Source organism: Jaculus jaculus, chromosome 18, assembly GCF_020740685.1.
Source record: "Jaculus jaculus isolate mJacJac1 chromosome 18, mJacJac1.mat.Y.cur, whole genome shotgun sequence".
NCBI classification, from domain to species: Eukaryota; Metazoa; Chordata; class Mammalia; order Rodentia; family Dipodidae; genus Jaculus; species Jaculus jaculus.
The window spans coordinates 39,471,064-39,759,421 of NC_059119.1; the positions used below are offsets into that span (position 1 = coordinate 39,471,064).

The following is a 288,358-nucleotide window of genomic DNA, read 5'->3' on the forward strand; positions in this document are numbered from 1 at the left end:
TTTTTATTTATTTATTTGAGAGTGACAAACAGAGAGAGAAAGCGGCAGATAGAGATAGAATGGGCATGCCAGGGCCTCCATCCACTGCAAAAGAACTCCAGATATGTGTGTCCCTTGTGCATCTGGTTAATATGGGTCCTGGGGAATTGAGCCTCAACCCAGGGTCCCTAGGCTTCATAGGCAAGCACTTAACCACTACACCATCTCTCCAGTCCAGAACTCACTTCTTATGGGCAAGTGCTCAATCACTGTATAAAGGAAATCACTATAGTTATAAGTTTTACACTTTATTTTATTTATTTTAGAGTGAGAGAGAGAGAATAGGCTTGCCAGGACCTCCAGCCACTGCAAAGAATCTTTAGATGCATGCATCTGGCTTATTTGGGTCCTGGGAAATTGAATCGAGGCCCTTTGGCTTTGCAGGGAAATGCCTTAACTGTTAAGCCATCTCTCCAGCCCCTATAGTAATAATTTTTAAAAAATTAATATTTTTTATTTGAGAGAGAGAGAAAGACCCAGATAGAATTGGTGCTCCAGTTACTGTAAATGAACTCTAGACACATGTACCACCTTGTGTCATTTTTTTACAATATATATGTGTGTGTGTATATATATATATTTAAATTAAATTTTATTTTGTTTTTTTGAGGTAGGGTCTTACTATAGTCCAGGCTGACATGGAATTCACTCTAGTCTCAGGGTGGCCTCAAACTCACGGCGATCCTAACTCTGCCTCCCGAGTGCTGAGAACAAAGGCATGCACCACCATGCTTGGCTCATTTTATTAACAACTTCCATGATTATAAACTATGTCCCATGGTAATCCCTCCCTTCCCCCACTTTCCCCTTTGAAACCCCATTCTCCATCATATCCCCACCTCCTCTCAATCAGTCTCTCTTTTATTTTGATGTCATGATTTTTCCTCCTATTATGATGGTCTAATGTAGGTAGTGTCAGGCACTGTGAGGTCATGATATCCAGGCCATTTTATTTCTGGAGGGAACATGTTGTAAGGAGTCCTACCCTTCCTTTGGCACTTACATTCTTTCTGCCACCTCTTCCACATTAGACCCTGAGCCTTGGAAGGTGTGATAGAGATATTGCAGTGCTGAGCACTCCTGTCACTTCTTTCCAGAACCATGATGCCTTCTGAGTCATTCCAAGGTCACTGCCATCTGAAAAGAGAAGGTTCTTGACCAAAAGAGTAGGATTAATATACAGGAATGGACATTAAGAGACGTGCTTAATGGGCAGTTTGATGAGCTCACTTTTGGCCAGACAGTAGCAGATGTTACACCTCTAGGGCTCATGACTACCCATGTTTTAAGTTTTAAGTATAAGGGATGTATCCCTCCCATGGAGTGGGCCTCCAGTCCAATTGGAGGGCAGTTGGTTTCCACCATGACAGATGTGTCACTATTGCACCCGTTGGCTCATTTGGCCTACCTGGCAAAATATAATGCTTGCAATGTCCACTGTTGAGTATCTTCACTGGTAATTTCTCTCTCTTCCATTGAACTGCATGCAGAATGACTTCCAGCTTTCTGTCAGCTGGTCTACATTGAGGAGGTTATCAGCTCAGTTCCAGCAGGATTGTTCAGTTGCCTTGCAGCCCAAGTAGGTGGAGTCTTCAGTAATAGGGTCTTACCATCTATTCCTGACCACCTTGTGCTTTTTATATTTTATTTTTATTTGTTTAATAGAGAGTGAGGGAGAGAAATACAGAAAGAGAGCAACAAAGAGAGACAGACTGAGAGAATGGGCTCACCATGGTTTTTAGCCACTGTAGATGAACTCCAGATACATGCCCCTCCTTGGGCATCTGGCAAATGTGTATAATGGGGCCTTTAAGCTGGGTCCTCAGGCTTCTCAGGCAAGGACCTTAACCGCTAAGTCATTTTTCTAGCTCTAGTTATTTTTTTTTTTTTATGGAGGCAGGGTCTTGCTTTAGCCCAGGATAACCTGGAATTCGCTATGTAGTCTCAGGCTGGCCTCAAACTCACAACAATACTCCTACCTTTACCTCCTGAGTGCTGGGATTAAAGGTGTGCACCACCACATATAGTAATTGTTTACTTTTCCTTTTTTGTATGCCAAACTTCTTATGTATATTTCAGGACACTTGTAAGCAAAACTACATAAATTTAATTAATAGGATAGTATTGTATACATGTAAGTGGAAGAACAGGTTAATGGGGGTGAAAGGGCTAAATGAGGTCAGGGGAAGAGACTGAGTAAGGAAAGATGGAGGGAGGGCTAATCAAACTCTATGAGGATATAAATACGACACACTAAAACCTATTCTATTGGACAATGAAACACACAGGAGCCATAGATTGTTATTAGAAAATTTTCAGTGCCAGGGATGGGATACCATCCAGTGAGTTGTTGGCCAGGGAGGTCCCTGATGTCTCCCAAACATTACAGACCATTGCCAAGGCTCTTGGTTTACCACCAGAAATAAATGGTAAGAGCCTATTGCTGAAGACTCCACATACTTGGGATGCAAAGTCACTGAGAAATCCTGCTGGAGCTGAGCTGAAAACGTCCTCCATGTAGACCAGCTGAAAAAAAGCTGGCCTTAGCAGCAGCAAGAGGCCCTGGCATGCCCTCCTTTTTTTCCTCTCTCAAATAAATAAAATATATGAAAAACCCAGCAGTGACTAGCACCTATAATGAAAACCAAATGGAAGCAGCAATTATAAATGAAAATTCTGGTTTTCCCTCTGGGGAAAAGGGGCAGTCCAGGGCACTTTCCTACACGGAAGTGGTTTTCAGAGGAATGAGATGACCTGCAGAATGGCTACACCTCTAGAGTTTCTGAACCTGCTGGACTGGCACATGAGGGGATGTATTTGTAGCAACATCTCAGGTGGTCTAGTGAAACTGTTTTGGGGTTTATACTTGGAGAATCACTGCTAGTGGGCTGTATAAAGATCTCAAGTATGAGCGTCTGAGTTATGAAGTAGCTTTGCTTTTGTAGCCTCAAGGTAGGCTTCCTTATACATAAGTCAACTTTAGCTGGGTGTGGGGGTGCACACCTTTAATCACAGCACTTGGGAGACAGAGGTAAGAGAATCACCCTGAGTTTGAGGCCAGCCTGAGACTACATAATGAGTTCCAGGTCAGCCTGGGCTAGAGTGAAACCCTACCTTGAAACACCAAAATAAATAAATAAATAAATTTTTAAAAATGAACTTTAAATTGCATTGAGAGGTTGACTGAATTCGTTTTTATTTTTGAGATGACCGCATGTAATCCAGACTGGCCTCAGACTTGCTATGTAACTGAGGCTGGCCTTGAACTCCTGATCCTGGTGTCCTTACCCACCAACTGCTGGGATCACAGGTGTGCACCACTGTGCTCAGTTTAGATGTGGTTTATTTTTATAGTTCCTCTTATATGGGCCAGTTAAGACTATATGGTGGAACTACACCAGGCCATGTATTTAATTTGATTTTTATGTTTTCTTAAAAATGTTTTATGTATTTATTTGAGAAAGAAGGCATATAGAAAGACTGGGTATGCCAGGGCCTGTAGCCACTGTAAAGGAACTCCAGATGCATGTGCCACCTTGTGCATCTGGCTTAAGTGGGTACTCGGGAATCAAGACTGGATCCTTAGGCTTTTTAGTGGTTTGAGTCAGGTGTCCCCCATAAACTTAGGGTGTTCTGAAGGCTAGGTTCCCCAGCTGATGGCAATTGGAAATTAATGCTTCCTGGAGGTGGTGTATTGTTGGGGGCAGGCTTATTGGTATTATAGCCAGTTTCTCCATGACAGTGTATGGCACACTCTCCTGTTGCTATTGTCCATGTTATGTTGGCCAGGGGGTGATGTCCACCCTCTGCTCATTCCATCATTTCCTCCTGCCATCATGGAGCTTCCTCTTGAGCCTGTAAGCCAAAATAAACCTCTTTTTCACAGAAGCTGCTCTTGGTTGGGTGATTTCTACCAGCAATGTGAACCTGACTGCAACAGTAAAGTGGTACTAGGAATGGGGTTGCTGCTAGACCCCTAATTGTGTGGCTTTGGCCTTTCAGAGCTGATTTTCAAGAGGAATGTGGAAGGATTTGGAACCTTGGCCTAAGAGACACCTTGTGGTGCTGTAAGTACAGCTTGATGGACTATTCTGTTCAGAGTTGAAAGACCTGAATGCAGTAAGAAGTATGTAATGTGAGATTTGGCTTATGAGGGTGAGAAAGAGCTTTGCTTAGACTGGGTTTGTGAGAGGATTGCTGTTATACCTGTGTCCTGAGAAGTTGTACATGGTTGCTTTGCATAGAAATGAACTGGTGTGAGTAGAGGGATATGGCACAGAAAGAAAAATCTCTCGGTAATTGTTGCTTGTTCAGCTGCAATTGAGAGATTATAATCTTTGAGATTGGGCCATCTGACCTGCACTGGTGCGACAGGAAGAATGTAGACTCTTTTGAATGGGCCTGACTGCTCAAGCACTTTATTCTCCCTTGGATTAACAAAGTGGCACCCTACCTGGTATTGCAGAGTATAAGAAGTGCAGGAAAGAGAGGGTTATTGAGTTTGCAAATGGTCTTGTGTTTTGGACATGGCCATGGGCAGTCTGAAGCAGGTTTGCGGGATGCCTGCATGGTTACCGCATGAGGCCATGAAGATGAACCCTGGATTGCAGCGGAGACCCAGTGGAGCTCCGGGACCACCCTGATGGCTGCTAAGGAAAGCTTCCAGCCCCGACAAAGTTTTCTAGGACTGTGAGTAGCCTAGCTGGAGGGGCAGAATTGCAACTCCAGAGACTTATTGCTGGTTAGAATTATAGAACTTGGAGATTTGTCACTGGCTAGAACTGTTGGACTTGAAGTTACAGAGTTTGGTATTTACCCTGGTGGTTTTAAATCTTGTATTGGTTGAACATTTCTTTGCCCAATGCCATCTTTTGCAGTGTATTTATTCTGTGCCATTATGGGGATTTGGAGGTTATTTTTTGGCATTATGGCTCAGGTAAAAGATCTTGGACTATGGCGATGTCTGAACATCACTGTGATTGATAAGAACTATGGGGACTTTTAAAGTTGGATGAGTGTATTGCATTTTACATCATGTATGGTTACCAGTTTATAAGGGCCAGGGGTGGAATGTGGTCATTTGAGTCAGGTGTCCCACATAAACTTAGGTATTCTAAAGGCTAGGTTCCCCAGCTGATGGCAGTTGGAAATTAATGCTTCCTGGAGGTGGTGTATTGTTGGGGCAGGCTTATGGGTATTATAGCCAGTTTCCTCATGCCAGTGTTTAGCACATTCTCCTTTTACTATTGTCTAGTTTCTGTTGGCCAGGGGGTGATGTCCACCCTCTGCTCATGCCATCGTTTTCCTCTGCCATCAGGGGAGCTTCCCCTCGAGCCTGTAAGCCAAAATAAACCTTGTTATCGCAGAAGCTGCTCTTGGTTGGGTGATTTCTACTAGCAATGTGAACCTGACTGCAACAGGCTCCGCAGGCAGTGCCTTATCTGCTAAGCCATCTCTCCATCCCTATTTTTCTTTTTCTTTCTTTCTTTCTTTTATTTATTTATTTTTGAGTCAGAATCTCAGTATGTAGCTCAAGCTTGCTTTGAATTCCCAATAATCCTTTAGCCTGAGACTCTTGAGTGCCTGGCTTGAATGTCTGACTTTTAGCAGAGGATCCCTCATATAAGAGAGTTGAGTCACAAAGATGACTGGAACAATAATCTGTTGGAGACGAGGAGATGAGCCCTGAACAGATCTTTGCCCTGAGATAACCTCTGCCCTGAGCAACTTCCGACCCTTCCTCATCCCCCCACCCTGCCATACCTAACTGATTCCATCCCCTCACCCCGCCACACCTAACTAATTAACATCCTGCCTGGCGACTGCAGAGACGTGAGAACTATACCGTGAATTCTTGGAATAACTGCAAACTGTCCTAGGCCAAAGGCCAAGAAGATTCTGTAACTTTCCACCACCTGCCTCCTCTAGCTCCCTCCCCCACCAAGACCCTAACCCTAACCCTTAAAAAGGCCGCTGTGGCTCAATAAAATTGGACTCTTGACAAGTGTACATTTGCTTGAGTCTCTTCCTCTCTCTTGCCCATCTTATTTCAGGTTAGGGTCCCCCTCGCCCCCACGAATAACGAGGTCCCGCGGGTCGGGAGAATAATCCAGCTAGATTTGTAAAGCAAAAGAACAGAGTTTAGGATGGGAGGTATATACAGTGACATTCACCTACCTGGAGCCCTCCATTAAAAAAAGGTGTGTGTGTGGGGGGGCAGGAATAGATGGCAAGACCCTATTGCTGAAGACTCCACATACAAATGGGCTACAAAGCCACTGAGAAATACTGCTGGAAATGAGCTAATAACCTCCTCCATGCAGACCAGCTGACAGAAAGCTGGAAGAAGCCATTCTACGTGCAGTTCAATGGGAGAAAGAGATATTACCAGTGAAGATACTCAAGAGTGGACACTGGAAGCCTTATATTTGGCCAGCCAGGCCAAATGAGCCAACGGGTACAATAGTGGCACGTCTATCATGGTGGAATTCAACTGCTCTCTAATTGGATTGGAGGCCCGCTCCATGGGAGGAATACATCCCTTATACGGAAAACTTAAAACAGGGGTAGTCATGAGCCCTAGGGGTGTAATGTCTGCTGATGTCTAGATAAATGTATATACTATGCTTATCACACTGACCAGTAAGCACTTCTCTTAATATTCATTCCTTTATATTATGCTATTCTCACTTTGGGTAGAGAATCTTCTCTTTTCAGATGGCAGTGACCCTGGGACGACTCAGAAGGTATCATGGTGCTGGAAGGAAGTGACTGGAATACTGCATAATATCTCTATCACACCTTCCAAGGCTCAGGGTCTAATGTGGAAGAGGTGGTAGAAAGAATGTAAGAGCCAAATGAAGGGTAGAACTCCTTACAACGTGTTCCCTCCAGACATAAAATGTCCTGGATATCCATGACCTTACAGTGCCTGACACTACTTCCGCAAGACCATCATAATAGGAGGAAGAGATCATGACATCAAAATAAAAGAGAGACTGATTGAGATGGGGAGGGGGCATGATGGAGAGTGGAGTTTCAAAGGGGAAAGTGGTGGGAGGGAGGGTATTACCATGGGACATTTTTTATAATCATGGAAGATGTTAATAAAAATTGAGAAAAAAAGGTTGGGGTGGTGAAGAGATGGCTTAGTGGTTAAGGTGCTTGCCTCCAAAGCCTAAGGACCCAACATCAATTCTCCAGGTTCCAGGTAAGCCAGATGCACATGGTGGCAAATCCATCTACAGTTCATTTGCAGTGGCTAGAGGCCCTGGCATGCCTATTTTCACTCTCTCGCTCCCTTTGTCTCTAATAAATAAATAAAAATAAAAAGTATCCATTAAAAAATGATGAAAAGAAAAATGAGAAATTGAAAGTAGGACAATGGAAATAAGGAACCACTGAAATTTGGGAGAACTTGGAAACAGGAATGGCTGCACTTTAGTAGGTGACTAGTATGATGAAGGGACTGTTTGGAAAGACGGGTTTGGTAAAGTATGTACTCTACAAGTTGGGATGGAAGGAGGATGCAGAAGTGGAAAAGTTAGTAGTCAAGGTGGCAAGTTCTGTGCTCCTCCTTGCCTTGCCTTGCATCCCTCAGGACTTGTGTCTCTGCACTTTGGTTTCTTTTTCCTTTAGTCCTTGCCTCAGAGATGACTCTCCTTGCCTCTATGTTTGTTTTTCTCTAGTCAGTTTTCAACTTGGACCTAGAAGACTTTGTAGCTTTGAATTTTTCAAGGTTGTGAAATTCTGCTGGATAAGTCCAAAATTCCTTAGTACAACTTAACTATAAACCTCACTTCTTTCCACTTTACCCCTGATAAGTCTTTAAAATATTCATATGGGGCTGGAGAAATGGCTTAGTGGTTAAGCACCTGCCTGTCAAGCCTAAGGACACAGGTTCAAGGCTCAATTCCCCAGGACCCATGCTAGCCAGATGCACAAGGGGGCACAAGCATCTGGAGTTCATTTGTCGTGGCTGGAGGTCCTGGCGTGCCCATTCTCTCTCTCTGTCTCTATTTTCCTTTCTCTGTCGCTCTCAAATAAATTTAAAAAAATTAAAAAGAAATTCATGTTTGAATATACTGGTGTCAAGTGTGGCATGCCCTGCTCTCCTTGGTTTGTCTGACACATCATCTGGCCATTTTGTCCATAGATTTTGGCTCATTTCCCAGACAGACTTATCAGCTCCCTTTCCTAAACTCTCACTGTTCCTTTTATTCATCTTCAAGTACTTAGCAAGTACTTTTTTGTTTGCACAGCTGTCACCTACTTAAGTGCTCAGTTGTCATGTTGAAAAAAGAGGGACAGAGAAATCTTGGACTTGGGTTCTGGCTGGTGGAACAGAAAATGAGTATGTAGGGAGTCATTTTAAGGGGAAGTAACTGAAATCCTCTGACTGGTAATGTCATGAACTATTGGTTTTACTTATAAACCTACTAGGAAATAAAGCTCTTTGCTCCTAAAATAAAAAGCACTTTTGTAAATGTACCTAAGTGCTTTGTGTCCTTACCCCTCAGAGAGATGTCTGCTGTGTAGCTCAGGCTGGCCTGCAAGAGTCAGTGCTACTGCCTCAGCCTCTCAAATGCTGGGATGATGGCTGTGTACACTGCTGTGCCCAGCAAAGGGATCTTTCAAGCGGAGGATGGGCTATGGTGAGAATCATGATTTTCATTGGGCAATGAGTGATGTTTCTAATGTAGAAAAGTTAGGGATACAGTAAACGCTCATGATTATCTCTTCTCCCTCCCTCTCCCAGGGAAGGCGAGTCAGCGCCGGCAGGAGAGCCCCTCCTGCGGTGCGTTAGGATTAGGACGGGGAGCGGAACCGGGAGGGCACGGCCACTCGCGCCAGGGTCAGGAAGAGGGAGGCGGTGGGGCTGGCGAGCGCACTGACCAGAGAGAACTCGGTGCCCGGCCAGTTCACTCGGAACGGGACGTCGTCGCTGAGCGCCGGGAGCGCTCGGCCGCCGCCCGCCGCCTGCAGCAGCGCACACAGCGCCAGGAGCACGGGCGCCCCGGGGGCCGGGCTCCGCGCGCCGCCTTCCTCCATCCTCCGCCGCCGCCGCCGCCGCCGCCTCCACCGCGCGAAGCGGAGAAGGGAAGGGGGAGCGCGAGGAGGCGGAGACGGCGGCGGCGGGACTACCGGGCGTCCGGGCAGCAGGGGACCCAACCGCCGCCACGTCTCCTTCCGGAGGGCCGCAGAGCTCCGCCTCCGCCCCTTCGGCCGCCGCCAGCGTTTCCGGGGCCGGCGGCCCATCAACATCCGGGGCCGCGGGGCCCTCGCTACGGAAGCCCGGCTGCCTCCCCGGCTGAGTTTGAATCGCGGCTACCGCAGTGCGGCCGTGCGCTTGGGAGCCGCCGCGCGGATTCGGCCTCGGAGCCGGCGTCGGGCGAGGTGGGTCCCCGCGGGCGGCGGGGCTCGGTCCCTCCTGCCCCGCGCGCGGCCGCCCGGCTGGGAGCGCGGGAGCGGCGGGCCGAGCGGCCGGGCAGTCGCCGGCGCCACCTCGCGGGGAGCCGCTTCCCTTCCCGAGCCTCCGGCCGTGCCTGCTGCCCGGGGGGGCGCGCGGCTCTCCGCGGCAGCCTCCCTGGGGCCGGGCGGGCGCCTCTGCTTGGCCCCGGCCGAGGAAGCGGCCCTTCGCGGAGTGGGAGGACCCGGCCCTCCGGGGCGCGGGGGCGGGCGCCCGGCGCGGAGCCTCCCGCCGCGCTGCGGGCCCGGCCGTTGTCCCTGCTTATGCCAGGGCCCCGCGAGCGGGCACGACCTCGGTCCCGCTGCCCCCGAACCAGACGGGCGGTCTGCGTTCCCTCTCCCCGGCTGACCGACGCCGGGAGGGAGCGGAACCCAGGCGGCCCCGGCGCGGCGCTGGGCCGCTGTCCCCGGGGTGCCCCGCGGAGTTTGAGCCAGCAGGGAGTCACCCGCGCCGGCGGGACGGGGCGAGACCGGACGGACATCTGCGAAGATTGTGGCTGCTGTGTGCAAAGTGGGTTATAGAGATCGTTAGGGGTTGACTTGGTACGCCGCTGCCCCCGCGTGTCAGTGTCCCAATCCTGAGAACCTGTGGAACGGTTTGGACATAGAATGTTGACAGGTGTAATGCGAGTTAAGATGAGGACAGACAATTAGGGAGGTGCGACTGGTGTCTTTGTAAGAAGAAAGCACTTTGGATATGGACACACGGGAAGATGTCATGTCAAGAAGGAAGCAGTAGATTGGAGTGATGAATCTATAACTGGTAGCGATGAAGGTTAGGACAGCCTGATTTGGATTTTTTTTTTTTCCCCAGGCAGAGCGTCTTGAGCTTACTGGGGAATTCAGATGTGATACGATTTTACAGGGATGTATCACTGATGATGCCTAGACAGGTTTTCATGATGAGCTGGTGGTATTGTTGATGGAAAGAGAAGACAGGGCTGGAGGGATGGCTTAGCAGTTAAGGCATTTGCCTGCAAAGCCAAAGGACCCAGGTTCGATACCCCAGGACCCACATTTGCCAGATGCACAAGAGGGTACATGCGTCTGCAGTTCGTTTGCAGTGGCCAGGAGGCCCTGGCATGCTCATTCTCTCTCTCTCTGCCTCTTTCTCTGTCAAATAAATAAAAATAAAATATTTTTAAAGAAACAGGGAAGACAGATAAATGAGCAGATGATTGTGATCTGGTGGGAATCAGCATTTTTGTGTTTCACTTCCCCAACATCAGGCTGGCTCTTACTTCGTAGCCCTGGGCTGCTTTCAAACTCATGTGGATCCTACCTCAGCCTTTTTTTATTTTCAGGCAGAGCATCTTGAGCTTACTGGGGAATTCAGATGTGATACGATTTTACAAGGATGTATCACTGATGATGCCTAGACAGGTTTTCATGATGAGCTGGTGGTATGATTGAAAGAGGGAAGACAGATAAATGAGCAGATGATTGTAATCTGGTGGGAATCAGCATTTTTGTGTTTCACTTCCTCAACTTCAGGCTGGATCTCACTTTGTAGCCCCAGGCTGGTTTCAAACTCATGCACCCTACCCCAGCCTCCAAAACACTGAGATTAAAGGCATGTGCCACCATGCCAAACATGTTTTACTTTTCATTGTGGAGTAATTTCAAAATTACATAAAAATCGTAAAAACTGTACACAAATCTCTCAGACATTTACTTGATGTAATTTCTGAGCCAAATTTCTATTTGGGACATGAATTTTAGATATCAGAGATCTAAAGTCAACCTTAGGAGCTCAAGAGTTGAAGGCGAATTTCAGTGCTGAAATTACAAATTTTGGAGTTGCTCCATATAAATGTAGTTGAAGTTATGCAATTAGCTGAGCTTACCTGGGGAAGATGAGGTTAAAGAAAGGAAGACAAGAATCATTGCATATTTGAACAGCAAGCAAGAGTTATCAAGGGTCGGAGAGATGACTTAGCAGTTAAGGTATTTGCCTGGCAAAGTGAAAGACCCAGGTTCAGCTCCCTAGTACCCATGTAAAGCCACAGGCACAAGGTGGCACATTTCTGGAGTATGTTTGTAATGGCTGGAGGCCCTGGGTACCCATTCTCTCTCTCTTAAATAAATAAGATGGTTTTAAAAATGTTACCAAAATGAGCCGGGTGTGGTGGCGCACGCCTTTAATCCCAGCACTCGGGAGGCAGAGGTAGGAGGATCGTGTGAGTTCGAGGCCACCCTGAGACTCCATAGTGAATTCCAGGTCAGCCTGAGCTAGAGTGAGACCCTACCTCGAAAAACCAAAAAAAAAAAAAAAAAAAAAGTTATCAAAATGGACCAAGAAGGTATGCCCAGTTAAAGTAGGATGGAAATGGAATAGATATTAAGGAGACTGTTTCAAGAAGTGAGAAGTTGCTCTTGACACAAGTATTTTAAGGGAACAAGATGGTTCATGCCTAGTAATCTCAGTCGTCAGCTGACTGAAGTAGGACGATCGCTGTAAATTTGAGGCCAGCGTTCCAGGGTTGCATAGCATTCCAGGTCAGTCTGGGCTAGAGTGACACCCTGGGTCAAATAATATAATGATGGTGAAGATGATGATGAGGGCTGGAGGGATGTCTTAGTGGCTAAGACATTTGCCTGCAAAGCCAAAGAACCCAGATTTGATTCCCCAGGACCCACCTTAGCCATATACACAAGGGGGCGCATGCGTCTGGACTTCCTTTGCAATGGCTGGAGGCCCTGGCATGCCCATTTTCTCTCTCTCCCTCTTTCTCTAAATAAAAAATTAGCCGGCTGTGGTGGCGCCTGCCTTTAATCCCAGCACTTGGGAGACAGAGGTATGAGGATCACCCTGAGTTCAAGGCCACCCTGAGATTACATAGTATAATTCCAGGTCAGTCTGAGCTAGAGTGAAACCCTACCTCGAAAAATTAAAAAATAAATAAAATGAATAAAAAAAATTAAAATAAATAAATAAAATCCAGAAAACAACAACAAAAATACATGGCCTGCGCTTTTGATCCCAACACTAGGGAGGCAGAGGTAGGAGGATCACAATGAGTTCAAGGCCACCCTGAGACTACACAGTGAATTACAGGTCAGTGTGAGCTAGAGTGAAAGCCTACTTCAAAAACAAACAAAAAATTGTGAATTATAAATGTAATACAATGGCTCCAGGTATAGGGATATGGACTTACGTATTGAGACTATTTTCCTAACGTATGATTTTTAAGTTAGGCGTTATAGAAGAGAGAAATCTTAATATGGTAGAGAGAAATGTTGACTGAAAAGTGTTTAAAATTGAAAGTCCATAAAGAATCTGATAGACCGTGTATAGCTCTTAAAGTATAGGCATATTGGCAGTCTTCATGAATCTTGAACCTGTGGCACTCAATATATGACATAAAGTACTACTAAATAATAAGTATTGAGCATTCCCTCATCACTGTCATTTTTCTCGTGTGTTAAAATTTAGTAGACGTCTTCAAGATATATGGTATGCATTTCAGGTACTTTATTAGAAAACTTAAAAATTTTCTCAGGATGAGATGCATCTTGACAGTGGTCAAACCTTCAAAATCATTAACAACAAAATGGGTCACACTAATGATTTCAGTTAGCATTGACATCCCAACCTGTTTCTCCAAATAACAAGGTATGAAGACCTTTCTAGGTGGTGGTCATAGTTCTTGGTGGACTGAATAGTGAGTGTGTTGTTTGGGATTCAGAAAAACTACTACAATAGAAGGAACTGATTTAAAATCCCACTCTCGGCTGGGCATAGTGGCATAAACCTGTAATCCCAGCATTGAGAGGCTAAGGCAGGACAATTGAGTTCCAGGTCAGCTCAGATACATAGAAAGACGCTGCCTCAAAAGCAAAACTCCCCAAAATACTCCCCAAAAGTTTCTTCTCTAAATGTGTTTGCTCACCCTTTTCATGAATCCCTAAAACTTAACATCAAGCTCATTTTTTAGTTTTTATTTTATTTTTTTGCTCTGAGGTATGAAAGCCTGAGTTTGTGTATGTAGAATGAAAGAGAATGTTTAGATGCCATGGCTGTCAAGAAAGAATTGCTAAACTCAAAGTGTACCAGTTTTAGTTCTTCCTAGGTTGGCAATTCCAAACCATAGCTTCTCTATATTTTTATTTCAGTAAGGGTTCTTCCCTGAGCTTTATTTATTTATTTGACGGGGGGGGGGGGGGAGGGAGGGAGAGAGAGAGAGAGAATTAATGAGTATGAGTGAATGAATGAATATGTGCACATGCCAGGACCTCCAACCACTGCAAACAAACTCCAGACATGTACACCCCCTTGGGTCCTTTGGCTTTGCAGACAAACGCCTTAACCACTAAGCCATCCTCCAGATCCCCTGAGCTTTTAAAAAATATTATTTGCAAGCAGTAAGGGAGGGGATGGGGATGGACACACGCACCAGGGTTTTCTGCTAATGCAAATAAACCCCAGATGCATGTGCCAATTAGTGCATCTAGCTTTAAGTGGATATTGAGGAATTGAACCTGGGCTTCAGGCTTTGCTAGCAAGCACCTTTAACCACTGAGCCATCTCTCCACTGTCCCCCAGCATTTTTAGAACACAGCCTTTGTGTAGAACTGGATGACAGGTTTTTAAAATATTTTTTCTTGGCTACTTCTGAAAGCCTAGAAAGATATACAAATAGGAATTCCAAAGTCATCCGTCTTTGTATTTTGCACCATAATAACTTTGGGGAGTCCCAACCTCCTGTGGATCTTGATTTATTTGTCAATAATAAGTTGTGCCCTGAAGTGACCTATGTGATTCTGAGCTGTAGTGAGTTAATCTTAGATAGGCTTGTCATATTTATGGGAACAGATATACTTCTGTCTAAATCAACTCCAAAATCTTTATTTATCTTTTTCTCTTTGACATTTTTTTTTTTTTTCGAGGTAGGGTCTCTGGTCCAGGCTGATCTGGAATTAACTATGTAGTCTCAGGGTAGCCTTGAACTCACAGCCATCCTCCTACCTCTGCTTCCCCAGTGCTGGGATTAAAGGCGTGCGCCACCATGCCCAGCTCTTTGACTTTTTTTGATGCAGGGTCTCAATGTAGTCTAGGCTGACCTGCTCACCTCACTGTATAGCACTAGGTTGGCCTTGAATGTATGATGATCCTCCTACTTCACCCTCTCCAATGCCGGGACTAAATGTGTGCACCACCACACCAGGTTGTCTTAACAACTTACGTATTATTTCATCATGCAAACATGTTAATGTTTATGGGAAAAATGCAGGGGGCTGAAAGTGGAATTTTAAATATATTGTAGCATTTTGTGCTTTTAGAGAGACCTGGATTTCAACAATTGTTAAATGTGTAATAGTGCAGTTTACTATGGAAACAAGCTTAGAGTTCTCCAAAAATGGGAACATATACCTCTTTATGTAAAGGCTTTACTACACCCTTCTGAGATACTCATTAAATGTTAGTACCTTTTCTGTAATACCTGACATGTGAGGCACCCTTAGGAGAAATAAATATTTAAAATGTTGTAAAGTACTTAAAATAGTTAAGTAGCTGAGATAGGGTCTTACTCTGTAGGTCAGACTAGCCTTGAAGTTGTAGCACTTTTGTCTCAGCTACCTAAGTGCCGTGATTATAGTTGTGAGTCACCATATCTGCTGGTTTGAAGACTTCTTAATTTAAGAATTAGTTAGCGGTATAAGGATCAGTGTAAACTATTGATGCTGTTATCTAGGTGGTAAGAGGTGAGAAAGAAAAATAAAGCATAGCAAATATTCAGGTAATATCTCTTCTTAGTTTAAGAAATTATAATTGCAAAAGCCATATCAAGCATAACTTCCGTTATGTTTCTCCTAATCTGTAATTATCAGAAAGAAGATGAATACAAACTGAATGATATTGATATGATTTGTATAGTATAATTTGTGTTCTTTTGCTTAATGAGTTTTCCTATGTAGTGAGATGTTTTTCTTTTTCTTGAAAGGAGAGGATAGTTCATCATAATTTCAAGGACAATTTTTTTATTACAAAATCTAATTTCTTAGGGCCTAAATCCAAGTCTTACTTAATTCCTGAACAACAAGGAAATTAGCAATCAATAATGAAATTTTATCTACATCACTCTATATTCCTAAACTCATTATTTAAAGCTTATGTTCTTTAAACCATGGTCACTCTGATTTAAAAACAATGAGTAGACTGGGACCTTCTCTAGAAATATAGAAACTCACTTCTTATAAGCATGTGTTCAATCATTGTATAAAGGAAATAATTATAGTTTTATTTCTTTAACTTATTTGAAAGAGAGAAACAGGCAGAGAGAGGGAGAGAAAAAAATGGGTGCACCAGGGCCTCCAGCCACTGCAAATGAACTCCAGATGCATCTTGTACATCTGGCTTGTGTGGGATCTGGGGAATTGAACCAGGGTCCTTTGGATTTGCAGGCAAATGCCTTATATAATTATAATTTTAAAAAATTTTAATATTTTTATTTGAGTGAGAAAAAGCCAGATAGAACGGGTGCACCAGAGCTTCCAGCTACTGCAAATGAACTTTAGACACATGCACCACCTTGTGTTTTTTATATTTTATTTTTGTTTATTTTTTATTAGAGAGGGAGGGAGAGAAAGACAGAAAGCACCAGGGCTTCCAGCTGTAGACAACTTCCAGATGCATGCACCATCTGGTACAGCTGGCTAATGTGGGTACTGGAGACTTGAACCTGACACCTCAGGCTTCTCAGGCAAGTGCCTTAACCACCAAGTCATTTCTCTAGCTCTAATTTTTTAAAAATTTAATTTATTAGCTTTCTTTTCAGCAAATACAGGCAGTTTGGTACCATTATTAGGCTCATCCGTGACTTACCCTCTCCCCTTGGCCCCTTCTTGTTGATGTAAATGGGTCCTGCATTGTGGAGTTAGCCCACAGTTATTGGTATGATAAATGTCTCTGCATATCATGACCCAACATGTGACTCTTACATTCTTTCAAAAATGAACCCAACATGGCTCAGGGAAATTTTGTGGAAGAGGGGGCGGAAAGAATGTCTAATTTTGTTTTTTCCCCTGAGGTAAGGTCTTGTTTTAGCCCACATTGACCTGGAATTCACTCCTACCTCTGCCTCCTGAGTGCTGGGATTAAAGGCATGCATCACCACATTCAGCAATTGATTTTTTTTTTTTAATGCCAAACCTCTGAATGTATGTTTCAGGGCACTTGTAAGTAAACTACATAAATTTAGATGATATATGTAACAAATACATTTCCAGAACATATGCCATTGTACACTGAAATTATTCTCTGAAAACCAAAAGCTCTGTTTGGAGAAGGATATATATATATATATACTACTGAGGTGCTATTTTTCTTCTAAACGTTCCTTTACTAATTTTTCTAAAGAGAAAAGATGTTCATCTGCATCTTCTGGCACAAGTTTTCTAATAGAGTTTGCAAGTTCAAAAAGATATTCTGTATTTCTTCCACTTGGACCAGATGCATTAAAAATTTGTTCAGCAATGTCTTCCAGAGGCGCAGGACCAAGATAATTTGGATTATCACATGTTCCTATATACAGCAGCACAGTGAATGGTTTTGTTGTGGGATCTTTTGGATAAAAAATGACTGTTGTGGTTCTGTAGCCTCCTTTCTCCCTGAAGTCAAGGTATGTCTTTACTTCCTCTTCTTTTCCTGCAGGGAGTTTGTAAGCAACGCCCCATACACAACCCTGTTGAGAAGTGAGCAATACACTATTTAGTATTCACAAGGCTAAACAAAATAGGTATACAAAAATCTTAGAAGTCAATGTTTCATAAGAGGCACATAATAAAAATAAAGGAAACCAGTATTTTTAAATCTTTAGGAAATTCTGTGGAGGCAAAGTGCCATTTGTTTGTTGATTAGCAGTTACACTTACCATGTTCATAGATGCTTCTCCCACTGTAAAGTTCTAAAAGCATTTCTGAATCTACATTATGATTAATCTTTTATTACTTGCTGCTTTATTTTCCTTGAGGAAAGGTCTTGCTATATATAGGCTGGCCTTGAACATGTTAGCTTCCTGATTCAGCAGGTGCCACCATGTTTCCTGCTGCTTGAATTTTGTTTAAATCCCTTTTTGAAGTTAAAGAATCTGAGTATTGCCAGTCATAAGTTACTGGGTGCTTCCTATCTGTTAGAAAACAAACACTGTTTATAAGGTTAGGGAGTATAGAACTAAGGATTTCTTAGTCTTCTATGGAAAATCATAGATGTATAGCAATTCTGAAGAGAATTTTAAAGGTTTTATCTGATTCCTAGCTGTATTCTGGCTATACAGAGTCTGCCCCCATTAATGTCAAAGGGGACCACAAAATTCTCATTAAATAAACTCAAAGAAAATCCACAAAAATGAGATGACATGACCTGTATTTTGTTGTAACATTTCCCAGTGGCTATTTTCCACAAACATGAAAAATAAACAACAAAACAATGCAACAAGCCCTCTACACTTGAATGACAGTGGAATTTTGCTACTAAGAGTGGGCACAGAGAATGCTTACATACCAAAAAGTAGGTGAAACTAATTGCATTTTCCTTCTAGGCTAAACAAATTCTGCACCTCTGAATTTATTGAGAAAGATATTAGGGTGATAACCACACTCAATTTGCTTTCTATGAACGGACCAATAGTAGTTGCTCAAAATGTTTTCTGTTTATTTTTGCATATTTCAACTTAGATAGTCAAAATGAATATACATTAGCTACAGGAAACTAGTTCTAAGATTTTAGGAGTCTTCCAGAAGAGATTCATCCACGTTATACCTCTCCCTGTAAAAGTAAATGAATTTTTAAAACTGAGAAATGGGTTGGGGAGATGGCCCAGTTGGTCAAGTGTTTTCTGTGCAAGCATGATGATCTCAGTTCAGATCCCTAGCACCCACATAAAATGCTGGGCCTGGTGATGTGCACCCATCATCTCAGCACTGGGGAGGTGCAAATAGGTGGGTTCTTAAGGCAAATGGCTAAGTAGTGTAGCAGTCATGGTGAGCTCTGGGTTTACAGAGAGAGCCTGTCTTAGTAAATAAGGTGGAGAGCAGTTGAGGAAGATGCTTAATATAGACCTCTAGCCTCCACATGCACGAACACAAACATGTATGTGCCTGTGTGTGTGTGTGCATGCGCGTGCGCGCACACACACAAACACACACACATATGGCCTGAAACAGCTCAGCATATTGCATGTTAAGACTCTGTTGGCTGGGGAGATACTTCAGCAGTTAAAGGTGCTTGTTTGTAAGGCCTGCCATTCAGGGCTTAATTCCGCATGAACCTACTTAAAGCCAGATGTAAAATCAGAAGCATCTGTTTGCAGTGATGAGAGACCCTGATATGCCCATATCCTCCCCCATACACACATGCAAATAAACTTTATAAAGACTCTATAAGAAAGAATAACCATACCCCAGGGTCTTCGACAAGAGTCACAACTCTTCCAGGCTGTTTTGGAAAAAGTAGAAAAGAAAGTGTATTTTTCTGAATTAAAGTTCATTAAATAAATGTTAACTTAGTATGTCATGGAATAATACCTCAATTACATTTGCTTTAAGAAACATTTAAATTTTTCTATGGTAAGGTTTTATAATATTCATATAATATATATGTGTGTGTGCATATATATATATGTTGTTGTTTGTTTGTTTTTGTTTTTTCGAGGTAGGGTTGGACTCTAGCCCAGGCTGACCTGGAATACACTAAACAATCTCAGGGTGGCCTTAAACTCACAACAGTCCTCCTACCACTGCCTCCTGAGTGCTGGGATTAAAGGCATTGTGCTTCCACACCTGGCTAATTCTTTTTTAAATACGTTTTGTTTATTTCTTTGAGGGAACTAGGGAGAGGTTGCGGGGGGGGGGGGGGGGGGGGGAATGAAAATGAATATGGGCTTGTCAGGGCCTCCAGCCACTGCAAGTGAACTCCAGATGCTTGTGCCCCTTTGTGCATCTGGCTTACATGGGTTCTGAAGAATTGAACTGGGATCCTTTGGCTTTGTAGGCAAATGCCTTAAAGGCTAAGCCATCTCTCCAGAATCCCCCCTTTTTAAAATAGGGTCTCATTCTACTGAAGGCTGACTTGAAATTCACTCTGTAGCCCAGGCTGGCTTCAGTATTACATCACACTTGTAAATTCTGGTATTAAAGGCATGTGTTACTATGTCTAGCTTATGAGAAACTTTAAAGTGAATTAAAACAATCACCTTATCCAAATGATAATGATCTTTCTAAAAGAGTCCCATCAATTTGCATATAGTAGGTATGTTATTTACATTAAAAGTATGAAAAATCAGCTGGAGAGATGGCTCTGTCGTTAAAGGAACTTATTTGTAAAGCCTGCTGAACTGGGCTCAGTCGTTCAGTACCCACATAAAACTACATTCACAAAGTGGCATGCATGCATCTGGACTTTGCAGCAGCAAGAGGCCCTGGCATGCCCTTCTTTTTCTCTCTCAAATAAATAAAATATATGAAAAACCCAGCAGTGACTAACACCTATAATGAAAACCAAATGGAAGCAGCAATTATAAATGAAAATTCTGGTTTTCCCTCTGGGGAAAAAGGTGCAGTCCAGGGCACTTTCCTACAGGGAAGTGGTTTTCAGAGGAATGAGATGACCTGCAGAATGGCTACACCTCTAGAGTTTCTGAACCTGCTGGACTGGCACATGAGGGGATGTATTTGTAGCAACATCTCAGGTGGTCTAGTGAAACTGTTTTGGGGTTTATACTTGGAGAATCACTGCTAGTGGGCTGTATAAAGATCTCAAGTATGAGCGTCTGAGTTATGAAGTAGCTTTGCTTTTGTAGCCTCAAGGTAGGCTTCCTTATACATAAGTCAACTTTAGCTGGGTGTGGGGGTGCACACCTTTAATCACAGCACTTGGGAGACAGAGGTAAGAGAATCACCCTGAGTTTGAGGCCAGCCTGAGACTACATAATGAGTTCCAGGTCAGCCTGGGCTAGAGTGAAACCCTACCTTGAAACACCAAAATAAATAAATAAATAAATTTTTAAAAATGAACTTTAAATTGCATTGAGAGGTTGACTGAATTCGTTTTTATTTTTGAGATGACCGCATGTAATCCAGACTGGCCTCAGACTTGCTATGTAACTGAGGCTGGCCTTGAACTCCTGATCCTGCTGCCCTTACCCACCAACTGCTGGGATCACAGGTGTGCACCACTGTGCTCAGTTTAGATGTGGTTTATTTTTATAGTTCCTCTTATATGGGCCTGTTAAGACTATATGGTGGAACTACACCAGGCCATGTATTTAATTTGATTTTTATGTTTTCTTAAAAATATTTATTTGAGGGGGGGAGAAAGAAAGGAAGGAAGGAAGGGAGGGAGGGAGGGAGGGAGGGAGGGAGGGAGGGAGGGAGGGAGGGAGGGAGGGAGAAAGAAAAGCATACAAGCAGGCAGGCAGGCATATAGGAAGAATGGGCAAGCCAAGGCCTTTACCCACTGCAAATGAACTTGTGGCTAGAGGCCCTGGCATGCCCATTCTCACACACTCTGCCTCTCTCTCTCCTTCTGTCTGTCTCTAATAAATAAATAAATAAATAAAAAGAACCCATTAAAAAAAAGGTGAAAAATGAGGAATTTCAAGTAGGAGGACAATGGAAATAATGAAATTTGGGAGAACTTGGAAACAGGAACCGCTGCACTTTAGTAGGTGACTAGTATGATGAAGGGACTGTTTGGAAAGATGGGGTTGGTAAAGTGTGTACTCTACAAGTTGGGAAGGAAGGAGGATGCAGAAGTGGAAAAGTTAGTAGTCAAGGTGGCAAGTTCTGTGCTCCTCCTTGCCTTGCCTCGCGTCCTTGTGTCTCTGCACTTTGGTTTCTTTTTCCTTTAGTCCTCGCCTCAGATGACTCTCCCTGCCTCCATGTTTGCTTTTCTCTAGTCAGTTTTCAACTTGGACCTAGAACTTTCTAGCTTTGAATTTTTCAAACTTAACTACAAACCTCACTTCTTTCCACTTTAACCCTGATAATTCTTACAAATATTCAGATCTTTGAATATACTGTTGTCAAGTGTGGCATGCCCTGCTCTCCTTGGTTTGCCTGACACATCATCTGGCCATTTTGTTCATAAATTTTGGCTCAATTCCTAGACAGACTTATCAGCTCCCTTTCCTAAACTCTCACTGCTCCTTTTATTCATTTTCAAGTACTTAGCAAGTACTTTTGTTTGCACAGCTGTCACCTACTTAAGTGCTCAGTTGTCATGTTGAAAAAAGAGGGACAGAGAAATCTTGGACTTGGGTTCTGGCTGGTGGAACAGAAAATGAGTATGTAGGGAGTCATTTTAAGGGGAAGTAAGTGCAATCTTCTGACTGGTAATGTCATGGACTATTGGTTTTACTTATAAACCTACTAGGAAATAAAGCTCTTTGCTCCTAAAATAAACAGTACATTTGTAAATGTACCTAAGTGCTTTGTGTCCTTACGTAACCCTCAGAGAGATGTCTGCTGTGTAGCTCAGGCTGGCCTGCAAGAGTCAGTGCTACTGCCTCAGCCTCTCAAGTGCTGGGATGATGGGTGTGTACACTGCTGTGCCCAGCAAAGGGATCTTTCAAGCGGAATAGGATTGCAGGATGGGCTATGGTGAGAATCATGATTTTCATTGGGCAATGAGTGATGTTTCTAATGTAGAAAAGTTAGGGATACAGTAAATGCTCATGATTATCTCTTCTCCCTCCCTCCTACCCTTTGTTTCTCTCCCTTTGTAATCTTTCAAATTAACATGCTTTCTTTGCCCTGTGTGGTAGTACAGGCCTATAATCTGTTCCCCCTATTTTGGAGGTGTAGGCAGGAGAATCAGGAATTCAAGGTCAGCCTGGGCTATGTCATGAGACTATGTCTCAAAAAGAAAAAAACAAAAAACAAAAAACACTGGGCTGGAGAGATGGCTTAGCAGTTAAGGCATGTGCCTGCAAAGCCAAAGGACTCAGGTTCGATTCCCCAAGGACCCACGTCAGCCAGATGCACAAAGGGGCACACGCATCTGGAGATAGTTTGCAGTGGCTGGATGCCTATTCTCTCTCCCTCTGTCTCAAATAAACAAATAAATAAATATTAAAAAAAGAATAAAACCAGTACAAACAGATGCCTTTTTAAAGTAATATATTCTATTTGGGGGAAAACATGTCCTTTAAATAAAATCCTTACCGTGGTGAGGAATTGTCAGTTTTGTGTTAGATGCTTAATTAAAGTTTAAGTTAGAAAGCAAGCATAATATTTTCCCCACTGCAGTATATGGAAATGAGCCCAACAGTTGTATATTGCCTTTCTTTAATTTTTGTTTTCTTTGGTTTTTCGAGTTGGGGTCTCACTCTAGCTCAGGCTGATCTGTAATTCACTATGTAGTCAGGGTGGCCCTGAATTCATGGAGATCCTCCTACCTCTGCTTCCCAAGTGTTGGCATTAAAGGTGTGTGCCCTCATGCCCGGCTTCTTTAATGTTTTTAAAGAACTTTTTTTTTTTTAAATGTGAGTGTGAGAAAAAGAATTGGCGTGCCAGGGCCTCCAGCCATTGCTGTCACACTCTAGATGAGTGTGCCCCTTGTGCACTTGCATCACTGTGTGTCTGGATGTGGGTCCTGGAGAGTTGAACAAAAGTCCTTAGGCTTTGCAAGCAAGCACCTTAACTGGTAAGTCATCTCTCCAGTCCCTATATTATCTTTTTTTAGAAAAACATATTTTATTTATTTGGAAGAGAGAGAGAACAAACATGTGTTTGCAAGGGCCTCTAGCCACTAGATGCATGCACCACCTTATCCACCTTGCTCTATGTGGGTACTGGGGAATTGACTCTTTGTCCTTTGTCTTTGCAGGCAGGTGCCTTAACTGCTAAGCCAACTGTGCAGCCCCTGTGTATTAGCTTTTTAAATAATTTCTTAGGGGTATATGTTGCTGTAAAAAGCAGTTTACGTACTAAGTAGTATGAGTCATTTTAACTTGCTAGGTATTTCTTTTTCAAATTACTTATTTGCAAGCAGAGAAATACAGGGAGAATGGGGGGGAGGGAGGGAAAGAATGTGTGCACCAGGGCCTCTAGCCACTAGAAATGAAGTCTAGGTACATGTGCCACTTTGTACATCTGGCTTTATGTGGGCACTGGTGAATCAAACCTGGGTCTTTAGGCTTTGCAGAGAAGCACTTTAACTGCTGAACCATTTCTCCAGCTCTTGCTAGGTATTTCTGAAGCCTTTTGTATTCTTGCCCAGACAGTTAACATTTATATAAAGCTGATGATCCATTTTAATAAAAAATATGAAATAAAATTGTGATCTGTCTAGTTTATTTTATTATTATTATTTTTTGAGGCATGGTTGTCACTTTAGCCCAGGCTGAGCCTAAGGTTTTCTCTTTTGAATGGCAATTTTAACCAATAGACATCTTATTTAACTTAGTTCTTTAATGTCTTGAATAGTGGTTTTTAAAAATATTTTTATCAATTTAATAGAAAGTATGGGTGTGCCAGGATCTCCTGCCACTGCAAATGACTCTAGGTGCATGGGCTACTTTGTATGCCTGGTTTTACACGGGTAATGGAGAATTGAAACCCTGGCTATTAGGCTTAACAATGAAGAGCCTTTAAATGCTGAACCATCTCTCCAGCCTCTTGAATACTGTTTAATAACATTCTTGGAGATTCTTTGGCCATGTTGTTTCTGTTGGCCTATAAATGAGCATTTGCCCTAAGACACTTCTCGTTTTTCGAGTGTTTCTGTCCAGGTTCCCATAAGCAGCCAGCATAGTTTGTCTACCTTCAAGCCAAGTTAATTGACCAATTCTTGTTGAATTAGAATGGTTCCTAACTCAGGTTCTTAGGCTTCAATCCTGTGTCTTATGAGCAGGTACAAACTATTTTAGAACCTTTATGTCTCTAGTTTCTATCACTGTATGTATTTCTTGAGAATTAACCCAAATCTCTTCCAATATCTCATTTCTAGTTTTTGGCTAATATGAATTTCCCTTTAAAATATTATTTATTTATTTGAGAGATAATGGCTACTCCATGGCCTGTAGCCACTGCAAAGTAACTCCAGATGCAGGCGCCATCTAGTGCATCTGGTTTTATGTGGGTACTGGGGAATGGGACCTGGGTCCTTAGGCTTCACAGTTAAGTGCCTTAACTGCTGAGCCATCTCTCCAGCCCAGTTTCCCTTTCTAAACAGTAATCTAGCTCACATAAATATTTATGTAAGGTTTTCTGTTTTTGGTAGAACAGATTTGAACTCAGTGCCTCACATGTGCCAGGCAAGTGCTCTGCTACTAAGCTATATTTCCAGCTCTTCTGTACTTTGTTTTTGAGACAGGGTCTTAATAAATTGTCCAGGAAGGCTTGAACTTCTGATCCTTCCTGCCTCACCCTTCTGAATAGCTGGGATCACCGATTTACCACCAAGTCAGGCTAATCTTCAGATTAGTGAGCATTCAAGTGTGCTGTGCCCCTCCAAACATTAGTAAGTTAACCAAAACAAGTGTCTAAATTGGCCAAGTTACCAGTTTTTTCCAAATTAGTTTTGCTTTCCAGCCAGTAGAAAGCTGATTTGCATAAACAGTGAGCTGCTTCTAATACTGTGACCACACACTGAGATGAATGATTTGTATGGCTTTCTGCAAAGTAGATGAAATAATTTATATGTCTAATTTAAGAGAACTATTTAAGAAACATTAATACTGATTTGGCACTGTTACTCATTTAACAGTCCGTTTGTTTGTACCTATCAATATCATCAAAATGGGCTTAATGATCGGAGATAATTCTGGAAAGTAGGTCCTGCATTCAATTCTCAGGACTACCAAAAAAAATTTTTTTTTTGGAAAGTGATCTGAATTGTCACTGTTAGTAGATTCCCTAACGAAACTACAGAATTTACACGCACGTTAAATTTTAACCAGTAAAAATATGGCATAAAACAGAAATGCCAACAACGTAACTGCTCAGAAGCCGAATTTGCAAGTTGTTGACGTGGTGAAATGAAAATCCACTTTTGGGGGGGCGGAGGTTATGGAGACTTGGGTCCCTTGCAGGCATCTCAGCCTCTGAGACAGTGTGTGTGCTGGAACCTGTGTCTGAGCCTGGGCTGGCCTCCCCCAGAAATTACCCGCCAGCACCTGGAGAGGCTTCAGGAGGTCCTGGGGAGGGAGAGGACGGGGGCTGGTAGCCGCGGGGCAGTGGACCTGGGCGCGCCGCCCGCCCGCCCGCCCGCCCGCCCCGAGCGTTCCTCACCTTGCCCGGGACCCCGCGGTGGTCGGTGCTGCCTTGCCAGAAGCGCCTGCTGTAGTTCGTGATGTAGCCAACTAGCTTGTCCTGATAGGGGAAGTCCACCTTCCAGATGAGCGACCCATAGCCAAACACCCACATCTTTCCCGGCTCCTGTCCCCGCGAAGCAGGGGACCGGCCGGCGCAGGCGCGCTGCCCTCGTGTGGCTGGCGCGGCGCAAAGCACGCTGGGCTTGTAGTCCCGGAGCGCCTCGTCGTCTTCGCTGCTCGCCGAGAGTCGCTGACCTCTTCCTCACTAGCCAGCGCTGCTGTCTGAGCTGCCGCCTTTCTGCAGCACTGCGATACCCACAGTACTTTCCGGCGGTCTGTGTCTCCCCATCCCTTCCGGGTCTGCCCCGCCCCCCAGGAGGGGGGAAAAGAAAAGGGCTTGTGCTCTTAAGGGTGAGGGACGCCCAGTACCGACCAGCACCAAAGTTGGCACGTTAAGACATTTTGTTATGCTTTGAAAGTTGGATATCCGCCCCATGACAGCAGCTAGAGGCACTGGAGCCGGAAATGCAATTTGACCTTAAAAAAACCTATGCCCTACGCCTTTCAAATAGAAGCAAAAATTTTACATAGGTGGTTTTACAGCTAGGAAAGAGCAACCATGATTCCAATGGGAACTGCTTACATATTTAAATTTTATGCACACAACAGCCATGGTTCATATTTAGTGTTCTCTAGTTGCTCACTCAGAAAAGCATAGGCAAAGATTTCTTAACTCAGAGCTCGTGTCTAAGCTTTTGAAACAAGGTGGAGAGCCTACTGAAATTATGTAGAAAATTTAGAGTGTATGTGCCTATTTCATGAGTTTTATCAAGGGGTCTGAGATCCCAAGAAATACTAAGAATTGGTAGTAGAGCTGTTCCTCCACAATATTGTTCAGGAAGCTGACTTGCCTCATGATTATTTTTGATTATATGGAAACTGAAGCCTTACCCAGTGACTACTCATTCTCGACAATTTCTATTTCATGGTCTGTAGTGTTATTGGAGGAGGATTCTAAGAGCCATCCTGGTTCAGAGAGTATTTGTATTCTTAATAAGAAAACAGCACAAGCTACTGAAGAGAAAAACCTGGTTTAAGTTTGAACAGGTCTTCTAGATTTTCTTTCTTCTTTGTTTGTTCTTTTCAAGGTAGGGTTTCACACTAGTCCAGGCTGACATAGAATTCACTGTAGTCTGAGGGTGGCCTCGAACTCACAGGATCCTCCTACCTCTGCCATCTGAGTGCTGTGATTGAAGGTGTGCGCCACCACGTCCAGCTCTTTTAGATTTTCTCCAAGCTGTTGTCTCCACCTTGCCAGGCATGGTCATTTTCCTCAATCTCTTAGGCTTTTGAAAACTTTAAAACATGCAGAAAATTTAAGAAAGTGTTATTTACTATTTATATACCCTCCATGGTTGATCCAGTAATTAATATTTTGTAACAGTTGCTTTATTTTCTCTATGTTTACTTGTAAAAATCTAAAGCAATTGATATACATTGCATGTGTTATGAATTTTACTGTTAAATATTTCTACATGCATATTTTCAGAATAATAACACATTTTCCTGTTATCCATAGTACTTTTATCATATTTTAGAGAATTAATAAAAAGTGCATCATCATTGGGTATGGTAGTTCACACCTATGATCCCAGCAATTGAGAGGTGAGGTAGGAGGATTGCCATGAGTTTAAGGCCAGCCTGGGCCAACAGAGTGCGTTCCAGGTCAATCTAGGGTAGAGTAAGACTCTGCCTCAAACAAACAAACCAACATTACGTTGTCATATATCCCATATCCAAACATCTTTAATTTTCTTAACTTTTTTTTTTTTTTCCTGAGGCAGGGTCTCACTCTATCCCAGGCTGGCCTGGAAACTAATGGTGAACGTCCTACCTCTGCCTCCTAAATGCTAGCATTAAAGGCATGCACCACCATGTGTGACTTAAAATTTTTTTTGCATGTGCATGTGTGTGAGTAGGTACTATATGTGGATGCTAGAGGTTGACATTGTCTTCCTCAGTTATTTGCCATCTTAGTTTTTATTTTTTTCTTAATTTATTTGCAAGGAGAGAGAGAGAGAAGAGAAGAGCAGAGCCAGGACCTTAGTTACTGCAAATGAACTCCAGATGCATATGCCACTTTGCGCATCTGGCCTCACATGGGTAACTGAAGAATTTAACCCGGGTCATGAGGCTTTGCAGGCAAGTGCCTTAACCACTGAACAATATCTCCAGCCCTTCCATCTTATTTTTTTCATCTTTGTTGAAGATTTTTTTTTTATTTGAGAGAAAGAAAGAGGCGGGGGGGGGGGGAGAAAATGGGTGTGCCTGGGCCTCTAGCTACTGCAAATGAACTCCAGACACATGCTCTACCTTGTGCATCTTGCTTACGTGGGTACTGGGACTCGAACCTGAGTCCTTAGGCTTCATAGGCAAGCGTCTTAACCACTAAGATATCTCTCCTGCCCTCCATCTTATTATTATTATTATTTGTGTTTTTGAGTTAGGGTCTTGCTCTAGCCCAGGCTGACCTGGAATTCACTAAGTAGTCTCAGGGTGGCCTCTAACTCATGGGGATCGTCCAACCTGTGCCTCCCAAGTGCTGGGATTAAAGGTGTGCACCACCAGGTCTAGCTCCATCTTATCTCTTTTTAAATATTGTATTTCTTTCTTTCTTTCTTTGAGATAGAGAAAGAGGGAGAAGGAGAGGAAGAAAGAGAAGGGGGGGGGAGGGAGAGAATATGAATATGGGCATGCCAGGGCCTCCACTGCAAAGGAATTCCAGATGTATGTGCCCCCCTTGTGCATCTGGCTTATGTGGGTCCTGGAGTATCAAACCGGGATCCTTTGGCTTTGCAGGAAAATGCCTTAACTGCTAAGCCATCTCTCCAGGCCCCCTCCATCTTATTTATTTATTTATTTATTTATTTATTTATTTATTTATTTATTTATTTCAAGGTAGGATCTCACTCTAGACCAGGCTGACCTGGAATTCACTAAGTAGTCTCAGGGTGGCCTCAAACTCAGAGCAATCCTCCTACCTCAGCCTCCCAAGTGCTTGGATTAAAGGCATGCGCCACCATGCCCAGCCTCCATCTTATTTTTTAAAAACATATTTTTATTTATTTATTGGAGAGAGAGGAGAGAGAGAGGGAGAAGATGAGTAGGGAGAGAATACACAGGGCTTTTTGTCACTGTAAACCAACTCCAGACATTTCTACTACTTTGTGCATGTAGCGCTGCATGGGTACTAGGGAATTGAATCCCAGCTGGCAGGCTTTGCAGGCAAGTATCTTTAACTCTGAGCCAGCTCTGTAGGCCTCCCACCATACCTTTTGAGACAGTGTCTCACACTGAACCTAGAGCTCACCTCTTTGGCTAGACTAGCTAGCCAGTAAGCTAGCCTAGAGATCCTCTGTCTCTATTCCCAGTGCTGGGATTACAGGTATATGCCACTTACTACTCCTGGTGTTTTATAAGGGTGCCGAAGACTTGAACTCAGGTTCTCACGGTCATGTGACAAGCACTGTACTGATTGATCCTTCTCTCTAGTTCTCAAAATTCAGTTTTAGAGTTAATCTCTTAAAGCTCCTCTATCCAAGATCTAGTTGAGGTTTTCTTGTGTTTTGTTTTTTTTCTTTTAACAGTTTGGGTGGTTGAACCCAGGACCTAGAGCTTCTTGTGCTTTCACACTGAGCCACACCCCCAGTTTCCCAGTTGAGGTTCATATATTATATTTTCTTGATTCTCTATCTCATGTAGTTTAAAGCATATGCAGTTTTAGTGAAAGAGAATCTCTTACAAATAGATCAGATAGTTAATGTTGGAGGTGTAAAAGAATGATTCTGTCATTGTGGCACATTTCTTTTGGCCTGTACTTCTTCAAAAAGATCAAAGAGGGACTGGGGAGATGGCTTGGCAGCTAAGAGTTTACTTGCAAGCATACGAGCTGGAGACTGCCTGAGTTCAGTTCCCTCTCTTCCCTTCTTCCTTTCCCCTCTCCTCTTGCTTACTTTTTTTTTTTTTTTTTACACTTTTGGATTTAGCTCCTTCCTATAGAGGGTTATGTATAGAAGCTGAGCCTTACCAGTGGTCCTTCTGGGTAGTAGAGTGCACTTTTGGGACTCACATGGTGATCAGCTTTCATTGGCAGAGCTTCAGGTAGTATTTTGGTGGGACATGAACAGAAGCAGGAGCCTGTTGAAAAAATTTGCTAAAACATTTCCAGAGGGGAACAATAGAGCATGGTATTTTTAAAAATTTATTTATTTATTTATTTGAGAGAGAGAGACAGACAGACAGACAGACAGACAGACACAGAGGAAGAGGCATATAGAGAGAATGGGTGCACCAGAGCCTTCAGCCACTGCAAATGAACTCCAGGTGCATGTGCCGCCTTGTGCATCTGGCTTACATGGGTCCTTATGCTTCATGGGCAAGCGCCTTAAAGGCCATCTCTCCAGCCCAGAATATGGTATTTTAAATAACGTTCTTAGGAAATGGTTTGAGCACTTTCTCAGTTATGCTGTAAGTTTTCTCATTTGAGAGATAGTGAACAGGCCTATTGTGACTGGTAATCTCTAGGAGTTCAGTGTTGTCTTATTTACTATAGTCCTGTCTTTCTACTTTGTTTTGTAGACTAGTCAAAAGAATGGATTTTACAGAGGCTTACTCAGACACGTGCTCTTCAGTTGGACTTGCTGCCAGGGAAGGCAACGTTAAAGTCTTAAGGAACCTGCTCAAAAAGGGCCGGAGTGTGGATGTTGCTGATAACAGGGGATGGATGCCAATTCATGAAGCATCTTACCACAACTCTGTAGAATGTTTGCAGATGTTAATTCATAAAGGTAAAGTAAATTCAAGGTATGGGAGGCTGCATCTAAAAGTTAGATTAGTAAAATTAAAAGATGGTGATATACAATAGTATTTGTTGTTCTGTAATCCTAAAATGGGTGCACTATCTGTTAAGGATGATAAGATTACTGCCTTGGATTATGTTGGCATGATGTTCCATCTAGACTTCTGGAAATATTGTCCTTTATGTGGAAGTATTTTATCAATTAATTAATTTGCAAACAGAGAGAGAGAGAGAGAGAGAATGAATGAATGTCAGGGCCTCCAGCTTCTGCAAACAGATGCATGTGCCACTTTGTGCATCCAGTTTTATGTGGGTACTGGGGACTTGGACCCAGGTTGTCAGGCTTTGCAAGCAAGTGCCTCAACCACTGAGTTATTACTCCAACCCGGGAAGTATATTTTTAAAATTTTACTAGGTATTATAGCAAAAATAGCTCACTATTTTAATTTAAACACTTAGTCATTATTTATCCCATGTGTTCTTTCTACCTTTTCCAAACAGAAGGAGCGGTGGTACTGAAATTGAAATTGAGATTTTGTTTGGATTAGTCATTTAGTTCTTAATTTTCACTTTCTGCTGTATATGGATGTGTATAGTGTGGTGTGGCACCCATATGCTCTCCTACTGTGTCAGAGTTGAGTGTTGGGTGTATGCTCCATTGCTCTTCTGCCTAGTCTTTAAAAAAAATTACTTATTTATTTACTTACTTGAAGGAAGAAGAGAGGGAGGAAAAGAAGAAGGAAGGGAGAGAGTAAGAGATAGGGAACAAGAGAGAATATGGGCATGCCAGGGCCTCTTTTCCCTTGCAGATGAACTCCAGCTATGTGTCCAGTTTGTGCATCTGGCTTTATGTGGGAACTAGGGAACTGAACTGAGCTGGCGGACTTTGCATGCAAGCATCTTTAACCACTGAGCCATCTCTTCAGACTCTGGTCTTTTGTTTTGAGCTGGAGTCTTTATCCTGATTCTGGAGCGTGCAGGGCTCCACTGATTCTCTGGTCTGTTCTACTTCGGCACTGAGGTTATAGGATTTCATAGCCCAGCTGTTTAACACATGGGATCCAGAGATTTGAACTCTGCAGTCTCAGGCCCCCTCAAGGCCCTTAAGCCTATATAGGAAGCATACTTAACTACTGAGTCACCTGTTCAGGCCTGGATTAGTGTTTCTTGCTTCATGTGTTTATTTTTTTCTTTTAGGAAACTTTTCAGTTCGTTTATACTCATCATATAGCATGTGCCAGTGTTCCTGCCATTATAGCACTTGTGTTCCTGCGCCAGAGGTAGATAATACATACCTAAAGAATTCAGGGTTGGAGAGAGGGCTTAGCGGTTAAGGCGCTGGCCTGCAAAGCCAAAGGACCCAGGTTCGATTTCCCAGGACCCACATAAACCATATGCACAAGGTGGCACGAGCATCTCAAGTTTATTTGCAGTGGCTATATGCCCTGGCACGCCCGTTCTCTCTCTCCCCTTTTCTCTCTCTCTCTGTCTCTCTCAAATAAATAAATAAAAAGTAGAAAAAAAAATTCAACAAGCTTATTTCAGAAAGTAAAAGTGTTGTAGATTAAACAAAATAGTAGTAGGATGAAGAATGGTCGTGATTATTGTATACACCTTTATAATTTTACAGCTTGGGATTGTCCACGGCAGGTATATCGACACCAAAGAAATCAGTCAGTGTGACAAACTGGCTGTCTGTCTCATGGGATAGTAAGTTAAATGTTAATCAGCACATACTGAGTGAGAGGTCAGGAGAGAAGGGGGATGGGAAGAAAACAACAAAGGTGACTGGGCACATGTGTCAGATGGTTGATTTATGACATTTTCTTGCTGCTAGAGACCATGTTATATGTACCTCTATTTCTTATTTATTTATTTGTTAAATATTTTATTTTTCTTTATTTATTACTGAGAGAGAGAGAAATAAGCTGGGGGATGAAGGGGGAGAATGTGTGTACCAGGGCCTCTAGCCGCTGCAAATGAACTCCAGATGTGTGTGCCCCTTGTGCATCTGGCTTATGTAGGTTCTGGGGAATAGAACCTGGGTCCTATGGCTTTGTAGGCAAGTACCTTAACCACTAAGCCATTTCTCCAGCCCTACCTCCATTTCTTGATGAGCAAACCAAAAAACAGAGAAGTTGACTTATCAAAGTTACATAATAAGCTAGGTTATTTGATTTGAACCCATTTATCTCATATTCCAAAACCCTTTATTATTTCTATTTCTACCATGCCACACTTCTAACATTTACTAAAAAGTGAACATTGATAACATTTAGCTTTTTTCATGGGGGTGGAGGGACTTTTTGAGAGAGGAGCTCATGTAACCCTCTAGCCAAAGATGACTGAATTCCTGATCTCCCTGTCTCTCCCTCATAGGTGATTTTTACAAATAAATTAAATTTTATATTAAATAAATTAAGTTTACTTTTAAAATAAGTTATAGGTGTGTGCCACTGTGCCCAGCTTTCATTCAGCTAATTGAAACTTAGGATGAATGTAACATTTTATATTGTAATACTTACTGAACCATTACATTTCAGTGATCATGGAGATTCAGACTGTCTTTCTGTGCACTTATCACAAGGTACAATTGTTAGACTTTCGGGTCCATAGTTCATCATAATTACTAAGTATCTAAGTACTACCTTGTGGACAAGAAAGAAAATGATACTAATAGGTAGTCTACTGATTGTTTTAAAAAATGTTTTATATCCCATCAATTCTTTTGGGCCTTTATAGGTCATTTGGTACATATAAAAACTTATATGCTGGACATGGTGGCTCACGCCTTTAATCCCAACACACTGAAGACAGAGGTAGGAGGATCACTGTGAATTCGAGGCCACCCTGAGACTACACAGTGAATTCCAGGTCAGCTTGAGCTACAAACATCTTATATAATTTTTGCATTCCTGATCTACTTGACTTTTTTTTTTCAAGGTAGGGCTGTTTTTTGTTTTTTTTTTTAATTAACTAAAGGCTATCCTTTAAAAAATATTTCATTTGAAGCTGGGCATGATGGTGCACGCCTTTAATCCCAGCCCTGGGGAGCCAGAGGTAGGAGGGTCACAGTGAGTTCAAGGCCAACCTGAGACTACATAGTGAATTCCAGGTCAGCCTGGGCTAGAGCAAGACCTTATCTCAAAAACAAACAAACAAAGAAAAAACCTCATAGTTTATTTGAGAGAGAGAGAGAATGGGAACACCAGGACCTCGGGCTGTGCAAACGCATGCAGACATGTGTGACCCTTTGTGCCTCTAACTTTATGTGGGTATTGGAGAATCGAACCAGGGTCCTTAGGCTTTGTAGGCAAGCACCTTAACTGCTGAGCAGCTTTGCAGCCCTATCCTTCTGTTTTTTTTCCTTTTATTAAGACAGAGTCTCTTGTATTCCATGCTGTTTCAAACTGGCTTTGTAGCTGAAGATGACTTTGAACTTCTGTTTCTCCAGTCCTTCCCCTACGCTAGGATTGGATTAAAGATGTATTTAAAAAATAAAATGCACATTTTGTTTTAACTTTTTACTATATTTTATTTTTTTGTGGCAAGGTCTCACTCTAGCCCAGGCTTGCCTTGAAGTCACAGCGATCCTTCTACCTCAGCCTCCTGAGTGCTGGGACTAAAGGCGTATACCATACAATTTATTTTTAAAAAGCCAAAACTGTTTTTGAGATGCATACATAAAAAAGAAGTAGATATTTTTTTTTTTTGGAGGGGGGGGATTGTTAAACCACTAGGCAATAAGAAAAGTCCTACTTTAATCAGATTTAAATCAGGCTTTTCTGGATGATTTAAGTTCTGTAACATTGATAGCTGAGTACTTTTTGTAAAATGTCTAGCTGGCATAAAGCTACATGTGGAGATATATTTATTTTGTTATATTTTATTTATTTATGAGAGTGAGAGCGACAGAATGGGTACACCAGAGCCTCTAATCACTGTAAACAAATTCCAGATGCATGTACCACCATGTGCATCTGGTTTACATGGGTTTTGGGGAATCAAATCTGGCTTCTTAGTCTTCACAGGTAAGTACCTTAATTGCTAAGCCATCTCTCCAGTCCATTTTTTTAACATGTATTTTAAAAAAATTTAAGTAAATGAAACTGGGCATGGTGGCATACACCTTTAATCCCAGCATTTGGGAGGCAGAGGTAGGAGGATTGCTGTCAGTTAGAGGCCAGCCTGAGACTACATAGTGAATTCCAGGTCAGCCTGGGTCAGAATGAGACCCTACCTCGAAAGAAAACCAAAATAATAATAATGATAATAATAAGTAAATGAGTAAGTGATTTATTTGTTTTTGCAGGGCTGCAGATTAATCCCAGTGCCTTGCAATTGCTATGTAAGTTCTTTGCTACTGAGCTACACTTGGTAGCCCTGTTTTTTAAAAAGTGAAACAGAACAAAATTATACTGTTTTGTGTTACCATGTTTCAAAGCATGTACATATTGTATAATATTGAAACCAGATTAAACATACTCTTAAATATTTATCATTTTTATCATAAAAATATTCAAAATCCTGTTTTATTTTACATTTAAAGTGTATTATTACTATCATCTGTAGACAGGCATTTTAAAGTGATGGTGCAGTATAAATGTTTATAGACAGGGGTGAAACAAGGTTTCTTCTGCTCAATGACAAAAGCAGCATACTTATTATATTTGCCAGTGAACCTGGTGTTATGGGTTAATCACAAAAGATGTCAAAGCAATTCCATCTCTTTCTATTTGCTGTATCTGTTTTATGATACATAAGTCTTTTGTCCCTTGTTGGTCAACTGCTATGTATGTTGAGTGTCTGACATTATCTTTCTCCCTCCTCTCTCTTTCTTCTTTTTGGAGCTGGGGTCAAAACTCAGGGCTTTCTGCATCATAAGGAAGAGCTCTCACACTGGAACTACATACCCAGCCTTATGGTGAACAACTTTTCAATATTAGTAAGCTGCTAGAAAATTTTAATGATAATTAGTATGTTAAAGTACAAAGATGATCAGGCCTGCACAAGAAGAATGGGAGAGTCTGAAATAGTTAGAAGGGTTTATCTGTTTCTTTTTAAAAAATATTTTATTTACTTATTGGAGAGAGAGAGGAGGGAGAGAAATAGAAGGAATATGGATGCTTCAGGGCCTTCAGCCACTGCAAATGAATTCTGGATGCATGTGCCATCTTGTGCATCTGGCTTACATGGGTACTGGGGAATTGAACCTGGGTCCTTAGGCTTCACAGGCAAGTGTCTTAACCACTATGCCATCTTTCCAGCCCTGCTTCATAAATTTTGATCAGGATCTATTCTGAGAACTGTGCATGGTCTTCTCATTTAAGTAAGAAAACAATATTCAGGATTCCAAGTTGGTATCCATTACTTAGGAATTTAATAAACATTTTTTCACTCATCTTTCTGTTTGTCAAGTATTAGCATATATCAAATGTGATGGTTTGATTCAGGTGTCCCCTATAAACTTAACTTGTTCTGACTGCTTGATCCCTAGCTGATGGCAATTTGGGAATTGTAATCTTGTTGGCAGTATGTTGTTGGGGGCAGGTTTATGGGTGTTATACAACTTCCCCTTGCTAGGATTTGGCACATTCTTCTGTTGCTGTTGTCCACCTGATGTTGGCCAGGATATGATGTACAACCTCTGCTCATGCCACATTTTCCCCTGCCATTATGGAGCTTCCCTTGAGTCTATAAGCCAAAATAAACCCTTTCCTCCCATACGCCACTTTTGGTCTGGTTCTTTGTGCCAGCAATGCGAAGCTGACTGCAACATTAAATGTGTCTTTTTTCTTCCTGTATTTACAGTTTGGTAAAATGGGTAGTGAGCTCTCTTAGGTTTGTCATCTTGGTAAAAATTGTCAGTTGCAACTAATCATACCATTTGCTGTAAAGGTCATGTCACTGCAAAAACACAGCTCTGCCGGGTGTGGTGGCGCACGCCTTTAATCCCAGCACTCGGGAGGCAGAGGTAGGAGGATTGATGTGAGTTCGAGGCCACCCTGAGACTCCATAGTGAATTCCAGGTCAGCCTGGGCTAGAGTGAGACCCTACCTTGAGAAACAAAAACAAACAAACAAAAAACCCAGCTCTTACTGTTTATTCTGAGCCAAATGTGAGTGACCATGGCTGGGAACATGATTTAAATTGTACCATATAGCCAGACAACATATATTAACATGCAGTGAGTTACTTGTTAAGATTAGAGATTCTGATTCATTAGAACTTGCAATTGTTGAAAGTTAAAATGTTGGGCTGGAGAGATGGCTTAGCAGTTAAACGCTTGCCTGTGAAGCCTAAAGACCGCGGTTCGAGGCTCGATTCCCCAGGACCCATGTTAGCCAGATGCACAAGGGGGCGCATGCGTCTGGAGTTCGTTTGTAGTGGCTGGAAGCCCTAGCGTGCCCATTCTCTCTTTTGCTCTCTGCCTGGCTGCCTCTGTCTCCCTTTCTCTCTCTCAAATAAATAAATAAATAAAAATAAACAAAAAAATTAAAAAAAAAGAAAGTTAAAATGTTGTATATGAAGAGCCAGAATAATCTTGATAGGCATTTATCACCTACCTCAGTAGCTGAATTAACATTCTTTTGACTTTAGGTAAAACCTTTGGAATAAATACATTAATTTAGCAAATTATTAGCTTCCACCAAGTCTGAAACTAAGAATGTTAATCAGATAACATCTAAAATCTATAGAAGAGTTTTATTATTCTTATTATTGATTTGTTTGCCTACCAATATATTTGGAAATTTCCTTCATTTACTGCTTTCTTTTAGTCTGCTGTAAAACTTTATATAACTGCTTCTGAGTTGGGACATAGTATTCTAAATAGTCTAAATCCATGTTCCCAGGTCATGGTCATTCATTTTTGGCCTAAATAATCTCTGTTCCCTTTGAGGTGACAGCTGTGTTTTGTGTTGATGAGGGGGATAAGATCTTCCTGCAAAAGGCATTTCTCACCTTTGTAATAACACATTCAAAACTCTTTTGGCTTTATCAAATTCTCGCTTAACTGAGAGAGGATTCTGTTCTTAATTTGTAATCAGTCTCTTACTGAAAACCATATGGTTTTATTTTTCCTCTCAAGAGTTAATTAAAAAAGTGAAACTTAACAGTTTACTACCCATCTCTATCATTATTATAAGTTGTAAGCCACTTTATTATTTCTATGTGAAGCACACTTTGTGTGAGGAGACATAGGGTGTATCATTGGCAGAGGTTCAGGCCTACTCTTGTCATTGCTGCACAGATGGTTGGCACAGTTCCAGCTCAGATAGTCCCCACCCTTAAGTGTAAACAAGATTTCACAAGTTTTATGAAAGATTGGATGTCCTCATAGTATTTGTAGATGAAGAAGTCTTTAATGCGTCTATATTTAAAGTTTCAGTAAATAAATGGAAGAAGAAACTGTTTTGCTTTCCACTAAAAATAAGAGGTTAAGGCATTAAAAACTGAGTAGGGCCTGGGATGTAGCTCAGTTGGTAGAGTGTTTTACATGCATGAAGCCCTGGGTTCTGTCCCAACATTGCGTAAACTAGCATGGTGTTTGGAGCTAGCCTGAGGTATATGAGACCCTGAATCAAAAAAGAAACAAAGGCCAGGCATGGTGGTGCATGCCTTTAATCTCAGCACTTAGGAAGCAGATGTAGGAGGATCACCATGAGCTCGAGGCTACCCTGAGACTACATAGTGAATTCCAGGTCAACCTGAGTTAGAATGAGACCCTACCTCGAAAAACCAAAAAAAAACCAACAAAAACAGTGTGAGTCACCCCCCCCTCCCCAGTGGCCTGTTTGTAAGTAAAGGAAAATAAAAGTGGTAGTTGATGGCTCAATTCAAGATGGTAAGGTCTCTTTGGTAATATTCACACATCAACTTAAAGAAGGCAGTATTTCACTGGAAAATCTCTCTCCACCCACTCTTTGAACTTCAGAGTCTCACTCTGTAGACTATGCTGACCTTGAACTTGTAGTTGTCCTGACTCAACACCTAATGCTGGAATTATAGATTTGTACCACCATGCCTGGTTGAAATCTGAAAATGATATTTTGGAAAGTATCAAATTTATAGAAACTGTGGTAACATGTAAACATAATAATTAAATATCTATCTACACTTATTAAAAATTCTATTGAGCCCCAGAGACTGTTAGACCTGCTAAATTTTTATTTCATTGTTACCAAACCTAAGCCACAGAGTTTAACTTGTTCAGTGTAATCCAAATTGTAACTGGCAAAGCTAGGATTGTAGCTTGAATATTTAACTCTAAATGTTACCTTCCTTATCTAGTAGTTTTAAACTTAACTCCCCACCCCATGTGTTTGTGTGTGTGTATTTTTTTCTGTGGGTTAAAACTGAAAAGATCTCAAGTTAGCAGCAAATTAATTTCAGCATTTCTCAACTTGGGGAATGCCCTTTATTTTGTTCATAATTCCATCATTTTTTTTTATTAATGACATACTTTGTATGGATACATCATGTGTGGTACTATCTTTTTCCTCTTCTCTGCCTCCATTTCAGTGGGGGCCCTCCTCAGTGGGGTTGCTGGTATTCCTCATGAGGTTGTGGGTTATGCATTGTGAGAATAGCAGTCAATTAGTTGGAGGGGGGCAATGCCCCTGGTTATGATGTTCCAACCTGTGGCTCTTTACAGTATTTCTGTCCCTTCTTATGCAAAATTCCCTGAGGCCTTGTTGTGTGTGTTTTAAGTCTACTTCAGTGATGAGCTCTTAGGAGCCTCTGGATCTCTGCTTTGGTAGGTGTTGAGTATCCTCAGTGTCTGTCTCATACACCCTGGCACTAATTGTCAGGCTCACCATGGAAGCAGCACTCTTGCTTATCTCTCCAATTCCTCTGTGGTTTCACCTGGGCCTTGGCTGAAGTGTGAGGGGTGGTTTATCTCCTCGGGTCTTGCTACCTTGTGAAAGAGAAACACAGACTCTCCAACATAGAGAGAAATTAGCCTAGTTTAAATGGGATAAGCATTTATTTAGGGAGGATTTGATGGCTGTAGGCCCTCTATTAGCCAAAGACTAGTGGGAGCTTCACACTGGAGAGCATAGTCTTTGTCTACATAGGATTCTGACCTGGTTCCCAGTTCCAGATATGGGTTCCTTTCCACTGAGTGGATCTCTTAGCCAATCAGAAAGCTATTGGTTACTCACCAAGGCTGTGTGCCACCATTGCACTGGTGTGTGTGTACATCATGTCAGGGTAGTTGCTTCTCAGTACTTTAGGTTGTTTGCCAGTTTCCCCTGGTAGCTCATGTAGCACTTTCTAGCACTAGATGGACTGTCTGGGGCCTCACTCTCTTCTGGATTCCAGCTGGGTCTCTCAGTGATCTGAGTCTGCAGTATATGGTGTCTTCAGCAATAGAGTCTTTTACCTCAGACAGGTAATCAAGTGCTTTGACAGAGCCTCTCTTGCTTTGGGAACCTGGCAGGTCTGTATCCTCAACAGCTCAATGTGGGTAGCAACCAATTTTCTGGTACTGGGAGTTACAGGCCAGAGTCAAATTTTTGTTTTTTGATTTTCGAGGTGGAGTCTCACACTAACCCAATCTGATCTGGAATTCACTATGTACTCTGAGGCTTGCCTCAAACTCACAGTGATCCACTTACCTCTGCCTCCCAAGTGCTAGGATTAAAGGCGTGTGCCACCATGCCTGGCCCTAAAGTCAAGAAATTTTAAGGTTAGGCTTCATCCCACACTCTCCAAGGTCCTTATTTTCAAGCAGTCCCCATGTATTCCTGTTGAGGGGTAAATCTTTTAGTCTACCTTCAAAGAAAAGGTTTCTGTGGTACCTGTTCATTTTGGGTTTAGTTTTGTGTTTATTTCTCCCCAACCTCCTCTTCCCTTCCCCACAAACACTTCTATCCTTGTGGTCTGGGCCTCAAGTTGCCTATCAGGTATTCCAGCAACTCAAGCTGATCCAGGTTAAGAACCACAGATGAGTGAGACTGTGCAGTGTTTGTCTTTTTGTGATTGTGTGTGTGTGTTCACTGAATATGAACTGTTCCAAGTCTGTCCATTTTCCTACAAATTTCATTGTATCATTTTTTTCTTACAGCTAAGTAGAAAGTTCCATTGTGTAAATGTACCACAATTTCATTATCCATTTGTCTAATGATGGGCTCCTGGGTTGATTCCATTATTAACTATTATGAATTAAGCAGCTGCAAGCAAGGTTGAGCAGTTATCTTTGTAGTAGTAGTGAAGCATGGAGCTTTTAGGGTAAATGTCCAGTAAGAGAGTAACAGAGTTTGTTGGTAGATCTATATTCATCTTTTTCAGGAGTCTTCATATTGATTTCTATAGTGGTTAAGTTTGCATTCTCACCAATAGTGAATGAAGGTTCCTCTTTCCCCATATCCTTCCCAACATTTCTTGTCATTTGATTTTTTAATGATTATTTTATTTATTTATTTGAGAGAGAGAGAGAGAGGCAGAGAGAGAAAGAGAGAGAGAGAGAGAGAGAGAGAGAGAGAGAGAAAGAAGGATAGGGTATACCAGGGCCTCCAGCCACTGCAAACAAACTGCAGATGCAAGCTCTGCCTTGTGAATCTGGCTTACATGGGTTCTAGGGAATTAAATCGAGGTCCTTTGGCTTTGCAGGCAAAAACCTTAACCATTAAGCCATCTCTCCAGCTTGATTTCTTTTTTAATATTTTATTTTTATTTATTTGTTTATTTAACAGAGAAAGGGGAAGAAAAAGAGAGAATGGGTACCCCAGGGCTTCCAGCCACTGCAAATGAACTCCAGACATGTGCGCCCCCTTGTGTATCTGGCTAACCTGGGTCCTTTGGCTTTGTAGGCAAATGCTTTAACCGCTGAGCCATCCCTCCAGCCCCCTTGTTTGATTTTTTAAAATATATTTTATTTTTTTATTTGAGTGTGTGTGTGTGTGTGTGTGTGTGTCAGACACACAGAGAGAGAGAGACAGAGAGAGAGAAAGAGGGAGAGAGAGAAAGAAAGAGGGAGAATGGGTGTACCAGGACATCTGTCCACTGCAAAGAAACTCCAGATGCATATGCCAACTTATGCATCCAACTTTTTGTGGGTCCTTTGGCTTTGCAGGCAAAAGGCTTAACTGCTAAGTCATCTCTCCATCTCTAAGCCTCTGGGTCTCTGGCTCTCTGATTTGGTAGGAGTTGATTTTTCTCTGTGTTGATCTCCTTCACCTTTGTGCTGGTATCCAGTTCACCAGGAAAACAGCACCCTTGCTTGTTTTGCCAATTTTCTTCATTTTAACTGGGGTCCTTTTGAGGTATGATGGGATGGCTCTCTCCTTAGGATCTACATCTATCTGAAAAAGAGAAGCAGATTCTCCAACAGAGAGTAAGTTAGCACCAGGACAAATGTGATAACCCTTACTTTTTTTAATAGAGAGTTTAATAGGTGTAGGCCCTCTTGTAGCCCTTGTGTTGTGAATACAGATGTGTGCCACTGTTCCTGGTTTTATTTTATTTTTATTTATTTATTTATTTTCTTCGAGGTAGGGTTTCACTGTAGTTCAGGCTGACCTGGAATTCACTATGTAGTCTCAGGGTGGCCTCAAACTCATGGCAATCCTCCTACCTCTGCCTCCTGAGTGCTGGGATTAAAGGCATGCGCTACCACACCCAGCCTATTTTATTTTTTTAAATTTTTTTTTGTTTATTATTTATTTGAGAATGACAGACAAAGGGAGAAAGAGAGAGAGAGAGGGGTGGGGGGAGGGAGGGAGGGAGGGCGAATGGGCTCGCCAGGGTTTCCAGCCACTGCAAACGAACTCCAGATGCTTGTGCCCCCTTGTGCATCTGGCTAACATGGGTCCTGGGGAATGGAGCCTTGAACCAGGGTCCTTAGGCTTCACAGGCAAGTGCTTAACAGCTAAGCCATCTCTCCAGCCCCAGCGATGCGGGGCTCCTTCCCGCTCAGGTAGTGCCGAGGGAAGGACCAGGCCTGCTGGTTCCTCCCTAGGGGTTGAGGGGATGATGAGCGTCGGACAACCCAGAAACCTCTCCTGGCCACCGGAGAAAAACCACACTGAGTCGGGAGTCTTTTCCATGCAGAAACAACTCGCTTTATTACTCTGAGCAGTTGCCTATATCATGTTGGGGACTAAGGCGGGGATTTTAGGATGGGGGCAGAGGTAAGGGCCAATAGTAAACTTTAACTATTGAAATGGTAATTACAATTACCACGAGGAAGTAGCAGGCCAGAAGCCATTAGGCATCCTGCTGAGTCATAGCTGGCCAGAGACAGGACACCAAACTTCAGCTAGGCTCAGGAAGTTCCACTAGGCCTCACGCCTGGGCCTTTCAGGGCCCAACATCTCCCTCTTTTGTTTTTGTAAGAGCATTAGTCACCGTGGCCCCTGTCTTAGGTTGTCCCCCTCTGGGGATCTTATTGGTCACATGGAGGGCAGAGGAGGTGGCAGTGGGTCATCTGAGGAACTTAATTCCTGAGTTGTCAGCCTGTGATATCTCAACCTGATGAAGTTTTATTGCCTCTAGCCGCTGGTGAATAACTGTGTAATTTTGTTGATTACACAAGGCCAGACAGTGAGGAAAAGGGGAAGGAGAAGGAAGGGTGGGGTCCAGGTAGAGGGAGGAGGTAAGGTAAGAAGTCATGTAGGCCCGTCTGCAGCAGGTTGTTCTGGAGGTCCCGCTGTCTCCTCTCCAAGTCTTCCTGGAGCCTCTTAATCTTGTCTTGGACGATTCCCGATTTATTGGTGTAAAAGTAGCATTTTTCCTGTAAAAACAAACATAAGCCTCCCTTTTCGGCCATTAGTAGGTCTAGTCCTCTCCTGTTTTGTAGGACTACCTTAGCCAGGGAATCTAGCTTCCAGGAGTGATATCTACATCTGGGATTAAGGTGGCTGGGGCATAAAGGCCTGTCCAATTGCTGGGCAGAAAGTTATAGGCCATCTCGCCTCCATAAACATAAGCCATTCCAGAAGGCGGGCAGTGGTGAGCATTGGGCTCAGTTTTGTTAAAAGTACAGAAGGGGGCTGGAGAGATGGCTTAGCGGTTAAGCGCTTGCCTGTGAAGCCTAAGGACCCCAGTTCAAGGCTCGGTTCCCCAGGTCCCACGTTAGCCAGATGCACAAGGGGGTGCACGCATCTGGAGTTCGTTTGCAGAGGCTGGAAGCCCTGGCGAGCCCATTCTCTCTCTCTCCCTCTATCTGTCTTTCTCTCTGTGTCTGTCGTTCTCAAAAAAAAAAAAAAAAAAAAGTACAGAAGGAAGGATGAATGTATCTCACATCTATACAGGAATTATTAGGGGAAGGCGGGGCCCAAATGCCCAGAGGAAACATTGGGAAAAGCTGAACAGGGATGGGGAAGGTGGCTGAGCAGTTTTTTTAAGGTCATACAGACAACTATACTATAATTAGCTGGAGAGGCCCAGATCAGAGGCAAAGCCAGCAATCCTCCACAAGGGAGGGAGTTATTTAGTTTAGCAGGGTGAAGGACCGCTTTAGGAACAGTCCTCAGGGGAGGGACACTCCCTAGAGAAGTGATTGTCAGTGTCCCCTTGTTGGGACAAATATTTTAGGTCTCTCGCTGGTACCCAAATGGGTCTTTTTCTTTTTACACAGTTTTTTCCATGGACACAACTTTTATGAGCTTCACACAAGTTTCTATCAAAAAACTCCTTTCTGTTACAGAGTTTTTGTATATTAATTACTTCTCAGTACAAAAGACTATTAAGGCCAGCCAAATGGCTTTTGACACTGAATATACATAATCTTGCTTACATGTAGGTGCTAATGTCTTGCTGTCAGAACGGCTTCCTGACACTGAATATACCTAATCTTGCTTACTGTAGGTGCTATAGTTTTGCTAAAGCCTTGCTTTAGTTTTGCTAAAGTGTTGCTGCTGAAAGCCTAGAGCTATGGATAAAAGTCCAGCCAAAATGGCTCCCAACAATTCCCCCTTTTTTATTTAATATTTTTATGAACCGGGCCCCACCGGGCCTCGCTGCAGAAAGACTGTGTCTGTCTTAGGTCATCCTCTATGATATTTAGGCCTTACCCGTCATTGGTACATGAATTCCATCATTCATGCCCTGTCTTAGGTTGGCCTAACTCAAGAGAATCTTACCCGTCTTTGACTACCAGCCTCTGCAGGGGCTTTAAGATAATGTCTCAGGAAACTGAGGTCGGGTCTATAGCTGTATCCCATGTATTTCTGCATGGATATCCATAATGGATCTCAAAAGGCATTTAACGAGTATGGGCAGCAGACACAGAATAAGCAAAAGACAAACACCTGGAGCAGCAAAGCTTCCTATCCAAGAAGTGAGAGAATTCCATCCAGGAAAGGCAGACTTAAAAGCAGATATTAAGTCATCAGCAGCTTTAGCTGTATCAAAAGTAAGATGATTATTTTGTAAAGACAAAATCTCTGAATATAACTGAATCAGATCTAAGGAAATATTATTGTTGTGCCAAATATCTCTTAAATGTATTTCCCTAATGCTGTTAACTGTTATTATATTTTTTAGAAGTAACACAAATCCATTGAAAATCTATATGACACTCCAAACGAGTTTTAACTTTTAACCCTAGTATATAGAGTATCTAACAGGTATCTATGTATGTATCTATAGTAAGGATCAAGCCCAAGATCTTAAAGGGAGGTACAGTTTGAACTTTCTCAGGAACTACTTTAAAGCTATGAATATGAAGGATAGTTAGACATTAAAAGTACAAGCCTAAAGCCTAAAGCCATAGCACACTTTAGGAACTCCTGTTAGACACACTTTGTATATCTTTAGATTGAAATCTGAAACCCACCATCACACCTTAAGATAAACAATTGAATATATTGGGGGTTATTTATTTAAATTATCACATTCCGCCCCTGGAGCCCAATAGATTTATAACCATCACACATTATAAATTGTTAGACAAAATATTTAGGGTAAATAAGGCCCTTTTTAGTTGGTTGTGTGGGGGTAAGGATTCCCCCTTTTGTTTTTGTAATTGAGACTTGAGAGTTTGATTATATCTTTTTTAAAAAATATTTTTATTTATTTATTTGAGAGCGACAGAGAAAGAGGCAGATAGAGAGAGGGAGAGAGAATGGGCGTGTCAGGGCCTTTAGTCACTGCAAAGGCATTCCAGATGCATGTGTCCCTTTGTGTATTTGGCTAATGTGGGTCCTGGGGAGTCGAGCCTCGAATTTGGGTCCTTAGGCTTTATAGGGAAGCGCTTAACCGCTAAGCCCATGATTATATCTTTTAGTAATAGCTTGTTGGGGGTTGTATAGGATGCCTGTGGAATGTGAGATTTTCCAGGTCTGGAGAAAGTCTACAAAGGCCTTGTCTACGAAGTAGGAGCCATGATTTGCTTTAATTTGATCAGGCAGCCCAAGAGTAGCGAAACATTGAAGCATATAACTAATGGCATGTTTAGATCCCCCCCCCCCCCCCCGCATGTGCCAATGCCCAGTAGGCGTGGAAAAAGGTCAGTGAGCCCAGTCACCACAAGATGGCGGACGTCTCCCCAGTCCCCACCTGGGTCAGTCCAAGGGGGCCATGTGGCAGTCTCCTAGAAGGTGGATTGTCCGCCATTTCCCAGTAGGGGAGGGTCAGGCACAGGCTGCCAAGAGGGGGGCCATCTATTTAAATTACCAAATTTTGCCCCTGGCTCCCAATAGATTTATAACTATTATATATTATAGATTGTACTCAGTTTAATTTTAAAGGTCTCCACAGACTTGACCAATTTAAGATATTGAGATTTGTAAAATTAAACAAGTTAAACACTTCTAATATATAAAGGCACAGAGTAAACATTTTTTAACTGGTATAAGGTATAGTAAGGAAAGACTAAAACAATGTAAATTGAACCATCATAACCTAAAATTAGTCTCAGTACCTGTAACTTGCTTGAGGTGTTTTAGCTTAATCTTAAATGTCAGCCGGGCATGGTGGTGTACGCCTTTAATCCCAGCACTTGGGAGGCGGAGGTAGGAGGATTATCATGAGTTTTAGGCCACCCTGAGGCTTCTTAGGGAATTCCAGGTCAGCCTGGGCTAGAGTGAAATCCTACCTTGAAAAACCAAAACAAAGAAAAAACAAATCTTTAATTTTTAAATCTAGTATCTCTAGCAAAGCATATCAGTCTATTACAAATTTAACCTTGATTAAACTCTTTTTGGGCTTGGGCAGCAGGATGCAGCCAGCCCTTATGCCAGTAGCCCAGTTCCAACGAAGTTCCCTGTAGTCTTTCTTTCCTCTTAGAAAGTTTATAAGCTAAGCCTCGAAGTTTAATGCTGTCTGTACTTAGAATTTTTAAACTTTCATCTGAATAGTCCATAAAATTTGGCTTATCACTCCAGAAGACACCTTTAGTTGTAAGAATCAAGTCCATGTCTATTTTTTTAAAAGTAAAGGTTCCAAAAGATTAACATCCACATGGTCAGGTTCATCTCAGCTCATCAGACAGCTTTAGGTTTGCTGAGATAAACTTCCAGACCAAGTACAGTTATGGAGGAAGGGATATTTATTGAAGCTTACAGATCCAGGGGAAGTTCCATAATGGCAGAAAAAGCTGGCCTGCCTTCATAGGCCCAAGCAGAGAGAGAAAAACTCAAGCCTTTAGAAATACAAAAGCCACAGCAAACCAAAGGTGAAGGGGAAGAGAAAGAGAATGAAGAGATGTCGACAAGTACGTACAGGTTATAGAAGCAAAGTTCAGTGCACTAAATATGAAGACTGCCTCATAGCTCATGAGGGTATGCTCACCCGCACACACTGATTACCTCCTCAACGACTGCCTCTCACGGGGTGCACTAGTCTGTTGGGGTTCCAGAGCCCCACGTTGGGCGCCAGATGCGGGGCTCCTTCCTGCTCAGGTAGTGCCGAGGGAAGGACCAGGCCTGCTGGTTCCTCCCTAGGGGTTGAGGGGATGATGAGCGTCGGACAACCCAGAAACCTCTCCTGGCCACCGGAGAAAAACCACACTGAGTCGGGAGTCTTTTCCATGCAGAAACAACTCGCTTTATTACTCTGAGCAGTTGCCTATATCATGTTGGGGATGAAGGCGGGGATTTTAGGATGGGGGCAGAGGTAAGGGCCAATAGTAAACTTTAACTATTGAAATGGTAATTACAATTACCACGAGGAAGTAGCAGGCCAGAAGCCATTAGGCATCCTGCTGAGTCATAGCTGGCCAGAGACAGGACACCAAACTTTAGCTGGGCTCAGGAAGTTCCACTAGGCCTCACGCCTGGGCCTTTCAGGGCCCAACACAGCCTATTGTATTTTTATTATGATAGAATATAAGGAAATAATTTCCCTCATGGAGATGTAGAAATAAAATCAAGGTTATTAATATTTTGGTAAATCTTTTTTTTTTTTTTTTGAGGTAGGGTCTTACTCTAGCCCAGGCTAACCTGAAATTCATTTTGTAGTCTCAGAGTGGCCTCCAACTCACAGTGATCCTCCTACCTCTGCCTCCTGAGTGTTGGGATTAAAGGCATGAACCACCACACCTGGTTTATTTTAGTAAATCTTATTTAAGCAAATATTTGGTGCTATAGTCTCTTTTGAAGTTGAATTTTTAATACAAATTTCATTGTATTTATTTTTTTATGTGTGTATGTGTAGGCACCCCAAGGTTTCTTGCCATTGCAAACAAAGCCAGACACATGTACCATTTTGCACTTAGCTTTACATGGGGACTAGGGAATCAAACCCAGGCTGGTACACTTTGCAAGCAATCACCTTTAACTGCTGAAACCGGAACTTGCTTTTGTATTGACTGTAATTTCTGCTACTACTGTCCTCCAAACCACCACAAATTAATGAAGAAGAAACTTGAGTATATGGACAGAATTTGTGTTTTAAGAATACCAAAGGACTGTTTACACTAGGATCGCTGTAGAGCTTTGCTCTGACTTTCTTTGTCTTAGAGAGCTTAAAATTATGAGACCTTTCATTTGTAACTTTTATTTTAATATTTTATTAAATTCTTTCAATAATCTTTTCATCTAGGAATAGAAGTGATAATCTTCTAGCTGATGCATTTTCATTTTTTCATAGATCCATCTGAAAACTACATTAAGACGAAGACCTTTGAGGGCTTCTGTGCACTGCATCTTGCTGCAAGACAAGGACACTGGAAGATTGCACAGATTCTTTTAGAAGCTGGGGCAGATCCAAATGAAAGGACTTTAGAAGAAACCACGCCATTGTTTTTAGGTGATGTAACCTATTTGTAGTAGAGATGGATGGTTTTACTACTTATTTTCTTGTTTGAGAAGCTGTTATAGGATATCTCTTTGGCAAATATTATACCACTACTTGATTCTGAAGTTAGAAAGCTGTTTGTTTTTTTCCCCTGAGGTAGGGTCTAATTCTAGCCCAGACTGACCTGGAACTCTGTAGTACCAGGCTGGCCTCCAACTCACAGCAATCCTCCTACCTCAGTCTCTTGAATGCTGGGATTAAAGGTGTGTGCCGGGCTGGAGAGATGGCTTAGCAGTTAAGCGCTTGCCTGTGAAGCCTGAGGACTCCGGTTTGAGGCTCGGTTCCCCAGGTCCCACGTTAGCCAGATGCACAAGGGGGCGCACGCGTCTGGAGTTCCTTTGCAGAGGCTGGAAGCCCTGACGCGCCCATTCTCTCTCTCTCCCTCTATCTGTCTTTCTGTCTGTGACTGTCACTCTCAAATAAATAAATAAATAATTAAAAAAAAAAAGGTGTGTGCCATTACGCCCAGCTTTGGAAAGCTATTTTTAAAGGATTTCCCTCTTTTTTTTCTAAAAAAAAAAAAGATGTTACATGGTGCTATCTTCTTTGTACTTTAAATGTTTACTTGAAATTGCAAAATCTGGCTGGAGAGATGGCTCAGCGGTTAAGGGTGCTTGTTTGCAAAACCTGCTGGCCTGGATTAAATTCCCCAGTACTCACATAAAGTGGTACACGTGTCTGGAGTTTGTTTGCAAGAGGCTCTGATGTGCTCATACACATTCTTTCTTTCTCTCTCTGATTACAAATAAATACATGAAATCATGTATATATATTATGTGTAATATACATATATTGCATATGATATGTGATATAGTATATGTAATATATATATATTAAGAGCCAAAGGAAGGAGGAGAACTGCTTACAGTGTTGTGTTCAGACACACAATGGCCCTGATATTCATCACCTCACAGTGACTGACACTATCTACAAAAGACCTGCATAGTAGGAGGAGAAAAATGATAACATCAGAATAGAAGAAAAACTAGTTGGGAAGAAATGATTCTGGGGGGTGGATTTGGAAGAGGGCAAAGGGCAAGTGGTGAGAAGGGATAATGAGCATGGTATATTGTTTGTATTTAGCGACGTTGTCAATAAAAAGTTAAAAAGGAATAAAGTTGAAAAACCTGATCTGTACTGTAGTCACCCTTGTTGCTCTCAGTGCTGCTTTGAAGAATTTGTAGTGATTAAAATATGATAGCAGCTGCAAGGTTTTCCTCGCATGTTTTTTGCTTGCTTTTTCTCAGTATTAAGAGGTTAAGAAACGTAGGGAAGAAATAATCAACTAATCATTTAATGCCATTTAGTTGGTTGCCTTCATGAATCACTATTTAGATTTCTTTAATTATAGACTTCAGTTTCTTAAGGACCACAGCCAAATTCTAAGTGGCACATTTCTAATAATCTTATTTTGTGAGGTAGGGTCTCACTCTAGCCCAGGTTGACCTGGAATTCAGTATGTAGTTGCAGGCTGGCCTTGAACTCATGGTGATCCTCCTACCTCTGCCTCCTAAGTGCTGAGATTAAAGGTATGTGTCTCCATGCCCAATTAATAACATTTTTTTAAAAAAATTTCCTCTTTCCTGTTGGATTTGGTTGCCTTTGGGAACATTTTGTCCAATAAAATGGAGAGGAACATGAGAAAATTTATCAAACAAGTCCTTTAAGTAGTACCAGTGCATCTTGACTGTGGTTTTGACTCTGCCACATATGATTTATTTGATCACTCATGTATTGTGCTTCAGTTCTCTCACTTGTAAGATGAGAGTAATTATACCCAACTAGCCTTTGTTATTGGGTTGAAAATAAAGTTAAATATCTGTGGAAGGACATTTTTCCTTTTGAACTTAAAAACATGTAAAAATTTTATACAGTAAAATTCATATGCTTTTCTGACATTTGATATATTTATAAGATTCTATAGTTCTATAGTGACATCAGTGAAGCTATAAAATGATTCCATCCACCACAAATTCCATCATGTTGCCTAGGGTTATTTCTCTCTCTGTTTGTTTTTTTTTCTTTTTTTTTTGGTTTATCAAGGTAGCCCAGGGTGACCTGGAAATTACTATGTAGTCTCAGGGTGGCCTTGAATTCATGGCAGTCCTCCTGCCTTTGCCTCTCAATTGCTGGGATTAAAGTCATGTGCCACCATGTGTAGCCTAATTTGTTTTTTGTTTTTTTTTTTAAACCTGTGCATCTGACTTACATGGGTGTTGGGGAATTGAACCTGGGTCCTTCAGCTTTGAAGGCAAGTGCTTTAACTGCTGAGCCATCTCTTTAGCCCTTTATCTGTTTTTGAGACAGGTTTTTGCTATCTGGTTCGGGTAATGATCCTGCTTTTCTGCAGAAATTTTACTTTAACCCAAGCCCTGGATTACAGGCTTGTGTGATCACAACTGGCTTTGTTGTCTAAAGTTAACAAACCTTTTCCCTTTCTAACACCACCCTTTCCAGCCACTGAACTGTTCTCATTTCTGTAGTTCACTTTCTACAGACTGTCACATGTATGTGGAATAATGCACTGTGTAACCTTTAAGGCTGCCTGTTTTTTTAAACCTAGGACAATGCTTTTGAGGTATTTTGTATGCATCAATCCATTTCTTTTTATTGATGAGCAGAATTCTGTTAAGTGAATCTACCACAGTTTACCCATTTGAATTATTTTCCATGTTTGGTGATTATGAATAAATCTTCTATAAAAATTTGGCATGTAGGTTGGAGAGATGGTTAGAAGGACCCAGGTTTGGTTCCCCAGGACCCATGTAAGCAAGGTGCACAAAGCGGCACACGGGGTCTGAGGTTATTGCAGTGGCTGGCGTCCCTGGCGTCCTCATTCGCTTTCTGCCTGCTCTCTTTCTCTCTCTCAAATAAATAAATAAATAAATGGCATGCAACTTTTGTGTAAATATGTTTTCATATTTGTAAGGTATGGTTGATAAGACATGTTAAGGACATGTTTGGGAAAACAATTTAGAAGTTTCTTATAAGGTATGCTACCATTTTATAGTTTCTTCATTAATATTTGAGTTTCACTTGGGATTGCTTATTTTTCTCTTTTTCCATTTTAGCTATCATTATTATTCTTTTTTTTTTTTTTCCTTTTGAAGTAGGGTCTCGATCTAGCCCAGGCCTACCGGGAATTCACTATTGGTGCAGTTGGGTTTGCATTGCTGGCAGAATTCACCAGACCAAAGGCAGCTCATAGGAAGAATGGTTTATTTTGGCTTACAGACTTGAGAAGCTCCATGATGGCAGAGGGAAACGATGGCATGAGCAGAGGGTGGACATCACTTCCTGGCCAACATCAGGTGGCCAATAGCAATAGGAGAGTGTGTCAAACACTGGCTAGAGGAAACTGGCTATAATACCCATAAGCCCACCCCCAACAATTCAGTGTCTCCAGGAGGCATTAATTCCTAGACCTCCATCAGCTGGGAACTTGACATTCAGAACACCTAAGTTTATGGGGGACACTTGAATCAAACCACCTCAACTATGTAGTCTCAAAACAGCCTTGAACTCATGGTGATTGTCCCATCTTTGCCCTGAGTGCTAGAATTAAAGATAAGCATCACCAAGCCCGGACATTTTAGTTATTTTTGCATATGTTTTGGAATGTCATTAATTTGCACTTTTCTCCTTTTAAAAAAATATATTTTATTTATTTATTTGAGAGAGAGAGAGAGGATGAGAATATGGGTGTGCCAGGGCCTCCAGTCACTGTAAACGAACACCAGATGCATGTGCCCCCTTGTGCCTCTGGCTAATGTGGGTCCTGGAAATTGAACCAGGATCCTTTGGCTTTGCAGGCAAATAAATGCCTTAACCATTAAGCAATCTCTCCAGCTCCTTTTCTTTTTTTTAAGATAGATTTATTTTGCAAGGAGAGAGAAAGAGAAAGAATATTAGAATGAGAATGGAAGACAGAGGTAATGGGCATATCAGGGCTTTTTGTCACTAAATGAACTTCAGATGCATGTGCCATGTTGTGTATCTGGCTTTTAAGTGTGTGCTGAGAAATCAAACCTGGGCCATTAGGCTTTGCAAGCAAATGCCTTTAAATTGCTGAGCCATCTTTCCAGTGTAATTTGCACTCTTCTAATTGCCAGTGATATTAAGCATCTTTTTATGATGTTATTCTTGCCTTTCATTTATGATGAAATTTATAGAATCTATAAATTATATAGATTTATAGAACTAGCCAATTACAGTATGAGGGATTCTCATATCTTTTAGATTTTGTACTTTTGCTATTTTGCTTTAGCATTTTATTTCTTTCCATTTTTCCTTATTTGCCTTTTTGTGAATCCTTTCAGATTAAGTTATAGAGATAATGCCCTTGACTCAGTGCAAACTTCCTCAAAGCCTTAACCGCTGAACCGTTTCTCCAGCTTTCAGTTTTATGTTTATGTAACTTTTTAGTATTTGATATTTTACCTTCTTTTTGTTGTTGTTCTTGTTATTTTTTAAACATTTTAACTTTTTATTTATTATTTATTTGTAATGCAAGAGAGACAGAATGGGCATACCCATTCTCCAGATGCACTGCCAGTTTGTGCATCTGGCGTTTTGTGAGAACTGCAAAATGGAACCTGCATCTTTAGGTTTTGCAGGCAAGCACTTTAACTGCTGCATTATCTCGCCAGCCCCAATATTTTATTTATTTATTTTAGAAGGAGAGAGGTAAAGAGGCAGATAGAGAGAGAATGAGCACGCCAGGGCCTTCTAGCCACTGCAAACAAACTTCAGACGTATGTACTACCTTGAGCATCTGGCTTTATGTTGTTCTGGAGAAACGGACCTGTGTCCTTTAGCTTTGCAGGCAAGTGTCTTTACTGCTTAATCCTCTTCCCAACCCATGTTCTTGCTACTTCTTGAGGCAGTGTTTCACTCTTGCTCAGTCTGGTCGTGAGCTCTCAGCGGTCCTGCCACAGCCTGCCCAGTTCTGGGGTTATAGGTGGGAGCCACACGTCTGGTTTATCCGTGTAAGACAGTGTCTTTTAATTCCTTAATGTAAGTGGACAGTTACGTAGCTTGTAAATTTACTTTCTTTTAGTTTACCTTCAGGAATTTATAGTTTGTCACTTTATCGTCACAGAAGGTGTAACTTAGGGTTGTTAGTGTTACTTCTATTTATTTTTCAGTAGAGAGGATTGAACATAGGGCTTCACACATATTATGTTATTGTTTCACCACTGAGCTATAGCCTCAACCTTTAGGGATGTTATTTTTTAAAAATCAAATGTTTCTCTTAAGGCTTGTGTTACAGCTTGGTTGATAGAATGTTAGCCTAGAATTTATAAAGTCCTGTGCTTGCTCCCTAGCATCACATAAAACTGGGCATGGTGGCATATGCCTATAATCCTGGCTCATGGGAGATGGGGGCAGAAGGACCTAGCATTCAAGGTCATCCTTGGCTGCATAGCAAGTTTGAGGCTTGCTTGAGGTTATGTGAGACCCTGTCTCACAAAATAAAAATGACTGACTAGATGGCATCGTAGGTAAAATGCTTTTTGTGCAGCATGACTTGGATTCAAATCCCAAGTACCCAAATAAAAGCTGTGCTTGGAGCAAACACTTGACCTTCCAACACCAGGAAAGTAGAGATAGGCTAATCCCTAGGGCTTACTGGCTAGCTAGCCTCAAAAACTATGGTGAGGGGAGCTAGAGAGACGGCTCAGCACTTCCTGTGCAATCATGAAGGTTTGAGGAGATGTACCAGGACCCACATAAACAGCTGGGCATGGCCATGTATGTCTGTAGCCCCAGTCCTAAAGGGCAGCAAAGACTTGAGAATTGCTGGAGTTCACAAAAGAAACAGCAAACTCAGGGAATAGTAAGACTCTGGCTCAAATAAGAAGGGGTGGAAGATTGATAGAGAGGAATACTTGACATTCTGCCCTGATCGTGGCAGATTGCCACAGGCTAGTCCATATGGGAACATACACTATACACACACACCAACTACATTACACAGACACACATAAGCAAAACAAAACAAAATGAACGTGGAGAGCAACTAAGGAAAATACCTGACACTGACCTTTTGCTTCCACATGCATGCACATATGTGCATGTGCATCTCTACACATATGTGCCCGTGCATACACAATGCACATACACCATACACACATACATATATGAAAAAGAAAAGAGAAACACCTTAAAATTTTTCTTTGTGCAAGTCGGGTGTGGTGGCGCACACCTTTAATCCCAGCACTCAGGAGGCAGAGGTAGAAGGATCGTCATGAGTTTGAGGCCACCCTGAGACTCCATAGTGATTTCCATGTCAGCCTGGGCTAGAGTGAGACCCTACCTCGAACAACTAAAAAAAAAAAATTTCTTTTTTCTTTGTGCTTTTGGGAAAATATATGGAAAAATAATCAGTATATATTAGGATAGGGTATAATAGGATAGTGGAATTTTAAGTTTTTGTGTTTATGCATGTGATGAAGGATATGTTTTTCTGAATATGATCTCTGCTACCTAAATGGCCATTAGACTTCTCCTTGTATGTTAGAAGCTATGAGGCATGATGGACAACATAGTCATCATGTACTTTGTGCTATATTCCTAACATGAATTTTGCCCATCAACTCATGGTTTTTGCCATCAGTATACACATATTTTTTAATAATGTTAGTCACTAGGAAGGCATGAGAAAATTTATGATAGAAGTTTATCTTTTAATTAGTTAATTAATTATTATTATTATTATTTTGGTTTTTTGAGGTAGGGTCTCACTCTGGTCCAGGCTGACCTGGAATTAACTGTGTAGTCTCAGGGTGGCCTCGAACTCATGGCGATCCTCCTACCTCTGCCTCCCGAGTGCTGAGATTAAAGGCATGCACCACCATGCCCAGCTTTAATTAATTTATTTTAAAAATATCTATCAACTACCACACAGACTAAAGATTAATAGCCATGACACAGTTTAGAAATAAACCTGAGTCTGTAGAGGGTGACATGACATTATGTATCATTCTTTGATGGGGAAGCATCACTTTATAATCACCATGATTATAAGCTTTAGTTATGAAACGGGTGACTGGACAATCCTGCTTACCCAGTGACATTCTTGAAATAATGGAAAATTCTATATTCTTGCTAATAACATTCCTAGTGTGAAGGTTTGTGACTAATGCACACTGAGTTGGAGTTAGAGTGACACTTTAATGGTTCTGCTGTCTTGAGTATAGATAATGCCATAGTAAAACACAAGCTCAAGATAATGCAGAATATATTAGCTACACACTAGCTTCCTTGTCATTGCAGTGCAGTGTCCATTCTCCTGCCACCAGATGTCAGTGTAACTACAGGACCAGAGAAGTCTGCAGTAGATAGTAAGTACATGGCTTGTGAACATGGCTTTTGGGTCACAAAAGATATGAAAAAAGCTTTGCTTAAACTAGATATATAATGGAAAACTTTTATTGTAGAATTATGCACAAAAGTGAAGTACATAATAGAATATATGGAGAACTCAAAAAAGCAGAGATACAATTGAAAATTCACATATAACTCAAATAACCAAGTATAATATATAGATGATCTCTAGGAGTCTCATAAATCAACTTTCTTCTGTAGCTAGAGGAGATGGACAGCTTGCAGTTAAACTGTTAGTTACAGCCTCATTGGCCATGGTGCTTAGAATTATACTCAAAATCTGAGTCTAAGGCAGGTGTAGTGGCTCACACCAGTAATCTTCAGGAAGCTTAAGAAGGGGGGTTGAGGTCAGCCTGGGCTCCAAAGTGAGTTCCATGTCAGCCTGGGATAGAGTGAGATCCTGCCTCACAAAAACAAAATCAAAACATAAACAACAACAACAACAAAAATCTAGCCAGGTGTAATAATTTTCTAGATCAAAAGAACTGGGTGTGGTGGTGCGTGTCTTTAATCCCAACACTTGGGAGCAGAGGTAGGAGGATTGTGGTTATGTATATTTTCAAAAGAATAGTCAAGCTGGGCCTTTTGGCATGGCATGTGTTATGCCCAGTTCTCAGCGCCCCCAGTGACCACCAAGGAGAACCAAACACGCATGCAAAGGCAAGGAGCTTTATTTTGGGCTTAAGCTCCGACTCTTGACTTCACCAGCGCAGTGGATCCATGCAAGAGCCCCGAGTGGCGGGAGGGCAGGGCTTTTATAGGGATTTGAACAAAGAAGTAGGGGGCGGTTACGTGATTGGTTGGTTTAAACAGTAACTATTCTTGTATTCTTTTGATTGGCTGGGGCAGAGAGGCAGAAGGGACAAGTCTTGGGCGTGCCTGGACATGTCTAGGGTCTGACTCAGGTCCTCTGCCTAAGGGGTAATTCGAAACTTAGGCCTAGCTGGGGCAGCACCTTACTGAAGCCTGTCATGGTGCCAGTCTGGTTTCCGGGTCTTTCAGCATGCACCTTTAGTTCAAGCACTTGGGAGGAGGTAAAATAGGAGGATTGCCATGAGTTCAAGGGCAGCCTGGGGCTACAGAGTGAGCTTGGGTTAGAGATAGACCCTGCCTTGAACTCCCCCCCCCACAAAAAAATTCAAAAGATTGTTTGTCTATATCAATCATTCATCATCTATTTATGTCTATTTATTTATCTTTTGGTACTGGGTTTCACCATATATTCTAGGCTGGTATCAAATTTGTGATTTCCTTCTGCCTGTGCCTCCTGTGTGGTAGAATTACAGACTCATGCCCCCATGTGTAGTCCAGCTTGTTGTTGTTGTTGTTTGTTTGTTTTGGTTTTGGTTTTTCAAGGTAATGTCTAACTCTAGCCCAGGCAGATCTTACTATGTAGTCTCAGGGTGGCCTCAAACTCACAGTGATTCTCCTACCTCTGCTTCCCCGAGTATTGGAATCAAAGGCATGTGCCATCACACCCAGCTTGATCAGCATTTTAAAATTAATATACAAAATGTGACTTTGATGCTATTGAGTAAATAGAAAAGTATTCCTATATGCTTTTGAAAATTTAGAATGTACTATACGCACAGTGACCCATTCCTCCTACCTTTGCCTCCCAAGTGCTGGGATTAAAGATGTGCACCACACTTGGCTTAATTTTTTTTTATTATTATTTTTTTAGACAAGGCCTTGCTATGTAGCCCAGTCTGGCCTAGAAGTCACAATTCTCCTGTCTCAGTTTCCACAGTACTGAGATTATAGGCATGTGCCACCACGCCTAGCTCATTCACTGTATATTTTAAGACAAAAATACTCAAGTATATATCTTTGCAGGACAAAGTTCAAAAGTATCATACATGTTATTTATTTTTATTTTGTTTTATTATTTGCAATGAGAGAGAAGGAGGGGTATGCTAGAGCCTCTTGCCACTGCAAATGAACTCAGATCCATGCACCACTTTGTGCACCTGGCTTTACGTGGGTACTAGGGAATCAGCCTCAGGCTAGCAGGCGGTGCAAGCAAGTACCTTTAACCAATGAGCCATCTTCCCAGTCCCCCAAATAATAGTTTATCAGTAACACCAACTATCCACGTAGTGTCTAAATTTCACTGATATGTTACATGTGTATAATATTTTGTTGAAATCAGATCTAAATATAGTCCTTGTAACATAATTTATTTATATGTCCCTATGTCTGTTATATCATAATGCTTCATCAATTTCTCATCATATAATGTGTGTTACCTGTTCATATATTGATTATAGAATAAAGTGTTCAATGGATAAAAGGCCAGTGATCTCTTAAGTGTCCTGCAGGATGATAATGGTGTTTTAAAAGAAGGTGATTTATAAGAGTTGAGTCAGTGTTTCTCTCCAGAGATGCTAGTTTGTATAGAGATGAGATGATCAGTGCTTCTTGTGTGCATGGTGCTTGGACATCTGGTTGGGGAATATGAAGTTGCTGCTGCTGTTGAGACGACACTGAGACTTAGAGCTCTGTGTCTCCTAAGTGTCTGGGCCTGGAGGCCTATCCCCATGGGTGGGTTCTTTCTTTCCATCCTTTCTCCTCCTTGCACGTGTTCTGTACTCTACTTCCATATGGCATGTGCTTTACTTTGTATCACTGGAAATTTGTTTTAATTGAGGAAAAAGAACCATAGTTTAGTTCCTAAACTGTATGTAAATATGCACATTTGCCATACATCTTATTATACCTTCAATGAACAGTTAACAGTTTTTCAGTCTTACATAATGACTAAGTTGCTGAAGTATTTTGTGCTATAAAAATGCTGTTTCATTTCTAGGATATTTAGTTATGACTGACATTGATGATAAACATATATCCTTAAATTATGGCTACATATTAAAAACTTAGGTGAAAGGCTAGAGAGATGGCTTAGCAGTTAAGTCACTTGCCTACGAAGCCTAAGGACCCAAGTGTGATTCTCCAGGTCCCATATTAGCCAGATGCACATCATGGCACATGCATTTGGAGTTTGTTTGCAGTGGCTAAGGGCCTTGGCATGCCCATTCTCTCTTTCACTCACCCGCTCCCTCTTTCTCTGTCAAGCAAATAAATAAATAAAAATAAAATGTTTAAAAAATAGGTGAATATAATTAATTCTAGGTAAGGATTATGTCATGGAAAAATACGGGCAAAAGCCGAATGTTGATACATATAGGGTGTAGTAATCAATTCCATGTTGCTGGGATGAACACCCAAATAGTTTGAGGGAGGAAGGGGTTTATTTCAAGCTTACAGATCCAGGGGAAGTTCATCCATGGCAGGAGAATTTGCTTCCATACATCCAAGCAGAGATAAACAACCAGCCAGCAAAACCCAAAAGCTGCAAACGCAAGCCTGCAGCAAGCAGGGACCCCCCCCCTCCACATCTCGGGCTAGAATCCCGTCACCCCAACACTCCTCTGGCCTGGAGCCCAGGATCCAGCATCCCAGGAAGGAACAATGGTCAATGAAGAGACTTTGGGATGTTCTCTCACTGTTGCTGAGTTCCCATCTCCTTTCTATCCCTACTAATCTCTTTGCTTCTCTCTTAGGCAAAGCCTTCCAATAGAGACAGTTAGCCCAGGTTTTTGCTACTTTATAATCAAGATGACCTTTTCTTCCATTTTTCATACATTGTTCCTTATTTCTATGGGAGATCTCATGAGAATGGTCTCGAATGTCCATATTTCTACAAAAATTCTGATCACAACCACTCAAGTAATCTAGTTTCCAGACTTAGTCGACATCTCTTCTGAACCCTCACAAGAATTGTACTTCATGTTCTGTTTATAGCAATCAGGCTGCTCTTAAGAAGTCTTTTCTTCCAGATCCCTGTAGCTACTACCGACTTCTAGCACTACTACTACATTTGAGGTATTCATTACAGTCTCACTTCTTAGTACCGTGTCTTTATCTTAGTCTGATTTCTCCAACAGAATATCTGAGACTGGATAAATTAGAACAGAGGTTATAACAGCTCTGGAGCCTGAGCAATTATAGGAGTGTAGTATTAGCATCCAGTGATGGTCTTCATATTGGCAAGGCAAGAGAGGAATGCTTTTATAACAAGCTGCTTTCCCAGTAACTAAGCCTTTTCTGTGACAATAGCATCAGTCTATTTAGTGGATACAAATGGTTCCCTCATGACCTCACCACCTCTCTTTATAGCTCCAACCCCCAACATTATTTGCATTGAGGATTATATTTCTGACACAGGAGTTTTGGGGATACCTTCAAAGAATAAAGCTGCTTTAATTAATCTGCTGAATCCACTTTGATCATTTCAAGGCTAGTTTCTATTGACTGATTTTTGAATACTATTTTTGAATACTATTTGGATACATATGGATAGCATGTAATATAGAATGTTGTTACCTTCTCCTGAGAAGTGATGATGTTTTAAAGAATAGATTATTTTTATTTATTTGCATATGTCTATCTGTGTGGTGAATGAGGGTGTCTAGGCTTTTGTTGCTGCAAATGAATACCCATCTAGGGAACTGCATCCAGGCCTTCAGGGTTTGCAAGCAAGTGCCTTTAACTGCTAAGCCATCTCCTCAGCCCCCAACGTAGATTGTTTATTAGATTATAACCTTTACTTGTTTAGGTTTGGCTTAGTGCTTTGTTAGGTCTGTGAAGACCTTGAGATGTTTGTTAATCTGATGCAATTTAGTGGGACTCAACACCCATATTCAGCCTCCTGCCTTTTCTTGTCAGGATTTATTGTAGGCTTAGTTGGAGCAGCCCTGGATTAGGCCTTATTCTCCACATGTGGCCCTCATTCTATAGTTTGTTTTTTGCCTATCTTAGCTAGATGCCCAACATGTGGACAAGGTATAATGTGGCTGGGCCAGAATTCCTCACCTTTGTCCCTCAACTTCTAATATCTCTCTTCCGTTCTTAGTCCTTTATCAGTGGTTCTTTGGGAAGCTTACTCTTGCCAAGTACAGGTGTAGCCCAGACAAACTTTAACTATACACCCGTAGAGGACTTTCATAGCAGGTGTCCCCTCTGCATCCATTTACCCAGATCCATACCCCATACATTTTAACCACTAACCTCCTGTCTCTGCCTCCTCTGCCTAGTGAACTTCTGCCTTCAGGTTGGGCTTCAGCTGGGATTTGCTGTGCTTGGAGTCCTCTTTCCCGTTCTCACCTTAGCTTTATGGCCCTTGGCTCTACGCAGCAGTATCATAGTCAGCGAAATGCCTCAGGCAGAATACGCACGTGCTCTCCTTGTCTCAGGAATCGGAGGATCTGCCTGCTCAATCTCTAAGTAAATTGCCTTATGTATTTTGTCCACACTTAGGATGATTTATGGAGAGATGTCTAGTTTAGTAACAGTTAAATTGTCATACTTAGAAATATAATTTTAAAGTTAATTCAGTTTAGGAAGGGAATATATTCTCAGAGAAATCTATTTTAATTTTAATTTTGACATATTTTTCTTTCATTTGCCAATGCAAGGATGTTTATTGTATGCCTTTTCTCTGTGATTGATACTGAGTCAAGATAGTTCCTTTTCCTGTAGGAATGTTCCGTAATAGGTATGGAGGCCAATAAATAGGTTCAAGTCTGGCTTGCCCTGTTTAAAAATAAACTGTTACTGAAGCATAATACACTGCTTGAAATGCTAAATTTATGAAGTTGTTTCAAATTGAATGCATTTTAAGAAACCAAGAAACTAACCAAGCTAGTACCTGAAAGATTCTCTTCATGCATACTTCTAGTCACTTTGTAGCACCCTCATCTTTGAGGGGTTAGGATTTGAGGGATTATTCGTATACAAGTAAGTTGAACAGCTACATGGGGTGGCTTTAGAACTGGCACTTGGGAGGCTGAGGTAGGATCCTAGTGAGTTCAAGGCTAGCCTGGGCTACGGAGTGGGTTCCAAATCAGCCTGTACTAGACACAAGACCCTGCCTCAAAAAAAAAAAGTGAAAACTAAAATTCATAAGTGAGCCATCTCATTGGCAGGGAACGTGTAAAGGAATAGAATAAAAAAAAAATGAATACTGAATCTTGGTGAATCATCGCATTTTGGGATAACAGGTATTACGGTTTAGTGTGTCTCCAAAGGAGCAAGGTCTGCAGTGTACAGGCAGTATGAGAGGGCATAGAGTCTTTAAAAGGCAAGTGTAGTGATATGTTATTGAGAGTGCTGCCCTTGGGAGGAAGTAATGGTTCCCCCAAGTTTATTCTCTTATTTTTAATACAAAAAAATCAAATTTTATTTTAACATTGTACTGATAGCCTCCTTACAATATATCATGATCACAATCTCTTCCCGCCACCCTCCTTTGTCCCCAACCCCCTCTTCCCAAGCTTTGGTGATTCTTGGGTCTCTGCTCCCCTGCAGGACTTGGGTGTTACAAATAGAAGTGGCCACACTCAGATGTTTATGAGGTCCTGGAGATCAAACTTGAGTAGTTCCTCTGGCCTCAGCAGGCCCTCATGCTTTCACAGGAAGTGTTCTTAACCATAACCATCTGAGCCATCTTTCTAGCCTGAGAATGCATTTTAGTTACAGGACTTCCTATAGTCAGTATTGAGGCAATGAGCTTTAGTATATATTCAATATATAAAACAAGGGCTGGAGAGGTGGCGCAGAAATTAAGCCACTTGTCTGTGAAGCCTAAGGACCCATGTTCAATTCCCTAGTACCTATGTAAGCCAGATACACAAGGTGACACATGGATCTGGAGTTTGTTTGCATTGGCTAGAGTCCCTGACATGCCTCTCTCTTTCTCTCTCTAAAATAAATTATAAATAAATTAAGTAGTTTATAGGAGGATCACCCTGAATTTGAGGCCAGCCTGGAACTACAGAGTGAGTATTAGGTCAGCCTGGGCTCTTAGAGTGAGACCATACCTTCAAAACAACTAAAAAAGGGACTTCCGGTTAAAATGGCAGCATAGGTACCACGCCAAAGCAGCCTAGGGGGGAAAAAGACCGAAAAAACTCAGCAAAATACACACATTTACTAAAAGGTGAGGTGTATAGGAAATCAAAATGGCAGTGGAGAAGTAGAAGAGATCCAGAACCAGCACAGGCCAGCAAAACAGGCCCCCGCATGTCTGCCAACCGCGGTGGCGGCAGCACACCAAAAAGCCCCCAGGCTGGGCTCCAGCCACAGGAAAAGCCAGCTGAGGGGAACTTCCACTCAGACCGAAGCTCTCTGCAACTCAAGAAACAAGAAGGGAGAGTGGCAGTAAGCATCAGAGGAGCAGATCACAAGGTAGAAGAACACGTGGAACAGCGAGAGAACTAGAACAGCTTCGGCTCCCTCCCCTCCCCCACCACCTGTGCTCAGCTCCAGTGAACAGAGCAGTGGTCCTGGTACCTGGCCACACCAACTTGAGCCAACACCGGGACCCAAGCAGGAGCAGAGTCTGGCAGCAACAGCAGCGGCCCTGGCACCAGCGGCAGATCCAGCAGCAGCTGCTTCAGAGGCAGCAGTTGCAGATCCAGCAGCAGCAGCAGCGGAGGATCCAGCAGTGGAAGCTAAATCAGCAATAGCAGCAGCAGCAGCGGTGGACCCAGCAGAGGTAACAGACACAGCAGTGGCAGCTTTAGCAGCAGTGGCAACAGATCCAGCAGTGGCAGCTTCAGGAGCATCAGTGGTGGTTCCAGGAGCGGGGGTGCTGATATGCAGATCCACAGTTGCCAGGCTCGGTTTGGCCTGCAGGAAAAGCCAGTGCCCAGCTCCAGAAATCAGAACAGCAGCCCAACGAACCAGCCAGCAACTTGACTGAGACCAAAATCATCCCAAAAGGTAGCTGGGATTGCACCAAGGAAGGTTCTTACTTGGTCACAAGCCAACTAGGATCCCTCAACAGACCAGAAATCTTAACCTATATGTTGATAGAGGATCTGGTTGTTTTAATAACTACTCTTGCATAAATACTCGGGGCTGTTTTTGATTGAATATGTACAGCTTAATTTTATATCTACCTGTATTTTATTCCACTCAGCCTACTTGAATACTCCCATAGCAGGGAAACTCAACCCCTAGGAACACCTTTGTAGATAGTCTGAGAGTCTGAAGAGCCACACCTAACACCTTAAACTCCTACCCTGAAGTTATATAACATCAAATCAATTGATACAGCTAAGAATACCCAGCTAGCTAGAAAATCCAAGCATTAACTTAATCCAAGATGCAAAAATATACACATTATAACACAAGAAACACTAAAAAGCAAGACAATATAAATCCACCTAAAAGTATTAATGCATCAGAAATGACCTCCAGTGAGAACGAGTTAGAGGAAATTCCCAAGAAAGATTTCAAAAGAATGATTGTAAGTATGTTCAAAGAAGTCAAAGAACAAATCAAAGGAATCAAAGGAGAAATCAAAGAGGAAATCAAAGGAATCAAAGAGGAAATCAAAGAAGATACAGGATACCAATTTAATGAAATAAAGAAGGCAATACAAGACATAAATAAGGAAATAGAAATAATAAAGAAAAACCAGTCAGAATTACTAGCAATGAAGAACACAGTTAATGAAATAAAAAAATCTGTAGAAAATCTCACCAGTAGAATGGATAAAGGAGAGGATAGAATATCTAAACTAGAAGACCAGGTGGCAGATCTAATACAGTCCAACAAAGAGAAAGACAAACTTACAGAAAAGTATGAGTGGGAATTTCAAGATATTTTGGACACTATGAAAAGATTAAATATAAGAATTCAGGGCATAGTAGAAGGAGAAGAATTCCACTCCAAAGGCATAGTAGGCGTCTTCAACAAAATCATAGAAGAAAACTTCCCCCAAATTGGGAAAGAGGTGCCAATGCAGATACAGGAAGCCTTTAGAACCCCAGCCAGACAAAACCTGGAAAGAACCTCTCCTCATCATATTATAATCAAACTATCAAACACACAAACCAAGGAAAATATATTGAAAGCAGTTAGAGAGAAAAATCACGCTACCTACAAAGGCAAGCCCATCAGGATTACAGCAGATTATTCAACACAAACTTTAAGAGCCAGAAGGGCTTGGAGTGATGTATTCCAAGTTCTGAAAGATAACAACTGTCAACCAAGGTTACTTTATCCTGCAAAGCTATCCACTGAAATAGATGGAGAACTAAGGACATTCCATGACAAAAGCAGGTTAAAGGAGTGTTTGAAGACAAAACCAGCTCTACAGGAAATACTTGATAGGATCCTCCATGCTGAAGCAAAGGAAAAGCACACATATAAAGAACCTGGAAAAAACAAGCAATACTCAAATACTAGTTAACACAAGAAAGTAAAGGTAGAACCAGAACCACAAAAAAAAAAAAAAAAAAGGCAAACCTAAATAAACACCTTTCAATAATATCTCTTAATATCAACGGCCTCAATGCCCCAACCAAAAGACATAGGTTTGCAGACTGGGTTAAAAAGCAGGATTCTATAATTTGTTCTCTCCAAGAAACTCACCTTTCTACAAAGGATAGGCATTATTTTAGGGTGAAAGGTTGGAAAACGGTGTTTCAAGCAAATGGGCCTAGAGAACAAGCAGGGGTTGCTATCCTAATATCTTACAAGGTAGACTTCAGTCCAACATTGGTCAAGAAAGATAAGGAAGGTCACTTTATATTGATTAAGGGCACACTCCAACAGGAGGACATTACAGTCCTAAACATATATGCACCTAACATGGGGGCTCCCATATTCATTAAACAAATGCTATTAGAACTAAGGTCACAGATAACACCAAACACAGTGGTGGTGGGTGACTTTAACACCCCACTCTCATCAATTGATAGGTCATCCTGGGAAAAAATAAACAGAAAGGCATCTAGACTCAATGAGGTCATAGAAGGAATGGACTTAACAGATATATACAGGACATTTCATCCAAATGCTGCAGAATATACATTCTTTTCAGCTGCACATGGAAAATTCTCTAAAATAGACCATATCTTAGGACACAAAGCAAATCTTAACAAATTCAGGAAAATTGAAATAATTCCTTGCATTCTATCTGACCACAATGGAATTAAACTACAAATCAGTAGCAAGAAAGGCTATAGAGCATACACAAAATCATGGAAACTAAATAATACACTACTAAATGATGAATGGGTCAATGAAGAAATCAAAAAGGAAATCAAAAAATTTATAGAGTCAAATGATAATGAGAACACAGCATACCAAAATCTCTGGGACACAATGAAGGCCGTTCTAAGAGGTAAATTTATAGCCTTAAGTGCCTATATTAAGAAATTAGAGTGCTCGCTTCGGCAGCACATATACTAAAATTGGAACGATACAGAGAAGATTAGCATGGCCCCTGCGCAAGGATGACACGCAAATTCGTGAAGCGTTCCATATTTAAAAAAAAAAAAAAAAGAAATTAGAAAGGTCGCAAGTAAACGACTTAATGCTTCACCTTAAAGCCTTGGAAAAAGAAGAACAAGGCAAATCAAAAATCAGTAGGCAGGAAGAAATAATAAAGATTAGGGCAGAAATTAATGAAATAAAAACAAAAAAAAAAATCCAAAGAATTAATGAAACAAAGAGTTGGTTCTTTGAAAGGATAAACAAGATTGATAAACCCTTAGCAAATCTGACCAAAAGAAAGAGAGAAGAGACACAAATTAATCAAATCAGAGATGAAAAAGGTAACATCACAACAGATTCCAGAGAAATCTAAAAATCATAGGGACATACTATAAAAGCATATACTCCACAATGTATGAAAATCTGAAAGAAATTGCCGGGCGTGATGGCGCACGCCTTTAATCCCAGCACTCGGGAGGCAGAGGTAGGAGGATCGCCATGAGTTCGAGGCCACCCTGAGACTATATAGTGAATTCCAGGTCAGCCTGAGCCAGAGTGAGACCCTACCTCGAAAAACCAAAAAAAAAAAAAAAAAAAAAAAATCTGAAAGAAATGGATGCTTTCCTTGATTTATATGACCTACCTAAATTAAATCAAAATGAGATTAATCACTTAAATAGACCTATAACAAGCATGGAGATCTGAACAGGTATCAAAATCTCCCAACTAAAAAAAGCTCAGGCCCAGATGGATTCACTGCTGAATTTTACCAGACCTTTAAGGAAGAGCTAACAGCATTGCTTCTAAAGCTTTTCCAGGAAATAGAAAAAGAAGGAGTTCTACAAGACTCCTTTTATGAGGCTAGCATCACCCTGATACCAATACCAGGCAAAGATAAAACAAAAAAAGAAAATTACAGACCAATCTCCTTCATGAATATAGATGCAAAAATTCTCATCAAAATATTAGCAAACAGAATACAAGAATATATCAAAAAGATCATTCACCCTGACCAAGTAGGCTTTATCCCAGAGTTGCAGGGATGATTCAATATACGCCAATCTATAAATGTAATACATTATATAAATGGGTTGAAGGACAAAACTCACATGATCATCTCATTAGATGCACAGAAAGCATTTGACAAAATCCAACATCCCTTTATGATAAAAGTCCTACCGAGACTGGGACTAGAAGGAACATATCTCAATATAATAAAAGCTATTTTTGACAAGCCTACAGCCAACATAGTACTAAATGGGGAAAAAGTGGAAGCTTTTCCACTAAAGTCATAGTAACAAAAACAGTGTGGTACTGGCACAAAAATAGACATGTAGATCAGTGAAACAGAATAGAGGACCCAGATGTAAGCCCAGGTAGCTATAGTCACCTGATATTCGATAAAAATGCCAATAATACTCATTGGAGAAAAGTCAGCCTCTTTAGCAAATGGTGTTGGGAAAACTGGATATATATCTGCAGAAGGATGAAAATAGATTCTTCTCTCTTGCCATGCACAAGAATTAAGTTCAAATGGATTAAAGACCTTAACATCAGACCTGAAACTCTGAAACTGCTAGAGGAAAAACCAGGGGAAACCCTTCAACATATTGGTTTGGCAAAGACTTTCTGAATATAACCCCAATTGCTCAGGCAATAAAACCAAAGTTTAATCACTGGGACCTCATGAAATTACAAAGATTTTGCACTGCAAAGGACACTGTGAAAAAAGTAAAGAGGCAACCTATAGAATGGGAAAAAAATCTTTGCCACCTATATATCTGATAGAGGATTAATATCTAGGATATACAAAGAACTCAAAAAGTTAAATAATAAGGAATCAAGCCAATCAAAAAATGGGCTATGGAGCTAAATAGAGCATTCTCAGAGGAAGAAATATATATGGCATATAAGCATCTAAAAAAATGTTCTATGTCACTAGTCATCAGGGAAATGCAGATTAAAACTACATTGAGATTCCATCTCATTCCTGTCTGATTGGCCACCATCATGAAACCAAATGATCATAAATGTTGGTGGGAATGTGGAAAAAGAGGAACCCTTCTACACTGCTGGTGGGAATGCAATCTGGTCCAGCCATTGTGGAAATACTTTTTTTTTTTGCGGTGCTAGGATTGAACCTACTCCCTTGTGCAGTCGAGGCAAACATTACTACTGAACTACATCCCATCCCTGTAGTTGGCTTAATAATACCTGAAAACCACCCCTTACTCTCAGTAGCAAGCAACAGCAAAGTATCTATTCTTTAGCTAATCCGGTTCACTGTATTCAGCTGCTCTAGGGTGCATTTGCTCGAGGGGCTGGCTGGATTAGTTCAGATCTGCCCTCCATTTGTCCTTTCTGGGCCTCAGAAGGGCAGTGGTTACCAAGACATTTTCACGAGGGAGCACAAAGAGGGCTCATGCAAACACCCTTACAGCCTCTGTATTACATGAGCCAAAGAAAGTCATGTGAGTCAGACCAGTATCCATTACACATTACACTCACAGTTGGAAGACAAGGCACTGTTGGAATGCAAATACTGTGAATGTGTAATCTTGATAGAGGTCATTGAGTAATTGGGACCAAATTTCCAGTCCCTTGCATTAAGAAAAACACTTCTTAATTCTGATAAATGCCTTCTTTAGTCCAAATACTGCTTTTGTGCTTTTAAATAAAATTGTATTTGTCAAGAAAAAAAAAAAAAGATATGCTTTAGCAATGACTTGAAGAGATTAGTTTTAGATAGTCTACTTAGGTAACACATATTTCTTTAACAAAAATCTTCAGTTTATCTGGAGTCCCGTTCAGTTCAAATAACTAAAAATATTCATACTTTACTTTCATTGGTGAATATAAGATGATTTTAACCACGGTTGATGCTTATTATGGCAAAAAATATCCAAGACGCAGATCTTTCTTTCCTTTTGTCATTCAGTCTTTTCCTGACTGGTGCTGTTTCTTTTGAGCTGTCTACTTTGTTCCCTTCCCAGATGCATTTCTTAAATTTTTATTTATTTGGGGGGGGGGAGAAAGAGAGAGAGAAAACAAAATGAGTATGGGTGTGCCAGGGCCTCATGCCACTGAAAATGGACTAGAGATGCATGTGTCACTTTGTGCATCTGGCTTTATGTGGGAATTGGAATTGAACACAGGCTATGAAGCTTTACAAGCAAGCACCTTTAACTGTTGAGCCCTCTCTCCAGCCCCACCTTAATTTTACCAGCTGCATTTTGTGTGTTTGTGTCTGTTTTGAGGTGGAATTCACTATGTAGTCTTAGGTTGGCCTCAAACTCACAGCAGTCCTCTCACGGCTGCCGCCTGAGTGCTGGGATTAAAGTGTGTGCCACCATGCTTGGGTTCAGTTACATTTTTTTTTTTTTTTTTTTCTAGGTAGGGTCTCACTCTGGCCCAGGTTGACCTGGAATTCACTATGTAGTCTCAGGGTGGCCTCGAACTCACAACAGTCCTCCTACCTCTGCCTCCCTCCCGAGTGCTTGGGATTAAAGGCATGCACCACCATGCCTGGCCCGTTGCATTTTTTTAAACAAAGTAGAGACACATTACCACTATTTTTTTTTTAAATTTATTTATTTGAGAGTGACAGACACAGAGAGAAAGACAGATAGAGGGAGAGAGAGAGAATGGGCGTGCCAGGGCTTCCAGCCTCTGCAAACGAACTCCAGACGCGTGCGCCCCCTTGTGCATCTGGCTAACGTGGGACCTGGGGAACCGAGCCTCGAACCGGGGTCCTTAGGCTTCACAGGCAAGTGCTTAACCGCTAAGCCATCTCTCCAGCCCCACATTATCACTATTATCAGAGAGAATAAATGTTTACTTCTTGGCTCCATTTCCTCTGGGTCTCCTATATAATATTAAGGATAATTTTGTATGTGCATAGAAAGGATTAAATATATGTAAATGGGTTTGGGCTGAGACTGTTTAGCAATGATCACAGCATTGTGAGTTCCAAGGTAAATCAAAGATGAGACCATCACCAAGGTGTCCAGTTCTACATGTGTACTCTTTTGCTGACAGGAATTTTTCTGACTGCTCTCTTACAGCTGTTGAAAATGGACAGATGGATGTGATAAGGCTTTTGCTTCGACATGGAGCAAGTGTTAATGGGTCCCATTCTATGTGTGGATGGAATTCCTTGCATCAGGCTTCTTTCCAGGTAATCTCTGAATTTATCATTTTACTGCCATGTAAATTGCATGGTTTGCCCTATTAAAATGACAGCTGTATACCGTTTTTGCTTCTTACCTAGCTGTGATTTATTATGGTTGTTTCAGGATAGAAAAGACAGTCTAAATGCTAGTGATAATTCTAAATAAGCCAACTTCTGTAGTAGTTGGAACAATTCTGGGCTATAGGGATTATCTGAGTTTTAAAAATTTTGCTAGCATACTTACAAAACTCTCAAAATTGGTAGGTTACAAACTGATTAAGAGTAATTGCTTCTTTTATTTATGTAGTGTATTTAGAAAATGATAGCTTCTTTTGTAAAATATTTTTTTAATTGACAATTTCCATAATTGTAAACAATATCCTATGGTAAGTCCCTCCCCCCATTTTCCCCTTTGAAACTCCACTCTCCATCATATCTCCTCCCCATCTCAATCAGTCTCTCTTTTATTTTGATGTCATAATCTTTTCCTCATATTATGATGGTCTTGTGTAGGTAGTGTCAGGCACTGGGGTCATGGATATGCAGGTCATTTTGTGTCTGAGGTGAGAACTTTGTAAGGAGTCCTACCCTTCCTTTGCCCTTACATTCTTTCCGTCACCTCTTCTGCAATGGACTCTGAGCCATGGAAGGTGTGATTGATATATTTCAGTGCTGAGAACTCCTGTCACTTCTATGATAGCTTCTTACTGCTTGGGTTAGCAAACTAATTTTGTAGGACTTTAAAGCAATATAATTCCTAGAGGTCAGTATTTAATATGCTTATACTTAATGGGCTCCCTAGGGTTATAAAACAATCTGTTTGATCATATCTTTTTTCTTTCTTTGTTTTTTTGAGGTAGGGTCTCACTCTAGTCCAGGCTGACCTGGAATTCACTATGGAGTCTCAGGGTAGCCTCAAACTCATGGCAATCCTCCTACCTCTGCCTCTATAGTGCTAGGATTAAAGATGTATGCCACCACACCTGGCTTTTTTCTTTTTTTTTGAGAGAGAGAAAGAGAGAGAGAATGGGCGCACCAGGGCCTCCAGTCACTGCAAACAAACTCCAGATGCATACGCTCCCTTGTGCATCAGGCTTATGTGGGTCCTGGAGAGTTGAACTGGGATCCTTTGGCTTTACTGGCAGATGCCTTAACCACTAAGCCATCTCTCCAGCCCTTTTTATTGTGTTTGTTTTTAATTTATTTTTATTAGATATGGACATATTTAGACCATTTCCCTCATCTCTACCCCTTTTCCAAAGAGGCCCTCCTTGGTGGGGTTGCAGGTCAACCCCATGGGGATTGTGGAGGCAGCAGTCAGTTATGTGGGAGAGGCAATGTTTCTGTGCATAATGTCGCAACTTGTGGCTCTAACAATCTTTCAGCCCCCTCTTCCACAATATTCCCTGAGCCATGTTGGGTACATTTTAAGTCTACTTCAGTGATGAGTTCTTAGGTCTTTTCACATCCTTGGTTAGTGTTATTCCAAGGTATCTAATTTTTTTGTTGCTATTGAAATGGGACAGCCTTGCTGATTTCTTTCTCTATATATTTGCCTTTTGAATATAGCAAAGCTACTGATTTTAGTGCATTGATTTTGTATCCTACCACTATCCTAAAGGATATCATCACCTTTAGAAGTTTTGAGACTTTCGGGTTACTTATATACAAGATCATGTCACCTGCAAATAAGGCTAATTGACTTACTTCTTTCCAATTTGAATCCCTTTTATTTCTTTTTCCTGTTTTATTGCTTGGGCTAGTACTTCTAGTACTATGTTGAAGTGCAGCGGTGAGAGTGGGCACCCCCATCTTGTTCCTGCTCTCATTTCAGTAGGAACTCCTTGAGTCTTTCCCCATTAAGTAATATTTGGGCTTTAAGTGCTTTTTATATAGCCTCTATTGTGTTGAGATATAAACCCTCCATGCCTATTCTTTGTAACGTTTTGATCTTGAAGTGGTGTTGTATTTTAAGTCCTTCTCTGCATCAATTGAGTTGATCATGTGGTTCTTACGGTTAAGTTTACTTGTGTGGTGTATTTCATTGACTGATTTCCATATGTTAAACCATCCCTGCATCTCTGAGATGAAACCTACTTGTTCAAGATGGATAATGCTTTTGAGGTGTTATTGAATTCCATTTGCAAGGATTTTGCTCAGGCTCTTTGCATCTAAGTTCATCAGGGATATAGGCCTATGATTTTCTTTTTTTGTTGCATCTCTGGTTTTGGTATGAGGGTGATGCTAACTTCATAAAAGGATTTCATGGATGTGATAGGTTTGTTTAGGAGATTAATCTGCCTTGGGTTTAGTTTTGGTAGGAGGTATGTGTCTGTGAATTCATCCATTTCCTCCAGATTGTTCAGTTTTGTGGGGTAGAGATTTTGGGAGTATGCCCTGATGATTCTTCCAATTTCATTGATGTCTCTTATGATCTCTCCTTTTTCATTTCTGATTTTGTTAATTTGAGCCTTCTCTTTCTTTCTCTCTCTCTTTTTCTTTTTTTTGCTTGATCAAATTGGCCAGTTGGAAAGCTTTTCTTTCACCATCTATTATGAGGGATACTTTTGCTGTGTAGAGTAGCTTGAGTTGGAAGCCCTAGTTTTTTAGACTTTGAAGTGTTCCATTCCAGGCCCTTCTGGCTTTCAGGGTTTCCACTGAGAAATCTGATGTAATTCTGATGGGACTTGCCTTTTTGTGTTGTGAGTTGAGTCTCTCTTGCTGCTTTTAATACTCTGTTTTCAGTGTTGAGAGTTCTAACTATGATATGCCTTGGAGAGTTTCTTCTTTGGTCCTGTCTGTTTGGTATTCTGTAGGCTTCTTTTATCTGTCTGGGTCTCTGTATTGAGAGATTGGGAAAATTTCCTTCAATAATTTACTGTGTTATGCTTCTGACCTGGATTTCCTCTCCTTCTGGTATACCCATGATCTGGATGTTTGGTTGTTTTAGGGTATCCCACAGTTCCCTCATACTGTTCCCTTGATTTTTTGAGCTTAGCATTTTATTGTTGTTGTTGTTTTTTGTTTTTCAAGGTAGGGTTCCACTATAGTCTAGACTGATTTGGAATTCACTATGTAGTCTCAGGGTGGCCTTGAACTCACATTGATCCTCCTACCTCTGTCTCCCAAGTGCTGGAAATAAAGGCATGTGCCACCACACCCAGCTGTAACTTATTTTTGGCCTCCTGATAAATTTCTTCTGTCTTTTCTTCCAGGTCAGAGTTTCTGCCTTCCACATGAATAAGTCTGTTTGTGAGTGGTTCTAGAGAGGTTTTTGTAAGCTCTGTTTGATTTTTGTTTTCTGTTGTGTTATTTTGCATCATGTCCATCACTTTTTGAGGTATGATTTCAGTTCAAGTTCTGACTTTCTCTTGTTTTCAAAATTTTTTTATTAACAACTTCCATGATTATAAAAAATATCCCTCTCCCCACTTTCCCCTTTGAAATTCCACTCTCCATCATATCCCTTCCCCATCTTAATCAGTCTCTCTTTTATTTTGATGTCATGATCTTTTCCTCCTATTATGATGGTCTTGTGTAGGTAGTGTCAGGCACTGTGAGGCCATTTTGTGTCTGCAGGAGCACATGGTAAGGAGTCCTACCCTTCCTTTGGCTCTTACATTCTTTCTGCCACCTCTTCCACAATAGACCCTGAGCCTTGGAAGGTGTGATCGAGATATTGCAGTACCGAGCACTCCTGGAGTTCTGACTTTCTTGATGCTTCCTGGAAATCATTCTTATGTTTGATCAAGTCTTCATTAAGCTTAATCAGTTGTTGAGATCTTCCATTTCTTGCCTCACCTTCAACTTATTCCTATCTCTTTTGAGGGTTCTAACATTTTCTTCACTCAAATCTACTGCCAAAAGTTGAATACTCTCCTAAGAGACAATTCTGTTCAATTTCATTGATATGATTGTTGATTCTTTGATGGCTTTCTTCCAGTTCAGTGATTCTTTTTTTTTTCTTTTCTTTTCTTTTTTTTTTTTTGAGGTAGGGTCTCACTCTGGTCCAGGCTGACCTGGAATTAACTCTAGTCTCAGTGTGGCCTTGAACTCATGGCGATCCTCCTACCTCTGCCTCCCGAGTGCTGGGATTAAAAGCGTGCACCACCATGCCTGGCTTCAGTGATTCTTTTGGTCAGGGTCTTACTGGTTGTTGTGTTTTCATCTTGGGAATGAATTTCTGTTGATTTCTCTATGAGGCTTCCATTGTTTGTAGGACTAGGTATCCTTCGTGGAAATCTCTCAGTTTTCTGACTTACTGGCTTTTTTGCTTTGTGGTCTTAGGGACACTCTTTATTTTATTGAGGAGGAAGTAAGTTTTTATCCTTTGGCCTGTGCACCCTCTGACCCAGGTGAACAGGGATGTCGATACCCAGTGGCCAGTGAGGACACCAGAGCAAAAGGCCTGATTCCACAGCCCACACAGGAACCAGGCCTCCCCAAGCAACAGGACCAGGGGACTGGAAGGAGCCAGGGAACAGGGATATGGCCTACTCACTCCTCATGTGCCTGCCTGCAGCACATCCTCCTGTTCAGGGTGCCTGGACCAGGAAGCTAGGAGGAGCTAGAAACAGGGATCTTGTCTACTCACTCAGTACCACCATGCCTGCTTGCACACAGTCCAGTGCAGGGAACCCGGACCAGGGAACTTGGCAGGAATTGGGAAGCAAGGGTCTGGCCTACTCACTTCATTTCTGTGCCTGCCTGTACACCATTCAGCATCCGATCACATCTTTCTAGACAGTTCCGGACCCTGTTTTTTTTCCTCCCAATTTTCCTTTATTTTGTCTTTTTTTTTTTTCCCTCCTGGTGCTGAGGATAGAACCCAAGGCCTTGTGCTTGCTAGCAAGCATTCATCCACTGAACTAAATCCCCAACCTCCAAGTTTTCCTTTATTGATAAGATTATAGAAAAACAAAAAGAAAGAAAGAAAAGAAATGAAAGAAAGAAAAATACAAAGCATAATAAAAAAAATAACCTCTGATTTCTCTTTAAAATATGTACCTGCCTTAGGAAAATGCTGAGATCATAAAATTGCTTCTTAAGAAAGGTGTCCAGAAGGAGTGCCAGGATGACTTTGGCATCACGCCTCTGTTTGTGGCTGCTCAGTATGGCAAGCTGGAAAGCTTGAGCACACTAATCTCATCAGGTATGATGATGCCATTAGTTTCTGAAATGGTACCATAACAAGTTTAGCTTTAGGTATCACTAGTCCAAATATGTACCAGGTTATAAAATTTATGGTTTTATGTAAATAGTAAGTGAAAGCATGTGAAAGTTGATTTATAACGTGGTTATTAAGTGTCTGTTACAATGATGCCATACACAGCTACCAATTTGTCTGAGTCCGAACATAATAACCTGTTTCTGGAGTGCGTTTATGGGCAATGTCAGTTTTGTAACTATGTTTTCTTTAGGACTTGAGTAGTTTCCTGCTTTCTAGAGTATACAACTAGTTTAGGTTTAATTATCATTGGATAGTTGTTTTGTTTTAAGCCTTTGAATTTATCTTATTTAATTAATTTATTATTTTGGTTTTTCGAGGTAGAGTCTTGCTCTAGCCCAGGCTGACCCGTAGTCTCAGGTGGCCTTGGATTCATGGCGATCCTCCTACCTCTGCCTCCTGAGTGCTGGGATTAAAGGCGTGCACCACCACGCCCGGCTGAATTTATGTTTTGATAAATAATTATCTGATGATCTAAATAAGGTAATTCAAAGTATGTTTATATTTTATTATATTACTAGCAGGGTAAACCTATTAGAAGTTTCCCTTTGACTACCCTGCAGCATTGTGAGGGAAGATGGTGCTAAGAGAATGGATTTACTTTGTGTGACTCTTTTTAAAAATTTATTATTATTATTATTATTACTATTATTATTATGGTTTTTCAAGGAAGGGTCTCACTGTAGCCCAGGCTGACCTGGAATTCACTATGTGATCTCAGGGTGGCCTCGAACTCTTGGCAATCTTCCTACCTCTGCCTCCCAAGTGCTGAGATTAAAGGCGTGAGCCACCACACTCGGCTGTATGACTCTTTGTGAATGGAAATTTTCAATGTAAAGGTGGCTTTTGGAGTCACCCAAAGAGTATGCTCTCACAGTGTTCACACAGGCACTAAGGGAGAGACATCCCATGCAGATGTGCTGCCCTACCAAACATAGACTTAAAAAAATTACTTCTAAGTATACAGAAACATTTATTCAGACATCAGGACACATTTTTTTTTTCGAATTTTTATTAACAACTTCTATGATTATAAACACTATCCCATGGTAATACCCTCCCTCCCTCACTTTTTTCCCCTTTGAAACTCCACTTTTCATCATATCCCCTCCCCATCTCAATCAGTCTCTCTTTTATTTTGATGTCATGATCTTTTCCTCCTCTTATGAGGGTCTTGTGTAGGTAGTGTCAGGTGCTGTGAGGTCATGGATATCCAGCCCACTTTATGTCTTGAGGGAGCACGTTGTAAGGAGTCCTACCCTTCCTTTGGCTCTTACATTCTTTCCGCCACTTCTTCCACATTAGACCCTGAGCCTTGGAAGGTGTGGTACAGATATTACAGTCCTGAGTACTCCGGTCACTTCTTCCCAGCACCATGACACCTTCTGAGTCACAGGACACATATATATTTTTTTTATTTCTGCTATTTCCTTACAAATCTTTAAATGTTTATGTAAAAATAGGAAGCAAAAGAAAATCAAATAACAATTAAGTGCCAGTTGAAGGTGAATGCAATAGGGAAGCTCTCCTATATCACTGAGAGAACTCTGCAAAATCATTTCTTCAACATGCTTTTAGGTTAAGAATCCTAGGCCCTGAATGTTAAATGCTTACCAGAGATCTGGAAAGTATTTTCTGTCTGAGTCAGATCTTGAACTTAGGCCTTCTGACTTCTGATGCTTCTTATTTTATTGTGGCATCCTCCTGAGGCCTGTCCTAATTCATCTGGTGACTTCCAGTCCCTTGAACTCCTGTTACTAGTGTTTAACTAATATTTTGAATAAAATAAGTTGAGCTGCACTTTAATGGTTCTCTCATGTTGCCTACCTTGTCACCTGGAACTCCAATCACCTGCTTTATTTGTTTTGCTCTTCTGTTTTATTCTCTCCTGAATTGTTATAAATAGCAGTTTAAAAGTAGGTTTGGGGTTGGCAAGATGACTTAGAGGTTAAGGTGCTTGCCTGCAAAGCCTAAGGACCCAGGTTCAGTTCCCCAGGACCCATGTAAAGCCAGATGTGGCACAAGCATCCTGAGTTCATTTACAGTGACTAGAGGCCCTCATGAGCCCATTCTCTCTCCCCCCCACCTCTCTGTCAAATAAATAATTAAAATCTGAGTCTGTTTAAAATGTGACTATGCATGTTTCTAGATTTTAAAAATTACATTCCTTTCAGAGTGTTTTTTAAAATAATTTCTTTATTTGTAAGCAGAAAGGACACAGAGAGCAAGAGACAGAGAGAATGGGCACATCAGGGCCTTTAGCCACTGCAAACAAACTCCAGATACATGCAACCACTTTGTGTATCTGGCTTTACATGGGTACTGGGAAATTGAACCCAGATTATAGGCTTTGCAGGCAAGTACCTTAACCACTGAGCAATCTCTCCAGCCCAGGTTTTCTTTCTTCTTCTTCTTTTTTTTTTTTTTTTCCCTGAGGTAGGGTCTTCTCTAGCCCAAGCTGACCTGGAATTCACTATGTAGTCTCAGTCTGGTCTTTAACTCACAGTGCTTCTCCTACCTCTACCTCCTGAGTGCTGGGATTAAAGGCATGTGCCACCATGTCTGGCCCAGGTGTTATATTCTAAGCTTTTCTACCCATAGTCTTGTAGGGTATTCTGTAGTTTTTCTGATACTTGTAGGTTGTCACTCAAAGTGGATTATTAAAAGCCTGTTTCTCGCCAGGTGTGGTGACACATGCCTTTAATCCCAGCACTCGGGAGGCAGAGGTAGGAGGATCACTATGAGTTCAAGGCCACCCTGAGACTACATAGTGAATTCTAGGTCAGCCTGAGCTACATCAAGACCCTACCTCAAAAAAGTTTAAAAAAAAAAAAGCAGGTTTCTTGTTTCTTCTCCATCTAGTCTTCTTTCTCGCTCAATCTCTTTTTTTCCAAGGTAGCTCCATGCTGAACTGGAATTTCAGTCCCAGGCTGGCCTTGAACTCATGGCGATTCTCCTTTCTGCCTCCCAAGCAATGGGATTAAAGGTGTGCTCCACCACGACTGGTTTAACTTAGTCTTTTCTCAGTGATAGCATTTATTTCGTTCTGAACCTGGCAGTAAGTGAGGCACTTACCTCATATAGTCAACAAATTCTAGTTGTTTAGCATGTTTGGAATTCGTGAAGGTTCCATGGAGTGTTTTTTGCAATGTGGATTTTGTGCTGTGTGGAGGCCTCAGAGGACAAATTTATGTGTCTTCCTCAGGAGCTCCATATAATACTCAAAAATATTTATTTATTTATTTATTCATTTATTTATCAGAGAGAAAGGGAGAGACAGAGGGGAGAAAAGGTGGGGGGAGGGAGGGAGAGAGAGACAAGGCACACCAGGACCTCCAGCCACTGCAAGCAAACTCCAGGTGCGTGCGCCCCCTTGTGCATCTGGCTTATGTGGGTCCTGGGGAATTGACCCTGCATCCTTAGGCATTACAGGCAAGTGCCTATACCACTAAGCCATCTCTCCAGCCCCATCTACCTTTTTGTAACCGCCTTTTTATTGACAATTTTCATACATATACATAATATACCTGACTGTAATTCCCCCTTGCCTCCCACTTCTCTGCTCCCTTTCCACTAAACCCCTTCTTCTTTTCAACTAGTCCCTCCTCTAATTTGACCCCCCATCATCTATGATGAGATCTTGATGGAACAAACATGGTGCAGGTCTTGCTTAGGTAATGGTAGCGGCTGTGGCATCATGAGTGCAATGGCCATTTTTATTCTGGAAGGCAACATTCCAAAATATTACTCTCCATCCTCCATGTACCTCCCACCACCCCAACAGAGTCTTTCACTGGCATGGAGGTCACCCATTAGGTTAGACTAGCTGGCCCGCAAGTTCAGGAACCCTCCGTTCTCCTCCTTTCCTGTGCTAGGATGACAGGCACGTGGTTCTATTTGGGTTCTGGGAATTGAATTCAGGTCCTTATGTTTGTAAGGCAAACACTATACCATCTGAGTTATTTCCTCAGTTTTCCATAGACTCTTTAACTTAACATTTGTGATTTTAAAGAAGTTTTTATTTTTATTTTTATTTATTTATTTGAGAGCAACAGACAGACAAAGAGGCAGATAGAGAGAGACAAAATGGGTGCAACAGGGCCTCTAGCTGCTGCAAAGGAGCTCTAGACACCTGCACTCCCTTATGCATCTGGCTAACGTGGGTCCTGGGGAATAGAGCCTCAAACCTGGGTCCTTAGGCTTCACAGGCAAGCGCTTAACTGCTAAGCCATCTCTCCAGCCCACATTTGTGATTTTAAATAAAAGAGTCTCTGTCATCCTCAATGATGGTGTTTCTACTGAGGTATATTTCAGAAATTTAAAAATTCTCTTGAGTATATGATAATAGTATTCTTTTTTTAAAGTTATACAATTTTTATTTATTCATTTGAGAGACAGAGAGAGAAAGAGGCAGATAGAGAGAGAGTGGGAGAGTGGGTGTGCCAGGGCCTCCAGCCACTGCAAAGGAACTCCAGACATGTGTGACCCCTTGTGCATCTGGCTAACGTGGGTCCTGGGGAATTAAGCCTTGAACCAGGGTACTTAGGCTTCACAGGCAAGCGCTTAACTGCTAAGCCATCTCTGCAGCCCATAATAGCATTCTTAATATATCTAGCATATTGTTTGCCAGTGAGCAGATTGGGGAAACTATTATTTTTCAGAAGTTTCACAAAAATTAAGATTATTTTAATCTTTTCATATCTTTAGATATAAGTATTTAATTAGCTGCATAAAATTTATGATTTTAAAATTTAATCTATTTAAATTTCCCCCTTTCATTGTTGACAGTATATAGTTGTTGACTACATATGTGTGTGTGTGTGTGTGTGTGTGTGTATGTATATGTGTGTGTATGTATGTGCATATATATATATATATATATGTGTGTGTGTGTGTGTGTGTGTTTTTCTTTCGTTTTTTAAAATTTTTTAATTTTTATTAACATTTTCTAAGATTATAAAAAAATATCCCATGGTAATTCCCTCCCTCCCCTGACACTTTCCCCTTTGAAATTCCATTCTCCATCATATTACCTCCCCATCTCAATCGTTGTACTTACATATATACAACATCAACCTATTAAGTACCTTCCTCCCTTCCTTTCTCTTCCCTTTATATCTCCTTTTTAAATTACTGCCCTCTGCTACTAAGTATTTTCCTTCTCATGCAGAACCTCAATCATCTGTAGCTAGGATCCACATGTGAGAGAGAACATGTGGCGCTTGGTTTTCTGGGCCTGGGTTACCTCACTTAGTATAATCCTATAAATGTTTTTTGAGGTAGGGTTTCACTGTAGCCCAGGCTGACCTGGAATTCACTATGTAATGTAGTCTCAGAGTGGTCTCGAACCCATGGTGATCCTCCTACCTCTGCCTCCCGAGTGCTGGGATTAAAGGCATGCACTACCACGCCTGGCTTCATTTTATTTTATTATTATTTTTTATTTTTTGGCTTTTTGGGGCAGGGTCTCATTCTAGTCCAGGCTGACCTGGAATTCACTATGTAGTCTCAGGTGGCCTCGAACTCGTAGCAGTCCTCCTACCTCTGCCTCCTTAGTGCTGGGATTAAAGGCGTATTCCACCACACCTGGTTTATGGCTTTATATTTTTTATATTTGGTTTTTTGAAGTGGGGTTTTGCTGTGGCCCAGGCTGACCTGGAATTCACTATGCAGTCTCAGGATGGCCTTGCACTCATGGCGAGTCTCCTACCTCTGCCTCCTGAGTGCTGGGATTAAAGGCGTGTGTCACCACTCCCAGCTAAACATATTTTTTTACTTACTTGAGAGAGGCAGAAAGAGAGAGAACACAAGGGTGGGGAGAGCATGGGCATATCAGGGCCTTTTGCCACTGCTTTTGAACTCCAGGTGCATGCATCACTTTGTGCTTTATGGGGAATTTTAGCCCAATCTGACAGGCTTTGTAAGCCATAGCCTTTAAGTGCTGAGCCACCTCGCCAGCCCTAAAAGCTAGTTTTAATTCATAGATCTTATATATGTCAACCATATCTGCTCATAATTTTGTCATAAATCTTAGTCTAAATCACAATCTGACATTTACAAAGTCTCATAACTTAATTTTTCAATAATTATCACAAATGTTACTCATATTTGTTACTGTGTATATAATCTTCCTTTTAAACAGGCTAGTCTCAAATTTATGATCCTCTTTCCTTGGCCTCTTCACTGTTGGGACTATGGGCCTGTGTGTGAATGCCCAGCTCACTGTTTCTTTGAAAATGTCTACCCTTTGAACCACAGAATGCTTGCTGGAGAAAAGATCCTAATGAAAAGCCTGTTTCATTGAGGAGCTTTATCTTAAAAATGAACATAAAATATGACCATTCGTTTTCTTGTTACAGAGCAAAGCAAGATTGATTGCTAACAAATTAGTAAAATAGGTACTTTTTTCAACAATAACAATATTTAGTAGGAGGAACACCACTGTGCTATGAAACTGTTTTATGGCATTTGCTTTGAAATATATATATATTTTACACAAATGAGGATTGTCTTTTAAATGTTTTATTTTGTGTTAGGTGCCAATGTCAATTGTCAAGCCTTGGACAAAGCTACGCCCTTGTTCATTGCTGCTCAAGAGGGCCATACCAAATGTGTGGAACTTTTGCTGTCCAGTGGGGCAGATCCAAATCTTTATTGTAATGGAGATAGTTGGCAACTACCTATTCATGCAGCTGCACAAATGGGCCATACAAAGTAAGTGTGAAAACTAGAAGAAAAACAGTCTCAGAATTCAAAGATAACAAGGAATAGCTCTGAGCCAGACCCCTTACCTGTAAGCCAAATCTTTGGTTATTACTTCTGTAAGCCATTTTCTGGGTGACTCTTTCTACTCCTAATCTCCCTGTGCCATCCTCGGCTCCCCTTAGTTTTTGGTTTGCCTACTGTGAGGAAGAGTGACTAGAGATGGGATAACTACAGCATCTCTAAGTGCTGCCTCTTCCCTCCTATTTCTTCAGTTAATGGCCATCCTATCCTTGCATTCTAGAAATGGAACATAATGTGCTCACAGTTGTCTTGTCTATCTTCTCCCAGAAAGAGGGAGGGTTTCCTGGCTTACTTAATCCTTACAGTTTTGTTTTCAGCTTTAGAAAAATGGAATAGTCCTTCTTTTCTTTAGCTAACTTCTAAAGATAAGTTCACAAATAATATAAGAATTCATATTTTTTTATAAATTTTTTGTTCATTTTTATTTATTTATTTGAGTGTGACACAGAGAGGGAGAGAATGGGCGCTCCAGGGCTTCCAGCCAATGCTAATGAACTCCAGACGCGTGCGCCCCCTCGTGCATCTGGCTAACATGGGTCCTGGGGAATCTAGCCTCGAACTGGGGTCCTTAGGCTTCATAGGCAAGCGTTTAACCACTAAGCCATCTCTCCAGCCCAAGAATTCATATATATTTTTTTAATTAATTATTTATTTATTTGAGAGTGACAGACACAGAGAGAAAGACAGATAGAGGGAGAGAGAGAGAATGGGCGCGCCAGGGCTTCCAGCCTCTGCAAACGAACTCCAGACGCGTGCGCCCCCTTGTGCATCTGGCTAACGTGGGACCTGGGGAACCGAGCCTCGAACCGGGGTCCTTAGGCTTCACAGGCAAGTGCTTACCCACTAAGCCATCTCTCCAGCCCAAGAATTCATATTTTAATGAGGTTTTTTAGAACTTTCTCTACCTACCAACCAGCTTCTTTATAACCTAAATCAGATTTTAATGAGCTCATAGTCTTTTCCATGAATACAGTAACTTGCCATAAATTCTGATTTCTTACTGATGAAAATATGACTTTTCAAGTCTTACTTTATTTTTTATTTTAAAATATTTTATTTTTATTTATTTATTTGAGAGAGAGAGAGAGAAGCAGAGAGGGAGAGGCAGACAAAGAGACAATGGGCATGCCAGGGCCTACAGCCACCGCAAACTAACTCCAGATGCATATGTGCCACTGTGTGCATCTGTTTTACCTGGGTCTTTTGGCTTTTCAGGCAAGCACCTTAACCACTAAGCTGTTTCTCCAGCACTTACATTATTGTTTTTTATTTTAAAAATACTTTATTTATCTATTTGAAATAGAGAGAATGAATGAATGAATGAATGAATACAGGTACATCAGGGCTTCTTGCCACTGCAAACAAACTACAGGAACAGTGCTACTTTGTTCACCTGGCTTTATTGGGTTTTGGGGAATTGAACCCAGGCTGTCAGACTTTGCAAGCAGTGCCATTAACCACTGAGTCATCTCTCTAGCCCCATACTTCAGTTTTTGAGAGAGGGTCGCACTATGTATCCTGGACTGACTTAGAACTTGCTGTATAGATATACTAGCCTTGAATTTATAGACTGTCTACTGCCTCCACTCCTGAGTGCTAGGATTATAGGTATGCCCCACTATGCCTAGCAAAAACAATTTTTGATGCATATTAATCAAACCCAGGGCCTCATCATACATGGTAGGCGAACACTCTACGTTGGAATCACATTCCCCAGTGTCTAATTTTCTTGGTTAGATAGATAGATAGATGGATAGATAGATAGATAGATAGATTTACAGGTTATGTTACTCTAGTCCTGACCGACCTGAAATTTACTGTGTAGCTTAGGTCGGCCTTGAACTCACAGTGTCCCAGGTGCTAAGATTACAGGTGTGAACTCCCATGGCCAACTGCAGTCCTCATTTTCCTAATATAATTGATACTTAATGCAATAAGTATTTAAATATAGAATTTGAGTTTTGGCACATAGGTAGTTTGGTAAAGCAAAAAACTAAAAAGTGAAACAATACTAATTCACTTATAGGACCATTATTTAATTTAAAAAATTATTTGAGAGAGAGAATAAATCTGCATGGGCATGGCAAGGCCTTCTGCTTCAACAAAGGAACTCCAGATGCATGTGCCACCTTGTGCACCTGGCTTTATATGGATACTGGGGTATCAAACCTGGGCCATCCGGCTTTTCAGGCAAGTGTGTTTAACTAGTGAGCCATCTCTGCAGACCTCATTACTCTTTTTCATGAAGGCTTAAGAATCTTTATATAACCAATGGTAAGTGGAAACATTTTGTGGTAACTATGAATTTACTGAATACTCTTGAATAAGGAGAGAAAAACTTCTTGAAATCAGTAAGGGTATAATTCTCAAAATATAGAGAGTAGAAATGTTGTTTACACTAATGTATGCACAAAAACATTAAATTAAATACTTCCTATTTTGTGTATTTGTAGAATCTTGGACTTGTTAATACCACTTACTAACCGGGACTGTGACACTGGCCCAGACAAAGTGAGCCCTGTTTACTCAGCCGTGTTCGGGGGAAGTGAAGAGTGTCTTGAATTATTACTCCGGAATGGCTACAGTCCTGATGCACAGATGTGCTTCTTTTTTGGATTCAGTTCTCCCCTGTTCCTGTCTTTCCAAAAAGAGTATGTACATTTGCTATTCTTTAGTTCTTCTTTTACTATATGAAGATGTAGTCCCAAGAACTTTTCTTCATGGTGAAACTTAGAATCTCTGTTATTGTTAAAGTGCCAGTTTAGAGAACAGACAAGCAGAAAAAGCAGCTTACTCAGTCAAACAGAATGAGCTAATAATGTCAGAATATTTTTTTTCTCTTTGGACCTGTTTTTTTTTTTTTTTCTTGGTTTTTCGAGGTAGGGTCTCACTCTAGCCCAGGCTGACCTGGAATTCACTGTGTAGTCTCAGGATGGCCTCAAACTCATGGTGATCCTCCTACCTCTGCCTCCCAAGTGCTGGGATTAAAGGTGTGTGCCACCATACCTGGCTGTATTATATTATTAATTTAGCAGTTTTAGGAAAGGCCTTAAATGTATCAATGTAAAGATAGGTATTCTCTGATATCTTTGGCTTCAAAACAGTTCAAGAATTAAAAATGAGGACTGGAGAGATAGCTTTGCAATTAAGGCACTTGCCTGCAAAGCCAAAGGATCTAGGTAAGACTCCTTAGAACCCACGTAAGCCAGATGCACAAGGTGGCACATGCATCTGGAGTTCATTTGCAGTGGCTGAAGGTCCTGGGGGATTCCCTGGTGTGTCCATTTTCTCTCTACCTGCCTATTTCTGTATCTCTTTCTCTCTCTCTCCAATAAAAAAAATTAAAATTAAAAAAGAATTAAAAATGGGAACTGAGGATGTAACTCAGTTGGTAAGATGCTTGCCTAAATACAGGATGCCCTTGATTTGATGCCTAGCACCACACCTCAGGTGTGGTGGCTCAGGCCTGTAATCCTAGCACTCAGGAGGTAGAGCAGGAGAATTAGAAGGTCAAGATCATCCTTGCTAGGAGTCACTATTTCAGTTTATTTACCATTTGAAATTTTTATTTATATGACTTACTATAAGCCTTAAAATAAAACTTTAATTTTTCAGACATTGCAAATTTAATACATTTGGTATGTATAGCATTTCTTAGTTTGCTTCAGGATAATTAAAAAAAAATTTAAAAGTATTAACTTCTAAAAGTCTCATTTTTTTTTAATGTGTCACAGTCCTATGAAGTAGACTAAATGAAGAATTGATGCTACTTTTTTAAAAACTTTTGGTCAATAACTTGTTCATAGAATTGAAGTTTTAAAGTACACATTAAAAAAATAAGACTATATATAAGCAAACCTATATAAAGTAAACCTGTGATCCCTCCAATAAGTTGTGCAGAGAAATGCTTGTATTTTGAATGATGAAAAAGTCATTGCAGACATACCACGGTGTTGTGGACTTTGTTGAATTCTTCATGATAGATATCTAGCTGTGACGTAATTTAGTTCTGTCAAAATTTAGTCACTAAGCTTTTCTTTCTTTGTTTCTCCTAACGTTCACTATGTAAAATAGCAGTTCACTTTATTTGTTTCAAGTTTAAACTTTTAGATATATATTCTAGTGTGAAGAGTTGAAATTTTGGTTAATCTGAGTATCTGGGACCCACATTACTCGTGATTTTCATTACTTTATAAAATTTTGCTGTATAACCCACCCCCTTTTTTTTTCGTAGGGTCTCACTCTAGCCCAGGCTGCCCTGGAACTTACTATGTGATCTAAGGGTGCCCTTGAAATTATGGTGATCCTCCTACCTGCCAGTTAAATTTTATCTTTCTAAGCATAAGAGCTTTAATTTACTTTCAGTTCAGCCTCATTGATGAACTTGACTATTCCAGCTTTTTTTTTTGTTTGTTTGTTCAAGGAAGGGTCTTGCTATACTTCAGGCTGACATGGAATTACTATGTAGTCTCAGGCTGGCCTCACACTCACAGTGATCCTCCTAAGTTTGCCTCCCAAGTATTGGGATTAAAGTTGTGCGCCACCACACCTGGCCTCCAGTTATCTTTCTTTACAGCATAGTTCGCTCTGTTATCAGAATTGAACCATATTATATTACAACATAGTGGTGTTTAGTAAAGTCTGTGTGACCAGTATAAAAATGGTTTTTTGACTTTCATTCAAATTTTTATTTTTTGTTTTCTTGAGACAGTGTCTCACTAGATAGCCCTGGCTCACCTGGAATTCTCTGTGTAGACCACACTGGCTTTGAACCCAAGGGGTGATCCTCCTGTGTCAGTGTCTTGAGTGCTAGGCTTGAGGGCCCATGTCATTATGCCTGGTGCATCGTTTTCTTTTCTTTTAAAGAAAAGTTTTTGTTCTTTTGTTCTTGCCTCATCATCTTGTAAGTATAACCTAATTTTGCCATATAACACAGTGTCTCTGTCGGTCCTGCAACACCTTGACATTAACTTTGAGAGGCAGTATTTTTCATACTGTTTCAGGATTTAGATAGCTGAAATTCAGTAGAAGAGTCTTTGCAGTTTTTTTTGGAAAAGGGCCTGTATTGTGACACTAGCCCGTTTTATAAGCCTTTGGGGAGTATGTTCTTTCCATTCTAACACAAGGCAGTGTGAGTACAGTAATTGAAGAAGTTTAGGGCTAGTTTCCTAAGCCCTTCTAGCTTCTAGAGTTTGTGTTGAGTAATCTGCTGTGATCCTGGTAGGCTTGCCTTTGTAGGTGACTTGATTTTTCTCTCTAACTGCTTTCAATATTTTTTCATTGGTTTGTGTGTTTGGTAGTTTAAGTATAATATGATGAGGAGAGGTTCTTTCCAGGTTTTGTCTGGTGTTCTAAAGGCTTCCTGTATCTGCATTTGCATCCTTTTCCAATTTGGGGGAATTTTCTTCTGTGATTTTGTTGAAGATGTCTACCATGTCTTTCGAGTAAAATTCTTCTTCTTCTACTATACCCTGAATTCTTATGTTTGATCTTTTCATAGTGTCCCAAATATCTTGAAATTCCCATTCATGCCTTCCTATTAGCTTGTCTCTCACTTTGTTGGACTGTATTAGATCTGCCACCTGGTCTTCTAGTTTAGATATTCTGTTTTGTCCTTCATCCATTCTACTGGTGAGATTTTCTACAGAGATTTTTATTTAGTTACTGTGTTTTTCATTGCTAGCATTTCCTACTGGTTTTTCTTATTTTTTCTATTTTTTTGTTCAAGTTTTGCATTGATCTGCTTATTTCATTAAATTGGTTTCCTGTGTCTTCTTTGATTTCCTCTTTGATTACTTTGGGCATATTTATAATCATTCTTTCTGAAATCTTTCTCAGGTATTTCCTCTAAATCAGTCTTACTGGAGGTCATTTCTGATGGATTTATAAACTTTTGTGGATTTATATTGTCTTGATTTTTTCTGTTTCTTGTATTATAATGGAGAGATTTTTGCATCTTGGATTAATTTAATGCTTGAATTTTCTAATTATTTGCAGTATTATTATATGTATTAATCAATCTGATATATATCTTCAGGTGCTAGATGTGGCTCTCAAGACTCTCAGAGTAACCACAAACGTGACCCTAGGTGTTGGGTTTGCCTGCTATGAGAGTATTCTAATAGGCTGGGTAGAACAAAATGCAGACCCATTCAAAAATTTGAACAAAATACATATTCAATGAAAACCAGCACAGAGTATTTATGCAAGAGTAGGTAATATGACAAGCAGATCTCTAACAAAATCACAGTCTCTAAGGATGTGTGTTGCCCCACACCCTTAATCTTGTCAGCTGGGAGGCTGAGATTCTAGTTTGTAGAGGGTTCCAAGGTAGCTTGTGAGTGAGTGACATCATGCCCCCAACAAACAGGAGACAAAGGCAGTATAAATCAGGAAGCAACAAATGATAAGCCAAAATATAGCTTACTTAAGAAAGGCAAATCCGACCGTCCATGAGATTTAACATCTAATTTACCCTGACATCAAATGTACAATTAGCACTTCCGATGCAAGCCTATATATAGCACACTTTTTTTGGGTACTGACCTAGTATATAATCCCAGTTATGGTTTGGGATGACTTTGGTCTCTATTGCTGCAAGCCCTCTCAGGTTCCGCTTTGCTGCGCTGTGGGCTCAGGTAGGCTGGGTGGCTCGCTTGGTGGGTCACTGCTTGGATCGTCTGTGCCAGGTGCTGTGTAGGTGAGTTCCCTTTCTTAGGTCTCTGGTGCTTGCTGGTGCTTGTGCTGGCAGTGGGGATAGGGGAGGCTGTGGATGGTTCTCCCACTGGTCCTAGCGATTCTCTTCCTTATGAGCCACTCCGCTGGTGCCTGCTGCTCTTCCCTTCATGTTTCTTGAGTTTGCCATCTCCTCACCTGGCTTTTTCTGCCGCTCAGGCTGAGTCTGTCTGCCGTGGCCACGCAAACGTGGCGCTGCTGCTGCTGGAGTTGCTTCTTCCTGCTTCAGTGGGCTCTAGACGCTCTGGATCTCTCCTACTTCACTACTTTGGTTGAAAATTTCTTGTACACTTTCACTTTTTAGTAGAAGGATATATTTTGCTGGCTTTTTTTCTCCCCTTGGCTGCTTTGCTGTGGTTCCCATGCCACCATCTTAACCAGAAGCTCCTGACTACTTTTTGCTTGACAGTTTTCATATATGTACATGATGCATGTTGATCACAATCCTTTTTTCTTTTGTCTCCCTTCCATTGAATCTCTTCTTTCCAACTTATCCCTCTTCTATTTTGATATTCTCTTTTTACCCCTGTTCCATCTCCATGATGGGATGTTAATGGGCCCAATATGTACAAGTCTTGTGCAGGGTAATGATAGTCTCTGTGAGTCATGAATGCAGTGGAGACAGTATTCTAGAGCACTCTTCTTTGTCCTCTGGCTTTTGCATTCTCTTTGCTCTTCCACAATGCTCTCTGAGCCTTAGAGAGTGTTTTATCTAAAATTTCTGTGCTTCTTTTCTATTTCTATATTATGATTGTGAAATTTTTTTGTTTATACTTCTTAAAAATGTTATAATGTCACTTTCAAAGAGAGAATAATTTTAATAATTTTATTCTTATACATCTTTCACAGTTGTCTGCACAGCAAATATAAATATATATGTTTAATGTATAAATAGCTTTTGTACAAGTGTGGTTGCACAACTGTGAAAATTTTGAGCTTTTAAATATTTATTTATTATTTGTGTATGCGCACACAAACTGCAAAGGAACAGCTTCTTGTTTTCCTGTCTCTGTCTCCCATTGTTATAGGTGTGCTGCATCTGGCTCTGCAAAGGTGCTGGGGAGTTGCACTTGGGGCAGCAGTTATTCAAGAAAGTGCCTGTAACTGCTCAGCCATCTCCCTAATCCTAAAATTGTGGTTTTTGATGACTGTATAGTGTGTTGTACTTATTTACCTTCCTTTATTGTTGAAAATTTAGTCCATCTCTTTTTAGTGTGTTATAATGTGTTCAGTTAACATATTTGTACACATGGGTTATAATTTCTTTTTAATTTTTAATTAATTGAAGGGGGAGAGAGAATGGGCATGCCAGGGCCTCCAGCCTCTGCAAATTCCAGATGCATGCGCCATGTGCATCTGGCTTAAGTGGGTCCTGGGGAATCAAATCTGGGTCCTTTGGCTTTGCAGGCAAGTGCCTTAACCGCTAAGCAATCTCTCCAGCCCTAATTTCATTTAATATTTTAGTTTTGAGAGAGAGAGAATTGGCACCTCAGGGCCTCAGCCATTGCAATCAAATGCCAAATGCTTGCGCCACCTAGTGGGCATGTGCAATATTGCATTTGTCTCACCTTTGTGCTTTTGGTTTAAGTGGGATCTGGATAGTCAAAAATGGGTCCTTAGGCTTTGCAGGCAAGCGCCTTAATCAAGAAGCCATCTAGTTTCTTTTAAAAAATATTTTCATTTATTTATTAATGTGTATGTGTGTGTGTGCGTGCGTGTGTGTGTGTGTGTGTGTGTGTGTGTGTGTGACAGGGGGGGGGGGAGGAAAGGAGAGAATATGAGAATATGGATGCACCAGAGCCTCTTATGTATCTGGAGTTGTGGGTATGGGGAATTGAACCCTGGTCATTAGGCTTTTCAGGCAAGTGCCTTAAGTGCTGAGCCATTTCTCCAGCCCTAGATTGTCTTTTTTTAAAACAACTGAGTAAAGCATTAATACTTTTATTCTATAAAAATGCTCGCCAAGGAAGATTAATTTTAAAATGTAAAGCTGTAAATTAAATTTTGTTCCTTAAAAACCTTTCCTGTATGATATCTATATTACATTTACTATTACTAGCCAAATGCACAAGGAGGTGCACGCATCTGGAGTTCATTTGCAGTGGCTAGAGGCCCTGGTGTGCCCATTCTCTCTGTCTCTTTCTGTCTGTCACTCTCAAATAAAAAAAAAAAAATTAAAAAAAAAAAGAAATCTAAGAGTAAGAGTAAGGAAATTGGCTAAAGCTACATAGTATTTTGGAGATCAAGCAGATATTTTATAGGAGAAATATTTGCTCAAAAACATCATAATATGAAAAGTTTTTACTATGTGAATGATTATTTACTATTATTATTATTTTTTTTTGGTTTTTCAAGGTAGGGTCTCTCTCTGGCTCAGGCTGACCTGGAATTCACTATGCAGTCTCATGGTGGCCTCAGAATCACAGTGATCCTCCTACCTCTGCCTCCCGAGTGCTGGGATTAAAGGCGTGCACCACCATGCCTGGCTTTTATTTTTTATTTTTATTGTGAGCACAGAGAGAATGAGAATGGCTATACCAGGGACTTCTGTCACTGCACATGAATTTCAGATGCATACACTACTTTGTGCATCTGGCTTTATGTGGGTACTGAGGGACCAAAGCTGGACTGTCAAGCTTTGCAAGCAAATACCTTTAACTACTAAGCCATCTCTTCAGCCCCTATAATACTTTTTTAAATTGTTTATTTAAACTGGGACTGTAGCTCACTGGTAAAGAGTTTGCTTAGCAGGCAGGATGCCCTGAGTTCAATCTCCTGTAACGTGCACACACGCACACATACATACACATGTATACACACACACACACATACACTATTACTTAAGACAAAAGCTTTAAATTGCAAGCCTAGGGCTGGAGAAATGGCTTAGTGCTTAAGATACTTGCCTGCTAAGCAAGGAGTTTGTTTTGTATTAGCTGGAAGCCCTGGTGTGCTCATTCTCTCTCTTTGAGCTGTCTCCTTCCCCTCTCTCTTTCAAATAAATAAATAAATAAAATATTAAATTGTAAGCCTAATATTTTCTCACTGCTGAAAATGAAAACAGTGCAGGAAGGCTTATAAAAGTTCTTGTCCTCTTTTGCTTTATCTCAATTCATTGGATACCTAAAAAATATTTAGTATCCTGACTGCCATTCTTTTTTTAATAAATATTTTATTTTTATTTATTTATTTGACAGAGAGAAAGAGGAAGAAAGAGAGGGAGAGGGAGAGAGAGAGAGAGAGAATGGATGTGTCAGGGCTCCAGCCACTGCAAATGAACTCCACACGCGTGTGTCCCTTGTGCATTTGGCTTACGTGGGTCCTGGGGAATCAAACCTGGGTCCTTTGTCTTTGTGGACGAATGCTTTAACTGCTAAGTCATCTCTCCAGCCCATGACTGCCATTCTTGATCCCCAGTTGTAACTACTAGTAATGGTTTGTAAGAATTATTTATTATAAAAAGTCTAACTTCTTTTTTAACTTTTTTTTTTTGGTGGAGCTGTGAGTGCCTTGGAATTGTGAATATTCTTTTGAAATATGGAGCACAGCCAGATGACCTTCACTTGACATACTGCCTGAAGTATGAGAAATTTTCAGTATTTCGCTGCTTTTTGAAGAAAGGTTGCCTGTTGGCACCCTGGAATCATATATCTGAATTTATAAGTTACGCAGTTAAGGCACAAACAAAATATAAGGAATGGTTGCCACATCTCCTGCTTGCTGGATTTGACCCATTGACTCTACTATGCAGTTCTTGGTAAGAAGTCCTACTTATAGCATAGTGCTTGTGAGTAACTATACGACCTTCAGTGCCCTGCTTTCTTGATCTCCGTGAGAGGAGGTGTGTGTGTCCTGACTGCCATGCTGCAGCGGGAAAGCACTGGGAGCTGCAAGCTGTGGCGATGAGCTCAGGTACAGGCTCTAGAAAAGGGGCAGGGCGGGCTGGGAGAGAGAACTGCCAGTGAACTTGGCTGAGAGGGATATTTCTTCTACGAGGCCTTACCTCCCCTACTGCTGCCAGAGGCATGGTCTTAATCTAGCCCAGGCTGAACTGGAATTCACTATGTAGACTCAGGCTGGCTTTGAACTCACACCGGTCTTCCTACTTTAGCCTCCTTTGTGCTAGGATTAAAGGTATGCACCACCATGCCTGGTAAGACCTTATCTTTTAAAAAATATTTTTATTTAATGCTGGAGGGATGGCGTAGTGGTTAAGGCATTTGCCTGCAAAGCCAAAGGACCCAGGTTCGATTCCCCAGCCCAGGACCCACGTTGGCCAGATGCAGAAGGGGGCACATGCATCTGGAGTTTGTTTGCAGTGGCTGGAGGCCCTGGAGCACTCATTTTCTCTCTCTCCTTCTCTCCTTCTCTCTTTCTCTGTCAAATAAATAAAAATAAATCTTAAAAAAATATCCTATTTATATATTTGCAAGGAGGAGAGAGAGACAGAGAATGAATGAATGAATGAGAGGAGGTATGCCAAGGCCTCTTGCTGCTACAAATAAACACCAGATTTACGTGCCAAGTTGTGCATCTAGGTTTATGTGGATACTGGGCTGCCAGGCCTTCCCATTAACTATGGAGCTATCTCCCCAGCCCTACAAGGCAATATCTTAGACACTCTTTTTTTTTTTTAAATTATTTATTTATTTATTTGAGAGCGATAGACACAGAGAGAAAGACAGATAGAGGGAGAGAGAGAAAATGGGCGCGCCAGGGCTTCCAGCCTCTGCAAACGAACTCCAGACGCGTGCGCCCCCTTGTGCATCTGGCTAACGTGGGACCTGGGGAACCGAGCCTCGAACCGGGGTCCTTAGGCTTCACAGGCAAGCGCTTAACCGCTAAGCCATCTCTCCAGCCCACAAGGCAATATCTTAAGCTCCTCTTTGTGTTTTGGGAACGATGTTGCTGTTTACCATAGGTTGGATTTGAATTTGTGATCCTCTTCCATTGGCCTCGGGTTCTGGGATTACCGACATGTGCACCACCATGCCCAGATCTATTGTGCCACTTATGCCACTCTTAAAACGCCTGTGACAGAACAAAGAATGGTTGTCACTGCTTGGGAATTTGTTGTTGTTCCTCTCCAAACTAGATTGCATATTCTTTCTCAACAGTAGCTTGTCTTCTGAAATTTGTCTCCCTTAGTACATAATGAATTTTGAAGTACTCTGGCCCAGGCTGAGCTGAAATTCACTATGTAGTCTCAGGGTGACCTCAAACTCACGGCAGTCCTCTTACCTCTGCCTCCCAAGTGCTGGGATTAAAGGCATGTGCCACCGTGCCCGGCTGAACTTTTCTTGATAAAGAATGTTTGTGCAGACTTGAACCTTAGCAAACGTTGTTAGTGTCTGCACAGAGAGCACTCTTGGCCTGATAATTGAAGTTAAATATGAAAGTAGAATGAAAGTTCCTAGCAAACTAGAGGACATATTATTTCATTTACTAGCAAGTTGTATTTCATTCAAAAAAATCCAGTAGAAAATTTCACTTTAGAAGTGAGAGTGCTTAGCCTGGCTAGATTTTTATTCACCAATATTATACTGAATATGATAAATATTTTGCTTTCTTTAATCAAATTTACATCCAGGTATTCAAAGTGTCAGTAATTATCCCATAAAAATTCTAATGTGTAAAAGTAGATTTGGGTTATTTCTTATAATATTACATGTAAGTGTGTTGTCATGTAAATTATAAATGTCTTAGGTATTGCTTGTGTGCTTGTCTTAAACAGTTGTAAAATGTATCTGGCTGAATAATTGCCTGTCACCATGTAATCTACAAAGTTGAAATACTTTTCAACTGTAAGTGTATGACTTGGTTCCCTCTCCCCCTACACTCCAGATGTAATGGGAAAATAATAGAAAGTGAATGTCATCTGTGCATTTTGTTGACTAACTGTCACTTGCTTATGACTACACAACTGTTTTGTAGGATGTAATGATCAATTGTAGTATAATAACAATATATTTTTAGTGATATTATCAGTGTTGGAAAAATAAACTAACCACTACATTACCTAAAGCTGTGAAAACAGACTTATTTCTTGTGTGTGATCAGATAACTGCATAAAAATGACTTTGGGTTGGATCACAGAGAGACCTCAGGCACATTAAGGCAGAAAAATGAAACCATTAAAAAGGAAATAAGGAGTAGACTAAAGCAACCTTTCGTGTGCTACTCCTAGCATGCCAAGGAGAGTGTACCTTTGCATGTTTTCTATCATTTTATTTATTCTCAGTATTTCCTGATAAGTTTTGATTTCATGAAGAACTGAGAAGTAAAATGTTTTCTTGAGGCAGTCGTGTTGTGTTTTAAGTTCTTCCTTACATGCTTGCACATTAAATAATTGAGCATTTGGAAAATAGGTTTCATACTCTTCAATCCAGCATTGTAAGGATACTTTGTATTACCAACAACAGTGTGTATTTGAAATGTTTAAAGTATTATTTAGTTTTATTCTTTTCCTTCTTTAGTTGTTACATAATAATATCTTAAGAAAGAAAAACGCTTAACTTGAAGAATTTCTGTTTTTGTGGTCATGTAGCTATTTTTCGTTAAATAGTGTGATGATAGAGCTTATTTAATTGAGTGCAGATGGGAAGTTTGGTTAGCAGTTAGAGTTCTCTTTAAGCTTTGACTAAATTTCAAGTGCATAATGGTATGAAGCCTGAATGTAATGGTGAACTTTACAAATCAAGTATAGTAATAACAAATATTTATAATACATAACTTTAAAAGTATGTTTACTATATTCTTGCCTATTATTTCTGCAAAGTTTCCTGAAACAGGCTGGTTATGTGTTATTCAGGAGACCAGGAGCTCCAGTTTAAAGAATTTAGGCATATTTGTAAGTAGCAGAGGTAATGTTAGAAGTCAGGACTTTAAAGCAGTGCTTTTCCCCTTATATTTTAAGTGCTTAGAAAATTTAGAAAAGCCTTTTATAGGTGGGCTGGCATTATTTTGAAAGAACAGAGGAAGGACTGCTTATATGGAATCCATTTTTTTCCATCCTTAAAGATGAATCTTATTCTGGTATTTTTTTTGGCTGAATCTGTAATGAACCCTTGTTCTTTTCTTTGAGCCTTTTCTTAGAGCAGTTGTACACTCCATAGAAGTTGGACAGGAAAAGGCTATCTTTCTTGTATGTTCATTTTTTTCCTGGTGTGTTTATAACTGAGGTGTCTGTGCTTAATCCTTTCTGGAAAATTAAGTTCTGTGTCTATAAGGATGAGTACATGACATTTTGCAAACTGGCTTAGTTGGGAAGAAATAATGGTGAGTCCACTAATGATGCTGATGCCCTCTCTACTGGGAATGGAAATTCTCTCATCACCTCTTAGATAGCTATACATAGGAGCAACTCAGTTTCCACTAGGAGCCTATAGAATATCTACTGAGCTTGATCTCATTACATGGGTATTTCCTGTGCATTTCTTTTTTTGCCTTCCTTATTAAGCTGAATTTTTAAGAAAAAATATTTTATTTGTTTATTTATTTATTTGGGAAAGAAAGAGGCAGATGGGAAGGAGAGAGATACAAAGACAGAAACAGACACAGACAGAGAGAGACTGGGTATACCAGGATCTTCAGCTGCTGCAAACAAACTCTAGATGTATGTGCCACTTTGTACAGCTGGCTTACATGGATCCTGGGGAATTGAACCTGCATCCTTTGGCTTTGCAGGCAAGCACCTTAACCTCTAAGCCATCTCTATTTATTTACTTAAGAAAGAGAGAGTCCGAAAGAAAGAGGCAGACAGAAATATAGTGAGTATGGTATGCCAGGGCCTCCTGCCACTGCAAATGAACTCTAGACAAAAGCACTGCTTTGCACAACTGGCTTTACATGTGTACTGGAGAATTGAACCCAGTTGTCAGGCTTTGCAGGCAAACAAGTGCCTTTAACCATTGAACAGTCTGTCTTGCCCATAAACTGTTTTAAGAAAGGACTCTGGTATTTGCTTCTAACATGAACCCCAGGTACACTTTGCTTCTAATGGTATGTTACCCTATTGCTAATGTAGGATTGACTCAGTCAGTGATGATGCTCTTATCTTCACTTTGGAGTTTACTAACTGGAAGAGACTTCCATCATCTGCTGAAAAGATGCTCTCTGCTCGTGCTTCAAGCTCCTCTCGGAATCTACAACAACATCTTGGTAAGAAAGTATAAATTAAAAAAAAATATTTTATTTGTTTATTGGAGAGAAAGAGGGAGTGAGAGAGAGAGAGAGAGAGAATGGCATGCCAGGGTCTCTAGCCACTGCAAATGAACTGCAGACTCATGCACCCCTTGTGCCTGTGGCTTACGTGGGTCCCGGAGAATTGAACCAGTATGCTTTGGCCTTTGAAGGCAAATGCCTTAACCACTAAGCCATCTCTCCAGCCTGAAAGTACAAAGTTTTAAACACACTTCACTATTTTTTCTTCTCCAGTTGTGTTGTAATTACATGTTAACTATATGTAATTACATAAATACAATAGATTACATGTCTTAAGTTGTAAAAATTGTTTCATCACAACTATTTTCACATAAAATATAACTTTTCACAATACATTCTGAGTAGATTTTTTAAGCTTTTTATTGACGACTCCGTAAATATAAACAATATACCATGATCATAATTCCCTCCCACCACCCTCTCTTTTCCCCCTCCTAAATCCCCTTCCACTGAATCACTCTTTTTTTGGTTTTGGTTTTTCGAGGTAGGGTCTCACTCTAGCCCAGGCTGACCTGGAATTCACTATGGAGTCTTAGTGTGGCCTCAAACTCACAGTGATCCTCCTACCTCTGCCTACCAAGTGCTGGGATTAAAGGCGTGCTCAACCACGCCCAGCTGAATCACTCTTTTTTTTTTTTCCAATTAATCTCTCTTCTATTTTGATGTCATCATTTTTTCCTATTATGCAGGTCTTCTGTAGATAGCATCAGTCACTGAGGTCATGAATATGAAGGTCACTTTGTATCTTGAAGACAGTATAACAAAGCACTCCTCTCCTTCCTTGGTTCTTACATTCTTTCCCCATTTCTTCCAAGATAGTCTTTGAGCCTTGGAAGGTGTGATAGATGTCTCACTTAGTGCTACACATTCTACTGTCCCTTCTTCCCAGCACTTTGGGTTTTGAGTTACCCCAGTGGTTATTGGCATCTGAAAAGAGAAGCTTCTCGGACCACAGGCAAGAGTAGCATTAACATATGGGCACAAAAGTATTTAGAGGGCAGTTTGGAGGGCATATTCTATCCATTTAGTCAGATGACATAAGTTTACCCCTAGAGTTTATGATTTCCCAGGCCATAGGCTTTTGATTAGGTTTTCAGTGCCTGTGAGGAACTCCCTCTCTTGTTCAGGGCCTCAAGTGCAATCAGAGAGCAATTGGTTTCCCCTATAGCAGATAGGTCACCATTGCTCCAGTTGATATATTATCATCTCTTTATGGCTGGCCAGTAATAAAGCTTGTGGGATCCACAAGCTTGAGTTCTCAGTGACCTGCAGCCCATGCATATGGAGTCTTTAGCAATAGGGTCTTACTGTCTAGTTCTGGTAGGCAACCAAGAGCCCTGGCCTGTAATGTTTTGGGGCATCAGGGTTCTCCATGGCCAACAACTCACTAGAAGGTATCTCACCCCTGGCACTGAAATTGTTTTGATACAATATAGGGCTTGAGTAAGTATTTAGCAAATGATCTTAGACATACATAAAGTTCTAATGTCTCAGAAAATTAAAAATTTCACAATCCAAAACATTCAGGAAAATATATGCTGTTGGGCTGAAGTTATCCAGACTATAAGAGAAGTTCCTATTGAAGAAAAACAGTAATGTATATTGGATTCAGCCTTCCTTCTTTCTACAGAATTTCTATAATGATAATGTTGGAAATCTCACTTCCGTAGTCTTGTTTGTGTATAATTCTTAATGTTGAGAATTGCATCTGCTTTTATTAACTATGTATCTGTAGCTTGAGCAAAGAAGTACTTTTTCAGAACAGAGAGTATGGGACAACAAATTTGGGGGTGAAGTCAGAAGAGAGGAGTACATGCCAAATGGGAAATGATTGTAGTGTTTCAGTTAGTTAAAAGATATGTGATAATTCCTTCTGAAGACCTTAACTAATGGCAAATATGTCCAGATTAAAATAACAATTGAGTTTATGACCCTATAGTAGATTAAACAAGGGCTTCGTGTTTAGTTGGTCAGTAGGCAGAGCTGCATGGGAGAAATATTCATTGTCTCTTAAGGGGATTTGGTATTCAAGATTTGCAAAAGCCTTTCTCAAGTACTAATATAACTAAATGATTTTCTAGTCTACTTCTCTAGCCATGACCTCTTTTCTTGGTTCCAGTTGCAATTATCCTACTGCTTTTTTGACTTTTGCAGTTGTATTCTACATTTGGACATATCTAAAATTGAGCATGTTACTTTGCCTACAAATCTTTCTAGTCTTTCTGTTTCTAGTTCAGTAGGTATGATGGTTTGGGGAGTGTGTGAACTCTCATAGCTGTGTGTTACTTGTTTATATCACAGCAGTGGTATTTAGGTGTGTTGTGTGAGAGAGAGAGAAAGAGAGCGTGAGTGAGCTTGCCCTTAGGCACCATTTGACAGTGCTTGCAAACAGATTTTGATTATCATGTTTCTGGGGTGGTAGTGCTGTCTGGGTGGTAGAGGACAGGAGTCCTGCTACACAGTGCACAGGACAATGTCCCATGACAAATGTCATAGTGCTGAGGTGAGAAATCCTGATCCAAGGTGGCATGTGCTAGCCAGAAGAAAGCTTGTTTGTTTACTGCGTGGGTTTCTATGTATCTCAGGCTGATCTGTAACTTACAGTAGAGACCAGCCTGGCTTCAACCTGTCCATCTTCCTGTCCAAATAGATCAAGACCTGGGGTTTACCATGCTTGGCTTTGCAGACAAGTGCCTTAATTGCTAAGCCATCCCTCTATCTCCCCTCCTGGAGTCATTCTTGATGGCAGTCTAGACTACAGATACTTCTTTTCTGGTGTATTCATTTCTGCTTAATCCATATCTGCTTCTTACATCGAACCATTTTATTTTTTCCAGAACTGTGGTGTGACTTTCTTGTCCCTAACTCCATTTGATGTGAGTCCCCCAGGTGAGCACTCGCTGCTCTGCTGTCCTTAATGCTTTAGGAAAGCACGGGGCAGGTTTTAGGTGAGTGGTACTGGCTGCAACAGTTTCAGCTCCTGCTGGAGTGTGCCTGCTAACCCATCAGATGGGAGCAAGGCCGCCCTTTGCTACTGCTTCTAATCCAACTTTGCCTAGAATTTTTGACTTCTCTAAACTTTACTCCTTATAGCCTGCTGTTGGCCAGAAGTCTCCCTAATAGCACAGTGATTATCATATACTTTAAATATTGGCTACATATGGTAGAAAATGTGAAGGAGCTGTTTATAGCAGTGCTCAATTTACTAGAGACAAACAGGCCTGCAGGAAGATGGTTAGTGTAAATTTTAACTGGACACTCAGGAACTGGCTCCATGTGTGTTCAGAAGTGAGAGTCTCCATGTACTCACTGTATATTGTAACTTTGTACTCTGGTTAAGTGTGTGTAGTGATGACTTAGTACTACATATTCATGCTTGTTATCATTTCTTCCTTTATTATTTTATATTGAGTTTTTAAAGTTTTTATTGACAATACACAGTATACCATGATCACAATCACTTTCCATCACACTCTCTTTCCTCCCTTTATAGTCTACCCTCTACTGAATCCCTTCCTTCCAACTAGTTGGTATTCTATTTTGTTGTCATCAGTTATTTCCTCCTGTTAGGTAGGTCTTGTGTTGGTAGCATCAGCTTTGTATTTGGAAGACAGTATTATAAACATTCTTCCCCTTCCTTTGGCTCTTACATCCCTTTAAAAAATTTTTTAAAAATTTATTTGAAGTCGGGGGTAGAGGGAGAGAATGGGTGTGCCAGGCCCTTTAGCCACAGCAGACGAACTCCAGACACATGTATCTGGTTTGTCTGGGTACTAGGGAATAAACATAGGTCCTTAGGCTCTGCAGGCAAGCATCTTACCCACTAAGCCATCTCTCCAGCCCTGTCTCTTACATTCTTTTCATTCTTTTCTCCTATGGTCCCTGAGCCTTGGAGGGTGTGATAGAGCTGTCTCACTTAGTGCTATCTGCACTGTCTCTTCTCAGCATTTAGATGAGTTTTGAGTCACCCCAGTGGTCTCTGCCATCTGAAAAGAGAAGTGTCTCTAACCCAAAGTGAGTGTAGTATTAATGTATGGGCATAAACATAAGCATTAACACAGTAGCTTGGTGGGCCTAATATATTCATTTAGGCAAACAACAATATTAGCTTTCCCTTGGGGTTCATGATCTGCCCAGCCACAGGCCTTTTTTTCCCTCCTTCAGTATTTTTTTAATATGAAGGTTTTAATTAGTTCATTTTATTTATTTTTATATTTTTAACTTAAAATTTTTTATTGACAGCTTCCATACTTACAGACAATAAACCATGGTAATTCCTTCCCCTCCCTGAATTCCCCTTCACAAATCCACACTCCATCATATCCCCTCTCTCACTCCATTAGTCTCTCTTTAATTTTGATGTCATCATCTTTTCCTCCTATTCTGAGGGTCTTATGAAGAAGGTAGTGCTAGGCGCTGCAAGGTCAGGGATTTCAAGGCCAGTTTCTGTCTGGACAGTTGCATTGTAATGAGTCCTACTCTTCCTTTGGCTCTTGCATTCTTTCTGCCACCTCTTCTGTAATGGACCCTGAGCCTTGGAAGGTGTGATAGAGATGTTTCAGTGTTGAACAGTCCTCAATCACATCTTCTCAGCACTATGGTGCCTTTTGAGTCATCCCAGTGGTCACCACCATCTGAAAAGAGAAGCTTCTCTAACCAGAAGTGAGAATAGCATTAATATATGAGTATGAACATTAAGAGAAGTGCTTGCAGGGTAGTTTGGTGGGCATAGTATATGCATTTAGCCAGACTAGAACAGGCATTAAACTCGTAATGCTCATAACTTCCCCAACCATCGATTGTGATTAAGTTTTCAGTACTAGATATGAATTCCCTCCCATAGAGTGGTTCTCCAGTCCACTTAGAGTGCAGTTGGTTGCCCCCACAACAGACATGCCACTATTGCACCCATTGGCTCATTGGGCTTGTCTGGCCACACTTGAGGCTTGCAGTGTCCACTGTTTTCACCACTGATGGCTTCTGTCTCCCATAAGGCTTCATGCAGTGCAGCTTTTTTTTTTTTTTTCCAGCTTTCTGTCATCTGGTAACAGGGAGGAGGCTTTCAGCTCAGACCTAGTTTGATTTCTCAGTGACTTTGCAGCCCAGCCATGTGGAGTCTTCAGCAATAGGGTCTTATTATCTATTCCTGATGGGAAACCAAGAGCTTTGGCAATGGCCTGTGATGTTTTGGGGACATCAGGGTCCTCCATGGTCAACAACTTATTGGAAGGTATCCCATCCCTGGCACTCAAATTTTTCTAGTAATATTCTATGGCTTCTAGGTGTGCCATTACCCAAAAAAGTAGGTTATCATATGGCTTATTCAATATCCTGAGTTTTGATTAACCCTTCCCCATCTTTCTTTTATTCAATATCTTTTCCTGACCTTGCTTAGGCCATTCCACCCACAGTTATCTGTTTGTCTTACTTATATGTATACCGTACTACTCCTCTCCTTCCTCCCTCATAGCTCTTTTCTAGCTTATTGGCCTCTGCCACTGAATTTTACTCCAACCCATTCACAAGTCTGAACATTTGTAAGCAGGACCCACATATGAGAGAAAACATGTGACATTTGGCTTTCTGGGCCTGGGTTACCTCACTTAGTATAATCCTTTCCAGATCCATCCATTTCCTTGCAAATTTCATTTCTGTTTACCACTGAATAAAATTCCATTATATAAATGTACCACATCTTTATTATCCATTCATCTATTGAGGCACATCTAGGCTGGTTCTATTTCCTAGCTATTGTGAATAGAGCAGCAATAAACATGGTTGTGCAAGCATCTCTAAGGTAGTGAGAAGAGTCCGAGGGATATATGCCTAGGAGTGCTATAGCTGGGTCATATACTAAATCTATTTTTAGCTGTCTCAGGACCCTCCACACAGATCTGCACGGTGGTTGTACCAGATTACATTCCCACTAACAGTGTAGTAGGGTTCCTCTTTTTCTGCATCCTCACCAACATTTATTGTCATTTGTTTTCTTGATGGTAGCCATTGTGACAGGAGTGAGATACATTTCCCTGTGGCCAAGTATGTAGAACGTATATGTAGATGTTTATATGCCATCTGTACATTTTCTTTTGAGAACTTAGCCCATTTATTTTTATTTTTTTGAATTTTTTAAAAAGATTTCACCATTGGCAGTCTTTTAAAAAATATTTTATTTATTTATTTATTTACTTACTTACTTACTTCAGAGATAGAGGAAGAGGCAGATAGAGAGAAAGAGAGAATGGGCGTGCCAGAGCCTCTAGCCACTACAGACAAACTCCAGACACATGTACCCCCTTGTGCATCTAGCTTACGTGGGTCCTGGAAAATTGAACAGGGGTTCTTAGGCTTCGCAGGCAAATGCCTTAACTGCTAAGCTATTTCCCCAGCCTCCCTAGCCCATTATTAATTGATTTATTTGATTGCTTATGTAGTTTTCTGAGTTCTTTATATTTGTTAGATATTAATCCTCTGTCAGATGTATAGCTGGCAAAGATTTTCTCCTATTCAGTAGGTTGCCTCCTTGCTCTATTCACAGTGTCCTTTACTGAACAAAAGCTTTGCAATTTCATAAGGTCCCATTGGTTGATTAGTGGTTTTATGTCCTGAGCAACTGGGGTTATATTCAAAACATCATTGCCTATGCCAATATGTTGACGGGGTTTCCCTCACTTTTTCCTCTAGCAATTTCAGAGTTTCAGGTCTGATGTTAAGGTCTTTGATCCATTTGGACTTGATTCTTGTGCATGGAAAGAGAAAAGGATTTATTTTCATCCTTCTACATATAAATATCCAGTTTTCCCAGCACCAATTGCTGAAGAGGCTGCCTTTTCTCCAATGTATGTATTTGGCTTTTTTGTCAAAAATCAAATGCCTGGGACTGGAGAGATGGCTTAGTGGTTAAGGTATTTGTCTGCAAAGCCAAAAGACCTCAGTTTGATTCCCCAGGACCCATGTAAGCCAGATGCACAAGGTGGTGCATGAGTCTGGAGTTCTTTGCAGTGGCTGGAGCCCTTGGTGTACATATTCTCTTTCTTTCTATCTTTCTCTCCCACTTGCTTTCTCAAATAAATAAATTAATTAATTAAAAAATCAAATGGCTGTAGCAGCCTGGATTTATTTCTGGGTCCTCTTACTCTGTTTCATTGATCGATATGTCTGTGTTTGTGCTAGTACCATGCAGTTTTGTTACTATAGCTTTGTATACTATAGCTTACAATCAGGAATGGTGATATAGCCAGCCTTATTTTTGTTGCCCAAAATTGTTTTAGATATTTGATGCTTTTAATTTTTTTGTGCTTCCAAATGAATTTTGGGATTGTTCTTTCAATTTCTGTGAAGAATGCCATTGGAATTATAATGGGGATTGCATTAATATGTAGATTGCTTTTGGTAATATTGACATTTTCATAATACTGGTTTTTCCAATCCAAGAACATGGGCTGTCTTTCCATTTCCTAATGTCTTGTGCAATATCTCACTTGAGTGTTTTAAAATTTTCATTGTAGAGATCTTTCATTTCCTTGGTTAAGTTTATTCCAAGGTACTTCATTTATTTATTTTTTTGAGGCAATCATGAATGAGATTCTCACATTTCATCTTCCACATATTTATTGTTAGTATATAGAAAAGCTATTGATATCTGTGAATTTATTTATTTTGTATCCTGATATATATATATGGCAGCTCTAACAGGTTGCTGGTAGAGTCTTTAGGGTCCTTTAACTATAGAATCATATCTGCAAATAATGATAATTTTATCTTTTCCTTTCTAATTTGTATCCCTTTTATGTGTGTCTCTTGTCTTACTGCTATAGCTAAGACTTCCAGTGGTATATTAAATAAGAGTAGGGACAGTGGACACCCTTGCCTTGTTCCTGATTTTAGTGGAAAAGCCTAAAGGTTTTCCCCATTTAGTATTATGTTGGCTGTAGGTTTGCTCTAAATAGCTTTTATTATGTTAAGATATATTCCTTCTATTTCCAGTTTCTGTAGGATTTTTACCATGAAAAGATGTTGGATTTTGTCAAATGCCTTTTCTGTATCTGTTGAGATGATCATGTGATTTTTGTCCTTCAGCCTATTTAGGTAGTGTACTACATGTATCGATTTGCATATGTTGAATCATCCCTGCATCTCTGGGATAAAGCCTACTTGGTTGGGGTGAATGATCTTTGTATATATTCTTATACTCTCTTAGCAATTATTTTGTTGAGATTTTTTGCATCTATGTTCATGATGGAGATTGGTCTATAATTTTCTTTTTGTTCTATCTTTGTCTGGTTTAGGTATCAGGGTGATAAGGGCTTTGTAGAAGGAGTTCAGTAGAATTCCCTCCTTTTCTATTTAATGGAAAATTTGAGAAGCAGTGGTGCTAGTTCTTCCATGAAGGACTGGTAAAATTCACCAGTGAGTCCATCTGGGCCTGGGCTTTCTTTAGTTGGTAGACTTTTTATAACTACTTGCTTCTCCATAGTTGTTATAGGTCTATTTAAATGGCTTATCTCATGTTGATTTACTTTTGGCAGGTCATAGAAATCAAGAAAATCATCCATTTCTTTCATGTTTTCAAACTTAGATGCGTCTGGATTGTTAAAATATATATATCCTTATGATTTTCTGAATTTCTTTGGTATTTGTTATAGTGGTGCCTTTTCCATCTCTTCTCTATTTCTTCTAGTCAGATTTGCTAAAGGTTTATCAATCTTGTTTATCCTTTCCCAATCTTTGTTTCATTGATTTTTTTTTTTTTTAGTTTCTATTTCATTATTTCTGCCCTGATCTTTGTTATTTCTTCCCATCTCCTGATTTTTGGTTTGCCTTGTTCTTCTTTCACCAAGACCTTAAGGTGAAGCATTGCATTGTTTACTTGTGAACTCTCTAATTTTCTTTTTATTAGTTTTGTACACAGTATATACAGTCATGTTGGTACCGTCGTTAGCCTCCTCCCTGTCCTCCCCCTCCACAGGGACCCTCCTTGTTAGGAAATACGGGTCGTGCACTGTGGGGTTATCCATCACTTATGGGTAAGAGGCATTGTCTCTGTGCATAATGACCCAACATGTGGCTCTAACATTCTTTCTGCCCCTCTTCCACAAATTTCCCTGAGCCATGTTGGGTTCATTTTATGTCTGCTTGAGTGATGAGGACTTTGGAAGCCTCTATGTCTCTGGATATCTTGTTTGATAGGAGTTGAGTGTTCTCTGTGTCTATCTCCTTTACCCTTGTGCTGGTACCAGGTTCACCAAGGAAGCAGCACTCTTGCTATTTTCCCCAAATACTCTTAGTTTCAGCTGGGGCCCTTTTGAGGTGTGGTATAAATTTCCCTGTTAGTACTGTCTTCATTGTGTCCCTTTTGGTATGTTGTATTCTCATCATCATTTGAGTCTATGATTATTTTTTTGAATATTTATTTATTTATTTATTTATTTATTTTTATTTTCTAGTCTATGAAGTTTTTGATTTCCTTTTTGATTTCTTCAATGACTCATTCTTCATTCAATAGTGTACTATTTAGTCTCCAGGAATTTCTGTGTGCTCTGTAGTTTTTCTTGTTGCTGATTTGTAGTTTAATCCCATTGTGGTCAGATAGAGTACAAGGAATTATTTCAGTTTTCCTGTATTTCTTAAGAGTTGTTTTGTATTCTAATATATGGTCTATTTTTAGAGAATGATCTATGTGCTGCTGAGAAAAATGTATATTCTGCAGTATTTAGATGGAATGTTCTGTAGATATGTTAGGACCCTTTGTTCCATGGCAGCATTTAACACAGATGCCTGTCTTTTTATTTTTTGCCAGGATGATCTGTCAATTGATGAGAGTGGAATATTGAAATCACCCACTACAGTTGTGTTTGGTGTTATCTGTTACCTTAAGTCTAACAGTGTTTGATGAAATTGGGAACCCCGTGATAGCTGTACATATGTTTAGGAGTGTAATGTCCTCCTGTTGGAGTGTTCCTTTAATCAATATAATGTGACCTTTATCTTTCCTTACTAATGTTGGTTGGAGTCTATCCTGTCAGAAATTAGGATAACAACATCTGCTTGTTTCCTAGGCCCATTTGCTTGGAATACTGTTTTCCACCCTTTCACCCTAAGATGGTGTCTGTCTTTTATTGAGAGATGAGTTTTCTGGAGGCAGCAAACATCAGGATCTTGCCTTTTAATCCAATTTGCAAGCCTGTGTCTTTTAGTTGGGGCATTACCATTGATATTGAGAGTCATTATTGAAAGGCATGTATTTATTCTCGCTTTTCTTTCTCTTCATAGTGCTTCCTGATTTCCCTTTACTCACTTGTTTTAACTGTTATTTGAGTGTGGTTATTTTTTCCTGTTTCCTCATGTGTATGCTTTGCTTTCTCTTCAGTATGAAGGATTCCTTCAAGCATTTTCTGTAGAGCTGGTTTAGTTGTCATAAATTCCTTTGGTTTTTATTTTGGAATGTCCTATTTCTCCATGAATTTGGATAGATAACTTTGCAGGATAAAGCCATCTTGGATGACAGTTGTTATCTTTCAGAACTTGGTATACATCATTCCAAGCCCTTCCACTGCAACTCAGGGTTCATCCTTATGGGACTAGTGAGCTTCTATACAGCCCTGCCTCTCATTGCCCAGTGGCTATTTTCACAAAACAAACTGTCATAAATCCAATGATCCTCTCTTTCTTGCATTTGTTATACTCCCATAATACCAGGTGAACTACCAAATTTGTTAATCCAGGGGTGAATCCAGCTGATTTTGAAGAACAGGAGAACTTTAGCATTCAGGCCTACTTTTGAAAGAGTCAGCATTGTTCCTGCAGTTCCTGCAGAGAACAGCCGGCTCAGTCTCAGTGGTGGTAATGCGGTGGGACGATGGAAAATTACTAGATTGAAGGGGCCGAGGCCACCTGCTGTGCTTGGGAGCTTAGCTGACTGCAGATGGTCACGCCCCGGCTCTGCTGTGGGGCCTGATGCCACCCATCCTGCTGTGCTGCCTTCAGATAGTCGCTTGCTCAGTTAGGAAGTTCCCCTTTTATACACCCTCCCCACTTCCTTGTGTGAATTGCAGTGGGTAACCATCATGTATTTGCTTCTGGAACCTCTGCTTGCTTGCTTCCGCTTTTCACAGAGACTGTAAATTGAGAGTATACGCAGTGTTCAGACAGAGTCTTTCAAGAGCTATCCTGGCTCCAGTTCCCTGGAGTGCCCGGTCATTTCTGGAGGGGCATCTTCTACTTGAGTAAGCTCTCAAACAATTGCACTTTGCAGTTTAATGGGCACTGAATTCATGGCGATCCTCCTATCTGTGCCTCCTGAGTGCTGGCATTAGAGGCATGCACTACCACACCCAGCTTTCTACTCCAGTTTTTGAGTAGATTGTTTGATTTTATTATTGCTTAGTTTTCTGAGTTCTTTGTAGATTCTAGATATCAGGCCTCTGTTGGGGTACTGCTGGCAAAGATTTCTCTTCCATTCTGTAGGTAGTCTGCTGCCTCTGTTGGTTGAGTGATTGTTTAATTTCCTACTCTACTGGGGTTTTGTTAAGGAAATCTCTCCCACTGCTATATCATGGACAGTTCCCCCTATTTTTTCTTCCAGGCATTTAAGAGTTTCAGGTCTTAGGTTGAGGTATTTAATCCATTTGGAGTTAACTTTGTGCATGGTGAGAAGAGTGGGTCTAGTTTTTTTTTTTTTAAATTTTTTATTAACAACTTCCATGATTGTAAACAATATCCCATGGTAATGCCCTCCCCCCACTTTCCCCTTTGAAACTCTAGTCTCCATCATATCCCCTCCACCTCTCCATCAGTCTCTCTTATTTTGATGACATCATCTTTTCCTCCTATTATGAGGGTCTTGTGTAGGTAGTGTCAGGCACTGTGAGGTCATGGATATCCAGGCCGTTTTGTGTCTGGGGGGAGCATGTTGTAAGGAGTCCTACCCTTCCTTTGGCTCTTAAATTCTTTCTGCCACCTCTTCTGCAATGGACCCTGAGCCTTGGAAGATGTGATAGAGATACTGCAGTGCTGAGCACTCCTGTCACTTCTTCCCAGCACCATGATGCCTTCTGAGTCCTCCCAAGGTCACTGCCATCTGAAAAGAGAAGGTTCTCTACCAAAAGTGAGAGTAGCATTAATATATTGGTATGAACATTAAGAGAAGTGCTTACTGGGAAGTTTGATGAGCATAACATATACATTTAGCCATACAACAGCAGACGTTAGACCCCTATAGCTCATGACTACCCATGTTGCAGGTTTTTAGTATCAGGGATGTATTCCCTCCCATGGAGTGGGCATCCTGTCCAATTAGAAGGTAGTTGGTTTCCACCATCACAGACATGCCATTATTGCACCCATTGACTCATTTGGCCTGGCTGGCAAAATATAAGGCTTGCAGTGTCCACTGTTGAGTATCTTCACTAGCAATTTCTCTCTCTCCCAATGAACTACATGCAGAATGGCTCCTTCCAGCTTTCTGTCAGCTGGTCTACGTGGAGGAGGTTATCAGCTCAGTTCCAGCAGGATTTCTCAGTGGCCTCGCAGTCCAAGTATGTGGAGTCTTCAGCAATAAGGTCTTGCCATCTATTCCTGGTGGGAAATTAAGGGCCTCAGCAATGGCCTATAATGTTTTGGGGGCATCAGGGACCTCCCTGGCCAACAACTCACTGGAATATACCCCATCCCGGGCACTGAAAATTTTATAGTAACAATCTGTAGCATTGTCCAAAAAAGTAGGTTTTCATATGATTTATTTATCTCCTCTTAGATTTTAATAGGCCCTCCCTCCACCTTTCCTTACTCAGTCTCTTCCCCTGACCTCACTTGGGCCTTTTCACCCCCACTACTCTATTCTTCTACTTACATATATACAACACTAACCTATTAAGTACCCCCTCCCTTCCTTTGTCTTCCTTCTGTATCTCTTTTCTAGCTTACTGGCCTTTGCTACTGAGTTTTATTCCTACTCAGAAGTCCAGTCATCTGTAGGTAGGATCTACATATGAGAGAGGACATGTGACATTTGACTTTCTGGGCCTGGGTTACCTCACTTAACATAATCCTTTCCAGATCCATCCATTTTCCTGAAAATTTCATAACTTCATTTTTCTTTACCGCTGAGTAGAACTTTATTGTTTAAATGTGCCATATCTTCATTATCCACTCATCAGTTGAGGATACATGTAGGCTGGTTCCATTTCCCAGCTATTGTGAATTGAATGGCAATAAACATGGTTGAACAAGTATCTCTGAGGTAATGAGATGAGTCCTTAGGATATATACCTAGAAGTGCTATAGCTTGGTCATATGGTAGGTCTATTTTTAGCTGTTTTAGGAACCGCCACACTGATTTCCACAATGGCTGGACCAGATTGCATTCCCACCAGCAATGTAGAAGGGTGAGTGGGTCTAGTTTTATTTTTCTAGATGTGGTTATCCAAAATGTCCAGTAACATTTGTTCAAGATGCTATATCTTCTCCAGTGTATGTTGTTGGCTCCTTTGTCAAAGATCAAGGAGCTGTAGTTGCTTGAACTAAGGGCCAGGTCATCAGTTCTATTCCATTGGTCTATATGTCTGTTTTTGTGCTGGTATCATGCATTTTTGTGACTATAACTTTGTAGTATAGCTTTAGATCAGGTATGGTGATATCTCCAGTTTCGTTTAGGATATTTTTGGTTATCTGAGGCTTTCTGCCATTCCATATGAATTTGAGATCATTTTTTATATCTCTGTGAAGAATAATGCTGGGATTTTTATTGGGATTGCATTAAATCTGTATATTGCTTTTGTAGGATTGTCATTTTCACAATACTAATTCTAGGAACATGGGAGATCTTTCCATCTTCTCATGTCCTCCTCAATTTCCTTCTTGAGTATTTTTATGTTTTCCATATATAGGTCTTTCACATCCTTGGTTAATGCTATTCCAAGGCATTTGATTGTGTGTGTGTGTGTTTGTGTGTATAACTATTAGAAACAGGACAGCCTTGCTGCTTTCTTTCTCTGTATATTTATTTTTTTGTGTATTGGCAGTCTACTAATTTTTGTGTGTTGATTTTGTATCTTGCCATTTTGCTAAAAGAATTTACCACCTTTAGAATTTTTATGGTAGTCTTTCTGGTCACTTATGTGTAAGATCATGTCATCTGAAAATAGGCTTAGTTTGACTTCTTCCATTCCAATTTGTATCCCTTTTATGTCTTTTAAAACTATATTTTTTATTTTATTTATTTGAGGGAGAAAGGAGAGGGAGAGAGAGGGAAAGAGAGAATGGGCACAGAATGGGCATGCTGGGGTGGCATCTAGCCACTGCAAACGAACTCCAGATGCATGTGCCCACTTCTACATCTGCTTACATGGGTCCTAGGAAATCAAACCTGGGTCCTTTGGCTTTGTAGGCAAGTGCCTTAACTACTAAGCCATTCCTCCAGCCCCGTTTTGTATCTTTCTCGTGTCTTACTGCTTTGCCTAGGATTTCTAGCAGTATGTTGAAGAGCAGTGGTGACAGTGGGCATCTTGTTCTTGTTCTCAATCTTCATGGGAACTTCTTGAGTTAAGTGTGATTTGGGCTTTAGGTGCTTTGTATATAGCCTTTATTTTTGTTGAGATATAAATCCTTCATGCCTAGTCTCTCCAGCATTTTGATCATGAAGTGATATTGTATTTTGTCAAAGGCTTTCTCTGCATCTATTGAAATGATCATGTGGGTCTTGTGTTTAAGTTTATTTATGTTGCGAAGTACATTAATCAATTCCATATGTTAAACCATCACTGTATCCCTGGGATGAAGCATGCTTGATAGAACTGGATAATGCTTTTGATACATTTTTGAATTTGGTTTGCGAATATTTTGTTCAGGATTTTTGTATCTAAGTTCATCAGGGATATAGGCGTACAGTTTTCTTATTGCATCTCTGTCTGGTTTTGCTATTAGGGTAATGCTAGCTTCATAGAAGGAGTTGGAGAGCATTCCCTCTTCTCCAATTATGTGAAATACCTTGAAAAATGTGGTTTCAGTTCTTCAATGAAGGTGTTAGAATTCAGCTAAGAATCCTTATGGTCCTGGATTTTTTCTTTTGGAGAGGTTTTTGATTTCATTTTCAATCTCAGTGAATGGAATAGGCTTGTTTAGGAGATTTATCTGTTCTGGAGTTTGTTTGTAGGTGGTATGAATCTAGAAATTTGTCCATTTCCTCCAGGTTATCCAATTTTGGGGAGTAGAGGTTTTGGAAATATGTCTTGATGATTCTTCCAAAGTCATTGATGTCTGTTGTGACCTCTCCCTTTTCTAATTATGTTAACTTGAGGGTTCTCCTCTTTTTTTTTTTTTTTTTTATCAAATTGGTCAGGGGTTTATCAATCATGTTTATTTTTTCAAAGAACCACCTCTTTGTTTCGTCAATTTTCTTGTTTTCTTAGTTTCCAACTCATTAATTTGTACTCTGATTTTAATTATATTCATCTGGAATTCTTAGGGTTGGATTGTTCTTGTTTTTCACTGCCTTTAGGTTGATGGTTAGGTTATTAATTTGAGATCTCTGTCTTTGTTATGAAGGCATTTAGTGCTATGAATTCTCCCTTTAGGACTGCCTTCATTATGTCCCATAAGTTTTGGTATGCTCTGTTTTTGTTATCATTCAGATCAAAGAATTTTACAATTTCCTTTTTAATTTCTTCCACAACCCATTAATTGCTTAATACTATGTTGTTCAGTCTCCAGGAGCTGGTGTATTTTCTGCTGTTTCCCTGGTTAGCTTCTAGCTTTAATGCATTGTGGTACAATATGATGCAGTAAATAATGTCAGTTTCTTGAATTCATAAAGGCATGCTTTATACCCTGATATGTGATCTGTTTTTGGAGACATTTCATGGGCTACTGAGAAGAATGTGTATTCTGAAGAATTGGTGTGGAATGTTCTGTAGCTGTCTGTTAGGTCTAGTTGATGTGGCATTGTTAAGCTCTTATTTCCCTGTTGATTTTCTGCTTGGATGATCTGTCTCAGGATGATAATGGGGTATTGAAGTCCCCTACTGTGATGGTTGGGATTTATTTCTGATTTGTTGTCAAGTATAAAATGTGGTACAGCTGTGTTTGGTGCATATAGGTTTATAATTGTGATGTCCTATTGTTGGATGGTTCCTTTCATGAGTAAAAATTGGCCTTCTTTGCCCTTTTTCATTACTTTTGTTTTGAAGTCTATTGTATCAGATATTAATAAGGCCATAACTGCTTGATTCTTATTTACATTTGCTTGGAAAATCAGTTTCCATCCTTTCACCCTGAGGAGGTGTCTATCTTTAATGATGAGGTGGGTTTCTTGAAGGCAGCAGATTGAAAGGTCCATTTTTCTGATCCACCTTGTTAACTTGTGTCAGAGGGTGTGGCTTGGCACCAGTCAGTGGAGTAGTTTGAGGCCAGACAGAGGGCTCACCAGTACCTGCCTGTCCCCAGGGAGCAGGCCTCCCTGGGCTTCCCTGCTGCCATTGAGCACTTCCCTAGTGTTTGCATCTGCCTGTTGCCAGCTGCCCCCAGGGAGCAGCTTTCCAGGTGGCATCCACCTGCCCCACTGGAGCACTTCCCTGTGGCTACCTGCCCTTGGGAGCATGCCATCCCCAGCGGCTTCCTGTCCCCAGCCAGCATGCCTCCCCTGAGGCTTAAAATCTACTTTTAACAGAACACCTTAGAAGTCTGTTTTACTTGTGTGGCCTTTTTACTCTGTAAAGGGAAGGAGTAGCAGCATCTCTGAGCACAGTGACCACACAGTAAACCCCGCTGTTGTGTTGCTCAGTTCTGGGGGTGGAACCTGGAACCTTAGGCCTGTTATGCAAGTGCTCTACCACTGATCCACATCCCTAGCAAGCATCACTTAAACCTTCATAGGAATGTTTTGTGCTTTGGAATTAGGCAAATATGATTACAAAATTCTCTTAGTATTAACTGGCAGCTTGACTGCTGAACTACCTCCCTAACCCTTACTGGCATTTTAAATGAAAATGTCACCAATGGGCATGGTATTGTCTATTAATAATATATAGGTGACAGGCTCCCTCAGTTGCACTGAACACAGTTCTTACCACTAATTCTTTACTAGGCCAGTGATCTATTGTGCTTCCAGGAGGAAAACCAAAATGCATCTAAAGTCTGCACAAATGTATAAAATAACCGTACCGTTTCTTTTTATGAAAATTAAGATAGCTTCAGTGGGTTCAAAGACGTAGAGGATTGCATTGAACTTTATACAACCACAAATGGTTAAGCGTCCATGTACATATTAGCATGAACAAGCAGTGTGTTAAGCTGTGAAGACAGGGCTGCTAATCTGATAACCTGGAAAGGTTTGATGGCCCTTCAGGAGATTTTGGGGCAGCCAAAGACTGTTCCCCAGTCTGAGGAATTTTGAGTTAGTGTAGTCTGTCAAACCAGAGAAGCTGGGTAGCATTAAGGATTGCATGTTCCTCAGTAAGCAGCTTTCCTCCTGGTTGTATAACCATCCATATCTTCCTTCTAAGTTTATAGCAAATGCCTTCAAGATTTTGTAGAATGAAGAGATTCAGTTTAGCATATAATGTCAAACTGTAGCTGCACAGAAGTAGACATTCTTTTAGCCATCACTTAAATCCACATAGTCTCGTAATCTATCTTGTCATTTTCTCTCTGAATCCCATCTGACTGTGCTCATGGCGTACTCAGTGTTTGAAGTAGACCCCTGTAGAATGCTAACATACAGTTGTCCCTAATACCTGACTTGTATACTCACCAAGAGTTTGTCACTTTTATTTCTGAAGATGTATTACATTTATCAGTGTTGTAATTTAGTTCCAAATTGCATAAACCATTGAACTGTGAATGTGAAAAAAGTCATTTTGGGGCCTGGAGAGATGGCTTAGCGGTTAAGGCACTTGCCTGCAAAGCCTCCCAGTTTGATTCTCCAGGACCCATGTAAGCACAAGGGGGCACATGCATCTGGAATTTGCTATGGAGTCTCAGGGTAGCCTCCAACTCAACGGTGATCCTCCTACTTCTGCTCCCACGTGCTGGGATTAAAGGTGTGTGTCACCACACCCAGCTAACTTTTGCATTCTTGTTTTGCATTTTGAAGCACTGTTTGCTAACTTAAACTAGAATTTAAGATGAGTTTAATTGAGTAATTTGGAATTTGTTTGCTTCAGACTCGGGTTTAGAACTTCGAGAACCCTAGACTTGGAATCAGAGGCCCTCCTTGACCAGCAGCTGTACTCTTGACAGTACATTCCTTTGATGCTATCTGGCCCTTATCTGTTAATCATTGCTCCACTTCACAGGGGTTTATAAACGACTCCTCTAGTAACAAAAGTTTGATTCACATAAAAGTAATAGCTATCTTAGTACTTTTTTCATGAATATTAATCTTTTCAGTTAATACTTCATCTTGAAAAATGAAACTGGAGCTTCAGTGCTGTGGCTTTAGCAAACTCCCGTCTACACCTAGAGGCTTGGGGTCACATGGATTTGAGTTTGAACCCTGGCTCTGAAGTTCAGATCAGTTTCAAAGACTCATAGCTTTTTAGTCTTTGAAAAAGTTCTTAACCTTTTAAAATCTCTGTTGTCTTATCTCGGGGCTGGGGCTATGATCAGTGGTAGAGCATGTGCTCAGGATGCATGAGACCCTGGGTATAACTTCTGTTTCCCCACTTATAGCTAACTAAAAATTTCTAAATAAAAATTTATGTACAGACACATATGCTAGGGTTAAGGAAGATATACAATGAAAATATGTATGAAGTACATGGGCATATGGCATGAAAGGAACTCAGTAAACATCCCCTTTCTGTGCCAATTTTGAAATTTCAATTTATGCCACAGACAAAAAGAGGAAAACTTTCAGGCTACACATGTACTCACTTGATGTGGCAGGTCTGGAGACCATTTGCGAGGAAGCAGAGTCAGAAGAAAGTAGTGTTTTCCGTTGTGTCTATCAGTTCTTTCTTTTTAAAATATTTTTTTTGTATTTGCAGGCAGAGAGAGAGATAGACACTGAGAGAGAATGGGTACACCAGGGCCTTCAACCCCTGCAATTAAACTCCAGATGCATGCGCCACTGGTGCATCTGGCTTTTATGGGGGAATCAAACCTGGGTCATTAGGGTTAACAGACAAGTGTCTTAACTGATGAGCCATCTCTCTACTCCCCAGCCCACATTTTTTCTTCAAGGTAGAGTCTCACTCTATCCCATGCTGACCTGGAACTCACTCTCTAGACCAAGACTGACATCAAAGTCAACAATCCTCCTACCTCTGCCTGCTGAGTGCTGGGATTAAAGGCATGAACCACCACCACTCCCGGCTTCATGTATCATTTTTTAAAAATTTATTATTATGATGATATCATTTATTTATTTATTTATTTATTTATTTATTTATTTATTTATTTATTTGAGAGCAACAGACACAGAGAGAAAGACAGATAGAGGGAGAGAGAGAGAATGGGTGCACCAGGGCTTCCAGCCTCTGCAAACGAACTCCAGACGCGTGCGCCCCCTTGTGCATCTGGCTAACGTGGGACCTGGGGAACCGAGCCTCCAACTGGGTTCCTTAGACTTCACAGGCAAGCGCTTAACCGCTAAGCCATCTCTCCAGCCCCATCTATCATTTTTAATAAGTTAGTTAACCTATTTCTTAAGTGCCAGCTAGTACTATTAGGTCCTTAGAATTTGAACATTTAGCTTGGAGTACCGACTGTGAATGTGTGACTAGAGGGCTGGGGAGATGGCTCAGTGAGTAAGAGCTCTTGTTGTACACGAATCTGTGACTAGTTGGAGGGAAAAGAGCAAGGACTAGAAAACTAAGCAAGTAAGGTGTGTATGGTCATCCTGTTCCAAGCAGTCTTCTTTCAAGTAAGTCTAAGTATCATATCGCTTCTCTGCTATTATACAGAGATGGAGAACATGACTGACCTAAGTGTCCTATTATTTCTTTCTGTTAAAGTTTTGTTCACAAGGCTGGATAGATGGCTTAGCAGTTAGGGCTCTTGCCTGCAAAGCCAAAGGACCCAGGTTCAATTCTTCAGCATCCATGTTAGCCAGGTGCACAAGGTAGCATATGAGTCTGGAGTTCATTTGCAGAGGCTGGAGGCCTTGGCACACCCATTCTCTCTCTCCCTCCCCCCACTGCTTTCTCTCTCAAATAAATAAATAAAAATATAATATTTAAAAAGTTGTGTGCACTATTTTCTCTTTGTTTCTGCAGCCTCTGTTCCATGCCTAGCTCATCTCTGTCGTTTGGAAATTCGGGCCACTCTAAAAGTAGAGCGCCTACAGTCTCTCAGCTATGTCCGTCAGCTGCCCCTTCCCAGAAGCCTGCAAAACTATCTGCTCTATGAAGATGTTCTGAGGAGGAATGAAATACCAGAACTAGAAGTCGGGGAAGCTACCTAAAACTGCTTGCTTCTTAACTCATGAGCCTGGGCTCGGTCAGGCGGTATGGTTGTAGACTAACTTTTAACTCTGCCATTCATTGAGACAAAAGACCCATGAGGTACAAGTTATTCATGATTTTATAGTCACAAAAGATGACTTTTATTTATGTGGTTGGTTAGGCTGTGGGGAGCAGCAGTAAATGTGGATGTTTCCCACTGTATTTCTTGGCAAATATATTGTGAACTTCACATACACTGTTCGATTGCAGTTTCATTGCCAGCACTCTTTGTGCTGTAATATTTACTTAGCCAAACATCCTCTACTTTAATTTGCTGTGAATGAACTGTGATGCTGCATCAAGTGTGAACATGGCATATCTCTGCTTACGATGCAGGTTCTGTAAGAGGGGAATCCAGAAAACTGTACTTGAGGCGCACCTAACTGTGGTGGTGTATCTCATTGTTGTTGTTATTGTTTGGCACTGAATATTTCACTTTTATAAAAACATTTCCTGCCTTATTATATTCCATTCTTATTCCCCTCCCCCCTTTTGACAGCACAGTGAGTGGCCTTTATTTCACCATTTATAGAAAACTGACATTTAGGTTAATATTAAAAAATTATCACTGGAAGTTTTAAGTGTTCTACAACACTGTCTGATTCCATTTTGCTGACAACACAGGCTGTTATTCCATGCTAAAAAAGAAAGACGTGTCCCAAAAGGGCCATCATGATCCATGTGGCACCTGCTCAGGACCTGTTTGCGACTGTGTCTTCTTCCATCTCTTCTTCACCATCATGGCTGGGCCCTGATGTGTGCTCTTGGCCACATAACTGACCCGACTGCAGCAATCACTTCGGCTTCTCCACTCCTGCCAGCATTGGAACAGTTACTGTAGCATTCTTCATCAGAGGCGGTCCACCTTTCTTTTTGCTAGTTGGCATACCAGCACCTGGATTAAAAGTTTTGCTTCTCCTGGAAATATCCTTTGCAAGCTGTGCACCCAGTTTGCCCTTGAATATTTTCTTTGCTTTCTGACTGACACTGCTTTAGTTTCACTTTCTGAGAATCCAGTACTCTGACTCTCACATACAGTCTGCAATGCTTTTTATTTGTTACAGGATTTCTTAGAATGCGCAGATATATCAGTGATTTGAGAGATGCCAGAGCATCTAGATCACCCAGTTCCACACGACTGTTGTTGGTGAGAATGAGTTCTGTCACACAGGACAGACCCTGATCAAGTCCCTCACCTATGCGGCATACTCTGTTGTTCACTAACAATGTTTCCAGTCTTCTCAACCAGGGAAAACCAACCAGTTTCCTTAGTTCATTGCCAGAAAAATTAGTAGCATCAAACTGGTCCAAGGTAGCTCCTAGATTTTCAGTGACAAGAATTTTATACCCTGAGGTCCAGTTCCCTGTCCCACGTCAGCTCCACCATCCAGCAAAGCCCTTGCCGTTGCCGTAGCCTCAGAGACTCCCAGTATGCCTCGAGCCCAACGGGCAGGCAGCACTCCATCCTAACTTCTTAATCTAATCATTTCTATGACATTGATATTCACTAGCTTTCACATGGGAACTTGGGGGAAATGTGTGTGCGCGCGCGCTGGCTGTGCACATGATTTTCTGCACACGTGGTGGTCTGAGGACAACCTTACGGTACTTGTTCTGTCTGCTACTTTTTCTTGTTCCTTTTTGTTGTTTTAACTGCCTCATGTGCGACAGTCTAGCTGGCCCATAAGCTTCCAGATTTTCCTGGCTCCACCTCCCATCACCGTAAGTGTGTTGGTATCACATAGGTAGGTACTACTTTGAGTCCTGCTTTATGTATGTGCTGGAGAATCAAACTTTGGCCAAGCATGCACATTTAACCAGTGAGCCATCTCCCTAGCCCCGAAATCTTGTTTTTTAAAGAATTTAGAAAACCAATCATTGCTGGTCCTCTACCCATATTTCTTCCCTTTATATTCTGGCAAAGACATATATACTCCATTTTTAATCTACAGAGTCAATATTGCCTAACCTCAAAGGCATAATCAGTTTAAAAATATTAGATCAAAAAGTAAATCAGCTTTAAGAGCATTTTACCACACAAGATATCAATAAGGAGACAGAGGGGCATCTATGCAGTACCATCCTCAAAGAAAGAAAAGTGCATATTTCAGAGTTACTTAACTGTCAAATACTGCAACCAAGCTCTATTCAGCTCCAGAATGAGAGGCCAGCTTTGTTTCTGTGAATTAGCCAATTCCATTAGTACAAACTTTTTCCTTCTTAATATTGGCATAAGTTTTCAAACTGCCTATGAGGGAAAGCCCTGAGAACCCTAGGTTAATGAGGCACTGCCTCGTGAGTTTTTACAGTTGTTTCATCTATCTTGAGTGAGGAAAAAGCATCATAGGATCAACAGCTGGGATAAGCGGCTGTGGAGATTATCCTCGAGAGAAAGAGGCAAGTGTGGTAGTGTCGTGACAGGGAGGCAAGCCTTCCGTGCTGTTAGCCACCTGTGCTTAAAGCAGACGGGAGCAAATCAGCTGGGTCCATCTGTGACCAAGGTAGAGATAAAACTAGACCAAACGAAGGTACAGTGGGATGACTGAGCTCTTTCTGTTCATTAAAAGCTAGCATTTGAATGTGAATATACAGGCAAATTAAAGCTAGATGTTGAAAGCCACGGGGAGATTCAGATAGTTAAGTTTAATGAAGAAGTTCCAAAACTGTTTTATTTAAGAAGTATTATAACCTTCATTTTACACACCCCAATTCTCTTATTTTGATGTAACATGAATTTTTTATTTGTGGCAAATATACATATAGAGTTTAAATTTGAGAGTGTATCTTTTTATGTATTTGTTTTTGTTCAAATATATAATAAAACTCATTTTAACTTAAGTTATATTGAGCTCTTTTCTTTTTGAAAAATCAATACAAAAAGTCGGATGTGGTGGCACACGCCTTTAATCCCAGCTATCGGGAGGCAGAGGTAGGAGGACCGTTGAGAGTTGAAGGCCACCCTGAAACTACAGAGTGAATTCCAGGTCAGCCTGAGCTAGAGTGAGACCCTACCTCAAAAAAAAAAAAAAAGAATAAAGAAAAATCAATACAGATGGTCCCTGACAGGTAAGTTCTTGAGACTGTAGTTGTATAAAAGTGGTAAGTATGCAATAGAAACTATACTTTGAAGGGTTGGGAAGATGGCTTAGTCAGGAAAGTATTTATTGTGCAAACATGAAGACCTGAATTTAGATCTCAAGGGCCAACGTAAAAGCCACGTGTGGTAGCACAGGCCTGTAATGCCAGCACTGGGGAAGCAGAGACAAGACCCCTGAGCATGCTGGCCAGCTACTCTGCCCTAATCTGTGAGTTCCAGGTGCATTGAGAGACCTTGTCTGAAAAAATAAAGTGGAGAGTGAGGAAGACAGACATCTGATATAGAACTCTGGTATCTACATGCCTGTGTGCACCCAGGGATATGAACACACATGCACGCCACACACACACATACATAGACAGCTCCCCTTGCCCCAGAGTACATTGAAATTTGAATCTTCCTGAGCTAGTGATGTGCAGTCTTATATTCTCTCAGAGTTCTGGTGCTGAGCAATGGCAGTGAACTTTTACCTCCAGTCAACAAGTGATCACCAGGGTAAAGAGCCAAAGCTTTCTGCACTGTCCTTTGTTGTTAAGATATGATGGATGGGTTAGAGGTGTTAAGGGGATTTTCAACTTACAATATTTTCAATTTATAGTGATATTTTAGAAAAATTTGAAAAGCCCTTAGATTTATTACGGCACCCTTTTTTCTTTTTTGAGACAGGGTATTTCTTTGAAGCTGTCCTGGAGCTCACTGTGTCTCCCAGGCTGGCCTCCATTTTGCACCAGCCTTACAGATGCTAGGGTTACAGATGTGAGCCACTATGTCCAGCCAAGACCTTGATTTTTGTTGCTGTTGTTTTGAGGCAGGATCTCACACTAACCCTTCACTCTAGGCTGACCTGGAACTCACTTTGTAGCCAAGGCTGGCCGCAGTGAGTCGCCTACCTCTGCTTTCTGAGTGCTGGGATTAAAGGTGTGCACCGCCATGCCCAGTGTAAGTGATTGCTACACTTTGAATCTGGAGTGGTCTTAAAGGCTCATATGCCAAAGGCTTGATGCCCAGGTTGTGGTGCAGCTGGGAGGTGGTGGAACATTTAGGAGGTGGTGCCTAATGGAAAGAAGGTTATTTATTGGCTGTGTCCTTGAAGGGGACAGTGAAACCTGCTCCCATCTTGGTGTATGTGAGGTGATGCTAAGTGTTTGAGGTGATCCCCTTCGCTCTGCTGCTCCCCACCATACGCCCCAAAGCCAAAAGCCAATCAAGCATAACCGAAAACTTCCAAAACTGTGAACCACAATAAGTCTTTCCTCCTTTGGTTGGTTATCTCAGGCATCTTATCACAGCTTTGGGAATCTGAGTAATACAATATTTTTACCTTATTGTATATGTCTTTGAAATTGTTATATTAAAATGTTATTTATTTATATTTATTTTTATTTGGTTTTTCAAGGTAGGGTTTTGCTCTAGCCCAGGCTGACCAAGAATTACTATGTCATCTCAGGGTAGCCTCAAACTCATGGTGATTCCCCTACCTCTGTGTCCCAAGTGTTGGGATTGAAGGCATGCACCACCACATCTGGCTGGTTATTACTTTTTACATTGACATTTACACATATATAAAATTCCTTCCTGTTACGTTTATCTTCCGTCCTCCACTCTTTTCCACTGAACTCTTCTTTCCAACCAGTCCCTCTTCTACTTTGTTGCTTCTCCCCGCCTTCCATCATTCATTGTGGAGTATTGAAGGGACCAATAATGTACAGATCTTGTGCAGGTGATGACAGATATGATCTCATGAAAGCAGTGGCCATGTCGTGTTTGGAAGACAGCGTTCCACAGCACTCCTTCCCATTGTTCTTACATCCTTTACACTCCCTCCTGCACAATGTTCCTTAGGTCTTCAGGCTGAGAGAGGTGTCTTCTTTAGCGCCAAGCACCCGTCACATTTTCAGTACTCTGGTGAGTTCCGAGTCACCTCAGTAGTCACCAGCAACTGCAAAGCAAAGCAAAGCTTCTCCACCCAGAGGTGAGAGCAGCACTAAGCAATGGGCATAAACCTAAGTATTTAAAGGGCAATTTGATGGACACATACCTATGGAGAGGGAGACTATAGTAGCTTTCCTCCCAGGATTTTTGACCTCCCTAGCCATAGGCTTTTGAGTTGGTTTTTAGTACCAGGGATGAATTCCCTCCTATTGAGTGAGCGTCAAACCCAATCAGAGCATAGTTGTTTTCCCTCACACCAATCATGCCATTATTGTAGTAGTCGGCACATCCTGCCTGGCCCTCAGTTGTGTAGCTTCCAGCATCCACTTCTGGGTAAGGCTATTGACTTTTATTTCCCAGCAGCCTATATTGCACTTTTCAGCACTATGACACCGAGCCAGTGAAGAGAGGGCTTCCAGCTCAGTTCCCACTTGATTTCTCAGTGTTGTGCAACCAAAGCATGTGGTACCTTCAGCCATAGCTGAATGGTGGATGGTGGGCATCCAAAGTAGTGACAACAGCCTGTATAAAATAGGACTTTTATGATGTGACAAGGACGCAAACAAAAATGTGAGTCAAAAGCATGTATGTAAAAGATGAATTGTAGTCACAGCTTCTGATCCCAATGACAAATCTAGTTGGTGTGAACATTGAGCCCTAACTACATCTACAGTAGTGCTTTCACATTTTAAAGTCCCAGTGGTCCTTGTGGAGAACCCTAGTATGGTAGTTCTCTAAAGGTGGGTCATGCTTCCAGAGTAGACATAAGATATCCTTGATGCCAGGTTTTCCATCATGTAGATTTCAGCTGATCCTTTTGATTTCTGACCATCTGATACAATAGTAACATGGGCATTTGTGATTTCACTTCCTCCTTTGCCAAATGACCAGTATCTTGTCACTAACCTTTCTGCCAACCCTGCTTTTAGGGACTTCTTACACTGTTACATCCCATGACCACTTATGACAGTGGCAGTCCTTGAATTACAGCTTACACTATGTTTCTGCCACATGAGCAATTGATAACATCTAACTTTGGAATTGCTTTTTCCATATAAATCTGTATGAAAATGATGGTCTTTGAGTGTTGTGTGATCTATGCCTTGAAGGCATAGAAATACTTTCATTTATAAAATTTTATAACTTTGTTGATCCTCAAAATATATTGTGAATAGTAACTTTGCAGTCAAGTTCCCACTTCTGATAGAAATCACCCAACCAAGAGCAGCTTCTGGGGAAAAAAAGGTTTATTTTGGTTTACAGGCTCGAGGGGAAGCTCCATGATAGCAGGGGAAAACTATGGCATGAGCAGAGGGTGGACATCACCTCGTGGCCAACATAAGGTGAACAATACAACAAGAGAGTGTGCCAAACAGTGGCATGTGGAAACTGGCTATGACACCCATAAGCCCATCCCCAACAATACACTCCCTCCAGGAGGCATTAATTCCAAAATATCCATCAGCTAGGAACCTAGCATTCAGAACACCTAAATTTATAGGGGATACCTAAATCATGCCACACAGTAACTCATAAGAATGTGTGTGGACGCCATACCTGATTTTAACCTATACTACAAACCCATAGTAACAAAAATAGCATGGTATTGGCACAAAAGCAGATATGTAGATCAATGGAACAGAATAAAGGACCCAGATATAAGTCCAGGTAGCTATAGCCAACTGATACTCGATAAAAATGCCAAAAATACTCATTGGAGAAAAGATAGCCTCTTCAGCAAATGGTGCTGGGAAAACTGGATATGTATCTGTAGAAGTATGAAAATAGAGTCTTCTCTCTCTCCATGCACAAGAATTAAGTCCAAACAGACTAAAGACCTTAACATCACACCTGAAACTCTGAAACTACTAGAGGAAAAAGTAGGGGAAACCCTTCAACATATTGGTCTTGGCAAAGACTTTCTGAATATAACCCCAATTGCTCAGGCCATAAAACACAGATTAACTACTGGGACCTCATGAAATTACAAAGATTTTGTATTGCAAAGGACACTGTGAATAAAGCAAAGAGGCAACCTACAGAATGGGAAAAAAATCTTTGCCAGCTATATATCTGATAGAGGATTAATATCTAGGATATACAAAGAAATTAAAATGTTAACTAATAAGTAATCAAACAAGCCAATTAAAAAATGGGGTATGGAGTTAGAGAGTTCTCAAAGGAAGAAATATGAATGACATATAAGCATCTAAAAAAATGTTCTACATCACTAGTCATCAGGGAAATGCAGATTAAAACTACATGGAGATTCCATCTCACTCCTGTCAGATTGGCTACCATCATGAAAACAAATTATCATAAATGCTGGTGGGGATGTGGAAAAAGAGGAACCCTTCTTCACTGTTGGTTGGAAATCAATCTGGTCCAGCCATTGTGGAAATCAGTGTGGAGGTTCCTAAGACAGCTAAAAATTGATCTACCATATGACCCAGCTATAGCACTCCTAGGCATATATCCTAAGGACTCATCCCATTTCCTTAGAAGTACATGCTCAACCATGTTTATTGCTGCTCAATTCATAATAGCTGGGAAATGGAACCAGTCTAGATGTCCCTCAACTGATGAGTGGGTAATGAAGATGTGGCACATTTATAGAATGGAGTTCTACTCAGCAGTAAAGAAAAATGAAGTTATGAAATTTGCAGGAAAATGGATGAATCTGGAAAGGATTATACTAAGTGAGGTAACCCAGGCCCAGAAAGCCAAGCACCACATGTTCTCCCTCATATGTGGATCCTAACTACAGATGATTAGGTTTCTGTGTGAGAAGGAAAAAAACTCAGTAGAAGAGGCCAGTAAGTTAAAAAGGAGATATAAAGGGAAGAGAAAGGAAGGGAGGAGGCTACTTAATAGGTTGATATTGTATATATGCAAGCAGAATAGATTAATGGTGGTGAAAAGGCCCAAAGTGAAGTCAGGGGAAGAGATTGAGTAAAGGAAAGGTGGAGGGAGGGCTAATCAAAATCTAAGAGTATGCAAATAAAGCATATGGAATTCTCCAGTTTTGGACAATGGAACACTCAGGAGCCATAGATCATTGTTAGAAAATTTTCAGTGCCAGGAATGGGTTACCTTCAGTGAGGGCCAGGGAGGTCCCTGATGCCCCCAAAACATTATAGGCCATTGCTGAGGCCCTTGATTTCCCACCGGGGATAGATGATAAGACCCTATTGCTGAAGACTTCACATACTTGGGCTGCAAGGCCACTGAGAAATCCTGCTGGAACTGAGCTGATAACCTCCTCCATGTAGTGTTGGGAGCCATGAACCAAACCTCAGCCATGTTAACAGATTGCCATATAGCAAGTTAAAGTTTCTACTTCCTCACCTAATATTCAACTACCAGAAACAATGGGATCGTACACCTGGCCAAACATCCCCCCATCCTGCCGGTAGCTGATGAAGAAACAAAGGCATTTCAGTTTAACCAGTAACTGTGTGATCTTTGCCCTAAATATGTCCCCTTCCCTCTACAACTCCTTGCCCTGACCACGTCCCCTTCCCCCTACAACCCTATATAAACCTACATGTAAGAATAAACTCTCGAGGGGCTGGAGAGATGGCTTAGCAGTTAAGCGCTTGCCTGTGAAGCCTAAGGACCCCAGTTCGAGGCTCGGTTCCCCAGGTCCCACGTTAGCCAGATGCACAAGGGGGCACACGCGTCTGGAGTTCATTTGCAGAGGCTGGAAGCCCTGGCGCACCCATTCTCTCTCTCCCTCTATCTGTCTTTCTGTGTCTGTCTCCCTCAAATAAATAAATAAATTAAAAAAAAAAAAAAAGAATAAACTCTCGAGGCCGTGACAAATGTCTAGCATGGTTTCCTTCTTGTGTCTGTTTGTCTTTCACCCAGGTTAGCTTTTCCTTGAGTCCTTGTTCAACTCCCCGCTTTTTGTGACTTTACAGATAGCTTCTGTCTTATTTATGCTAATTTTATTGAATGGTCATAACTAGGTCTAATCACTTAGGTTTAAGTGATTTAATTTCAGTAATAATAACTTTCATCTTCTTGGAATTTGTTGGAATAGCTTACTTAAACTTTATCAAATTTAAGTCATGGGTAAAACATAAAATTGTTTTATGTTTATAAAAATTTCTGTGGTACATAAAAATCAATAGCTATCAAGTTTAAGCCAAAATCATTGGTTGCCAAATAATGTTTTTTCTTTCAAAAATTTATCAAGGGCTGTTTTGGCTCAAAAAAGACCAAATTCTACTCTATTGTATGTAAAGTAACTGTCTCAATTTTGGCACCATGATAACATTTTGTTAGATTTGGTTAACTTACATTCAAAAATTCTAACAATACAAAACAGTCATCTTGATTTTGATGCTATTAAGGCTGCTAATGATTTATTTACTACAATTAAGTCTGTGTTGCCTGGTTTGGACTCTCTAAGTTCCTGGATAGGCAGCTTTACAGCTGTGGGAGTTTGCCTTCTGCTTCTCTTATGCCTATTGCCTTTTTTCTTCAAGTGTTTAATGAAGTCTATTGTAAATGTTCACACAGAGGTCCGAACTATACACTATAGGACATGTCCCTGGCTCTCTCAGACTATCCTAGTTCTCCCTGAATTTTGTCTGCTGATGGCCAGAGATGGATAAGAAAGAAGAAGGAGAATCTAAAACAGAGAAACTTGCTGGGTCAAAAAACACTGAGGATAAAGTAATCTCCATTGTGATAGGCTAAGCAAGCAATGGTACTTTAAAACTTTTAAAATGATAGGTTTATCTAAACAGGTGGTCAGAGGCCAGAGGCCCCCACAGTGGAATGTTTCTGAATTACCCTTAAAATGGAGATTGCTCCAGGACCTTAGAAAAATTAATAAGGCCATGGTACCTATGGGAGCCCTACAACCAGGCATTCCCACTCCAGTAGCAATTCCTGTTGGATATTGTAAAATCATTATTGACCTAAAAGATTACTTTTTCCCTTATACCCTGAGAATTGTCAGCATTTTGCATTTAGTTTACCTGTGGTAAATTTTAGAGGCCCCATGCAGAGATTCCAATGGAAAGTGTTGCCCCAAGGGATGACTAACAGCCCTACGCTGTGTCAAAAATTTGTGGCCCAAGTTATAAATCCATTTAGACATAGATGGCCTTCTTTGTATATCATTCATTATATGGATGACATCCTCTTGGCCGGTCCTGATCCCACTAAACTCCTTATTAGCTCTCAAGAGCTTTCTAGGGCCCTTACTGGGGATGGTCTTCAGATAGCTCCTGATAAAATTCAATTAAAACCTCCTTACTTATTCTCAGGCTTTGAACTTTTTCATAACAAAACTCTTTCACCATAGATTCAACTTAGAACTAATCATCTAAAAACTTTAAATGATTTTCAAAAACTCATAGGAGATATCAATTGGCTCAGGCTTTATCTCAAGCTAACTACTAGAGAGCTTAAACCCTTATTTGACATCCTAAAAGGAGACCCAGGCCCTGCCTCCAGCTGCTCATTAACGGCCCCTGCCCTAGAATCCCTAAAGATAGTGGAGGCTGTAATTCTGAGCCAAAGCGTCACTTTTATCTCTTATGAGAAGCCTCTTCTCCTGGTCATTGGTGCCACTAACTTTACACCCACTGGGGTATTCTGGCAGGAGGGGCCCCTCTTCTGGGTCCATTTACCCTCCAAAAGTTAAAAATGGGGGATTTATATCCCATAAAAGGCTCTCCAAGAAATATTCTTCTACATACACTGTTTGTCCTAAACTTTTTAACCCTTTGACGCTCAAGGAAAGTCAACAGCTGATCGCCTTTGACACACAAATACAAAAAATACCTTTGCCAAAGCCATGTGAAAGACCCTTTAACTTAAAAATGGAACGGCCCAGACCCAGTACTCATTTGGGGCCGAAGATCAGTATGCACGTCTGAAACCAAAGAAAATGCTGCGAGATGGCTGCCAGAGAGACTTGTAAAACAAGCTGATGATCCTCCAGTGACATCTCACATATCCAGGGAAGAAACACTTCCCTGAGAGAATCTCCCCTTTTTCCCTAACAGGACAAAGCTGAAAGGACCTCTACTTATCTTAATCCTCTCACTCACAATCGGAACCGTTATTATAATTAAAATCATGTCTTTTATATTCAACAGATTAAAGCCATTAAGGTGCAGCCTTTACAGGTCCATTATCACAGACTTGAGCTGGTGGATCCAGGCGTTGCCACTGAAGACCTACCACGTGCAGCTGCCACTCTCCCTTTATCTTACATTTTGTGCTTATTTACTATACTGCTGTCTTCTACACCTCTGCTATCGCTGCAGTCTACCTGTCTTGGCCAAATAGCTACCCCTCCTTTAGGAGCTGCATAGGATTCAAACCTATACATATCAGCTCACAATAAAGTGAATATGATATGGGCACCAACGTGGGTGCGAGGCAAAGCACCACAAGGGAAGGTCCCTATCTGACCGCTTCTGAATTCCCTGAGAGGTATACCTGGCTTGCATGGAGGTTGGTACCATAACTGTTATCACTAAGGCCGTGCCTCGCTCTCTGGCCACATAGGCCCTGCCTCCCCTCCCCAAAAGGTACCAAGGGCCAAAGATTGTGGGAAAAAGACATCCCATGGGAGGAATCAGGTCCCTACTCCCCCAGTTGGTTAATGCCCACCGTTGCAAAGCAGGACTTCCCTCTTTTTGTATAAAAGAAGGGAGGAGATGTTGGGAGCCATGAACCAAACCTCAGCCATGTTAACAGAGACTGCCATATAGCAAGTTAAAGTTTCTGCTTCCTCACCTAATACTCAACTACCAGAAACAAAGACTGCCATATAGCAAATTAAGTTTCTACTTCCTCACCTAATATTCAATTACCAGAAACAATGGGATCATACACCTGGCCAAACATTCCCCCATCCTGCCGGTAGCTGATGAAGAAACAAAGGCATTGCAGTTTAAGCAGTAACTGTGTGATCTTTGCCCTAACTATGTCCCCTCCCCCCTACAACTCCTTGCCCTGACCACGTCCCCTTCCCCCTACAACCCTATATAAACCTACATGTAAGAATAAACTCTCGAGGCCATGACAAATGTCTAGCATGGTCTTCTTCTTGTGTCTGTTTGTCTTTCACCCAGGTTAGCATCTCCTTGAGTCCTTGTTCAACTCCCCACTGGCTGGGGCAATGTAGACCATCTGACAGAAAGCTGGAAGAAGCCATTCTACATGTAGTTCAATGAGAGAAAGAGATACCACCAGTGAAGATATTCAACAGTGGACACTGCAAGCCTTATAATTGGCCAACCAGGCCACATGTGCCAACAGGTGCAATAGTGGCATGTCTGTCATGGTGGAAACCAACTGCCCTCCAATTGGACTGGAGGCCTGCTGCATGGGGGAAAACACATTCCTGAAACAGAAAACTTAAAACAGGGGTAGTCATGATCCCTAGGGGTGTAACATCTGCTGATGTCTGGAAAAATGTATATAGTATGCTTATCAAACTGCCCAGTAAGCACTTCTCTTAATGTTTATGCCCTTATATTAATGCTACTCTCACTTTGGGTAGAGAATCTTCTCTTTTCAGATGGCAGTGACTTTGGGATGACTCAGAAGGTATCATAGTGCTGGAAAGGAGTGGCTGGAGTACTGAGTAACATCTTGATCACACCTTCCAAGGCTCAGGGTCTAATGTGGAAGAGGTGGTGGAAAGAATGTAAGACCCAAAGGAAGGGTGGGACTCTTTACAACGTGCTCCTCCCAGACATAAAATGGCCTGGATATCCATGACCTCATAGTGTCTGATACTACCTATGCAAGACCATCATAAGAGGAGAAAAAGACCATGACATCAAAATAAAAGAGAGACTGATTGAGATGGGGAGGGGATATGATGGAGAATGGAATTTCAAAGGGGAAAGTGGGGAGGAGGGTATTACCATGGGATACTTTTCATAATCATGGAAAATGTTAATAAAAATTGAGAAAAAAAAGAATGTTTGTGGGGGCAGAAGATGGCTCACTTAGTAAAGTGATTGCTGCACAAGCATGGATGCCTGAGTTTGGATCACCAGCATCCACATACAAGCAAGACAAGGTAGCATGCACCTATAATGCCAACACTGGGCAGGGGGAGACAGGAAGATCCCTAGAACTTCTTATATTTAATCTAGCTGAATCTGAGCTCTGGGTTCAGTGGGAGGACCTATCTATAAACAAACAAAAAATGTGAAGGGGCTGGAAATGTAGCTCAGTGGTAAGAGTGCTTACCTACCATTCATTAGGCCCTGGGTTTAGTCCTTAGCACTTAAAAAAGAAGGAAAAGGGAGGGAAAATAGAGAAAGAGAAAAGAAGGAAGGAAGGAAGATGGTGCTGGAGAGATAGATGAAACACTTATTTGCAAAGCCTAACAGTTCAGGTTCAATTTCCCAGTACCCACGTGAAGTCAGATGCATAAAATAGCCCATGCATTTGGAGTTTGTTTGCAGTCGCAAGAGGTCTTGGTGTGCCCATTCTATCTCCTGCCTTCTTTCCCTCTCCTTGCAAATAAATGAAAATATTTAAGGGCTGGAGAGATGGCTCAGCAGTTAAGGCCTTGATTGCAAAACCTAATGACCTGAGTTCCGTTTCCCAGTACCAAATAAAGACAGATGCACAAAGTAGTACATGCATCTGGAGTTTGTTTTTAGTGGCTAGAGGCCCTGATGTGTCCATATTACTCTCTCTCTCTCTCTCTGTAAATAAATAAAAATATTTTTAAAATATTTAAAAGAAGCTGTAAAGCATTGAGGAAGACATCTGATACTGACCTCTGGCCTACATGTTCACCTGTGCATGCCCACCAGTACACACACCTGTGCCCAGATGCATATGAGCATGCGTGCACACACGCGGAAAAGGAGAATGTAAGCTGGACATGGTGGTCCACCCCAGTCACCTCACCACAGGAAGGCAGAGGCAGGAGGGTCTGAGTTGATCTGAGTTTGAGGGCAGTCTGGACAACATAGCAGAACCTGTCTCAAAGCAATGTTTATAGATAACCACATGCCTTTTTAGAAAGAAAGAATGGTTCTATCAAATGGACTTAATGGTTTATTCAGGATGGGATATAGAAACAAATTGAGAAAGTTCATCTAAAAGTTTGCCTTACAATCTTAACTACTCTCCTAGTTATAGCCCCTGAATAGTCTTAGAATTTCTGTGTGTGGAGGAATTTCTAGCATAATTATAGTAGCAGGTGAATATTTTCAGCTTATCTGCTTGAATTATCTCTTTTTTCTTTGTGGAGGTGGAGATTGAGCCCAAGGCCCAACTTAAAGCTTGTAGTGTGGGCTGGAGAGATGGCTTAGCAGTTAAGCGCTTGCCTGTGAAGCCTAAGGACCCCAGTTTGAGGCTCGGTTCCCCAGGTCCCACGTTAGCCAGATGCACAAGGGGGCGCATGCATCTGGAGTTCGTTTGCAGAGGCTGGAAGCCCTGGCGCCCATTCTCTCTCTCTCCCTCTGTCTTTCTCTCTGTGTCTGTCTCTCTCAAATAAATAAATAAATAAATAAATAAATAAATAAATAAATAAATAAAAATTAAAAAAAAAAAGCTTGTAGTGTCCATGGTTGTTTATCACCACTGGTGACTTCTGTCTCTCCCATGGAGGTGCATGCAGTGTAGCTAACTCTGACAATTTATGGCTTCTGGGTACTCCATTGTCCAAAAAAGTAGGTTACATATGGCTTATTCATACACTCTTAGATTTTAATTAACCTTCCCCCCACCTTTCCTTTACTCTGTCTCTTTCCCTGACCTCACTTAGGCCTTTCCACCCCTAGTAATCTGTTCATGTATTTACATATACAGAACTATCCCCTTAAGTCCTCCCCTCTCCTCCCTCCCTTATAGCCCCTTTCTAGTTTACTGGTCTCTGCCATTGACTTTTAATCCAACTAACATACAAATCCAATCATTTGTAGCTAGGATCCACATATGGAGAGAAAATGATGCACTTGGTTTTGTGGCCCTGGATAACCTCACCAGATGTAATCCTTTCTAGGTCCATCCATTTCCTTGCAAATTTCATTTTTTTCTTTACTGCTTAATAGATCATATAAATGTACCACATCTTTATTATCCACTCAACAGTTGAGGGATCTCTAGGCTGGTTCCATTTCTTACCTATTGTGAATAGAGCAGCAATAAACATGTTTGAGCAAGTATCTCTAAGGTAATGAGACCAGTCCTTAGGCTATATGCCTAGGAATCCTATAGCTGGGTCATACAGAAGATCTACTTGTAGCTGTTTCAGGAACCTCCACACTGATTTCCACAACGGTTTTCTAAGTGAGTTGGGTAGTTATGTGAAAATGCAATGAGTATGAGCACCTGCATTCTCTTGGGTCCTGATACCTCATAAATACATTCCCTTTGGCAGAGGTAGCTTTTCTGACTTCAGGTAACAATGTCATTTTAAAAAAAATGTATTTATTTGAGAGAGTGGGGTGGGGTGAAAGGAGAGAGAACGACTGTGGCATGTTTAGCCCTTCTGACACTACAAATGAACTCCAGATTCATAAGCTACTTTGTGCCTCTGGCTTTACATGAGTACTGGGGAACTGAACCCAGGCTGTCAGATTTTACGAACAAGTGCCTTTAACTGCTGAGTCATTTTCCCAGCCCTAAATATGTCATCTTTGACAAATTACATGTTATCACTAACTATTTGTGAGGGGAGTAAGGTAGGCAAGCATGGATGCACTGAGGCCTTTTGATGCTGCAAAAAACTCAAGATACATGTACTGCTGAGTGTGTCTGGCTTTATGTGGGTACTGGGGAACTGAACCCTGGACATTAGGTAATGCAAGAAAGCACTTTAACCACTGATCCATTCCTCCAGCCCTATCATGATAATTAAAATTTTTTTCCTCTTTACCTTAAAATTTTTTTTCTGACCAAACACTCAAGGGAAACAACATTCAGGATTCTTGCTTTGCTTTCTCTTTTATTGTTATTGTCTTTGACACTCAATTTTCTGCTTTTTTGTTAAAATTTGTATTTATTGTGATCATTTTATATGTTGACAAAAAGGTCATTGATACACAATGCCTTGAAATAAATAAACTATTATTTTTTTCAACAAAGTCCTGTAGTATTAATGAGCTGGAACTGATTATGCCTAATCATTCTGTGACGTGTTGATAGAAAAATGCACTGCCTCTATTTCAACAACATCAGTAATTCCTGCTGAGAGGAGGTCATTCTACAGGATTTTTTAAAATAGAAACATACTTTAAAATAACTTTGGCACAGATTCTAAGTATGTATCTTATGGAGTTGCTTTAGTGAATAAAATGAAGGGCTATTAACCTGTCACTAGACTAATCTAAGAAATCTCTTATAAATAATAACACATCTAAGTGTTTCATTTTGAAAGTAATACACTATATTCAACAAAATATTTTAAAGCTGGAAGGAGAAGGATAAAAAATTCAAGGTCAAAGCCAGGTGTGGTGGTGCATACCTTTAATCCCAGCGCTTGGGAGGCAGAGGTAGGAGGATCACCAGAGTTTCAGGCCACCCTGAGATTACATAGTTCATTTCCGGGTCAGCCTGGGCTAGAATGAAACCCTACTTAAAAAAAAAAAATTCAAGGTCATTGTCAGCTACCTAGCAAGTTCAAAGGCAGACCATCTCAACATTGTGTACACCTAGTCAAAGGGAGAAAGAGTGCAGCTGTAGCCCTGTCATCCAGGGTCAGTTCTTTGGCATGTGTGGAATGCATGCATGAGTATATGTGTTTGTATTGACACAAAAGACACAGCTCTCACCTCAAGAGACATTTTATTCTGGAGCCAAATATGAGTGACCATGGCCCAGACTCAGATGCTGTCTGATGGCATTCTTAGTCTTTGGGTTGGAATCTGCAGTCTGTTCTTGCATTCCAAAAAGAATCACAACTGATGAAAAAGTAGGTGAGAAATGGCCATTAGGTACTGTGGGGGGCTCCATAAGAAGCATACAGATTCTTGAACTAGGAAGGCAGGACAGCCCTTGGGATTATCCTATGCCACATCCTCTCCACGCTATCCCAGCTTGCCTCAGTCAAGGAATTTAATGCTTGCCCATCTCATCCAATTAGATCTCTCTCGAGCATACACCCTGCCCAGGTGTAGGTGGATTTCTCCTCTAAGACCATGTTGGTTGGCTTGGACATTTGATGTAGGCTTGTTCAGGTGTGGTGCAAATTCTAAAGTATGTCCTCTAGCACCTAAGGAGAGAGGCGAGCTTTTCTCTCTCTCTCTCTGGAGCTGGCAGCAATGTTTTTGGGTTCTCAGATCGATAAGATCATGGCTGCCAGGGTGGGAGAGACACCTTTTACCTTTTATTACTGTCTTCATTTTTAATCATTCTGGAAATGCACACTTTTTAAAATCCCTTTTTTTTTGGTGGGGGGAGTTTCAAGTTAGGGTCTCACTGTAGCACAGGCTGACCTGGAATTCAACTCATGGTGATGCTCCTACCTCTATCTCCCAAGAGCTGGGATTAAAGGCCTGCACCACCATGGCGCACCCATGTTTTTTTGTTGTTGTTATCTAAGATCCACGTGGCATACATGGGCTCCATGTTCTCTCTCCCCCACTTTATCTCCCCCCCCCGGGTTTTCTCCCTTACCCACATCTTTCTAAGATCTGAATAAAATGTGGCATTTAAAAAATCATTTTCTTGGATCTAGAATTGCCAAATATTTGGTTAGCTTAAAGATCTGAACTCAGAGCTTGGGGTTTTAGGAAGAACCCTTAATCCTCTGGTTACAGTAGCCCAGGGCAATTTGACTCTGACTTGCAATGTTCCTTCTCTCTGTGCTCACAGGAGTTTATCAGTCCATTCAGCCTTATCTGAGGCAGATGCAGCACTTTCTGGAAACTTCAGTTTACAGTATGTGTGTGGTACATATGTATGAGCTCGTATGTGTATATGTGTGTAGGTCAGAGGTCAGTTTTTGAGTGTCTCCTTCTACTGCTTTTTCTTTCTTTTTTTGGCAAGCCCAATAGACTGCCTTCTTTTATTTTTTCAGCCATGTGCAATGTACTTTTTTTATTAACAACTTCTGATTGTAAACAATATCCCATGGTAATGCCCTCCCTCCCTCCCCCCACTTTCCCCTTTGAAACTCCATTCTCCATCATATCCCCTCCCTCTCTCCATCAGTCTCTCTTTTGTTTTGATGTCATAATCTTTTCCTCCTATTATGATGGACTTGTGTAGGTAGTGTCAGGCACTGTGAGGTCATGGATATCCAGGCCATTTTGCATCTGGAGGAGCACGTTGTAAGGAATCCTACCCTTCCTTTGGCTCTTACATTCTTTCAGCCACCTAGCTGCAATAGACCTTGAGCCTTGGAAGGTGTGACAGAGATATTGCAGTGCTGAGCACTCCTGTCACTTCTTTCCAGCATCATGATTCCTTCTGAGTCATCCCAAGGTCATTGCCATCTGAAAAGAGAAGGTTCTCTACCATAAGTGAGAGTAGCATTAAGAAAAGTGCTTACTAGGCAGTTTGATGAGCATACTATATACATTTAGCTAGAAAGCAGCAGACATTATACTCCTAGGGCTCATGACTACCCCTGTTTTAAGTTTTCAGTATCAGGGATGTATTCCCTCCCATGGAGTGGGCCTCCAGTCCAATTGGAGGGCAGTTGGTTTCCACCATGACAGACATGCCACTATAGCACCCATTGGCTCAACTGGCCTGGCTGGCAAAATTTAAGGCTTGCAGTTTCCACTATTGAGTATCTTCACTGGTGATTTCTCTCTCTTCCATTGAACTGCATGCAGAATGGCTTCTTCCAGCTTTCTGTCAGCTGGTCTACATGGAGGAGGTTATCAGCTCAGTTCCAGCAGGGTTTCTCAGTGGCATTGCAGTCCAAGTATGTGGAGTCTTCAGCAGTAGGGTCTTACCATCTATTCCTGGTGGGAAACCAAGAGCCTCGGCAATGGCCTATAATGTTTTGGGGGCAGCAGGGACATCCCTGGTCAACAACTCACTGGAAGGTATCCCATCCCTGGCACTGAAAATTTTCTAGCAACAATGTACGGCTCCTGAGTGTTCCATTGTCCAAAAAAGTAGGTTTATATATGATTCATTTATGCCAGTAAGCTAGAAAAGAGATATAAAGGAAGAGAATGGAAGGGAGGGGAGTATTTAATAGAATGGTATTGTGTAAATGCAAGTAAAAGAATAGATTAATGGGGGTGATAAGACTGCCCTTTTTTAAAAAATTATTTATTTATTTATTTATTTATTTGAGAGCGACAGACACAGAGAGAAAGACAGATAGAGGGAGAGAGAGAGAATGGGCGCGCCAGGGCCTCCAGCCTCTGCAAACGAACTCCAGACGCTTGCGCCCCCTTGTGCATCTGGCTAACGTGGGACCTGGGGAACCGAGCCTAGAACCGGGGTCCTTAGGCTTCACAGGCAAGCGCTTGACTGCTAAGCCATCTCTCCAGCCCAAGACTGCCTTTTTTAATGAGAGAGTGAGAGAAGGTGAGAGAGAGAATTGGCACGCTAGGGCCTACAGCCACTGCAATTCAAATCCAGACTCATGTACCCCCTTGTATGCATGTGTGACCTTTTGTGCTTCTGTCTCTGTGAATCTGGCTTATGTGGGATCTGGAGAGTCGAAAGTGATTCCTTAGGCTTTTCAGGCAAGCACTTTAACTGCTAAGCCATCTCTCTAGCCCTCCACCTTAGTTTTTGAGACAGGATCTCTCAGGACCCCAGAGCTCACTGATTTGGCTAGCTAGCTAGTGAACCTACAGCTTTCCTATCTTCTGGGATTACAGGTGCATACTGCCTCACCCAGCATTTACGTAGGTTTTGGGGATCTGAACTAAGTTCCTCACACTTATGTGGTAAGTACTTTACCTAATAACTCCTTAGGACCATTATTAATGTTAATCTAGATATCAGAATATTGTCTTTAGGTTTTTATGTTTTTAATATATGCACAAGTTTAAGAAGTCTAAAGAATATGTATGGTTAAAATTAAACCATGTTCAAAATTTTGTACCCTGATCTATCCTTTTCATATTGAAGTCTGCAACAAGCTAAGGGACAGGAGCTACTACAAATTATGAACTGGTAAGAACAAGGAATAATGAAGCATCTTGAGGCTAATTCTTTTTCTAAGATGTCCTGCAGAAAGCTAACAATCTCTCCTTCCTATTTGTAGGGGAAACACTGAGTGGAGGTTAGATCTCTGTGAACTGCTGTAGTCATGTGGTCTTAGTCTGGGCAGTACTGCAATCACATGGCCTTTGTTTACTGCAGCATGACTATGGATAGTATGTGTTTTTATCAAAAATATATAGAAAATACACATGTATGATACATACATACATACATACACACACATATATGTGCGCATATATACATACATACATACATACATACATACATACATATATATATATATATATATGTTTTTATGTTTTATGTTTTGTTTTTTGTGGCAGACCTTGCTGTAACTGAGACTGGTCTGGAACTCACTATGTAACTATGTAGGCCAAGGTGGCCTAGAATTCCTGCCTAAGTATCCTGACTGCTGAGGTTACAGGTGTAATCCACCACACTGGGTATGTGAAGAAATTTAAAATACAGTGGTTGCAGTAAAGACTGATTTCTTGGTTTCTTTTTCATGATAAAGCAGAACAGGTGGTAATTGCCATTGGCATAATTTGTCTTATGAATAGCATCTGTTTATGTCACTTTCCCATCAAATGGTTAGCATAACCTTCTCCTTATTGCTTTCCTATGTGGATGATAAAAGTCCATCATGAGTCATTATGAGGTGCTAATTTATACTTTGTGTCTAGCACGATGAAATAGGTGAAGAAGAAAGGCCATCTGGTGACTGAGTGTGACTGTGATTTTGAAGTAAACAGGTAGAAAGAAGGCATAATACTTCCAATGCTTTGTGGATTATTGGATCCTATGATGTAGACCCTGATATCAGTTGCAAGCTTGAGTATTTTCTTAAGTAGATTTCTTAGTAATGTGGAGCCTTATTTTATTTTATGTGTGTGTGTGTGTGTGTGTGTGTGTGTTCATGTGTCTGAGTGTGGGCAGCTAGGTGCCACAGTGCACTTGTGGAGGTCAGAGACAACTTTCAGGCTAGTCCTCAGCATCCACTTGTTTTAAGGCAGGGTCTCTCATTGTTCATCTATCCTGCAAGCTTCCAGGAAATTCTGTCTGTGACTCCCTTCTCACTGTAGGTGTACTGGGATACAGAAGTTCACTAAAACTTCTGGATTTTGTGTAGTTCTAGGGATCCAAACTCGGGAACTGTGCTGCACAGCACGTGCTCTCTCTGCTGAACTGTCTGCCCAGCCCTGTACTTCTCTTAAACATCATGGCATGGTATTTGTTTATGTTGATGTAAGCATACTTACTCTTAAAAAAATCTCTATAATTGGAAATTTCAAGTATATAAAAAGAGAGTATATAAAAAATTTCAAAGCCGTGCATGGTGGTGCATGCCTTTAATCCCAGCACTTGGGAGGCAGAGGTAGGATCACCATGAGTTCGAGGCCACCCTGAGACTCCATAGTGAATTCCAGGTCATCCTGGGCTAGAGTGAGACCCTACCTTGAAAAAAAAAAAATATATGTAATCATGGGCTTCCTTTTCCCTACCAACTTCTCCCCCCTATGCACATTTTAAAGCAAATAGTAGGACTGGGAGGTGGCTTGGGGGAGAAAGCACAAGTGTGATACTGACTTCAGATCTCCAGACCCCACGGAAAAGCTGGGGGCTGTGGTAGGCTTCTGGAATCCCAGCAGTTCTGCAGTGAGATGCGAGGTGGACAGTGCAGAATTGCCGGAAAGCTTTCAGAGCAGTTAGTCCAGTGAAGTGCGTGGTGAACAGGAGATCCTCCCTCAAATGAGATGGAAAGCAAGGAATGGTGTCTGAAAATTGGCCTCCACATACATGCCATGGCATGCATCCATCCATCCATATGTGCACACACATCATAATACACCAAATATGTATATATTAAAGCAAATTCCCCTTTTATCATTTGTAAATATTTAGTATGTACCTCTAGAAGTTATGAACACCCTTTGAAAATATAACTGTAATGCCATCATCACACTTGCCTTACAAAAAAGCAATAATTTATTTTATTTTATTTTTTGGTTTTTCAAGGTAAGATCTCACTCTAGCCCAGGCTGACCTGGAATTCACTATGTAGTCTCAGGCTGGCTTTGAACTCGCAGCAATCCTCTTACCTCTGCCTCCTGAGTGCTGGGATTAAAGGTGTGCACCTCCACGCCCGGCCCCAGAAAGCAATAATTTATTAGTATTAACAACTAACCAGTCAGTCTTTAGGTATTTTTAATTGTCTTTTGTGTGCGTGTGTGTGTGTGTGTGTGTGTGTGTGTGTGTGTGTGTGTGTCTGTGTGTGTGTGTGTGTGTGTGTGTGTGTGTGTGTACATATATGAGCATATACAGTGCAGGTTTGTACAGAGGTCAGAGAGCCTCGGTGTTCCTCTCCACTCATCCATGTATTTACTGGAGACAGTCTCAGTGATTTCAGAGATTGCCATTTTCATGAGTCCTAGTGATATTCTGGTCTCTGCTCCCCACAGGACTGGGGTTATAGACATGTGTAGCCATGCCCAGCTCTTTACATGGGTGTTGACAATCAAACTCAGGCCATCTTAGCTCCCCTCAGACACTCATGCTTGCACAGTAAGCACTCAGACACACTTTTACCCATCTCCACAACCCCTGCCCTACTTTTTTTTTTTTTTTTTTTTTTAAGCTTTTCAACATAGAGTTTCACTCTGGTCCAGGCTGACCTGGAATTCACTCTGTAGTTTTGGTATTCTTAGGAACTATTTGGACTTAATTTTTGTGCATGGCAAGATGTGTGGGCCGAGTTTCATTTTCTTCCATATGGTTATCCAGTTTGTCCAGCACCATTGGTCAAAGATGCTGTCTTTTTTCAGCCTACATTGTAAGGGCTTTGTCAAATATCAAGTAGCTGTAGTTACTTGGCCCAAAGTCCAGGTCCTTGATTCTGTTCCATTGGTATATAATCCTGTTTTTGTGCCAGTACCATGCTGTTTTTATTACTATGGCTTTGTAATACAGCTTTAGATCAGGTGCAATACCTCCAGAGGTGTTTCTTTTGCTGAGGATATGCTTAGATATACAAGGCCTTCTGCTATTCCATATGAATTTTGAGATTATTTTTTCTGTCTCTGTGAAGAACAATGTTGGGGTTTTTATTGGTATTGCATTAAATCTGTATATTGCTTTTGGTAAGATTGCCATTTTCACAATGTTGATTCTGCCTATCCAGGAGCATGAAAGGTCTTTCCATTTTCTCAACTCCTCAATTTCTCTTTTGAGTGTTTTTATGTTTTCATTGTATATGTCTTTCACATTGTTGGTTAATGTTATTCCAAGGTATTTTATTTTTTGTTGTTGCTATTGAAAATGGGACAATGTCACTTACTTATTTCTCTGTATCTTTGCTTTTGCATATAGAAAGGCTACTGATTTTTGTGTATTGATTTTGTATACTGCTACTTTGCTGTGAAGGAGTTAATCACCTTTCAGGGTTTTGAGACGGAGGTTCTCGGGTCCCTTATATATGGAATCATGTCATCTGTGAATAGGGCTAACTTAATTTCTTCCTTTCCAACTTGTATTCCTTTTATTTTTTTCTCCTGTCTTATTACTTGAGCTAGGACTTCCAGGACTGTATTGAAGAGAAGAGGTGAGAGTGGACACTCCTGTCTTGTTCCTGATTTCAATGACAATTCCGTCAGTCTCTATCTATTAGGTATTATTTGGGCTTTAGGAGCTTTATATATAGCCTTTATTATGTTGAGATATAAACCATCTATGCCTATTCTCCCCAACGTTTTGATCATGAAGTGATGTTGTATTTTGTCAATTGCCTTTTCTGCATCTACAGAAATGATCATGTGTTTTTTGTGTTTAAGCTTATTTATGTAGTGTATTACATTGACAGATTTCTGTATGTTGAAACAACCCTGAGTTCCTAGGATGAAGCCTACTTGCTCATGGTGAATAATGCTTTTAATGTGTTGTTGAATTTGGTTTGCAAGGATTTTGTTCAGGATCTTTGCATATAAGTTCATCAGGGAAATAGACCTATAATTTTCTTTTCTTGTGGCATCTCTGCCTGGTTTTCTTATTAGGGATACTAGCTTCATAGAAGGAGTTGGAGTGCTTTCCCTGTTCTCCAATTGTGTGGCACAGAAAAAATTGGTTTCTGTTCTTCCATGAAGGTTTGATAGAATTCAGCTGAGAAGTCATCTAGTCTTGGATTCTTCTTTTGGGGGAGGTTTTTGATTGCCTTTTTAATCTCAATGGGTATGATAGGTTTGTTTAGGTGATTAATCTGCTCTGAGTTTAATTTTGGTAGGTGGTATGTATCCAGGGATTCATCTGTTTTCTCCATATTATCCAGATTTGTGGAGTTGAGGTTTCTGAAATAAGTCCTGATGATTCTCCCAATTTCACTTATGTCTGTTGTGATCTCTCCTTTTTCATTTTGAATTTTGTTAATTTGAAGTGTCTCTTTTTACTTGATCAAATTGGCCAGGAATTTATGAATCATGTTTATTTTTTCCAAGAACCATCTCTTTGTTTCATCAATTTTTAAAATTGTTTTCTTAGTTTCCAATTTATTAATTTCTGCTCTGATCTTAAGTATTTCTTTCTACCTGGAGCTTTTTGGGTTGGATTCTTCTTGCTTTTCCAGTGCCTTTAGGTGGATGGTTAGGTTATTGATTTGGGATCTCTATGTCTTTGTTATGAAGGCATTTAGTGCTATGAATTTTCCCCTGAGGACCATCTTCATTGTGTCCCATAAGTTTTGGTACAATTAATTCTCATTGTCATTCATTTCTAGAAATTTCACAATTTCATTTTTAATTTTGTCCACTACTCATTTATTGTTTAAAAGTGTGTTGCTAAGTTTCCAGGAGCTGATGGGATTCCTGGAACATCTTTTGTTGTTAATTTTTAACAATACAGAATTGTGATCTGATATCATGAAGATATCAACATAAATTATGTTGATCATACTAAATATATGGAGGCAGGCTTTATGTCCCAGTATATGATCAATTTTAGAGAAGGTTCCATGGGCTGCTGAGAAGAATGTGTAGTCTGTGGATTTGGGGCACAATATTCTGTAGATGTCCATTGGTTCTAATTGCTCTATGGTTTTGTTGAGCTCTCTCACTTCCCTGTTAATGTTCTGTTTGGATGATCTATTTATTGCTGATAGTGGAGTTTGAAGTCCCCAACTGTGATGGTGTTGGTGGTTATTTCTGATTTGCTGCCAAGTAGGTTTTGTTTGGTGATTTGTGGTGCACCTGTGTTTGGTGCATAAAGATTGATAATTGTGATATTCTCCTATTGGATCATTCCTTTGATAAGGAGGAAGTGGCCTTCTTTGTCTTTTTTTGATTACTTTTGGTTTGAAGTCTATTTTGTCTGATATTAGTGTAGCTCTGCCTACTTGTTTCTTATTTCTATTTGCTTGGGATATCATTTTGCACCCTTTTACCCTGAGGAGGTGTTTGTCTTTAGTGGTGAATTGGTTTTCTTGAAGACAGCAGGTTGAGTGATCTAATTTTCTGTTCCACACTGTTAAATTATATCCCTTGATGGCTGAATTAAGGCCATTAATATTTAGGGTAATGATTGTGAGGTTTGATTTAATTCCTGCCATATCATAGGGGTTTATGTGGTTTGTGGTTTGGTGTTCTTCTGGACTTTGTAGTTTTTGTGTCTTCTCTGAGTTTGGTTATTGTGATCTGCTTCTTGTAGACACTTGAGGTTGGTTATTTGATTCTTCTGTGTGGAGAATTCCCTGTAGTGCTCTCTGCAGGATTGGCTTTGTGTTCATATAGTTGTAAAGCTGAGTTTTATCATGGAAAGTTTTCCTTTCACCGTCTATTATGAGGGGTACTTTTGCTGGGTAGAGTAGTTTGGGTTCTTGGATTTTGCAGTGTTTCATCCCAGGCCCTTCTGGCTTTCAGGGTTTCTATTGAGAAGTCTGAAGTAATTCTGATGGGGTTTCCTTTATATGCAATGTGTTGTTCCTTAACTGCTTTGAGGACTTTCTCTTTGATATCAGTGTTTAGTCTTAATGGTAATATGTCTTGGAGAATTTCTCCTTTGTTCCAGTCTGTTTGGAGTTCTGCTAGCTTCTTGTATGTTGATGGGACTTTCTTTTGAGAGAGTGGGAAAGTTTTCTTTGATAATTTTGTTGAATAAGTTCTCCATGCCTTTCATCTGAATTTCTTCCCCTTCTGGTATTCCCATGATCTGAATGTTGGGACTTTTAAGGGTATTCCACAGTTCCTTCATGTTCTGTTCACAAAAAAATTTTGAACTATTGAAACTTTTGGACTCATGAACAGTTTCTTCTATTTTGTTTTCCAGTTCTGAGTTTCTATCCTCTACATGGCTGGCTCTATTCTTGAGAGCTTCTATAGAATTTTGGGTTTGTTCAAGTTGGTTTGTATTTTCTACTACTTTTTTATGGATAGTTTCCGTCCCTGTCTAGTTCTCTTTTCACATCATTTTCTGATTTTCTTAATGCTTCTTGGAATTCATCCTTGCATTTCTCTGTCTTCATTGAGCTTAGCCAGCTGGTTATTGAGGTCCTCTTTTTTTTTCTCTCTCCTTCAGATCATTTAACTGCCTTTGGATTCCTTCCTGGTTCTTATATATTAGGTGTAATCTAGCAAGGACTGCATTCATGTGATTGTTGGCCCTTTGTTGTTTTTCTGCAAGTTCTGCTATTTGCTTGGTCAGGGTTGCATAACTTGTATTTTTATTTTGGGGTTCTGATCCTAATGTCTCATCTATGTTTTGATTAGAGACGTCCATAGTGGGACTGGGTGATCTTATTGGATTTCCTTGCCTTTGATATTTTATGTTCCTTTTGTGCTGTGGTCTGCCCATCACAGTGTAGGAGTCTTATTTAATTTAGGAAGAAGCTGTAATCTGCCCTGTGGGTCAGGTGACAGGATGGTGTGCAGGTCCCCTGTGGTGGGAGAGCCAAGAGAGGGGGGAACCCTAGCTTGCTGGCCTGGGTTGGCACAAGGAGGGGCAGTGGCATGTGAAGGTCCCTGGTGGTGGTGGTGGTGGGGTGCCACCCTGCTGACCTGGGTCCACATAGGGAGGTGGGGGATGGCAGCAAGTAGGACTGTGTTTGCCTGTAGGTCCCCTGGGGGAATGCTAGCCTCATGGCTTGGGTCTTCACATTGGGGTAGGGGAGGCAAGTAGGATGGCATTTGTGGGCATAGAGGCATGGAGCCTGCTTGCGGTTAGTGCTGGAGGAATCTGCAGCTGGGGCTGTGGCTACGGTGGCTGCTTTGGGGGTTGGGGGACTGGTGGGCTACCTGGGAGCATGGTAATTCCATTTTATTTTTCCTCCACACCCTCCCACTGGAGGTCTATTAGAGTCTGCTCACCCATAGAAGACCTAATGAGCCCTCAACAGCTTGCCTTTCCTTCCCTGGAGGCGTGGACATGGTTAAGCAGATGTCATCTTGACCGGAAGTCCACTTCCAAGTTTGCATTTATTTATTTTTTAAAAATATTTCATTTGATTATTTGAGATGGAGAGAGAGAGAGAGAGAGAAGGAGAGAAAGAATGGGCATGCCAGGGCCACTATCCACTGCATATGAACTCCTGACACATGCCTTGTGCATCTGGCTTACATGGGTACTGGGGAATCAAACCTGGGTCCTTAGGCTTTACAGGCAAGCACTTTAACTGCTAAGTCATGTCTCTAGCCCAGCTAATGTGTTTAAATGCACAGAAGCCCCTCCCTTCTTGTGGTTGCTTAGAGATCCTCACTGCTTTTCTGAGTTCTATCTTGAAAGCATAACTTCCTTTATTTTCCCCTTTCTTTCTCTGTTTTAGATGCTGGATGAAACCCTGAGCATGCTTTCTCTGACAAATTAGGGCTTTTCCACTTTGTTCTCAATAAATATCCTTTGCCTAATTTATGCCTCATCATCTGTGTGACTGATTTTTTTCTTTTTGGGTTTTCTGAGGTAGGGTCCTACACTAGCCCAGGATGACCTGGATCTCATCCTGTCATTCCAGGCTGGCCTCAAATTCACAATGATCCTCCTACCTATGTTTCCCATGTGCTGGGATTAAAGGTGGGCACCACCCCACCAGGCAGTGTGTGACCAATTCTTGTTTTGACTTGTTTTTTTGGGGAAGGATCTCACTCTAGTCCAGGTTATGTTTACTAAGTAGTCTCAGGGTGGCCTCGAACTCTCCTACCTCTGCCTCTCAAGTGTTGGAATTCAAGGTGTGCACCACCACACCCAGCGTGGCTATCTTTTCATGGTCATGAGACAAAGTACTCTACAGTAAGAAAATTTGCAATAATGAGACTTTGGAATTGAGGAGGCCATAATGGCTGCCTTACACCTATGTCTGGTAGCAGATTCAGAAGAGGGTTTCAGACCCCTTCCTTTTACGTATGCTTTCACTAGTGTGCAAAAGGAGTAAAATTTCTGTTTTCATGATTTCCCTTAGAACAACTAAACTTGAGATTACCATTGATTCCTGCAGCCAATCTGAGCTTTCTTTCTCACAGCCTTTGGTTCTCTGGTTACAAAAATTCCTCATATAATTTGCATCACAAACTCAGAATTACCAAGGAAGAATCCCTTAGAACTGAGATTTTACTCAGGGGAAATGGATGTGAGAACAGTTTTACTATAAAAAGAGTCACCATAAATATTCTAAGTTTGATTCAGGCTGAAAGAAGGAAGCTTCAGCAGAAGCAGTGTTTGCCCATTTAGTATCAGTGGTGCAGTTTTGGGCAATAAAAGATCGGAATTAAGCTTTATTGATTTCTTGGTTTGCACAAAAGGCAAGTAATACTGGTCTTGACAATCCTTGAACTATATCTCCAGAATATTTATTAAGTTAAACAAATGCTTTTAACTGGTTCAGAGGACAGTTTATTCATTTTAATTTCCTAAAGAGTCATTGTAAAAAAAAAAAAAAAGGAATAAATACAAGCTGTGACTAATACCTAGTTATCATAATGGACAATGGCTGTTTTCTGTTTAGGAGCTACTTGAAGAAGGTGAAAGGTCTTCAGTGGTCAGAAGGGCATTTTTAATGTCTAATAAAGTGCTATTACTGCTTTAATGATAAAATGCAATAATGGCTTGTTACACATAAAAATTACACAAAATTTATTTAAGGACTATTTTGAAGTCAAAGGTTTTTACATGTAATCATCTTATTGATCAAGGTGAAAATGAATAACTGGCTTTTACTAAAACAATGAGAGCTTGCTTATTTTATTCATTGTATATGATGAGAGTCTTAGAAACATATTAGATATTGGAGCTGGCTATAATTTCAGAACAATTATTCCACAGTCATAGTTTTATATATCATTCAAATGGGATTTTGGAGGGATGTGGAAAAGGGGGAGGTGGGTGCAGAACTCACAAACTGTCATTTCCTTTTTTTTTTTATTAACAGCTTCCATGATTATAAACAATATCCCATGGTAATGCCCTTCCTCCCCAAAGTGTCATTTCTTGTCAGGCTTAGACAATGGTAGATCTAGCTAGAGAAAGTTTGGCTAGTCAGAACTTCTTTCTAGGATCTCTGTCCATACGTGATTGGGGCAATTTACTTGTATACTGGCTGACACCTTAATTTTACTTTAAGGGCAGGACCTGACTGACTTCTTCATGTAAGTTCTGTACTTCACTTTTCTTTTATATTTACCAACCAAAAAGGTGAAATTGCTTAATCTCTCCAAAGTTTTTATTTTCTTCTTTACCTTTTATTCTATATCAAAAAATACCTTCATATTGGAGGCTGGAGAGAAGACTCAATGGTTAAGAGCACTTCCCATGCAAGCATGAGGACCTGAGAGGGCCCAAGACTGCCTGAGTTTGATTCTCCAGTACCCGTGTACACAGCTGGACATGCCACGCACACCTGTAACCCCAGTCCTTTGCGGAGCAGAGATGGAGTATTGCTGAGAGCTAAGAAAACAGCAAGCTCCAGAATCAGTAAGACCTATGGCAAGGAAGTGCAGGGATGAGCGTCAAGAGGATGACACCTGTTCTCTTCTGACGTCCACACGCATGCACACAGAAAGCAAGCAGCTACATACGCAAGTGCATACACACTATGCCAGTGACATAGGCTGAGAGCAAGGCATCCTGTTTTATGAAAGCTAATTAGCTGGGCACTGGCCCACAGAAACATGGATGCCACCTTGCCTGCCCTGGGAGGACTGGAACCTGCATCTGGTCCAGTCTCATCCAAGACGACTGCAAGCAACCAGTCCTTGGCACTTCCTGCTTCTTCCCTGGTTTAGCTTTCCTGTGGGCTGCCCCTCTGCAGTCAGCCTCTTGAGCCCCCCAAGCACGCAGATCTTTCTCTCTAGCACACTAGAGTCTTATGTCAAGGTTCATCCTAACTGGATGTTTGATCCACATAAATGGGCCTGGAATGCACGTGGAAGATCCTTGATCCCTCATACCTCTTCCCCTCCACCTGTGCGTCTTCTTGGCTTTTAGCCTCTTGCCCCTTTGGTAAACTCTTGGCTCTTTCTCATTGTGTGTGGGATGTCTTCCTAGCCTTGCAAGGAAGAGGGAGACACAAACTTTTTTCTTTGTTTGATCACTTTCTTGGTTTGTTTTTGTGTATGTATGATCTCTCTTTAATCTCTGAGCTCCTTACTCTCTCTCTCATCTCCACTGACCCCCTATTTAAGGGTGATCTTTTGGTTTGGGTTATCCTGCTCTGCTTTCTCTCTCTCTCTCCCTCTCCCTCCCTCCCCCCCCCTCTCCCCCTGGTGTGTGTGTGTGTGTGTGTGTGTGTGTGTGTGTGTCTTCCCCAGTGGCCTCTTCCTTGGAGACATGAGGAAGGCTTTATCTGTTTTCTCTTCCCTTTCCAACATGGCTGGCAAGAGGGGAAAACTTCTTTTGGTTTGGTCCTTCCTGCTTTCCTTCTGGATCCTGACTTCCTAAAATAAACCTCATAATCTACAATTTAGCCTTCTGTGAGTCTGTACTATCAATTCTTTGATAACTTGAACAAAGACCCAAAGTTGGGGTCCTTGAGCATTGGGTCTCCTTCACCTTTATGGATATGTAACCCTCCCTGACCTTCAAAGCTCCTGTGCCACCAACACGCACATCACACTACACACACTGCACACATGCGGAAACCTGTATATAAGCGACCTCTTACTACTTAGCAAATTACTTCAATTTTAGTGACTTAAATATTTTACACATTTATCATTTCATAATTTCTGAAAGTCAAGAATATGGGCATGGGGCCGAAGGGATGGCTTAGTGGTTAAGGCATTTCCCTGCAAAAGCAAAGGACACAGGTTCAATTCCCTAGGACCCATGTAAGCCAGATGCACAAGGGGGCACACGTGTCTGGAGTTCGTTTGTAGTGGCTGGAGGCCCTGGGGCACCCATTCTCTGTCTCTCTCTCTCCCTCTCTCTCTCTCTCTCTTTCTCTCCCCTCCCTCTTTCCCTGTCAAATAAATAAATATAAAACATATTTTTAAAAAATAAAAAGAATACGGGCACGGCTCAGCCAGCTTGGTGTTCTACTCCAGGGTCTCTCAAAAGTTTGCAATCAAGGTCGTGGGTCTCATCTGACAGTCTGATGGAAGAAGAATTCATTTCGAAGCTTATGTGGTTGTTAGTGATTTCATTTCTTATTGGACTGAGTACCTCAGTTTCTTGCTAGGTGTTGGCCAGAGGCAACCTCCAATCTTAGCTCTTGGTCTAAAGACACACTTAACTTTTGGTAACTTAGTTCATCAGAGCATGGCAGTTTGTGGTGCAACTCCATGGCCAGGAAACTCATAACCCCCCAAAACAAGCCCCTATTAGTCTCGGGACAAGTTGACTGAGTATACTCATCAAAATGTCTCTCGAGTTTCTATGCATACTCTTCCTAATCAAAGCTGCTCTCGCCCTTGGTTGGAGAATCTATTTCATTTTACAAATAGCAGAGAATACTAAGGAGATCCAAGATCCATCAATATGATTGCTCACCATGAGATATGCCACCTCTACCACATGAACCAGAATCCAGAAGAAACTGCAGAGGAAGCAGAAACAGAAGTATTGGGAATAAAACATGAGTATTGCTCCCAATGCTAGCCAGGCAACTCTCTCCAGGAAAACAGTAACAAACACTGTATTGAACTGAAACACACTGTAACAAAAATACAGAGGCTACAGAGAACTCAACACTAAAACTGCTAACACACCCACCATGGTTCAGGGATTGTTGTGGAAGAAGGGGCAGGAAGATTGTAAGACCCACAGGGACTGACAGAAGCCCTAGCTACTCCACAGTGAATACCAATAATCCTACTGAGGAGAGCCCTCAGGGGAGTGGGGAGAGGGGACATAAGACTATAACCTATGTGAAAATAAATAAATAAATAAATAAATAAGTAAATATTTTAAAAAGTTTGCAAGGTAACAGCAAGTCTAGTAGTTTAGACAAAAGTCACTATTAATTTACTAGAAAGAGGGTAAGGCAGAGAGCAAGAGAGGCATCAGGATTAATTTATGAAAGAAGCTACTGATAGAGAAAAAAATCTCAAGGGCTACATGTAAAAGCTGGTGCCTTGTACAAACATTGAAGAAGGTGGGCACTGTACAAATGACTCACTCATGAAGGCTCACAATTCGTGTGACTGCTCCATTGATCAGCTAATCGGTTCAAGTCTCTTGTACTTTCTTGCTCAGAAGTGTTCTCTTTTTAAATAAATGATCTCTGTTTCTACCACTATTCATGTGTCCTTGGTTCAGTTCCTTACTGCTGTATATAAGAATCTGGAAGTTCTAGTGAGTGCTCTCTGGACCCGACTATCCTCCACTAATATAACTATAGAAACTGCAACTCTTAGCTTTTCATTGCTGTGACAAATATGTAAGAAAACATCTTCTTTGGGTTTTTTTTGTTTGTTTGTTTGTTTTTTTTTGGTTTTTCGAGATAGGGTCTCACTCTAGCCCAGGCTGACCTTGAATTCACTCTGTAGTCTCAGGATGGCCTTGAACTCTCAGCGATCCTCCTACCTCTGCCTCCCGAGTGCTGGGATTAAAGACATGCGCCACCACGCCCGGCTTTCTTTGTTGTCTTTTGAGGAAGGTTCTTGCTCTATCCCAGGCTGACCTGGAATTCACAATTCACTATGTAGTTTCAGGCTGGCCCGGATCTCACAGTGATCCTCTTACCTAGTGCTGAGATTAAAGGTGTGCACTATCCCACCTGGCTTTTATTTTTTTTTTTCTTTTAGAACAATGTTTTATGTATCCCAGGCTGGCTTTGAACTTGTTAACTCATCATGTAGCTGAGGATGATTTTGAACTTCTGAATTTCCTGCCTTTACCTCTTGAATGCTGGGAGTATGTTTTCCTCCCTTTCTCAGATCAAGCCAGTCCAACCAGATATAAGTTAGATGCTGGACCCAAGAAACTGTCCATCTTGGTCCTCATTGCTAACCTAACAGTATTATGGATTAAAACTAAGTCCTCATGCATACTAAACAGCCATTCTACTACCTGAGCTATACATTATCAGTCTGAAGCATCGGATTTACTTTGGCTCACAGGTTTATGTGTCTCAGTCCATGATCAACTGGTTCCATTGTTTTGAGACTGAGGTATAGGTGAATATCATGGCCAGGAAAGAGAGTGATAAAGAGAAAGAGAGAAGGCTGGGCGTGATGGTACACACTTTTAATCCCAGCGCTTTGGAGGCAGAGGTAGGAGGATCGCAAGGCCACCCTCAGACTACATAGTGAATTACAGATCAGTCTGAATTAGAGTGAAACCCTACATCAAAAAACAAAACAAAACAAATTAGAAAGAAAGAGAGGGAGGAGGGGACAGAGTGAGACTAGAAGGAAAAAGTCAGGGACAAGATCTAACTTCCCAAACATCCTCTGTTGACTTCCTTCTTCCAACTAGGCTCTGTCTCTTAATATTTCCATCACTTCTCATCTAAATTAGCATCTCCCTAGTCAGGGCCCAAACCTTCAACACAGGAATCTAGAAGGACATTTTGTATTCAAACTCTAACAATGACCTTTGCCCTAATCTATTATTTAGCTGCAAGTTACAGGTTATGACCACACTCAGAATTGTTAATATTAAAAGATATGGTTTTTGAAAATACAAATGGTATCATTAAATTTTCAAACTCATCCTGTCTAACCACTCATAGATTAAATAGTACTAAATAATATTTTGGCACAATTATTCTAATGTACTTTTTTCCAACTTGGTGCACTAGTGTATAAGCTACTTCATTTTCTCTATTAAGAAGTTTTGCCGGGGGCTGGAGAGATGGCTTAGCGGTTAAGGGCTTGCCTGTGAAGCCTGAGGACCCCAGTTCAAGGCTTGATTCCCCAGAACCCATGTTAGCCAGATGCACAAGGGGGCGCACACATCTGGAGTTCATTTGAAGTGGCTGGAAGTCCTGGCACACCCATTCTTTCTCTCTCTCTCTCTCTCTGCCTCTTTCTCTGCCTATTGCTCTCAAATAAATAAATAAAAGATTAAAAAAAAAAGTTTTGCTGGGTGTGGTGCTGCACGCCTTTAATCCCAGCACTTGGGAGGCAGAGGTAGGAGGATCACTGTGAGTTTGAGGCCACCCTGAGACTCCATAGTGAATTCCAGTGAGACCCTACCTCGAAAAACCAAAAAAAAAAAAAAAAAAAAAAATTTGCAGCTGGAGAGATGGCTCAGCAGTTAAAGCAGTTGTCTGCAAAAGCCTAATGACTGGTACTCGATTCCCCAGTACCCACGTAAAGCTGGATGCAAAAAGTAGTACAGCATCTGGAGTTTGTTTCCAGCAGCTACAGGCCCTGTTGTGCCCATTCTCTCTCTCTCTGTGTCTCTCTGCTTGCAAATAAACAATACTTTAAAAAAAAGTTTTGCAAGCTTACAAATTTCTATACAAGTTTAAATTGTTGCATTACTTTATGTTATGATTAGACCATGGAGTATTTAACTCAGAGATTAGTAAAAACAGAACTTTTTTTTTTTCTTTTCGAAGTAGGGTCTCACTTTAGCTCAGGATAACCTGGAATTCACTATGTAGTCTCATGCTGGCTTTGAACTCACAGTGATCCACTTACCTCTGCCTCCCAAGTGCTGGGATTAAAGGCATGCACCAACACACCCAGCAGTAAAATTTGTATTTAAGGTTAATATAGGAAATAATTTAGGTTTTAGGGCCACATAGTCTATTGCAGCTCCCAACTCTGGGACTACAGCAGGTGATATCAGTCTTAGAAAACACAACAGTGGATCAGATGTGGCTGGCGTCTAGTCAAACTTTCTCTAGGGACAATGGAATTTGAATTGCATATATTCTCATGTGTAACAACGTATTTTTTTTCTGACTTATTTTAACCACTTTTGGCTTATAGGTTGAGTATAAACACCAGTGGGTCAGACTTGGTGCATGGATTTGTGCTTGCTCTATTCTATTCCCAATAGCTTGTGCACATGTGTGCATGTGTGTGCATCTGTATGTGCATGAGTACCCATACATGTGCAGGCTAAAGGTTGACGTGGGTGTCTTGTTTATTGAGACAGGGTCACTCACTGAGCCAGAGCTCACCAATTCAGCTAGTCTATCTAACCTGCTTGCCCCAGGGGTCTCCTCTCTCTGCCTCCTGAGCACCGGGATTGCAGGGACACATCACTATACCCAGCATTTATGTGGGTGCTAGGGATCCAAACTCAGGTCCTCATGCTGTGTGGCAAGCACTGTGCCTATTGAGGCATTGTTCCATCCCAGTAATTCTAACTTTTAGTATGCAAATGAATGCTGAGATTAGCATTTTGATAACTAAGTTTATTTTCCAATTTATGATTATTCACTGGAAATTTCTTAAAAATAAAGTCATTGGAACAAAGATCATTTACATACAATTTTAATCTGTATTGTTAAATTATTCCCTACAAGGTGTTATCACATTTCTATTCCTACCTTAGCATGTGGTTGTACCTTCTAAGACTAGATATTAATTCTTTAGGAATTTTTGCCAGCTTAATAGGTTAAAATTATTTATTTTTTATGTGTGTGTAATATGAGCAGTGTGTGTGTGTGTGTGTGTGTGTGTGTGTGTACACAAACAGATGCACATGCCCCATGCACCTACATGTGGCAGCCAGAGGAAGATGTCAAGTGTCCTCTATTGAGCTTCTGCTTGAGTTCCCTGAGGCGGAGTCTTCCACTGAGCCTGGAGCTCCCGTTTTTTCAGTTAGACTAGCTGAGCCCTAACGATCCTTTTGTCCCCCTCAACTCTGGGCTTACAGGCATGTGTTGACCACATCTAGCTTTTTACATATTGTTCATTCCTCATAATACATTATAATAAAGTAATAGTAATTAATGTTCATTATACCTTAGATTATGTACCAGATATTGGGTAGGTACTTTTGGCTACATATGATTATTTTTACTATTCAAAGATGGAAAAGTAGATTTATAAAGTTTAAACAGTTTGCCCAAGATCAAAGAATAGTGTTTATTTTTCTCCTTTGCTAATTGTGCTACCACAGTAATAAATTTTTTCTTTGCTGGGTCAAGATCCTCAATTGACAGCTCTTTCCAGTAGAGTTCAATAGGGTGTCAGAGAACAAGCATGCTTATTCCTCTGCCTTGACAGAGCTTTAAGTGTCCTACTTGGTTCAGCAGTCTGTTTCTTCAAATAACAGTGATGAAGGTGAGAGAAAGCAACATGCTGATACTCTCTTTCAGACACTTGATGAATATTACAATGCCTAGAAAGAGAAATACAGCTCCCTGCAGAGGATTCCACTGGGTAACAAATTCTTGAACTGCATGCCTGGAGTTGACGATCTATGGCATTGTGTGTCTGTGTTATTTTTATACTCCATGGTGAAATGTAGCAATAATAACTCAGGACATAAAGGACAATAATAGACTATCAACTATTATTATGTTTAATAAAATGAAACTGTCACTGATGGGAACTAATGATTTAAAACAATAAGCTAAAATCACTGCATCCCATACAAAAGAAATGGTAGGAACAGCACCCCTCTCAGTAGCTTTTCTCTCTGTGTTAGGGGAGATGGTTTAGAAGATGAAGGAAGACCTAAGCTGATGGGGAGAATTTTGTGGCTGTGCCAAGTTGCTGGGCTTCCAGGGTCTCTGTTGCTGGACATGAAGCTCTTAGGGCAGCAGCAGGTGAGTTGCTAGTGGAAGTGAAGAAGTCTAAAAGGCTATTCTGAACTCATAAGCCAGAAGTTCCTCTTTCTCTTTCTTCCCTTTCTCATAACAAAAAATTAAAAATGCATGTGTCATCATTTAAAATAATGTCTTAGAACCACAAACTTATTTAATTCAATCAGAGCCAATAGACCTGAGGTTCTTTCTGCAACCAAAGCAATGAAAGAATTTTCTGGGGCATTTATAGGCACTAGGTTAGACATAGTTTTTCATGATAAGAAGTTAGAATGTTTGAGATTAATAGTCACATTCTACACGAGAAAACATGAAAGCTTTCAGTCTTGATGTCTTAAAGGGATGGAATACAGATAGTCTAGCAAGGACTACTTCTTTTCATTATAAAAGACCAAGTAGGATAGCTATGAGATGTAGAACATTATAAATTTACTTATGTTACCTAAGGTCCTATGTCTGACAGAAAGTATGGATACCCATACTGATGAATGTTCTCAAATTTTTCTCTTCCCTCCCTTTCCCTCCTTTCTTAGGCAGAGCCCCACTATGCAGCTCAGGTTGACTTTGAATTTGAGATCCTCCTAGCTCAGCGTCTGAGTTCTAGGATTATAGGCATGTACAGTGTCTTAGTCAGGTTCACATTGCTGGCAGAAATCACCTGACCCAGATCAGCTTGTGGGAAAAAATGTTTATTTTGGCTTATACACTTGAGGAGAACCTCCATAATGGCAGGGGGAAAGGATGGCACAAGCAGAGGGTACCACCTCCTGGCCAACATCAGGTAGACAACAGGAATAGGAGAATGTGCCAAACACTAGCATGGGGAAACTGGCTATAATACCAATAAGCCCACCCCCAACAATACACTGCCTCCAGGAGGTGTTAATTTCCAAATCTCCATCAGCTGGGAACCTAGAATTCAGAATACCTAAGTTTATGGGGTACATCTGCATCAAACCACAACATTTTGCCCCTGGCCCCTATAAACTGATAATAACCCATGATGTAAGCTGCAATGCATTCATTCCATCTTTAAAATTCCCCACAGTTTTTATCAATATTTTTTTTGAGGTAGGGTCTTACTTTAGCTCAGGCTGACCTGGAATGTACTCTGTAGTCTCAGGGTGGCCTTGAATTCATGAAGATCCTTCTACCTCTGCCTCCCAAGTGCTGGGATTAAAGGCGCATGCCACCCTGCCCGGCTTAGTTTTTATCAATCTTAATGATGTTCTAACATTCCCATAATCCAAGAACTTTTAAATGAGCCATAATATCAACAAATCCCCCCCCCCAAACCATAAAGGCACAGAATAAACACTCACACTGCAAAAGATGGCATTGGGCATAGCAAAGAAATATTTGGCCAATACAAGCTTTAAAACAACCAGGGCAAACATCAAACTGTAATTCCAAGTCCAACAAGTCTAGTCAGTGACACATCTCTGGAGTTCCAATTCCCCAGCTAGTCTATTCACAATCCTGGAAAATTTCATCCAGGGCTGGAAACTCTCCTTGTAAGCCATCCTGTGGTCCCAGCATCTCCACTGGGTCTCCATGCAAGCTTCTAGAAAACCTGCTTCACACTGCTCATTGTTATTTCCAAAACAGAAGACCATGTTGCAAATTCAATGACCCCCTCTTTCCTGCATTTCTTATACTCCACAATACCAGGTAGGGTGCCAATTTGTTAATTCAGGGAGGAATAAAGCAGACTTTGAAGAACAGCCCATTTCTTGAGCACTCAGGCCCCTTCAAAAGAGTCTACATTCCTCCTGTTGTCCCAGCGCAGGTCCATTGGTCCAATCTCAACTGTTACAATCTCATATAATTACAGCTGAGTGGGCAGAAGTTTCATCCCAAAGATTTCATTTCTGTGTCATATCCCTCTGCTCCCACCAGCCCATTTCTATGCAATGCAACCCTGCACAACTTCTCAGGACATGGGCATAACAGCAAGCCTCTCACATAAACTGCTTCTAGCCCAGTCCAGGCAAAGCTCTTTCTTACGCTCATAAGCCAAACTTCACAGTCCATAGTTCTTACTGCATTCAGGTCTTTCAGCTCTGACCAGAATAGTCCATTAAGCTGTACTTACAGCACTGCAAGGCATCTATTATGCCAACGTTCCAAATTCATCCACATTCCTCTTGAAAATCAGCTCCAAAAGGCCCAAGACTCACAGTCAGATGTCTAGCAGCAACAGCACACTCAGTTCCCACTTTACTGTTACAGTCAGGTCCTCATTGCTGGCAGAAGTCACCCAACCAAGAGCAGCTTGTGGGAAAAAAAGTTTATTTTGGCTTACAGACTTGAGGGGAAGCTTCATGATGATAGGGGCAAAGGATGACATGAGCAGAGTGTGGACATCACCTCCTGACCAACATCAGGTGGACAACAGGAACAGGAGAGTATGCCAAACATTGGCAAGGGGAACCTGGCTATAATACCCATAAACTCACCCCCCAACAATACTCTGCCTCCAGAAAGTGCTGATTTCCAAATCTCCATCAGCTGGGAACCTGGCATTCAGAACACCTAAGTTTATGGTGGACACCTGAATCAAACCACCACAGACCACGAATCCCATCTTTAGTTAAGTCCTCTAACACTACAAAGGGGGTTTGTATTAAATTTGAAAACACAAAAAGCTGTGTGTGGTGGTGCTGACATAGGAGCATCACTGTGAGTGTGAAGCCAGCCTGGACTACATACTTCCAGGTAGGTCAGCCTGAGCTGGAGTGGGACCCTACCTGAAAACAAATGAACAAAACCAGCAACACCCCCACCCCAGAAAAAAAAAAAAAAGATAGTCTTTGAAAGGTCTGAGGCAGAGCAGTGATACGATCTAATTAGATGTTAAAACCTGCATATATTGAGCAGCAATAAACATGGTTGAGCACGTATTTCTAAGGAAATGAGATGAGTCCTTTGGATATATGCCTAGGAGTGCTACAGCTGGGTCATATGGTAGATCAATCTTTAGCTGTTTTAGGAACCTCCACACTGATTTCCACAATGGCTGGACCAGATTGCATTCCCACCAGCAGTGTAGAAGGGTTCCTTTTTTTCCACATCCCCACCAACATTTATGATCATTTGTTTTCATGATGGTGGCCAATCTGACAGGAGTGAGATGGAATCTCCATGTAGTTTTAATCTGCATTTCCCTGATGACTAGTGAGGTAGAACATTTTTTTAGATGCTTATATGACATTCGTATTTCTTCCTTTGAGAATGCTCTATTTAGCTCCATAGCCCATTTTTTGATTGGCTTGTTTGATTCCTTAATATTTAACTTTTTTAAAAAATATTTTTTGTTCATTATTTATTTATTTATTTGAGAGTGACAGACACAGAGAGCAAGACAGATAGAGGGAGAGGGAGAGAATGGGCGCGCCAGGGCTTCCAGCCACTGCAAATGAACTCCAGACGCGTGCGCCCCCTTGTGCATCTGGCTAACGTGGGACCTGGGGAACCGAGCCTCGAACCGGGGTCCCTAGGCCTCACAGGCAAGCGCTTAACTGCTAAGCCATCTCTCCAGCCCAAATATTTAACTTTTTGAGTTCTTTGTATATCCTAGATATTAATCCTCTATCAGATATATAGCTGGCGAAGATTTTTTCCCATTCTGTAGGTTGCCTCTTTACTTTTTTCACTGTGTCCTTTGCAGTGCAAAATCTTTGTAATTTCATGAGGTCCCAGTGATTAATCTGTGGTTTTATTGCCTGAGCAACTGGGGTTGTATTCAGAAAGTCTTTGCCAAGACCAATATGTTGAAGGGTTTCCCCTACTTTTTCCTCTAGCAGTTTCAGAGTTTCAGGTCTGATGTTAAGGTCCTTAATCCATTTGGACTTAATTCTTGTGCATGGCGAGAGAGAAGAATCATTTCCTTAGAAGTACATGCTCAACCATGTTTATTGCTGCTCAATTTATAATAGCTGGGAAATGGAACCAGCCTAGATGTCCCTCAACTGATGAGTGGATAATGAAGATGTGGCACATTTATACAATGGAGTTCTACTCAGCGGTAAAGAAAAATGAAGTTATGAAATTTGCAGAAAAATGGATGGACCTGGGGCTGGAGAGATGGCTTAGCGGTTAAGCACTTGCCTGTGAGGCCTAAGGACCCCGGTTGGAGGCTCGGTTCCCCAGGTCCCACGTTAGCCAGATGCACAAGGGGGCGCACGCGTCTGGAGTTCGTTTGCAGAGGCTGGAAGCCCTGGCGCGCCCATTCTCTCTCTCTCCCTCTATCTGTCTTTCTCTCTGTGTCTGTCGCTCTCAAATAAATAAATAAAAAATTAAAAAAAATTTAAAAAAAAATGGATGGACCTGGAAAGGATTATACTAAGTTAGGTAACCCAGGCCCAGAAAGCCAAGTGCCACATGTTCTCTCTCATATGTGGATCCTAGCTACAGATGATTGGGCTTCTGCGTGAGAATGAAAATACTCAGTAGCAGGGGCCAGTAAGTTAAAAAGGAGACATAAAGGGAAGAGAAAGGAAGGGAGGAGGATACTTAATAGGTTGATATTGTATATATGTAATTACAGTGATTGTAATGGGGAGGTAATATGATGGAGAATGGAATTTCAAATGGGAAAGTGTGGGGGTGGGGTGGGAGGGAATTACCATGGGATATATTTTCTAATCATGGAAAATGTTAATAAAAATTAAAAATAAAAATAAAATAAAATAAAAATAAAAAAACCCTGCATATAGGAAGAATGGAGTGGGGTGCAGCACACAAGGGAAAGGGCGCCTGAGGATGCTGGCGGCCCGGGCCAGGCTGTGAGCCTGTGGACAGAAGAACGCAGGGAGCAGCAACCTGCTTGTTGCTGGGACACACTGTCCTGCCAGAAACACTCCTGGGAGGAGAGGATTTATTTTGGTTCACAGTTTCATGCAAGAGGAAGGTTCATCATGATGGGGAAAGCATGGCAAACAGCTGCATGGTAGTCACATCTTCACAGCAGCAGAAGGGAAGTAGTCTGAGTCCTGGGCTTGGAGCTGGCCTATATTACGTTAGGGCTGCCTCTGGCAACACGTGTCCTCTAGCAAGGCTCCACCTCCCAAAGGCCCCACAACTGGCCCAAATTGCCACCAGCTGGGGATCAAATAGTCAAACACATGAGCCTGTGGGTGGGGGGCATTTCATGCAAACCATCACTACATAGTTTTGAGATAAATTTGGAGGCAGAGTCTGGAGAAATTGATGGTCATAGGATGGGGATGAAATAAGGTAAGGGATGTAAAAAGAATAAGTTCCATGGTTACATTTGTACGTATGTATTCTGTCTGTTGAGATTGTTTGTTTTTACTAAAAACCAAATATTTCAACTTTTGAACAAAAACAAAAAATAAATATATGAAAAAATATACTCATGGCTTTAAAGTGTATTGTGAATCTGGCTTAGGATTCTCGTAACTTGGTTTTATAGTGCTTTTGTCCAAGTGCAGTAAAATTATAACATGTACCTTGGGTGCATAGCTGGATAGATTGTGGGATAATTTACAAAAGTGTATTGAAAAAATGTTCTGTCTCTTGAATCACTTCTGATTGTAACATAAGTTCTACCAGTCTAACTAATTGCACATGTACAAAAAGTGCTTCAACTCCACAGAAAATGTAAATTTTTCATTGACTAGCAGCCTGTAACTGCTTTAAGTGCAATTACACATTTTTCATTTAAGATCGATTTCATAAAAATCACTTTTATGACCTAAGGCTGCCTTCTTGATAAGTGAGTGCAACTAACTTATTAGGGTTTGCATGTGTCATTCTTGCTTGGGTTTAATTTTCAAACAGGCTCTATGTGAATACATAAAGGGTGTTACAGTCAGGTTCACATTGCTGGTAGAAATCACCCAACCCAGAGCAGCTGTGGGGAAAAAAGAAGTTTATTTTAGCTTACTTGCTTGAGGGGAAGCTCCATGATGGCAATGGAAAACAATGGCATGAGCAGAGGGTGGACATCACCCTCTGGTCAACATAGGGTGGAAACAGGAACACAAGACCATACCAAACACTGGGAAGGGGAAACTGGATATAACACCCATAAGCCCGCCCCCAACAATACACTGCCTCCAGGGCCAGGAGCTGTTACTTTCCAAATCCCCATCAGCTGGGAACCTAGCATTCAGAACACCTAAGTTTATGGGGGACCCTTGAATCAAACCTCCACAAAGGGCTCTCTGATTTAATAATTTTTCTCTATGCTGACTCAGTGATCTCTGTTTTATTTTTTAGCATACACAGTGTGTAGAAAGCCATGATAACCTGTTCTTTAAAATAGCTTAGTAGACAAATGGGGATATTTTCCACTTAACTCTGTAAAACACAATTATATCTGATCTCTTTCACTTACAGCATCATGAATAATTCATGGATTAAGGTAGAATGAGGTTCTAAGTCTTGCTCTAGCCCAGGGTGACCTGGAATTCATTATGTAGTCTCAGGGTGCCTTCGAACTCTTGGCAATGCTCCTACCTCTGCCACCTGAGTGCTGGCATTAAAGGTGTATGCCACCATGTCTGACTTAATTTTTTGTTATTTATTTAAGGAAAAGATTCTTGGGTTGGAGAGATGGCTAAGCAGTTAAGGCACTTGCCTGCAAAGCATCCAGGTTTAATTCCTCAGGACCCATGTAAACCAGATGCATAAGGACATGCATATATCTGGAGTTTGTTTGCAGAGGCTGAAGGCCCTGGTGTGCCTATTCTCTTTCTATCTACCTCCTTATCTCTCTTAAATAAATAAAATAAATAAGTAAAAAATTTTTAAAAAATTATAAAAGAGGGTTGGAGAGATTGCTTAGTGGTTAAAGTGCCTGCCTGTAAAGCCAAAGGACCTAGGTTTGATTCCCCAGGACCCACATAAGCCAGATGCACAAGGTGGCACATGTATCTGGAGTTCATTTGCAGTGGCTGTATGCCCTGGCATGCCCACTCCTTCTATCTCTCTCTGCTCCTTTCTCTCTCAAATAAATAAATTATAAATAAATTACATATATATATATACACACACATATACACACACACACACACACACACACACACGCACACACATATGTAAAATTTTTTTTTAAGAAAAAGCTTCTGTGAAGTTGTCTTTTTTGCCAAAACTCAGGTGGTGAGAAGACTGCAGTGAAGAGTCAGGATGGAGATCTGGGGCCGTGTCACTGTGTGAAGGGAAATGTGGCCACATTTACGTCACTATGCTCCTCTGACTTTGCGTCTCTTCAGGGGCTTGGTCTTTCTGTCACACAGCTGGAGTCACGAGTTGAGGACTGTGGCACAAAGCCTGTGTGCTTTTTGCTTTGTGGGCCAATAGGAGGAGTTTGCCAGCTGGGATTTAATCCTTTGGCTGTGCTCTTAGTAAGGAACCTAAGTACAGTGGCCAACAGGTTTGCCCAAGGAAGCTCTGTGTGGGCTCCAATCTCACTTTGTATTTGTGTTTTTCCCTTTACTAGAGACTGCCTGGCTCTTCTTTCTATGATAAATATGTCTCTTTTGTTTCCAAGGCTGCCAATAGGGCAACATTTGCATTATTAAGTAAGAAACAATACTTGGTTCTTGTTCTCAAAAAAGTTTGCAATTTTTCACAAAAGGGGCAGGGATGAGGGAAAGGATGGTACCAACATGTGTTATTTACATACTAAGCATGTCCATATCTAATAAAATAAATTTTTAAAAAGTTTAGAAGTGGCCATAGGTGCAACTTTTATAAGCAGGCAGTAGTGTGTAATGAGCAAGCCCATGCAATGCTCGGGGGCCAGATCATTTTGTATGGATTGGATCATGTGGAAAAGGTATACTGGCAAGGTACTTTGTATAGGTTTTGAGTGATTTGGGGAAATTTGACGAATTGTGAGAAAAGGAAAGGGCATCTGCTGTTTGGAATGTAAAATGTCCCCTATATAAGCTCATGGGTTTGAACAGCTGGTGCTGTTTGTGGACGTTATGAAGCCTTTAGGAGGGTGGGACCTCGCTGCAGGAAACGGGTCACTGAGACTGTACTTTGAGATTTCTACTCTGGCCCTGCTTCCTGTCCAGTCTCTGCTTCCTGTTCCATGGAGGTGAGAGAGGTGAGGAGTTCCAGCCACCTGCTTCTGCAGCCCTGGAACTACCTGACGCCACCCTGTGAGTCAAGATAAACTCTTCTTCCCTGAAGTTACACAGGTATTTGGTCACAGTGACAAGAAAAAGAACTAACACAACATTTTTAAAGGCCCATGCCAGGAATGGATATAGCCTGTTGGGTGACTGAACAGAGGGATTGAACAAGGGAGGTAAGTTTGGGGCCAGCTTAAGGAGGTCTTGAATGGCTCTGAGAGGGAATAGCAGCGTGATCCCTCCTGGTGCTCAGGAAGGTCCTTCTATCTGCAGAGTGTGAATGAATTCCAGGCTAGGTCAAGGATCAGAGGCCACTGGAGAGAAAGGAAATAGTTGGACAGCCGGCAGAAGGGGCCAAGGAAAGGCAGGATTAAATGGAATGGGAAGTGGGCAGGGTGGGACACAAGCAGTGAAGAAAATGCTGAGGGTTATCACATTTAGTTTCTTCCCCTGTCACTGTGACAAAATATCCAATGGAAGCAATGAAAGGGAGGATGTTTTCAGTCCATGGTTCAGAGGGTAAAGTTGATCATGATGGGGAGGGCCTGATGGTGGGAGCTTGTGACTTCTCACATTGTGTCCACCAGGAAGAGGAGAGATTAGGACTGGCAGCAGAGCCAGGCTGTAACCTTCAAAGGCCCACCCCAGTGATCTATGTCTGCCAAGCTAGGCTTTAGGTACCACCTCAGAAGTCTGCTGCCAGCTGGGGCCTAATGTACAAACACATGAGCCTGTGGGGACATTTCACACTAAAACCATAGCAGTTATGTTCCATTCTCTCTCTGTGCCCACAGTGTCTCCCTGTCTTTCTCTATTTTTCCATACGGTCTTCTTTTCCTGTTCTTAGCATACACTCCTTTGATAGAAATCACTTTACTCCAAGATGTTAAGGGCTTAACTTTTTAAGACAACTAACATATTTTTAAAGGTAAAATAAAAAACACCGATTGGAAGCATAATTATAAGTTCATCAATTGTGAGTTATGGGTCTTTGGCATCAGCACAGAATAGAATTGTGTCCAGCGTAGAGGTCGTTCCATGATCCTTGAACTTGATAGATCAGTGAACCTTGCTAAGAACTGCCTGAGATGCCTGGGCATAACCTCATGGATGACTCCTATCCCTGAGTCCTGTCACAGAGACATTAGCATAAATTATGGAAAGTCACTGGTCATTTGTCCTTGTAGATTTCAATGACATGCCCCAATTCGTAAACTTCTGCAATGCGGAGTCACTTCGCGCAGCAGACGCTTTTCTCCTGAGACATAAATGACAGGGTGGCATTGGTGGCAGCAGCTTGGACACTGTTATTTGAGGTGACCATAATTGTCCAGGACTCTGTGCTCATTGCTGGGGCATTGCATCACAGAGCTGTCTGACCACTTATTTTTTTCTGCCTTTGACCAGTAAACACACCCACGTGATGACCTGGAGAGCCTTGGATTCTGGGTGCTTGAGTTTTTGCACCAAAGCACATTGCAGAACTTAGGAAAACTGAGAAAATAGCACACTTGTTGACAGGTTAGGCAAGGGCTGCTAATTACAGGACTGTGAACTTTCTGAGGACACAAATTCATTCTTTGTGCACATGTGTGTACGTATGCATGCATATATATATAATGAGCTCTCATCTTTTAAAATAAACAAGTATGTGTGCAGATGGATATGGAAGCCAGAGGACAGCTACACTCTCATCCATTTCTCATTGGCCTGGATCTCATCAGACTAAACTGGCTGGCCCATGAGCCCCAGAGAGCCTCCTGTCTGCCTTCCAAGTGCTGGGATTCCAGGTGTGTACCCTATACCTACCCCTTTTACATAGGTACTGGAGATGGAGCTCAGGTCCTCATGCTTGTGAGGCAAGCACCTTTCTGATTGAGTCATCTCCTTAAACCTTGAATCCTCACATTATTTACTTATACTGGTACAGGATATGGCATGTAGTAAGTACTTTAAGGGGCTTGTTGAATGAGTGAACACTGCCAAGTATTCTACTGATCCCCCACAGATCCTCTGGATTGCTCTGCAGCTTCACTGAATGAGAGGGGAGAGAGAGAGAGAGAGAGAGAGAGAGAGAGAGAGAGAGAGAGAGAATGGGAGAGAGAGGGAGAGAACAGGAGGAGGAAGGGTTTGAACAAGACCCATCACTGGAAACTGTGTGTGCCTAAGACTCCTGTCAGTCATAGCTAGGAGAGTTGGCCATTAGAAAGACTATGTGTAACTTAGCAACATCTTTTTTTTTTTTTAACTAGGAACATACTTTGTATGAATACACCATGTGTTGATACCATCTTTCCTTCCTCTCTGCCTCCATTCTGCTGGGGGACCTTCTCAGTGGGGTTGTGGGTATTCGCCATGGGGTTGTGGGTTATGAGTTGTGAGAACAGCAGTCAGTCATGGTGAGGAGAGAGCAATGCCTATGGGTATGCCATCTCAACCTGTGTCTCTTACAATCATTCCATCCCTTCCTTGGCAAAATGCCCTAAGCTGTGGTGGGTGTGTTTTAAGTCTACCTCACTGATAAGCCTTCAGGAGCTTCTGGATCTCTGCTTTGGTAAGCATTGAAGATCCTCAGCGTTTAGCTCCTTGTCCCTGGCACTGATTGTTAGGCTCACTATGGAAGCATCACTCTTTAAAAAATGTTAAGCCTTTTTATATTTGCTTGAGAGAGAGAATGAGAATGGGCACACCAGGGCCTTCAGCTGCTGCAAATGAGCTCCAGATGCATGTGCCACCATGTGCACCTGGCTTACGTGGATCCTGGGGAATCAAGCCTGGGTCCCTTGGCTTTGCTGGCAAGCACCTTAACCACTAAGCCTTTTCAACAGAACTCTTGCTTACCTCCCCAATTCCTTTGTAGTTTCACCTGGGCCTTGGCTGAAATGTTAGGAGTGGTTTACTTTCTTGAGTCTTGCTTCCTTTTGAAAAAGAAAACACATTATCCAACAGAGAATGAAGTTGCTATAGGTTAAATGGCATAAGCATTGTTAAGAAGGATGTAGCCCTTCTTTTGGCCAAAGACTAGTGGGAGCTTGTTAGAGACCATAATCTTGGTCTACAAAGGATTCTAACCTGGTTCCCAGTTCCAGATATGGGTTCCTCTCCACTGAGTGGATCTCTTAGCTAATCGGAAAGCCATTGTTTACCCACCAAATCTGTGTGCCACCATTGCACTGGTGGGTACACCTTGTCGGGCGGGTTGCTTCTGAGTATTTTGCCCCTGCTTGCTCATACCATTGTTGGCCACTTTCCCCAGTAGCTCATGCAGTCCATGAAATGGGCTAACCATCTGGGGACTGGCTCCCTTCTGGATTCCAGCCAGATCTATTGGTGTTCTGTCTCAGCAGCATATGGTGTTTTCAGCAATTGGGTCTTGCCTTTTTCCTCAGGTGGGCAATCAAGTGCTTTGACAGAAGCTTGCCTTGTTTTGGGGACCTCTTAGGTCTCTCCTCTCAACAGCTCTGTGTGGGTAGTACCTATTTCTAGTGTTGGGAGTTACAGGCCAGAGCCAAATGTCTTTAAGGTTAGGCTTTATCTCACCCCCTCCAGGGCCCTTCTTTCCAGATGCTTCCCCCTACCCTTGGTGCTCCTGTTGAAGGTTAAATCTTTTAGCCTGTCTTCAAGGAGAAAGGTTTCTATGGTACCAGTTCATTTGGGGTAGTTTTGTGTTTATTTCTTCCCAACCTCCCCTTTTCTTCCCCCCAAACCCTTTCATCCCTATTGTCTGGGCCTCAAGTTGCCTATCAGGTATGCCAGCAACTCAAGCTGTTCCAGGTTAGGCAACACAGATGAGTGAGTAAATGCAATGTTTTGCTTTCTGTGCTTGTGTGTGTTTACTGAATATGATCTGTTCCAAGTCCACCCATTTTCCTACAAATTTCATTGTATCATTTTTTTTCTTACTGCTGAGTAGAATTCCAATAGGCACTTGGGTTGATTCCAGTTCTTAGCTATTATGAATTGAGCTGCTATACACATGGTTCAGCAAATATCTCTACAGTAAAACGTGGGAGCCTTTAGGGTAAATACCCAGTAGGGGAATAACTGGGTCTGTTGGTAGATCTATTTTCATCTTTTTCAGCAATCTCCATATTGATTTCTATAGTGGTTGTATGAGTTTGCATTCCCAACATCAGAGGGTTCCTCTTTCCCCACATCCTCATCAACATTTACAGCTTTTTAAAAATGATTTACTGCTTTTTTTAAAAAAATGATTTCCATCCTGGCTGGAGTAATGTGCAGTCACATAGTTGTTTCAATTTGCATTTCCCTGATGGTTAAGGATGTTGAAAATTTTCTTAAGTGTCTGTTAGCCATTTGTATTTCTTCCTCTGAAAACTTCCTATTCAGTTATCTGCTCCATATTTTGAGTGGGTTGTTTGAGGTTTTGTTTTTTGGCTTTTCGAAGTAGGGTCTCACTCTGGTCCAGGCTGACCTGGAATTAACTATGTAGTTCCAGGGTGGCCTCGAATTCACAGCGATCCTCCTACCTCTGCCTCTCAAGTGCTGGGATGAAAGGCATGTGCCACCACACCCAGCTTTGTTTGAGATTTTATTGTTAAGACTTTTGAGTTCTTTGTGGATTCTAGATATTAGACCTCTGTCAGTAGCATAGCTGGCAAAGATTTTTCTTCCTATTCTGTGGGTAATCTATTGGCTCTAGTTTCATTTTTCTACATGTAGTTATCCATATTTGTCCAGCATTATTTGTTGAAGATGCTGGCTTTTCTTTTTTTTTAAATATCCTTTTTATTGAAAAGATTTGAAAAAGAATAATCAGCAAGCTGAGAAGTAAAGATAACATGTTTATTTATTTTTTATTAGTTATTTACACAGTGTGTACACAGCCATGTTGGTACCATTGTTAGCCTCCTCCCTGTCCTCCCTCCCTCTGCAGGGACCTCATTGGGGAATGTGGGTCATGCATTGTGGGGTTCTGTCATTTATGGATAAGAGGTAATGTCTCTGTGCATAGTGTCCTAACATGTGGCTCTGACAATCTTTCTGCCCCCTCTTCTGCGAATTTCCCTAAGCCATGTTGGGTTCAACTTAGATCTACTTCAGTGATGAGATCTTGGGAGCCTCTGTGTCTCTGGATCTCTGGTTTGGTAGGAGTTGAGTGTTCTCTGTGTCTATCTCCTTCACCCTTGTGCTGGCACCAGGTTCACCAAGAAAGCTGCACTCTTTCTAATTTCCCCAATTACTCTATGGTTTCAGCGGGGGCCCTGCTGAGGTATAATGGGGTGATTCTCTCCTCAGGATCTGCATCCATTTGAAAAAGAGAAGCAAATTTTCAATAGAGAGTGAAGTCAGCACCAGGTAAATGGGATAATCATTATTCTTTTAAAGATAATTTAATAGGTATAGGGCCTTTTGTAGCCCACAATTGGTGGGAGCTTGATAATGAAGAGCAGGTTCATTTTCTGGATATGGTTTTGACTTGCTTCCACTCAGTGGAGTGGAACCCACAGTTGGATCTGTGGGTTCCACTCCACTGAGTGGATCCATTAGGCAAGTCAAGAGCAGTTGGTTTCCCACTGTGGCTGTGCACCACCATTACACTTGTGTGAGATTGTGTCAGGTTGTTTGCTGCTGAGTAGCTTAGATCATGAGTTGTTTGGACAGATGTTGGTCATTTTCCCCCAGTCACTCATGAAGCACCTTCTGGCACTAGATGAGCCAACTGTCTGGGGACTGACTCTCTTCCAGATTCCAGCCAGGTCACTCCATGTCTCATACTAACAGCATATGGTGTCTTTGGCAGTAGGGTCTTACCACTAACCTTTGGTGTGTCATCAACTACTCTGACAGAAATCTGCCTTCTTTTGGGAAACCGTGTAGGTCTTTCTGATCAACAGCTCATTGTGGTTGTTAGCCACATGCTGGTACTGGAAGTTACAGGCCATAGACAAGAAAAAGAAGGAAGTAAAAGATAGGTAATATAAAAGAGAAAGAGAGAAGAGGGATGGAGGGAAGGGAAGAGAGAGAGAGAGAGAGAAACAGAAGAAAATTAAGGTTAGTCTTCATCATACTCTCTCCAGGGCTCTGTGATTCAGGTGTTCCCTCTAAGGACCTGATTAAGGTTCAACCATTTAGTCTGTCTTTTAGGATATGTAATTTTATGGTACTGTTTCCATTTGAGTCTAGTTTTGTGTCCCTACCCCACTCTCACCCTCCCCTTCCTCCCTTAGCCTCCCCTTCCTCCCCATCCTCCCTATTGTCCAGTCCTCGTGATGCTTATTAGGTATGTTAGCATCTCAGGCAGATACAGATTAGGAGCCATGGATGGGTGAGACCATGAAACGATTATCTTTTTGTGATTGGGTGAGATACCTGAGAATGATCTGTTCCAGGTTTGACCATTTTTCTTCAAATTCCATTGTGTTAATTTTCCTTGCCGCTGTGTAGAATTCCATCATGTAGATATACCACATCTTGGATATCCTTTCATCTAATGATGGACATCTAGTGTGATTCTAGCTCTCAGCTATTATGAATTGAGCAGCTATAAACATGGTTGAGCAAATCTCTCTGAACTGAGATGTGGAGCTTTTAGGGTAAATACCCAGTAAGGGAATAACTGGGTCTGTTGATATCTCTATAGTCATCCTTTTTGGGAGTTTCCATATTGCTTTCCATAGTGGTTGTACCATCTTACATTCCCACCAATAGTGGATAAGGGTTCCTAATTCTCCACATCCTCACCAGCATTTGTTTTCATTGATTTTTTTTTTTTTTTAATGTTTGCTATCCTTACTGGGGTAAGGTGGAATCTCATAGTTGTTTTAATTTGCATTTCCTTGATGATTAGGGGTGATGAACGTTTTCTTAAATGTGTGTTTGCCATTTGTATTTCTTCCTTTGAGAACTCCCTGTACAGTTCTCTGCCCCATTTTGTGAGTGGGTTGTTTGACTTTTTATTATTTAGGTTTTTGAGTTCTTTGTAGATTCTAGAAATTAGGCCTCTGTCAGTTGTATAGCCAGCAAAAATATTCTCCCATTCTGTGGGTAATCTATTGGCTCCGCTTATTGTATGTTTGTTTGTGAAGAAACTTTTCAGCTTCATGAGATCCCAATGTTGAGTGATTGTTTAAGTTTCTGAGCTACTGGGGTTTTGTTCAGGAAGTCTTTTCCCATTCCTATACCATGGAAAGTTCTTCCTATTTTTTCTTCCAGTAGTAGCAGAGTTTCCAGTTTTATATTGAGGTCCTTTATCCATTTGGACTTGATTTTTGTGCAAGTCAAAATGTGTGGATCGAGTTTCATTTTCCTGGATATGGTTATCCAGTTTGTTCAGCACCATTTGTTGAAGAGGCTTTCTTTTTTCCAGCCTACATTGTCAGGGCCTTTGTCAAATATCAAGTAGCTATAGTTACTTGACCCAAAGTCCAGGTCCTTGATTGTCTTCCAGTGGTCTATAATCCTGTTTTTATGGCAGCACCATGCTGTTTTTATTACTACGGCTTTGTAATATAGCTTTAGAACAGGTATGGTGATGCCTCCAGAAGTGTTTCTTTTGCTGTGGATATGCTTAGATATCCAAGGCCTTCTGCCATTCCAAATGAATTTTAAGATCATTTTTTCTATCTCTTTACTTCCCTGTGAGATGAGGTGATGTTAGGCCAATGCCATCTTGACTGAAAGTCCAAGATGACCTGAGATGCTGGCTTTTCTTCAGTGTACATTGTTGGCTCCTTTGTCAAAGATCAAGTAACTATAGTTACTTGACCTAAGGGCCAGGTCTTCAAATGTGTTTCATTGGTCTATATGTCTGTTTTTATGCCAATACCATACTGTTTTTGTTACTATGGATTTGTAGTATACCTTTAGATTGGGTATGGTGTTTTTTTGCTGAGAAGATGTTTGGATATCCAATGTCTGTTGCCATTCTATATGAATTTTAAGATAATTTATTCAAGTTCTGTGAAGAATGATGCTGGTATTTTTTTGGGGGGGATTTCAAAGTAGGGTTTCACTCTAGCTCAGGCTGACCCAGAATTCACTAGGTAGTCTCAGGGTGGCCTTGAACTCATGGCAATCCTCCTACCTCTGCCTCCCAAGTGCTGGGATTAAAGGCATGCACCACTATGCCCAGCAATGCTGGTATTTTTATTAGTATTGCATTAGAACTGTGTATTGCTTTTGGTAGAATTGCCATTTTCACAATATTAATTCTACCTATCCAGGAGCATGGGAGGTCCTTCTATCTTCTCATGTCCTCCTCAATTTCTTTCTTGAGTGTTTTTATGTTTTTGTTCTTTTTTTTTTTTTACTTTTATTTTTTGGTTTATCAATGTAGAATCTCATTCTAAACCAGGCTGACTGGGAATTCACTATGTAGGCTCAGGCTGGCCTTGAACTCAGATACCTCTGCCTCCCAAGTGCTGGGATTAAAGGTGTGCACCACCACATCTTTTTTTTGATGTTTTTGAGGTAAGTTTTCACTCTGGTCCATGCTGATGTGGAATTCACTATGTAGTCTATGGGTGGCTTCCAACTGATTGTGATCTTCCTACCTCTGTCTCCACAGTGCTGGGATTAAAGGTGGGCCTTTACAGTTTCCTCATTCTTACATAACAGGAAACATAGTAAGTTGAAGTTTTTACATGATTAGAGGGGAAGAACAGGAAAAGCAGAGAACAGTAGGAATCTCATCATTGAATTGGATCTGATGGCATAGTCCCATAATCCCTTGTACTTGAGAGCCTGAGGCAGGAGGGTTTCAACTTCAAGACCAGCTTGGACAATTCAATGAAAGTTTGTCTCAAAATAAACACGTGAAAAACAAGGTGTTGGGGGGCGGCTCCGTGGTAGAGTGCTTGTCTGGTGTGTGTAAGAGGGTCTAGGTTCAATCATTAGTTCTGTGGGGGGGGGGCTATAATCATCATGTCCATATGGTAGCACTGTAGACTACAGGTGACTGTGTAGGAGTTATAAATCTATAATTATGTTTGCGGGTCTGCAATTGGGCCTATGATACAACTGACTACACTAATGGAAGAATTCTTTTGTGCTTCATAGTATAGTAGTTTATGTATTTAATTTGATCCATTAATGAATAAATGGATTAAAATTCTGGGATTTTGCAGAATTGTATCTCTTTATATTTTGTTGTTTGACCAAAGAAATAGTTTTGGTTATTTTGCTTTCCTTCTTATGAAAGTTGAGCTGGAATCACATACAATAGAGTGAAACATTACTCACAGCAAACTACTAATGAAATGGGCCCAGGTGCCTTGGAAGAGTTAGTTCATCCAAATGCAGCAGCACCTAAATTACACCCAAGGAGGAAGTTAGAGGCTGGAAGGATTGGGTTCCCCATTACTGAGGGGAATAGACACACAGGGTCTCCAGCTTTGGTCAGATGTGGGGTAGGACTGCTAGTCATTTAGCTTATTCGAGGGCAGCAATTCCTTTGCCCTCTCCATCACCCACCTCATATGGGGACGGCTCTTGACATTTCCTAGGTGCAACTTGAGTTTCATCAGGGCTCAGTACATGGAGTAACTGTTTAAACATGACCTTAGACTGTGCATTCTGAAAGTTATGTTCTTGTTTAAAAACAAGGAGATACCACCTCTCTCTTTTATCTTTGGTTTTCACTGTGCAAATTGTTGTGGTGCCAGCATTGAAGCTTCTGGACCAGTTATGACAGAGTGGGATAGGAGCAACCCAGTTTAGATACAGCATGGCTTTAGGAAGTGGTGGAAGGATCAGCAGCTAGCATTGGCTTGCTGCCAAAGTGGACACACTAGTTCTAAGATAAATCTCATGTAGGATCTCTAGGCCAGAAGGTAAATATTTTAGGTTTTGTATACCATGTGGTCTGTCTCAGCTATTTAACTCCGCCTTTGTAGGGAGGAAAGCAGCCACAGTCAGTACTTAATGCACATGGCTGTGCTCCAATAAAACTTTATTTACAAACCAGGTGGTGGCAGGATTTGTTTACTAGCTATCATTTGCTGACTGCTGGTCTAGGCAAGAGCTAATATTAGAGAAATGGGTGGAGATGATGGAATTATTTGACTCTTGTATTACTCTTCCCAAGTAATCTCTTCATGCTTGCCTCTACCCCCCCCAACATAATAAAAATCCATAGCAACCTCCAAACCTTATAAGTTGTGCTTATGAACTCAATACCATGTCAAGCTGAAGAAAGGAAGTCCACAAATCCATTCTGTGTGTCAGAAAATTTCATTTTTCTTGATGGACTAAGTGATTACTAATCATAGGGCACTGGAAGATCACGTGAAGTGAAAAGTTATATATATACATTTAACTTTTTTGTTTGTTTTTATTTATTTATTTGAGAACAACAGCCAGAGAGAGAGAGAGAGAGAGAGAGAGAGACAGAGAGAGACAGAGAGAGACAGAGAGAGAGAGAGAGAGCGAGAGAGAGCGAGAGAGAGGGCATGCCAGGGCCTCTAACCACTGCAAACAAATTCCAGATGCATGTGCCACCTTGTGCATCTGGCTTACATGGGTCCTGGGGAATCGAACCTTGAACCGGGATCCTTAGACTTCACAGGCAAGTGCTTAACTGCTAAGCCATCTCTCCAGCCCGAAAACTTATATTTTTTTGTTCTCTTAAAAGTTCTTCCAAAGAGACTGGTCTGTCCTCCGTTTGGCTGGGAGCACCCGTGTCTTGGCTCCTGTTTCACTGACATTCCAGATCTGCATTTATCGTTTCTCAGCGGTTATAATCGCTTGCCATTGCTCAGGTGGACCACTAGGTGTTGGTCTGCTATTTTTTTTTTTTTTTTTTCCAAACCCACTGTATACCATGTCTTTGGAGCACACATTCACATTTCCCGCCTCACTTTGCCATCTCTAGCTCTGGTGAAGTCACTCAGGTCCAATCTGATGCCCCTTGATCCCTCTCAGGGCTTTCTCACTGAACATGGCAGTGGTACGGAGATCCACCATTCGATTAAGCAGTGAATTTCCAACAGTGGAGTTTGGGACTTGGTGCAGGGGTTGCTTACCTTCTCCCAAACACACCCAAACCTTGAAACACGGCTGATGCAGTTCATAGGAGCGCAGTCTCTCGAAGCAAGCAGTGCTTAGCAGTGGCCAGGTTGGTGAAGGACCCCTGTTGGGGCTCTCTTCAGGCTTCTCTAGGTTTGCTTCCTCACCCTGTCCCCTGGGAACACACTCTCTAATAAAATGCTGGTAGACACACCCCAGGTTCTGCTGTCTGGGGGGCCCAGGCTAAGTGTCTCCTCTAGAAGTAGTAGTTTATATACCAAAGAAATTGCAAGTTCTAAGGAAGTGAGGAGAACTTTTGGGTGTTTGGTCCTTAAGAAACATATGGAACATAAGCCTGGATCCCTTAGCAGGGCAAGAGCATATTGGAACCCACTGTTGGTGGAGAGGAATGGCGGATGACCCTGGCTGTGCATTGGCTGAAGCTTTCTTTTGCCCATGGCTGACTGGGACGCTGTGCAGGTCAAAGGTGACACCTTGGTCATATGATGGATCTGTGTGGGTCATGGCAGTCATGACTAAGGCATGCTGTGGCTTCTGTGAACTGCCATGTGAGCTTTAAAAAGAAAAGAAATAATGGGTGTGGGCATCCACCCTCAAACTCAAGATATTCTTTGAAACCGGAAGTTTGCTAAGACAGCATGGAAGGAGAATGACATCTGTGTGTGAGGGATGGCTGTGTGGGACTATAAAGATCTGGTGGAAGGGGTGGCTCAGCTGTCAAAGACGCTGATGGAACAGTCGCTGGGGGTCTCTAAGACTCAAGCCATGATAGGCAACAAGTGGCGGCTTGAAACTCGGGATGCAGACATGGGTGTGCCTGAGGACACGGAGTATCCAGATTCTCCTCATGGGTAGCAAAGGTGGCCACCCTTCTTTTCTGGTAGACTGCAATGGCCCACCCAGGAGACCTTCACAAGATGAGGCTCACGTACTTTCAAGCTGATCAAGGAAGGTGTGTGCATGACCTACACCATGAGGCACTGGTGTACATGTCAAAGGCATGGCAGGCCGTGGGGCAGGAGCATACTGTGAGATCATGTGCTTAGTGGGAGGTGGGGGTGGTGAGAACTTACTACCACGGGGCTCTCTGTGACTCTGGACTTCCTGCCCTGGCAGCAGCTTCTGGAATCCGCCCAGAAAACCATGTGAAATTCTCTTCCTCACCTCTTGCAGTGCCACCCCCGCCACATGCCGGCTGATTTCAGTGGCACCAGGAGATGCATTTTGCTGCCTGATGGTCTCACATGGCATTGGTTGGGCCCAGGTGCAAAGTAACTGCTGGCTGATATTGTTCTGCCTTATATTTTCTGAGCCCTACGAGGGAAGTCTGGCATGCTCAGCCCCAGCAAGGATGCCTCCTGTCTCTGCAAACAGCCTTGGCAGGCAGCCTCGGAGCAGAGGACTTACCTTATAGAAAGCATAATGTGATACTGCCCGAGAGGCTCCGGATTTCCAGCAGGGTTTGCAGCCTTTCTGAAGGTGGCAAGAACTCTGCTCCAAATCTGATCTCAGACTTTGAGCCAGGTCCTAGAAATTCCTTCTGCCCAAGTGGTAGGGTTGGTGGGAAGGAAAAGGAGGGATGCTGTGGCAAAGCCGCGGGACCTTCAGCGCCTGGCCTGGTGCCTTAAAGGAAAGGCATGTTCCCCACTGCCACCCTGCGTCCCCATGAGCAGACAGAATGACCACTTCTGCTCCTTCCAGCTCACTTACCCAGCAGTAGAGGTTCCGATCCAGCAGTAGCTTCTCAGTCCCTGCACACCAGCCTCTAGGATTTCCCATTACTTTTCCTGATATCAGTTTCATGCTTCAACTGTTCATGCTTCTGCATGTGCATTTTTGTCTTTAATTCCAGGGCGATTTCAAACAGTATCATCAGTGTTAGAGCATCAGGAGAAAGAAAGAAAGAGACACACAGAGAGAGGTAAAGCGTAGGAAAAGTTAATACATCCTCCGAAATGAAAAAGAAAACATGGGTCTGGGATATAACTGAGTGGCAGAGTACGTGCTTAGCTGGCTTGGAGCCTAAGTCAATCGCACCCACCCCCCCATGCATTATCAGTGTTATCTTACACATGGTCAGTCCTCACAAACCGATGAGTGGAGGACAAAATGGGCCCATAACCTTGTGCTTTATTTAAAATTTGAATATTAAGCTCATCATGGATTTGGGGGGGCAATTAGTTAATTAATTTCATCAAATGGGTCTCCCAAGGGCTGGTATTAAAGGCAGTGTCAACACACCTGGCAGAGAGGGAGAAAAAGAGAGAGAAAGAGAGAGAGACAGAGAGAGGGAGATAGAGAGATAGAGAGAGAGAGAGAGAGAGAGAGAGAGAGAGAATAGGTGTACCAGGGCCACTAGCTGCTTTAAACAGACTCCAGACTCATAAGCCACCATGCCTATGGCTTTCGTAGGTTCTGGGAAACCGAGCTCTTGTTATTAGGCTTTATGGGAAAGTGTCTTAACCACTGAGCTATCTCTTTAGCCTAGGTTTTGCAGCTTTTAGAATTAAGTTCCATTGTTGCTATGCTGAGAAACACTTAGCTATCTTGCTTCACTTGACCTGGCTTGTTTCAGAAAGAAGCCACACCCTGTTTAAGTTTAAGCACTTTCAGTACTACCAAGACACACTGATTCTTTCTTAAAATTAAACAACAAAAAAAAATATATTTAGGAGACCAGGAGTGGTTGCACATACCTTTAATCCTAGCACTTTGGAGGCAGAGGTAGGAAGATCACCATGAGTTTGAAGCCAGCCAGAGACTACACAGTGAATTCCAGGTCAGCCTGGGCTAGAGCAAGACCCTACCTTGAAAAAAACCAAAAAACAAAACCAAGTTTATTCATGGCGGGGTGGTAGGGAGAGAATATGGGCACACCAGGGCTTCTTACCATGACAAATGAAGTTCAGATGTATGTGCCACTTTGTGCATGTGGATTTACTTGTGAGCTGAGGATCAAACCTGGGCTAGCAGGCTTTGCAAGCAAGCGCCTTTAACTGCTGAGTCCTTCCTCAGTCCCATAGCACTGATTCTAATTATATTCATTCCACTTTCTTCTCGGTCCACTTATAAAACCTGCATGATGTGGGAATGAAAACTATGTTACTGTCTTTCACGTGATCTAAGTCTGTTTAGGCTGCTGAAGTAGAGTACTGTAGATTAGGTAGCTCAAAACAACATAAATTTATTTTTCATAGTTCTGACAGCTGGAAGTCTATGATCAAGATACTGTTGTCTGGTAGAAGTCTGCTTCTTTTTAAAAATTTAATTAAAAATATATTTATTTATTCATGAGAAAGAAAGAGAGAGAGAGAGAGAGAGAGAGAGAGAGAGAGAGAGAGAGAGAGAGAAAGGCAGATAGAAAATGGGTGCACCAGGGCCTCCAGCCACTGTAAATGAATTCCAGATGCATGTGCCACCTTGTGCATCTGGCTTACATGGGTCCTGGGGAATTGATCCTGGATCCTTTGGCTTTGCAGGCAAGTGCCTTAACTTGATCAACCATTTCTCCAGCCCTAAAATTTAATTTTAATATAACTATATATATAACAAGTTACACTCTTTATCTTCTATCTCCTCACCCCAACTCCTGTTACCCTGGAAGCCCTCTTCAGTGGGGTTATGGTATTAACTGTGGGGTTATGAAGGTCTCAGTGAGTTCTTGTGGGTACTGTGTCTTAGGGTATTCCTACCTGTCCAGGTCCAGCCTCAGAGGGGTTATAAAACTTGAAGGCGGTGTGTGGAGTCGGCGTTGTGAGGAAATGATGTGGACCAATAGTTCAAGTGAAGCATACTGAACGCAGAGCAAAACTCTGCTGCTTTATTTATACATTTACAATATATATATATATATATATATATATATATATATATATATATATATATATATATATTTGCAAGCAAGGCATAGCAACTCATTCATGTGTCTTCTATTTTTAAAGAAATCTTTCACAATATTCTTCTTTTGCCTTGGTTTCCCCTGCTTAACTCATGAAACTCTTACCCATAGACATTTTGATAACATCTTAAACAAGAAAGTCAAGGATTGCAAGCTGGTTAATATCTTATCCAGGCTCATGGAAACTAGCCAAGAGCCCTGGTAGGTAGCTCTTGCAGTTATAAGGTGATAGACACTGTTTGACCTCAGAAAGGGCTGTGTTAGGCACTCTATCCCATAATATTATCTTGCGGCCTGAATAGCAGTACATTTCTCTATTTCTAATCCAGTACCGATTTAATTATCTCTCTATTATCTTTTTATTATTGCTCCATTTTACAGTTTGGTCCTGACATTGCAAGTCTCTCCATAAAAGGAAGACTTTGATATTTAACTCTTTTCCCATCTTTGCAGACCATCCTTAATCCATTAATGTATGTCCCTGTATATGGTAAAAGTTGATCTATCCACCCAGTGTTTTGCATTGATGTCTTTCCTTTAGGAGCCCACCAGTCTATTGTTGATCCTGAAAGTTACATATTCTGTTTTACTTCTTGTGTGGGCCCAACCTGATTATTTGAAGGGTGTTTACTTTTGCTCCCTAGCATTTCAGACTCCTTTTCTAGTAAGTCATCTGTAGGTTAGGAAATGTGCCCATTAATTCCTGTAATCATAAGTAATGTTTCCTGGGAACAGTTGGTAAGGCATGTGACATAGCATTGCGAGGAACATGTCTCATTAGGTGAAATATACACTTGTGGTATTGAGAAACTTTGTACATTCAAACTAGTCATAGTTTCAGGATCCATAATCTGTTTGCCTCAGAAATTTCTGTAGAAACATTACTTTTCTGTTTAATCATTGGTGACTGTATACATACATCTGACTTGGATTCCCTATTACTACTGAGAAGGGGAAAATGAAAGCGAAAATAAGTAGTAATAAACTTATAATAACTCCAAAACTTCCAAGGAAAACATAGCAATAGCATAAACTGTCAGATGACAGGCACTCCAGGAGGCACAAAGATTTCTTCGTCCTGCCAAAGAAAGTCTCGGATGCCGCAGCCCTGCTGAACAGCGTCCCATCAGCGTCACACTCCAGAGCTGACTGTTGCTGCCATTTGGCCACCGACACCTACCCACTCCGTGGCTCTTACAATCTTTCCGTTCCCTCCTCAGCAACGTTTCCTGAGCTATGGCAGGCCTGTTGGCAGTCTGATTGAGTGTTGAGTTCTCTGCAGCCTCCGGATTTCTGCATTGATAGATTTCGGTTGATCACTGTGTCTATCACCATTGCCCTGGAGCTGGTTGTCAGACTAGCAGTAAGAGCAGTGTTCATGTTGCAGATTCCTCAGCAATTTCTCCTGGCTCTTGGCAGATGGGGTAGAGGTGGCATGTCTTGTGGTAGGCCATCATTTATCTTCTTATCTTATCAATGGATCTTGGTTCTCCTTGGTTTTCTCTACTATCTTTCAGATAAAGCAGATTCTCCAAACAAGAGTGAGAGCAGCTTGGGTTAAAGGGAACATGCAAATTTATTTGAGAGATGTCTTTTGGTGTGCAAGACCACTCTTCTTCTCCAGAGAGCAGTGAGGGCTTCTTTCTGGTCTGAGTTTCCTGACCATGGGGTTCTGACTTGGTTTCCAATGCCAGATATGAAATCACTCCCCCTGACCGGGCCTCATGTCCAATCAGAGAACAGTTGGTCACCTGCAGAGGCTTCATGCCACTTTTGCACAAGAGTGGACTTCCTGACCTGCTGGTTGATTTCGTAGTCTGCAGGGTCCCCTGGTTATTCATGCTCTTGGTGATCATTGTCCTCCAGCAGCTCCCAAAGGGCTGGCCAGGACATGTTTCTTGACTCACAGATGTTGTCACGTGGCAGAAGGGACGCGGGAGGTGCCCGACACTGTCTTATAGGCCACCATGGTAATTTTAGTGCAAATGACCCTCCTCGCCTCATATGTCTACAGTTGAGCATCACACTTGGTCCCCAGTTGGAGGAGACTTAGGAAGCAGAGCCTTGTTGGAGGAGGCGTGTCACTGGGGACACATTGCAGTTTACTAGTCTAGGCCACTAAGTGATTAAAGCAAGCAAGCTCAGATGTTTTCCTTTCTGCTGTGACAAGATTTGACACCATAGCAACCTACCCTACTACACTTTCCCCAACATGATGAAACTTCTTGAAACTGTTATCTGAAATAAACCCTCCCCGTCCCTGTGCTGCCTTTGGTTGGGTGCTTTGTCCCGACAATGAGAGAGTAACTGCGACAATGAGAGTAACTGCAGCAGTCACTGATCCCATTCCCAAAGGTTCTCCTTTCATGACCAAATCACCACCGACCTCCAGCTACCATCCGTTGTGTATTAAGGCTGTAACTCATGCATTATTTAAAATAAAAGTATGAATAGGCACATAAATCTGGCCGCCTACTGTTTGGGGCATGAATCAGAAGATAGAGTTCTTGTTCTTAGTTATCTCTTCTTGAAAACAACAACAACAACACACAGCAGGATTGCAGAGGAGACTTTCCCAAGTAACCTCTGGGCACTTAATACACTTTGCTCACTTGCCACACCCCAGTGGAGCTATTCTATGCTTCTCAAGCCTTGTTCTGCAAAAGTACCACTTGAACCCAAGCTTTGCCAACTGCAGAGCCCACAAGCACGATGCCATTTCCCAGTCAGAGCAGCTGTGCGTTGTCTTCCAAGATGACTGATCTGAACCATGACACCTCCCAGATGTTTCTAACAGCCACCTCAGACCCCCCTTTCTTCTGTGAAGATGTGGCCATTTCAGAGCTGCGACTGTAATAAAAGGAGGTTTCTAACATGGAAGGTGCTGGGCCCAACCTCTTGTGTGTTGAGAGAGCTCCTTGTTCTAAATGAAATCTCTGAAGCCAGACAGTCCAGGTTTGCTCCCTTTGCTCTGTCAGTTGACAGCTGGGTGACATGGAGGAAAGCTATCACTTCAGTGTCTTCATCTGCGAAGTGAAGATACACTTGGTGTTTCTTCTTGGAGTCCACTAACGATTAGGCAGATTTCTGCATGAGAAGCATTTAGCTGGATGTCCTCAGTAATTCCTCTGTAAGAGTTAGCCATTTTCTTATAAGTGCTCCGCCCAGTCACACAGATATGAAGCAGTTGCTATGAGGCAACTTTTTGGACAAGCCTGGAATCCAGCTCAGCGGCATCTGTGCCATGAGGTATTACTATGGTTAGTTGGAGGGAGGGGACCTCACGAAATGTGTCTGTTCTTGGCTGCCCCTCCTGCTGGCAAAGAGGAGCGCTCTGCCTGCTTGATGAATTCTGACGAAGGACCCAGTTGGTGCTTCACGCTCCCTCTCCTGCCCGAGCTGACCCGCCTCCTAGGTGTACCCCTGTGTGGCCGTGCGTCTTTCCAGTGTCCAGGGCTGTGGCACGGGTGCATCCATGTACTTATTTGTGTGTCTGTTGTTGGTAAGCTCCCCGTGGCTGCATGCAGAACATGTCCATCCACACGGGGTTTTCAGTCATGAAGCTGACTGACATTTGCCTGATGACTCGGGTACTGAATTCAGGCCTGAGCAGGGGAGGTGCTATTTATTACACCTTCGCACTCCAACAGCGTCTTCAGACAGACCATTAGGTCTGCAGGTTTCTTCAAGGGGCTTGGCTGGTTCCAAAGCTCAAGTTCTTCTGGCTTTTCTCTGTGATCTCACTCCAGACTCAGTCCAGGCACACACGAACACACATGTGCATTTACCATGTAGGTCAGAAGAACATGTTGGATGTCTCTTTTCACTTTTCTACCTTTTTCCTTGAGATAGAGTTCCTCATTGAATCAGGAGCTTACGGTTTTTCAGTGAGCTCCAGTGATCCTCCTGCGTCTGGCCCCTTCAGTGCTGAGACCACAGGCACGTGCATGGGCGTATCTGGCCTTCTGCGTGGGTGCTGGGATGGACGCAGATCCTCATACTTGTATAGCAAGTGCCCTTACCCTCTGAGCCCTTTCCCCAGTCCCATAAGTATTCTCTTTGTTAACAGCCCTGCCTTCATCCTTGTACCTCTGCTCTGGTCTGGAGTTTGTTTGCAGAAACGTTTACAATTTTTCAATGACTACAGAACACTAAGGTACATTTCTTAGTGCTGGGCACAGGTCTTCAGGTCTGGCTGATTTCCCCTTGTGAGTGTCTTGTCTACTCAAGCAGCCTCTGGTCCAGTCAGTCAGTCACATTCTTTGGCATGCGAGGCTTTTCCCTGCTTCTGTGACTTGGTAGATAGTGTTTCTTTTTTTTTAATATTTTTTTTATTCATTTTTCATTTTTTTATTTATTTGACAGCGACAGACACAGAGAGAAAGACAGATAGAGGGAGAGAGAGAGAATGGGCACGCCAGGGCTTCCAGCCTCTGCAAATGAACTGCAGACGCATGCGCCCCCTTGTGCATCTGGCTAACGTGGGAACTGGGGAACCGAGCCTCGAACCGGGGTCCTGAGGCTTCATAGGCAAGCGCTTAACCGCTAAGCCATCTCTCCAGCCCGATAATGTTTCTTCATCTTAGGATGCCCTTGCCCTTTCTCTGTCTGGCTATCATGAGTTCCTCAACCTATACTGAAGCTTGTCTTCCCCAGGAGAATCTTTGCTTCCCTATCTCTGGGGCTCCAGAGCATTTGCCCCAGCAGGTTACTATGTTGTCTTTGTCTTTGTGCCTTAATAGAGTGCATCTTCAGTACCGAACACCAAGCTCCACTTTTTGGTTTGGAAGGTATGTTGTGCTTGTGAATTTTCTTGGCTCAGGTTGATAAAAGGAAAAATTGCACAGGAATAAACCAGGGCAGTTAGATAAACATGAAAAAAAAAACTCAGCATTACCAGTGATTGGAGAAAATTCAAATTCCATCTCACACTTTAATTAAAAAATTTTAAATCCTGAAACTAGTGACAGGAAAGATGTGGGCAACAGGTTTGACATGCACCATTGATGGAAGTGGCAATTAAAACAATTCTTTGTTTGGAACAACTACAATAGCCAGTGAATTTAAGATGCACAAGTGCCGTGCCAGCTCTATTTCTGCTAATAGGATCCGGCTTAATTCTTATAGTATAAGAATCTTCCCTGCAGCACCAGTAAACAAAAAGTCAAAAGGGTTTAATCCCAGCACTCGGGAGGCTGAGAGGCAGAGGTAGGAGGATCGCCATGAGTTCAAGGCCACCCTGAGAATACATAGTGAATTCCAGGTCAGCCTGGGCTAGAGAAAGACCCTACCTTGAAAAACCAAAAAGAGAAGGGGGGTTTACATGCCCACCAACATAAGTCATGATCATAGTATGTCCATTCATGAAGCAGGATATAGTAGAAAAATATATGTAAAATAGAGCTAATATCCCAAAACAAAAAATTTATAACTGCCTGTAAGGATGGGTAAGAAAGTAAACTGTAAAAGGATTCTTCCAGTATACCATTTATTCAAAGTCTAAATAAACAAGCATATCATAGCATAATGTTTAAGTAAAAAGGGAAGCTTGGAAATGCAAAATTCAGGTACAAGGCCACCTCTGGGAGGGAGGAGAACCAACAAGTGGCTTTAACTATATTCTTAGGGCTTTGCTCTTCAGCTATGTATTGAGGACATGTGTTTATATTTTTCTTCCTTTTAAAATGTTTTTTAATTGGACATTTTCATCCCTGCCTCCCTTCTTTCCTTTTTTTTTTTTTTTAAAATTTTTATTTATTTATTTGAGAGCGACAGACACAGAGAAAGACAGATAGAGGGAGAGAAAGAATGGGCGCGCCAGGGCTTCCAGCCTCTGCAAATGAACTCCAGACGCGTGCGCCCCCTTGTGCATCTGGCTAACGTGGGACCTGGGGAACCGAGCCTCGAACCGGGGTCCTTAGGCTCCACAGGCAAGCGCTTAACCGCTAAGCCATCTCTCCAGCCCCCTTCTTTCCTTTTTAACAGGGTCTCATATAACCCAGGATGGTCTTGAACCTGCTGCGTAGCCATGGTGACCTTGAACTCTTCAATTTCCTGCTTCCATGTACCAAGTGCAAGATTACAGACTTCCTTATTTTTCAAAACCATTTATCCCTTGTATCTAATTTATTATAAAAAGCAAAATCTTTCACTACTAAGAGAAATTAAAATTAAAAGCAGACAAAATTCATGTTTTCAAGTAGGACTTGAATTCAAATTCTCATTCTTCTCCTTACTAATGTGAGCTATAGTCTTAAACTTTCTGAACCTGTTTTCCCAACTATAAAATGCAGACAGCAATCCTCTGTTCTACAGAATGATGATAGAATCTAATGAGGTAATGCAGGTCAAGAAGATAACACAGGGTCTGAAACATGCACTTAACATTCAACCAATGCTAGAAGTAATGATAATTCTAAAAGACAATTTATCTACACTTTGCTAAATTTTAAGTAGGTAATGTCAGTTATAAACAGGAAATTGTGGGCTGGAGAGATAGCTTAGCAGTTAAGCGCTTGCCTGTGAAGCCTAAGGACCCCGGTTCGAGGCTCGGTTCCCCAGGTCCCACGTTAGCCAGATGCACAAGGGGGCGCATGCGTCTGGAGTTCGTTTACAGAGGCGGAAGCCCTGGTGCGCCCATTCTCTCTCTCTCCCTCTATCTGTCTTTCTCTCTGTGTCTGTCGCTCTCAAATAAGTAAATAAATAATTAAAAAAAATAGGAAATTGTTATTAGTTATCTTCCTGCCTGCCTGAGTCCACTGAACTTCAGCTAGAAATGTAAATGAATGGTACATTCAACTTTTCATGCTTATAATTTAATTCAGTCTCTGAGGTTCTGGCCACACAGGTCAATATTTGTTTTTATTATTAATAATTTATTTTTTATTATCGACAACTTCCATAATTATATACAATAAACCATGATAATTTCCTCCTCACACTTTCCCCTTCACAATTCCACTTTCCATCATATCTCCTCCCCTTCACAATCTCTTTTATTTTGATGCATCATCTTTTTCTCCTATTATAATGATCTTGTGTAGGTATTGTCAGGCACTGTGAGGTCATGGGTATCCAGGCCGTTTTGTATCTGGAAGAGTGTATTGTAAGGAGCCCTACTGTCCTTTGGCACTTATATTCTTTCCACCACATCTTTTGCAATGGAACCTGAGCCTTGGAAGGTGTGATAGAGATGTTTCAGTGTTGAGCATTCCTCTGTCACTTCTTTTCAGCACTATGGTGCCTTTCAGCCATTCCAGACGTCACTGCCATCTGAAAAGAGAAGTTTCTGTAACCAAAGTGAGAGCAGTATTAAAATATGGGTATGAACATTAAGAAAAGTGCTTACTGGGCAGTTTGGTGAGTATAATATATGCATTTAGCTAGACACCAACAGGCATTATACCCCTAGAGCTCATGACTTCTCCCATCATAGGTTTTCAGTATCATGCATGTATTTCCTACCATGGAATGGACTTCCAGTCCAATTAGACAGTCGTTGTTTTTCCCCATAATAGGCATGGTACTATTGTACCCATTGTCTCATTTGGCCTGGCTGGCCAAACTTAAGGATTGCAGTGTCCACTGTTGTTTTTCTACACTGATAACTTCTCTCTCTCCCATGGAGCTGCATGCAGCATAACTTTTTCCAGCTTTCTGTCAACTAGTCTACACGAAGGAGGTTTACAGCTCAGCTCCGACAAGATTTCTCACTGACCTTACAGCCCAAGCATGTGGAGTCTTCAGCAATAGGATTTTCCCATCTATTCCTGGTGGGGAACCAAGAGCCTATCCAGTAGCCTGTAATGTTTTGAGGGTATCAGGGACCTCCCTGGCCAACAGCCCTCTGGAAGGTATCTCATCCCTGGCACTGAAAATTTTTTAGTAACACTCTATGGCTTCTGTATGTGCCATTGTCCAAAAAATTAGGTTTCCATATGACTTATTCATACCCTGTTAGATTTTGATTAATCTTCCCCCACCCTTCCTTTATTCATTCTCTTTCCCTGACCTCACTGAGACATTTCCACCCCAGTAATCTGTCCATTGCATTACTTTCCTTTTTTGAAAGTTTAAAGAACTTTTGGGCTACTGCAAGCATTTAATAGCAAGCTGAGTCCTGGAAGCTGGTTTCCTTCAGCCTATGTCCACTCGGCTGTGGAGCAATGGACAGGATGGACTATAGTGTGTGCAGGTGTGATGTTCATTATGTCAAATCTCCCCTTTGGGATGGACAAGTGATGTGTCTTGGTCCATCCAAACATCTGTGCAGCTGCATTAGAGCAGGTCTAGAGAAAGCCTTGGGTATGCATCCCTCATCAGTTTGACTTCCCATGGGAGAGACAAAGAAAAGATTCTTATGTGGATTACAAAGGACAATAATTCAGAAAGAAGGCAGTTGATTGAAAGCTGGGACAGAGGCAGGCAGAATGCAAGATTTCTGTAATAAATTTTATAATAATTCCTTCCTGCCAGAAAATTAAATAATTAGTAAAAAATCAATTATCAACATCCTGACTTAATGTTCTAATTAATGAAAACCCCACAGAGGACCTAAAGTCTAGTAAGAAAAATGTGTACAGTGAATTTTTTTCCAGAGAATTGGGAGCAAGAATTCCACAGTGTGAATCCAAGCTCTGTGTAGACCTGGGCTTGGTGTCATCTGCTTATAATAACAGCGCTTGTTAGGCTAAGGCTGGAGGATCTTGAGTCTGAGGCCAGCCAGCCTGAGCTATTTTCAACCAAACTAGCCCAAACCAAACCAATCTAAATTGGTTCACAGTTCTGCCTGCACACAGAGAGGTTAGGTAGCTAGTTATCTTTAGTACAGTATGGTTGTGCCTTTTTAACATAGAAGGAGAATAATGCTCATTTCATAGGTTTGTTGTGGAGATTAAATGTGCTCATAAGTATAAATCAAATATTCCCTAGTAATTATTCCAGACACATAAGCCTCTTTGTGCACCTGGCTGCAAAACCCATTCACCTTTTGTGGTGGTTTGATTCAGGTGTCCCTCATAAACTTAGTTGTTCTGAATGCTAGGTTCCCAGCTGATGGAGATACAGGAATTAACACCTCCTGGAGGGAGTGTATTGTTGGGCGGGCTTATGGGTATTACAGCCAGTTTCCCCTTGCCAGTGTTTGGCACACTCTTCTGGTGCTATGGTTCACCTCATGTGGGCCAGGGGGTGATGCCCATCCTCTGCTCATGCCATCACTTGTCCTACCATTGTGGAGCTTGCCCTCGAACCTGTGAGCCAAAATAAACCTCTTTTTCCCACAAGCTGCTCTTGGTTGGGTGATTTCTACTAGCAATGCATCCTGACTGCAATAGTAAAGTGGTACCGAGGTGTGGGGTTGTTGCTAGACACCCGACTGTGTGGCTTTGGCCTCTTGGAGCTGATTTTCAAGAGGGATGTGGAAGGATTTGAAACCTTGGCCTAAAAGATGCCTTGCAGGACTGTGAGTACAGCTTGATGGACGATTCTTGTCTGAGTTGGAAGGCCTGAATGGAGTAAGAACTATGGACTGTGAGGTTTGGCTTATGAGGGTGAGAAAGAGTTTTGCCTGGACTGGGCTAGCAGTTTGTGTGGGAAGCTTACTGTTATGGCCATGTCCTGAGAAGTTGTGCAGGATTGCTTCACGCAGAAATGAACTGGTGTGACCAGAGGGATATGGCACAGAAAGAAAAATCTTTGGGTGAATTACTGACCATTCAGCTGCAATTGAGAGATTACAACCTTTGAGATTGGGCCAGCTGACCTGCATTGGAGCAACAGGAAGAATGTAGATTCTTTTGAAGGGGCTTGAGTGCTCAAAAAGTGTCCTGTTCTTCAAAGTCTGCTTTATGGCACCTTACCTGGTATTGTGGAGTATAAAAAATGCAGGAAAGAGAGGGTCATTGAGTTTGCAACATGGTCTTGTGTTTTGGAAAGGGCCATGGGTAGTGTGAAGCAGGTTTGCTGGATGCCTGCATGGAGACCCAATGAAGCCATGAGGATGAACCATGAATTGCATTGGATACCCAGTGGAGCTGCCAGGAACCACAAGATGGCTGCTAAGGAGGGCTGCTGGCCCTCAATGAAGTTCTCCAGGACTGTGAGTAGCCTAGCTGTGCCGCGGACTGACTCTCGGGGAGATCAGGACCGAGGGAGAACAAGGGCGAAGGCTCAAGGAGAACTCGGGATTCGGCGAGGAAATGACAGACAGACACACTCATGTTGAATATGCTGCTGCAATTTACTGAAGGTTTCATGAAGATTTTATACAGATTGAACAGGGAAACTTAGCAAGCCAACAAGTGATCTCAGAAATCATTAATCTAAACAATCTTAAGTATTGTTCTATTGTAAGCATACGTGTAGTGTTTATCAGGCAGGAATGTACCCATTTTTTAAGAAGGACGCCTTGCATCATTGACCACAGCTTTACATGAATAGAAGCTTGGGGTAAGGGATGTAAGGTGAACAATAGGTTATTTATTTTTTATAAACCGAGCAAAGAGCCATCTCTTTTTACTTATTAGATTATTTATATAATCCTCATATTCATTATAAAAGTGTTTCTATCCAAAAGACCACCAATCTTTTAAGGCTGGTTTAATGTTTTCCAGGAATTCTTTTCTTTCTTGTCTAGAGTATAAGTACCAAGGCTTACGTGTCCTTGCTAAGCATTTCATAAATGGAAGAGAATGTCATAGCCTCCTTATTCCTTCATAATTCATTCATCTATTACCGAATTCATCATATCCTCCCTCATAGGGGAGTGGATCTAGGTAGTTCCCAGCTCTGGGAGTCTACTATCAGCCCTTGATCAAGTACTGAACATACCCCCCAGGAAGTTTCCTGGTGGGAAAGCCTAAGTTTTACAACTCCTTATCTGTAGAACTGTCATACTTCTAATGAACATTACCGATTAACATTTCTACTTTCACTTTCTCAGGATCAGTATTGTTCTAAAACATCATAAGCTGTTTCTACTCTACACCATCTAAAAACTGTTCTAGAGTTAATCTTTTATTCCTAGTAGAGTTATACATATCCTCCATTGCCCTAATCATAGGAGGGGCACATTCAATACTCAAATTGTTTTTTGTACTCTGATTGCGTGCAAGATTAATAGTAAGTGTAGCGTAGAAACTAGCTGTTCTTTGACAAACAACTAGAAGGGAGCAGGAAAGAAACAGAGCGCAGAACACAGCTCATTGGCACCGGCAATTAGGTCGTCGTGACTTCATGGGCAGCAGGAACCTTTACAGTAACCGACTGCCAAGGGGTCACCGGGGGCATCCCTCCGAGGAGTGCTGGCCCTCTGTCCTCAGCTCTCATCCAGTACAGAAGCATCTCTGCTTGCTACACAGGTGAGGTCGCCGTGGACGTACCATAGCTGGAGGGGTGGAATTGGAATTCCAGAGATTTTTGCTGGTTAGAATTATCAGACTTGGAGATTTGTCAGTGGCTAGAGTTGGACTTGAAGCTAGAGAGTTTGAGGTTTTCCCTAGTTGTTTTAAAATCTTGTATTGGCTGAATGTTTCTTTGCTATGCCCAATGCCATCTTTTGCAGTGTGAATGATTATTCTGTGCCATTATGTTTTTTGGGGGGATTTTTTGGTATTGTGGCTCAGTTAAAAGACTTGGATTATGGGGATGTTTGAACATCATTAGAATTGATAAAAACTATGGCGACTTTTAAAGTTGGATTGAAGGCATTGTATTTAATATCATGTATGGGTATCAGTTTATGGGGGCAAGGAGCAGAATGTGGTGCTTTGAATCAGGTGTCCTTCATAAACTTAGTTGTTCTGAATGCTAGGTTCCCAGCTGATGGAGATTTAGGAATTAATACCTCCTGGAGGGAGTGTAGTGTTGGGGGCAGGCTTATGGGTGTTATAGCCAGTGTCCCCTTGCCAGTGTTTGGCACACTCTCCTGTCACTATTGTCCACCTTATGTGGGCCAGGGGGTGATGTCCACCCTCTGCTCATGCCATAGTTTTCCCCTGCCATCGTGGAACTTCCCCTCAAGCCCGTAAGCCAAAATAAACCTCTTTTTCCCATAAGCTGCTCTTGGTTGGGTGATTTCTACCAGCAATGTGGTACCCAGGGTTTTCCATCAGTTGTGCCTGTTGGTGGTGTGGAGTCACAGTTCTTCCTTCATCTAGGATGGATTCATAGTCACGTCCAGATCACAGAGGCATCTGTCTATGCTGAGGCCAATCCAGAGGGTGTCCCCTTCCTGGGTCTGTTCATCTAAAGGTGACAACTTCCTAGGTGCGGGCTAGACCAGTGTTCATGTGGGAGTTGAACTGATGCTCTCACAACCCATGGCTGCTTGGAAAGCAGACTTCATCTCACTGGGTCCATTTGGGTGGGTGGGGGAGGGGTTTGGGCTTGGAGGCTTTGCAGGGCATTGCAGCTTAAACATTTCTCTGATTTGTTCATTTTCCCTTAATGTCTAGAACTGCTTTTTTAATATTCCGGCAGATGGTGCATCAACACTGAGGAATTTCACAGCCATACTTTGCCTCATGAGCTGGCAGGGCATTTCTTTGAAGGATCATTTTTCTCGGTTTCTTTTTCCCTTCTCTTCCCTCCACTTTCTCCTTTCTCCTTCTTTCGCTTTCTTTCTTTGGGACAAAATCTACTTGGTGCTCTGGTCTAGGTTTGAAGTCATGGCAGTCCTCCTGTCTCAGTCTCTGTAGGGTTAGGATTACAGGCGTGAGCCACCATTTCCGGCCATTTTTTTTCTTTTTGTTATAGCAAGATTCTTACTCAACAATTTATAGGAAATTTTAAAAAGTAATTTTTAAAATTAATTTATTTGTAAGCAGAGAGAGAGAGAGAGAGAGAGAGAGAGAGAGAGAGAGAGAGAGAGAAAGGAGAGGGACAGAGTGACAGAGAGAATGGGCATCATTGTAGAGATCCTTCACTTCCTTTATTAGATTTATTCCAAGGCACTTTATTTATTTGTTTTTATTTTTGAGGTAATTGTGAATGGGAGTAATTCCCTGATTTCATCCTCAGCAAGTTTTTTTTTGTTAATATATAAGAAAGCTACTGATTTCTGTGTATTTATTTTGTATCCTGCTACGTTGCTAAAAGTGTTTATCAACTCTAACAGTTTGCTGGTAGAATCCTATCATCTGCAAATAATAATAATTTGATCTCTTCCCTTCCAATTTGTATCCTTTTATGAGTATCTCTTGCTTTATTGCTATAGCTAAGACTCCTAGTACTATATTAATAAAAGTGGAGACAGTGGACACCCTTGTTCCTGAATTTAGTGGAAAAGCTTCAAGTTTTTCCTCATTTAGTATTATGTTGGCTGTAGGTTTGTCATAAATAGCCTTTATTATGTTGAGATATGTTCCTTCTATTCCCAATTTCTTTAGGACTTTTACCATGAAGGAGTTGTTGGATTTGGTCAAATGTCTTTTCTGCATCTATTGAGATGATCATGTGATTTTTGTCCTTCTGTCTATTTATATAATGTATTACATTTATCAATTTGCGTATGTTGAACCATTCCTGCATCTCTGGGATAAAGCCTACTTGGTCAGGGTGAATGATCTTTTTGATATATTCTTGTATTATATTTGTCAATATTTTGTTGAGAATATTTGCATCTATGTTCATGATAGAGATTGGTCTGTAATTTTCTTTTTGTTTTCTTGTCTTTGTCTGGTTTTGGTATCAGGGTGATGCTAGCTTCATAGAAGGTGTTTGGTAGTATTCCTACCTTTTCTTTTCTATTTTATGGAAAAGCTTGAGAAGTATTGGTGTTAGTTCTTCTGTGAAGGTCTGGTAAAATTCACCTGTGATCCATCTGGGCCTAGACATTTTTTAGTTGAGTCAGTCTGTCTGCCTGCCTATCTATCTATCTATCTATCTATCTATCTATCTATCTATCTATCTATCTATCTATCTGCTAGGATCTCCATACTTGTTATAGGTCTATTTGAAAGGTAAAACTCATCTTGACTTAATTTTGGTAGGTCATATACATCTAGGAAATCATCCTTTCCTTTTAGATTTTCAAACTTAGCAGAGCATATGTGCTTAAAGTATGTCCCTATGATTTTCTGAATTTCTTTGGTATCTATTGTAATGGTGCTTTTAAAATCTCTAATTTTGTTAATTTGTGTCTCATCTCTCTTTCTTTTGGTCAGATTTGCTAAGTGTTTATCAATTTTGTTTATCCTTTCAAAAAACCAACACTTTGTTTCATGGATACCTGTTTTTGGTTTCTAGTTCATTAATTTTTACCCTAATCTATTATTTCTTCTCATCGACTGAAGATTTCTTCTTTTTCTAAGACCTTAATGTGAAGCATTACATTGTTTATTTATGACCTTTCTAATTTCTTAATATGGGCATTTATATTGTGCTATCATTATCATTTGATTCTATGAATTTTTTGCTTTCCTTTTTGATTACTTAAAGGACCCATTTATCATTCAGTAGTGTACTGTTTAGTTTCCATGATTTTCTGTATGATCTATAATTTCTCTTGTTGATTTGTGGTTTAATCCTATTGTGATAAGATAGAGTACAAGGAATTATTTCAATTTTTATGTATTTGTTAAGATTTGTTTTGTGTCTTAATATATATTCCATTTTAGATAATGTTCCATATGCTTCTGAAAAGAATATGTTCTGCAGCATTTGGATGGAATGTTCTGTAGATATCTGTTAGGTCCATTTGTTCTGTGACCTCATTGAATCCAGGTTTCTCTCTTATTTCTTCTAAGGTGACCTGTCAATTGATGAAAATGGGGTATTGAAGTCACCCACTAAAATTTTGCTTGGTGTTGTCTGTCACCTTAAGTCTAATAGTGCTGCTTTGATAAAATTGAGAGCATCTGTGTTAGGTGCATATATGTTTAGGACTGTAATGTCCTCCTGTTGAATTGTTCCTTTAGTCAATATAAAGCGACCTTATTTATCTTTCTTCACTAATGTTGGTTTGAAGTCTACCCTGTCAGATATTAGGATAGCAACATCTGCTTGTTTTCTAGGCCCATTTACTTGAAATACCATTTTCCATCCTTTCACCCTAAGATAGTGTCTATCTTTTATGGAGAGGTGAGCTTCTTGGAGGCAACAAACAGAAGGATCTTGTCTTTTAATCCAGTCTGCAAGCCTGTGTCTTTTTGTTGGGGCATTTAGGCCATTGATATTGAGTTATTATTGGAAGGTGTATATTTGTTCTTGCCATTCTTCTTGTCTTGTAGTGCTTCCTGTTTTTCCTTTACTGTCTTGCATTAAATATTATTTGAGTATGGTTTATTTTTCTTCTTTCCTCATGTGTGTGCTTGCCTTTCTTTTCAGGGTGAAGGATCCCTTTAAGCATTTTCTGTAGAGCTGGTTTAGTTGTCATAAATTCCTTTAGCCTATTTTGTTGTGGAATGTCCTTATTTCTCCATCAATTTGGATAGATAGCTTTTCTGGATAAAGTAACCTTTTTTTTTCCCCTAAGGTAGGGCCTTGCTTTAGCCCAAGCTGACCTGGAATTCACCATGTAGTCTCAGGGTGGCCTCGAACTCACAGCAATCCTCCTATGTCTGCCTCCCAAGTGTTGGGATTAAAGGCGTATGCTACCATGCCTGGCTAATAAAAATATTTTTTTAAAAATCTTAAACAGCAACAGAAGAATTACCACTTGACAAAACTCACCCAGTCCTTGAAGAAATGGGTATCAAGTTTCCAGATAACACTAATGCCTTCGATTCTCATTAATGGTGACAGAATCAGTTGCTTGACATGGAAGGAAGATATGTTCAGAGGTCATTCTTCCCCACATGGTGTGACTATTGATGAGCTAGCCAAGGGTCCTGGCTCTCCCTCAGAAGTTGACGAAGTAGATATTCTTAAAGGCCATGCACAGCTCCCAGAGCTTCTATTCGAAAATTTTTGTTAGCACACACATAACTCCTGTGGATTTGAACACAAACAAATAGAAAATGTATATTATCTACAAATTAACCTTTCTACTATGTTTTTCAAATGAATCTTCAAATCCCCATTTACATGTTACAATGCTAAGAAGCCTATAAAAGGTTATTTGAAATTTGAGCCAATTACAAAAGGATTGACTTTCAGTAAATGTGACAAAATAACTATGATGATTCAGAACAGTGCCTTATATCTGTGATGTTTCATGAGAGGACATTGAATCCTGATGCTATTCTTTAGCATGTCACACATATTCCTGTGTTTTCCTCTGTCCTCTCATCCCCACATTCCAAACACCAAATGCTGGGAGAAAAAAGCTGGAGTCCTGTGACACTGATTTTGCTTTTTTTGTTCTAGTGTTAGAGTGAAAACTTTCCAGGAGAGGAACTATGTCAAGAACTTTTCATTTCATCTCGTGAAATATGCTGTTATGCATAGCCCATTCTATCAAAAAATGTGTATATGAATTAAAATGAATAGTCTAGATCCCTCATAGGGGGCATTTCAAACACACCCAGGCATGAAATCTTGTATAGATTTCTTGTTAACCAGAAAATTATTTTAGCAAGCAATGCTTTTCTGAGGCTTTCGGTAGAAGCTGGGGTGTCATGGGCCTCCCAAGCTGGAAGATAGGTGCTTGATATAATGCACATTTTTCTCAGTTGCCAAGAACTTCCTGCTGCCATCTGTCTTCAGTTTTGCCAGCAGCTACCTGTGGTTGAAAAGGCCAAAGAGGTCTGGACGACAGGGTGTCTTAAGGACATAATGTGGAAATTAAATATTGCAAACTTTTTGTTACCTTTTTTCTTGACACTGTATAAAATGTTTAGCTCTTTTCCCGGTCATGCTATGAAGATAATTTCATGATGATATTTTATAAAGACAAAAAGTGAGTTCCTATTGTGGTCACAGGGACTTCCCTGGCCAAAACTCACTGGAAGGTATCCCATGCCAGGCACTGAAAATTTTCTAGTAAGAATCTATGGCTTCTGGGTGTGCCATTTTTTAAGAAAGTAGATTTTCTTATGTCTTATTCTGAATATCTTGAATTTTGATTGACCCTTCCCCTGCCCTTCTTTTATACAATCTCTTTCCCTGACCTCACTTAGGCCTTTTACCTCCCTGTAATCTGTTCTTCTACTTACATATACACAATACCAACCTCTTAAGCCCTTCCCTCTCCTCCCTCCCTTATAGCTTTTTTCTAGCTTATGGGCCTCTGCTACTGATTTTTGGTTCCAGATCACACACAAGTCTATACATTTGTAGCTAGGATCTGCATATAAGAGATAATACGTGACATTTGGCTTTCTGGGCCTGGGTTACCTCACTTAGTATAATCCTTTCTAGATCCATCAATTTCCCAGCAAATTTTAAAATTTCACTTTTCTTTATAGCTGAATAGAATTCCATTGCATAGATGCATCACATTTTTATTATCCATTCATCTGTGGATGGACATTTAGGCTGGTTCCAGTTCCTGGCTATTGTGAATAGAGCAGCAATAAACATGGTTGTGCAAGTATATCTAAGGTAGTGAGAAGAGTCATTAGGATATATGCCTAAGAGTGCTATAGATGGATCATATGGCAAATGCACTTTTATCTGTTTCAAGAACCTCCACACTGATTTCTGCAATGGCTGTACCAGATTACATTCCCACCAACAGTGCAGAAGGATTCCCCTTTTACCATATCCTTGCCAACATTTATTATCATTTGTTTTCTTGATGGTAGCCATTCTGACGGGAGAGAGATGGAATCTCAAGGTAGTTTTAATTTGCATTTCCCTGATGACTAAGGATGTAGAATACTTTTTTAGATGCTTATATGCCATCCGTATTTCTTCTGGTTTCCATAGCCCCCTCCCCTTTTTTTGGTTTTTCAAGGTAGGGTCTCACTCTAGTGCAGGCTGACTTGGAATTCACTATGGAGTCTCAGGGTAGCCTTGAACTCATGGCAATCCTCCTACCTCTGCCTCCTGAGTGCTGGGATTAAAGACATGTGCAACCATGCCCGGCTTTATAGCCCATTTTTTATTGGGTTGTTTGATTTCATATTGTTCTGTTTTTTGAGTTCTTAGTATATTCTGGATATTACTCCTCTGTCAGATGTGTAACTGGCAAAGATTTTCTCCCATTTTGTAGGTTGTCTCTTTGCTCTATTCAGTGTCCTTTGCTGTATAAAAGCTTTGTAATTTCATGAGATCCCAGTGGTTGATTAGTGGTTTTATTTGCTGAGCAACTGGAGTTATATTCAGGAAGAGATTATCTATGCCAATATGTTGAAGGGTTTCCCCTACCTTTTCCTCTAGCAATTTCAGAGTCTCAGGTCTGATATTAAGGTCGCTGATCCACTTGCATTTGATTCTTGTCCATGGAGAAAGACAAGAATCTATTTTCATCTTTCTGCATGTCAATATCCAGTTTTCTCAGCACCACTGGTTGAAGAGGCTGTCTTTTCTCCAATGAATATTTTTAGTATTTTTGTCAAAAATCAGATGGCTGTAGCTGCCTGGATTAACATCTGGGTCCTCTATTCTATTCCATTGATCTACATGTCTGTCTTTGTGCCAATACCATGCTGTTTTTGTTACAATGGTTTTGTAATATAGCTTAACATTGGGTATGGTGATACCACCAGCTTTATTTTTGTTGTTCAAAATCATTTTGGCTATTTGAGGTTTTTTCTAATTCCAAAAGAAATTAGGATTTTTTTGTTCTACCCGCTAAATAATGCCATTGGACTTTTAATGGGGATTGTATTAAACATGTAGATTGCCTTTGGTAAGATTGACATTGTCACAATATTGATTTACCCAATCCAAGAACATGGGATATCTTTCCATTTCCTTGTGTCTTCTGCAATTTCTCGCTTGAGTGTTTTAAAATTCTCATTATAGAGCTCCTTCATTTCCTTAGCTAAGTTTATTGCAAGGTACTTGATTTATTTATTTTTTTTTTTGAGGCAATTGTGAATGGGAGAGATTCCTTGATTTCATTCTCTGCATGCTTGTTGTTAGTACTTAGGAAAGCTACTAATTTCTGTGTATTTATTTTCTCTCTTTCTTCTGGTCAAATTTGCTAAGGGGTTATCAATCTTGTTTATCCTTTCAAGGAACCAACTCTTTGTTTTGTTGATTCTTTGTATTTTTTTTTTGTGGTTTCTATTTTATTAATTTCTGCCCTAATATTTATGATTTCTTTTCACCTACTGCTTTTTGGTTTGCCTTGTTCTTCTTCCAAGGCTTTAAGGTGGAGCATTAAATTGTTTACTTGTGAACTCTCCAATTTCTTAATATAGGCGGTTAGAGCTATAAATTTCTTAGGACTGCCTTCATTGTGTCCCAAAGGTTTTGGTATGTTGTGTTATCATCATCATTTGATTCTATGAATTTATTGATTTCCTTTTTGATTTCTTCAATGACCCACTGATCATTCAATAGAGTACTGTTTAGTTTCCATGAATTTCTGTATGCTCTATAGCTTTTCTTTCTTTCTTTCTTTTTCTTTTTCCTTCTTTCTTTCTTTTTTTTTTTTTTTTGAGGTAGGATCTCACTCACTCTAGCTCAGGCTGACCTGGAATTCACTCTGTAGTCTCAGGGTGGCCTCGAACTCTCAGCGATCCTCCTACCTTTGCCTCCTGGGTGCTTGGATTAAAGGCGTGCGCCACCATGCCTGGTGCTGTAGCTTTTATTGTTGCTTATTTGCAGTTTAATCCCATTGTGGTCAGAGAGAGTACAAGGGATTATTTCAATTTTCTTATATTTGTGGAGATTTGCTTTGTGTCCTAATATATGATCTATTTTAGAGAATTTTTCATGTGCTGCTGAGACAAATGTCTATTCTGCAGCATTTGGATGGAATGTTCTATAGATATTGGTTAGGTCCATTTGTTTCATGGCATCATTTAATTCAGATGTCTCTCTGTTTATTTTTTGCTTGGATGACCTGTCAATTGATAGGAGTGGGGTATTGAGGTCTCCCCACTATGATTGTGTTTGATGTTATCTGTGACCTTAAGTCTAATAGTGTGTGTTTGACGAAACTGGGAGCCCCCATGTTAGGTGCATTTATGTTTAGGATTGTAATGTCCTCTTGCTGGAGTGTTCCTTTAATCAGTATAAAATGACCTTCTTTAACTTTCCTCACTAATGTTGGTTTGAAGTCTATCCTGTCAGATATAAGGATAGCAACCCCTGCTTGTTTCCTAGGCCCATGTGCTTGAAATACCATTTTCCATCCTTTCACCCTAAGACAGTGTCTATCTTTTATTGAGAGATGAGTTTCCTGGAGACAACAAATGGCAGGATCCTGCCTTTTCATCCAGTCTGCAGGCCTGTGTCTTTTGGATGGTGCATTAAGGCCATTGATATTAAGAGTTATTATTGAAAAGTATGCATTTATTCTTACCATTCTTCTTACTTTGTAGTGTTTCCTGTTTTCCCTTTAGTCATTTGTTTTAACTATTATTTGAGTGGGGTTTATTTTTTCCTATTTCTCCTGTTTGTGTTTTACTTTCTCTTCAGCATTAAGAATTCCTTTCAAGTATTTTATGTAGAGCTGGTTTAGTTGTCCTAAATTCTTTTAGCCTGTTTTTGTTGGGGAATGTCCTTATTTCTCCATCAATTTGGATAAATAGCTTTTCAGGATAAAGTAATCTTGGTTGATGGTTGTTATCTTTTAGAACTTGGAATAATCATCCCAAGCCCTTCTAGCTTTTAAAGTTTGTGTTGAGTAATCTGCAGTTATCGTGATGGGCTTGCCTTTGTAGGTGTTGAGTTTGCTTGCTAAGCAAGTATTGTAGTGGGCTGGCTGGAATAATTTACTGGCAAATTCTAAGCTTCAACTGAGAAACATACACAATCACTAAAAACCAGCACCAAGTATGCAATTGTGGGGATTGAAACAAACAGATAGCCATATAAAGCCAAAATCCCTAAGGCTGTGTGTTGTACTACACCCTTAATCTTGTCAGCTGGGAAGCAGAGATTTCTGTTCTGAATTGGATTCTAGGTCAACCTGAATCTGGATCAGACCCTGCCCCCAATAATGACAGAAGCAAAAAAACAAAGGCCCTATATATATATGAAAGCACCAAAGTCAATAAAATTCAACCCCCAAATACAAGTTATTTGAAAATGGTAAAGGGAACCAAGAATCTATACCCCATAACCTTCCCAGACAAGGAAAGAGGAAGACAGATTCACTCTTGCAGAACTATGTACTTGTGTTTTTTTTTCTTTTGTCAGTCAGCCTCGTTACCTTTTGGGGTGGCTTCCAGTCTCACCAGGGCTGAGGTGTGCCCGCCTTGGTCCGTCCATGCTGTGCTGTGCAGCTGCACCTCTGATCCACTCTGCTGGCTGTGCTGCCACTGGGGGCTGAATGCTGCAGGTTCCCGGTTCTGATGGTGGGGATGGGAGAGTTCAGAACTTCTGGAGTTGCTCACACTTTCAGTAGTTCTTTAGTTGATCTCAGCTGTCTTTCCTTCAGCTTTCTTTACTTTGCAAGAAGGCTGATGGAGTTGAAAAGTCTGTTGCTTGGTCTCTGCTGCCGCCGGTGCCTGGCACGCCTGGTGGGGGCGAGCTGCAAGCGCCTCAGTGGGACTCGGGCTGTTTTCTTCCTTTCTGGTGGACCTTGCTCTCTCTGGCTTCTCCGGTGTCTAAGAATAACCTGGGCTGGAGAGATGGCTTAGCGGTTAAGTGCTTGCCTGTGAAGCCTAAGGACCCCAGTTCGAGGCTCGGTTCCCCAGGTCCCACGTTAGCCAGATGCACAGGAGGCGCACGCGTCTGGAGTTCGTTTGCAGAGGCTGGAAGCCCTGTCGTGCCCATTCTCTCTCTCTCTCTCTGTCTTTCTCTCTGTGTCTGTCGCTCTCAAAAAAAAAAAAAAAAAAGAATAACCTATGCTCCTTCATTTTTCAGAAGAGTGTATTTTGCTGGGGTTTTGCTTAAATCCCTCCCTAGGCTGGCTTGGCTGGCTCCTAAGCTGCTGTCTTGCCTGGAAGTCTCAGTTGCACGTTCTTGCCTGGGCGCCGGGTGATCGAGTCCCGGCTGAGCTCGCTGTGGGACATGGCGCTGCCCCTCCTGCCCAGCAGCTGTAATGTTTTTACTTTAACCTTAAAACTTAAAGCCCAGTTCATGCAATATAATAATATAATGAAGCAGTGAGTGTAAATGATATTTCAACAATGCAATTCTCGCTTTTTTGAAAGGGGCCTCATGCTGCCCAGACTGTCCTTGTGGTTCTCCTGCTTCTTCCTCCCAAGTGCTAGGCTCGCAGGTGGGCGCCACCATGACTTGCCCTGTGACCTTTGCCAATGTCACATCAAGCTACTTCACTCCTGGCAGCAGTTCCCGTCTTGTTGCTGGGACAAAAACAGCCAACCAGAAGCAGCTGATGGAGGAAAGATTTATTTCAGTTAACATTCCTGAGGGCAAGTTCCATCCTGGAAAGACAGAGCAGAGGCTGGGCATCTCATCTTGCCAAGTAGCTGGGCATGAGAGAGCTAGCTCTGGCAAAGGGAACTTGGGCTGTAACACCCCAAATCAGCCACGGTTGATGGATCTCTTCCAGCAAAGCCACCCCTCCCAAACAGCCTCCAGTTGGGGATTGACCATGAGGTTTAGTCACAAGCACATGAACTATGGGAGATACTTCACATTGAAACAACAACACTCCTGTTTCCTGGTTTCTAACAGGAATACTTGTCAGGTCCAGTGATGCATGCAGCACATTAAGACTAGCACTTGACACATTGAAAAGTTCAATTACTTTTCCTGTTTTATTTCTTTTTGCTTTTTTTTTTTAACTTAAATCATTTTTAATTTACTTGACAATGACAGAGAGAGAAAGAGGCAGAGAAAGAGAAAGAGAGAGAGAGAGAGAGAGAAAGAGAAAGAGAGAGAGAACCGGTGCGCCAGGGCCTCCAGCCACTTCAAACGAACTCCAGATGCGTGCGCCCCCTTGTGCATCTGGCTAACGTGGGTCCTGGTGAATCAAGCCTCAAACTGGGGTCCTTAGGCTTCACAGGCAAGTACCTAACCACTAACCCATCTCTCCAGCCCTCTTTTTGCTTTGAAAAAAATGTTTTATTTGAGAAAGAGAGAGAGAGAGAGAGAGAATGAAAGAGAAATGGGGCACACAGAGAATGGGTGCACCAGGGTCTCTAGCCACTGTAAATGAACCCCACAAGCATGCATCACCTTCTGCCCCTGGCTTACTCAGGAATTGAACCTTAGGCTTTATCTCTCTCTCATACTATTTGTAGTGAGACTAAATTAACCAGGTGAAACAAAGTGACATTAGCTGTTTTCTGTTTTTAAGATATCAATTAATTAATTTATGAGAAGGACAAAGAGAGGAAGAGAAAGAATTGATAAATGAGAGATAAGAGACTGGGTGTGCCAGAGCCTCCTGCCACTGCAAACGAACTCTAGATGTGTGCACCACTTTGTGCATCTGGCTTTACATGGGTACTAGGAAATGACACCAAGGCCATCAGACTTTGCAAAAGTGCCTTTAGCCACTGAGCCATCTCTCCATCACACATTAGGTATTTTCTTAACTGTTGATGTATTTTGCTATCTTTCATTTGAGATCCTATATCTAAGAAAAATAAAGATGATTGTAAAATGCTGAATAATTAAAAATCACTCATTCTTATCTAAAGAGAAAGGTTATGACATTAAAAAGGGTTTACTTGGACACACTAAGAAAACCAACTGAAAGTGAAGATTTGTCACTAAAAAGCTGCACAGATTTTCTTTGAGCACACTGGTTGTAAGATGTCCTCACTTGTTCTTTAGAGGCTTTCCTGTTCTGCATTTCTTCCAAGGTATTCTCTAACAATCTCTTTTCTTCTGCCAGTAAAGACAGTACAAGTGCATGTCCTTTAGGGCTTCTCATTTTCAAGTTGGTGAAAGCAAGGCTGTAGTATTTTCTCCTTCCTTCCTTCTTTCCTTTTCTTTTTGTCTTTGGAGACAGAGTCTTGCATGGAACTTGAGATCTTCCTGCCTCTACCTCTCAAGTGTTGAGATTACAAGTGTGCCCCACTGTGGCTGGCAAGAATAGAATTCCTTGAGTCCTCAAATGCAGGCAGCCTCAGGGACTGCTAGGGAGCGGTAGGTAATATGTGAAGGTAGGAGACCAAGAAGACCAGGAGGGGTAGAGACAGGAGAGACGGACAGCACAGCCCATCTAAGCTTTGCTCTGAACTCTTCTAGCCGTGGTCAGATGCGAAGCTGTCACAGTGGTGCCCCTGTTGACAGATTTTCCTGGACTGGTGAGGCTGAGAAAGATACTGACTGGCAACTTGTAGGCAATATTCTTTTACAGGGTGGGGGTATCATGGTTTTAGCTTTTTTCTTTTTTAAAATTTTATTTCATTTTAATTTTATTTTAAGGATTCAGTCCCATTAAAGTATATCCTGGAAAATCATCAGAATTTTAAGTGCTGAGTTTCTCTGAGTCAGCACTGGTGCCAATGCTCCCAGGCACACCTTCAGTTTGTTTTGCAATTCAGAATTTTGTTTCCTTGCTGTGGCGGATGCCTTTGGTTATAGTGTAATAAATTCAAATAAACATTTATGAGGGTAAGTAATCATATTTTATGCAAACAAATTATTCTTCCTTAAGAAGTCACTTTTTAAAAATGCATGTGATTTCTTTTCTCTGTCAGCATATAAAGCTAATAAAAGTTATTGTAGCATCAAAATTCCCTTCATGACTGTTTACTTTTCCATTTGTCTTAAATTTAGAAGGGTGGTCTCTTATTTTTTTCTTCCTGTATTAAAATTTTAATCTTGTTTTTGAGAAAGGGTCTGGCTATGTAGCCCAGGCTGACCCTGAACATTAAATCCTCCTGTTTCAAAAAAGTACAATAATCTCATTGCTAGTATAAGAAATCACAATTATTTCACATATTACATAATTATGGCAAAATTATAGGTAGCTACTGTTTTTAAAAATGATCTTATTTTTAAAATAGTTAATTAATTTTTTTATTTGAGAGAAGGGGAAGGAAGCAGATAGAGAGAGAATGGGCATGCCAAGGGTGTCTAACCATTGAAAATGAACTCCATATGCATGCACCACTTTGTGCATCTGGCTTATGTGGGTTCTGAGGAATCAAACCTAGGTCCTTAGGCTTTAACCACTTTATCCACTAAGCCATGTCTCCAGCCCTAATTTATTTATTTATTTTTATTAAAGGTTGCATACATAGACCCTCTCTCCCCCAACTCTAGTTCTGCTGAGGGTCTTTGGTGGGGTTACTGGTTCTGCCCCCTCTTCTGAGATGCTTCCTGTGTCTTGGTAGGCAAGATAAAGACGTGATTTAGTGTTGCTTTCTCTGTAGACTCTGCATCTCTGTTTTTATGAGGATTGAGTGACCACAGTATCTGTCGGTTCAAGGCTTGATTCCCCAGGACCCACTTTAGCCAGATGCACAAGGGGGCACAAGTGTCTGGAGTTCATGCAGTGGCTGGAGGCCCTGATGCGCCCATTCTCTCTCTCTCTCTTTCTGCCTCTCTCTCTCTCTGTCTGTTGCTCTCAAATAAATTAAAAAAAAGTGAGAACAGTCTGAATAAAAGCCTAGCTATTAGAGAGATATACTGATGTGTATAAACCACTCTTCTTAGAGACCAGTGGAGGTTTTCTGTGGAGCCTATTGGTTTCCTGTTCTAGGGAGTGTGGAGCTTGGTTCCCAGAGCCAGATATGAGTTTTCCCACACTGAGCAGATCTCATGTCCAATCTGTGAAGAGTGGATTACCTGCACCAGCTCTGTGCCACCATTGCACACGTATGCATTTCTTGCTTGGCTGGTTGATTTTTAATTGTCAAGAGCTCCTGTTTATTCAATCCATTGGCAACCATTATTTTCTAGCCATTCTTATAGCAACTTCCAGCACTCTAAGGGCTAGTTGGGAGGGAGCTGGTTCCATCATGATCACTTGATGCCCTGTGGCTGCAGGCCATGGTGTCTTCAGCAATAGGAACTCGCTTTTTAGTTCTCGCAGGTAACCGAGTGTTTGACAATAGCTTGTATTATCTCGGCAGCTTCATGTCTCCCTGATCAATAGCTCACTGGGGAGGGAACCCAATTCTGGACTTTGGGAATTACCAGCCAGAGTCTATTGGTTTTAGGGTGATGCTTTATCCACCTTTTATGGAGCTCTTTGGTTCGGGTCCCCCTCCCCCTTATTGAGGGTAATGACAGTTTCTATGGAAGGTAGCTACTCTTTTTTCTTTCTTTCTGGTTTTACAAAGTAGGGTCTCACTCTAGCCCAAGCTGACCTAGAATTCACTATGGAGTCTCAGAGTGGCCTCTAACTCTCAGCGATCCTCCTACCTCTGCCTCCTGAGTGCTGGGATTAAAGGTGTGCGCCACCACTCCTGGTGGTAGCTACTCTTAAGAAAGGAAATTATCTGGGCTGGAGAGATGGCTTAGCGGTTAAGCACTTGCCTGTGAAGCCTAAGGACCCTGGTTTGAGGCTCGGTTCCCCAGGTCCCACATTAGCCAGATGCACAAGGGGGCGCACCACGTCTGGAGTTCGTTTGCAGAGGCTGGAAGCCCTGGCGCGCCCATTCTCTCTCTCTTCCTCTATCTGTCTTTCTCTCTGTGTCTGTCACTCTCAAATAAATAAATAAATAATTTAAAAAAAAAAGAAAGGAAATTATCTACTAAAAATGTAAGGAGGGGGGCTGGAGGGATTGCTTAGTGATTAGGGCATTTGCCTGCCAAGCCAAAGAACCCAGGTTTGATTTCCCAGGATCCACACTATGCAGTCTCACAGCGATCCTCCTATCTCTGCCTCCCAAGTGCTGGGATTAAAGGAGTGTGCCACCATGCCTGGCTTTAAATTTTTTTTTTTTTTTTTTTTTGGTTTTTCCAGGTAGGGTCTCACTCTGGCTCAGGCTGACCTGGAATTCGCTATGTAGTCTCAGGATGGCCTTGAACTCTCAGCGATCCTCCTACCTCTGCCTCCCGAGTGCTGGGATTAAAGGCGTGCGCCACCACGCCTGGCTTAAAATTTTTATTTACTTATTTATTTAACAGACAGAGAGAGAAAGAGAAAATGGGCGTGACAGGGCCTCCAGCCGCTGCAAACAAACTCCAGATGAATGTGCCCCCTTTGTGCAGGTGGCTGACCTGGAATTCACTATGGAGTCTCAGGGTGGCCTCAAACTCATGGCCTGGGCTAGAGTGAGACCCTACCTCGAAAAACAAAAACAAACAAACAAAAATATTAAAATGTAAATAGGAGCCTGCAGAGATGACTCAGTCAGTAAGGTGCTTGCCTTGCAAACATGAAGATCTGAGTTTGATCCCTAAAACCTATATGAAAACACTGAGTGTGGTAGCATGTGCTTGTGATTCCAGGGGCTCAATGGCCAGCAAGTCTAATGTACTTGGTGAGTTCCAAATCAGAAAGAGACCCTGTCTCAGAAAAGGTGGTTGAGGACTGAATAAATTACTTGGTGGTTAAGGCACTTGCCTGCAAAGCCTAATGACCTGGGTTTGATTCCCCAGTACCCATGTAAAGACAAATGCTCAAAGTGGCACATGCATCTGGAGTTTATTTGAACACCCATTCTTTCCATCTGTCCCTCTTCTCTCTCTGCTTATAAATACAAATAAATAGGTAGAAATATTTTTAAAAGCCGCATGACACCTGAGGAATGCATGCACACATATACGCACACATGTGCAATGTAAATGTGTATGCAGGTGTGTGAGCCCGGGGTCTGTTCAATGATAGGATCTTACATTGCTCTCATCACTAGCCCAAAGCCAAGGAAACAAACATGAACTATCTCATTAACAGCTGACACTTGTCATGCAAAGTCTAGGTACAAGGGATACAGTGCTTTTCTGCCCATTTTGGGTACTCCATTTGTTTCCCTGTTGAGGAATGCTGAGGGGCTGCTGTGGAGTCATGCAGAATGTGGTGAAGAGATCCTTCCTGGTCTCTCTCTGCTACCAGTGAAGGAGGAGCATAATAGAACAAACCATTCCTTGGACATGTGTTTGAATGCAGTGAAAGGTGCTGCTGGGGAAAAGAGGGGAAAATGCTACTGGTGATCGGGAAGAAGGATTTGGGGGAATGGCATAACAACTGTAGGGTGAAATCCTTCTGCACTATTCTGCTGGGAGGGAAGGACCCTAAGCAGACAGATAGCATTGAAGTGTCCTCACTGGGTGGCCCAACCAATGCCACATATAATGGCCTCTTAGGATCTTGTAGTCTGCTGGTGGGAAACATTCCTAGCCCATGAATCCATGGGTTGAACCAGGTTCTACACACAATGTGGTTCTAGAAAGAACTGTTAAGGACACATTTCTCCAGAAAGAACCTCCTGAAACCACACAGGTCCACTGTATGTTTCTTGTGAGTATACGTTTTGCAGTCGGGTTCACATTGCCAGCAGAAATCACCCAACCAAGAGCAGCTTTTGGGAAAAAAGACTAGAGGGGAAGCTCCATGATGGCAGGGGAAAATGATGGCATGAGCACAGGGTGGACATCACCCCCTGGCCAACATAAGGTGGACAATAGTGACAGGAGAGTGTGCCAAACTCTGGCAAGGGGAAACTGGCTATAACACCCATAAGCCTGCCCACAACAATACACTTTCTCCACAAGGTGTTAATTCCCTAATCTCCATCAGCTGGGAACCTAGCATTCAGAACGCCTAAGTTTATGGGGGACACCTGATATAAAACACCACGCCATCTGATTGCTTCTTGACATCACAACATAACTCGAGTACTATCTTTGCTTCTGTATTCTTTGACAGGTTCTAAAGATGATGGCATTTTGATTGGCAGAGCTGGAATAAGCACCTGTAAATCACCCCTAATGCTTATATAGAGGTGACAATATGGGCCACCAAACAAATGTGGACTTGCAGCAAGAGACTCAGGTCTCAGTCCTAGTTTGGGCATGGACCAGCTATGTGCCCTTGGGGGTAACTCAGCTTTCCTGAACTTTGGCTTCTGCTATAGTTTGATCTCTGACTGTTCTCCAAAGGCCAGTGTGTTAAAGACTTGGTCAGGGTGCTGCTACTGGGAAGTAGTGGAACCTTTAAGCAGTAGGGTCAACTGGGGGATCTTTAGGCCACTGGAGGTGTGCTGTCAAAGGGGCTGTGAGACCTTAGCCTGTCTCTTGTTTTCTTTTTCACCTCTTCTCCATGAGGTGAGTAGTTTTGCTTCAAAACATATACCCAGTGGGCTGGAGAGATGGCTTAGTGGTTAAGCGCTTGCCTGTGAAGCCTAAGGACCCCAGTTCAAGGCTCAATTCCCCAGGACCCACGTTAACCAGATGCACAAGGGGGTGCATGTGTCTGGAGTTCGTTTGCAGTGGCTGGAAGCCCTGGCGCACCCATTCTCTCTCTCTCTCTACCTCTTTGTCTGTCACTCTCAAATAAATAAATAAAAATAACAAAAAAGATTAAAAAAAAACATATACCCACTATTGTGTTACTTTATCGCAGACCCAGAGCAACAGGGCCAACCAACAGGTCTAGAATCTCTTACTCCATGAGTCAACATAAACCCTTTCTCTTTATAAGTTATCGCCGGTATTTATTACCATGATGGAAAGCTGATTAAGTTTACTCATCCACAAAATAGATGAATATTACTTAATTCTTGGAGGGATTGTGAACAAACACTTTTAGGTGTTTTCTTATTTATCATAGTACTTAGAATAAAATACTCAAAATATAGTAGTTTTCTTATTTTTAGTATGGTGATTTTCCCTCCTAGTAATTTTACCATAAAACAGTTAAACTGATTTGCATGTGCTATTTAAATATGCAGTTCACTCTGGTGATCTAAATCCATTTTAATTCCATATTCAGTTTGAAATATAGTTCATGTCATGAATATTACTTCCAGTCTTTAAGTGAGAAACACTCAGAAAATTATTGCAAGCAATGTATAATAATTATAATAGTTTTGACTTAGCATTTTAAAAAATAACCTGTCATATTATAAATATCTAAGTACAATATTTTCCTTTCCGTTGAAGGGAAATATTTTTCATCTATTGCAGCTCAGCTTCTGAAAATAAACACTACAACATAAACATACTAGCAAGGCTGTCTTGAACCTAAAAATCAATAGAAATAAATCTAACTTTGGGGAAAGATAATGAATGCATACTTACTTGTGTTTGAGAAGATGTATAGCCAGGGGGAAAGGTGCTGAAAAGTAACTAGCTGAAATGGAATGCGATCTCAAACGTTGGCTGAAAACGTCATCATCATCCATCTCAAGCTTGCCTGGTTTAATGTATCATAATTTGATTTTGATTTTCATAGAAATGGGGCCATGCCCTGTAAAAAATACTGGTCTCTTTAAATTCCTAAGTGGTTTTCCGGTGGGCTCAGGGGAGAGCTGAACTAGAACAATGCTTGTACGAATTGCTGTGTGTTTGCTGTAGACCTGGGCCCTGATCATACCACTTTATCCATGTGGTTTCCAGCCACTTCCTCCCCAGCAGATGTCTGTTCCTCTCTGCTCTTAACCTCCTCAGCTTCCCACCAATATGCCCGCATTCACTCCTGGGGACGGCTGGGTTGTGATCGCAGGCTTATTGTGCTTCTCTCTGCCTAGCTGCCTAGCTGCATCCTCCCACAATGCAATGCTTCATGTATTCCTGGGCCACTGAGTGTTTTGCCTCTGTCCCTGGTGGCCACTGCAGTCAATTCTCCCTTGCCTGTTGTCTGGGCCTTGGCTTCTTATACATTTGACTAGGAATCAGTCAGTTGCTTCTTCATTGGAAGAAAAAAAAATTCCATTAGATAAACAGTTCACCATTTGAGCTGATGCCCTATTTTGAGATTCTTCATGGTCCGGTGAGTCCATGCTACTTGTGAAACCCACAGAGAAGAAGGTTTCTTTTTTTCTCCTAAATTACAAATTTGCCTTAGTAACTTGCTGTGAGAATCAAAAGATCTCAGGTAGGCACACGTGTTTGGAGGATATGAGTTATTTCTCTACCAATAGTGGTAGAGAATTATGATTTTGTCATTTTAAATGTTAGTGTGGGATCTACAGTGTGAGGTCTGTTTGTGGGTTTGAAGTCAATGGAGTAACAGGTTGAAGCCAATTATAATACTTTTCCTTTAGAAAAGTGAAGTAGAATAAAAAAATGTCAGAGCATTTCAGGATAAGATTTCTTTATTTCTGTAGTTTTTTGGACAAAAGCTGAGGGTTTATGATTGTGTAAGTAAGCATGAGAGTAATATGGAGTGTGGCTCCTGGAGGCCAAGTTTTGTGAGTTTAGAGGACAGATGGATGGAAGGACAAATAAACACAAATAGAGCTGGAACTCAGACAGTGAGCAATTCCTTAAAGGAGGTGTACGGTGTGGAGAATAGAGTGGCAATAGAAGGAAAGTATGAGAGAGTCCTTGAGAAACTTTGGCACATGGATGTGTAACACTTCAGCATCTTTGTTCTATGCTGCGCCCCAATAGTTCCAAAGTTCACATGAATATGCCTTGTGTTTGTGGTGTTCTTAGAAGGAGAGCCAAAGGTCTGGGAGCTTCTCAGATGAAGCTGAGAGCTGGTTAGGGTCTGGAGAATAACACGAAGTAGGGTGGACACAGGCTCCAGAGGTTAGTGCACAAGGGGAAATGGTCTTCAAACAGGCAGGAAGAGTAAATGCTGATCTTTTGTAGCATTGATGTCTTCTAGTGAAAGACCATCAGAAACACAATGTTGTTAAACAAGTTTGGACGCAGGACAGAAGATCGTGTCATGTGAACTTTGGGCATTGTGGTGGGCAGGTATTTGGAAGAACTTTCGGGATTGGGGTCTGTGTTGGGTGGTTTTGGAGAAAGAAGCAATCAGGGAGTAGGAATAAACCTGTGAGTGGCTAAGAAGCTGGATAGATCTCAACCTTATCTCCAGGGAGGCCTACCCAGAGCAAGACTGAAGCAGTAATTAGTGTCAAAGTAGCAATTACTCATATTGGCCAGGAGAGGGAATGTTTTATGGGTTGGATAACTTCATATTTATGGTCACATATAGAATGGGCCTTTTTTTAAAATCTTGCCCCATCATGGCTTCAGAGTGTCTGATGTTCATGTTTCATAAAGCTGTTTATGTTCAGAAGACAAAGCCCACTTCCGGGCTTTGTGTTCCAGGCCAGCTCCTGGCAACACTAAGGCCTAGCTGATAGTTCAGAGGAAAAACACTGTGTCTAAAGGCCATTATTTTGAGTGAACCAAGCCAATCTTCTTAAAGGTTGCATACTGTCTGGTTCCATTGAGATCACCTTCTTTGGTTCTCGGTCACCAAAGGCTGAGTAGTACAGATGTTAAGAGAGAGGGTGAACCTAGGAGCTGTATGACTGGGGGACATCAACATGACAAATGCATTTGTGTGTTGTTACATATGTGATATAGTTGCTATGTTCATAAAATTGTCTAGACAGTTGTTCAATGTATGGTGACACATATGTTAAGTACTAAGTTTCCTCCTTAAAAGAAAGGTTATTGGGCTGGAGAGATGGCTTAGCGGTTAAGCGCTTGCCTGTGAAGCCTAAGGACCCCAGTTTGAGGCTCGGTTCCCCAGGTCCCACATTAGCCAGATGCACAAGGGGGCGCACACGTCTGGAGTTCGTTTGCAGAGGCTGGAAGCCCTGGCGTGCCCATTCTCTCTCTCTCCCTCTATCTGTCTTTCTCTCTGTGTCTGTCGCTCTCAAATAAATAAATAATTTAAAAAAAGGAAAGGTTATTCCATTTTTTAAGGTTTTATGGACAACTTACATATATATATAAACAATATACCATGATCATAATCCCCTCCCACCACTATCCTATTTTCCCCTCCCAAATTCCTCCTCCACTGAATCAATACTTCTTCTCAACCAGTCTCTCTTCTATTTTCATGTCAGTTTTCCCTCTCTTATTATGCACGTCTTGTGTAGGTAGCATCAGCCACTGTGATGCTAGACACTTTGAATCTGGAAGAAAGTATTGCATAGCACTCCTTCCCTTCCTTTGGCTCTTACCTTTTTTTTCTGTCATCTCTTCTTTAATAGTCCCTGAGCCTTGGAGTAAGTGATAAAGATTTTTACATAGTGCTGAACATTCCGCTGTCACTTCTTCTCAGCACTTTGATGAGTTTTGAGTCTCCTCAGTGGTCACTGCCATCTGAAAAGAGAAACTTCTCTAATAAAAAGCAAGACTAGTGTTACTGTATGGGCATAAACAAGTATTTAGAAAGGAGTTTGGTGGACATAATGTACACATTTAGCCAAAGAACAGCAGTAGTCCCCCCCTCCCCCAACCCCTGGAGCTAATGACCTCCCTAGCTATAGACCTGATCAGGTTTTCAGTACCAGACATAAATTCTTCTGTGGAATAAGCCTCAAATCCAGAGACCAGTTGGTTCCCCCTTAGCAGATCCCACCATTGCACCAGTTGACACATTTGGCTTGGCTGGCCAGCTGTAGAACTTGCAGAGTCCACTGCTAGTTAACACCATTGATGACTTCTCCCCCAATAGGATGCATAGGTCTTTCCAGCATCATGACAACCAGTCAACGAGGAGGAGGCTTCCAGCTCAGTTTCAGCTTGTTTCTTGATGTCCTACAGCTCAAGCATATCAAGTTTTCAGCAACAGAGAACATGTTCCTTACCAGTTGAGGGGAATTTTATAATGTCTCTTGTCTATTCCATTTATTACCCTCAACTTTGCAAATGAATACATTTGGAGGCTGGAGAGCTGATTTAACATTTTTCAGAGTAATTTAAGTAACTATATTGGATGTCCTTAGTAATGGACTGAATTACCTCCACAAATTAAGATGGGATGTCATGGATATGGAATTTCCAGCATCCTTTATGTGCTAAAAACAAGAAACTCCATGGATGGTGTGAAACAGGCAGTTCCTATGAGGTAACCTGCCGGACTAAGGGATGTATAATATTTGTGTGGCTAAAACCAGTCAAGCTTCATTGGAAAGAGCTGGGCTTCAAAAGGAGACGTAAAACTTTAATGAGTCATTACATAAAGCATGTGTTACTACCGTATTACTCAGGAATCATTCATAGTAGTGGTGAATTATGCAATATAACAATATGCTGACTTAATTTTTTTTGTTGTTGTTTTTTTGAGGTAGGGTCTTACTCTGGTCCAGGCTGAGCTCGAATTAACTATGTAGTCTCAGGCTGGCCTTGAACTCACAGCAATCCTCCTACCTCTGCCTCCTGAGTGCCGGGATTAAAGGTGTGTGCCACCATGCCTGGCTGACTTAATTTTTTTATTGATTAATTTGTGTGTGTGTGTGTGTGTTTATGGTCACACCAGTGTCTCCAGATGTTGCAAATAAAGACCATCTGGCTTTATGTGGGTTGTTAGGAAATTGAACTCAGGTTTTGCAAACAAGTGTCCTTAACCACTGAGCAACCTCCCCAACCCCAATCTGCTGACTTTAATTCCATGTACATGTGGCTTTAGATTTACTTTCATGCCTTTTGGGGGTGGGTTTGGTGGCTTTATGCTCCTTGCATAGAGATCATAAAAGAGTGGCACATTTTTAAGGAAAATAGGAATCTCAGGACAGGATTTGGAGGTGGAAGGGCATAGTGCCAATGTAAGATGACTTTTATCCTCATGTAGCTGGTGAGAGCTGTAGGCATTTGTGACTATGATTTGTGGTTCTGGAGCAGTGGGTGACTTCCCATGCCTGGCCTCTGCTCTGAGTTTAGTGCAACCTGTCTCTGCATGTCAGGATTAGGGTTGGTGCGGTAAGTATGAGCCCAGAAACTTGCTAGGTCAATAAATGAATATTTGACTGGTCAATAGTTAATAATTGACTGGTGATCTTTCTAGTAATGGACAACCCTTTTTGAGCACTTAGAGTGTATTAAGCATTTGCTATAGTTGATAGATAGTCTGAATTAATCTTTGTCACAATCTATAACACTCCCACTTAATAGGATGGGTACACTGAGGCTTTGAGAAATCAAATCACTTGTTCAGGGTTGCACAGCTCATAAATACATTTAATAGGCTCATGTAGATAGAAGGGAAAATAAAAGACATACAGGGTATGTAGTGGGTCCAGTTAAGACTCTTGGAGAAAACATTCTACCCTTTTGCCCATACCTTGTGATTTACAATGCTGCCTGGTTTTCAGAGATGAACTCTGAGGCAGGGAGTCCCACTCAACTTCCTTAAAGTGCACGGGGTAAAAATGCTCCTCTCTCTCCTCTCTGTCAGCCTCACTTCAGGTGTGGAACAGAGCGGTAGTGGGTTGTGCATTCTGAGAAGTTATGTTACTACTTGCTCCTCTCTGCACCTTTCTCCCCAGTCTGGTCAAATGCTCACACCTTTGCCATCTACGGACCCTATGCTAGCTAGGTTTTGGAAAATAGACTCTTGAGAAGCTCTGTTGTCAGCTGGGTAACATGACCTAGTGCCTAGCTATCTAGATTACTGGTCTGAGGTCCTAGTTCAGTAGAGAGGGGGGGGGGAGGGAGGGAGGGAGGGAGGGAAGGAGGGAAGGATAGTAAGACAGAATGGGAGCACCAGGGCCTCCTGCTGCTGCCACCAAGGAACTCCAGATGCATGCAACATTTTGTGCATTTGGCTTTGTGTGTGGGTACTAGAAAATTGAACCAAGGCCACTAGGCTTTGCAACAGTGCCTTCAACCACTGAGCTATCTCTCCAGCGCAGCATCTGCTTCTTGATCTCGGTTTGGGCTATCCTCTGGCCAGGGATGCCAGTGCTTCCATCCAGTCCTTCCTGCCTTGCTATTCATCCTCTTGATCAGGCCTCGCCCCATGATTCTATATCTGTTTTAGTCTTCCAGGTCTGAGTCAGTCATATAAAAATACTGGCTAAACTTTTAAAAAGAGATGTATTTACTGACCACTAGATTCCAAGACACCTTTGATAGGCCTTACATATTCCTCCCTGAAGTTTTATACAGGACTTCTGAAAGTCCTCAAGCACCGAGATTCTGAATTTCTCATACCCATTTGAAACCCCTGGAGCTTGAAGAATGTGTGGGCCTCCCTCCGCAGATAATGCAGCTGCTTGAAGGCAGCAGCCTAGCATCCACTGGTGATCCTTAGGAGGCCGGGTGAGGGAACGTGGATTGAATGTTGGTGAGGCATTGAGATCTGCTTCTAAGTAGTGTTGCCAGAGTAAAAAGTATGTGCTGCTCAGTCAAATTGAAATTTCAAATAAACAGTGTTGTTTTTTTTTTTTTTTTGGTGTAACTATGACCCATGCAATATTTGGAAAAATTTTTTAGCAAACTTAAATTCAAATTTAACTTGGAAGTTTATATCTTGACAAGTCCACTTTTGAAGAGAACTCTCTCATACTCTGGAGAATATTTTAAAACTTTAAAAATGATCTAGTCAATAATGAAACAAATACAGCTATTTATGCTATACTCCATCAAAAAGAATTGTGAAACTGAATTTGTGTGTTTAAATTTACCTAGAAATTTCCACATGGAAAGTCTTACACATGTAAAGAAGTGACTATTTCAGCTAACAGTGGGTTTCTATACCCTTTTCCTTACTTTTGTCTACGGTCATATAACTGTGACAGTTTCCTCTTTGAAGTAAGCTGGCCAGGCTGTGTCTGTAGTTCAGCCCTTGCGCAGCATGCAGGAGGCCCAGGTTCACTACCTAGTACTGTTCCTCCCACCCCTGAAGATCAGCGCATGTGGGTCGGTTATTTTCTCATTGCCAGGACGAGACGCCTGAACAGAAACACCTCATGGAAGAAAAGGGTTTATTTCTGGCTTGCAATTTCATCATGGTGGGGAAATCATGGCTAGAGTAGACAGTTGGGCGTCACGTCTGCACATCAGCAGGAGGAAGCAGAGAGAGTGAGGTAAGGGTAAGTAGGACTGGTCTGTAACTCCAAGGCTTGTTCCCAGTGACATATTTCATCCAGCAAGGCTTCATTTTTCCAAAGACTCCACAACCTTCCCAAATAGCACCACCAACTGGAGATTAAGTATTTGAATACCTAAGGCTATGGGAGACATTTTGCTTTCAAGCCATGACAGCATCCATCACATTATCTTGGCCTAGGACAAGGCTATTCCACAAGAAAATTGTTTGCAAGATGCTTGGGAGGCTCAGAAGTGGGAGGACTGAGATGTGGAAAAATCACATGCTATATTGGTTCTGTCATATGGGAGCAACATGATTGGAGCCAATTTCTCATTAATGATGCATTATTATTTTGAAGACATTAGAGGTAACTATTTACAAGGTTTCTGACAGTTCTGACATTTTAATGGGCCCTTAAATGGATTGAATTATTAAAAAGCATACTTCAGATGAGGTCATGGACTCTTAAGTTTTGAGATCAACAGAAATAGCTCATATGTGCCTGTGTGGCCAAAACTATGCCAGTAACTTGTGCTGTCAGGTTATTATATTAACATGGGCAATGAGAACCAGTTCACACCAACTGGTCACCCCACCAACATGTCTCTCAAAGAACAGAGCATGGACCCAATATAACAGGCTCACCTTTCCCAATTCCCATATGGAAAATGTGCATATTGATTGTTCACTAATTTATATTAAAATAATCAGAATAAAAATAACAAGAGTGTTTCCTTGTCTTTTCCTCAGTGATCTCATTTGTTTATTTTTACTGTAGTTTGCTACATGTTTTACTGTATATCTCGCTGAAAACACCAGGATGATTTCAAACATTATACAATGGATATTCTGTTTTTAAGACATATGCTTATTCATTTATTTGTGTGTATGTGTGTGTATGTTTGTGAGAGAGAGAAAAAGAGGGGGGGTAGGGAGAGAGTGAGTGAGCAACGGAAAGAGATAGAGAGCAAGCACAGCATTTTGTATGTCTGGCATTACATGGGTACTGGGGAATTGAACCTGGGCCAGCAGGCTTTGCAAACAAGCACATTTACCACTGAGCCATCTCTTCAGCCCCAAACTGGATATTCTGCAGAAGTAGGGATAGACCTAACTCTGCTTGCTCACCCCCACCTTTACTTGAAGTTCAGGTTGGAAACCATTGCTATAGAGAAGCCCTTCCCCCAAGGGCCCCTTGCTGTGGTGAGATAGTTCCAAGCCTAAACCAACAGCAGGAAAAGAGATCTTGCTAGGGTCATTAATAATTCACCCCCAAGGACGAATCTCTAGAAGCACCTGCCACTTCTATTGGTATAAGGAAAAAAGGGAAGAAATCTCAATTTATAAGATCAATAACAGCTCTCAAATATGTGATTCTTTGCTATTTTTCTCATGACTCTTCATTGTTCTTTAATAAGTCCTAGAAATATTGCAAGAATTTGAAAGCCAAGTTACTGTGAATTATTTGTGTATTTTTGTATGTAGTATGGGTGGTTGTGTGCAGATGCATGTTCCCCTGAGCATCTGTGTATCCACGTCTACCTGTATTCTGCACTGTTGTTTGAGGCAGTCTCTCACTAAACCTGCAACTTCTACTGTTTTTCAGTTCGACTGGCTGACTGCGGAGCCCCAACAATGCCTCTGTCTCTGTCCTACTCTGTACTGGGATTAGAGCCACAAAGCCATGATTGGCTTTTTCTGTGGGTGTTGGGGATTGAACTCAGATCCTCATGCTTGTGCAGTAAGCACTCTTACCTGCTGAGCCACCTCCCCAGCCTTGTGCGAATTGCCTTTAATTTTGAAAATTCTCTACTTCCAGTTTATAGCACAAGTAAACTCCAGGTGGGCTTAAGTAAAAACAAAACAAAATAAAACACCTCCTCGTAAATCTTAGAAAAACTAGAAGAAAATAGTTCGCATCAGAGTAAGAACATAAATTAACTTAGCTTTGCAATGATAAGAAGCAATGGGGGCTAGAGTGATGGCTTAGTGGTTAAGGCACTTGCCTCTGAAGCCTAGGGAACCAGGTTTGAGTCCCCAGTACCCACATAAACCAGATGCACAAGGTGGCACATGTATCTGGAGTTTGTTTACAGTGGCTGGAGGCTCTGACACATTCATTCTCTCTCTCTCTCTCTCTCTCTCTCTCTCTCTCTCTCTCTCTCTCTCTCTCTGCTTACCTCTCTTTCTCTCTCAAATGAATGAGTAAAGAATTGATTTTGAAAAAGAAGAAATGGAAGAAATAAAGAAAATGTTGTTATAGCTTAATGTAAAATTATTAATTTTATATAAGGAAACAAACTAATATAAGTGGACAACTGGCTGGAGAAACTTTTCTTTTTTTCCTAAAAGAGAGAGAATGACATGCCAGGGTCTCTAGCCACTGCAAACCAACTCCAGATGCATGTGCCACCATGTGCATCTGGCTGATGTGAGTACTGGGAATCAAACATGGGACCTTAGGTTTCTCAGGCATGCACCTTAACTGCTAAGCCACCTCTCCTGCATGGAAAAACTTTTACATGAGATCTTTGATATGTTATGCAGGTTGATCTTAAACTCCTGGGCTCATATTCCTGAGTTCTGGGATAACTGGTGTGTGCCACCATGCTGGAACTTAGAAAAGACATTTTATTTTATTTTTTATTTTTTGTTTTTGGAGGTAGGGTCTCACTCTAGCTCAGGCTGACCTGGAACTCACTATGTAGTCTCAGGCTGGCCTCAAACTCATGGTGATCCTCCTACCTCTGCCTCCCAAGTGCTGGGATTAAAGGTGTGTGCCACCATGCCTGGAAGAAAAAACATTTTAATCAAAGGTTACAAAGAGTTGCCATTTCCAATCTGTAACTTTATATTCAAATTTATTTATTTTTTAAAAGTATTTTTATTTATTTAATTTATTTATTTGAAAGAGAGTTGAATGAGTATGGGCATGCTATGAATTAACTCCAGATGTTACTTTGTGTGTCTGGCTTTACATTGGTATTGGGGATTCAAATCTGGGGCCAGCAGGCTTTACAAGCAAGTGGCTGTACCCATTGAGACATCTCCCAAGTCCTGTATTCAACTTTATAGAAAAAGACATGATTCATAAAAGTGGAAGCCCAATAACCTGTATGACCTTATTAGTAATCACAGAAATTAGAACTAAAACAAACTGGAAATGTAATATTTATAATTCTATTATAACTTTGTATAATTATTAGTGTAGAGCTAGTCAACTTACTCATTGAAATAAATTGATATATCCTTTTGAAAAGTAAATATGTACTGGGAGTGGTAGTACACACCTTTAATCCCAGCACTTGGGAGGCAGAGGTAGGAAGGTCACCATGAGTTTGAGGCCACCCTGAGACTACATAGTGAATTCCAGGTCAGCCTGGGCCAGAAAGAAACCCTACCTTGAGAAATCCAAAATAAATAAATAAATAAATAAATAAATTAATTAATTTAAAAAAAGGAAACATGACAGTATGTGAGAGTCATAAAATATTCATGGATTTTCACAGCACTTCAAATATAGAAAGTGTATCCTAATGAAATAAAAAGCTGTAAACTTAGAGCTATAGTGTAGTAAAGTTTTAATTGAAAACCCACTGAATGGAAAATCCATATTATAAAATATTATTCAGCCATTAAAATTATGATCTCTGCTTAATAAGAAGGCATAGCATATATGTAAGTAGAAGGGCAGAATAGTGGGTGTGGAATGGTCCAAGTGGGATTAGAGGAAAGGACTGAGGGGAAAAGGGTTAATCAAAATTAAAGATGTTATGAATAAGCCATGTGGAAACCACTTTGCTAGCTAAAAATACATTTGTTAAACAGGAAAAAGCTTGGGCAGAAATACCCGGTGACATTGGATAATGCTGTGCCCAGAAGACATAAGTTGTTACAAGAAAATTTCAGTGGCAGGGATGGGATTACCTTCCAGCAAGTTGTTGGCCAGGGAGGCCTCCGATGTTTCCAAAACAGTACAGGTTATTGTCAAGGTTCTTGGTTGCTCACCAGAACTACATGGGGAGACCCCAAAGACTCCACATGCCTGAGCTGCGAGACACTGAGAGATCAAGCTGGAGTGAGCTGGAAGTCTCCTTCCTGTTGACAAGCGGTCAGGATGCTGGAAAGAGCTATGCAGCCTGTTGGGGGAGAAAAGTCATCAATGGTCTTAACCAACAGTGGACCCTGCAAGATTTATGGCTGGCCAGCCAGGCCAAATGTACCAATTGCCTGTTATGGGGAAAACCAACTGCTCTCTGATTGGTTTGAGGCTCCACTGCATGGATTAGAATTCCTGCTTGGTATTGTATGTTAGGGTGGTCATAAGTCCTGGGTGAAACTACTAGTTTGTTTGGCTAAGTGCATATATTATACCACCAATCTGCCCTTTAAACACTTATGTTTATGTCTATATATTAATGCTACTCTCACTATTGGTTAGAGAAGACTGGAGTGTTCAACACTAAGTGAGACTTCTCTATCACATCTTCAAGGCTCAGGGACCATTGCAGAAGAATGGAAGAGCCCAAGGAAGGGGAGGTGTGCTTACAATACTGTCATCCAGACACACAAAATTGCCGTGGCACTCATGACCTCACAGTGGCTGATACTACCTACACATGACCTGCATAATAGGAAGGAAAAAAGTGATGACATCAAAATAGGAAAGGGACTAGCTGGAAAGAAGGCGTTTAGTGGAGAGGATAGGCAAGGGGAGCAAAGGAGGGTGGAAGTGATTATTATCATGGAGTATTGTGTATATGTATAGAAGCTGTCAATATAAATTTTTAAAAAATATTAACTGTGAAGACATACATAGCAACAAAGGAAATGCTAAAGATAAAATAAGGTAACAAGAGAGAGATTAGCATTGTACTGTCAGCATGGTAACAATTGTATAAATTATATAAAGCATTTTCATACAGAGGAAACCATGCCATAATAGAGACCATGTTAGGATGATGGGCTGTTGGTGAAATTTTATAAAATATTTCTTCATTATGGCTAAGCTACTCCTGTGTAATAAATTTTCCTCCGACTTATAGCTTAAGCCAATACACATTTCTTATTTAATAAATTCTGTGCGTTAGAAATTTAGAAGGGGCCTAGGTGGATAGTTGGGTTCAGGTGTGTCATGAATTTGCAGTCAATAGACTATTGTCATGTGTCACTTTACACAGCTTTTAGATCTGCTTCAAGCTGGATTGTGTAACTGTTGGCATTTGAGGTTTCTTTTTGTTAGAAACATGCTGAAATGGAGAAGTGGACGGTCCATTTAACAAGTATGAGCTATGAGTCTTGAGTCAGGGAAGCATTTCAAAGGAAATGGCCTATAGTGACCAAATTAAAATGCTCCTGAAAACCTAGACTGCACTCCCAGGTGAAGGCAATTATTCCTATGGTGGCCAGGACAGAGGAAGTAAGGGTTTGCTCCTCACAGGGGCCCAGAGGGAACATAGGGAAAGATGGCATGTTGAAATTTCTTTTTCTTCCTGACAACACTGCTCAGGTTGAGCATTCCATTCTTTGGCCATCTCTGGGGGACATTTAGCTTGAGAGATCTGGTTGCTAGGTTTGCATTTCATCTGAATGAACCTTTGAGTTACTGTAATACATTCAGAACTCATTTTTTTTTTTTTTTAAATCACAGAACATGAGCTCTGGTCTGCAGACTGTAAAAAATAAGCACACATGGAAAAACTAAAATACAGTGCTAGTTGGTGCTCAAGCTGCAGTTAGATATTTCAGAGCATTCTGCTTGAATTCTGCAGTATTTTCTTAGTTATATTGAGCTTTTGATTTTCTCCAGGGAGTGTGGACTGGCCACCCCATTGAGCTGGTTTTCAGTCTTTATTGTCATTCTGCCGAGGGTTGATTACTCTGAACGTTTCTGGGTCCTGTATGAGAAGGTACAGGAGAAATGCAGTGATGCTGACAAGGACATAAATGAAAGGCTACCGTGTCTTGAGGCTGAGTCTGGAGGAGTTTCTATGATTTAAAAATCTTGTATTCCCAGTAGTCAGTAAACAGAACATGGACTTTGGAATGATAGTGACCTGGGTTTGAATCCTTGCTTCATGCATTTAAAGCAGTAAAGACTTTCTGTAGCAGGCACTGTGATAGAGGCATAGGAAACAGGGGTGGAGAGTGCACGCACCACTTTCGGCAGCAGGCAAGTCCCAGGTGGTGGTAAGTTTGTGAGTTGGGAAAGCTATCCAAGGAGCAGAAACATTCACTGAACTGTAAGGAGAAAAGAAGGAGGGTGTGCATCAGGATCTGGAAGTATGAGCCAGCACTACCATTTGTGAAGGTGACAGTGGCCCTACGTGGTTAAGAGGCAGATAGAGCTGGTAGATGACTTGAAATTGTTTGAATCTTTTTTGTTGTTGTTTTGTTTTGTTTTTGGTTTTTCGAGGTAGGGTCTCACTCTAGCCCAGGCTGACCTGGAATTCACTATGGAGTCTCAGGGTGGCCTCAAACTCACAGCAATTCTCCTACCTCTGCCTCCCGAGTGCTGGGATTAAAGGCATGTGCCACCACACCCAGCTGTTTGAATCTTTTTTGTTGTTTATTTGTATCTATTTGAGAGCAACAGACAGAGAGAGAAAGAGGCAGAGAGAGAGAGAATGGGGGCACCAGGGTCTCCAGCCACTGCAAATGAACTCCAGATGTGTGTGCCCCCTTGTGCATTTGGCTAATGTGTGTCCTGGGGAATTGAGACTCAAACCAGGGTCCTCAGGCTTCACAAGCAAGCGCTTAACCACTAAGCCATCTCTCCAGCCCTTGAATCTTTTTTTTTTTTTTTCTTTTCTTCTGCCTTCCATCACAGAGTCTTCTCTTATAGCTGCCCATGGCCATGTGACATGGTACAATATCATCCTGGTTCACTAGGTGAAATCTGGGGAAGTTTCCATTGAATGACCAAGGTGGAAAACATGGCTTGCCCAGACCTTTCTCCTTTCTCCTCTCACTTGCTTGCAATGCTCATCAAATTCTGAAAGGACCATCCTGTGACTATGAAGTAAAACGCAATGTACAAGAATAGTGGGGAAGAGAAGTAGAAGGAGACCAGTGCCCGTGCAGATTGTCTTCCTGTGGACTTCTCAGGAAGAACTGCAAACAAGTGACCATTAATGCCACTATATACCAATTTCTGACAAAGACTGGACCATTAATTGGAGTTTGCACCAAGAAAACAGGTGAAGAGTTGTAAAACCATGTTAAGAAATTTGAGTCCTACTACATCATAGTGTTGTAGTTAATTATAATTGCTAAGGAAATAGATTTTAAATGTAGTCACAAAAGGTACGTATATTAAGCATTACATATGCTAATTAGCTTGAGTTAGCCACTCTACAATGTATAGTAAAACATTTTTATTATAAACATATACAATTTTTCCGTGTCAGTTAAAAAATAAAAAAAGGTTGTACAGAAAAGGAAATTTAAGTTTTGTTGGGCAACAGAAAATCCTTGGCAAATAACGATTTCTGTAAGTCCCAGTTTCCTTTTCTGTAAGTAATAATGCTTGCATGGGCTGGGGAGCTGTTTCAGTGGTTAAAAGTGCTTGCCTGAAACCTCTCAGGCAGGAGAATGTCAAGTTGGGCTGTCCAGAGTTCCCCACCCCAGAAAAGCTGGGTGTGGCCATGTGAGTCTGTAACCCCAGTGCATAGTGGGACGGGGAATAGGAGAATCCCTGGGGCTCACTGGTGGCCAGCAGCTATGGGCTGAGGGAGTGACCCCTTTTCAAGGAAATACATGGAGGTCACCCGATGGACTCTTCTGCCCTCCACACACACAAGCATGGGGCATGCATCACACCACACATCACATCACACCATATGCATACTGTACTCACACATGCCCAAAGAATGCCTGCCATGTGCTTTGTGATACTAAATGAAATACTATGAACAAAATGGTGGCCGATAACATTGGCATTTGATAGGCATTTAGTAATCTAAAATTGGTTTCATGATAACAGTAATCAAAGAAGAAAAAAATGTAATTATCTGTGTGAATCTAAATTGGAAGACATAGTAAATAACTTCTGTGTTCTCTGTCACTTCTTTATCCATTCACAGTTGTGTGTCAGATACTGTGTTCTAACAAAAGACTTTTGTTCTAATGAATTTAACATGCTAGTGGGAGGAGACAAAACCAAGATGACAAATTTCTCAATGATAAAGCACTTCCCATGCAAGTATGAAGACTAGAGTGCAGATCCCCAGCATCCACGTGAGTCCTTGGTGGCTGTGGCAGTCAGCCCGTAACCTCATCACTCTGGAGATGAAGACGGGATCCCCAAGGCAAGCTGGACTAACCAAAATGGAAAGCTGTGGTCTCAAACCAGTAAATAAAGTGGAAAGTAATGAAGATATGACATCAACTTCTGACCTCCATATGCATGTGCATGCACACCCTCACTCATATGCTCCTACATACATGTGAATACTCATGCACAGATTCACATATGCATGCAAAAGAAAGCATCCCGTATTCAAACTAAGAACAAGGTAATTTCAGCTAGGATTGCTTTACTCTTTAGGTTGTGGAATATCACAGGACAGGGAGTCCCTTCTTGGCAGTGGAACTCTCCTACAGAGAAGTTTCTAATGATTTTAAAAATACTAGGAAAACTACAATTGTCAGGATGAGTGCATTTTCTTAGACAGTATTATTAAATGGTAAGGAGTGCATAGAGAGAGGGAAGGAGACAGTAGGGGAACAAAGCAGATCCTGTGGGCTGTTTCCCAGACCTTCTGGAAGGTTCCTGTCTGTCCCAAACACAGACTACAGCCCAGTGGCACTGGTTGTCAGGGACCTAACCACACATTAACCTGTAGTAGGCAGCCTAAACCAGCCCAAGCATTCTGCATGAAAACATGAATTATATTAAGGGAGTATAGTATGAACTCTGGAATTAGACTGTCTGGGTTCAAACTGAGCCCCATCCATTTATAGTTGCATAACCTTTGGAAACACCATTTCCCCCTTCTCCCTTTTCTGTTCTAGTTTTGCAATGGAACACCCAACATAGACTATAATTGCAAACATTGGCTGTGCAGAAGGGAAGCTGATGCTTGGGCAAAAATAGCAAAAAAGTATTTTATTTTGTTAAATAAAATACTTAACTACAAATTAGGTCTTACAGGATGAGATCCTAGGTCTCCATAGTGGAGGTGCTTTACCCAAAGACCTGTGTGATGACATCATGGTCCCCTCAGTACCAACACTGATTGATTTTCCAAGTTGTGCTGTATGAAACAGTAATGATAGTGACTACTGATGTCATTTAACTGTTCAGGTAAGATGCCAATGCATAATAACCACTCAATAAATATTAACCATTCTTATTGTCTTCAGTTTTCTCAGTAGTAGAATCTCTCCTGTCATTTCTTCAAATTCAACCATCAGTTATGGATTATTCATGATTCCTCTTTTTAATTTTTATTTTCACAATTTTTATTAACATTTTCCATAATTATAAAAAATATCCCATGGTAATACCTCCCCCCCTGCACTTTCCCCTTTGAAATTCCATTCTTCATCATATTACCTCCCCATCTCAATCATTGTACTTACATATATACAATATCAACCTATTAAGTACCCTGCTCCCTTCCTTTCTCTTCCCTTTATTTATCCTTTTTAACTTAATGGCCTCTGCTACTAAGTATTTTCCTTCTCATGCAGAAGCCCAATCATCTGTAGCTAGGATCCACATATGAGGGAGAACATGTGGCGATTGGCTTTCCGGGCCTGAGTTACCTCACTTAGTATAATCCTTTCCAGATCCATCCATTTTTCTGTAAATTTCATAACTTCATTTTTCTTTACCGCTGAGTAGAACTCCATTGTATAAATGTGCCATATCTTCATTATCCACTCATCAATTGAGGGACATCTAGGCTGGTTCCATTTCCCAGCTATTATAAATTGAGCAGCAATAAACATGGTTGAGCATGTACTTCTAAGGAAATGAGATGAGTCCTTAGGATATATGCTAGGAGTGCTATAGCTGGGTCATGTGGTAGATCAATCTTTAGCTATTTTAGGAACCACCACACTGATTTCCAGAATGGCTGGACCAGATTGCATTCCCACCAGCAGTAGAAGGGTTCCTCTTTTTTCCATATCCCCGCCAGCATTTATGATCATTTGTTTTCATGATGGTGGCCAATCTGACAGGAGCGAGATGGAATCTCAATGTAGTTTTTTTTTCTTTTTGGTTGGCAGAATGTTTTATTGTCATCTCTGCCCTCAGTGGTGCCCCTCTCAGAGCAGTCCACTTGCCTCCACCACTCCCAACTCCAGCCCGGAGCGGGTGACGGCCACAGGGTGGGAATGGGCTTGTGCTGTGGCTGTGAGCCTGCTGGGGTCCTGCCGGCGGCTGCACACATCCTGTCATTACAAAAGGCGGCCCTGCTGTGTGGCATTCTTTCCTTTCTGTGTGGCATTCTTTCCCAGCGGGGCAAGTCTGAAACCTGCTCTGTAGCTCCCTGGTCCCTTCAAGGTGTCACTGGACCCACCTTCAGTAAGCAACGGGGGAGCCCCTCAGTAAGCAGCACCCATCCTTCTGCTCACACCTCATCACATGCCCTTCTCCAGCGGTGCCAGTATGTGCAAATCCCCGGCAGTCGCTGCGTGCATATGAATGACACCTTGCGGCTGGCATCACCAGCTGCTTCCTGCAGAGCTAACAGGACCCCAGAGCTGCGGCTTCAGAGACCGTGAGCTTCCAGCTGCACTCGCCTTCCGAGCGCCCCAGCCCTGCCAGGCACATTTCTGGTGGTCTTGAACACAAGGTGGGCAGCAGAGGATCCTGAGGCGGAGCTGCTGACTCTTACATCTGTGACTTCCAGAGAACCGTGTCTAGACCCGGGGGCTGTTTGGCAGCTAGTGAGCTGCTGGTGGTTGAGGCAGCAGGGTGGGAATGAGAGCTAACTTCCTCACTGCTCTTCAGGCCGTTCACTGCCAACAGGGGCTTCTCCGTGGAGGCCGAGCACGCGGAGGAAGCCGCCTGCTTTCCCGGGGCGCGTCTGCAGGCGGGAGAGGAGCGGCTGCTCCCCGAGGCCAAGGGCTGGCAGGGAACGGGGCGAGCGGCTGCCGCTGCTCGGGAGGCCGCGCCGGTCAGTCTTGAGCGCCGGCCGCTCGCACGCGCCCTGGCTCAGCGGGCTCGGATTGCGCCGGGCGCCTCGATCCCGCCCTCTGTCCCCGCGGCGCCGCGGGCGCGCTGCCCTTCTCCTTCTCCGTCACCCGCGGGCTGCTGCTCTGTCCCGGCTGCCCGGGCCGCGGCCCCGGTCACCGTCACCCAGCCCTCCTCGTCGGGGACGCCTTCCTCCTCCTTGGCCCGAGGCTGCTGCCCGGCTATCTTCTGGTCGTAGGCCTCCATGAACGCGTCCCGCTGGACCCGCAGGGCCCAGGGTCCGGCCGGACCCACGTGGGAGCGCCCCTCTTCACGGGTGGCGCTCTAGAGACCAGCAAGGGCCCTTCCGGCTCAAGGCGGCTGCCACTCCCCAGGCTTCGGGAACACCCCGTAGGCTACCTGGAAGCCCGGCGGGCTTGGGGTGAAGTACTTAGACTTGTTCTCTTCACGGTTCTCAGCAAGCTCCGGCTTCCTCGGCAGCGCCACAGACCTGACGGGGCCGCAGGGGGCAGGAGTCGCCTCAGGCACGCCTCTGTGCACTACGGGGTACATCGAGGACAAAAAGCTGCCCTGGCCACGTAGACCGCGCCTTCTGGAGCGCGGTGTTGTCTCAGGTCAGGGTAGTGAGGAGCCGCCGCTGCTCCGAGAACTTGACCCGAAAAGCGCAGTGAGGGGGGGGGGGTTCGACCTCGCCATCCCGCACGTCTCTCAATGTAGTATTAATCTGCATTTCCCTGATGACTAGTGACGGAGAACATCTTTTTAATGCTTATATGCCATTCGTATTTCTTCCTTTGAGAACTCTCTATTTAGCTCCTTAGCCCATTTTTTGATTGGCTTGTTTGATTCCTTATTAGTTAACTTTTTGAGTTCTTTGTATATCCTAGATATTAATCCTCTATCAGATAGATAGCTGGCGAAGATTTTTTTCCATTCTGTAGGTTGCCTCTTTGCTTTTTTCACTGTGTCCTTTGCAGTGCAAAATCTTTGTAATTTCATGAGGTCCCAGGGATTAATCTGTGGTTTTATTGCCTGAGCAATTGGGGTTGTATTCAGAAAGTCTTTGCCAAGACCAATATGTTGAAGGGTTTCCCCTACTTTTTCCTCTAGCAGTTTCAGAGTTTCAGGTCTCATGTTAAGGTTTTTAATCCAGTTGGACTTAATTCTTAATTCTTGTGCATGCAGAGAGAAGATTCTATTTTCATCCTTCTACAGATATATATCCAACACCATTTGCTGAAGAGGCTGTCTTCTCCAATGAGTATTTTGGGCACTTTTATCGAATATCAGGTGGCTATAGCTACCTGGACTTACATAAGGGTTCTCTATTCTGTTCCATTGATCTACATGTCTGCTTTTGTGCCAGTACCGCACTGTTTTTGTTACTATGGCTCTGTAGTATAGGTTAAAATCAGGTATGGTGATACCACCAGCCTTACTTTTGTTGCACAGTGTTATTATAGATATCCTAGTTTTTGTTTTTTTTTTTGAGATTCCAAATGAATTTTTGGATTATTTTTTCTATTTCCATGAAGAATGCCTTTGGAATTTTGATAGGGATTGCATTAAATGTGTAGATTGCTTTTGGTAAGATTGCCATTTTCACAATATTGATTCTTCTGATCCAGGAACAAGGGACGTTTCTTCACTTCCTAGTGTCTTCTGCAATTTCTCCCTTGAGTGTTTTAAAGTTCTCATTGTAGAGACTCTTTTTTTTTTGGTTTTTCGAGGTAGGGTCTCACTCTGGTCCAGGCTGACCTGGAATTAATTCTGTCATCTCAGGGTGGCCTTGAACTCATGGCGATCCTCCTACCTCTGCCTCCCGAGTGCTGGGATTAAAGGCGTGCGGCACCACGCCCGGCTTGTAGAGACTCTTTATTTCCTTGGTTAGGTTTATTCCAAGGTTCTTTATATTTATTTTTTTTTTGATGCAATTATGAATGGGAGTGATTCTCTGATTTCATCCTCTGTGTGTTTGTTGTTAGCATATAGGAAGGCAACTGATTTCTGTGTTTTTATTTTGGCTTTTATTTATTAACATGGCTGTATGTTTTTATCAGCTCTAACAGTTTGCTATTAGAGTCTTTAGGGCCCTTTATGTATAGAATCATGTCATCTGCAAATAATGATAACTTGATCTCTTCCTTTCCAATTTGTATCCCTTTTATGTGTGCCTCTTGCCTTATTGCTATGGCTAGATTTCCAAAACTATATTACATAAAAGTGGGGACAGTGGACACCCTTGTCTTGTTCCTGATTTTAGTGGAAAAGCTTCCAGTTTTTCTCCATTTAGTAATAGTTGGCTGTATGCTTGTCATAAATAGCTTTTATTATATTGAGATGTGTTCCTCCTATTCCCAGTCTCTGTAGTACTTTTATCATAAGATAATGTCCATCCTTTGTAGAAAGGTGAGGTTTGGAGACAACAAATTGTAGGATCCTGCTTTTTAACCCAGTCTGCAAACCTATGTCTTTTGGTTGGGCATTTGAGGCCGTTGATATTAAGAGATATTATTGAAAGGTGTTTATTTAGGTTTGTCTTTTTTTTTTTTTTTTTTGTGGTTCCAGTTCTACCTTTGCTCTGTTGTGTTAACTACTATTTGAGTATTGCTTGTTTTTTCCAGGTTCTTTATATGTGTGCTTTCCCTTTTCTTCAGCATGGAGGATTCTACCAAGTATTTTCTGTAGAGCTGGTTTTGTCTTCAAACACTCCTTCAGCCTGGTTTTGTCATGGAATGTCCTTATTTCTCCATCTATTTGAATGGATAGCTTTGCAGGATAAAGTAACCTTGGTTGACAGTTGTTATCTTTCAGTACTTGGAATACATCACTCCAAGCCCTTCTGGCTTTTAAAGTTTGTGTTGAATAATCTGCTGTAATCCTGATGGGCTTGCCTTTGTAGGTAACTTTATTTTTCTCTCTAACTGCTTTCAATATTTTTTCTTTGGTTTGTGTGTTTGGTAGTTTGATTATAATATGGTGAGGAGAGGTTCCTTCCAGGTTTTGTCTGGCTGGTGCTCTAAAGGCTCCCTGTATCTGCATTGGCACCTCTTTCCCAATTTGGGGGAAGTTTTCTCCTATGATTTTGTTGAAGATGCCTGCTATACCTTTGGAGTGGAATTCTCCTTCTATTATGCCCTGAATTCTTATAATTGATCTTTTCATAGTGTCCCAAACATCTTGAAATTCCCAGTCATACTTTTCTATAAGTTTGTCTTTCTCTTTGTTGGCCTGAATTAGATCTGCCTCCTGGTCTTCTAGCTTAGATATTCTGTCCTCTCCTTCATCCATTCTACTGGTGAGGTTTTCTACAGAGTTTTTTTAATTTCATTAATTGTGTTCTTCATTGCTGGTAATTCTGACTTGTTTTTCTTTATTATTTCTATTTCCTTATTTATGTCTTGTATTTCCTTCTGTATTTCATGAAATTGGTGTCCTGCGTCTTCTTTGATTCCTTTATTTCCTCTTTGAGTTCCTCTTTGACTCCTTTGATTTGTTCTCTGACTTCTTTGAACATATTTACAATCATTCTTTTGAAATCCTTCTCAGGCATTTCCTCTAACTCGTTCTCACTGGAGGTCATTTCTGATACATTAATACTGTTAGGTGGATTTATATCGTCTTGCTTTTTAGTGTTTCTTGTGTTATAATGTATATATTTTTGCATCTTAGATTAAGTTAATGCTTGGATTTTCTAGCTAGCTAGGTATTCTTAGCTGTATCAATTGATTTGATGTTATATATCTTTAGGATAGGAGCTTAACGTGTTAGGTGTGGCTCTTAAGGCTCTCAGAGTATCTACAAAGGTGTTCCTAGGGGTTGAGTTTCCCTGCTATGGGAGTATTCAAGTAGGCTGAGTGGAATAAAATACAGGTAGATTCTAAAATTGAACTAAACACTGTACACATTCAATCAAAATCAGCACCGAATATTTATGCAAGAGTAGTTATTATAACAACCAGATCCTCTACCAACAGAGAGGTTAAGATTTCTGGTCTGTTGAGAGATCCAAGTCAGCTTGTGTCCAAGTGAGACCCTTCCCTGGTACAGTCATTCCCAGTTACCTTTTTGGATGATTTTGGTCTTAGTCAAGTTGCTGGCTGGATAGTTGGGCTGCTGTCCTGATTTCTGGAGCTGGGCATCGGCTTTTCCTGCATGGCAAACTGAGGCTGGCAACTGTGGTCCTGCAGATCGGCACCCCCACTGCTGGAACTGCTACTGCTACTGCTGAAGCTGCCACTGCTGGATCTGTCACCCCTGCTGCTGAAGCTGCTCCTGTTGTTGTTGTTGTTGCTGCTGCTGCTGCTGTAGCTGCCACTGCTGGATCTGCCAGTGCTGCCTCTGAAACTGTCACTGCTGGATCTGCTGCTGCTGTTGCTTCTGAAGCTGCTGCTACTGGATCCGTCACTGCTGGGGCCACTGTTGCCGGTGCCGGAGCTGCTGATGTTGCTGCTGGACCTTGCTCCTGCTTGGGTCCTGCTGTCGGCTCAAGTTGGTGTGGCCGGGTCCTGGAACCGCTGCTCTGTTCTCTGGAGCTGGGCTCAGGCAGTGGGGGAGGGGAGGGAGCTGCAGCTGCTCTAGTTCTCTTGCTGTTCCACGTGTTCTTCTACCTCATGGTCTGCTCCTCCATTGTTCACTGCCACTCACTCTTCACGTTTCTTGAGTTGCAGAGAGCACCGGTTTGAGTGGAAGCTCCCCTCACCTGGCTTTTCCTGTGGCTCGAGCCAGGCCTGGCTGCTTTCTGGTGCGCCACCACTGCTGCAGTTGGCAGACCTGCTTTTTCTGCCTTTTTCGGCCTGTGCAGGCTCTGGATCTCTTCTACTTCTCCCCTGCCATTTCAATTTCCTATACACCTCACTTTTTAGTAAAAGTGTGTATTTTGCTGAATTTTTTTGGTCTTTCCCCCCCCAGGCTGCTTTGGCATGGTACCTACACTGCCATATTAACCAGAAGTCATGATTCCTCTTTTTAAACAATATGAATTAGTGTTCAAAGCAACTTTCATTTTCAATATGAATGATTTTGTCTATTCACATCCAAATTCCTGGCAGTGGTTTGGTGCCTTGGAGGGAGCTTCCCAAGTCTGTGTGGAATGTAAATTATTTAATGCAAGAGCCTTGGAGTCATAATGCAAGTGGACTCCCCATTGGCCTGTATTAGCTCATCAGAAACCAGGTCATCATCTCATGGTCTGGGTGGGACCATCATTTTCATTTGTTCATATGTTTTTTTAAAAATTATTTATTTATGAGAAAGGGGGGGGGATTGGCATGCCCTGGCCTCTAGTCACAGCAAGTGAAATTCAGATGCATGCATCACCTTGTGCATTTGACTTTATGCGGGTACTGGGAATTGAGCCTGGGTCCTTTGGCTTTGCTGGCAAGCACCTTAACCACTAAGCCATCTCTCCAGCCTCATATGCTATGATGTTAGCCAGCATCACTTTCAGAAGTCATGGGATTTCTGTCTCTTCAAATGTTTGGTCACCAAATATATATGAAGGACCTATCACAACTATCTGCAGTGTTGTGCAGATCATGCAGAATTTAATTTCCAGTAGTTTTTTTCAGTGAGGCCATGGAGTTTGGCCATTTGGTAGTGGTAACTATCTATAGTTGATACACCACAGTTTATAACTAGATGACAAGCTTGTTTGACCATGAATGATCCTGGGCTCTGGGTGTTTGCTAGCCTGAATTTGTTAGTCACTGCCCTTCATTCTAGCAGGCAATTTTTTCTTCCTTCCATAGGAGAACACACAAATTTTCCTGCAGTGACACCATGATTTTAAGATCTATCTCTTTCTTATTGATTATTCTGGTAGTCTTAGTATTTACAAAGCATGATGGTCAGTTCTGTATTGTGAAATTAAAAAACAAACTCTGTAGAAAATCTCACCAGTAGAATTGATGAAGGAGAGCACAGAATATCTAAACTAGAAGACCAGGTGGCAGATCCAGTATAGTCCAGCAAAGACAAGGACAAACTATCAGGAAAGTATGAGTGGGAATTTCAAGATATTCAGGACACAATGAACAGATCAAACATAAGAATTCAGGATATATAGAAGGAGAAGAATTTCACTCCAAAGGCATAGTGGGTGTTTTCAACAAAATCATAGAAGAAAACTTCTCCCAAATTGGGAAAGAGATGCTAATGCAGATACAGGAAGCCGTAAGAACACCAGACAGACAAAACCTGGGAAGAACCTCTCCTCACCATATTATAATTAAACTATCAAGCATACAAACCAAGGAAATATCTTGAAAGCATTTAGAGAGAAAAATCAAGTTACCTACAAAGGCAAGCCCATCAGGATCACAGCATATTACTCAACACAAATTTTAAAAGCCAGAAGGGCATGGAGTGATGTATTCCAAATACTGAAAGATAACAACTGTCAACCAAGGTTACTTTATCCTGCAAAGCTATCCATTCAAATAGATGGGAAAATAAGGACATATTACAACAAAAGCAGCTACATGAATATTTGAAGACAAAACCAGCTCTATAGAAAATATGTGAAAGCATCCTCCATGTTGAAGAAAAAGAAAAGCACACATATAAGGAACCATGGAAAAACAAACCATGTTCAAATATTAGTTAATACAAGAGAGCAAAGGCAAAACAGGAAGAACTGCAAATCCAAAAAAAAGTGACAAAAATAAATACACACCTTTCAAGAATAACTCAATATCAACTGCCTCAATGCCCCAACCAAAAGACATAGGTTTGAGGCTGGGTTAAAAAGCAGGATCCTTCAATTTGTTGCTTCCAAGGAACTCACCTTTCTTCAAAGGATGGACATTGTCTTAGGGTGAAAGGGTGGAAAACAGTTTTTCAAACAAATGGGCATAGAATATAAGCAGGGGTTGCTATCCTAATATCTGACAAGGTAGACTTCAATTCAACATTAGTTATGAAAGATAAGGAAGGTCACTTTATATTGATTAAAGGCACACTCCAACAGGAGGACATTACAATCCTAAACATATATGCACCTAACATGGGGGCTCCCAACTTCATCAAACAAACACTATTAGAACTAAGGTCACAGATAACACCAAACACAGTTGTAGTGGGTGACTTCAACACCCCACTCTCATCAATTGACAGGTCATCCTGGCAAAAAATAAGCAGAGAGGCATCTGGATTAAATAAGGTCATAAAACAAATGGACCTAGGAGATATATACAGGACAATTCATCAAAATGCTGCAGAACACATATTGTTTTCAGCAGCACATGGTATATTCTCTAAAATAGACCGTATATTAGGACACAAAGCAAATCTTAACAAATACAGGAAAAGTGAAATAATCCCTTGCATTCTATCTGCCCACAATGGAATCAAACTACAAGTCAATAGCAAGAAAAGCTGTAGAACATACACAAAATCATGGAAACTAAACAGTATACTACTAAATGATGAGTGGGTCAATGAAGAAATCAAGAAGGAAAGTAAAAAATTCATAGAGTCAAATGATAATGAGAACACAACATACCAAAACCTTTGGGACACAATGAAGGAAGTCCTAAGAGGTAAATTTATGGCTTTAAGTGACCATATTAAGAAATTTGAGGGCTGGATAGATGGCTTAACAGTTAAGGTGTTTGCCTGCAAAGCCAAAGGACACAGATTTGATTCCCCAGGATCCACATAAGGCAGATGTACAAGGGATACATGTGTCTGGGGTTCATTTGTAGTGGCTACAGGCCCTGGCATGTCCATTCTCAATCTCTCTCTCACTTGCTGTCTGCTTACAAATAAATAAATAAAAATAATAAAAAAAATTAGAAAGGTGGAAAGTAACTGACCTAATGCTTCACCTTAAAGCCTTGGAAAAAGAAGAAGGGTAACTGAAAGTCAGTAGATAGAAAGAAATAATAATGATTAGGGCAGAAATTAATGAAATAGAAACAAAAATGTCCAAAGAATCAATGAAACAAAGAGTTGGTTCTTTGAAAGGATAAACAATATTGAAAAACCCTTAGCAAATCTGACCAAAAGAAAGAGAAGAGACACAAATTAATAAAATTCGAGATGAAAAAGGCACCATCACAACAGATAACAAAGCAATTCAAAAAATTATAAGGACCTACTAAAGAACATATACTCCACTAAGTTTGAAAATCTGAAAGAAATGGATGATTTTCTTTACTTATATGACCTACATAAATTAAGTCAAGAAGAGATTAACCATTTAAATTGACCTATAACAAGAATGGAGATCCAAGCAGTTATCAAAAATCTCCCATCTAAAAAAAGTCCAGGCCCAGATGGATTTACTGGTGAATTTTACCAGACCTTCATGAAAGAACTAACACTAATGCTTCTTGAACTTTTACATAAAATAGAAAAAGAAGGAATCCTACCAAATTCTTTCTACAAAGTCAGCATCACCCTGATACCAAAGCCAGGCAAAGATAGAACAATAAACAAAAATTACAGACCAATATCCCACATGAACATGAAAAAATTCTCAACAAAGTATTGGCAAACAGAATACAAGAATATATCAGAAAGATCATTCACCCTGACCAAACAGGCTTTTTCCCAGAGATGCAGGGATGGTTCAACATACACAAATTGCTATATGTAATACATTATATAAATGGACTGAAGAACAAAATTCACATGATCATCTCATTAGATGCAGAAAAAGCATTTGACAAAATCCAACACCCCTTCATGATAAAAGTACTACAGAGATTGGAAATAGAAGGAATATATCTCAACATAATAAAGGGTATTTATGACAAGCCTACAGCCAATGTATTACTAAATGGAGAAAAACTTGAAGCCTTTCCACTAAATTCAGGAACAAGACAAGGGTGTCCATTGTCCCTACTTTTATTTAATGTAGAACTGGAAATCTTAGCCATAGCAATAAGGTAAGAGACACACATAAAAGGTATATAAATTGGAAAGGAAGAGATCAAGTTATTTGCAGACGATAGGATTCTATACATAAAGGACCCTAAATACTCTAGCAGCAAACTGATAGAGCTAATAAACGCCTATAGCCATGTATCAGGATACAAAATAAACACGTAGAAATCAGTAGCCTTCCTATATGCTAACAACAAACCCACAGAGGATGAAATCAGAGAATCACTCCCATTCACAATTGCATCAAAAAAATAAATAAATAAGGTACCTTGGAATAAACCTAACCAAGGCAGTAAAGGACCTCTACAATGAGAACTTTAAAACACTTAAGAGGGACATTGCAGAAGACACTAGGAAATGGAAACCCATTCCTTGTTCTTGTTTCAGAAGAACCAATGTTGTGAAAATGGGAACCCTACCAAAAGCAATCTACATATTTAATGCAATCTCCATCAAAATTCCAATGGCATTCTTTATAGAAATAGAAAAAACAATCCAAAAATTCATTTGGGAGCCCCCCCAAAATCTTGAAAACAATTTTGAGCAACGAAAATAAGGCTGGTGGTCTCACCATACATGATTTTAACCTATATGCAGAGACAAAGTAACAAAAACAGCACATAGGTACTGGCACAAAAGCAGATATGTAGATCAAGGGAACAGAATAGAGAACCCAGGTATAAGCCCAGGTAGCTACAGCCACCTGATATTTGACAAAAATGCCAAAAATACTCATTGGAGAAAAGACAGCCTCTTCAGCAAATGGTGCTGGGAAAACTGGATATGTATCCATAGAAGGATGAAAATAAATCCTTCTCTCTCTCCATGCATAAGAATTAAGTCCAGATGGATCAAAGACCTTAATATGAGACCTGAAACTATGAAACTGCTAGAAGAAAAAGTAGGGGAAATCCTTCAACATATTGGTCTTGGCAAAGCCTTTGAATACAACCCCAATTGCTCAGGCAATAAAACCACAGATTAACCACTGGGACTTCATAAAATTACAAATATTTTGTACAGCAAAGGACACTGTGAATAGAGCAAAGAGGCAACTACATAATGGGAGAAAATCTTTGCCAGCTATACATCTGATAGAGGATTAAGATCTAGGATATACAAATAACTCAAAAAACTAAATAGTGGGTCATGATATACAGAGACATTTATCATACCAATAACTGTGGGCTAACCCCACAATGCACGACCCATATACCTCAACAAGAAGGGGCCAATGGGGAGGGGGTAAGCCATGGATGAGCCTAATAATGGTACCAAACTGCCTGTACTTGCAGAATAGAAAGCTAATAAACAAAAAAAAATAAACCCATTTTCACTGAAAAAAAACTAAGTAATAAATCAAACAACCCAATTAAAAATGGGCTATGGAACTAAATAGAGAGTTCTCAAAAGAAGAAATATAGATGTCATATAAACGTCTTAAAAAATGTTCTACATCCCCAGTCATCAGGGAAATGCAGATTAAAACTACATTGAGATTCCATCGTACTCCTGTCAGATTGACCACCATCATGAAAACAAATAACCATAAATGCTGGCGAGGATGCTGAAAAAGAGGAACCCTTCTACACTGTTGGTGGGATTGCAATCTTGTCCAGCCATTGTGGAAATCAGTGTGGAGACAGCTAAAAATAGATTTAACATATGACCCAGCTATAGCACTCCTAGGCATATGTCCTAAGAACTGGTCTCACTGCCTTAGAGATACTTGTTCAACCATGTTTATTGGCATTCTATTCACAATAGCTAGGAAATGGAATCAGCTTAGATATCCCGCAACTGATGAGTGGATAATTAAGATATGGCACATTTATACAATGGAGTTCTACTCAGCAGTAAAGAAAATGAAGTTATGAAATTTGCAGGAAAATGGATGGATTTGGAAAGGATTATACTAAGTGAGGTAGCCCAGGCCCAGAAAGCCAAACGTCTCATGTTCTCTCTCATATGTGGATTCTAGCTACAGATGATTGGACTTCTGTGTGAGTAGGAAGAAGTCTCAGTAGTAGAGGGCAGTAAGCTACAAAGGAGTTATAAAGGGAATAGAAAGGAAGGGAGAGGGGACTTAACAGGATGGTAATGTATACATGTAAGTAGAAGAACAGATTAATGGGGCTGAAAAGGCCCGAAGTGAGGTCAGGGGAAGAGATTGAGTGAAGGAAAGGTGGAGGGAGGGCTTATCAAAATCTAAGAGGATGTAAATAAATCATATGGAGACCTAAGTTTTTGGACAATGGAACATTCAAGAGCCATAGATTGTTCCTAGAAGTTTTTCAGTGCCAGGGATGGGATACCTGTCAGTGAGTTGTTGGCCAGCAAGGTCCCTGATGCCCCCAAAACATTATAGGCCATTGCAGAGGCCCTTGTTTTTCCACCAGGAATAGATGGTAAGACCCTATTGCTAAAGACTCCACATACTTGGGCTGCAAGGCACTGAGAAATCCTACTGGAACTGAGATGAAAACCTCCTCCATGTAGACCAGCTGATAGAAAGCAGGAAGAAGCCATGGTACATGCATGCACTACTCATATTGAATTAGAACTGATATAATAACCTCTCTTAGGTTGACTATGTCTGTTAAAATCTTATCTCCAAACAAAGTCACAATCTGAGCTCCTGGGAAGTTAGGACAGCAATGCATCAACTTGGTTGGCAGGGAGGAGAGGAGAGTGACACAATCCAACCCATAGCATTGGGAGACTGCTTTTTCTAAACCCTTCACTTAAAAAAGAAAACTCAAAACTTGGCTCAATTTTCCAGCCCTGGCACTGCAGCAGCATAACTTCCCAAGAGTTATCTTCTCCTCTCTGAAGCACCGGGTGCCGCAAGGAGACTGGTTATTGCTGTTTGTCTGGGGGTCGTGTGTGTGTGTGTGTGTGTGTGTGTGTGTGTGTGTGCGCGCGCGTGTGTGTGCGGGGATGGAACCTAGGGTTATATATGCTGTACAAGTGTTTAACCACTGAGCTACAGTAGTCCCCAGCCTGGGTTCAGGGAGCTCACCACCACCCAGCTCTAATTCTCTGTTTCTGCATTTCGTGCATGACTTTTCATTTCTTTTAACCCATATGTTCTGCATTTTATGACTTCAATCACAACACTCTAGTTTTAATCTTACTCCCTTCAATCTTTTTGGGTTTTACCCACCTGCATCTCTTCAAAATAACTTTGAAATTAGTTTTTATGTAGTGTTACAGACCAAACTCAGAGCCTCATGCATTCTAGGCAGATGTACTAGCTGTATCCCCATCTTTTGGGAAGCATTTTTTTGTTTTTTTCAAGGTAGGGTCTTACTCTAGCCCAGGCTGACCTGGAATTCGCTAAGTAGTCGCAGGGTGGCCTCGAATTCATGGCAATCTTCTTACCTCTGTCTCCTAAGTGCTGAGATTAAAAGCGTGCACCACCATGCCTGGCTCTTGGGAAGCATATTTAATGACACTGTAACATGGTTATACTTTAGTCATATTATTAAGGGGAAAGATAAGCCATATTATTTGATCTGATTTCCCCCACCTCTTGTGATAATAGAAAGCAGTCTGTAATGATTTTTATGTTTGCTTAAAAATTCTTAAATAAACTCAGGTCCCAAAAACCAAACATCTCATATGTGGCTCCTAGGTACAAATGGTTGGACTTCTATGAACATTAAGAGCTATGGAATCTCAATGTAGTTTTAATGGGCTACCTCACTTAGTATAATCCTTTCCAAATCTATCCATTTTCCTGCAAATTTCAAACTCAGTAGCAGAGGCCAGTAAGCTAGAAAGGGGATATAAAAGGAATAGGAAAGGAGTGAGGGGGGATTTAATAGGATAGTATTGTATATATTTAAGTAGAAGAACAGATTAATGGGGGTGGAAAGGCCTAATGAGGTCAGGGGAAGAGATTCAGTAAGGAAAGGTGGGGGGAGGGCTCATCAAAATCTAAGAGGATATAAATAAGTCATATAGAAACCTAATTTTTGGACAATGGAACACCCAGAAGCCATAGATTATTATTAGAAAATTTTCAGTTCCAGGGATGGGATACCTTCCAATGAGTTGTTGGCCAGGGTGGTCACTTATATGCCCAAAACATTACAGGCCATTGTCAAGGCTCTTGGTTTCCCACCAGACATAGATGATAAGACCCTATTGCTGAAGATTCCACATACTTGAGCTGCAAGGTCACTGAGAAATCCTGCTGGAGCTGAGCTGAAAACCTCCTTCATGTAGATCTGCTGACAGAAAGCTGGAAAAAAGCTATACTGCATGTAGTTTAATGGCAGAGACAGAAATCACCAATGGAGATACTCAACAGTGAACACTGCAAGCCTTATATTTGGCCAGCCAGGCCAAATGGGTCAGCAGGTGCAATTGTGGCACCTCTCTTATCAGGGAACACCAACTGCCCTTTAATTTGACTGGAGTCCCACTTAATGGGAGGGAATACATCCCTGATACTGAAAACCTACAACAGGGGTAGTCATGAGGCCTAGGGGTGTAATGTCTGCTGCTGTCTGGCTAAATGTATATACTATACTCAGCAATCTGCCCAGTAAGCACTTCTCTTAATGTTCATACTCATATATTAATTAATCACTTTTGGTTACAGAACCTTCTCTTTTCAGAGGGCAGTGACCTTGAGATGACTCAGAAGGCATCACGGTGCTGGGAAGGGGTGACAGAGGTGTGCTCAGCACTGCAGTATCTCTATCACACCTTCCAAGTCTCAGGGTCCATTGCAGAAAAGGAGGAGGAAAGAAAGAATATAAGAGCCAAAGGAAGGGTAGGACTTACAATGTGCTCTTTCTGACACAAAATGGCCTGGATCTTCATAACCTTACAGTACCTGACACTACCGACACAAGACCATCATAATAGGAGGAAAAAGATCGTAATATAAATAGAAAAGAGAGAGTGATTGAGAGGGGGAAGGAATATGATGGAAAGTAGAGTTTAAAAGGGGAAAGCGAGGAGAGGGAGGGAATTACCATGAGATATTTTTTTATAATCATGACAGTTGTTAATAAAAAATAAACTCATTAAAAAAATGGAAAAGGTGGCTACCCTTTTCCTGTTTCCCATTTAGAAATGCTTCAGTTTTTTACCCATGTAATATAATGTTGACTATAGGTTTGTCAAATATAGTCTTTACTGTGTTGAGATATGTTCATTCAATCTTAGTTCTTCAGAACTTTTTTGATGATAGTGATAGTGGAATTTGTTAAATGTCTTTACTGCATCTATTGAGATAATCATGTGATTTGTTTTCTTGATTCTATTTATATGGTGTATTACATTCATCAATTTACCTATGTGGAACCACCCTGGCATCTTTGGCATATAACCCACTTGATCAGGGTGAATTATCTTTTCAATCTATTCCAGTATTTTGTTTGCCCATATTTTATTGGAAATTTTTGCATCTATGTTCATGGGAGATTTGTTTGTAATTTTCTTTTTCTGTTGAGACTTTATCTAGTTTTGGGGTCAGGATAATATGGGCATCATAAGAGGAGTGTGGTAGTGTCCCTTCTTTTCCTATTTTATAGAATATTTGAGAAGCATTGGTATTAGTTCTTCTTTGAAGGTCTAATAAAATTCACTGAATCGATCTCAGCCTAAACTGTTTTACTAAGATTACATCAGATCTAACAAGCCAGTGTCTGCTTTAGTGGGGTGGGTTTTGGGTTGTTAATTCTTTTGCACCTTGGATGTTATTTTTTAAAGCAATCTGTCCCAATGTCAGAGGTGTAATGAGCACTTCCAGCTTAAACCTATATGTCCTGCTTTGGGGTATGCATTGCCCCAGTGTAAACCAGCTCAGTTACCTTTGGGGTGACTTTCTATTTCACCTATGCTGAGTTGTGACACCAGTTCCCTTTTTGGTGTGCTACGTGTTTGTCTCAGCTGGTTAAGTCAGTCGGTGGCCCAGATTTGGTGGCCTGGATTCTGCATGGGGGATGGGTGACTGGGATCCCTTGTTCCGAAATCTCCAGTGGTGTTCCCAGTGCTGGTGTTTAGGGGAGAGGGCCTTGCAGGATACTCACCTGGTCCCCCATTGTCTTCTACTTCAAGGTTCTTTTGATTTTGAAGTGCTGGTGTGAGTGGAGAATCCCTTTCCAGTAGCTTCCAATGCTCTTGCTGGCCCAGGGAGGGCAGGGTAGGGAGATGGACTTCCCAGGTCCACCAGCTGATTGCTTTATCATTACTGGCACTCCTTCCTGTTTCTCTGCAGGGGCTTCATCTGGCTTAATAAGTTCCTTACACACTTGACTTTTTGGGAAGAAGAATGTATTGTGTTTTATCTTATCTCTTTTCTCCCAGGTTTCTTCAGCCAGGCTCCCATTCTACCATTTTAGCTGGAAGTCTCCATGGATTATAATAGGTTACATCTTTACCTGAATCAAATTTAAGATTTCATTAACAAAATGAAGGAGGAATAGATATTATTTGGACAACTAGCAAACTAGCAACTGCACCACAGTTCCTTCCCTAGTTATTTTTCCCATTGGGAACCACATGGAACAGGCTGGTACCAAAAAGCTTTTAACAGGGCCACTGTATTCACCTGTGATACTGATGTGGCTGGGGACCCTGCAGGACCCATGTACACTCACAGAGCACCCGAGGAATACGTTCTCATGTGTTGTCTGTCTTTTCAAGGGCACTGCCTCTTCCTCCAATTCACTACTATGTGAGACCCAGAAATTTACCTCATCCCAACATCCCTCTAAAATTTTGCTCCCAAGCTCTTTGACAATTGGAGAGCAAACAGCTGAGCTTTTCTGCTTCACACACACACACACACACACACACACACACACACACACACACACACATTTTTGGACTGGTAATAAAAGAGCCAGTGGGGTGTTGATAACAGATAATTAGCTCAGCCGACAGGTGCTCTTTGTGTTTAGAATGAAAAGAAAATCTCCAAACTCTAAACATTATAGATCCAGAGATAATGCACGATGAAAGAATTTAAAATTAATATTGTAGCTCATCCCAGCAGTGAGGAAATAGAATTTTCATCATTTGTGGCAGATAAAGAATGATAGTGTGTACACTTTTTATTTTTTGCCTTGTCTTATGTTAGTGAGTTATTTTTATTTTTATTTTTTGGCTTCTCAATGCTCCCAGCACTCAATCCCCATACCTGTGAACATTAGATATGACTTATGGATAGTGGGTTTACAGTCTTGTTTTGAGGAGTGGGTGTTGGAGGTGGTTGTGGGGCACAGCAAGGTGAGACAGGAGAGGATCTTAAGGACAGTTTTTCACCATGTCCCCTGTAGGGACTGCTTTTGCCATGACCACACTGCATCAGTGCAGTATAGAGCCATCAGCCCTTGGACAGTTGAAAGCTTAGCTGCTTAGTGCTTGCATTGTTTTTCCATAGTGGGGTGAGCTATGCCTTCGGGGCTGAGATGGGTCTTCTCAAGGTCAGGGAGAGATTGCTCTTCTTGACTTCTCTTATTTTGGTGACAGAGATTAGGAGCAAGGTAGTCAGAGACCTAGATCCCAAAGAACATAGATGCCGAGCTGTCCTGGTGAGACTAGAGGGCAACCTCACTCTAAAGTAAGATGGCCATGGGGAACAGCTTCCTGGTTTTTCCTCCCAGGAAGTTTTAAACAAGCTGATTTTGGGTTCCCTATTAGGGTCTTCCCAGTCTCTTCTCTCCTCCTTGACCCACCAAGCAATCATGGTCTTCCATATATATTTAGACTTAACCAATGAAATGCATCCCAACTGGATGCCTAATTTACATCTCCAAGATTATCAGAGGACCTGATACAAATCACCATGCAGACTATCCATTCAGGGTCCCTCCCAGGTTGGGAGCTTTACTGCTTTACTTTCTACTTTATTTTGCTAAAATAAATCTTTCTTAACTTGCCCTGATGTCTGTCTGCACTTACTAGTTCTTTGTGAGTCAAGGCAAAAGCTTGAGAATCACTGCCTTGGGGGAATTAGAATAAGGTTTGAGTGTTCAGTTCTCTAACCTCTAAGCTACACTTGTCCAGACACTCTCAAAACCAGTTAACATTAGGACTAGGAAAGCCACATTTGATGAAACCAGAGAAATTCTATGTAGTAAGTCCTGTTTTTTTAAAAAAATATATTTTGTTTATTTATTTATTAGAGAGAATGAGGCAGAGAGAGAGAGAGAGGGGGGGGGGCGGAAAGAAAGAAAGACAGAAAGAAAGAAAGAGAGAGAAGGAGAGAATGGGCACACCAGGGCCTCCAGCCACTGCAAACAAACTCCAGATGCATGTGTCCCCTTGTGCATCTGGTTATGTGTGTTCTGGAGAATCGAACCAGGATCTTTTGGCTTTGCAGGCAAATGCCTTAGCTGCTAAGCCATCTCGGCAGCTCCACAAGCCCTGTTTTGTTTTCTTTTTCTTTTTTTCCTATCTAGGAGGATAATGAATTTCATGGTCTTCAATACAAGTTTACAATTATATTCCAAATGGCCAAAATGACTATGTTACTGCTGTAGTTTTGAGAAGGGGGCAAACAATTTGAATGTTTTCTCTTTAGGGTCTATTAAGAACTCTTGGGAAACATGATTGAAGCTGGGGCAAGATAGTTCATGGGACAGAAATAGAACCAGAATTAAAATAGAAATCAGTCAAGGATTTGGGAGACTTCTGTAAGCTTTAAGCAAGTGGTACATTCTTGAGTTTAGAAGCGTCAAAACAAAAAACGTGGGAGTGATGACACTCTTCTGTAATCTCAGCTCCAAGGAAGAGAGGCAGGAGCATTAGAAGTTCAAGGTCATTCTTGACTACATAGTGGGTTCAAAGCCAGCCTGAGCTATAAAGAGAGAAAAAGTCTCAAAGCAATAGCATACAGAGGCTGAAGAAGGAAATTGGGCTAGGAATGTAGCTCATTGGTAGAGTGGCTGTCTCCCATTCCCAGGACATTTGATTTAATCCTCAGCATTGAGGAGAAAAACAAGGAAGTTTTCTTTAATATTTATGCTTTTACTGAATTGCATATAATGAGTGAAAATGTAAACTCAAGGGTTTCAGTTAAAAAAAAAAGCTTTGATTTCCAGTGTGTCTTTTATACATGTAATAGAAAACATTAAGAATTAGAATTTATTCATTAACTTGACTGTAGATAATTTTAAATGGAAAATGAAGTTGGTATTGATTTCTTCCTTTCTTCCTAATATGCTTATAAGTTTAAGAGTTTTTAATTTACTCTATGGAAAATAATTGAAACAAAATACTTTAAGTAATTTAAACCAATGGTTCTGTGTTGGTTCAGCCTATTTCAGTGCATAAAGGAAAAGAAATGTTACCCTAGCTTCAGATAGTTAACAATTAGCAGGCACTGTGTGCAAGAGCATGCATCCCTGTTTACCAAGTGAGCCGTGAATCTAGAAGTAGAAGATATTTCATTTCTGAATCCTTGGCACCCAGGACAGGATCTCACAAGCTAGGCCATGCATGGTATCATCTGTGCAAGGCTTTGGTGTTTTCATCTTTAAAACTGTAAAAGTAGGGCTGGAGAGGTGGTTTAGCTATTAAGGCAATTGCTTATGAAGTCTAAGGACCCAGGTTCGATTTCCCTGTACTCACATAAGCCAGATGCACAAGGTGGTGCATGTGTCTGGAGTTCATTTGCAGTGGCTAGAGGCCCTGGCGTGTCCATTCTCTCTCTCTCTCTCTCTCTCTCTCTCTCTCTCTCTCTCTCTCTCTCTCAGTCTCTCAAATATATATATATATGTATATGTACATATATATATATATTTATATTTATATTTATATATAAAATTAAAAATGTAAAAGTAATTGAAAAAGTTTTGGGACAATTAGATTTGAGAGCCAGTTCTGAAAGTGGCACAGAAAATTTCATAGATCTTTCATCCAGCTCCCCTAATGTTAATGTCCATCTGTCAATCACTCACAAGTTAGCACTGGCACATGCCACCTGGACTCCAGAATTTAGTCAGATCCAACAGTTTTTTCCACCAGTATAAGTACTAGGATCCCGTCCAAAACTGCTCATTGCAGTTCATCATGCTGCCCTTTTGTCAGGTCTGTGCTTATGTCTTCTTGGATGTTCCTTTCTTCATACCCTTGACCGTTTTGAGGCATCCTGGCCAGGCACACTGAAGGTAATTTAGGCTGATGCTGTTTTTCTCATGATTATTCTCGAGGTTGTTACTTCTTGGGAGGAAGGCCTGCAGGTCCAGTGCCGTATTTTCCTTCTTATCAGGGGCACATTCTCTTCATATGACCTTGCGCTGGCACCTCTCCTCAGAGAGACTTTTCTAAGCCACTCTTTCCCAAGGAGGCATTCCAAGTGTTTTTTTTTTTTTTTTTTTTTTTTTCAGTTCCTCCATTATTTCTTCAGAGCACTTGTCACAAGTGGGGAATGGTATCCTCGACTGTTTATTTCTGTGTGTGTAAGTTATAAGGTCTCTGAGGCAAAATCCCTAGTTGTCTGTTCACCTCTGTGTCCCATACACCTAAAACTGCATGGCACCCAAAGATGTTTATTTATGAAACAATGAACTCTGGCTTTCTCAGTGAACATGTAACCATTCTTTTTTAAGGTTTGTCTGTTTGTATGTGTACACGTGTGTACAGAAGCCAGAGGACAACTTTGAATGTCTTTCCTTCTGACATTGACCACCTTTATGAGACAGGCTCTCTCGTTTGCCAAAAACTTGCCTAGCTAGGATAGACTGGCTGGCCAGTGGGACCAAGGGTCTTGCCAGTTTCTGTCTCCACAGCTTGGGGTTATGAACACATGCTAAGGTGTCTGGCTTTTACCCTGTGGGTTCTTGGGATTGAACTTGGGTTTTCATATTTGCAAAGCAAGTGTTTTAGTGACTAAACTATCTCCACAGCCCACCAACATATAAGTGTTCTTTTTTTTTTGTTTATTTTTATTTATTTGAGAGCAGCAGACAGAGAGAGAGAGAAAGGGGGGGGGGGGGATGAGAATGGGAAAGCCAGGGTCTCCAGCCACCGCAAACTAACTCCAGGCACATGCGACCCCCTTGTGCATCTGGCTAACGTGGGTCCTGGGGAAAGGACCTGATTGGCTGGTGAGCTCAAGACGCTAACCAGGGAAGGGCCAGCGCCACAGGTGTTAAGGCCAGAAAAACAAGCCCGAAGCGGACACTGGATTTGATGCTTGCAGCCATCTTGAAGAGGACGGCCCGACTTGGGTTTTAGTCCTGCCCAGGTGGCAACCATGTTTCTGTGGGCCAGTCCCTAGCTACCTACCTACTAGAAAAAGGTTCCCTTGCTCCTAACCCATATCACTATTTATCTTCATTAAAAAAGAATATTCATGCATTGGGCAAGGTGGTACACGACTTTAATCCCAGCATTCAAGAGGCAGAGGTAGGAGGATTTCTGTGAGTTCGAGGCCAGCCTGAATCTATATAATGAATACAGGTCAACCTGGGCTAGAGTGAGACCCTACCTTGAATAAAAAGAAAAAGGGGAGAGGCTGGAGAGATGGCTTAGCGGTTAAGCGCTTGCCTGTGAAGCCTAAGGACCCCAGTTCGAGGCTCGCTTCCTCAGGACCCGCGTAAGCCAGATGCACAAGGGGGGCCCATGTGTCAGGCATTCCTTTGCAGCGGCTGGAGGCCCTGGCATGCCCATTCTCTCTCTGTGTCTGTCTCTTTCTCTCTTTGTCTGTCACTCTCAAATAAATAAATAAAATAAAACCAAATTTCACACTGTACCCCCTCTGAGTGTGCATTCTCAATCCGTTAAAGGGGACAAGAGCGTGAAACCTGGGAGCGGCTGGCACGGCGTCCAGTCCCGGAGCTCTGCGTGTCATTGCCTGGGATTCTGAGAACTCTGGTGTCAAGTCACCTTCCTTTTGTTTCAAAAGTTTTGTCTCCGGAACTGAAACCCAATCAAGAAACATACCAACGAAAACCCGGAATCTTCTTGACCGCCACATCTCTCCGTCCTTCACTCAGGTTTCTGAGTCTGCCGGAAGAGCGCAGGCCTTTCCCACGGCTCACCCCGCGGGGAGGAACCTGCGCTCGGGCCCCGCTGGGGCGGCGCACCCCTCCACCTGCAGCCCGCGCCTTCGCGGGGCCTGCGCCTGCTCAGCCTTCACAGGAAACCTTCTACTGTCTTCTTTCTGTTGTTGCATGTTATTTCCTGAAATGGACTTTTACCAATGTGGTTTCCAGAATCATTCCACTTGCCCTTCCCAGGGGTCACCCCACGTAGGAGCTGGCTGTGGGGAAGGGCGTCTACTGCAAGGTTCTGGGCATTCATCCGTGATGTGAAAGCGAAGGTGCACACGTGAGGAGAGGCTTGCAGCGCATCAAGCGAGCCCACACTCCTTTCCTATCAACTCAATACAGGAGGAATTAAAAGTATTTTTTAAAAATCCTACAAAGTAGGAACTTTGTACTGTTGGGGAAATGTTAGTGAACCCAGAATTCCTCTCCACAAACCAGTAGAGAAACAGTTTTCTTACTAAAAGAACATCGTAGTAGACTGCTTTGCATCACAGGCAATGCATTGCAAGCTGCAAAGATGAAGGACCGGATCCCGGACCTCAGTCCTGGACAGAGCCCAGCAGATATGGCCTGTCGCACGTGTTTTCAAGATAAACAATAATTGCTCCTTAAGCAAGAGGGCTTGAAGATGTTATTTGCCAGTTCCTTACTTTAGTTGGTAATTACGGTGACAATATGTATTATTAGCTTATTGACTTTAACTGGAAAACAAATCCCATGTCTTTATGAAAGGAGATAGCTATGTGAATTGGAGCTCATCCCTTAGTGAAGACTCTTGCCTTCCTAGGGAACCTGGGAGTCAGTGTGCTGTCTTCTGGAAGCTTACATTTCAAGGAGATGGCTCCCAGGTGCTTGACAAAGATAGTCTTGGCTCAGAAAGCAAACAATAGGTCTAGCTACTTTTCAGCAGGGATATTTCAGACTTATTTAAATTTTGTTTTATTTTGTTTTTGTTTTTTGAGGTAGGGTCTCACTCTAGCTCAGGCTGACTTGGAATTCACTATTGAGTCTCAGGGTGGCCTTGAACTCACAGCGATCCTCCTACCTCTGTCTCCCGAGTGCTGGCATTAAAGGCATGCGCCACTATGCCCGGCTTATTTAAAGTTTTTATTTGTCCTTATACTATGGATGGATCCCAGTAGGTATTAACATGGGCCAGCTTCTAAAAGCAGTTGTTATACTTCTTTTTTATTTTATTTTTTTAAATTTTTATTTATTTATTTGAGAGCGATAGACACAGAGAGAAAGACAGAGAGAGGGAGAGAGAGAGAATGGGCGCGCCAGGGCTTCCAGCCTCTGCAAACAAACTCCAGACGCGTGCGCCCCCTTGTGCATCTGGCTAACGTGGGACCTGGGGAACCGAGCCTTGAACCGGGGTCCTTAGGCTTCACAGGCAAGCGCTTAACCGCTAAGCCATCTCTCCAGCCCATTGTTATACTTCTTAAATGTTATTCTCAGAGAAAAAGATCCAAGTTGAAGTTTCCAACTCTAACTTCCATTTAGGAAACTGAGCTTTCAGCAATACCTCATGTGATTTTTCTTGTTTGTGAGACAAGGTCTGACTGTGAAGCAGGGCTAGTTAGAACTTTCCATCCATCTTCCTTCCTCTGCCTCCCGAGGGCTGGGATTATAGAGGTGCACTACTCTTGCAGGAGAGAGCTCTAAGCTCCGAGTTTAGAACCCCTGAGCCAGTGTCTCTTAAGTTTCTAGTCCTTGTCCATGGTTAGCAAAGAGTTGAGAAATGTTGACACACAGGCGGATAAATGACAAAAGATTTATTTGACAGAGTTGAAGTAAGAGAAAGACTATTAAATGGACAGCATTCCAGCCAAGAGGAGTAGGAGGCAAGAGGGAAAGACCAGGAAAAATCACATGTGGAAGCTTGGATCAGGTCCATCTATAAGAGCTAGGCATCAAATTAAATGAGTTCATTGCCAAATCCAAATGTGTGTGATTGGTTGTTGGGCAGGAGAACAGCTGACTCAGGAAGGGCCTGCCCACAGGTACTAACCCTGGAAAAGCGCAAGAAAAGAATCAACAACCTGTGCTTTACCGCCATCTTGAATCAGACCGGAGTTCTAGTCTTTCCTGTGCAGTGTAGTATCCATGTTCCTTTGGGCCAGACCAAAGCTGACTAACAAACAGAAAGGCTACATTGCTCTTATCCTGTATCACTACCATGCCTGCTTCTAGTGTGAATTTAATATAGATGGTTCCCTAGTAGGGGAGTCTGAGATCTGGGGCCAGATCCCAGATAGTGACTTTTCACAGCATCAAGGTCCTGTGAATAAGATCAGGTTGGGTGAGAATACTAAGGGCAAATGTAGAAATTCCCTAGCAGTACATATAGCACACACTTAACAAATAGTCCTGGTTGTTCTAATTATTATTATATATGCTATCAACCATATTTATATAAATGCTTGGAAATGGAACTCCAATAAGCTCTGAAGGATAGGATTTGACATTTGAATCTAATGCTGTGAGCACATTAAATCACACTTATTGCTGTGCCAGTGAGGCTTCTTAAATAGCATTTGCTAAACATAAATTATCTCTGCCCTCATTGTTGCTATTCCTTGTTTAGACAACTGCATCCTCTTGTCCCCCAGGCTTTTGCTTCCCAAGCCATCTTTGCTACAATAAGTAGGGCTTTCTTTTTGACGGTTTCTAGTGGAGAAGCACTCAGATTTACAGAGAGATTGGCTCACCTTACAAATATGAATGTTTCCCCTGCCCTATTTCGTCCTGGCTGGTAAACTGAGTCATATCTTGCTTTCCTTATCCAGGTGTGGTGGCTTGACTTTTTCTTCCTCTGGCACACCTTATGGGACTGTCATCATCACTTGGCCGTGGTCTAGCTGGCAGAGGTGTAGAGAGGCTCTGCCCATATTGTCTAAACTGTGTGCTTTAGTCCAGTTTAATTAACAAACAAAACAAAACACTGTGACGGGCACAAACTAGCCTGTTGCATCACAGTGTATATCCTGGAAGAACATCACAGGGCAGAGAATCTAAGACAGGATTCAGACAGCTTGAATCCTGTAGTCAAACAGCATTTAATACTCCAAAGCCCTTCAAAACCCTAAAACTTACTAAAAGAAGATACTTCATCTTGTCGTAACTTTGATTCTCCCTCTCTAGAATAGAAGCTACACATCCAGGCTTCCAGCCTTTGTATGTTAGGCAGGTGGCATAAGGAGCAAAGCCGGTCATCAGTAGCCCCTGCCCCCTTGCCACACGCGCTGTGGTAGGGACATGGCTCAGTGAAACAAGGTTGAGCCAGTGACAAACGGGCTGCAGTCAAACACTATGGGGAATGGCAGGGCTGTGGCAAGTTGGAAAATGCATGCCACCTGTGGGGAAGCCAGCCTGCTTCTCAGCGTCAGTTTGTTAAAACCAAATGGAAGTACTAGCCTGGTGTTTCTGGAAGTTCTACAATTAAAGAAAAAAAAAAAAAAGCTTTTTTGTGGGTGGAATTAATTTTATTTTGTTATGTGCTGAGACATTTTACTTTGTTTTGCTATGTAGCCCTGGCTGGAGTTTAACCTGCTGCAGTCCCTCTGCCTCAGTCTCCTGACTACTGGGATGTGAGGATCACACACAGTTTGGATCCTCTTGAGATCTAAGTATTAGCTCTGTATTCAATATAAACAGTACTGTGTGGATCGATTAGAGATGCAGAGAAAGATGCAGAGAAGCTTGATCTACTAGGTGTAATAGAGCCTTCTTCATGGTTCCATCTGCTCACTTCTTGCTTCATTCCCTGGTTCTCTTGTACTGCTCCATAGGTACTCAACCTGAAACTTCCTGCTTATGGCTAAATACACTCTTTTTCAAGGCTCCATACTTCCATACATGCTGTTTCTTACAGTGCTCTTTCTTGACTAGTTAATTTAGTAAATAATTCACTCTTAAAATCCACATGTCCAATGGCAGCTTCAGGTTGAGGTGTAGACCCTGACTCAAGGAAATGCATTGCACAGAAGAACGATAGAGAAAGGCACCCAAAGTCTTCCTCTGCTCTCAGCATGCACACATATTATGCATGTGTGTCTGCACACACATATACATACAGCACACACCACACAGGCTACACACACACGCATAGAGGTATGGTGTCAAATGTCTATCATGCCAGCTCTTGGGAAGTGGGGGTGGAAGTATTAGGAGTTAAGGACAGCCTTGGCTACATAATGAGAAGTATCAGGAGGTAAGCTAGCCTGGGCTACATGAGACCTTGGCTCAAAACAAAACAAAGTTAAACAAAACAAAAGTCCATGTCACAAAGGTTGTGGATGTAGTTCATTAGCAGAGTGCTTACACAGCATGCACAGGGCCCTGGGTTTTCCAGCACCACCTAAGAAACCAAACCAAAACTAACTAAAAAGTCACTTATAGTCATCTCCTGTTTTATGACTTCTACACTTCTTCCCTGTCACTTCCTGACCACTGAGGAATACAGTCTCGTTTCTCTGGTCATTTTGAGCAAGCTACAGGTACAGTCTTCCTCCTACATAGCCTTCTGCAGCCATCCGTTGTACACTCACCTTCTCAGCTCATGCTGTGGTTGTGTGTGTGTGTTCCCAGCACTAACAGTGCTTGGTTCTAAATCTGGGCCCAGCCCTTCTTGCCTGGATAAATGCATAAATTTAAATGTGTCAAACACATTAGATGTAAATTTCTTACAAGGTTCCTTCACATTTCTTACAATAAAATATGTGAGTAATGTTGTCACAATGATGCACATTTGGGACATTTTGAATGGTCCAAATGGCAACTCCTCAGCCTTTGATATATTTATATATATTGCTGATCTCTCAGGGCAACTCTACTGTTTTCCAAAGAAGGACATCTGAAGTAGCATCCATACGCCTCAGCTAAAGCTTTAAAATGGAATGCAAGGGCTTCTTGCTTGTGGTGGAATTGTCCACTTGGGTAGTGGCAAGAATGGTCAGGAATTATATGGGACTTGGTTCTTACCAGTCCTTGTGTGGTGCTATAGCAGGATTAATGGGCCGTTAAAACAAGGATGAACACATATGCTGTTTCCATTGCCAGAATGGTAGAGTACTTAGCTGTGGAATCCCCTTTGTATTAGCTTACTATCTGAGCACCCTTGCAACCCCTCCTTCTGGTCACCTGTTCCACTTGGTTATTTTTCTCATCTGACAGAAAGGGATTTTGCGAATGTGTCTCTTGGGGTTAGTTTCAAAAGAAAAGGAAAATGTACTGAGTGTAAAGGCTAAATTATAAATTTTTTAAACCTGTAATTTAAATGAGCCCCTTATAATAGGCTGAAAGCTTGTCAGCCTATGTGGGGTCTGGCTCATTTTGTGTGGGTTATAAGGTTGCGACATAGAGCATAGTCCTTTAAGTGCTTTTACCCATTAGTTTCATCAAGTAATTGCAGGCTGGGAGGCATCACTAACAACACAGCTTGACACCGGGGAAGGTGATGTGAATCTTTCCCCTCACAGACCTGCTGGGAAAGAAAAGTGTCCTGATGAATGTACTGGGGGTGTGTGGATGTTCAAGGCCCAGAGAAAAGAAGGAAGAAGGCACCCGGTAGGGTTCTCTTTCTTTGCTTAAATGAGCAGCATTTTCATTCCTGCCTGCATCTCCTGCCGCCTTCAATCTACAATAGGATCCCAGTGGGCTTAAAGCATCATCATCTCAGCATGAATATTCTTCAAAAAGGCTAGTTCTTGAAAAAGTAAAAATTTATAAAGGAAATAATGAAAGGGGGAAGCAAGTGACAAGAAATACCTCCCAACTTCCGCCCAGGTAGAGAGAAAAACAAGAAAAGCAAGGAGAAGGTACAGGAGAAAAACCTAACTTATCTGAGGCCAGGAATCCTTTTCTCTCAAGTTGTTTATTGTGAAAAAGTTTGCATTCTGGGTTGACACTCATCTTGGAAAGCTCACAGTTTGCTTTGGTTGGAAATGTTTAATATTTCTGGAATAAATAACATGGAAATCTTTTGCTCTAAGGCAAGTTTTAGGTCAGTAAAAGCAAAGACATATCTAGGATGCCTTCATATTTTAAAATATGATACTTTTATTTTTGAGTGAAATAAACTGTAGGGAGCTTTCTCAGTGTTATTAAAATATATAATTTTTTAAAATTTTAAAAATATTTTATTTATGACAAAGAGAGAGAGAAAGAGAGGGGGAGGAGAGAGAAAGAAAGGGGGAGAGAGGAAGAGGCAGACACAGAGAAAGAACGGGTGTGCCCGGGCCTCTGCAGATGCATGTGCCACCTTGTGCATCTGGCCTATGTGGGTACTGGGGAATCAAACCTGGGTCCTTAGGCTTTACAGGTAAGCACCTTAAACACTAAGACACGTCTCTAGCCCCAGAATATACTTTTTGTTTGTTTTCTGAGGTGGGATTTCACTCCAGTCCAGGCTGACCTGGAATTTACTATGTAGTTTCAGGTGGCCTTGAACTTATGGTGATCCTCCTACCTCTGCCTCCTGAGATGACACCACATCTCAGAATATACATTAAAAAAATTATTATACAGAGCCAAGGAGAGGCACCCACATGGCTAGAGATCCCACATAATGGGCTTGGGGGAAAAAAGCATGGGAAGAAAAGAGAAAAGAAAGTTCAAGGAGCTCCTGCCATGAGGAGAGCTGGAGGGGATAAAGAGCCCATGCGGAGAGCAAGAGCTCTGGGGTCCCTCCCAGCAGGGACAACTCACCCACAGCTGGACGTTTCCAAGTGGTCAGAGAGTCTGCCCTGCCCTTTCAAAGGTATTTATAAACATGTAGTGGTGGGCTGTCTTCCAGCTCAGGCGAAGCAGGGGGCCAGCTGGTTGGTTAGGGCTAGAGGCTGTCTCAGGAAGAGATTAGCTCGGACACCAAGTTCTGGGGCTGAACTTGACCAACTGCAATGTTTAAATCTTATGGAAGACCTCTCTCCCAGGAAGGGTCCTGGCTGTTTGTGGAAAAATAGGTCTGGGGCACTACACAAAAGAGATAAGAAATCAGATCATCTTTGATTTCTAGCAAGTGCAACTTTTCCTGCCCTTTTTTACCTTCAGAGGTCCAGTCACCTTAAATGTACCCCACTTTCATTCCCTCCTCTCATGAGAAGACACTCTAACTGCTGTTAGAGGACAAAGGGTGATGACATCAGATCTTGAACTACTTCCTGCTGAATGGGGCACAAAGTTGTTTGTGGTAGTTAGAGAGTTTCTCCCAGAGAGGAGAACAACTCTAAAGGACCCCAAAAGTGTACTGATGAAGTGCAAGAAGATAGTCTTGGAAGAGAATGCTGGGGAGAAAGAATAAACGTAAGATGTTAATGAGCAGTGAGCACATAGCAGTCTGGTCGCTTTCAGGGTTGTTCTTGTGAACTTGTGCTTGGGAGCATTTGAGGGAACCCAGGTCGATGGAGTTGGTTTGTCTCAGGACTATCTGAGCATGAGCTGGCTGAGATTTTCTTCCAGGCCTGAATCTGTTTCTGTATTACTTGTAAAACAGACATTAGCAGGGTTACAGGAACATATGCACAACATTTAATTTTGATAATGGTGAATATACCATCTTTTGTATAATAGCCTTTCCAAGTGTACTTTTTAAATTTGTCCTGGGAGTAGCCAGGGGCACAAAGGTTGGTACTATAGAGCCATTGGTGCCATTAAAGCCTGTACAAATATATTTTTGGCCTCAGGACTTATTTAGGGTTGTCCTGGCACAAGTTAGAAGAGACTTTCCATTGTTCTCAGTATAAGGAAGTCTTAAACTAAGCGACCACTGGTTGGAGTCTATATATATATGAGTGATTTGAAGACAACCCTTTTGACATCTAAGGCTATTTTTCCTTATTATAAAAATAGAACTGTTAGAGATGGGGACAACATGTCTTAAGGACTTGTTTGTTTGTTTTCCCCTCTTGTATTACTTAATAGGCCATTCATATATTTGAGGCATCCCTTTATCTTTTGTTATACATTTCTCTCTGAGTGTTTAAGACCAAGCAGATAGCCAAAATTTAATCAGGGATTGATTTTGGAGGCTACTAATGTCTCTCCAAAGAAGACTTAGGGACCTAGGAGTAGCCCTATAACTTCTTTGTTACTAGTATTGTCTGTTAGGATGAGTCAGTGTTGTGCTGGCCAAGTAATTTTCCCTTCTTTGGGAAGCTAGGAGGACTGATTATTCCTCAGTTGTGACTCCTGTTTCAGACTGTATACTGTTTTTTTTTTTTTTTCTGGATCTCTGTATCCTCTCTGACCAAGAAGACAGGAGACTTACCAGGGGACCAGTGCCGAAGCGTCCCATCATCTCCACTGGCCTCATGACCTGGGAGCACAGGTCAAAATATTGACTTTTTTAGCTCTGATGACTTCAATTGGCTTTGGCCTTTACATAGGTGATTTATACACTTAGAAAGGAAGTTACACAAACCTGGATATATGTACATATATAATATATTTGATCACTGAAATAGATCTAGTTAAAGAATGGCATAAGAGCTTAAAATCATTTTGCCCCACCTTTTTTCATTTAATTGTCTTGAGGCAGCATAGGGCATGTCTGAGGCATAGAAAGTAGACACATCTTATCCTTTAAATATCTAATAGCGATAAATGCAGGCAGACCTGTTACCAGGTTTGAAGACAATACATATCTAAACCAATTAATTTAACCTAGAAATTGCCAGCAAAAAGACAAGTATGACAGTATAAACTCTACACTTGTGCTTGAAAACATCTTTGATTAGTCCAGATACCTGTGTGGGTACGAATTACTCAGGGAACATTAGAAGCAGAACCATAGAGCTTCAAATTTTTCCTTTTTTTCCTTTTCCTTTTTTATCAATTTTTATTAACATTTTCCATGATTATAAAAAATATCCCATGGTAATACCCTCCCTCCCCCCCCAACTTTCCCCTTTGAAATTCCATTCTCCATCATATCACTTCCCCATCTCAATCATTCTACTAACATATATACAATACCAAGCTATTAAGTACCCTCCCCTTTTCCTTTCTCATCCCTTTATATCTCCTTTTAAACTCACTGGCCTCTGTTACTGAGTTTTTTCATTCTCACGCAGAAGCCCAATCATCTGTAGCTAGGATCCACATATGAGGGAGAACATGTAGCGCTTGGCTTTCTGGGCCTGGGTTACCTCACTTAGTATAACCCTTTCCAGATCCATCCATTTCTCTGCAAATTTCATAACTTCATTTTTCTTTACCGCTGAGTAGAACTCCATTGTATAAATGTGCCACATCTTCATTATCCACTCATCAGTTGAGGGACATCTAGGCTGGTTCCATTTCCCAGCTATTATAAATTGAGCAGCAATAAACATGGTTGAGCACGTACTTCTAAGGAAATGAGATAAGTCATTAGGATATATGCCTAGGAGTGCTATAGCTGGGTCATATGGTAGACCAATCTTTAGCTGTTTCAGGAACCTCCACACTTATTTCCACAATGGCTGGACCAGATTGCATTCCCACCAACAGTGTAGAAGGGTTCCTCTTTCATTACATCCCTGCCAACATTTATGATCATTTGTTTTCATGATGGTGGCCAATCTGACAGGAGTGAGATGGAATCTCAATGTAGTTTTAATCTGCATTTCCCTGATGACTAGTGATGTAGAACATCTTTTTAGATGCTTATATGCCATTTGTATTTCTTCCTTTGAGAACTCTATATTTAGCTCCATAGCCCATTTTTTGATTGGCTTGTTTGATTCCTTATTATTTAAATTTTGAGTTCTTTTATATCCTATATATTAATCTTCTATTATATATATAGCTGGCGAAGATTTTTTCCCATTCTGTAGGCTGCCTCTTTGCTTTTTTCACTGTGTCCTTTGCAATGCAGAATCTTTGTAATTTCATGAGGTCCCAGTGATTAATCTGTGGTTTTATTGCCTGAGCAATTGGGATTGTATTCAGAAAGTCTTTGCCAAGACCAATATGTTGAAGGGTTTCCCCTACTTTTTCCTCTAGCAGTTTCAGAATTTCAGGTCTGATGTTAAGATCTTTAATCCATTTGGACTTAATTCTTGTGCATGGAGAAAGAGAAGAATCTATTTTCATCCTTCCACAGATACATATCCAGTTTTCCCAACACCATTTGCTGAAGAGGCTGTCTTTTCTCCAATGAGTATTTTTGGCATTTTTATCAACTATCAGGTGGCTGTAGCTACCTGGACTTACATAAGGGTCCTTTATTCTGTTCCATCTACTTTTGGTCCAGTACCATGCTGCTTTTGTTACTATGGCTCTGTAGTATAGATTAAAATCACGTATGGTGATACCACCAGCCTTATTTTTGTTTCTCAGTATTATTTTATATATTCGAGGTTTTTTGTAATTCCAAATGAATTTTTGGATTGTTTTTTCTATTTCCATGAAGAGTGCCTTTGGAATTTTGATAGGGATTGCATTAAATGTGTAGATTACTTTTGGGAAGATTGACATTTTCACAATATTGATTCTTCCAATCCAGGAACAAGGGATGTTTTTCCACTTCCTAGTGTCTTCTGCAATTTCTTGCTTGAGTGTTTTAAAGTTCTCATTGTAGAGATTCTTTACTTCCTTGGTTAGGTTTATTCTAAGGTACTTTATTTTCTTTGATGCAATTGTGAATGGGAGTGATTCTCTGATTTCATCCTCTGTGGTTTGTTGTTAGCATATATGAAGGCTACTGATTTCTGTGTATTTATTTTGTATCCTGATACATTGCTGTAGGTTTTGATCAGCTCTAACAGTTTGCTAGTAGAGTCTTTAGGGTCCTTTATGTATAGAATCATGTCATCTGCAAATAATGATAAATTGATCTCCTCCTTTCCAATTTGTATCCCTTTTATGTGTGTTTCTTGCCTTATTGCTATGGCTAAGACTTCCAGTACTATATTAAATAAAAGTGGGGACAGTAGACACCCTTGTCTTGTTCCTGATTTTAGTGGAAAAGCTTCCAGTTTTCCCCCATTTTTTTTTCTTTTTTTTTTTTTAATTTTTAATTAATTAATTTATTTATTTGAGAGCGACAGACACAGAGAGAAAGACAGATAGAGGGAGAGAGAGAGAATGGGCGCGCCAGGGCTTCCAGCCTCTGCAAACGAACTCCAGACGCGTGTGCCCCCTTGTGCATCTGGCTAACGTGGGACCTGGGGAACCGAGCCTCGAACCGGGGTCCTTAGGCTTCACAGGCAAGCGCTTAACCGCCAAGCCATCTCTCCAGCCCATTCCCCCATTTTTTAATATGTTGGCTGTAGGCTTGTCATAAATAGCTTTTATTATATTGAGATGTGTTCCTTCTATTCCCAGTCTCTGTAGGACTTTTATCATGAAGGGATGTTGGTTTTTTTTTCCTTTTTTAAATTTTTATTAACATTTCCCATGATTATAAAATATATCCCATGGTAATACCCTCCCTCCCCACCCCCGCACTTTCCCATTTGAAATTCCATTCTCCATCATATTACCTCCTCATTACAATCATTGTAATTACATCTATACAATATGAACCTATTAATTATCCTCCTCCCTTCCTTTCTCTACCCTTTATGTATCCTTTTTACCTTACTGGCCTCTGCTACTATGTATTTTCCTTCTCACGCAGAAGCCCAATCATCTGTAGCTAGGATCCACATATGAGAGAGAACATGTGGCGCTTGGCTTTCTGGGCCTGGGTTACCTCACTTAGTATAATCCTTTCCAGGTCCATCCATTTTTGTGCAAATTTCATAACTTCATTTTTCATTACCGCTGAGTAGAACTCCATTGTATAAATGTGCCACATCTTCATTATCCACTCATCTGTTGAGGGACATCTAGGCTAGTTCCATTTCCCAGCTATTATAAATTGAGCAGCAATAAACATGGTTGAGCATGTACTTCTAAGGAAGTGAGATGAGTCCTTTGGATATATGCCTAGGAGTGCTATAGGTGGGTCATATGGTAGATCAATCTCTAGCTGTTTTAGAAACTTCCACACTGTTTTCCACAATGGCTGGACCAGATTGCATTCCCACCAGCAGTGCAGAAGGGTTCCTTTTTTTCCACATCCCTGCCAACATTTATGATCATTTGTTTTCATGATGGTGGCCAATCTGACAGGAGTGAGATGGAATCTCAATGTAGTTTTAATCTGCATTTCCCTGATGACTAGTGATGTAGAACATTTTTTTAGATGCTTATATGTCATTCATATTTCTTCCTTTGAGAACTCTCTATTTAGCTCCATAGCCCACTTTTTGATTGCTTGTTTGATTCCTTATTATTTCCCTTTTTGAGTTCTTTGTATATCCTAGATATTAATCCTCTATCAGATATATAGCTGGCGAAGAGTTTTACCCATTCTGTAGGTTGCCTCTTTGCTTTTTTCACTGTGTCCTTTGCAGTGCAAAATCTTTGTAATTTCATGAGGTCCCAGTGGTTAATCTGTGGTTTTATTTCCTGAGCAATTGGGGTTGCATTCAGAAAGTCTTTGCCAAGAGCAATATGTTGATGGGTTTCCCCTACTTTTTCCTGTAGCAGTTTCAGAGTTTCAGGTCTGATGTTAAGGTCTTTAATCCATTTGGACTTAATTCTTGTGCATGGCGAGAGAGAAGAATCTATTTTCATCCCTCTGCAGATATATATCCAGTTTTCCCAACACCATTTGCTGAAGAGGCTGTCTTTTCTCCAATGAGTATTTTTGGCATTTTTATCGAATATCAGGTGGCTATAGCTACCTGGGCTTACATCTGGGTCCTCTATTCTGTTCCACTGATCTACATGTCTGTGTTTGTTGCCAGTATCATGCTGTTTTTGTTACTATGGCTCTGTAGTATAGGTTAAAATCAGGTATGGTGATACCACCAGCCTCTTTTTTGTTGCTCAGTATTATTATAGATATTCGAGGTTTTTTGTGATTCCAGATGAATTTTTGGATTGTTTTTTCTATTTCCATAAAGAAAGCCTTTGGAATTTTGATAGGGATTGCATTAAATGTGTAGGTTGCTTTAGGTAAGATTGCCATTTTCAAATATTGATTATTCCAATCCAGGAACAGGGGATGTTTCTCCACTTTCTAGTGTCTTCTGCAATTTCTCGCTTGAGTGTTTTGAAGTTCTCATTGTAGAGATTCTTTACTTCCTTGGTTAGGTTTATTCCAAGGTACTTTATTTTTTTTTTGATGCAATTATGAATGGGAGTGATTCTCTGATTTCATCCTCTGTGTGTTTGTTGTTAGCATATATGAAGGCTACTTATTTCTGTGTATTTATTTTGTATCCTGCTACATTGCTGTAGGTTTTGATCAGCTCTAACAGTTTGCTAGTAGAGTCTTTAGGGTCCTTTATGTATAGAATCATGCCATCTGCAAATAATGATAACTTGATCTCCTCCTTTCCAATTTGTATCCCTTTTATGTGTGTTTCTTGCCTTATTGCTATGGCTAAGACTTCCAAAACTATATTAAATAAAAGTGGGGACAGTGGACACCCTTGTCTTGTTCCTGATTTTAGTGGAAAAGCTTCCAGTTTTTCCCTATTTTGTAATATGTTGGCTGTAGGTTTGTCATAAATAGCCTTTATTATATTGAAATATGTTCCTTCTATTCCCAGTCTCTGTAGGACTTTTATCATGAAGGGATGTTGGATTTTGTCAAATGCTTTCTCTGCGTCTAATGAGATGATCATGTGATTTTTGTCCTTCAACCCGTTCATGTAATGTATTACATTTACAGATTTGCATATGTTGAACCATCCCTGCATCTCTGGGATAAAGCCTACTTGGTCAGGTTGAATGATCTTTTTGATATACTCTTGTATTCTGTTTGCCAATATTTTGTTGAGAATTTTTGCATCTATGTTCATGAGGGAGATTGGTCTGTAATTTTCTTTTTTTGTTCTATTTTTGCCTGGTTTTGGTATCAGGGTGATGATGGCCTCATAGAAGGAGTTTGGTAGAATTCCTTCTTTTTCTATTTCCTGGAAAAGCTTAAGAAGCAAAGGTGTTATCTCTTCCTTTAAAGTCTGGTAAAATTCAGCAGTGAATCCATCTGGGCCTTGGCTTTTTTTAGTTGGGAGATTATTGATAACTGTTCGGATCTCCATGTTTGTTATAGGTATATTTAAGTGATTAATCTCATTTTGATTTAATTTAGGTAGGTCATATAGATCAAGGAAATCATCCATTTCTTTCAGATTTTCATACTTTGTGGAGTACATGCTTTTATAGTATGTCCCTATGATTTTTTGAATTTCTCTGGAATCTGTTGTGATGTTACCTTGTTCATCTCTGATTTTATTAATTTGTGTCTCTTCTCTCTTTCTTTTGGTCAGATTTGCTAAGGGTTTATCAATCTTGTTTATCCTTTCAAAGAACCAACTCTTTGTTGCATTAATTCTTTGCATTGTTCTTTTTGTTTCTATTTCACTAATTTCTGCCCTAATCTTTATTATTTCTTCCCGTCTACTGATTTTTGGTTTGCCTTGTTCTTCTTTTACCAAGGCTTTAAGGCGAAGCATTAGGTTGTTTACTTGCGACCTTTCTAATTTCTTAATATAGGCACTTAAGGCTATAAATTTACCTCTTAGAACTGCCTTCATTGTGTCCCAGAGATTTTGGTATGTTGTGTTCTCATTATCATTTGACTCTATGAATTTTTTGATTTCCTTCTTGATTTCTTCATTGACCCATTCATCATTTTTTTTGATTTCCTTCTTGATTTCTTCATTGACCCATTCATCATTTAGTAGTGTATTGTTTAGTTTCCACGATTTTGTGTATGCTCTATAGCCTTTCTTGCTACTGTTTTGTAGTTTAATTCCATTGTGGTCAGATAGAATGCAAGGAATTATTTCAATTTTCCTGAATTTGTTAAGATTTGCTTTGTGTCCTAATATATGGTCTATTTTAGAGAATGTTCCATGTGCTGCTGAAAAGAATGTATATTCTGCAGCATTTGGATGAAATGTCCTGTATATATCTGTTAGGTCCATTCCTTCTATGACCTCATTTAGTCCAGATGCCTCTCTGTTTATTTTTTTCCCGGGATGACCTGTCAGTTGATGAGAGTGGGGTGTTAAAGTCAACTACCACCACTGTGTTTGGTGTTATCTGCGACCCTAGTTCTAATAGTGTTTGTTTGATGAATTCGGGAGCCCCCATGTTAGGTGCATATATGTTTAGGATTGTAATGTCCTCCTGTTGGAGTGTGCCCTTAATCAATATAAAGTGACCTTCCTTATCTTTCTTGACTAATGTTGGACTAAAGTCTACCCTGTCCGATATTAGGATAGCAACCCCTGCTTGTTTTCTAGGCCCATTTGCTTGAAACACCGTCTTCCAACCTTTCACCCTAAGATAATGTCTATCCTTTGTAGAAAGGTGAGTTTCTTGGAGACAACAAATTGTAGGATCCTGCTTTTTAACACAGTCTGCAAATCTATGTCTTTTCGTTGGGGCATTGAGGCCGTTGATATTAAGAGATATTATTGAAAGGTGTGTATTTATGTTTGCCATTTTTTTTGTGTGTGTGTGTGTGTGGTTCTGGTTCTACCTGTGCTCTCTTCTGTTAACTAGTATTTGAGTATTGCTTGTTTTTTCTAGGTTCCTTATATGTGTGCTTTTCCTTTTCTTCAGCATGGAGGATTCTATCAAGTATTTTCTGTAGAGCTGGTTTTGTCTTCAAATACTCCTTTAACCTGCTTTTGTCATGGAGTGTCCTTATTTCTCCGTCTATTTGAATGGATAACTTTGCAGGATAAAGTAACCTTGGTTGACAGTTGTTATCTTTCAGAACTTGGAATATATCACTCCAAGCCCTTCTGGCTTTAAATGTTTGTGTTGAATAATCTGCTGTAATCCTGATGGGCTTGCTTTTGTAGGTAACTTGCTTTTACTCTCTAACTGCTTTCAATATTTTTTCTTTGGTGTATGTGTTTGGAAGTTTGATTATAATATCGCGAGGAGAGGTTCTTTCCATTTTTTGTCTGGCTGCGGTTCTAACGGCTCCTTGTATCTGCATTGGCACCTCTTTCCCGATTTGGGGGAAATTTTCTTCTATGATTTTTTTGAAGACGCCTACTAAGCTTTTGGAGTGGAATTCTTCTCCTACTATGCCCTGAATTCTTGTATTGGATCTTTTCATAGTGTCCTGAATATCTTGAAATTCTCACTCATACTTTTCCATAAGTTTGTTTTTTTCTTTGTTGGCCTGTATTAGATCTGCCACCTGGTCTTCTAACTTAGATATTCTGTCCTCTCCTTCATCCATTCTACTGGTGAGATTTTCTACAGAGTTTTTTATTTCATTAACTGTGTTCTTCATTGCTAGTAATTCTGACTGGTTTTTCTTTATTATTTCTATTTCCTTATTTATGTTTTGTATTGCCTTCTTTATTTCATGAAATTGGTGTCCTGCATCTTCTTTGATTCCTTTGATTTCCTCTTTAAGTTCCTCTTTGACTCCTTTGATTTGTTCTCTGACTTCTTTGAACATATTTACAATCATTCTTTTGAAATCTTTCTGAGGCATTTCCTCTAACTCGTTCTCACTGGAGGTCATTTCTGATGCATGAATATTTTTAGGTCGATTTATATCGTTTTGCTTTTTAGTGTTTCTTGTGTTATAATGTATATATTTTTGCATCTTGGATAATTTAATGCTTGGATTTTCTAGCTAGCTGGGTATTCTTAGCTGTATCAATTGATTTGATGTTATATATTTTCAGGGTAGGAGCTTAAGGTGTTAGATGTGGCTCTTAAGACTCTGAGAGTATACAAAGATGCTCCTTGGGGTTGAGTTTCCCTGCTATGGGAGTATTCAAGTAGGCTGAGTGGAATAAAACACAGGTAGATTCTAAAAGTTAACTAAACACTGTACCCATTCAGTCAAAAACAGCCCCAAGTATGTATGCCAGAGTAGTTATTATAACAACCAGATCCTCTATCAACATAGAGGTTAAGTTTTCTGGTCTGTTGAGGGATCCCAGTCAGCTTGTGACCAAGTGAGACCCTTCCCTGGTGCAAACCCAGTTACCTTGGATGATTTTGGTCTCAGTCAATTTGCTGCCTGGGTCGTTGGGCTGCTGGTCTGATTTCTGGAGCTGGGCACTGGCTTTTCCTGCGGGGCAAGCCAATCCTGGCAACTGTGGCCTTCCAGATCAGTACCCCCACTGCTGGAACTGCTACTGTGAAAGCTGCCTCTGCTGGGTCTGTCAGCAGCTCAAGCTGCTGCTGCTGGGCCCACTGCTGCTATTGCCTCTGCTGCTGCTGCTGGTATAGCTGCCACTTCTGGAGCCACTGCTGTTGCTGAAGCTGCTGCTGTTGGGTCTGCTGTTGTTGCTGCTCCTGGGTCTGCTGCTGCTGGGGCCACTGGTACTGGTTCCGGAGCTGCTGATGTTGCTGCCAAACTCTGCTCCTGCTTGAGTCCCACTGTCGGCTCAAGTTGGCGTGGTTGGTTCCCGGACCGCTGTTCTGTTCGCCGGAGCTGGGCTCAGGCGGTAGGGGAGGGGAGGGAGCCGCAGCTGCTCTGGTTCTCTCTCTGCTCCAAGCGTTCTTCTACCTCGCGTTCTGTTCCTCCGCTGCTCACTGCCGCTCTCCCTTCACGTTTCCTGAGCTGCGGAGAGCGCGGTGTGAGGGGAAGCTCCCGCACCTGGCTTTTCCTGCTGCTGGAGCAGAGCCTGGCAGCTTTCTGGTGCGCTGCTGCTGCCGTGGTTGGTGGACCTGCCGGGGCTGCTTTTGCCAGCCTGTCGGGTGTTGGATTTTGTCAGACGCTATCTCTGAGTCTAATGAGATGATCATGTGATTTTTGTCCTTCAATCCATTTATATAATGTATTACATTTATAGATTTGCCTATGTTGAACCATCCCTGCATCTCTGGGATAAATCCTACTCGGTCAGGGTGAATGATATTCTGATATATTCTTGTATTCTGTTTGGCAATATTTTGTTGAGGATTTTTGCATCTATGTTCATGAGGGAGATTGGTCTGTAATTTTCTTTTTTTGTTCTATTTTTGCCTGGTTTTGGTATCAGGGTGATGCTGGCTTCATAGAAGGAGTTTGGTAGAATTCCTCCTTTTTCTATTTCATGGAAAATCTTAAGAAGCAATGGTGTTAGCTCTTACTTGGAGGTCTTGTAGAATTCATCAGTGAATCCATCTGTGCCTGGGCTTTTTTTAGTTGGGAGATTATTGATAACTGTTCGGATCTCCATGTTTGTTATAGGTCTAATTAAGTGATTAATCTCATTTTGATTTAATTTAGGTAGGTCATATAGATCAAGGAAATCATCCATTTCTTTCAGATTTTCATACTTTGTGGAGTATATGCTTTTATAGTATGTCCCTACGATTTTTTGAATTTCCCTGGAATCTGTTGTGATGTTACCTTTTTCATCTCTAATTTTATTGATTTTTTAAAAAAATTATTTATTTATTTAATTGAGAGCGACAGACACAGAGAGAAAGACATAGAGGGAGAGAGAGAGAATGGGCACGCCAGGGCTTCCAGCCTCTGCAAACGAACTCCAGACGCGTGTGTCCCCTTGTGCATCTGGCTAACGTGGGACCTGTGGAACCGAGCCTCAAACTGGGGTCCTTAGGCTTCACAGGCAAGTGCTTAACCGCTAAGCCGTCTCTCCAGCCCTGATTTTTTGTCTCTTCTCTCTTTCTTTTGGTCATATTTGCTAAGGGTTTATCAATCTTGTTTATCCTTTCAAAGAACCACCTCTTCGTTTCATTGATTCTTTGGAAGGTTTTTTCTTTCTTTCTTTTTTTTTTTTTTTTTTGCTTCTATTTCATTAATTTCTGCCGTAATCTTTATTATTTCTTCCTGCCTACTGATTTTTGGTTTTCCTTGTTCTTTTTCCAAGGCTTTAAGACAAAGCATTAAGTTGTTTACTTGCAACATTTCTAATATTTTAATATAGGCTCTTAAAGCTATATATTTACCTCTAAGGACTGCCTTCATTGTGTCCCAGAGATTTTGGTATGTTGTGTTTTCATTATCGTTTGACTCTATAAATTTTTAAATTTCCTTCTTGCTTTCTTTATTCACCCATTCATCATTTAGTAGTGTATTATTTAGTTTCCATGATTTTGTGTATGCTCTATAGCCTTTCTTGCTATTAATCTGTAGTTTGAGTCCATGTGGTCAGATAGAATGCAAAGAATTATTACAATTTTCCTGTATTTGTTAAGATTTGCTTTGTGTCCTAATATATGGTCTATTTTAGAGAATGTTCCATGTGCTGCTGAAAAGAATGTATGTTCTGCAGCATTTGGATGAAATGTCCTGTATGTATCTGTTAGGTCCATTCCTTCTATGACCTCATTTAGTCCAGATGCCTCTTTGTTTATTTTTTCCTGGGATGACCTGTCAATTGATGAGAGTGGGGTGTTGAAGTCACCCACCACCACTGTGTTTGGTGTTATCTGTGACCTTAGTTCTAATAGTGTTTGTTTGACCAATTTTGGGGCCCCCATGTTAGGTGCATATGTGTTTAGGATTATAATGTCCTCCTGTTGGAGTGTGTCCTTAATCAATATAAAGTGACCTTCCTTATCTTTCTTGACTAATGTTGGACTGAGGTCTACCTTGTCAGATATTAGGATAGCAACCCCTGCTTGTTTTCTAGGCTCATTTGCTTGAAACACCTTTTTACAACCTTTTACCCTAAGAAAATGTCCATCCTTTGTAGGAAGGTGAGTTTCTTGGATCCTGCTTTTTAACCCAATCTGCAAACCTATGTCTTTTGGTTGGGGCATTGAGGCTGTTGATATTAAGAGGTATTATTGAAAGGTGTTTATTTATGTTTGCCTTTTTTTTTTTTTTGTGGTTACGGTTCTACCTTTGCTCTCTGTGTTAACTACTATTTGAGTATTGCTTGTTTTTTCCAGGTTTCTTATATGTGTGCTTTTCCTTCTCTTCAGCATGGAGGATTCTTTTAGTTTTTGTAGAGCTGATTTTGTCTTCAAATACTCCTTCAGCCTGCTTTTGTCATGGAATGTTCTTATTTCTCCATCTATTTGAATGGATAGCTTTGCAGGATAAAGTAACCTTGGTTAACAGTTGTTATCTTTCAGAATTTGGAATACATCACTCCAAACCCTTCTGGCTTTTAAAGTTTGTGTTGAATAATCTGCTGTAATCCTGATGGGCTTGCCTTTTTAGGTAACTTGATTTTTTTCTCTAACCGCTTTCAATATTTTTTCTTTGGATTGTGTGTTTGGTAGTTTGATTATAATATGGTGAGGAGAGGTTCTTTTCAGGTTTTGTCTGGCTGGGGTTCTAAAGGTTTCCTGTATCTGCATTGGCACCTCTTTCCCAATTTGGGGGAAGTTTTCTTCTTTGATTTTGTTGAAGATGCCACTATGCCTTTGGAGTGAAATTCTTCTCCTACTATGCCCTGAATTCTTATGTTTGACCTTTTCATAGTGTCCTGAATATCTTGAAATTCCCATTCTTACTTTTCTATTAGTTTGTCTTTCTCTTTGTTAGATCTGCCACCTTGTCTTCTAGCTTAGATATTCTGTCCTCTGCTTCATCCATTCTACTGGTGAGATTTTCTACAAAGTTTTTTATTTCATTAACTCTGTTCTTCATTGCTAGTAATTCTGACTGGTTTTCCTTTATTTTTTTCTATCTACTTATTTTGTCTTGTATTGCCTTCTTTATTTCATTAATTTGGTGTCCTATGTCTTCTTTGATTTCTTCTTTCACTTCTTTGAACATCTTTACAATCATTCTTTTGAAATCTTTCTCAGGCATTTCCTCTAACTCGTTCTCACTGGAGGTCATATCTGATGCATTAATACTTTTTGGTGGATTTATAGTGTCTTTATTTTTGGTGTTTATTGTGTTATAATGTATATACTTTTGCATCTTGGATTAAGTTAATGCTTGGATTTTCTAGTTAGCTGGGTATTCTTAGCTGTATCAATTGATCTGATGTTATATATCTTCAGTATAGGAGATGAAGATGTTAGGTGGGGCTCTTAACTATCTCAGAGTATCTTGAAAAGTTTCCTAGGGTTTGAGTTTGCCTGCTATGGGAGTATTCAAGGAGGCTGAGTGGAACAAAGTACAGGTTGATTCTAAAATTTAACTAAACACTGTACACATTCAATCAAAAACGTCACCGAGTATTTATGCATGAGTAGGTATTATAGCAACCAGATCCTCTATCAACAAAGAGGTTAAGATTTCTGGTCTGTTGAAGGTTCCAAGTCAGCTTGTGACCAAGTGAGACCCTTTCCTTGCGTAATCCTAGGTACGTTTTTGGATGATTTTGGTCTCAGTGAAGTAGGCTGGCTGGGTTGCTGGACCACTGTTTTGTTTTCCGGAGCTGTGCACTGGATTTTATGTGGAGCAAACTGAGCCTGGCAACTGAGGCCCTGCAGATTGGCACCACCACTGCTGGGTCTGCCGCTGCTGCCACCAAAGGTGCCACTGCTAGGTTTGCTGCTGCTGCTGCTGCTGTGTCCACCGCTGCTGCTGCTGCTGGAGCCACTGTTGCCAGTACTGGAGCTGCTGCTATTGCTGCTGGAGCTGGTGCGTGGCTTCCACCGCTGCTTCTGCTGCCAGAGCTGGATCTGCTGCTGCCAGAGCTGCTTTGGCCTGCCTGTCTGGGCTCTGGATGCTCTGGAACTCTCCTACTTCTCTGCCATTTTAATTTCATAGACACCTCACTTTTTAGTAAAAGTGTGTATTTTGCTGAATTTTCTTTTGCTTTTTCTCCCCTAGGCTGCTTTGACGTGGTTCCTATGCTGCCATCTTAACTGGAAGTCTTAAATTATTTCTTTCAGATGAGGACCACTGTTTGGGCATGAGGCTATATAGTAAAGCAGGGACTGTGTCCTAAGAGTTAATTTTGTTAGAAACATTGGACTTGAGATGCCAGAAATGAGAGTTACTTTACATATTATAGAGCAGAATCTGGTCATTGTTGAGCTGAAACAGCTAAGCAATAATACAGCCCTTGATAAATCTGTTTTGCAAGAGAAAATACCATTTGATAACCAGTGTTTTTAGCTTAATCTTGATAGCAATTAATTTTATGAACCATATAAAATTTTATTAATATAAAACAATTTATGTCTTACCCATGACTTAAAATTGGTAAGGCTTAGACAAGCTATCTCAAACATTTTATCTAACATGAAGATGAAAGTTATCATTACTGAAATTAAACCTAAGTGATCAAATCTAATGATGACTATTCAATAAACTTAGCATAAATAAAACAGAAATTATGTTTAAAGTTATAATGTCTTTAGGTATGAGGACCTCATCTTTGGAAATTTAAACACTTATACAGGAACCTTTATCTTAAGACTCAGTTTCTCCAATAGTTAAAACCTTGACAAATAGAGGAACCTAATTGACTTTACCGAGAGTCTTAAAGCCAGTTTTTATAAGCCTTAAACCACCACAAATTGGCATCAGTGAGCTGTTAATGAATGAGGCCTTAACCATAAGACTCAGTTTCTCTACTAGTTAAAACCTTGGCAGCAAGTAAACATATTTTTTTATTTTATCCAATTAAATGTCCTTCCCTAAGCAACTTTCATTACCATTATGATCTGCTGGTGACATCTATCCTTTTTTCTTTATCTCCTTTTTTGGTCCCTTTTTCTTTTTCTTGGCTTTTCTTTCTTTTTTAAAAAAATATTTTTAAAAATATTGGTTTATTTATTTATTTGAGAGAGAGAGGAAGGGAGGAAGGGAGAGAATGGGTTTTCCAGAGCCTCCAGCCACTGCAAACAAACTCTAGATGCATGCCCCACATTGTGCATCTGGCTTGCACGGGTCCTGGGAAATTGAACTGAGGTCCTTTTGCTTTGCAGGCAAACAACTTAACTGCTAAGCCATCTCTCCAGCCCCATAATGCTTTGTCAGAAGTGGGATTCAAACCCATGCCTCCAGGGGAGACTGCAACCTGAATGCAGCACCTTAGACTGCTTGGCCATCCTGATTTCCTTGGCTTTTCAATTATAATAAGCAAAAGTTGCCACCTGGCACAACTGTTTTAGCCACTATCTGGTTTAGATACCAATCTTTGTAAATCTCTGCAGAAAAGTAATGAGCAATTCTTGTTCTCCGTGCATTATCTGAATGAGCCCAGTTTCTCAAGAGACAGAATATCAGAGACTTTTGGGCTATCTTGGAAGCTGACTCTCCCATCTGAAACAAAGTGGAGGAAAGTGAAAACAAGAGTCTAGAGTCAGGTTATGCCCAATCCTGGCTCTCATCTTCTCATAGCAGGGAGGCATCCCTCTGACCAGATTGGGGAGCAGAAATTAGGGCTTTTTAATCTCCTTCCTACAGGAATTCTCACTTAAATTTTCCTGTTTCCTCCCCAACCATGGGGACACATAGTATGGTATGTGTGGCTCTGGGAGCAAGGAAAGTCCATAACAAGACATCCATGCTCATTTTGCCTGACCAACTCCCAAGCCCGCATACCGCCAGCATTCCCCCAGCCCTGCATGTGTCTTTCATCATGACATATAAGCAGTGCCATTGGCAAGACAGGCCCAAGTGTGAAGACTCTCGCACTTATTACTGTCTTGTCTATATGCCCTTCTGGGGGAGGGGTTTCCCGGGACCACTTTCCCTTCTCTGGTCTGTGGGAGCCTGGGATATGGGTTCCCCATTTGCAAATGTTTCAGAATGGTCTAGGGGCTAAAAGGTATTATGTTAAAGGTAATCTTTGGTTTTATTACTGTAAATATAGGAATCCTACCCTTTATTGGTTTTAGAGAGAGACAGATGAGAGAGATCATTTATTTGAAATTTTATTATATCTGTTTATATCCTGATATAATTTATAGGTAACCTTGGTGTTTGTCTTATATAAGGAGTTTGTAACTTGATCAAATATCTTGATTCAATTTACCTATTTGGCCTTTTTGTCTAGTGAGAAATTTTATTTGATAGAAGTGACTTTAAGTGTTCAAAAGAGAGGAAATTTAAAGAGAACCAAAGTTATATGTCATTTATTACTTTTTTGTGTCAGAGACAATTGGCCATTTTGTCTCTGGACAAGGTTTTGGGGACTCAAGCCAGTTGTCTCCTTCTTTTAAGTAACAGGAATTATAATCTTTTAAAATACCTGACAAATTATAAGCCATCACCTCAGAGAGAATTTTCAATAGCCTTCTTTCTATGTAAGTTGAAGTTGACCTAGAACATAAACTCAGTAACTGTATTTATGATATCATGTAACGAAGTTTGGCTTTGTTTAGATAAAATTTTAGCTCATCATGAGCTTTAGTTAAATCTGACTTTCAAAGACAAACCCCCCCCCCAAAAAAAAACAACTTTGAAATAAATTGTTAACTCAGAATTTGTAAGAATAAAGACCACCGACCACAAATTATGGCCAAATTGAAGCAAGAGATTTTTTTTTTTTCCAAGGTAGGGTCTCACTCTAGCCCAGATTGACCTGGAATTCACTATGTAGTCTCAAGGTGGTCTCGAACTCCCAGCGATCTTCCTACCTCTGCATCCTGAGTGCTGGGATTAAAGACATGTGCCACCATGTCTGGTGCAGTTAACTCTTTTTGTTGTTGTTGTTGATTTTTCTAGGTAGGGTCTCACTTTGGTCCAGCTGACCTGAAATTCACTATGTAGTCTCAGGGTGGCCTCAAACTCACAGCCATCCTCCTACCTCTGCCTCCTGAGTGCTGGGATTAAAGACATGTGCCACCATGTCTGGTGCAGTTAACTCTTTTTTTGTTGTTGTTGATTTTTCTAGGTAGGGTCTCACTTTGGTCCAGCTGACCTAAAATTCACTATGTAGTCTCAGGGTGGCCTAAAACTCACAGCCATCCTCCTACCTCTGCCTCCTGAGTGCTGGGATTAAAGGTGTGTGCCACCTCACCCAGCTTTAATATTTTTATTATTTATTTAAGAACGAGGTGGGGAGGTGGAGAATGGGTGTACCAGGGCCTTCAGCCACTGCAAACAAACTCCAGATGCATGTGGTGCTGTTAACTCTTATAGTGAGTTTACATTTCTCTTATCTTTCCAGTCATAATCCCTTATATTCTAACATGCATTTTTAAAAATACTTCTTCTTTTTAAAAAACTTTTTGTTCATTTTTACTTATTTATTTGAGAGTGTCAGACAGAGAGAGAAAGAAGCAGATAGAGAGAATTTGCACGTCAGGCCTCCAGCCACTGCAAACAAACTCCAGGTGCGCCCCCTTGTGCATCAGGCCTTGAACCAGGACTGATTTTCCTCTGATGTGACTCTCCTGTTACAGCTACACCAACTTGGAATTCATCTCTGGGTCTCCATATCCCCTCTGAGCAAGAAGACAGGTGACTGCCACGTGTGGTGCACACCTTTAATCCCAGCACTCGGGAGGCAGAGGTAGGAGGATCTTTGTGAGTTCGAGGCCACCCTGAGACTCCATAGTGAATTCCAGGCAGCCTGGGCTAGAGTGAGACCCTACCTCAAAAAACCAAACCAAAAAAAAAAAAAGTAAAAGAAGACAGGTGACTTAACAGAGGCTAGTAGTTAGCAAGTGTCCCATGATCTCCTGTGGCCTTCTAGCTTGGGAGCAGGAACCAAAATATTGGTTATCTTTTAAACTCTAAATGTTTCCAATTGACTTTGGCTTCTATATATAATTATTAACCACTCAGCGACCCTGTACATATCTGATTAGCAAAACAGATTTAGTTAAACAGATTCAGGGCAGAACATATCTGGTTAGCAAAGCAGTTCTGGACAGAGAATGACACAATAGTTTAAAACATTCTAATTAGTATTTAAGATTAGTTGTCAGGTGACAGTGTAAGCTATATTTGGAATATTGAAAACTACACATTTTATATTTTAAGTATCTGTCAGTTATAAGTACAGGCAGAACTTTTTTTTTTTTTTTTTTTTAGGCAGGGTCTTGCTGTAGCTCAGGCTGACCTGGAATTCATTATGTAGTCTCAGGGTGGCCTCGAACTCACGGTGATCCTCCTACCTCTGCCTCCCAAGTGCTGGGATTAAAGGTGTGCGCCACCATGACCAGCAAGGCAGAACATTTTAATAGCCCTGAAAGCAATATTTTATCAAGTATTTTTATCATTAACTTTAACCCAATCGATTTAATCTAGATATTGTGTGCCAGGAAAAAATACAACAGTATAAAACTTGGCATCTGTGTTTGAAAACAACTTCGTCTACTCTGTAGGTACCAATTACTCTCCAAACAGGAAGCAGAACAGCAGTTTAAGATTAGTTTTCTAGGGCAGGAAACATGTCTTAAGTATCAATGTATCTGTAAACAATACACTTACTTAAATAAAACCTTGAATGATACTGATTATACACAGTTTAAGAATAAAGTCAAACCTGGTCTTTGTTTAGTTAAGCTAACCTGATTTTAACATACATTAGAGACATTATGGCAGACACAAATTAATTTTTAAATAAGTATCTTTAACCAGTGAAGCATTTTACAGATTAACCTCCAGCAATATTTTTGGCTGCTATAATATATGAAGCTTAGACAAATCATATTAACATTGTTTGTATATAGCAGTTTTCTCTAGGATATGGGGAGCTTTCTTAGTTTCCTAAGGACAAAGTCACAATGACAAAGTCACCTTTTTTTTGTTTAATTTTTTGTCTATTTTTGTTAATTTTTATTTATTTGAGAGTGACAGAGAAAGAGAGAGAGAAAGAGAAAGAGAATGGGTGCACCAGGGCCTCCAGCCACTGCAAATGAACTCCAGATGCATTCACCCCCTTGTGCATATGGTTAACATGGGTCCTGGGGAATCAAGCCTCAAACCAGATTCCTTAGGCTTCAAAGGCAAGTGCTTAACTGCTAAGCCATCTCTCTAGCCCCACCCCAAGTCACCTTTTATAAGATTTAGATTATAACCTCAGTGATAACCATCCAGTAAAACCAGCATGAACAAGACAGGAACCATCTTAAAATTACAGGGTTTAGGCATGGTGGTGGATGCCTTCAATCCCAGTACTTGGGAGATAGAGGCAGGATCACTCCGAGCTTGAGGCCAGCCTGGGACCTCAGAGTGAGTTCCAGGTCAGCCTGAGCTATAATGAGACCCCTACTTCAAAAAAAGTAAATAAATAACAATTACCCTAGCTTTTAACTTTTTTAAAGAGAAAAAAACACATTAAGAAAAATCTTAGATAATTTTCAAGGTTTTTTATTCTATGATCTTACTAGCCAAAAATGATATTAAGCAAATGAAATATAAGATCTAAAACTTTTCCTTTTCTTTTATATTTTATTATTGTTAGTTGATTCAGCCGAATAGTTTTCTTATTCATAGCCAAATGTCATTGACTTTGTATAAACCCGATTACAATATTCTGATATCTAGAAAAGTCTGATATTGACAAAAAGTAGAGTTAACATTTTTTTTTTTTTTTGAAGTAGGGTCTCACTGTAGCTCACTCTGTAATCTCAGGGTGGCCTCGAACTCATGGTGATCCTCCTACCTCTGCCTCTGGAGTACTGGGATTAAAGGTATGTGCCACAAGCCCGGCCAAGTTCACACATCTTAAGGCACATGAGGCTATTAAGAGTAAACTTATGAACAAAAAAATCTGCTAACAGAATTCAAATAATCAAGAAGTCTATAATATGTAGTAACATTTTTGATTTACATGAAGTTGTAATTTTTAAAAAAATATTTTTTAATTTACTTACTTATGAGAGAGAATGGGCATGCCAGTGCCTTCAGCCATTGCAAATGAACTTCAGATGCATGTGCCCCTTGTCTATTTGGCTTATGTAGGTCCTGGAGAATCAAACTGGGATCCTTTGGCTTTGCAGGTAAACACCTTAACTGCTAAGACATTTCTCCAGCCCCTGAAGACATAATTTTTAAAGTTCATCAGAATCAGCATGCTATGTATATATATATACATATATATATATATATGTATATATATATATATATACATATACATATATATATATATATACATATATATATGTATATATGTATGTATATATATAATGCTGATTATATACATACATGCTGATATATTACATACATACACATATATATTTTTAGGAGGATATTTAGCACTTTTAAAATCTAAATAAGATGTCCATCCAATCTATAAGTCAGTTTCTGAAGTTAATTCAGCTAAATTTAACATACCCAAAGAATAGAGGAACTAGTCTAAACTGCTATGATCTAATGAAATAGGAGACAAGTCTCATGGAAAAGAGAGGGAATGAGCATGCCAGAGCCATTTATTTATTTATTTACTTATTCACAATGTCTATATTTACAGATAATAAACCCCGATGATTCCGTCCCCTCCTCCATTTTCCCCTTCACAACTCCATTCTCCATCCTATCCCCTCCCTCTCTCCATTAGTCTCTCTTTTATGTTGATGTCATTGTTTTCTTTTTCCTGTTATGAGGGTCTTGTGAAGGTATTGCTAGGCACTGTGAAGTCATGAATATCAAAGGCAATTTCTGTCTGAACAGTTGCATTGTAAGGAGTGGTACACTTCCTTTGTCTCTTACATTCTTTCCACCACCTCTTCCACAATGGACCCTGAGACTTGGACGGTGTGATAGAGAGAGTTCAGTATTGGACACCCCTCTGTCACCTCTCAGCACTGTGTTGTCTTTTGGGTCATCCCAGTGGTCACTGCCATCTGAAAAGAAAAACTTCTCTAAACAAAAGTGAGAGTACCATTAATATATGAATATGAACATTAATAGTGTAGTGCTCTCAGGGCAGTTGGGTGAGCATACTATATGCATTTAACTAGACAATAGTAAGGTTTATACCTTTAAAGCTCATGACCTCCTCTGCCATAGGCTTTATTAGGTTTTTCATACTAGGCATGTATTCCCTCCCATAGAGTGGGCCTCCAGTCCTATTAGAGAGCAATTGGTTTCCCCCAGAGCAGACATGCCACTATTGCACTTGTTTGGTCATTTGGCCTGTCTGGCCAAACTTGAGGTTTCCAGTGTCCGCTGTTTTCACTGCTGATGACTTCTGTCTCCCATAGCGCTGCATGCAGTGCATCTTTCTCCAGATTTCAGTTGCCTGGTCTATAGGGAGAAGGTTTTAAGCTCAGCACCAGCTTGATTTCTCAGTGAACTTGCCAGCCAGTCTTGGGAAGCCTTCAGTAATAGGGTCTTACCATCTGCAACTCATGGGAAACCAAGAGGCTTGTCAATAGCCTGTAATGTTTTGGAGGCAACAGGGACCTCCCTGGTCAACAGCTCATTAGAATATATCCCATCCCTGGCACTGAAAATTTTCTAGTAGCAATCTAGGGCTTCTGGATGTGCCATTATCCAAAAAAGTAGGCTTTCATATAGCTTATTCAGAATATCTTAACTTTTAATTGACCCTCCCCCAACCCTTCTCTTACCTTACTCAACCTCTTCCCTTGGCCTCACTTGGGCTGTTTTACTCCCTGTAATCTGTTCTTCTACTTACATATATACAATACCATCCCCTAAAGTCATTCCCTCTCCTCCCTCCCTTATAGCCTTTTTCTAGCTTATGGGCCTCTGCTACCGATTTTTGGTTCCAGCTCACACACAAGTCTAAACATTGTAGCTAGGATCAACATATGAGAGAGAACATGTGATGTTTGGCCTTCTGGGTCTGGGTTACCTCATTTAGTATAATCCTTTCTAGATCCATCAATTTCCCTGAAAATTTCATTTTTTCTTTTACCACTGAATAGAACTCCATTGTGTAAATGTACCACATCTTTATTATCCATTCATCTGTGGATGGGCATCTATGCTGGTTCCATTTCCTAGCTATTATGAATAGAGAAGCAATAAACATGGTTTTGCAAGTATCTCCAAGGTGGTGAGAAGAGTCATTAGGATATATGTGTAGGAGTGTTATAGCTGGATCATATGGTGAATATATTTTTAGCTGTCTGAAGGACCTCCACACTGATTTCCACAATGGCTGTACCAGACTGCATTCCCACCAATGGTGTAGAATAACATTTATTGTCATTTGTTTTCTTGATGGTAGCCATTCTGATGGGGAGAGAAATGGAATCTCAAGGTAGTTTTAATTTGTATTTCCCTGATGGCTAAGGATGTAGAACATTCTTTTAGATGTTTATATGCCATCTGTATTTCTTCCTTTGAGAACTCTCGATTTAGTTCCATATTCCATTTTTAAATTGTATTGTTTGATTTCTTATTGTGTTGTTTTTTGAGTTCTTTGTATATTCTGGATATTAATCCTCTGTCATATGTATAGCTGGCAAAGACTTTTTTTTCCATTCTATACATTGTTCCTTTGCTCTATTCACAGTGTCCTTTGCTTTACAAAACCTTAATAATTTAGTGAGATCCCATTGGTTGATTAGTGGCTTTATTTCCTAAGCAATTGAGGTTATATTCAGAAAGTCATTGCCTATGCCAACATGTTAAAGTGTTTCTCCCATCTTTTCCTCTAGCAGTTTCAGAGTTTCAGGTTTGCTCCATTTAGATTTGATTCTTGTGCATGGAGAAAGGCAAGGATTTATTTTCATCCTTCTACATATAGATATCAAATTTTTCCAGCATCACTTGTTGAAGAGGCTGTCTTTTCTCCAGTGAATATTTTTGGCATTTTTATCAAAAATCAGATGGCTGTAGCCGCCTGGATTAACATCTGGGTCCTCTATCCTGTTCCATTGATCTGTGTGCCTGTCTTCGTGCCAGTACCGTGCTGTTTTTGTCACTATGGCTTTGTAATACAGCTTAAAATTGGGTATGGGGATACCACCAACCTTATTTTTGTTGCTCAAAATTGTTTTGGCTGTTTAAGTTTTTTTTCTTCTGTGCTTACAAATGAATTTTAGAATTTTTTTTCTATTTCTGTGAAGAATGCCATTGGAATTTTAATGGGGATTGCATTAAATGTGTAGATTGCATTTGGTGTGACTGACATTTTCACAACATTGATTCTTCTAATCCAAGAACACAGGATGTGTTTCCATTTACTAGTGTCTTCTGTAATTTCTCACTTGAATGTTTTACCGTTCTCATTGTAGATTCTTTACTTCTCCCCACCCTTCTGTTACTCATACTCTTCCCCTAGCCTCACTTAGGCCATCCCACTCCTTGTAATCTGTTCTTCTACTTACATATATACAATACCATCCCCTAAACTCCTTCCTTCTCCTCCCTCCTTGATAGCCCTTTTCCAGCTTACTGGCTTCTGCTACTGAGTTTTTGGTTCCAGCTCACACACAAGTCTAAACATTGTAGCTAGAATCCACATATGACAGATAACATGTGATGTTTGGCTTTCTGGGCCTGGGTTGCCTCACTTGGACCTGGGATACCTCTATAATCCTTTCCATATCCATCCACTACCCAGAAAATTTCATTTTTATTTATTGCTAAATAGAACTCCATTGTGTAGATGTATCACATCTTTATTATCTATTCATCTGTTGAGGGACATCTAGGCTTGTTTCACTTCCAAGCTATTGTGAATAGAGAAGCAATAAACATGGTTTTGCAAGTATCTCTAAGATAGTGAAGAGAGTCATTAGGATTTATGCCTAGGAGTGTTATAGATGGATCATATGGTCAATCTATTTTTAGCTGTCTCAAGAACTTCCACACTGATTTGCACAATGGTTTTACCTGATTACATTCCCACCAACAGTGTATAAGGGTTACCCTTTTCCCACATCCTCATCAACATTTATTGTTACTTGTTTTCTTGATGATAGTCATTCTGACAGGACTGAGATGGAATCTCAAAGTAGTTTTAATTTGCATTTCCCTGATAACTAAGGGTGTAGAACCCTTTTTTAGATGCTTATATGCCATCTGTATTTCTTCTGGTGAGAACTGTATGTTTAGTTCCATAGCCAAATTTTAAAAAACACTTTTATTTTTTATTTATTTGTTTATTTTGCAGAGAAAGAGAGAGAGAAAGAGAATGAGAATGGGTGTGCCAGGGCCTCCAGCCACTGCAAACAATCATTTGGCTAACGTGGGTCCTGGGGAATTGGAATTGAACCTGGGTCCTTTGGCTTTGCAGGCAAATGCCTTAATCACTAAGCCATCCCTCCAGCCCCATAGACCACTTTTTAATTGGGTGGTTTGATTTGTCCTTTGTGTATAAAATCATATCATTTTAAAATAATGGTAGTTTGATCTCTTCCTTTCCAATTTGTATCCCTTTTATGAGTGTATCTTGCCTTATTACTATAGCTAAGACTTCCAGGACTATATTACATAAATTGAGGACAGTGGACACCCTTGTCTTGTTCCTGAATTTCCCCATTTCATACTATGTTGGCTGTAGGTTTGTCATAAGTAGCTTTTATTATGTTGAGATATGTTCCTTCTGTTCCCAGTTTCTGTAGGACTTTACCATGAAGGGATGTTGGATTTTGTTGAATGCCTTTTCTGCATCTATTGATATGATCATGTGGTTTTTGTCCTTCAGTTCATTCTTATGGTGTATTACATTTATCCATTCTCATATGTTGAACTGTCTCTGCATCTCTGTGATAAAGCCTACTTGGTTGGGGTGAATAATCTTTCTGATATATTCTTGTATTCTTTTTGCCAATATTTTGTTGAGAATTTTTGCACCTATGTTCATGATGAAGATCTGTTTATAGTTTTCTTTTTTAATTCTGTCTTTGTCTGGTTTTGGTATCTGGGTGATGCTGGCTTCATAAAAGGAGTTTGGTAGAATTCCTTCCTTTTCTATTTTATGGAAAAGTTTGAGAAGCATTGGTGTTAGTTCTTCCATGAAGGTCTGGTAAAATTCACATGGGAATCCATCTGGGCCTGGACATTTTTAGTTGGGACATTTTTATACCTGCTTGGATCTCTGTACTTGTAACAGGTCAATTTAATTGGTTTATCTCATCTGGATTTAATTTTGGCAGGTCATATGAATCAAGGAAATCATCAATTTCTTTCAGATTTTCATACTTAGAGGCATATATATTCTTAAAGTATGTCATTATAATTTTCTGAATTTCTCTTGTATCTGTTGTAATGGTGCTTTTTTCCATCTCTAATTTTATTGATTTTTGTCTCTTGTCTCTTTCTTTTGGTCAGATTTGCTAAGGGTTTGTCAATCTTGTTTATCCTTTCAAAGACACAACCCTTTGTTTCATTGATTCTTTAGATTTTTTCTGGTTTCTATTTCATTAATTTCTACCCTAATCTTTATTATTTCTTTCCATCTACTGATGTTTGGTTTGCCTTGTTCTTCTTTTTACAAGGCTTTAAGGTGAAGCAGTAAATTGTTTACTTGTGAACTCTCTAATTTCTTAATATAGGCATTTAGAGCTATAAATTTCCTTCTTAGGACTGCCTTCATTGTATTCCAAAGATTTTGGTATGTTGTGTTCTCATCATAATTTGATTCTATGAGTTTATTGATTTCCTCAAGGACCCCATTCATCATTCAGTAATGCGCTGTTTAGTCTCCATGAATTTCTGTATGCTCTGCAGATTTTCTTGCTGCTGATTTGTAGTGTAATCCCATTATGGTCACGTAGAGTACAAGGGATTATTGAAATTTTCCTGTATTTGCTAAGATTTGGTTTGTGTCCCAATATATGGTCTATGTTGGAGAATAGTCCATGTGCTGCTGAGAAAAGATGTTTATTCTGCAGCATTTGGATGGAATGTTCTGTAGACATCTGTTATGTCCATTTTTGCCATGGCATCATTTAATCCAGATGTCTCTCTGTTTATTTATTTTTATAAATACTTTTTACTACTATTTATTTATTGGAGAGTGACAGACAGAGAAAGAGGCAGAGAGAGAGAGAGAGAGAGAGAGAGAGAGAGAGAGAGAGAGAGAGAGAGGGAGGGAGGGAGAGAATGGACACGCCAGGGTCTACCGCCATTGCAAATGAACTTCAGACACATGCGCCCCCCCCCTTGTGCATCTGGCTAACGTGGGTCCTGGGGAATCAAGCTTCAAACCCTGGTCCTTAGGTTTCAAAGGCAAGCGCTTAACCGCTAAGCTATCTCTCCAGCTCTCTGCTTATTTTTTGCCAGGATGACTTGTCAATTGATGATAGTGGGGCATTGAAGTCACCCACTAAAATTGTGTTTGGTGTTATCTCTGAACTTAAATTTGATTTTTTTTAAATAAAATTTGGAGCCCCATGTTAAGTGTATATACGTTTAAGTTTGTAATACCCTCCTATTGGGATGTTCCTTTAAACAGTATAGTGAGCTTCTTTAACTTTTCTCACTAATGGTTTGAAGTCTATCTTGTCAGTTATTAGGATAGCAACCCCCGCTTGTTTCCTAGGCCCGTTTGCTTGATTTCTCATCATTTCACCCTAAGACAGTGTCTATCTTTTATTGAGTGATGAATTTCCTGGAGACCACAAACAACAGGATCCTACTTTTTTATCCAGTCTGAAAGCCTGTGCCTTTTAATTGGACCATTGAGACCACTGATATTAAAAATTATTATTGAAAGTTATGTGTTTACTCTTGCCATTCTTGTTTTGTAGTGCTTCCTGTTTCCCTTTACTGTCTTGTTTTAACTGTTATTTGAGTATTTATTTTTTTCCTAGTTCCTCATATGTATGCTTTGCTTTTTCTAGTGTGAATGATTCCTTCAAGTATTTTCTGTAGAGCTTGCTTATTCCTTTAGCCTGTTTTTTTTTTTTTTTTTGTGGAACGTCCTTTTTTCTCCATCAGTTTTTAATAGATAGCTTTGCAGGATGAAGTAATCTTGGTTGACAGTTATCTTTCAGAACTTGGAATACATCATCCCAAGCCCTTCTGGCTTTTAAAGTTTGTGTTGAGTAATCTGCTGTGATCCTGACGGGTCTGCCTTTATAGGTGACTTGCTTTTATTCTCTAATTGCTTTCAATACATTTTCTTTGGTTTGTGTGGTTAGTAGTTTGATTATAACATGGTGAGGAGAGGTTCTTTCCAGGTTTTGTCTGTTTGGTTTTCTAAAAGCTTTTTGTATTGCATTGGCATTTCTTTCCAAACTTGGGAAAAATTTTCTTCTATGATTTTATTGAAAATGCCTACTAAACCTCTGGATTGAAATTCTTCTTCTTCTACTATACCCTAAAATCTTATGTTTAATCTTTTCATAGTGTCCCAGATATGTTGAAATTACCATTCCTTCCTTCCTATTAGCTTGTGTTTGTGTTTGTTGGACTTTATTAGACCTGCCATCTGGTCTTCTAGTTCAGGTATTCAGTTCTCTCCTTCATCCATCCTCCTGGTAAGACTTTCCACAGAGTTTTTTTACTTGACTGTCTGTGTTTTTCAGTGCTAGAATTTCTGCCTGGTTTTTCTTCAGTATTGCTATTTCCTTCCTAATGTCTTGTAATGACCTCCTTATTTCATTAAGCTGGTTTTCTGTGCTCTCTTGGGATTCCTTCAGGAGTTTGTTTTCTTCTTTAATTTCTTTGAGTATAGATAAAATTGGTGTTTTTTTTTTTTTTGAAAACTTTGTCAGGCATTTTATCTAAAAAAGTATCATTGGGGGCCATTTATGATGGATTTATAATTTTTGGTTGGATTATATTGTCTTGATTCTTTGTGTTTCTTATATTATTGATTTTTGCAGCCTGAGGTGATTTGATGCCTGGGTCTTCTAATAATCTGTGGTGCTTTTAGATTTTGAAATCCAACTTTGTGTACCTTCAGAATAGGGGTTTAATGTGCCAAGTGTGGCTCCTTTACTCCAATCCACCCATAGAAGTGATACTAAGTTTTGAGTTTCCCTGCTATTCACGTGTTCTAGTGGGCTAGGTGGAACAATTTACTGGCAATTTCTAAAATTCCACTGAGCAATATGCACATTCAATAAAAACCAGCACAGAGTATTTAAGTGTGGGGATTGAAACAAACAGATAATTTTATAAATCCAGAATCCCTAAGGGTGTGTGTTGCTCCATACCCTTAATTCTGTCAGCTAGGAGGTTGAGATTTCTTTTCTGAAATTGGTTCTAGGTCAGCCTGGGTCTGAATCAGACCCTGCCCCAGTAATGACAAAAGAAAAAGAGAAAGGCCCTATGAATATGAAAGCATCAAAGGCAACAGTAGTCAACCCCCAAATAGAGTGTAATTGAGAATGGCAAAGCCAACCAACTATATGTAACCCATAGCCTGCCCTGACATGGAAGAGAGATTAGTACTTGTAGCGCAGGCCTGTTATCTGATTTTTTGTCTCTTGGCCTTGTTACCTTTTGGGGTGGCTTCCAAACTCAGCAATGCTGAGTGCCCCCCTCGATCCCTCCATGTTGTGCTGTGGGAAACTGGAGCTCTGATCAGCTGTGGGGGATGCCCTGCAACCTGCAGCCGGTAGCTGAAGGTGTTCTCAGGAGGGTCGTGGTGCTGTTGACTGTGGGACGGGAGCGCAGGAAGCCTGCAGTTGCACTGGAGCTGCTCAGCGGGTCCTGCCTGTGGCCCCTCCAGCAGCTCCTCAGCTAATCTCTGCTGTCTCGCCTTCACACTTCTTGACTTTGCAAGCAGGCTGATGAGGTTGGAAAATCCCCTTGTTTGGTCTCTGCTTGTGTAGATGGGCACCAGGTGAGCACGTGGATCCATGTGTGTTCATGTGGATCAGGTCTGGGCACACAAACTCCTTGGTGGGATTCTGCTTCCTGTGTCTAGGGCCATTTATCATTGCAAACAATTTCCAAATGTAGGGTCCACTATGGGTATCTGGCTTTGCAAACAAGCACCTTTAACTGTTGAGCCAGAAAGAAATGGTTTTAATCTCCTCCAAATTAATGTTATAGAACTATAGTGATATTAATATACACAAAACTTTATGACACAATCTATAACTATTTAAATCTTAATCAACTCTGTAATTTTGCCTGCAGCACTTTGGTAAATTTACTCAATAATGACATAAGTTAAATCTAAAGTATTAAGACTGATTTTTGGAAGAACTGAGGAATAGTTCCCAAGTTTATGGCAGATGAATGCTGTTCAGTGTCTCCAAATATTGTCTACTTACCTTATAGAATAGGAAAAGAGAGGAAATAATTCCTCTCTGAGATTTTTTGAGGCAGGATTTTATATATAATAACCTTGGAAGAGAATTAAATATTAATGATCCAATTTTAACCTTAAGATTTACTTATGAGGTTGACAAATAGAGGAACCTAGCTAACTTAGTCAAATACTCTAAAGTCAGTCTTTTCCAACCATTATCATGACCAGATTAACATCAATGACTTAAAGTTTTAAGTTTACAGATTTTTGCTGAATACCATAGCGATTTGTCAGCAGTCACGGCCACCCTTTGTTAGTCTGATGTAACCCCTATGTTAATAGTCTTTTATATCTCAAGAAGGTTGTAATCTGTTCAAGTACTTTACAATTTAGTTAACCAACTTTGTCTTTAGTCTTCTGTTTAAGTTTATTCATATCTCCATTTACATACTTTTACTCTACCATGTATGTAATCACTCTGTAATGATCTTTTTCATCAAACATTTAATATCCAACGTTTAAAGTTTTTTCTCCAGTTTATTTTCTTTAGTCAGTTTATCTTATAATTACTAACAAAAGCTTTTATTGTCCTTACCATAAGACTTTGCTTTTTTTAATTTTTTTAAATTAAAAAAAATTTTTTTTTGGTCTTTTGAGGTAGGGTTTCACTCTAGCTCAGGCTGACCTGGAATTCACTATGGAGTCTCAGGGTGGCCTCGAACTCAAGGTGATCCTCCTACCTCTGCCTCCCGAGTGCTGGGATTAAAGGCGTGCGCCACCACGCCCGGCTTCTTTTCTTTTTTTAAGTAGAATAAATGGGCATGGCCAAGGCCTCCAGCCACTGCCAGGAACTCCAGACACATGTGCCACCAAGCGCATCTCCTAACAACAGTTGTCACCTTTACAAAAGAGCCCCGCTTGGTGCTATTCCTTGGGTGATAGCGCATGTCAGTAGGGCTAGGATCCCAGCAGTGTGAAGCAGGCCAGGCCAAGAAGCAGCAGATAGATGACCAGTCCAAAAGCAGACCTGTCTGCCTGCCTGGCCAATACCATTCCTTTCCCTCAGCTTAACCAGAGATAGTAATGTTAGCCTCCAGCCAGAAGAGAAGGCAAGCCAATTTTCCTGAAAGTAGAGAGAAGCACAAGAAATATCTCAAGTCATGCTCACAGCTGGAAAACATGCTTCCCATTTCCCCCATAATACAATAATCATAATTTTCTTCTCAAGATTGTTCCTTTATTAGAGTTGCTAACTGTAATGGGGCGCTAAGGTTCTAAGAAAGTCCTTGCACCCCAAACCCTAGGTTTGGTTCTAATTTTCTTCAAAGAAATGAATAAAAATAACTGAAAAGGATAATTATTAAATTATATTTATTGAGGAAAGTACAGAGCCAAGAAAAGGCACCCAGAGTGGCTAGAGATCCCAAGTGGAGAACCTGGGGGAGGGGGGAAATGTGGAAAGAAAAGAAAAAAGAAGGGCTGGAGAGATGGCTTAGCGGCTAAGCGCTTGCCTGTGAAGCCTAAGGACCCCGGTTCGAGGCTCGGTTCCCCAGGTCCCACGTTAGCCAGATGCACAAGGGGGCGCACGCGTCTGGAGTTCGTTTGCAGAGGCTGGAAGCCCTGGCGCGCCCATTCTCTCTCTCTCCCTCTATCTGTCTTTCTCTCTGTGTCTGTCGCTCTCAAATAAATAAATTAAAAAAAAAAAAAAGAAAAGAAAAGAAAAAAGAAAGTTCAAGGAGCTCCTTCCATGTGGGGAGCTGGAGGGGATAAAGAGCACATGCGGATAGTAAGGGCTAGGGGGCCCTTCTCCCCCAGGCCCAGCAAGGAAAAACTCACCCACAGAATATACATTTTTTTTTTTTATTGTCAGTTCAAAGTATACTGAGGAGGCCAGTGGAGTTTCAAATATGAGTTAAAATTAGGCTGGTTGGGTGTGTGTCATAGTTTAGAGAAAAGGGGTCATAGTTGAAACTACTTTTAGTAGTATGTTTTTGTCTTTAGCTACACATGCATTCCCCCAAGGTTGCAAAGGATTATGGACATCACTTATATGTGAAAATGACCTTAGAAGCTCAAAAATATATGATTGCTCAGGCTTCCTTTAGATATTAAATTTAACTTATGATAGTAGGGAGAATGGAAACGGGTATTGAATTTTTCCCACTCCCTTTTGTAAATATTTGTCTGTGTGTGTGTGTGTGTGTGTGTGTGAGTGTGCGCACACATGTGCATAGACACACACACGTGCATGCATGTGGAGGTCAGAGGGCAACTTCGAGGCATTTTGCTCTACCTCCTTTGAGGCAGGGTCCCTTGCTTCTACAAATGAACTGCAGACTGCAAAGGTGTGTCAGACTAGCTGGCCCATGAGCTTTGGATTCACTGTCTTGACACCATTGTTGGAGCCTTGGGATCACACATCCCAGCTTTCTGTTGTTGCTGGGATTGAACCTGGACCAGTAGGCATGGTCAGCAAGCACCTTTAACCTCTGAGCAATCTCCCCATTTCTTGAGGTAGGGGTTCACTCTAGCCCAGGTTGTCCTAGACTTCACTCTGCAGCCCAGGCTGGCTTCAAACTCATGGGAGTCCTCCTACCTCAGCCTCCTGAGTGCTGGCACTGTGCCTGTCTGATTTCCCTTAGAAAAGTATTTATTTATGTATTTAAGATAGGGTAGGGGAGAAAGAGAATATGAGCACATGGCCTTGGACTGCTGCAAACGAACTCCAGACACATGCACCACACTATGCATTAGGCTTATGTGGGTACTGGGAATTGAACCCAGGCCTTCAGGTTTTGTAGTCAAGCACCTATAACCACTGTGCCATCTCTCTAGCCATGATTTCCCTTTTTGATTTTACATTTCTTCAGTGAGTCTAATGTGTATTCAGACTTTAGAATTACTTGAATCTAAGGTAGGAGTAATCTACTCTTAAGGGCTGAATTGTATCATTGAAAAAAATAAGTGGAAATCTTGATCTCAAGTAGCCATTTTTCTAATTGTGCCTTTGGTCTTTTATACTGAAGCATATCCTGGATGGCTTACCAACACCACAAATTTGTTTCTCACAGCTATGGAAGCTGGAAGCTCATGATCACCTTGCCAGCATGGTCAGACTTTGGTAAAGCCTCTCTTCCTGGCTGCAGACTGCCAACTTCTCATTGTATCTACACATAGCTGAAAGGTAAGGGAACTCTCTGTAGCTCCTTTTATAAGGACACTATTCCATTCTTGTTTTTCTTCCAAATTTTTATTAACAACTTCCATGATTATAAAAAATAACCCATGGTAATGTCCTCCCTCCTCCCACTTTTCCCTTTGAAACTCCATTCTCTATCATACCCCCTCGCCATCTCAACCAGTCTCTCTTTTAATTTTGATGTCACGATCTTTTCCTCCTCTTATGATGGTCTTGTGCAGGTAGTGTCAGGCACTGTGATATCCAGGCCATTTTGTGTCTGGAGGGAGCATGTTGTAAGGAGTCCTACCCTTCCTTTGGCTCTTACACTCTTTCTGCCATCTCATCCACAGTGGACCCCGAGCCTTGGAAGGTATGATAGAGACATTGCAGTACTGAGCACTGTGGTCATTTACTATTCCATTCTTGAGGACTCTACTCTTATGACCTAATTTCTTCCTTCCTGAAGTCCCACTATCTAATTCCATCACATTCTTGATGTTGGGGAATAAACATTTAGTCCATTGCACTCTGAATGTGAATATGAACATTCAGTTTTCTCAAATATAATTATTGAAGTCAAAATAAAGTCACATGAAGTTGGGGTGGGTCCTAAAGCCAACAAAGATTGATGTCTTTACAAGGAGAGAAGAGACACAGACACTCAGGGAAGAGATCATGTGAAGACAGCAGCAGAGGTTAGGCCAACAGATACCAAGGATAGCCAGCAGCCACCTGAGGCTGGGAGAAACAAGCTGCAATTACTTGAGCCATTGGGAGGGGTCATGACAGCTGGGACCTGCTATTCTCATAATTTAGAAATGTCATATGACCCCTCTGGGAACATCCCAGGGACATCCATCTTTGTTACATCCCAGAAAAACTTTCAGAGAGATTTTTTTTACTTCTCTTAAAATAGTGTAACCA

General features: G+C 41.2%; 2 protein-coding genes, 1 non-coding gene and 3 pseudogenes across 10 annotated transcripts; 2 read left to right on the top strand and 4 right to left on the bottom strand.

The window, feature by feature from the left end:
- The window catches only part of LOC101596623, a 7,756-nt pseudogene extending 3,137 nt beyond the window's left edge, over positions 1–4,619 (bottom strand).
- Positions 4,620–9,315: 4,696 nt separating this feature from the next.
- On the top strand, positions 9,316–120,967 carry Asb3 (ankyrin repeat and SOCS box containing 3). 7 transcript variants are annotated; one of them, XM_045137344.1, is made up of 10 exons: positions 9,316–9,435; positions 30,402–30,610; positions 48,661–48,819; positions 70,611–70,723; positions 75,734–75,869; positions 82,481–82,658; positions 85,184–85,381; positions 92,959–93,222; positions 97,492–97,625; positions 117,902–120,967. In XM_045137344.1, the coding sequence occupies exons 2-10, from the start codon at positions 30,415–30,417 to the stop codon at positions 118,087–118,089; spliced, it is 1,566 nt and encodes a 521-aa protein (XP_044993279.1). In that variant the 5' UTR covers positions 9,316–9,435; positions 30,402–30,414; the 3' UTR covers positions 118,090–120,967. The 7 variants fall into 7 exon arrangements, with proteins under 7 accessions (XP_044993279.1, XP_044993280.1, XP_044993281.1 ...); XM_045137345.1 differs by lacking the exon at positions 9,316–9,435 and adding an exon at positions 9,912–10,018; XM_045137346.1 differs by lacking the exon at positions 9,316–9,435 and adding an exon at positions 26,002–26,096.
- On the bottom strand, positions 16,605–25,923 carry Chac2 (ChaC glutathione specific gamma-glutamylcyclotransferase 2). 2 transcript variants are annotated; one of them, XM_012949156.2, is made up of 3 exons: positions 25,741–25,920; positions 18,908–18,943; positions 16,605–17,192 (listed from the first exon to the last, which is right to left on the bottom strand). In XM_012949156.2, the coding sequence occupies exons 1-3, from the start codon at positions 25,873–25,875 to the stop codon at positions 16,827–16,829; spliced, it is 537 nt and encodes a 178-aa protein (XP_012804610.1). In that variant the 5' UTR covers positions 25,876–25,920; the 3' UTR covers positions 16,605–16,826. The 2 variants fall into 2 exon arrangements, with proteins under 2 accessions (XP_012804610.1, XP_044993284.1); XM_045137349.1 differs by lacking the exon at positions 18,908–18,943 and having other exon boundaries at positions 25,741–25,923.
- LOC123455919 lies at positions 66,495–66,601 on the top strand. The gene has a single exon (XR_006634216.1). It is a non-coding gene; the product is annotated as a U6 spliceosomal RNA (small nuclear RNA).
- Positions 118,822–119,594, bottom strand: LOC101596037 (annotated as a pseudogene).
- Positions 120,968–226,436: 105,469 nt separating the features above from the next.
- Positions 226,437–255,623, bottom strand: LOC101595744 (annotated as a pseudogene).
- Positions 255,624–288,358: the final 32,735 nt, after the last annotated feature.

Bases quoted from the DNA above. Each gene is read 5' to 3' on its own strand.
- Chac2 (XM_012949156.2), bottom strand. From the start codon at position 25,875: ATGTGGGTGTTTGGCTATGGGTCGCTCATCTGGAAGGTGGACTTCCCC. The intron at 18,944-25,740 runs GTGAGGAACGCT...TTTCCAAAACAG, and splicing joins ACCGCGGGGTCCCGGGCAAG to CCTGGAAGAGTTGTGACTCT. The intron at 17,193-18,907 runs GTATGGTTATTC...ACTTCTCAACAG, and splicing joins CTCTTGTCGAAGACCCTGGG to GGTTGTGTATGGGGCGTTGC.
- Asb3 (XM_045137342.1), top strand. The intron at 48,820-70,610 runs GTGATGTAACCT...GCTCTCTTACAG, and splicing joins AACCACGCCATTGTTTTTAG to CTGTTGAAAATGGACAGATG. The intron at 85,382-92,958 runs GTATGTACATTT...TTTTTTTTTTTG, and splicing joins TTCCTGTCTTTCCAAAAAGA to GTGGAGCTGTGAGTGCCTTG.